The 288,358-nt window shown below is 45.1% G+C and overlaps 9 protein-coding genes, 3 long non-coding RNA genes and 2 pseudogenes across 12 annotated transcripts; 8 read left to right on the top strand and 6 right to left on the bottom strand.

Annotated features, from left to right (window-relative positions):
• Positions 1 to 43,082: 43,082 nt before the first annotated feature.
• LOC124488601 lies at positions 43,083 to 43,637 on the bottom strand. Its single transcript, XR_006958722.1, has 3 exons — positions 43,517 to 43,637; positions 43,271 to 43,364; positions 43,083 to 43,170 (listed from the first exon to the last, which is right to left on the bottom strand). It is a non-coding gene; the product is annotated as an uncharacterized LOC124488601 (long non-coding RNA).
• A 44,293-nt stretch (positions 43,638 to 87,930) lies between these two features.
• On the top strand, positions 87,931 to 96,711 carry gpr37b (G protein-coupled receptor 37b). Its single transcript, XM_047051291.1, has 3 exons — positions 87,931 to 89,815; positions 94,267 to 95,050; positions 95,401 to 96,711. Exons 1-3 carry the CDS (start codon positions 88,766 to 88,768, stop codon positions 95,538 to 95,540), a joined length of 1,974 nt encoding a protein of 657 aa, XP_046907247.1. The 5' UTR covers positions 87,931 to 88,765; the 3' UTR covers positions 95,541 to 96,711.
• Positions 96,712 to 123,374: 26,663 nt separating this feature from the next.
• LOC124488600 (transmembrane protein 229A) lies at positions 123,375 to 127,195 on the top strand. The gene has a single exon (XM_047051301.1). It carries the CDS (start codon positions 123,553 to 123,555, stop codon positions 124,612 to 124,614), a length of 1,062 nt encoding a protein of 353 aa, XP_046907257.1. The 5' UTR covers positions 123,375 to 123,552; the 3' UTR covers positions 124,615 to 127,195.
• A 1,369-nt stretch (positions 127,196 to 128,564) lies between these two features.
• LOC124488584 (hyaluronidase PH-20-like) lies at positions 128,565 to 132,451 on the bottom strand. Its single transcript, XM_047051280.1, has 8 exons — positions 132,214 to 132,451; positions 131,665 to 131,786; positions 131,221 to 131,387; positions 130,528 to 130,696; positions 130,015 to 130,233; positions 129,681 to 129,839; positions 129,400 to 129,489; positions 128,565 to 129,008 (listed from the first exon to the last, which is right to left on the bottom strand). Exons 1-8 carry the CDS (start codon positions 132,449 to 132,451, stop codon positions 128,565 to 128,567), a joined length of 1,608 nt encoding a protein of 535 aa, XP_046907236.1.
• A 5,791-nt stretch (positions 132,452 to 138,242) lies between these two features.
• Positions 138,243 to 148,367, top strand: LOC124488583 (annotated as a pseudogene).
• Positions 148,368 to 151,257: 2,890 nt separating this feature from the next.
• LOC124488582 (zinc finger protein 62 homolog) lies at positions 151,258 to 159,099 on the bottom strand (the record flags this gene model as incomplete). The annotated part of the gene is made up of 3 exons (XM_047051279.1): positions 151,258 to 151,273; positions 151,341 to 152,254; positions 158,125 to 159,099. Coding segments are annotated over 3 exons (1,905 nt in total), but the record flags the coding sequence as incomplete, so codon positions are not given.
• Positions 159,100 to 170,401: 11,302 nt separating this feature from the next.
• Positions 170,402 to 245,005, bottom strand: LOC124488581 (zinc finger protein 208-like). Its single transcript, XM_047051278.1, has 6 exons — positions 244,997 to 245,005; positions 242,117 to 243,698; positions 214,843 to 215,796; positions 203,139 to 204,082; positions 194,445 to 196,072; positions 170,402 to 171,413 (listed from the first exon to the last, which is right to left on the bottom strand). The coding sequence occupies exons 1-6, from the start codon at positions 245,003 to 245,005 to the stop codon at positions 170,402 to 170,404; spliced, it is 6,129 nt and encodes a 2,042-aa protein (XP_046907234.1).
• LOC124488605 (E3 ubiquitin-protein ligase TRIM39-like) lies at positions 176,893 to 178,518 on the top strand. The gene has a single exon (XM_047051305.1). The coding sequence runs from the start codon at positions 176,893 to 176,895 to the stop codon at positions 178,516 to 178,518; it is 1,626 nt and encodes a 541-aa protein (XP_046907261.1).
• Positions 209,861 to 210,769, top strand: LOC124488608 (annotated as a pseudogene).
• Positions 221,306 to 222,931, top strand: LOC124488607 (E3 ubiquitin-protein ligase TRIM39-like). The gene is made up of 2 exons (XM_047051309.1): positions 221,306 to 221,685; positions 221,833 to 222,931. The coding sequence occupies exons 1-2, from the start codon at positions 221,306 to 221,308 to the stop codon at positions 222,929 to 222,931; spliced, it is 1,479 nt and encodes a 492-aa protein (XP_046907265.1).
• A 5,611-nt stretch (positions 245,006 to 250,616) lies between the features above and the next one.
• LOC124488580 (zinc finger protein 658B-like) lies at positions 250,617 to 264,135 on the bottom strand. The gene is made up of 3 exons (XM_047051277.1): positions 263,722 to 264,135; positions 260,867 to 261,815; positions 250,617 to 251,716 (listed from the first exon to the last, which is right to left on the bottom strand). Exons 2-3 carry the CDS (start codon positions 261,546 to 261,548, stop codon positions 250,617 to 250,619), a joined length of 1,782 nt encoding a protein of 593 aa, XP_046907233.1. The 5' UTR covers positions 261,549 to 261,815; positions 263,722 to 264,135.
• On the top strand, positions 253,340 to 258,138 carry LOC124488610. The gene is made up of 3 exons (XR_006958724.1): positions 253,340 to 253,530; positions 257,549 to 257,714; positions 257,819 to 258,138. It is a non-coding gene; the product is annotated as an uncharacterized LOC124488610 (long non-coding RNA).
• On the top strand, positions 258,200 to 259,154 carry LOC124488609. Its single transcript, XR_006958723.1, has 3 exons — positions 258,200 to 258,470; positions 258,663 to 258,761; positions 258,890 to 259,154. It is a non-coding gene; the product is annotated as an uncharacterized LOC124488609 (long non-coding RNA).
• A 12,268-nt stretch (positions 264,136 to 276,403) lies between the features above and the next one.
• On the bottom strand, positions 276,404 to 277,656 carry LOC124488579 (zinc finger protein 271-like). The gene has a single exon (XM_047051276.1). The coding sequence runs from the start codon at positions 277,654 to 277,656 to the stop codon at positions 276,547 to 276,549; it is 1,110 nt and encodes a 369-aa protein (XP_046907232.1). The 3' UTR covers positions 276,404 to 276,546.
• Between the last annotated feature and the right edge of the window lie 10,702 nt (positions 277,657 to 288,358).

Raw genomic sequence — 288,358 nt, 5'->3', positions numbered from 1 at the left:
CAGTGTTCTACTGCACTGCTAACCTCAGATTGCAAGGGGAGGGGAGACAGGTGGACCCCCCCCCCCCTCCCCCATTGCTGCGGGAGTAGATGTCATATATTCTCCACTTTAAAAAATAACCCTCGTGCCTCCCCCCAAGTGTCGAGACGTGAGCAGCCTCCAGAATGCTGTCGCATGAACACCTAGGCTCTCCAGTCAGCCAGTTAGTTAGTCAGTCAGTCAATCACCCAGCCAGTCAGCCGGCAAGTTAGTCATCCAGCTAGTCAACCAGTCATCCAGCCAGCCAGTCAGCTAACCAGCCGGTCAGCTAGTCATCCAGCCAGTCAGCCAGCAAGCAAGGCCTCCAGAACATTTCTTTTCTCCACTGTCGATAAAATATGTATTATGGCAGACATTGATCCATGTCTTGTCCTTTTTCATGACACTGCATTCCCGCTGTGGAGACTGAGATCATAAAGCCGGTGTCTTGACGTGGTCTTGACGGTGGCACACAGACTGCAGCACAGTCCTGGCAACTTCGTTCTGAGGGTGGCTACTTGACAAGATGACACAAAGCATTCAATCTCCATGAAAATACATTCATGTAAAATACTGGTAACACACTGAAAGAAAAGCAGTTCTGCTTTTTGTATTGACTTAGTCGGTTAAGACCGATTCAGACAGGAAAGGTGGGATGATTTGATAAGGCAGGTTTGTATTCAGGTTTTTTCTATGGGTGGTAAGCAAGTTTAAATTAAAACCACGAGTTTTCTTGGACAAAGGTTGCTGTCCTCCAAAGTTTTCTTCCATCAATCACGTTCATAAGGCACGTTTAAAAACGATTGTTCAACAAAATGCTCCAAAACAAGTCTGTAATGCACAATACAAGACAAATACTAACATCTTGGAATAAATTCTAGATGAATTTTCTCATTGTCTTTGGGGCAGGATTGCTGAATCAGATAGAGCAGTAACCGTGATATGGATGCTTAAGTGTGCTAGTGTGCATGAAAAACAGATGGTTCATATTCAAAAAGGCAGATGCTATACATGTAACATTGCAGACAAAAATGTAAGCTCAAGGCCATACTCATGTTTAGAGCCTATTGCATGAGCACACAAGTTACCTTGATCTACCTTGACCTACCTTGACCAATGCACAATCCACATTGCATTCTTCTTGATATAAGATTATATTTTTATTGTATATTTCTTTCTATTTTAACTTTGTTTAGTAGTGGTTAGAATTATTCAGATGCTGTTGTACATTTTCGACATTCTGTATTTCAACATTTTATATTTAAAACGTATGTTTACCGTATGCACCTTCCTGTCCTAGTCATTTCCTTGTTTGTGCAAACTTACTTGGCGAATACAGCTGATTCTAATTATTATTCTGAAGAGTAAACTAGTTAACAAACTGTGAATTCTGTCCACTAGTGTGAAGAGAGATGGGCTCGACAGTTCCACTTTAGAGCCAGGACACAGGCCCAATCCCTCTGAAAGGTTAGCCGCATAATCCGAACACACTGCCAGAACACAGCACATGAGGTTCAGGGTTAAGGTGAACAGAACACTCATCATACAGAAATTCCCTAGCAGCTGGTTTTAAACCGAGGACACGTGGATTACAAAGCCAGCTTCGGAACATTGTCCTCCGTCATCGTTACTACTGATATGACTCCTGTTCATATTTGGTTGGCCTCTGGGTCAGTAAGAGGTTTCTCTTACAAATCTTCACGCACAAGCTCTGACACTGAAATCTCCATCTGAATGAGCAAACATTGAGATATGTGCCCTTGTCACCGGGCGAGTTCAGTTCTTGACAACTGAATCAGAAGCTGGATGTGTAAGTCTGGTAGCCAGAACTACAGCGTCATTCTGCTGCAAGTCTCTCAGGGGGGACTTCTTGAGCAAATGCTGTCACTTAGCTACAACACCGCAAAGGAAAAGTCTGAGGTTGTCACACAATTTATGTCTCTCTCTCTCTCTCTCTCTCTCTCTCTCTCTCTCTCTCTCTCTCTCTCTCTCTCTCTCTCTCTCTCTCTCTCTCTCTCTCTCTCGCTCTCTCTGTCTCTCTCTCTCTCGCTTTTTCGCTCTTTCTAGCACACAGAGTTTGCTTGGTCAAAGTTTGTCCACTATTCAAACTACGGTATGTCAAGTAACAGTCAGCCAGCTCTCGGGGAGACAATCACTAAAAGTGCAAAGTGGCATTTCAAGGTGCATGGACCCAAAGTGTTCCCGTCACAAAAATAGTTTGCTGTCTCATCTGATGTGCAACGTCATAGAGAAAAAACAGGTGCACATGGAAAACATTCTGACGCATATCATGGGTAACTTCCTTTGCTTTCTTTATCAACACTTATTTGCTGTATTTTTTATTCGAATACATTCACGGCGAAGGCATGAGGGAACGCATCAGAGCGCTAACGTGCTGCAGGAAGCAGGTGACAAGCTCCTACAGAGAAAGGAATTGCGGTTCTTCTGGATGCAGACACATGAAAGAACGGCAGAGTTTTCACTCATCATTTCGCACACACAACATCATGTCTCGGCTCTGACACCTTTTGTAGTCTCGGAGGGGGGAGACAAGGCGGTGTTGGGGGGGGGGGGGGGGGGGGGGGGGCAGATTACTGATGTCTGAGCTGGATTAAAGGCAGAGGCGTTTGAAGTACGAAGGTTCAAACCCGAGGAAAGACATCTGTTTATTTCTTGTTTTCGGAAGGGGCGGGGGGAAGGGTTACGTGTGAAAGACTCTTGGAGCCCTTCAAGCCTGCGGGGTAGTAAGGCCAAGGGCGGAAGGGGGGTAAGCAGGAGGGGGTGGCTGGGGGGCGCAGGGTGGCGAGAGATGACGGGAGGAGCTCGTGAAGTCGGGGGGAAAAAAGGAGAGAAAAAAAGACGCCGCCTCGCAGATTTCTCCCGTTCTGTTTAGGAAGGGCGCCGGAGAGGGGGGAGGGGGATGCAAGGCGCAGATAAGAGGAAGTTGATTAAACTCGGGGAGGAAGAAAAGAGGCCGTATTTAGCATGCGCGGGGCATTGTGCGGGCTTATTTTCATGCTCCAGTTTATTAAAATGAGTGTGCCAAGGGGGCCTCGGGCTGCATTAGATCCTCATTTCTTTTCGCGAGGCTGCGTCCTACGTCATATTCTCCGACTCTTCGCATTAGGGTTGTGTAGAACCTTAGCACACGACAGGGGACAGTGTACAATCTGGAGCGTTGTTCGGCATTCATGTTGACAACTTCATATCATTCAATGATAAAGCATACATATATGTGTATATATATACAGTATATACAGTAGATATATACATATTTAGCTTAAGCTTCTTTGAACTTGATTTCTCATGTCTTTGCCTCTGACACAAAGGCGAAGCTGGGTCGCTCACAGCTCGGCGTCAGATTTGGCCCCAGGACGTAAGTGGCCCTTACCCAGAATTCCATTGGAAGGTTTTTGGCGTAGGAGTGCTGGCACCTCCCGGAAGTGGCCCAGTGGCAGGGAAATGGGCGCGTGCAGTCAGGCTGATCTGATGCCCCACGTCTGCCACACTGCCTGGGTGAAAGACTCTCCCGTCACATCCTCCCCCTCCTCTTCTCCACCGCTCTTCTCTCCCGTTCGTCCGTCTCCTCTTTCCTTCTGGGTCTCTTTCTTCTTCTCTCCCGTTCGTCCGTCTCCTCTTTCCTTCTGGGTCTCTTTCTTCTTCTCTCCCGTTCGTCCGTCTCCTCTTTCCTTCTGGGTCTCTTTCTTCTTCTCTCCCGTTCGTCCGTCTCCTCTTTCCTTCTGGGTCTCTTTCTTCTTCTCTCCCGTTCGTCCGTCTCCTCTTTCCTTCTGGGTCTCTTTCTTCTTCTCTCCCGTTCGTCCGTCTCCTCTTTCCTTCTGGGTCTCTTTCTTCTTCTCTCCCGTTCGTCCGTCTCCTCTTTCCTTCTGGGTCTCTTTCTTCTTCTCTCCCGTTCGTCCGTCTCCTCTTTCCTTCTGGGTCTCTTTCTTCTTCTCTCCCGTTCGTCCGTCTCCTCTTTCCTTCTGGGTCTCTTTCTTCTTCTCTCCCGTTCGTCCGTCTCCTCTTTCCTTCTGGGTCTCTTTCTTCTTCTCTCCCGTTCGTCCGTCTCCTCTTTCCTCCTGGGTCTCTTTCTTCTTCTCTCGCCGCCGTTCCCCGCTCTCCTCTTTTCTTTCTTCTCCCCTCCCCTCCTTTCCTTTCCCTTCCTCTCTTTTCCTCTCCTTGTCCTCTTCTCTTTCCTCTCCTCTCCCCTCTTCTTCTCTCTTCTCCATGTCCCCTCCTTTCCTCCCCTCCTTTCCTCCTCCCCTTTCCTCCTCTCCTTTCCTCCTCTCCTATCCACGGGGTCCCCCTTTTCCTCTCCTCTAACTGTTCACGTGCCTCTCAGGCCACCCTGCCATTTGGACACAGGAAAAGAGGAAAAACGTGAAGAGCAGAAAGCGGGCAGAACCTCCCAGTGCATTGCGACACATCAGTAATGAAATATTCATGGGGACTGCATGGCAGGGGGCTAAATAACTTAACTCCTTGATACCTGGGAGAGGAGGCAGTGTGTGAAGTTAATGAATAAAGTGGGAGACAACGAACCGGCGGCGTTACCGCAGTCCCCCGGGCGCAGCCGGCTGAACGGGCCGCCGTTGCCATGGTAACACCGCCGAGCAACCCCACCGTTGCCCGTGTGAGGAAACCGCAACTCCTTCCTCGCTCGCTCGCTCGCACACACACACACACACACTACCAAAGAGATGGTACACACAGTGTCCTGATGCACATAATGGCACACTCACTCACGCACTCACACACACACACACACACACAGCTCTAATGATCAGCAACCTGTGTGTGTAGCAACAGGATATGTCAGCTTTATCCCCCCCTAATTCCCTCAGCTGTCGTAGACATGTTGCAGCGAGAAGGCTACTCATTATCTCTCTCTCTTTCTCCATTTCTCTCTCTCTCTTTCTCTCACACATTCACCGTGTGTATATATATTGCCATACTGCATGTATACTGTATATGTAGAACAGAACACAGGCTCAACACACACAAGCCTGTGCTGTCCCCTAACAGAATGCTACACACTCCATTCGCACAAGTGTCAAGCACCAGAACAGAGCCCATCACCAAACTCATCTTTAGACTGTCACCAGTATAGGAGGCGCTGCTAGGACGAGGAGGCAGGAGACGGGGGAGGATGTTCAATGGTCTCCCCTGGCGCCGGGCGGAAAACATGTACTTCTCTTTTTGGTTCATTATCCGTGTACTTCTCAAAGGTGAGCCGGCATGCTGGCGTTGTGTGGCTGTCAGCTCTTTATCCCAGACTTGAGGAGTTGACTCTGGAGGAAGAATGTGGGGACCATTTCTCGATTGCTTTTTTCTCTTTCGCTGTGTCTCCTTTGCAGTTGTCTCTGTGTATCTCTCTGTGTCGATCTCTCCCCCCACACACACACACACACACAGCCGAAAACACACTTTCTCTGTGGTTATCCATGTTGCCACGGTGAACCCCCCTGCCATGGTTTGAATGTGGTCAGTGTTTGTTCCGTGGCTAAATGTCATAGCCAGCCACGGACGCACACACTCTCGTCTCACTCGTTCAGAAGGGTTTTTATGACTTTTATTACTGATATTATTGTTTTTATTGATTTTATTATTTTTTATTTTTATTTAGCACCTTGAGTTGCAATTCTTGTATAAAATGTGCTATATAAATAAAGTCTTATTTTATTTTTACTTTATTTTTATTATATATTTTTTTTTTTATTATTAGGACCACAGCATAGACATACTTTGTAGATGTGCCCGCCCGAGTCTACAACCCAAAGGTGACACACTGTTTCTCTCTCTCTCTCTCTCTCTCTCTCTCTCTCTCTCAGTTTTTCCCCTCTCCTCACTCTCCTAACTGTTTTGTTCCCTCACTTCGCCGTCATTCTCTGTCGCTCTCCTTCCCCCTCTCTCTTTTCTCTCTCTTTTCTCTCTCTCTCTCTCTCTTTGTTTCTCTCTTTCCATCTGTTTCACATCAGCGCTCCTGAAAACTTTATTATTGAGTTTTTAAACACATACAATCTCAATATTAGTAACAAATGTCAGCCGGTAACACATCAATATGAGAGGGATGAAAATCAATATAAAGTACAATTTCTCAACAAAGGAATTTAATTAATAAAGAGTCATCTGCTAGTAATATATTTAATAGAGTTTAATAGAGTATTTACTTTTGAAGGTGTATCGTATGTTTAAAAAAACAAACAGCTAAAGCTCTAAGTGAAAGTCTAACTTTAACTTTTTCTCTCTCTCTCTCTCTCTCTCTCTCTCTCTCTCTCTCTCTCTCTCTCTCTCTCTCTCTCTCCTCTCTCTCTCTCTCCTCTCTCTTCCGTCTTTGAGTCCCCTGTGTTGCACAACAGTGCCTGTGGTTCTCTGTCAAGAGGGATGACATTTAATGGACCTGTCTCTCATCAGAATGTTACAAGAGCCCTCGAGCCACCCACTGCCAAGCAACGTGGGGGAGGGGTGATGGAGGGAGGAAGATGATAGGAACAGAGGGACAGGAGTGGAAGAATGGGGGGATGGGAGAGAGAGGGGAGAGAGGTAGATTTCGAAGACAAATGTTTTTTTTTTTTTTTGCATCCTCATTCAAACTTCCACAAGGAAGTTGTTGCAGTCGGAGGAGACGGATTTTTGACCGGACAAATCCCCTTGAAATGAGATTCCAAGCGTGGAAAAGCATTGTCAATGACTCCGACAATACGGTGCAGAACCGCAACAAAACACACAGTACAACCCGACACTCAATGGATGCATTCAGATACAGTTCCTTTCCTGGTTGCCCCCGGAGTCAAGGCTCTGTTTCTCCACAGCTGACTTAAATGCCACATTTTGTCTCCAGCTTATCGGGAGGACGGATAGGGTGGATGAAAGGTGCCTCGTTCACTGAAGAGTCTGCTGAGTCACCTTTCCAGCCCCACTGAGACACACAGAGAGAGACCAAGGCGGAGACATTCCTCCCTCGTTTCCCTTTTCATCTACTTCCCCTCCCCTGCTTCTTTATTGGCCCTCTCAACCTCTAATGTATTTATTTATTGGAGGATAAATCCACTCTGAAAGAGAGCTATGTGTTTTTGGCCAACCCGTATACATGCTTGGCAGGACTATTGATTGTTTGGGACCGAGCAGCGTTGGCAAGACCGACCTGAACCGACAGAACTTAGCTGAGACTGCATCAGCTCTCAGGGTCCCTTTTGCGACTCTCCAAGCCGGGGGAAAAGCAGAGTGAGGAGAAATCAGACCAAACGACCACCCCTAGGCATCGTGCAGATGTTCCTCCAGGATGGTTGGTGGGGGGCGGAGGGGACTGGGCGAGAGAGATAGAGAAAGAATCAATTACCTCCTGACCTGTGGGTTGGCTCCGTGTCAAGCAGTGCAGCAATCAGAGCGTCTGGGGACCCCCGGGGCGCTGTGTGAGGTCACCCCCGTCTATTTAACCTGCCCCTTCGCCGCTGCCGCCACCTTTTTCTCCAGAACGGATACATAAAACATGGCGCGAGTGCTCGTCACAATCTGTGGAGGGTTCCTTTGAAATCCTGGGGGGGGGCAGGGAGGGATTGGGGTGGGGGTGAGGGGGGGTGGGGGGTTGGGGGTTGAGGGCAGGCAGACACCTGTGGTGATTATCACCCGTGGTGATCACCACGGTAACAATGAGTGCATGCATCATCAGGATGGTCGTGTCCCGCGGTGCTGCAGCCAGCAAAGACCAAAGGGCGGGAGAGAGAAACTTTTACTAGATAAGGTTTACCAGCCACAAAGACCTTGGATTCAGATTAAGAATCACCTAGAATAAATACAAAAATATACCAGTAAGTCTGTACATGGGACTCAACGAAAATAAGCTCTCAACCTCTAAATGTGTTTAAATAAAAATGCTTTTCAGTTTCTTCTGTTTCGTAAATGTCTCCTGGGATCATATGTTAATATTTGATATGTTAACATTTGTTTTTCTGTCGGCATATGAATAATATAATAGGCTTGGATTGAGGATCGGCAAATTCGCACTTTCCGTTCGGTGTTCACAATTGTTCTCTAAAGACTTCAATTTTTCTCATGTCTTCTTGTTTATTCAGAGCTGAATCTGAAAGCGAAAGGCTGCTAACCCTCAACATGAGAGCTGTGGAAGCCCGTGACAGGTAACATCCTTCTGGCTTGCTTTATTCACTCAGATGGAGGAATGAAGTAGTGATGTGTCGTTCGTGAACGATTCGTTCATTTTGAACGAATCCTTATAAGGACTCGGGAGTAACGAGTCCTCTCAACGAGTGATTCGTTCATTTCCCGACTCGGTCTTTCTACGAGTCTTTGGATCATTTTTCACGTGACCTGCATAGGCTCTGTAGCTAGAGGAAACGAACGATTCGTTCCTTTCCCGACTCGGTCTTTCTACGAGTCTTTGGATCATTTTTCACGTGACCTGTATAGGCTGTAGCAAGAGGAAACGAACGATTCGTTCCTTTCCCGACTCGGTCTTTCTACGAGTCTTTGGATCATTTTTCACGTGACCTGCATAGGCTCTGTAGCTAGAGGAAACGAATGATTAGTTCCTTCCCCGACTCGGTCTTTCTACGAGTCTTTGGATCCTTTTTTCACGTGACCCGCATTGTATTTTTTAGTAGAGGAAACAGTTTCCTTATTCCCTTTTGCGTGGCCGCTGTTTTAGTAAGACGTGAATGAATGATATTCGCTCAAGTCATCATACTGACTGGTTTTGTTATTTTCACTTTACATTTACACTTACAGTTTAGTGCAGTGTAATTGTTTGACGTGATAATTAAATGCTAGTGTGATAATACATGACCAAATCATACAAACTCATGATACATTATTTTAATGCAGGAATTTATTTTGAAATAGTATTTGCTGGTGCACATGTCATGCACTAACCTACAGTGGACGTATAGGGGCTATACGTCCTTTGCAGTGGACGTATAGCCCCCTAGCCCCCCCCCCCCCCCCCCCCCCCCTGAAATGAACAAATGACTCAAAAAAAGATTTGTTCATTTTACTGAACGAGATTCAAAGAACCGAATCAGTAAAAAGAACCGAACTTCCCATCACTAGAATGAAGTGGGCAACATGCTGTGGTTGATTGTATTCCGACATCATTTACATAATCATCATAATGATACGTTAATTCCACACTTCAACCTTTACGCTGCAATTAGGGACGTGATGATAATTATCATCAAAATGGTAGAAAGGACATTTCTATAATGCTTGGCAGTGAGTTCTTTCTTGTTTGATTATTGTGGCAATAATCCCCTACCCCCGCTTTTTACCTCCACTTTAGTTAAAGCATTCTTCCATTGGTATTTACTGTAGTTTAAAATACTGTTGCATAAAATGTGTCTTAACAAAAGATTAGCATTAGCACAATGTTGAGTATAAAACACGGTAACACCCAGCTACTATTGTGCTGCAATGGGAAGGTATTATATTCCTCATTCCTAACATTATAAAACTTATTTTCAATACTTATACGTGACTGTAGACACTGCCTACACATGAAAAAAAGCTCAATTTAACATTGTGAATCAAACTGCAGAACCATAAATAACGCTTATTAGCGCACTTTTATCACTAATTAGTTGCTTCAAAACATAAATTACCATAGCGTTTTTATTTAATATGGATCTGGGCCACCAACATCACTCCTCAAGTAAATGTCATGTTGACTTGTTTTTTGTACTGCGTCTAATTGTGGCGTCCTAAATCAGGTTAAGCATGAACCAAAACACTCAGGGTGATATCTCTGCAAGATCCCTATACTATTTCTGCATGAATGAGCATCCGTTTGATATTCTCCCTCGCTGCCTTAATGTACCTTTGACTAGTCACTAACAGTTTGGTGTAATTATACTGAGCTAAATAATTCCTCTGACTGATGCTTCAAATCGATTGATGCAATTTAGGCTCACCCTAAAATGTTTTAGATGAGGCAATTACTCGAGACATTGTATCAATTCTATTCAGCAAGCTGAACAAACACTGTCATCATGGATACGTGTTTGTACATTAGTTATGATTAAATTGAGATTGACAGGCCTATTCTCTTTGGATTGGTGTGCATGTTAAACAATGTAAAACTCCTGTAAAGTTTTATCTAGGTTCTAATGTGGGTTTAGTGTTGGTGTGCAGTAGAGGTTTTGATTGGCCAAACAACCAAAACTGTGCCGCGTGATCCAATGGAAGAGGGATCTGGACAATCCATGATTAACTCAATATGCTGAATTTGCAGATATTTGACTTTATGGGTTTAGTTAGAGCAATAATGGTCAAAGTAAACTTAGAATAGAAGGTTATCTAATACAATTTCAAATGAATTACAGTAAATCCATTACAAGGCAAACGTGTTGCAAAAGGAAGGTTTTACATTTGACCTACTCTTTCATGATTACAGTAAATCGGAAAGAGAAAAAGACAAGAACGAAAAGAACTGGAGGCTGGAGGAGAAGAAAAAGTCAGAGGAGAAGAACAATCGAGAGAAGAATGGTCCACATTCCCTTTCACATCCAACTATTATCAGGAAAAACAACCCATCAGACTTCAGTGACACTAACTTGGCAACCAATTCAGCAGGAAGTCACACAATGAGGTGTGAGGTAATTTGAACAACATCTTCACCCAGCAAGTCCTCAGTACAAGCGGTGGAGGCAGGGTGTCTTCCAGATTACAATAACAATTTAGTTCCCGGGTTTCGTGCACGCACAAACTCCAGTCGATAGGTCGCTTCACTTGCTCCTTGGTAACAAGAACGTTTTCTTGATTTGAATGAAAGACAGAGGACAGCCCATGTGACGTGGCGTGAAATAATTCAAACCATATTGATTCACCTTTGTATACGGCAGAACATTTTTACTTTCTCAGACAAGGCATTTGTCAACACAAGTTTAATTTTCTGCATGCTAACTCGGACCAATCAGTCTCACTGTAATGTCATTGTGCAAGACATGTCGCATGTGTGTTCATTACTGTGACATGAAAATATGACAGTAGGTCCAAACGTTGTCGAATATTCCGTCAAAGCTCTGAGCCTTTTTTGGGTTAGAGACTCCGGCTTGTCAGTTTTGTGTGGATGTCCGTGTGTGCCTATGTGTGGGTATAACTGTATGGGTGTGCGTGTTAGTGTGTGGGTGTGCGTGTTGGTATAATGTGTATGTGGGGGGTATTAGTGTGTGTGTGTGTGGGGGGGGGGGGGGGGGGGTTGTGCACGCTGCTAGATGAACAGTAGCCTGCATGTCTGGTTCTCTGAGGCCAGCCAGGTCTCTGTGTACCTCCCACGGTTACCCATGGGAGGGGCATTGGCATGGGAGGACTGAGTGATTGACAGCTCCCGGCTAAGGTCTGGTCCAATGACGGGCTGAACCTCAAGAGGCTAGGATAACTCTGCACGTCAACACACTGAGAAGAATGTAACACTATTATCACTTTACTGACTCAACCAATTGACATTCTTGCAATAGAAGTGTTTCATATGAACACTACTCATTGTGTGTATGAAATGTGCAATGTACAGGCAGGTATTGTTTAGAAAAATGTTATGATATTGTGTAAACACTGTAAGGTCAAATGTATGCCTGTGTTTTGTGATGCTAATTGTTTCATCTACTGCATGTACCTGGAATCGAGAAACATTGTAGTTTGTTTTTCTGCCTACCTGCCCACTTTCTTTTAATTTAATAAGTCATGCATAGTGGGAGAAAATCCACACTGTGGTTAACAGTTTTTTCAGATGTGTTTTGTTTCTTGTGCCCAATTACTGCAGGAGAGGATACTTACAAAACGCAATGAAAACCTGAGTGGCTGTTGCCATGGAAATCTGATGCATACACTATGAGCTGGCTCTGAGGTTTATATTTTGTGTTGTGTGTCTGTGTGCGTTTAAGTGTAACTGGGTTTGTGTGCGTGCGTGAGAGGGTGTTTAGGCGATTGGGTGAACTGTGCGAGGTGTGTGGGTGGGTCTGGGTGTGTGTGAGTGTTCTTTCCTGAGTGTACTGTGGCCAAAGAAAGGGCTTCTCCGCAGTCAAAGAACTCGACACGGTTATCAAGGAGCAGGGACAGCCAAGCTGCTCAAATCAAATACTATACAATGGGGAACCGAATAGGACAGAAAGCTAATAACACTAGAACACAAGCGCTTCCTTTCTCGAGCCTCAGTCAGTCTTCAATGACTTATTCAGTCGGGTTGCTTATCATGAAAAAGGGGGAAAATTAATTTCGGAAGGCACAAGTGTGTGGTAATTATGCAAAAACATGGCTGCCTTATGTGACAGAAAGCATTTGCCATGAAAGGTATTTTTTGTCACTGGTTACGCCGTTGTTGTGGTGCCTGACTAGGGCTACGCTTCTGATAGCTCTTCAGTTCTGTAATTAAAATGCTATATCTGTATGGACACAAAAAGCCCAACACATTAATACATCATTTGTTTCTGGTCTTTTCACACAGAACTTCCAATTTGCATTTCCCTCCTCTTGTTCCACTGTAATCACCAGTAGCACTTATTATTTACTCATATATTGTTTATTCATACTGGACTCCTTCAATGAGTTCCCATCTCCACAGAAACCTTTGGGGTTGCATTCAGCGGTACAAAACAGCCGCTGCGCCTTTTGTGTGCGAGCCGAGAGGGCAGGCAGGCTTTGGGGGAAGCTGTGGGTGACGGGTCACCAGCCATTGTTTCTGGAACATAAAAGAAATCAATTAGAAACTTGGCAGCCAGGCTTGACAGCCCAATGCACAGTCCAGCCAACACCTAATATTAACGCTGGTGTGCTGGAGAGCTGCATGCCAACTCACTTGCTGGCACCCGGACAAGAATGGGAAAGAGAAGCCAACGTAATCGATCGGGATGTTATCGAACGTTGCCGCGGAGTGTATTGCGTGTTGCGTTGGAGCTCGGCTGGACGAGTACAAAAGTAATGTAATATTAGTGACATTTGACACCTCGTTTTCTGGTTGGAACAAAGCACTCTCCATGCTAACTGTTCCACACGTGCTAATCATTTCACATCTGTTCGTTAATAGGTGACGTTTTACTTATCACATTATCCTCTTTGGTGTTGTAAAACACAAAGCGGTACGATGGAGACACACACACAAACACGCATGCACGCACGCAAGTCACATCTCTTGGAATGAGTGGCAGATTACATTTACATTTAGTCATTTTAGCAGACGCGCTTATCCAGAGCGACTTACAGTATGTACAGGGACATTCCCCCCGAGGCAAGTAGGGTGAAGTGCCTTGCCCAAGGACACAACGTCATTTTTTGGCACGGCGGGGAATCGATCCGGCAACCTTCTGATTACTAGCCCGACTCCCTCACCGCTCAGCCATCTGACTCCTATAGATTACTCGCGACGATAAGTAGCACCGCGTTAACGGCCACCTCAGTGCTTCAGCCTGGGAACTTGGCCCGCATCCAAGCCTCTGTTGTCCCAGCCAGAAGCCCTCAGAGCCTGCTATTGGAAGGACAACGTAGATATCGCTTTCCTGATTGCTAACACCACTGCCAAGTGAGGAAGCAAGGATGGAGAGAGGGGGAGAAAGAGAGGGAGGAGAGGGAGCGAGAAAGAGCGTGAGTAAGACAGGAAGCCTGTTCAATTGTTCCTTGTTTTAACAGTTTGTTTTGGATTTACGCAAACACACACAAACACACACACACACTCATACATGTTCCTTTGCATAATTCATTGATTAATGAGATGAGTGATTTGTGAATACAGATTATTAAGTCATCTTTGTTGTCCTTTCTCTTTGGACTGCTTCGGCAACATTGTATAACCTGAGCATGCATGCCAATTAAGCATGTTTAAATGATAAGGAGACAGACAAGGCCTTGTTAGACACCTTGGTTAGCCTCCGTGTATTTTTCGACAGCATAGTCCTGTCGCGGTTGTTTTAAAACCTTGTATCACACTGAAAGTGCTCCTGAATTGAGACTAATGACTTAATCCTACTCATTTGACATGCGTACTTGTTACGACCAGAGAAAAGAAACCCATATGATTCTCACACAAATTGTGCCACACACACACACACTGTTACAGGGAGCGGCGGAACACACACACACGCCCAAGCTTCCACCAGAGAAACTCGCCAATGCATTTCCTCCATCCTGCTGTCGTTCCTCCCAGGGCGGACAGGAGCAGTGGGGCAGCCACAGCAGCAGCACCCAGGCGCCGACTAGTCCAGGCCTGGCCAGGGATAACCTGGCTCCTCAACATCATGCAGCATCATCATTCCTGCCACTGATTCCGAGCGATGGCCTCCGTGTCCGTCTTCTTGAACCCCTTCCTGTCTTCTGTTCGTTAGGCGATGGATTCTTGTGTTTTGGCCGTTGGTTCGAGGGCGCCGGTTTCTGTGTTTGTGGGGTTTGTAGTTGTCTGCTCGTCAGTGTCGTCCTCTTTTTGGAAGGGTGTTTTTCGGTTTGTGCCTACTGTGCATGGTGCTTTTTGTTTGGTTTTTGGTCCTTCACACAGGGGCAAGGGGAAAGCTGCCCATAGGCATACGGCCTATTATGTAGCTTTACTTTTCTGAAGAAAACCAGACAAGAAACGAGTGGCACCTGACAGACTTTTGTTAAAGAGGCATTATTTGGTTCGGTCGGTTTAGTTTGCCCTTTTTCTGTTTTCATTGCTTTGGCACCGTTCACGGTCCCCTTGTTCAGCTGTGGCGTATTTTTGGTCGGGATACCTTACAGTACATATTCCTTTTTGTTCTGAAAACTTTGCCTCTCTCGTTGTTGTGTTAAGACACATACACCTCCTTCACAACTGAACCCAGTGTAGGTCTTCCATTTGTTCAGCCCTTCTTCCTCCCTGGTTAGAAACTGGTTTATCTTGTTTGTGCAAGGGCCATGTCTTTACATTGTCATACTGTTTTTGTGTGTGTTTGTTTGTCTGCCACGGAAAATCTCAAATCAAATCTGAGCGGAAAAAAGAAAGATAAGAGACAAACCAAAGCGAAGGTCGTAACAATAATCATTGAGTGGCATCTGTTCGCTCCTGAAAACACGGAGATGCCAGTGTTTCTCGCATTCGTTGGCCTCGGCGCTTAGGTGCTCTTCATGTTAATTAGCACGTATCGGTTAGCATGGTCTCCCATGAAGACAAAGTGTTGTTTCTTTTACAGCAGTAAAAATGACTATTCCACATCTGACTGACAAGAGAAATGGCTGCTAGTAATTGTGCTGCAATAGTAATTACATCAACTGCAACGCTATCCCAGACACACCATCTGTTGCGATATGACTAAACGTACATGCCTACAGATTCAGTGCTGCCATGTGGCTACACTGCACTGCAAAGGAAGCCAGCACCACATGGAAAATGCACTATGGAGTTTAAGGAGTCGGAAATGACTTTAGCCCCTGGCATTGTGTATGTGGGTGCGCATGTGTGTGTGCGGCAGTTTCGACAACGTGGCTGTGAATGTGTGCATGTGTGTGTGCGCTGGGACTGTGAGGGGGTCTAATTTATGATCAGCAGGGGGGCATTAAGGAGATGATTGAACTGCAAGTCCCAGACTGTCCCACTGTGACCCTCCTCTCTGATCACCAGGCTCCATTCATCCCCAGCCCCAACCCCAGCCTCAGCCCAAGACCCAGCCCCAGTCCCAGCCTCAGCCCCCCAGAGATGGACTAATATGAACTGGGTTCAACCAGAGGAGTTTCACCATGAATTACAGCCGAGTGCAGATATTGTAAACGTGGAAATGAGAACACACACACACACACTGAGCCCCTTGCCCCCCCCCCCCCCTCTCTCTCTCTCTCTCTCTCTCTCTCTTCTAAACTCGAATGCACATACATGCTCTCGACCACACATTCGTCAGGCCCGTGCATCCAGATGCTGAACACGCAAACATGACACACACACACACTCTGTGACAGCATCTCCAGAGAGGTGAGACCGTACTGCATTGGCACCAGCCTCTGTCCTGTCACACATTCATCGCTAGCAGGTCAGTCGATAACGCTGCCAGCCAAATCAACGGGCTGAAACAGCCATGCTTTGATTTGCTTTGCTGTTTGCTGAGGCTCTACCAGTGGCGTGGCCCTGGGAAACATCTGTGGATGGTGGGAGAGAACAGATGACGAGGATCGGGAGGTTGGAGGCTGGAGAAGTGGTAACTCTGTCAGGAGGAGAGTCAACTGCACCTGGTAGAGTGTGAACGTGTTGATACATCTCTCACACTCCAAACACCATACTGTGTCGTTAAGAAATATTGGAATCCGTCTAATTTGGCATAAGTCGGTGCTTCACTACTCCCCCCTCCCCCGCACACACACACACACACACAAACACACTCCCCATCGATTGTCCAATATCCATGAATTCTACTGAAGCGTTTGATAGCCTGATTATTGTCCTCTGTGGAGATGGACAAATGTGGTGTCACTTGGGGAGACTATGTCGATGGTTCTTTTGTTGATAGTTCTTAGGGAAACCGTAACTGAAACGAGATATCTTCCCGGTGGCGTGTTATTTAACTCAGCTAAGACTTATCTTTCACTCTTTGTCTCTCTCTTTCCCCCTCGATCTCACTCGCTCATCCATCCCTTCCCACCTAATTTTCTCAGCAACCCCATCCTAACTCCTCCCTCCCCCTCCTTCACATCATTTGCATGGCTCTGTGCTTCCCACTACCAGGCCAGGGATGAATCCGTGATGACCAGGCACACAAATCTTCATCTGAAACGAAGGAATCTCTGTCTCCTCGTCAGCGGTGAGACAGACAGGAAGGCACATCCAGACCAGGATGGCGACGACGCTAACAAACCGGGTGCAATTACCGTGCTCCTTTGTGTAGCCCGTCTGCGGAAGTGTTTTCTGCCCTCTAGTGTGTTCTGCGCGGAACGTTGTGAGGCGATGGTGTTTTATCGGCTGCTAGCAGACTTGAACACATTTCCATGAGACTTTGTAATTGGGCATTAGCTCCCCCTCTGCCTTGCTTTGGCGGCTGCAACGTGGAAGTTCCACCCAGACTCCTTAAATAGGAGCGCGGGACTTTCTTGGACGTTTCCCTGCTGTCATTCAGCTGTCATTCAGTTGACGTTTTTGGTTAAGATTCTGATGTCCTTCCCTCAATTGCAGTGTCGACGTAAAAGAGGTGCAGAGTGTTGTTTGTGTGTGTGTGTACTCCTTACCAATAAACACACACACACACACAGTGAGGGGAAACACTGGTATGACATTCATACCTGGTTTTCTCTCCTCATGGAAAGACAGGTCTGCTCTCTAGCCTTTCCATGTCTCCCTCTCCCTCCCTCTCTCTCCCTCTCTCAATCTCTCTCTCTCTCTGTCTGTGTTTGTCTCTCCTTCCCTCTCTAACCCGTACCCCCCCAACTCGTCTCCTCTCACAGCTTAATGTCTCCTTCTCCGCCTCCTGACCTCCCTCTCTCTCTGCTCTCCTCCGCTCCCTCGTTCCCTCCTCTCCTTCTCCCCTCTCCTGCACACTTTGATTTCCCTTCGGAGAGCACCACACAAACAAACACGCAGGAGCACATACACCCAGTCGGATACACACACACATACACAATGTATAACAGACAGGTAAAAATAAATGTTAATACACAGCACTTGAATAACAAATAGCACAATAGTGCATGGGCCGTGCCCCTGTGTTAAAAACACCAGTGTACCAATCCTCTTTAAACAAACTCCATCTCCATTCAGCCTAATCCCTCTGGCCTTCAGTTTGTTTGAGAATCCCATCAGGAAGCGTTCAAATCAAATCCTTTGATTTTGGAGACGGTTGTTTTGGCATGTAGTTCTAACATGGCATGTCCCTGTGTGGATTGCAGAGCAAAGTTTTAACTGGGAGGTATCTCTTTCCCCCTCTCCCCTCTCCCAAATTGACATCTGTGTAATTGGCCGAACTGGCGAGCCCATGAATCTAAAATGTGTCGCTACCTCTCGCTGTCTGTTCTACTTCTAGCGAGACAGAGGCTAACCAGACTACCCAACACCGCTTTTTTGGGGCTCCGAATCAATTACGCGTGTCAGGGAGTTCAAAAGGCCTCTTGGTGAGCTGACTACCCTTGTGTGAACTCTCTGAGAGGGATCCCACCCATAAACAAACACACACGCACACTCACCAGCTCCCTCCATCTTGATGTCTATATTTCCCTGTCCACATTGCTTTCAATCTTTCTTTCCTTCATTCTTTCTCTCTCAACACACATTTGCCCCCCCCCCTTACACATGCACTCCTATCACTCCCACAACACCTCTCAGGGGAAAAAGTGTCACGCATTAGCTTGTGCCTGTCGCCCCCCCCCCCTCCCCCCCCCTTTGCGTCCCAATTAATGCAGCGCTTCAGGTGTGGAAGTGACTTCGCTGCCTGCCAACTATAGATTACCCCGGAAGCTTTGACTCCCGGTCAGACCTCATTCTGAAACAGGAGCGTGATGGGGTTGCTGTGAACTCCCACGTCTTTGGCAGCTGTAAATCTGGCAAGGGACGTGTCCCAGAGGGACCTGGTGACGGGGTGATGTGGGGTGACACCAGGTTCCAGTCGTCAGAGGTAAATGCAGGAATGCCATTTGTAAAATGATATAATATTGGAACGCTAACATAACAGTTGACTTTGCCAGGTGTGTGGGCTGTGTATTAGTATTACTGTAATAGTCTATGTTTCTCTATTTATGGAATATGAATTTGTGTAGGCCTTCAAATATTGCACTCTTTGTAAAGGCTAAGGATTAGGGTTACAGTTAGGGCTAATTCCATGGAAGTTCGGATGCAAACAGCTGCTTTGTGAAGTTCATGAAATACTGGTTAGGAATGTGCATTCACATTATAGACCCAAACTGGAAAAGTATATTGCAAATGGGCACAGTTACGTGTGTGTATTTGTGTGTGTGTGGTGAGAGAGAGTGCCTGTGTGTGTGAGAGTGTATATGTTTGTGAGATTAAGTTTGTGAGTGTATGTTTGAGTGTGTGTATGTTTGTGTGTGTGTGTGTGCCTGGTTACATTTACATGTATGCATTCAGCAGACACTTTTATCCAAAGCTAATTCCAAAAGAGAGCTTTACAAAAGTGCATAGGTCACTGATCATAACAACGAGATAGCCCCAAACATTGTGCGTATCCCAAAACGTGAAGCATACATTGTGAAAACTAAGTAAGTCCCTAAAGTAAGAACCATATGAGCATGTAGTTGAACAAGTTAGAGTTAAACAATTAAACAACATGAATCTCAACAAATGCAAGGGTGTACCTGTGGAAAAAAGCAAGCAACAAAAATATGTTATTCTGCAAGTATAAAAGTTTTAAGTCAGTTACAACTAACCAACAAGAGCCACAAGTCTCTCAATAAGAGTCATTGTGATCGTGGAGGAAACATCAGGTCCAGCCAATCATTCCTAAGTGTCGTTCTACTCCCGGAACAAGTGCGTCTTGAGCCTTTTCTTGAAGCTCGGGAGACAGTCAGTGTCTCTGATGGAGGTGGGGAGTGATTCCACCATAGGCGGGCCAGACAGGAGAAGAGCTTGGGTTGGGACCGGGCACTCTTGAGCGGTGGGACCACCAGACGGTTGTCAGAAGAAGACCCTAGGTGGCGGGTGGGGGTGTAAGGCTGGAGGAGAGACTTGATGTAGTCGGGTGTAGTCCCGTTCACCACTCGGAAGGTCATTACCAGGGTCTTGAATCTGATACAGGCCGTGATGGGAAGCCAGTGGAGGGAGATGAGGAGCGGGGTAACATGGGAGCGTCTGGGTAGATTAAAGACCAGGAGGGCCGCCGCATTCTGAATCCTCTGGAGAGGGCGGGTTGCGCATGCTGGGAGACCGGCGAGCAGCGAGTTGCAGTAGTCCAACTTGGAGGACAAGTGCTTGGACTAGCAGCTGGATGGAGTGCTCAGACAGATCTCCTGATCTTCCGGATGTTGTAGAGGGTAAATCTACACGACCGGGAGACCGCTGCAATGTGAGCTGTGAGGGAGAGCTCATCATCTATGGTCACCCCAAGGTTCCTGGCAGAAGATGAAGGGGTCACCGTCGCAGATCCCAGGCTGATTGAGAGATTGTGGGAGATGGAGGGTTTGGCCGGACTGATGAGTTCTGTTTCGGCGAGGTTCAGCTGGAAGTGGTGCTTGGTCATCTAGGCGGAGATGTCTGTGAGGCAGGCCTCGATCCTAGCTGAGATCCCCGGATCAGTCGGGGGGAACGACAGGTACATCTGCATGTCGTCAGCATAGTAGTGGTAGTAGAAGCCATGGGAGGTGATGATTGGTCCAAGCGAGGTGGTGTACAGGTAGAAGAGGAGGGGTCCAGGGACAGAGCCCTGTGGGACACCAGTGGAGAGCTGGCGGGGGCCTGACACTTTGCCTCCCCAGGAGACCTGGTAGGATCTTCCCGACAGGTGGGATGAGATCCACTGAAGTGCAGTGCCAGTGATGCCCATCTCAGAAAGTCTGGCGAGCAGGATTTGATGGTTAACTGTATCAAATGCAGCAGAAACGTCCAGCAGAATGATGACGGATGACCTTGAAGCCACTCTGGCAGACTGGAGGGCAGTGGTGACTGACAGGAGGGCGATTTCTGTGGAGTGGCCAGTCTTGAAGCCCGATTGGTTGGGGTCGAGTAGGTTGTTCTGAGAGAGAAAGTTTGACAGTTGCTTAGATACGGCGCGTTCAATCGTTTTGGAAAAGAAGGCTAGCAGTGATACTGGTCTGAAGTTCTGGAGGACGGCTGGGTTAAGGGAGGGTGGGAGGGTGGTTGATCTCATTGCTGGGGGCTGGTCTCTGCCCCAGCAGCAGTTGCAGCTCTAATTGATGCAGACAGGGGAGTGAAGAAGAACATTCTAGAGACCCTCCCTGGGACCCTCTGTTCGTCAGAGGAGAGTGCCCTCAGGCTGCTACACACACACACATTAAAGGTATACACACATGAAAGCAAAGGCACACACCCACAAACAAACACTGACTAGCACACACACACACACACGCACACACACCCACGTACTAGTAAGCTCAGAGGGATACGCTAAGATGATGTGGGCGTCAGGTTACATCTGCTTACACCATTTGGCCCCGGCACCCTCTCTCGCCTTCTCCCTCTCTATTCATCTCTACCTCACCCCCACCTCTTTTACTCCCCCCACCCTCTTTTTCTTCGCCCCTCTTTTTCTTCCCTTCTCTCCTTTTACCCTTCTCTCATTCCGTCGCTTCCCCCGCCTCCTCTTGGCCTTGCTCTGTCTCCCTCCCTACTTCTCTTTCTCTCTCAACACGACTCACTCCCCCTCCCACTCTGCCTGCCCCCTCCCTCAACCCCCTCACGACCCTCTCTTCCGCTGTCTCTCTTTGTCACTGCCTCCCCCTCTCTCTCTGTGTCTCTCTTTGTCACTGCCTCCCCCTCTCTCTCTGTGTCTCTCTTTGTCACTGCCTCCCCCTCTCTCTGTGCCCCTGTTTCTCTCGCTCTCGATCCCTCCTCTCTCTCTCTCTCTCTCTCTCTCTCTCTCTCTCTCTCTCTCTCTCTCTCTCTCTCTCTCTCTCTCTCTCTCTCTCTCTCTCTCTCTCTCTCTCTCGGTGTGTCTCTCCCCTCTCCAGCAGGCAGCTCTCTCCACACCTGGATGCTGTTTGTGCCACTGGGACTCCTCAAGCCTCGGGCTCCTCATCTTCACCCCAGCATCACACAGCTCGTTAAACGACTGTTCTGCCTCTCTGCCGCCAGCCCCTCCTCCTCCTCCTTTCACACACGCACACACTCACACACACACACACACTCGCACCCACAGTCATACGCCGCACACATATGTTTTTCCCACTCCTTGTTGATAGCCCCTGTACGCTATGCTGTCTTTAGGTGGGGGGGGGGGGTCGAGAGAGAGAGCACTTGGAATGAGGGTTTTGTAAATGACTGTGGAATTTCTTTTGACGCCAAATCAGCTCCCATTGGATCAGTGTGCGAGTGCAGGGGGGGGGGATTGATATTTTTCTTTCCTCCGTTTCCATCCCCCACAGACTGGAAAACCCCCCCAGGTAAAGTCTCAGTGTACGTGTGAGTACACGCGTGCGTCTGTGCTTGTGAATACAGCATGACTATGTCTCTTGTCAGGAGGAGTTCCTCCATGCCTCGACAAAATGGACATACCAACCCCACACTGGAGTCGACCACCCCTCGATGGGTTTTTAGCAGCCTTTCGCTTGTTAACCCACAACCCTACCTTCTTACAACAAACTTACAACAATAGAAATCCTGACCGGCCCAGAAAGCCTCCCACTCTGAGGACCCAGGGGGGGCGCAGTTAGGGCCTTGGCCGAACTCCCACTGCCTCCAATTACAGTGATGAGGCAGGGGACAAGAGCCACTGTTCTGACTGCTGGCTGAGGGCCAATCCCAAATGATAACAAGCAGTCCAGCTTTCCCGGTAACTTTCCACAATTGCAATTCGAAGAAGCCCAGGAGAACTACCCTGTCCAGAGAGACAACATCTCAGGCTTCCCATACTCCAAAGTACCCTTAAGTCTCCTTTCTAATTACATACCACAGTGTGTGTGTGTGTGTGCCACCTGTGGTTGTGTCTTCTGCGCCTCCTCTCACTTGACACCCCATCCCGTGTCGCAATCTGTGCACTTGTACCTCCTTCCCACACCTGTGAATGCCAAGTGCGTCTCTTCCGCGCGACTCCTGTCGTCAAATTCGCCGTTTCTTTGTTTCCCTCGTTTATGAGGAGCACGTGCCTGCGCGGCCTGTCTAAGTGCCTGTGATGAAATATGTGAGTGTGAAAAGAGAACATAGCTTCTGCTACCCTTCATGAATAATGGATATAAAAAATGTATAGCTTGGCCAAGCAGTTTCAAATGAGAACATCTGTCTTGAGTGCCAAATTTGTCTGTGGTGTTGTGTGTGTGTGGGTGTGTGTGTGTGAGTGCCTTGAGCGCTCTCAAACACACACACACGACGAACACGAAAGCAAGAGAGGTGAATTGCATATGCAATAACTGCTTTTAGCTTGATTTCATCGGACTAATGATACTGTGATGTGACTGAAGTCTAATTGAAGAACTCCTCTGTGACTCCAAAAGTTGCAGCTCCTCCTGCCTACTGAACAAGTGAAGAAAAGAACACATTCAGAATGACCCAAGCCATCTCAATGTCCTGAAACCACAGCCCTCTCACATCTTTCTAAATGCACAAATGTCTTTCGTCTGTCTGTACGTGTGTGTGTCTTGGGGCGGGGGTATAAAGCATCTGATTTTTTTGTTTTAAAATGAAACAGGAAAGAGACGATAGAGTTGAGATTTTACCTGGTAAAATGGTACCTAACGTGGTTCTTTTGCACTGTGCCTGTTGACATGCTGACCTTTCCTCGAGTCCCACCACCAAAACCCTGTCAGAACCACGCCCCCTGAATCCTCCATCTTCTGCTGTACGCGTACATGCACATTTTGGCGCCATTTGGATCAAAGCGTCTGTTAAATGAATACAACGGCAGCGTGGAAGACACCGGGCCCCGCAGCGCTGATCAGCGGCTGCTTTCTTCTCCCGCTCCTCCCGGCAGGTGTCCTCTGTCGCCCCGGCTGAGAGATGGGATCCTCCAGGTCGGTGTTTTCGGAGGCCGACGTCTGCCCCCTCCGGGGCGTGCTCGTTTGTAGCGCCAGACAGTGAGATCCTCAAAGGTGAGCGGCGCTGCGCTTTGATGACGGGCACCCCGAGATCGTTTCAAAGAGGTCTCCCTTCCCCTCTCTCTCTCTCTGTCTCTCTCTCTCTCCTTTATCCTCTCTCCTCTCTCTCTCTCTCTCTCTCTCCCCCCCCCGGTCTCATCCTATGCCCAGATAGGGAGGGGGGAGAGAGGGGTGGTAGGAAAGGAGGGGGGGGGACGAGTGTCAGTCCAGACAGATGGAGCGTTTGCCCTGTCGGCCTGGCACAATCTGGGATACGTACACACACCAAGTCTCTCTCTTTATCTCTCTCTCACTCTCTCTCACACACACACAAACACACACACACACACCACAACAAACTATACTTGATCGAAAAGCGATGAAGACCACCGATTTGGACTGTCTCCATGAGCAACATTATTGCATTTCTATTCAGATGAATTAAGAGCAAGGTGGGCTATGAAACCATCGTAATAATGCTCTTGATTACCACAAACCCATCATTATCCCTCTCCACAATTACCTCAACGTGCATTTAAGAAAATGATACTGAGAGATAAATCTATACACATTTTGTCCCTTGGTGTGGGGTAAAGTGATATTCCACACACACACCAATGTTCCTTGTAGTTGTGAAGATGAGAGATCTATTGTGAGCATCGCTCTTTGTTTCCAATCCAACCATGGAAAAATTCCATCGAGGCCCCACAGAGACAGGCGACGAGGGAGGGCTCATGATGTTTCCTCATTAACTGTTATCAGCGACACGGTCGGAAACAAAGCAGAGCATAGCCTGATCACGGAGAGACGCCCCGAGAGATGACACACCCATGCACACGCACACACACACACGCCCACACGCACAGTTCACAATACACAAGCTTGCATGCGTTCACGTCAATGAACAGGTTATCACACACACACGTACATGCGTATAAGCAAACACACGTGCATTACAGTAGGATACACTAATGCAGATACCCTCGCACACACACACACACACACACACACCGATACAGGCCGGCAGTGTCTTTGTGGGTGTTCTTAATGCAAGCTGTGACACAGAGATGGAACACACATTCAGAGCGCATATCCGTTTACACCAGTCTTGTCTCTGAATTCACATGTGATGAGGGGCTAGCTGGCCGGAACACTTCCTGCCTTGGCAGACTCCATTCTCTCCTGGTTCCCCTGAGCACAGACCAGAACACTGGTCGAGTCACATGACATCATGGATGAGCAGATAGACAGAAGGCAGAGCAATCTTTAACCCACCTATCGCCTGTGTGTATGTGTGTGTGTGTATGTGTGTGTGTGTGTGTGTTGGAGGATGTGCTGAGCGGGAGTCACAGGTGAATGGAGAGAGTGTGTGTGTGAGTGAGGAGGGAGTTCACGTGTGGCGGACCAGTTCCTGCCCTGTGTCTGCCAGTGTTTATTAGGCTCTCCAGTCTCCCAGTACAGCATGGGCCCACATGGATGGGACACACACACATACACACACATACACACACATACACACACACAAACACACGCACACACACACATACACACACACATACACACACACAAACACACACACACACATACGCACACACAAGAGCACTAGCACGTACGCAAACCAACGGTGATCCGAGGTGGAGCGGAGCAGCACCTTTCTCCTGCAGGCCAGTGAGAGAGTGATGAATGGACGCCGGAATGAGGGTGGACGTTCCCAATTGCTGCGGTCTGTTCCCGCCGACGCCCTTGCCAAAAAAACGACACGTCTTCATCGAGCATCGTGCTCCTAATTCAATCCTCATCGTTTCGGAACAGGTGCGTCTCATATTCTACTGCATACGCTTGGAGACTCCGGCTCCGAAAATTGATATTAATGAATGGACTTCTGTAATCAGTGTTGATGTAATTAATGCTGAAAGGGGGGGGGGGGGGGGGATATAATGGCTTTATGAAGTATTTGGCATTCTTCAAAGCTTAGTCTTCCATACAGTGTAGGTGATGCACTACATATATACATATTGTAGACAGGGCTTGTGCACTTAGCAGTGTGAAATAACTCAAAAGAATATTTGGAGCTGGGTTTTGTTTGCAATAAAACAATAGTGGATCTTTTTTCTTAAGTTTTTCTTTTCCGAAAACAATATGCACTGTACTATGATCTCACTGTATTCAAATGGCATTGATGTCTCTTATCTCACCCTGTAGTTTCATAAACGGCTGTTTCCACAGAGAATGGGAATTTAATTAAAGATGCTATCTACAACCACTCACCATTAATATCAGGGTTAATCCTTCAATGAGTCTCTTTTAAGGTGGAGGTAACCAATTAATTTTCTTTAGAAGCACCAAATCCTTGTGGTATCACTTCAATGAAATCCCCTCTAAATTAAATAAAATGTTCTCTGAGTTAATACTATATTACTATATTTGCATAACAAATCAAGTTCTCTCAATCTCTGTATCGTTTCACATGTTTTCTTCCTTGAGATTAGTTTGGTGATGAGAGGATTAAGTAAGGTCACCCTTGACAAATGGAAATGACCTGAAAGTGAAGAAGGACATTGACAGATCTGAGACAACAAGTGCCACATTAGGATTCATCACCAATGAAACCTGATAGTCATCCAAGAGGTTTTGATAGGTGAGACTACAAAAACAAACGGCTTGAGGTTAAAAACACCCCAGGATTCAACAACCCGTTTGCCCTGTGTTTTTCACCCCTAGTCCTGGGGGAACTAGAGCTTTGGCAGTTGATGAAGTGAAGCTCCTTCAACAGAACAAAGGGTTACTACATCTTGGTTCTTATCTGGATGACATGTTGTGTCCGGAGGGACTATTTACTTCCCAGTAGCTATTCATTTTCCCCAGCTCATCGCCAGCTATGCCGGACAGAGCAGTGGTGGAGAGACTGGAGGACCGAGACGGATTGCTGTATGATCAACGGAAGTGGTTTCTAAACGTGTTGAAATGTCCAGGATGGCTGTACGGTTGATTGAACCACGTAGTGTTCATCACGGTTAAACTACAGGTTTCTTTCAACTAGAACCAAAAAAACAAACAGTCAACAAGTCTAAGGGGCATTTTCACATTTTCACACGTTGAAAGAAGTGCACCTGCATCCAGACATGCAAACAAAAACATTACAACCCCCCCCCCCACACACACACACACACAGTCACTCCCTCAAGGATGCATTCCCCAGATGATACTAATCGACTCTTCAAGCTGAAGCTGCTATTCAAATGGTGTCGGAGCTTAGCAGCATTAGCTGTAATTCAGTGACAAAGAACCTGTCAAGTTAACAAATAGTGCTGGAACAGAAGTGTAATGTGCAAGGCACCTGGTGGATAACCCAGTCGCTCCCAGCTGCTGCGGAGCCCTCCCTAACGACATACTCTCAGTCCCACTCGGAACACCGAGGTTTAAAGTCCTGAGTCAAGCAAAACGAGAACTAAAGTTGAATTAGGAAAAGGGACGTTTCAGCAGGAATGTTATTTGAGCGTTTATCACACCCTGAGACGATGTAACCCCGTGTGCAAACGGTGATTAAGGAGAGGACATGAAAGCATTCATGGTTGAAGTCTACCTACTGGGATACTGGCTAGACTTTACACTTATTAAGAAGTTGAAACTTTGTGTTCGTAACGGCGAGTTCTAATCCCACATGTCACATGGGCAGGTTTATTGCACATGAGGTTGTGTTCTCTTGCGGTCGTATAATCCGTCTAGTAACTAATGACAAATGCAGTGTTTAAATTTGTGCAGTGCTTATATACCTTGTTAAATCCTTCCCATATGCAGTAGCTACTTTCTTTGTCGGACGTTAACAAACATCTGTGTAATGCCCGTGGGATGTAATGCTTGGCGGCTAGCGTTAATGCAGTGAGGGTTGGCAGCAAATACATTTATATTCAAAACTTGACGTGAAACTGCCATCCTGACAACAACAAAAAACTCCTAAACAATCAACGCAGCTCTGTCCATGGGACCTGGGCAATACACCTGGTGCATTTTAACATGGCATCGTGGCCTGTTCCCCAGATAATTGAGCCACAGACACACACTCGCACACATACAGATTCATATTATATGAGTTAGATGGCACATGCCTTGCAGCTGCTAAATGAATTTGCACTCGAATGGGATTCGTTTGCATTCGTACAATTCCCCAACCTTTTTTCTCCTTTTTTTATTCACGTCATTTTGTTTACCTGGGAACGAGCAGCATTGTGGCCAGTGTGCTTTTATCCGCCTTTGTGCATGTTGTATTGTTTGGCAATCAGAGAGCTTCTGGTTAATGATGATTGGTTTGAATAATGGATGGCGGATGGCCGCTGTCTCTCCGAGAGCGAGAGAGGCAATGTTTACTGCAAATGAGCGTGGGTGAGAGAGAAAGAGACACACGCACCCAACTCCTCATTAGCATTGAATAATGAACACAATACCAATATAGTCTCAATGTGATAATAGACTAAATAAAGGAATCCGGGGCTGCTGTCTGGAGCTATGCTAATGTAATGCATTTGAATCAAACCGACAATATTCTTGTGTGGGGACTTGCGCTGTCAACATGTATCATGCGTAACCCGTTGGTTTGTGGGTGTCATAACTTAGGGAGATAGGAATGGAGAGTCACTGGTTCCGTTTTGGTCTTTTCTGTGGAGATGCAGGCTGCAGCCAGCTGGGCGACAGTGACACGGCATCTTTATTCATGTCCACATGATCAACTCGCTTCCCAGGATGGGAGAATGACATGAAATGCTGTGAGATGTTGAAGGAGATGATGACAGGCTTATGGCCTCGGTGAAAAAGGAGAATTTATGGGGCAAGAACATACAAGATGGAGGAACACTCGCATTCTCGGTCCTTTCACTTCTGAACACACACACGCGCTCTCCTCACTTTTGTATGATCTTACACACACTCACGCACACACACAGAACGTGTTGGTTCGAGAAAATGAACAGGACCGCATTCGCTGCCACGTTGTACTGAGCTCAGAAATGGAGCGATGGATCTCGCCGCCAATAAATAATACACGGGTTTGTTGTCAACAAGCACTGCACTGGGGTTCGCCGCCAACGAGCACCCACTCCACTTGTGTGCGGTGTGCATCCTCCAGGTGCTCTGTGAACCTGACCTCCGACCCTCAGCCATGTAGACCCACCGCTCAGTTTTAGCGGGAGGAAGAACAGGAAGAACAGAAGTCTCTTTTCTTTTTAGGTTTCGCAGATAGCCACATAGTCCCGCCATCTGAGTCTAACTCCATCATCCCCCTTATGTCATTTGCTCCCCCAACACGTCCGTGGATTCCTTCACTCTCCCGCCAACACCTCACCATGATTGGTTAAGATCCCAGGATCAGTTAACCCAATTGTGAACCCCTTCACCCTCCGGAGCGCAACAAATTAAATCATCACCCAACCAAAAGGGATGGTATTTTCACCTCTAGCCGAGTAGCGGAGAGCATGAATCACATTCTAGCACCTGTAAACTAATTTCTCCACATGAACTCTCCCCGTGAGGTTCACATCAAACCACGCGTCCACGTTTGGACACGTCTGAACTGCAGTGGAGGGCCGTGCAGTAGGACAGACTACCCGTCATCCAGTCAGAGGACGGCCAGCTCCAGTCCAAACACACAGAATCTGAATTCTTTCTTATCAATCTAGCCAATATTTCCAACAGGTCCAGGAAGCCCTTTTCCCACATCTTCCACATTCTGCCCTACTGTCCATCAGAGAAGAGTGACACTACAACTCCTGAGAATGTTTCATTGATGATGACGTTGAACAGAACAGGCACATGGGGGTTTGTTCACATCCTGGGTTATTTACAAACCCATCATTCCTTTCCAAATGAGGAGTTCACTTAATGACATCGTCGGTAGAAAAGAGTCAATGACTACTCGTTGCTTCGTCTTAGTGTGAAGGTAAAAAGCAAGTACTGGGATCTAATCAATTGACACCAATTCAGAGGCAACAATTGAAATAAACGGCAGTATGTCCAACAGAGAAATACATAAGAACAGGCTTGAAGTCAACATACCCTCCCACATCGTCCACTACTAAAAGACACACACAGACACACACACACACACGCATTGTCTTCCCCTCCGACGATCACTTTCCTCCTCATAATGAAACACCTCATCTACCAGAGTAAACTTCTCTCACCATGTGTTTTCACCATCTCTCTCTTCCAGAAAAGGCAGTAACACTGGCCTTCAGAGAGACACATTACAGTAAGAAAAGGGATGGATTTGTCAGGAAGGATATTTGGCATCTGCCTCTAACAGCTCCTCCCAGTTCCCCAGTACCACTTACCGAGAGAGAGGGAGAGAGGGAGGGAGAAACAAATAACTGAGTTGCAAGCCAAAGCAAATGCTACCTCATTGTAGAAACAGTCCACATTGCGTTCGCTAAGGGACACCTTATGTCATCGAGAAACGCATGTTCCAAAAACCAAACAGGTGCCCCTTCTATTCAGGGGCTTGTTCGCTGAGACGTCGATTTGAGAAATGTCGCATCCAGCAAAGCGTGCCCGCGGTGGAGTTGAAAATGAACCCATGTCATTTGAAACACAGCGTCCTCCAGCCCTACAAAGCATTTGATGTCATAAGAGTTCCAGACCTGACAGGAGGGCAATAGGTGTAGTCCCTGTTGTGTGTGTTGGGTATTGTTTTACTACAGTGTAGCAGTGTGGCAGTCAAGTTTATTGGAGTCTGTAGAATAACAGCTTGAATTGCAGTGACAGGCCCTTGGCGTTTGGTGTTTGATTTGTCGCGTTCCATACCACTTCGGCACACGTTCCTTCTCGCGGAGTCGAGTCCTAACATCCCGGGAGAAGCGCGTCAAACTTGGTAACGGATTTAAGCCTCACCCAGAACTCCCGTGGCCTTCGGACTCAATTTCCCCGCGCGGCACGTCGACGGAAATCTGATAAGTGCCAGAAAGTGTTGAAATGTAATGCATATCAAGTGAAGAGATGCCGGGGAGTTGCTCCAGCGTTGGGGCAACAGAGGTCGATACTCACCAACACAAAGCAGGTGGGATGGGAGGGGGAGATGGGGTGGAGAGGGAGAGAAAGAACGGAGTCTGGAGCGGTGGGGATGGGTGGAGGAGGAGAGAGTCAAAGGGAGAGAGGGGTGTGGTGGAAGGAAGAGAGAGAGAAAGAGGAAATGAGAGAGAGAGAGAGAGAGAGAGAGAGAGAGAGAGAGAGAGAGAGAGAGAGAGAGAGAGAGAGAGAGGGGAATGAAGAAGAGCAAATTGGCTCTCTGTGATGAGGCCACCTATCAGTGGGTTGTAATGGGGCTCGGGTGTGTCTCCGTCCTGCACATTCGAAATAGGACAAGTTAACAGTCAGGCAAACTGTAAAACCTGTGGGCTTAAGATTGACAAAGTTGTGGACACAAATTGAGGGCATTCTGGCTGTGTCTACAATAATTTACAGCTTCTTCGTTGAGAAAAACAGCATTGGAGAAGACTGGCCAAAAGATTAACAGGAAATGTGACAAAAACACAGTATGTACATGTGTAAACGTCAATTTTCTGTATGTTTATTTCCAGGTTTTGGTCATATTCTTTTGGTTCTGTCCAGACTTGTCCTTGTCCATGACCTCCGACATTCAAACGACTTTTGGAGAGGTATTCTCCTCTAACGCGGTAGGTGGAAGACCTGTGAGCATGCATTACATTTCTTTTTCAAGAGAGAGAGAGAAAGAGAGAGAGAGAAAGAGAGGGAAGTCGAGATAGAGAGAGAAATCTCCATCATGACAGGAGAGTGAAAGTCTATGTTCGCTCTGAGTGAATTGAGCGAGAGGGATTCCGTGAGGACAAAACCCAATTACGTGTGTGTATGTGCATGAAGGAGTGTACCACAATGTGTGTGTGTTTACGCGTACGGACACGCTCTTGTGTGCGAGTTTGAGGGAGAACTGAGCCAGTATTGTTTGTGCAATCGCCTGTGAAATCCACCTGATGTGCCACATTCTCCTTCCAGTATCACCACTCTGTTAGAGCTTGGCTCTGGTTGCTGTATTTCAGCTCTGGGTTCCACTTCTGTCACGATTCCGACAAGTTTCCTCTCAGTCATAGGGGCGTCTTCCCAAAATGGATCTGAATCGGTCAGACAGGGTCGGGTGGTTGACAGGAGAGGTTGGCCCGTGGCGTTATGGTGACAGTGATGATGAGACATAGCGCTCATAAAGACTTTTACAATCCGCCCCGGCTGACAGGAACGTGGTGGGGAGGTAAACGATGGAGAGAAGGGGAAATGAGATGAAAGGCAAAAAGTAGCGAAGAAAGGAGACGAGGAAAGAGAAGATGAAAAGGGAAGGGAGCTGGAAGGGAGGGAAGCGAAGAGGGGGAGGGGTTAGTGAGCGAGGAGCCCAGCGTGTTGTGACATGGGGGTTCCAACGTCAATCTCCATTCTCCTCTCAGTCTCTTTGACTGAGGTTAACAGCATCCCAGCCCAAACACCGAAACCCATCACAAAGTCAATTATGTGGGGACTCTTCCCTATGTGGGGACAGACTAACCTATGAAGTATCACCCCTCCAATATGTTTTTACATTGATTCCATCTTGTTATTTCACTTTATTCTCTCTTAATCAATACAGGTAGGCCTGCTCGGGTGGCATTGAAAAGTAATGGAAGACTTGCTGAGTTGCAAATAATACGCTTTCTCGGGCTGCTTGCTTTGCAGTATTTCTTGCTTTAGGTGCGGTAGATATCCAAAGTAATTATAACATTCACTTTACGATTGTGATAAGAGTAAAAATGGGACTCAGACAGAAAAACGGAGTAAAATAGGATCAGATTGCGAGGCCTATCCACTCTCACAACTGTTGCCAATGTTTGAATTGCAAATGTGTTTGGAACCAACTCAAACTGAATTTAAATTGAAAGTTGAAAATTCAAAGGTGCACATTATCCAGCCTTGTGTATCGACAGACGGAAAATGAAAGGACATTTGAATACCCAAGAGAGAGAAAAGAAAATTGAAACAATGGATTAAGAATATTCTTTGTACAACATTTTATGAAGGGTATAAAAAAAAAACACTTCTCAACACGTCAGAACAGATACTATAAGATATGATGTCGGCAGCAAAGACATTATTTAGGAAATGTCTGCATAATACAGACTCCAAACAAGCTCCACGACTTCAAACAAAATGTCGCTGACATGCATTAATTCGGAAATGTCTGTTACATGATCAGTGAAGCCCAATTCAAGAGGGAGAAAGAAAGAGAGGGAAGGGATTGGATAGATGTACTGTAGTTGGGGAAGTCTAGGAGTTGACAAACAATGTTTCACTCTGTTACTGTAATCATGTTGTCTGTTCAAACGCACCACAGGGCCCTCTTAGCCAAATCACCAGCACTTACCCATTGACCTCATGTGGAGCTGAAAATCAAAGGACAATTGTTCTCCCAAAACATTAGCTTTCACATCATCATGCACATAATATGACCTTGGTCTCCGCTCATTTTATTACAATGATTGTGTTGTTTGTGTGTTTTTCTTTTTACTGGTGAACCATCATAGGGTGTTTCTATTCATTTTTTGTGTGTCTTTCATCAGTTTTTTTGTCCAACGAGCTCTCAAATTCACCTTAGCACCTGAATTAGCATGGCGGTGGACATGCGTGCGACACAGGAAGTTTGCGTAATTGCGATGGCCTAATTAGCCTCTGTTAAAGCCGTCACCGTGCATGAAGATTGGTAGATATTAAACTTTTTAGAATCTCATGATACATTATGCCAAACATATGAACAAAATGTCTAACAGCCATTTATCGATTGGTTTGAATAAAAGCAGCTGCTAAAAACTAAAATGTCAATGCAAACACTTCACATTTTACCATTGTACTGTGCATTCAATTAATAAACACAAACTATAAAGTTGAAGTTACACTGTAAATTACACTGTCAAATTTAATCGTGGGATATTTACCCCCCCAAAATCCTTTGTAATCATTTTTCAATTTCTCTCATATGCGCCCTCCCTCGTTTGCTATATCTCATCAAGGTGCAAATGAGACACTTGGTGAGATGAAAAAGTCTCTATTGACCAAACAAAATGTCTTATTTCACCGCCAGCTGGCTGATTAACGAGGTAATAGAACTGGAGATGGTTCATTGTTAGATTCATCACTGTTGAGTCAAGTAGGAGCAAGCAGGACATTCATACGCACACCTCACTTATTGTAGTTTCTCCGGGTGCTCAAATGTCTATCCACTGTTTACACAGAGGAAGATCTGGACGGGAACGATTGGATGCTGGGCTGATTGAATAAGAAGTGATCAAGTTGGGTTTGTCGAGTGGATAATATTGGAGTCAAAGTACAATCTCTGCTTCAAGGCGTTGGTCAGAACATCTGGATGTGGGTGCCGCAGGAAGCTCGGCGTTACCCGCGACCTTCACTTCCACGTCTACTGACTGGGTTAACCCTCCCGTTATCTATCTAACTATCTGGTTCACAAACACATGTGAACACCACCATAAACATACTAGGTGATCACTTTAGCAGGCTTCCTAAAAGACATCCATTTGATTGGACGGAGATGTACCCACGTGCTAGTTTAGCGCGCTTCCCAAAAGACCGCAATTTGATTGCACAGAGAAGGTGAACAGCTTTTCGACGGTCCTAACGATAGGATTAAAAGGAACACTGGCACCGGCCACATCTTGACTCCCCTCACCTTGTCTTAATATAATCGGCCACTCAATATGTCTGATAGGACATCCTGGGAGACAGTCCCGCTGTAAACCAATCAAAGGCAACACATATCAGAAGGCTGCCACTGCTAAGCTCCTGCTTCTTTCAGCCAGCTAGGGGATCCTAGATGGATACGGCTCGTCTTTATCCCGGCTTACAGGCCAGCTTTTACAACCCCACTAAGGGTGGGACGGATGTACTCGTATCGCCAGGTTAATCTGACAGTGTGTGGATCTGTCATTCCAGCCAGGGTACATTTTCATTTTCGTTTCATTTCTCTCTTAAATACGACACACATCCCCCCCCCCCCCGCCCCCCGCCCCAGCCTGCCTGGGCCCCATATAGGGGCGAGGGAGATGGAGGTTTTCTGGACCTATCATCTCACAGGCAGTCCGGTGAGAGATTTGTAGATGTGTCTGCGTGTGTGTGTTTTGTGTGTGTGTGTGTGTGTGTGCGGATGCAGTGCTATCTACTGATGTGATCAGGCGGAAATTTGTGTGCAGTCTAAAACCCAATAAGGCAGGCCTAGCATGTGGGGAGATTCACAATGACTTTTCATTTCTGTCTGACAGGTCAGAGCCTTTCCCTGCTCAAACAAAGACCTGAACACATAGACATACATACATACATACATACATACATACATACATACATACATACATACATACATACATACATACATACATACATACATACATACATACATACATACATACATGCATACATACACATACATACATACATACACATACTGTGCATACATACATACATACATACATACATACATACATACATACATACATACATACATACATTCATACACAAATGTCCATGAAGTGTGAATCCTGTACAGTATTAATAGACAACTGATACACCACTATCTCCCATGAACCCAAAACTTAGTCGTCTCGGTGAAGAGAACCAATCATCTCCCAGATATCTTGTTCTCCATCCTCTCCCAGCCTGCAGCTAGCATTGTGGGGATAATTCCTTCGTAATTGCTACCACTTATCGACACACAAAACTGATTTGTACAGGGCTACATATTTGTTATTGCCCGCTCACAAAGTCCACAGCCTCCCCAGAGAAAAATTTGATATTACCCAGCAGGCCTCCATTTAAGTTTGAAAGAGGAGCTGTTTCAGCTAGTTAGCGGTTGATTTGCAGTGGTCACTTGCCTGTGTAGGCTGGAGTGCATGGATGGAGCTGTGTCATGCTAGCATGGTACGTTGTGTCACGTTTAAAATGGCAGCCGTTCAGAACAGTCATGCAGACCCCCTCAGAGAGGGCTTGGCTGTGTTAGCCTGAGGCGAGGGTTAGCGTTTGTAGTCTGTCATGTTTGGTCCTCAGGTAATGTCTGCTGTGAAGACATCATGCAGTCCAGTGAACCACCTATGTCATGCAAATAGCCTTTAAACCTGGTAGCGTGTGTGTGTATAAATTAGTCTGTGTTGGATTTGGAGGGGCCCTATTTTAGCTAGCCCCATCGGTCTATTACACATGGAAACAGGGAACTCATTATCGACGCTGTTGACAATAGGCAACTTAAAGAAATGCGACGATAAATGACTTTGCATCTCCCCTCGCCACAAATCACCCCCAGCGTGAGTGCTAGCCCCTGCCAAATTCCTTCACCAGCATGTGTCCCCTTGGCCCGGGGCGAGGTGGTCTGTTCCCAGTTTTGGCAAGGTCTACCCTGGTCCCCCGCGCCAGCTCTGCCGAGCGTGATTGGCAGAAGGTCTGACCGGGCCGGTCCAAGTCCATGACCGCGGGGGACCGGGTCACTCGTCATGACTTTCCAAGCTCCGTCTGTACTCTCTTTAAGACTTTCCAGCGAATCTGCCAGGCTTCTGCTTTAGTTTCCCTGTTTGTGGTACAGCGACCCTAGCAACCACCCTAACTCACACCTCCCTTACCTAGCCCGTTCTCCACTCCTGCTAGCGAACAGCGCATGCCCCCTCTCCCAAGTACAGGAGCCGAGTGCAGTCGGTCTCCACAATCCACTGCCATCTGTCCAATGCACACGTTGTGTAATAGCCCTTTTGTACTCGGCTTCCTCTTAATCCCTCCCCCCCTTCTCTCCGAGTACCGGCACCCCTTGTGTTGACGAGCCGCCGGAGGTTATGTGCACCCCCCGACCCCTCCAGATTGGTACCCCTCCATGCTGATGAGGTGCGTGTAGACGGGACACACTCCACCTAGGGGTGGATTAGCCTTTCACACCCTAATCAGGCTCATTGTGCAGCTTGACAAAGCAGTGTTACTCCAAATCGGCCGCTCTTGTTGTGAGCCCCCCCCCCCCCCCCCCCCCCCCCCCCCCACTGTCAAGGATGCATCGGCGCCTATTGTATCAGCGTGTGTGAGTCACTCCGTGGGAAACAAAAAGAGAGAGACCGTGTGAGTGTGTGTGCATCGGTGTGTGTGTGTGTGGGAGTGATTGTATGTGTTTGTGAGGGACACAGTGAAAAATGGGAGGATTTCAGCAATTCCAATACAGCAGGTAGAAAAATGGCAGGCAGGCAGGCTCGGACTACATGGACAGGCAAAAGCTAAAAAAACAAAAAACGTCAGGCGAAATCCAGGTCACAAACAGGCAGCGGACTGAACAGGAATCAAACTCTATTAACTGCCGGAAAGCCACAGGAAAAAGGTTGCCACGATATGGCAAGGAACAGGGGAACAGACAGAGTATGTAGCGTCAACGGGCAGAGCTTGGGTGAAGCTTGTGACGCTAATTGTTCTCATTTGAGGGGCGTGGTCGAAGGCTGATTTCAGGCAGAGGCACTGACAGTCGTTGCATTACAGCGTGAGAATGTTGCTGTGCGCGTGTCTGTCTAGTGGGATCAGAGCAGGGCTAAGGAATGACAGGCGACTCCATGTTGTTACTTTGAAGGATGGGTCGTGAGCTGGCTCTCAGAGAGGAGGAGCACCCTAGCAGAGCCAGCCTGGGCAGGGCTGGGGTGAGCCTCTCGCCTGCGATGCTTTTCTGGCGTGTGGGACTGCAGGGGAGGCCTGGCCAACAGCAGCCCGGGCTAACAGCTGGTGCTTTGCATAAGGGAACTTGTGCTGCATGTCAATGGTTGCATTTTGAAGTTTGTATGTGTGTGCGAGGAAGATAGACAGACAAAGATAGACAGACGGAGAGAGGGACGGAGACGGAGAGCACACAATAGAGTCGTCGTTTGTGGGTGAGAGAAAAAGAGGGCGATTGTGCGAAGGTGAAGCAGGAAGGCTGTGGGCGTGTGGGCATGCCTGTGCCCTTGCTCCTGTTGTGTGTACGAGAACTCACAGTCACAATGGGTTCCACTTTGAGCCTCGTTACCATGCCAACGCTGCTCTGTGAGCCACCCTGTGTCCTCCAACACCACGCCCCCATCCTGTGATTGTCAGAACCTGTGTGTGTGTGTTCAGAAAAGCTGTCTGAAACCCGTTCATTCAAAGGTCCACTCCCCCTCTGGGAAGCTGTATGTACCTGGAACCAGCTGGGTGAGGAGGTGGGGGTAGGAAGCTGGAACCCACTGGGGCCTCGGCGTTCTTGGAAAGGTTGAGTACCATAGCAGGGCTCCGAGTGGTCCATTCACTTCACCCTGTGGGAGAGACCTTTCATCTTGTTTATTTCTTCACTCTCACTCACTGTGGCAGCTAATGACCTGTATGAATAAAAAAAGATATATCTTGGTCTGCCATGTTGCTACGTTGCCAGGGGAATGTTTAGACATGTATGACTTATGATCACTTGCAAGGTTCTCTGAGTTATTCGTAAGGTGTAGGGGAACGGGGGGACAGAAATGATCAACAGGGTCAGATGACCTTTTTTCCCAATCAATTTGTCACTACTGGATTCTCCTCATTGTGTTTCTTATCATTTCCTTTGTGCTCTCGCTCTCAAACCTCATTGCATCATGGGGGAAATTAATCAACTTAGCCATTTCTCTCTTATCCCAGCCTTCCTCCTTGCTACTCCTGGAATGTGGCTATTAAGAGATAGAGCGTCTAGGGGGGAAAAGTTGCCACTTCCTGGAACCTCGACTGTAGTTATTTATTTATTATGTATCACTCTCCATTTAAAGGTCTGTTTAATGTGCTTCTCACCAAATGGGAAATTGCTTCAGTACATCACTCTGTCTATCTTGGTGAAAGTGGTTGTCTGCATTGGTTTAGTGGGTAGACTTATCTGATGAAATTTGCAGGAACCCAAACTTGAGGGAGCAGCAAAGCATTAAAGAGGACCAGGAAGTATCCAGATCAAACAGACAGGCTAGCTATCACCTCCCATGACACACAGACAGGCTAGCTATCACCTCCCAGGTCACACAGACAGGCTAGCTATCACCTCCCAGGTCACACAGACAGGCTAGCTATCACCTCCCAGATCAAACAGACAGGCTAGCTATCACCTCCCAGGTCACACAGACAGGCTAGCTATCACCTCCCAGGTCAAACAGACAGGCTAGCTATCACCTCCCAGGTCACCCAGACGCCACTGCGTTGTGTACTGTAAATAGTACATGTCACAGAACCACCCACGCGCACCCTTAGCTACACGGGAGAGATTACGAAAGGAGGGGTAATGTTCGTGTTCTGTCGTGGTTAGCTTTGTGTACCCCCTACACAGCCAGGGTAATGCCACTTAGCTTGCTGAACAGACAGCCTTTGCTGAAAGGAATCAAAAAGCGTGTTGTTAAAACAAATGCGAAATGCAGTTATTGTGAACACGGTGTATTGTGTGTGTTTGGCCTTCAAAATGGTCCTTTTCATTGGATGTTGTTGGCGCTTGCAATGTCTGGTATGATATATTACTGACACATTGTTGCAATTACAAAACAGCTAATGCTCTTAGGTCAGTTTTGATTGCAAAAAATGTATTTATATGTGGATTCTGGTTCATGTTTAGCCCAAGTGAGTCATCACAACAATACCTCAGACAACTGTTTAGTAAAAATGCTTGTAGTATATGAGAAAAGATTTGTGGGGGAAATCAAGGATTTTGTATAATTTCTTGTGAAATCCATTCTGTTGCAGTGGGTTGTTTCTATGAGTCTTGTTGCTGTTTTCAGGGAACGCCAGTGGACTGCCTACTGAGGAATTCGCAAAATCAAATAAAAAATAAATACCAAATCAACTAACCAACATCTTATTCACCACCTGCATGACTGTCACGGGCATCACCAAGCATTGTAGTAGTACTCAGAACCACAATGGATAGTCACAATATTCCACTGGATACAGACAGAATATTCTTCCACGATAGACAGATGGATGGATAGGTTAGCGTTAGCTAGAATCCCTGAGTCGTTCGATCATCAGACACCTGTCTGAGCTGTGACTGGTTGATTGCTAGGTATGATAAAAAGAATCAGGATGAACTCTCATTTGACTGGAAGTGGATGTTTTTTTTCTTCCCCTCTCTTTCAGCTCATCTCATCATCTCATCGACAGAGATCACAGCCACGCACAGAGAGTTCGGAGGAAGAATTTTTGCGACAGAGTTCGAAAACCTCATGAGTCCCTTTGAATCCTGTCTTCAAAGGCCAGAGGGGCCACGTCTTCACCATGGCCGAGGTCCAGAGGACATGCATTGATCAAGACTAATAGGCCAATGTCTGCAGTACAAGCGCCATCCAATACACTGCTGTCTTAGTTAGGTGTGTGCCGCTTTCATGAGTTGGAAGCAATGTCCACCAACTGTCCACCTAATATGAAGTATTTCAATTTTTTCTACACAACTGTACACATTCCCGTTAAATGGTGGATCAATGCTAGCCTGGGAACCAGAATCTGCCAACTCATTTTTTATTTGCTCTGGCAAATGGGTGTGGCCACCCACCGATTCAAACATGTTTCCCCCCAACCAGATCAGAGCCAATCACAACCATTTGTCTGATGTGGGGCGGGTTTAATGTTATTAATGTACAGGAGAAAGTTGTTAAGGCCATAAACAACAAGATGTTTCCTTGCTCTGATTGGTTGAATCTTTGCAAATGCTTCCAGAGACATTTTAGTCTTCGCCCATTGACAAAGCCCCTTGGAACTTGAACATGCAGAAAAAAAGCATTTGCTAAAGAATCAGGCTAGATGCCACTACCTTCTACTTTACTTTGAATGATTTCTGTTCTCTTGTCCATTAGCCCTGATTTTTTGTGGTTTTATGAATATCTCACCAAATGTACACGATCAATGCCACCTAGAATACAGTTGTAGGATTAGGTCCTTAACGTGATTTGGTTAGCTACAGCCTAGGCGAGATGTGCAGTAAGACTGCTTCCATGAATGCATGTAAAGAGTAATCCTGTCAGTAATGTGTTTCCCAGGAACTTGGCTCATACTTCCTCACTGTGCAAGCCGAGATTCTCTTTCAAATCATCTTTGTCTGTCCGGCTTGCATTAACTCAGGAAGGTACATTCTGTCCTCTGTGTGACCTCTCATCTCTCACCCGTTAACAGTACACTCTCTCCTGGGCGGCTGTTTGTGTTGCCCGGGGAAAGAGTCTTTTCACAAACATCACCAAGAACGAGCATACTTTCTGGGTTCAAGTCCCTCAGTGTTCCTCTGAATGGGTCTGCAGTGGCTAAGTGTAGCCTGGGGGGTGCTCAGTGCAATATTTCATCTCAGAGTGAACCGGTTTCCTAGCATGCCATGCCGCTAGCCGTGGATACGCTTTGGTAATGCTGCTAGCTGTAACTAACCATTGGTTATTCTGCTAGAGTAGTAGCTTTGGTTATTATGCTAGCTGTCAAATAATTGTACCATCACATGCAATACATCACAAATGAAAAATAGCTGAATATTGTATTTGCTTGCAGGTGGCAAAATGGGAATTGACCCCTCAAGTTGAATGTATAAGTAACTATGCTAATATGTTCTCCTTTTCCTGGTTGGGTTTTCTGTTTTGATTTGACTTGGTCTACAGTATGGCCCTGCAAGAATATAAACATCTGCTAACTATTTATTGCAATTTTTGCTACATCTGTTCCAGTGTTGTGCAGGTTTAAAAGAACGCGTTCATTGAACACGTTCATTTTTATGAGAAAGATAACCTGAACGCAACAAATAATGAATTTGAACGGTGAACACGTTCATGTTATCTGAGTTATCTGTTTTCCTTCTCCTGAGGAGAGGCGCTGTCTAAATCGAATGTTTGCATCATGTCGTTGCTCAGTGCCCATGAAATTTTCTTTATGTACCCTAACCTAAACCAACTGACACGACTTTGCACTACGTTACCCATGATTCATTGCACACACATGTAGACCAAGCAACGTATTCCAAGACAATAGCTCTCGGTCTCATAAAAATGGCAAGTGAAAGCAGAGACGCAGACTCAGCTACTACATCTGATGCACCTTATTATTTTTATAAGGATTATTTGTCAGGTCTTCCTTTTAGGTATTGTAAGCAGTATTGATTTTAACGCACAATTTTGTAAGACAGTCTTTGATTGATTCCTCTTTGAACCCCACAAATGTTACTCCAGGAAATGGAGTGGATATCAATTCTATAAACTAATCTAACATTCATTCTCTGAATAATAATATAATCGTTGTTGATATATGATTTTTTTGGGAGATTCTCAGGTGAAAGGAATTAGTCAGCTGCAGAGGCGACATAAAACTCTACTGGGGCACCGGCTCCTAATTCATATCCCTTTTTTCCTTTCAAGCTTGCTGTGCACAATGCACTACTAGGAAACCCTGCTTGCTTAACCCACTATACAACAGTTCAGGGACACAGGTTTGATATCAGCTTTGGCAAGGACATCACTAGCTAATGCAAACGTGCAAATCTTTTTCACTTTCATTTTTAGCGCAAATACTGTTTTTTTGAGCTTCATGTAATATTGTTTTTATGTTTTAGTCAAAATAAGATGACGGTAGGCCTATCATTTAGAAACTATCTTTAGTTGTAATGTTTTCTTAGCCTACCTCAAATTTGACTTTTGTGCCGAGTCCGAAACCTGGGGGGTATTCCAGAAAGCAGGTTGTGCAACATAACTGGGTAAGGTAACCCACCAGCAATGTTGCTACAAAGCTGGGTGTCAGCTGGGAAGTTAACTTACCTGGTAATGTTGCATGACCTGCTTTCTGGAATACCCCCCTGGACTTTGCTTTGTCTTGGTTGTTCATCATGTATAAAAGCAGGTGCAACCAGGTCACAGTCAGACGTTTTCCTCAGTTCTCACTGGATAGCATCAACACCCCAAAGAGAAGCCATGAAGCCAGTGATCGTGCTGTTCGTTGTGCTGATGATGATTGCACAAATGATGTGCTCACGATCAGTGCATAGCTAAGTCCTTTCTCAGATATGTATTGACTGATGATGATTCATGCATAAGTTAAACCATGAATGAACGCTCATGAATGCACCCTAATTGTAAAGTATTACCAGTCCTACCACAGTTTATGTGCACTGTGAAGTAAATATATTTGTCATGAAAAGAGACATCTATTTGTTATCTTCCTTATTTTCATCTCCTATCCAAGCTATGTGCCTTTTGTAACTTGCGTTTCCTTGTATGATGTCAAGGTCCATGGACTATAGAATAAGCACATTCAAGTAATTTCTGTAAAACCCTTGTGTATTTCTAAACAAATAAATTAGTTCACAGATATCTATAGTTGTGATATTAGATTTTATTCAAACTGGCGTAAACGCAAAGCCTGATGAATCCATCACTTGTGTAAGTGTCTGACTGTTTCAACTAAACTTAAATGAAAGAAGAAAAAAAATAAATGCATGTTGCTTGATACACATCTTCCTTTACGGATGTTCTTCACCAGCCGTCAATTAACGATCCTACATCTTTTTCAACACAGCATCTGGCAAAAGAAATATCAATTCAAGCCACAAGTCACATGCCAACAGTAAAACGACCAAAAATGTCTATGGATTAAAACCAGTCTATAGATTTATACTTACATATTTCCACCCCCACAGTATGAATTGCTGTCTTTAGATTCATTACCACTACATGTCTCAGCACATCTTCCATTCTCACATGCAGCATAAACATCTGGAATGAGTGAACAGTACAGTAGCTATTCAATGGCAGTAAAAAACAGCAAACAATGTATTTATACACTACAGTTCACAGAAGCAAAGATGATTTGTCCAACAGGAAACACAGAGGTAGATAAAGTGACAGTAAAGTTAAACAGTACTTACTGCACACCAGTGCAATCATCATCAGCACAACGAACAGCACGATCACTGGCTTCATGGCTTCTCTTTGGGGTGTTGATGCTATCCAGTGAGAACTGAGGAAAACGTCTGACTGTGACCTGGTTGCACCTGCTTTTATACATGATGAACTCTGCTGCAATCACATTCAGGCTGTTGCCACACACGTTACCTCATCTTCGATTTACAGGATTTGTCAGACAACTGAGAAAAGCAAAGTCAGGGGGTTATTCCAGAAAGCAGGTCATGCAACATTACCAGGTAAGTTAACTCCCCAGCTGACACCCAGCATTGTAGCAATATTGCAGGTGGGTTAACTTACCCGGTTATGTTGCATAACCTACTTTCTGGAATACCCCCCAGGTTTCGGACTCGGCACACAAGTCAGAATTGAGGTAGGCTAAGAAAACATTACAACTACAGATAGTTTCTAAATGATAGGCCTACCGTTCATCTTATTTTGACTAAAACATAAAAATAAGGTTACATGAAGCTTAAAAAACAGTATTTGCGCTAAATTGAATGCGAAAGGATTTGCACGTTTGCATTAGCTATTGATGTCCTTCCCAAAGCTGATATCAAACTTGTGTCCCTGAACTGTTGTATAGTGGGTTAAGCAAGCAGAGTTTCTATAGCCGTGTGCATTGTGCACAGCAGCCCATATCTGACATATGTCCTGACATTTCAGTGTTATTGAATGTTTAGCCAGATAGACCGAACATAATCAGGTGATCAACTGAATAAATACATGAATCGTAAAGAAAATTAGGTAAATGAATTTGCATCTCAACATCTTTCATACTCTTTTTCCGCACATTAAAGGTTCCTGCAGCGTACACTAGTGCCCTCATCGGTAACACTTTAAAATAAGGGTGCATTTATGAGCGTTCATTAATGGTTTAACTAATGCATGAATCATCATCAGTTCATACATGACTCAGAAAGTACTTAATTATGCACGGATCATGAGCACATCATTTGTTAATAGGGAGTCATGGGTGCCGCCATTGTGGTAGTTAACACATGAATTAAGGTATTACCATTAGTTTACCCTGTTTACTCAGGGTTTTAGTTCACACAGTTAATTAACAGTATTAGTTTGCACGCTTAACTAAAGTAGATAATTCCCCTATCAGTTAATGTGTTAATATTGATGGGAATTGATACATGATTCCAGATTTAATTAATAGTCAATCTTATGTGACTCCCTATTAACAAATGATGTGTTCATGATCAGTGCATAATTAAGAACTTTCTGAGTTTTGTATGAACTGCGGATGATTCATGCATTAGTTAAAGCATTAAAGAACGCTCATTAATGCACCCTAATTGTAAAGTGTTACCAGTCCCCACTAGTGTACGCTGCTGGAATCTTTAATGTGCGGAAAAAGAGAACTAAATATGTTGTGATGTGAATTCATTTTCTTTACGCTTCGTGTATTTATTCAGTTGATCACCTGATTATGTTCGGTCTATCTGGCTAAACATTCAATAACACTGAAATGTCAGGACATATGTCAGATATGGGCTGGTTCAATTGTCACCAAGTTACTTTCCCTACCTCTTCTCTAATGCTGTTCTGCACAAGTTGGGGTGTTTTAATATGAGGGAAGGAGCCTTGGTGAGAAGCCAAAATGATCTAATTTCAAGGACGGGTTTGAGTATGTTTGTCTGCACCAACAGAACTGAGGTGTAACCCTGGCCTGGCCTTGAATTTGTCTTAGCCTTATCTCAAATTAATCTGAAATGTTTTTCAACAAGTCACCTTTAATGTCACACACAATCAACATAGAGGAACAAAGTCAATCTTTAACCAAACAGTTTGAAGGGGCCAGGGGAAAAGTGAAGAAGTACTTTTAGATTTTAAGCTTTTTTATCAACGCAGATCAAAGTGGCCTCATATCGTCAAATAATATGATCCTGATATGTTGACAGTCAACGTATAGAGGCCTAGTTTTAACACCGCAAATCCAGTGAAAGGTGTCTAAAACATTGTTCTTATTTGTGGGGAAATTCCTTCATCTTTCCAGACCCTTCTACCACATACATTTCATGCAATGAAGAAACAATAACCTTAGCAGCCAGCTCCCCCAGCTTTCGTAACCAGGTAACCTTTTCTCTCTGCTTTGCAGGTTGGTCGAAACTTTTGATGTCCCTTGTGTGTCATTTGCTCACAAATGAACAACCCAGCCTAATGGCGGGAACCATTTCGCTGGAGCTCGACAAAGCAGTTCAGTGTATCGTAGTCATTCCAGACATCACGGCTGACAACCACAAAAGGGTCATTTCTGCATTGTTAATTTGTAGCTGGTGGTACAGCTGTGACCTCGTCTTCCCTTTGGTTTTAACGGGATATTGTTGGGCCAGGGCTGTGGCAAATCCAGCCTCCTTGTGACCGCTTGTGACTGAGGACACACACTCGCAGACACACACACACACACTCGCACACAAACGCTTGACTTTAAAAGCAACGTTAGAGTGCTCTTGAGCAGGCTTATATAAGGAACTCGTAAAACACATGCCCCAGTCCAGCCTCCTTAGAATTCTCAGCTCATCCATAGGTTAAATCTTAGTTATATAAGAGGTCTCCAGGTGTGTTTCACCAGCCGAGTATTAGTTTTAGTCTGGCCCTTGTGTGTGTGTGTGTGTGTATTTGTGTGTCTTGGACCTGAATAGCCATTCTGGAGAGCAGGGGAGGAGATGGAGAAGTTAAGGTTTGGGAACGCTGGATGAGGGAAGGAAGAAAAATGAAGGAATGGAAGTATGGAATTGTGGAGCGTACACATCAAAGGATGACTCAGTTTGGCAATTTGCACTGAAGGGAGAGTGACAGAGAGAGGGGGGGGCAGGGGAAGAAAATGAGCCGGTGACTGATTGAAAAGGAGCTTTGATGACCGTATGATACACTGAGATGAGAGGCGACGATGTCTCGTCCAGAACCCCCCCCCCCCCATCTCCTCCCCTTCCTCCTCCAGGCCGTGAGCACTGTGTGTGTGGGGGGGGGGGGGGGTGTTCTGGGCGGGCTTGCTGTTGTGCTTCTTGCTCTCGTTTGTCTCGCTAAAGAGCCCGGCCGCTCGCAGGCTCGGCTCCCCTGTCTGAAAGGGAAATGAACTGGAGCTGAGGAGCATTCAGACCCACCCCCCCACCACCACACACAGGCTCACCGACAGGCCCATCCGCCTGTTCGTTTGCTGGCGGACCCCCCACCCTCACCCCTTTGCTTCTTATCTCCCGTCCAAATGAGAGCTCCTTGCTCTGGCTTTTTTAATGAACCCCTTCCTCCCTACCCCCTCTCCCTCCCCTTCCTGGCCCCAAGTCCTCCCATCCCAGCTATTTTGACCACGAGAAGGGAGAGAAGAAGAAGGACGACGAACGAAAGGGAGGGTGAGGAGACGAGAGGGCGAGCGTGAGGAGGGCTGAGGTTCGGCCGCCCCGAGTCGCACCTGGAAGACACTGTTTGTTGTTCTACGTGTGTGTGTGTGTGTGTGTGTGCGGCTGGCTCTGTGTCTTTGTTTTGTTCCGCGTGTGCCAGTGTCACGCACCCCTGGCTGCTCGTATGTCATGTGTGTGTGCAGGCCCTCCGGGGCCTTAGGGAGAGGGTCAGATGAGGACGTTCTGAGAGTCTGCCCTCCTTAATCAGCCGCAGGGGGTCCTGCAAACACTTCCACACACACAGACACACACACACGCACAGAATGTAGTATTATTGTGTTCTGTGCCATTTGAGAGCTCCATGTGCTATTAGAGTTACTGAAACGGTATGGTTGAACACGTGTGTCTGTGTCTGTGTGTGTGGATGCATTCGGTACTCGGGACTCCTGAAAGATTCAGAGGGGCCAAAGAGGACATGTGGTCTTCTTGAGCTCGTGACTGTTTGAAGGCAGCACTAACAGGACTGGTGAATTAGACATGAAGCGTCCGAGAGAGAAACAGACCACTCAATCTGCCGTTCCTTTTAAACGCTCCATTCCAGGAATATGCGAAGGCGTGCGCGCGTGTTTGGGCTGGGGGGAGGGGGATGTTGCTGGGGGGGGGGGGGCGATTTGACGCTGACCTGCCCTGACAAGGAGGCGTATTATCTGATCTGATTCAACGCCCCCTCACCACTCAGCACTACTCCATTTCGACTCTCCCTCGCAACTCACTTCCCCCCTTAACCCCCCTCCCCGCTTTAGACAAACTCCTGTCTTTTCCCCCCACTTGTCTTTCTCTTTGACTTTGGGAGAAGGTGCTTACATGGTGAGAACTTTCTTTTTAGCCAAGCAAAGAACGTGGTGAACCAAGACAACCTGTGCGTGCCGGCGTGGATGAACAGGCACCCTAACTGGTTACTGGACTCCATGGTGTGTGCCCTGTGTGAACCCTCTCCCCTTGGTTATTTCCTGTCCGGGCTGGACAGTCTGGTTCCCAACGTGCTGGAGTTGGGAGTGAATTACTTTTCAGAACTGTTTCATCAAATCCTACCTTGAAATACCGTTTATGTGTGTGTGTGTGTGTGTGTGTGTGTGTGTCGTCCTACGTGATATTGAGATGACTTGAGCAGTGCATTAAACAGGACGGTTGGCCATTCCGGTGTGACCCGAGATCAAATACAGAGGGAAAGCCATTGACTCGAATTACCTTCCCATCTTATGTATGCTCCCCCCTCTCTTTCATTCTCTTCTTACCTCGGTTACCTCTGCTACGCTCCCTCCCTCCCTTCAACCTTCCCTCCTCGCTGTCTCCGACTGCTCCTTGGCATCAGAAGTGTGATACAGACTCCTTAGATGAGGAGGAGAGGGGAAGTGAGGTCAGGTTAGGGGACACTAGTTTAGATGAGGAGGTAAGGAGACACTAGTTTAGATGAGGGGCCGAGGGGAGGGGAGGAGACACTAGTTTAGATGAGGAGATGAGGGGAGGGGAGGAGACACTAGTTTAGATGAGGAGATGAGGGGAGGGGAGGAGACACTAGTTTAGATGAGGAGATGAGGGGAGGGGAGGAGACACTAGTTTAGATGAGGAGTGAGGAGACACTAGTTTAGATGAGGAGGGGAGGGGACACTAGTTTAGATGAGGAGGGGAGGAGACACTAGTTTAGATGAGTAGGGGAGGAGACACTAGTTTAGATGAGGAGGGGAGGGAGGGAACACTAGTTTAGATGAGGAGGGGAGGAGACACTAGTTTAGATGAGGAGGGGAGGGAACACTAGTTTAGATGAGGAGGGGAGGAGACACTACTTGAGATGAGGAAGTGAGGGGAGGAGACACTACTTTAGATGAGGAGGGGAGGGGAGGAGACACTAGTTTAGATGAGGAGATGAGGGGAGGGGAGGAGACACTAGTTTAGATGAGGAGATGAGAACCAATGCGTCCTGGTCTTCTCAGTCTTCGGGCCTCGTGTCTTGCTGAAAGCCGTCTGGACACAGGCTTGAGGTGAATGCTGACATCTTGATCCCAAGCTGGCCAAGATAGCCTCGTCTCTCACAAACACACAGCAAGAACACACGAGAACACACACAGACACACACATTTTGCTTTCACCCACCAGACAAACACCACTGTGAGCTGGGATTGGTGTGTCGGAGACGCCCTCGTCCCTGTTGCTCTCAACTCAGACGGACATCTTCCGAAGAAGCGTCTGCTCTGAATAAGAACACTCACAAAGAGGGAACCGAGGTGTGTGTGTGTGTGTCACCCACGTTTGTGCCTGTCTGTGCGAGTTCTTTGTGCTTGCCGATTATGAGTCGTCGTCGAAGATGCAAATTCAGGAGATGTGCGACAGCTGAGAGTCCTTTTTTTGAATTTGCATAGAAAAATACATACACCTGGTTTGTACAAAGCATAATTACATAGGGGATACATGTCCAACACAATCGCTGTTTCAGGCAGGAGGACTTGGTCGTGGTATTTACTCGATACACTATTGCACATGATAAAATACGTGATTATAATACACGATTTGGCCTCATGTTTTTGCTTGCATCGGCGGCCTGCCACGCCCAACGGAGGCACCGTCTCGACGTCCGAGCAGAGAGCAGCGACGCATTCCCCCTATGAAAGCAAACACAGAACCAAGGGTGGCGGGGGAAACAGCAGGATGACTGACGCCTGTGTCGCACCAGCGATGCATATGCCGGGATACCCTGCTATATACCCCGTCCTATTAGGATGGTGTGCCCTGACAGCGTGAGATGACGAGTTGTTAGTGACGCGCTAGGTATCGGAGTCTCCTGCATGAACCACCTCCGCTTGATTGTGCTTGAAAAAACCCCATCCAATAGACGGACTTTGTTTACACTTGAAATGACCTCGAATACAACCAGCGAATTGGTGTGGAACAGGACTCATCGTCCACGCCGCAAAAGAATGCAACAATGAAACGAAAAAAACAAAAACGACACTTGTCTACCTGTACCTTTCTCAGGATATTCATGCTATGATCCTCAGAGCCTACTGTGTCAAGCTTCCAGTTCTGGACTCTGTCTCAATGCACCACCCACCCATCTCCTGGGTCTGGAGTCAGGGTAGGTTGACCACCCACATTCAAGCTATCTTGTCACAACACATCTGTCACCTGGGCTTGGAAAAACCACCGGAAGTGATTCCAAGGTGTATTTATGGTGATGTCAGTCGAGGTGACGACGCCTGCTTCAGTGTGGAGGGATTTCGTTGAAGCGATTGGGCCATGACTCGGCACTCTGTGTCCGAAGTTGTAGAGCTTTGTTACATCCTTCCAGCCTTCACAAGGCTTCGCTTGAGATGCAAACGATCACAATCGAAAATGGTGGTTCTGCTCTCTTCTGTCCTGTTTCGAGTGTTGACCTCGTGTTTACAACATCTGCTCGGAACTCAGGTTGGGTTGGAACACGCTGTCGTCTGTGTTGTCACTGCATGCTAATGTCTCTCTCGGGTGACTGGAGAGGGACACTGACGGCAAGGTCACCATGACTCACCCCCTCCACCACGCCACCTCAGGGAAGGGCCTCTCTCCACCTCTTTACAACCGTGGATCCCTCAATCCTCTGCTCTGAATTAAACATCTCTCTTTGATTGGAGTCAGATGCCTCGGTGGCACTAGGCTTTCCTTTCACTCCCTCCCTCCCTCCCGCTCTCTCTCTCTCTCTCTCTCTCTTTGTCTCTCTTTCTCTCTGTGTTTTTCTCCATTTCTCTCCTTCTCTTTAAGTCTCTCTCGCTCGCTCGCCCTCCCTCCCACCCTCTCTTTGTCTCTCTCTCTCTCTGTTTCTCTCTCTCTGTATTTCTCCATCTCTCTCCTTCTCTCTCTCTCTCTTTCTCTCTCTCTCTCTCTCTCTCTCTCTCTCTCCCTCTCTCTTGTCCTCTTTGTCGGGCTCCCTGTGTACACCAGGGCTGTTGTTGAGCACCAACGCTCTCCTGCTCCGACTGTGGGATTCCCAGAGCACAAGTTCAGCGCTCGCGTGTGTGTTTGTGTGCGAGCGTCAGTTTCATGTGTGCGGGGAGTGAAGGTCAGGTCTGTCTCTGTGGTTACACAGGGCTGAGGATTATGAGTCGGAATTTATTCTCCCATTCAGAGTGAACAATCAGGCCAGGGAGTCTGTGTGTGTGTGTTAATGTGTGTAGGTGTGTATGTTTGTCTTTGTGTATGTGTGTATGTGTGTATGTGTGTATGTGTGTATGTTTGTATGTTTGTCTTTGTGTATGTGTGTATGTGTGTATGTGTGTATGTGTGTATGTGTGTATGTGTGTATGTTTGTCTTTGTGTGCATGTTCTCTCCATTGGGGTGGGATTCTCCCTCAACTCAATAGATTACTACACAAACACACACACACGCACACACAAGCAGGGGCGTGTTCAAGGAGTGGCATAGGGTGGCACGGGCCACCCCTGAAATCTGATTGGCCACCCCAATGTATGATTGGCTATATGCCCAGTCAGAGGCGGGCCACCCCTGGTGCCACCCCTATCAAAAATGTCTGGACACACTGCTGCACACAAGCAAGGCAGCAGGACCATGGATAAACTGAGAATGTTACTCAAATGGTCAAATCCCCCTGCTTTCAATAAAGAGTCCAACCATCCCAACTCCAAATAACCCCAGAACTGGAATGACTTCATCAGCTGCAGAATTCCTCTTCTTTTGTTTGATTAAACAACTCTAGCATTGTTCCCGTAATTGTGTTGAAGCCCTGACTTGGAAGGCTCACCGTGCTCTGGGGAGAATCTAATGGGATATATATGGAACATGTACTGCACAGTAGCGTTGTTGTGCGTGTGTGTGCCTGCACACATTCAGTATGCACAGTCATACCTGCTGTAATGTGTCCCTAGGATTCGTTTGTTTGGTTCAGACTGTTTCTTTCACACCAGGGTCTCGGGGGAACAAACAGGGTGTGTGTGTTTAGAAGCATATGCTTGTATATGTGTGTCTGTGGGTCTGTTTTTTAAGTGTGTCTGTCTCTGTGTGTGCATCTGTGTCCTTATGCTCCCGTTTGTGTGTGTGTGTGTGCGTGGTATTTCAACTACCGAGGTCGTTAATGAGCCGATGGTAAACAGCCAAACATCAGCAAGAGTATAGAGAGATGGGCACGTTTTCTGTCAGTCACAAAGTGACTCGTGAAGTCGCGAAGTGGTGAAAAGAGAAAGAAAGAGGGAGTGAAAGAGAGAGAGGTAGAGAGAGCGCGTGGGGGGGGGGGGTGAGCGAAGAGAGAACAAGCGTCGTCAGCATGCGGGGGACGGACGCCTGGCACGCTCGGCTGTCGGAGCGACGAGTCCCAACCCAGTGGCGTGAAAACAATCTTGTCGCGTGTCGACGCGCGGCGTGTTTGCGCGTGAGCAGATGGACTGCTTGTGCCCCCTCCAGCAGTGGGGAGTGATTTTTGGAGGGAGGGAGGGAGGGAGGGAGGGAGGGAGGGAGGGAGGGAGGGAGGGAGGGAGGGAGGGAGGGAGGGAGGGAGGGAGGGAGGGAGAGAGGGAGAGGGAGAGGGAGAGGAGAGGGAGAGGGAGGGAGGGGAGGGAGAGGGAGAGGGAGAGGGAGAGGGAGAGGGAGAGGGAGAGGGAGAGGGAGAGGGAGAGGGAGAGGGAGAGGGAGAGGGAGAGGGAGAGGGAGAGGGAGAGAGAGCTGAAAGAGAGAACTGGGTGGGCTTCATTCTAAAAACCAAAACTACTCGAGCTTTTTAAAATGTCGGGATCATTGCACTGTTCCATGACCATGACCTGATTGCTCAGTGATATGATCCGGCCAAATGTACACACACACTGCCGTACACGCCCATGCAAGTACTCACACAACCTTCACACACACATTCAGCAGTTGGAGAACTTTCATCACCATTTCCACCATTACGCTGGTCTGCTACATATTGCAATTTGTTTACAGAACTTTGTATGTGTGACATTCAGCTCAAATTCAATTCCAGCTGAACCTCTCCAGATACCGCCGTCGCTCCATCTTATGTCTCCTTCTATTGTCACCTCGTTCCAGAAACTTTTAATGTTAGTCTATTACTGTCCTCCCACCCACAGCATCGCTCATTTCCTCGTTGTTTACATTCATTCAGAATGTCAGTCTCGTCATTCTTGGACGTCCGTAAAGTCAATGTGGCTTTCCGGAATGACAACAACAATACAAAAAGGAAAAAACCCTACTTAACGAAGTGAACTTTTGCACAGGACAAATCTGAGTCAGTTTGCCGAATGCAAGTAGGAAAGCAGGACGCAAATTGTAGACAACGTTGGGCTTGACATTTGATGGGAGCCATTCATCTTTCAGGTGGCTGCTGTGGCGTAATGGCTTTTGCCTTTACGCTTCGGACAATTACTCTGAGATAGTGTTCAAGAGGAAGTAGAGATGTTGGAGTTTGCTTTTTATATTTAATCTTGCCCTGGCGCATCGTTAATCACGTGGCTGGGCAGTTGGGAACGTGTGATGAGAAATAATGGTGGGGACTGTCGGGGGGGGGGGGGGGGGGGGGGGGGGTCGTGTGTGTGTTGGGGGGGGGATGTGCATCTGTGTTGGAATTGGGGAGAGTTTCTGCTGACTCATCCAGGAGTCCACCTGGGAGTTGAGGGGCTGAACTTCCTCCAGCGCACCTGTGACGAATCGGACTCCTCGGATCTGCTAGCAAACTAGTGGGATGATGAGGGCCGTAGCTGCATTTGGCTGGGGTGGGGGAGGAGGGGGACATGGCTGGCTCGGGTGGGGGAGGAGGGGGACATGGCTGGCTGGGGTGGGGGAGGAGGGGGACATGGCTGGCTGGCTGGGGTGATGGAGGAGGGGGACATGGCTGGCTGGGGTGGTGGAGGAGGGGGACATGGCTGGCTGGGGTGGTGGAGGAGAGGGACATGGCTGGCTGGGGTGGGGGAGGAGGGGGACATGGCTGGCTGGGGTGGTGGAGGAGGGGGACATGGCTGGCTGGGGTGGGGGAGGAGGGGGACATGGCTGGCTGGGGTGGGGGAGGAGGGGGACATGGCTGGCTGGGGTGGTGGAGGAGAGGGACATGGCTGGCTGGGGTGATGGAGGAGGGGGACATGGCTGGCTGGCTGGGGTGATGGAGGAGGGGGACATGGCTGGCTGGCTGGGGTGATGGAGGAGAGGGACATGGCTGGCTGGGGTGGGGGAGGAGGGGGACATGGCTGGCTGGGGTGGGGGAGGAGGGGGACATGGCTGGCTGGGGTGGTGGAGGAGGGGGACATGGCTGGCTGGGGTGGGGGAGGAGGGGGACATGGCTGGCTGGGGTGGGGGAGGAGGGGGACATGGCTGGCTGGCTGGCTGGGGTGGTGTAGGACGGGGACATGGCTGGCTGGCTGGGGTGGTGGAGGAGGGGGACATGGCTGGCTGGCTGGGGTGGTGGAGGAGGGGGACATGGCTGGCTGGCTGGATCACTTCGGGCCGAGTTCGGACAAAGAATTTGAAACAATATTTGTGTTTGGATCGGGTTTGGTCTCGTAAGCTGGACTGGCCTGATGATAAAGCTTCTTTTAAGAGAAAGTGTAGTGTAAAAATAAATTCAAATGATGGACCTTCTGTTTGTGTTTGTTAGTTTACATTAAGTGTGTGGGGTTTGGGTCCTGTTGATACTCTTGTGAACTGGGGTTGGGTCCAGACAGAAATATGCAACAATTGTTGCTATCAGAAGCAGTTCTCTGGGTCAATGTTTGACTGCGTTGTAGTACCCTGTTGTATCTGCATGTCTTGGCACTGTGGTGTTCAAAAAAGGCACAGTCTCTGGCCGGTGTGCATTACTTTTATTTAGTGTGATTCATTGTTGCTTCACATCTGTTTTAAAACTGACAATGGGCGTGAGGACGGAATGAAAAGCGTCCGACAAATCGTAATGGTTTTGTCAGTGTTCTTGTGATTTCATATGTTTGTCTTCCTCTCACTCCTTATCTCTCGCCCTGTCTCTCTCTCCTCGCAGGTGAGTCTCCCCTCTGGTGATGGCTCTGTTGGAAAACTGTCCTGTGGGAGATTCAGCCCTTCTCACTGCGACTCTGATGATGCCCAAAGGATCTGTCTCCCTCTATCTATCTCTCCCCCTCCCCCCCCCTCTGTCTCCCTCTCACTTTTTCTCTTCCTCTCTTTCCCTCCTTCCCTCCCCCCTTCCTTCCCTCCCTCCCTCCCTCCCCCTCCCTCCCTCCCTCCCTCCCTCTCTCTACCCAACCACTACGAAGCTGTTCTCATTATAACTTCTCTCAGGAATCAAAAGACTATCAGAACCCCTTGCAATACCTGTTTGAATGTGCTTGGAGTTACCGGGGAAGTGGGACTGCCTTTCTTGGAGCAGACAGTTGGTTCTAAAGGGACATAAATAATCAAGCACAGACAATCAATTGCAATGATTCCAGACGGCATATTGAGCACAGGTGTGTTCCTGGCGAAGAGTATTGCCTGGTGTTCCCCTGCCTCTCACCTTCAGAGTATTAACCAGGACAAGGCAGAGCACTGCAACTTCGAGGACCACAGAGAGCCGCAGAACCACAACAGTGTTTACACCTTACATGATGTCATTCTCTTCTTTATCTTGGGGCTAAACTTGAGCTCATGGCACTTGACTGCTGGAACACACCACACACTCACACCTGTGTTCCAGGACAGGGACTCTAACTGTAACTACGGTGGGATTTACGATGTGAATATTCCGCATCCTGTGCCCCCCCCTCCCCCCCCCCCACACACACACACACATCCTCCCCCCATCCCACCCCCAGAGTTTTGTGGTCCAGGTTTCACGACAACATAAAAATCTTTCCTGGCACCAGCGAGGTATCCGGCTGCGACGTGAGAGGACACCTTCAGGGGCTGTGTGACGACGGCGACGTGTCCACCAACTTGATATCGTTCAGGATCGTGAACGCACGGTATTTCATATGTGCTCACGAACAAGACGGGCTTTTGAAGGATTTTTGCGAGGGGTCGATATGCAAGCAGCCCCGGGTTTGATTCCGGGGGCTTATGAAGCATTGTTTGAAGCCCTGGCCATTCCGAGAAATGCCTACCGATGCATCTCTGAGAATTCTTCCTCTCTCTTTCTCTCTCTTCTTTGTGTTTGTGATCCTGACAGTCATCAGACAGTCTTTCAGGGCAGAAGTCATTTCCTGTCTGTCTGGATGTTTGTCTGCTTGCCTGACGGCTGGTCTCTCTGTCTGGCTCCTCCTAATGATCTTTCCCAAATACAGAACTAGGATTCTTAGAGTGTGCCTCCTGTCTCCTCCTGTCTCTGCTACTGTCACCTGACAGGGAGACCGGTCAACGGATTCACCTTGGACTAAATACAGAAACCCCCCCCCACACACACACACACACATACACCCACACACTAATAAGCGTAGGGGAAACACTCTGACACACACCGAGCTGGCTCAGCAGAAACAGATACAGGTCCAACTTCACATGCAAGGCAAGATTTGAACTCTTCAGGTTGGTTTGTTTCCCCCTCCTCCTCTTCCTCCTCCTCATCTTTCTCCATCTAGAGGTTGGTTCTTCTCCTCCATACAACACACAGTGCCGGCCGCAGCAGGTAACATGCATTCTACAGGGCTGCCGGGGACGCTGGGCTGCACTAGGAAGGGGAGGGAGGAAAACTCTCCAGGCCTTAACTAAACCTTGACGCGAGAAATGTGGTGAGGGGGGAGGTGTGTGCGTGCGATGCAGGTGTGAGACAATGAGAGCCCTCAGCTGACAGGTGTGTGTGAATGCGCACGTGTGTGTGTCTCTGTAAGGATGAATGTCCTTGTCAGCGGCGACGGGCGGAGGCCCGTCCAGGGCGCTCGGAGGGTGCCGGAACGTCCCCTCACCGGGCGGAGGCAAGATCGCCGTCGCGCCTCTCCGCCCGTCGCCTCAGAGGGAGCCTGCATTTGGGTCATCGGGTCGCACTTGTCCCTTTCTCTCTCTCTCTCTCTCTCTCTCTCTCTCTCTTTCTCCCACTCCCTCCACCCTTAGCCAATCTATAGTCCTCCTCCTCAATCTGCCTTTCTTTCCTTTCTATCCCCCCGATCTTTCTCTCGCTTCTCTTCGATCTGTCCCTCTGTCCCTCTCTTTTTCCATCTCTCCATTTCTCCCTTTCCCCCTCTCTCTCTCCCTTTCCCTCTCTCTCTCTCTTTGTCAGCCCTCTCAGATTGAGTACTGAGCTCAGCACCAGGGGGAGGACAGGAGAAAGGGATGGATGTCAGGGAGAGCGAGAGAGATGAGGAGAGGGGTTGTGGACAGAGAAGGGGACCTAATGAGAATAGATGGCAGGGGATGACTGACTTACCAGACCAACACACGAACACACACACAGACAACCCCCCACACTCATACACCCTCCTTTCCTCTCTGTCTCTCTCTCTCTCTCTGTCTGTCTCTCTCTCTCCTCACAAACACACATGTTCACATAACCCCCTCCCACTCACAAATACACAGTCTTAACAGCTAACAGCAAAGAATGTTCAGGAAAACCTGCAGTTCATACCACGGCCAACCCATTCACTCAACAAAACGACTCATTATTTTATTTGGAGACATGGTTGAGGAGTATTTTCGGAACACCATTTTTTTCTCTCTCTCTCTCTCGCTGTCTCTCCCTATCTCTCTTTCGAAACTCTTTGAAGAGTTAGGTGGAGGAGGGTGACATTAGGGACACGTTGTTCCTGAGAAATTGAATTTCGAAATGATTTGCTGTGGCTTCGGGGAGCAGGGCAGAGCAGGAGTCAGGGACACAGCCCTTCGTTACGCCGCTGTGTCGTGAAGGCCAGGCCGGCTCCAAACCGTTGGAACGAAAAGAGACAAAAGCTTTCCTTTTTTCACTACTCCACCTCACGGTCCTCTCTGACAACACTTGCGCTGTACATTGACGACTCCTGTTTACCGTGTTTGTATTTCCTGTCAGCTGGGAGCGGGGGGGGGGGGGGGGGGGGGGGGGGGGGGGGTTTGTGTACTGTGTGAGGGTGTGTGTGATGTAGAGAGATGGTGTGCAACCATATGGGTCTTCCATGTAGACAAGCTCACTTAGCAGCCGTACCTCAAGCCTTTTGAGGAGCTCAAATCATGTGACAGGAGGTAACGGCTGTCGGCGATGGGCAGAGTGGAAGACATCTTGGAACTGACAGTGGGAAACTGCACTACTGTACCTCATCCTCTCTCTCTCTCTCTCACCGTCCACCTCTCTTTCTCCTTTCCCTTTTTCACCCCCTCCCCCTTCCCCTTTCCCCTTTTTCGACTTCTCTCCATCTTGATCTCTCTTCCTCAATCCCTTTTTTTCCCTTTCTTGCCACCTCTCCCTCTTTGTTTTGCATATCTCCAATTACGGCCAGACGTTGTGCCCCTTCTCTCCCTCCATCTCTCCACCGTCCCCTCTCCCTCTGGCTCCCGGGGGAGTCTCTGATACCGCTGTTTAATTACGCTGTGGATTATGCACGGCATGTCTTTTTATGGTGAATTATGGAAATGTCATTACAAATATGGCTTTAATCTCTCTCTCATCTCATTTGGAATCTGAAGACCTTCCAGAGAGTTCCGGGGCCATGTGTTTTTGAGGAGGAGAAAAAAGCATCGGAAGTTCAGATGTACGCCGTCACGTGAACATCTTCTGGGAATTCACTTTTTTTTCAACATGTCAACATGGATTTTTAAGCACAGAGCCTGATAGAATTTTGACACGGCATTTGGATATCTAATATCATTAATCAGAATAGCATATGGTAAGTTGAATCAGGGGGGTAAGGAACCCATTCTCGATTTATGGAATGTCTACATTGATAAATGACTGTCAGTTAGTCCTTTCAATTGGAAGCAAAATCTCTTCTTCTTCAAAAGACTAGATTGCATGTCGTAGCAGTGGTACAAAAAGCAATGGGAGGTGATGATTGGTCCAAGCGAGGTGGTGTACAGAGAAAAGAGGAGGGATCCAAGGACGGAGCCCTGTGGGACACCAGTGGAGAGCTGGCGGGGGCCTGACACTTTGCCTCCCCAGGAGACCTGGTAAGATCTTCCCGACAGGTGGGATCAGATCCGCTGAAGTGCAGTGCCAGTGATGCCCATCTCAGAGAGTCTGGCGAGCAGGATCTGATGGTTAACCGTATCAAACGCTGCAGAAAGGTCCAGCAGAATGATGACGGATGACCTCGAAGCCGCTCTGGCAGACTGGAAGGCAGTGGTGACTGACAGGAGGGCGGTTTCTGTCGAGTGGCCAGTCTTGAAGCCCAATTGGTTGGGGTCAAGCAGGTTGTTCTGAGAGAGAAATGTGTTGTGTGTTGTGTTGTGTGTAAATGTGTTGTATTCCTTCATACAAGTGAGTGTATGTGTGTGTGTGTGTGTGTGTGTGTGTGTGTGTGTGTGTGTGTGTGTGTGTGTGTGTGTGTGTGTGTATGTATGTGTATATTTGTGCCTGTGTGTGAGTGTAATGTGTGCACGTGAGTGTGTGTTTGTGTATGCACTTGAGTGTCTGTTCTTTATGCGTAACCTTTGTGGAATCGCCCTTGGCAACATGCATAGACTCCCCAGAGCATCTCTCAGAGGCGAGATAATAAACGCATGTATCAAACTCTCTCCCTGTTCCCCAGAAAATTAGCCTATCACCATATCCCATGCACAAGGTCACGACATGCTGCAACACAGCATGCATCCCATTGGATGGGATGAGAAGCACGCCCGCATTCTGACAGGTCCATTAGCTAGCGTGATGTGTGCTAGCACATTAGCGCCCTGCGCATTATTCTTTTTGATCATTTTTTGCGTTGACATTCCTCGAACATAAGGGAACAGGCTAACATATGCGGTTGCTTCCAATAGGTACCGTTCGAGGTGGAGGCTGATGCGCCCGATAAGAAAAGGCCCTTGACCTTCTCAGTCACTCTGGGTTGAGCCGGGTCCACATTAACAGACCTGAGATCAGTCAAAACTGAGATCTTCCCCGAATCCAACCCTGTTGCCACTTGGAACAAAGACACAATCTGATCTGGAAGCAGTCTCTTAAGTGAGCCACATAGAGCTAAAAGTTTGTGACTTTATGTTTAAATCCTTTACCAAAACCAAATGGGAAGAATTTTGGAACCATTTGGTGTTAGTCTTTTACAGTGTTTTCAGAATCAGAATTAGTTTTTATTGCCATGTAAGTTTACGTAAACAAACACAGAATTTACCGTGGCAGGAAGTTGCATACAATAAACATATATGGATCTTAAGAAAAAAATAAGTAGAAAATGTTGAATCTATAAATAAGATTTTTACATTACAAGTCAATGACATTAAATTGATACGTGTGAACCAAGATAATCCGAATGTGTTTATTGAGCCTTCTAGAGAAGGGGTAGCCATAGAATCACTGTTCTCACGCACGTCAACTCAGTGCCCTTCTCACTATTCTACAATGTTACAAGCCTAAATAGCCCCATTACCTGGAATTGTGGTACTTCAGAGAATAGTCTCGTTGTTTTTTATGTGTTATATTTACTTGTGTGTGGCCATTATTTTCAGTACGAATGCACATATGAGGTTTTGACTACCTCAAGATCCCTTAGGTCTTGAATCTCCCTGTGTGGTTCCTCTTACAGTAGACAGTAATCCATGGATTTTTTTTTTTTTCTTTACTTAACTCATTCAGGGAGCGGCCCTGAAGAGATGTCTGGTCTTCGAGGTAGCCTTAATTACAGTGTTTGAGAAGAAAGGAAATGCAACATTCAACTGAACGGATCAATACAATACAGCATGTTATACCTTGATGTAATACAGTAACATGCTGCTTGTTTCTCAGCATGGCCGCTGAGGTTTAGCGTCATCACAGGGAGAAGAAGAAGACCTGTCGGTGGTGTTTTACTATGTATGACAGGACCACTCTGTATGTGTGTGTGTGTGTGTGTGTGTGGGGGGGGGGGGGTGTAGAGAGAGGAGAAGGGCAGAACTAGTCGTTGGTTGTGGAGAGTCTTAACAGAAACATGTAATAGAAAATTACTATTCTTTAAGATGTCTATGACAATCTTTGGCCTAGAACAATTATTGCTGGCGTTTTAACTTCTGTAAAGCTAGCATTACCCTAAGACAGTATTGCGACAGTTTCCGCTTGCTGACAAATGTCTAATGAATTTGACTTTAACCCTGGTTGTTTTGCCCATACTCAAGGGATTCTTCATCACAAGTTCTTCTTTCTTGTCTCAAGCCATGTTTTTAATATTGATGTATTACAACCTGTTTCCTTTTTACTTTCTTGTTTATTGCAGAGTTCCTCTTTTGATAGGCATGAAAGATTTAAAAAATATGTAACTGTCTGGAACAACTGTTTAATGGTCCCATGACATGAAAATGTCACTTTATTTATTTAACAATAATATGAGTTCCCCTAGCCTGCCTTGGGTACCACAGTGGCTAGACATTTTAATAAGTATAAACCAAGCCCTGGGTATTCTTCTCAGCCCTTGAGAAAATGAAATCTCAAACGGTCCAAATCTGAAACCTTTCCCCTTATGTCATCATCACAAGGGGAAAGGTTACCTCCCCTTTCTCTGCTTTGCCCGCCCAGAGAATTTGGCCGGCCAATGAGAAAATGATCTACAACCGTGCAAGCGCGATATTGGTTTTCAGGACGGATAGGTGCCACGCGTCCAGCCCTGAATAATGAAGAGGTTTTGGGGTCCAGGTTCTGTGAAGACACCCCTTCGTGGGTTCGTTGGACTTTATCAACTAAGGAAGGATGTGACCGGGGCTGCTGTTTGTGTCAATAAAGCATTAAATTGTTACCATGGAGCAATGACACATTGTCTTTGACAATTACAGTTTTTCACAATTATTGCAACACATTTCTTGAAACGGTCACCCATTTTTTCAAAACTTTAAACACAAAACCAAATCTTCAAGCTAAATTCCCAAAAGCTCTGACTCTTCTGGAAATATCAAACACTCGCCCCTAAACTATTTACACCATTTTAACCTATGCTCAAAATAGAAAAATGCTTTCAAATCATAAACACAGCAAATCAATATATAAACACTATGGAGCAATCACTAGACACAACACAAACAAATGGAGAACACAGCATCCAGGGCATGTAGGTATAGGTAAAGAAAAATGTGTTTCTGTATACACTGTAACTGCATTTAGCAACAAAGAAAATATGACAGTAACCATCACAGCTTAGTACTGTCAACAAAGAACAAAGAAACAATGGGGTAAAACCCCTCTGGTGTGCTGGATCCAGCCTTGAAAACACTCTACACCTATGTCACCACAGGACAATTCCATTGCCTGTAGGAGATTTACCCTGGTATGTGGGTTTCGGTCATAGAACTTCCACCGCCACGTGGAGAAAAACTCTTCAATTGGGTTGAGAAAAGGGCTGTATGGTGGAAGGCAAACATTTACAGTAAAAATTGAACAATTGAACAATTGAACGTGCTGTCTCTAACCAACTGTCTAACTTCCTTTCTCAGAACAAACTGCTCGACCCCAACCAATCGGGCTTCAAGACCGGCCACTCGACAGAGACTGCCCTCCTTTCAGTCACCACTGCCCTCCAGTCTGCCAGAGCGGCTTCCAGGTCATCCGTCATCATTCTGCTGGACCTTTCTGCGGCGTTTGATACGGTTAACCACCAGATCCTGCTCTCCAGACTTTCTGAGATGGGCATCACTGGCACTGCACTCCAGTGGATCTCATCCTACCTGTCGGGAAGATCCTACCAGGTCTCCTGGGGAGGCAAACTGTCAGGCCCACGCCAGCTCTCCACTGGTGTCCCACAGGGCTCCGTCCTTGGTCCCCTCCTCTTCTCTCTGTACACCACCTCACTTGGACCAATCATCACCTCCCATGGCTTCTCCTACCACTGCTACGCTGACGACACGCAGCTGTACCTGTCATTCCCTCCGACCGATCCGGGGATCTCAGCCAGGATTGAGGCCTGCCTCGCAGACATCTCCGCCTGGATGACTGAGCACCATCTCCAGCTGAACCTTGCCAAAACGGAACTTCTCATCATCCTTGGGGTTACCATGGATGACGAGTTCTCCCTCACGGCCCACATTGCTGCGGTCTCCCGGTCGTGTAGATTCACCCTCTACAACATCCGGAAGATCAGGAGATACCTGTCTGAGCACTCCACACAGCTGCTTGTCCAAGCACTTGTCCTCTCCAAGTTGGACTACTGCAACTCGCTGCTCGCCGGTCTCCCATCATGCGCAACCCGCCCTCTTCAGAGAATTCAGAATGCAGCGGCCCGTCTGGTCTACAATCTACCCAGACGCTCCCACGTTACCCCGCTCCTCATCTCCCTCCACTGGCTACCCATAACGGCCCGCATCAGATTCAAGACCCTGGTACTGACCTTCCGAGCAGTGAACGGGACTGCGCCCGACTACATCAAGTCTCTCCTGCAGCCTTACACCCCCACCCGCCACCTACGGTCTTCTTCAGACAACCGCCTGGTGGTCCCACCTCTCAAGACCGCCCGGTCCCAGCACAAGCTCTTCTCCTGCCTGGCACCCCAGTGGTGGAATCAACTCCCCACCTCCATCAGAGACACGGACTGTCTCTCCACCTTCAAGAGAAGGCTCAAGACGCACTTGTTCCGGGAGTACAATGGTACTTAGGAATGGTTTGCTGAATCCAACGCTAGTTCCCTCAAGGTTCACAATGACTCTTGCCTAGACTGTTGCTCTTGTTGGTTAGTGGTAGCTGATTTAAACTGTTGTATTCTTCTTTTTTAGTTAATCCTATTTTTATTGCTTTCCTACAGGTACACCTGCACTTAGAGATTAATGTTGTGTAATTTTAACTTGTTTAACTACATGCTCTTATGGTTTCTTCCCTTTAGCACTATTTTTTGGTTGTTCACAATATGTACTTCTTGTTTTTTGACTACCCGCAATGCTGTGGGGCTATCTTGTTGTTATTATCAGTGACCTATGCACTTTGTGAAGCTCTCTCTTGGAAGTCGCTTTGGATAAAAGCGTCTGCTAAATGAATAAATGTAAATGTAAATGTAAAAGTTGATTGTTGATGTTGAACCAGTCTCGTATACGGACAGCACGGTGAAAGCTGATATTGTCCCAAACCACCATTCAAACCAAGTGAGAACAATTTTGAGTCATTGTGTTTACAGTTGACAACTGGGTTGTGGTTGTGTTTACTGTTTGCCGCCTGTGTTTACCATTTTGCAGCACAAGTGCATCACAGTGCAAAATGGTTTTACTGTAGTGAATGAGAATGTGTTTAGAGTTTTGCCAAAACATAGATTTAGGCCACTGAACATTTGATTCAGAGTATGGGGTTTAGAGTTTTTGCAATTGTGAAAAACTGTGACAACAATAGGTGTCAATTACAGTGGTCCATCAAGTCATGTTTTTCTCCATATTTCCTCTTTCCGTTTGTTTCTCTTTATTTTCCTCTCCTTTCCTCGTCTCTTCTTAGATGCCCAAACACACACACCCATCTGTGACACACACACATGTACCATTTACTTCTTCCCTTATGTGTGTGTGTGCGTGAATGCAGTGTTCTCCAGGGGGAATGGATCTTGCTGCGCCATTCTGCTGAAAGACTCTCCTTTCCTCATTACGATGAAGGGGAACATTCCTCCAGTACAACGCGGGAGCCTGTGCTCAACATGCACAATCACACAAACAACTGTCTGAAGTTCCACATTCAGAGAGAGAGAGAGAGAGAGAGAGAGAGAGAGAGAGAGAGAGAGAGAGAGAGAGAGAGAGAGAGAGAGAGGGAGAGAGAGAGAGAGAGAGGGAGAGAGAGAGAGAGAGAGAGAGAGGGGAACGGTCAAGGGCAGAGGAGAGGAGAGGAAGGGAGAGGAAAGGAGGGGAGAAGAGAGGGGAGCAGGGAACAGCGGTGAAAGAAGAAGGAAAGATCCAGAAGGAATGAGGAGATGGGCGAAAGGAGTGAAGGGAGGTGGAGAAAGGAGGGGAGAGAACAAAAGAGGAGACGCTGAGGCACCACTTCTGCTCATGAAGATAATGAGCTGCTTGGGTCTGTGTGTGCGGGGGCACGGAGGAAGAACGAGAGAGACAAATAGAGGAAACGAGAGAGGAAAAGAAAGCGAGAGCAGAGTGTGTGTGTGTGTGTGTGTCCGTGTGTGTGTGTGTGTGTGGGGGGGGGGGGGGGGGGGGGTACGTATTTGTGTGGGTGGTTTCTTCAGATGTCAGTCCTTGTGTACTGAGGGCCCATTCTGATATGACCCATAACCTCAAAGTGTTACAATCACCTTTTTACCCAGTGTGTGTGTGTGTGTTTGTGTGCATGTCCAATCATCTAGGAAACAGGTTTTTCTATGCCTGTTGCATTCATACTGCTCTGGTCTTCACCCCATCTCTCAGAGACGGAGGAACAAAATAAGGTGAACTTTTAAGCACAGTGAAACAACATTCATAAGCTGACAGGCTGGTCATTTTATGCATGTTGTATTTACAGGTTTGTGTACGTGTGGTTTTTGTGTGCTTGTGTCTGTGTTTGTGTATGTGTGTATTTGTCCTACCTGCTGCCTGCCTGGCGCTTTCATTATGGAACACCTGTGACACCTGACACAAGATTAGACAGACTCTTTTCTCCTACGGGCTGACACACACACACACACACACACACACAGTACTGCAACACGAAAGTAAGTTCCCTGTGGAGATGGTGCAGTACTTGCTGCTTATCCCAGTTGCATCACACCCTACTGTATGCGGGGGACTCGGTTTTATGTCTTGTCGCTGGCAACTGTCAAAAAGGCTCCGATTCCTACCTTCCTGCTATCAACTGGTCACATACAAAAACATGAACTGAGTCACAGTGAGACAATTTGAATGGGATTATTCTAGATTATGCTTATTTTTTAGGGTTTTGTGGATACATTTTTTCCAAATAAAGGTTGCGACAACAGATGACTACAGGGATGGAAAACAGGGGTCTTGGTCCATCCGAGACTGGACACAAAAACGAAATCAATGTGTGTATCTCACTTTCAGCCAGATTCAAAGACTAGATCTTGTTTGAAAATTGAAGTGGGGTTGAGAGACTGTCTTGCAAAGGCAAAACTGGTATTCCTCTCTTTTGTCTCACTCCCACTCTGACCAAACCAAATATACACACACGTACAAAACGAAACACACACTCACAAATACGCTTTAAACCAAGCACACACAAACACACACAAAAATTAAACACACCACATGCACCAGTCAAATGCAATCTCCTCCAGGCACAGATAACAACCTAACACTTAGATACACTTGTGCACACACACACTGAACAACACAGTACACATGGCTGATTAGGTATGATAAAAAAAAGTTAGGACACAAACACATGCACACCAGCACACACACATACACAAGCAGGCACACAAAACCAAAAAAGCAGACACTCACTGTTGTGTTCACATCAACAGCTTTTTCTTCTTTATCACGTTAGAAAAAACTGAAGATCAGAAGGTAGAGTCAGATGGCCGAGCGGTGAGGGAGTCGGGCTAGTAATCAGAAGGTTGCCGGATCGATTCCCAGCCGTGCCAAATGAAGTTGTGTCCTTGGGCAAGGCACTTCACCCTACTTGCCTCGTAAGTCGCTCTGGATAAGAGCGTCTGCTAAATGACTAAATGTAAGGTAAACCTGGAAGAGAACTACAACTCCCATCTGCCATCAAGACCCCACCTGTGATGACCACTGGCTGATCACAGCATACACGCCAGTCGATCAAGTGACAAATCCAGCCATATGTTTCCTCACCTCCCCTCACCCCTTCTTCTCCTCGCCCCCCCTCACCCGCTCCACCCTCACCCCCTCCCACCCTCTTCAGTGCCTCTGCTGTCGCCCCACGAGAGGCTCAGACGAGGTCAGACGAGCCCAGCTGAGGCCCTCATTTGTTGCACTCAGTCTCCTGCCTGGATCCCTGCCAGTCATGAATCTGTCCGGTCCATCATTAGTTCCTTTATTCATTCACTAGTTTACCTATTCATGCAGCAATTCATCTGTTCATTCAGCAATTCATTCAGTCATCCAGAACTAATAGTTCAATTGTTCGTTTGTTCATTCGTTGGAAAACTTTCAGTTTCCAAGTGTGGTCTTCTACCTTGTGCAAAGTTGATTACTGTAAGTCATGTGGAACGTACAGTTGTATCTGACTTATGTGACCTGGATTTACATTTATTCATTGAGCAGACGCTTTTATCAGACTTCCAAGAGAGAGCTTTACAAAAGTGTGTAGGTTACAGATCATAACAACGAGATAGCCGGTTGCCAAAACATGAAGCATACATTTTGAAAAGCAAATAAATGCCAATGGAAAGAACCATAAGAGCATGCAGTTAAACAAGTTACTATTAAACAACACAAACCTCAAAGAGTGCAAGAGTGTACCTGTAGAAAAAGCAAGCAACAATACGTAATATAATTCACAGCGAGTACAAGAAGTTAAATCAGTTACTAACTAACCAACAAGAGCAACAAATCCCTCAATAAGAGTCATTGTGTTCCTGGAGAAAATGAACATCAGGTCCAGCAAATCATTCCTAAGTACCGTTGTACTCCCGGAACAAGTGCATCTTGAGCCTTTTCTTGAAGATGGGGAGACAGTCAGTGTCTCTGATGGAGGTGGGGAGTTGATTCCATCACTGGGGGGCCAGACAGGAGAAGAGCTTGTGTTGGGACCCGCGTGCTCTTAAGCGGTGGGACCACCAGGCGGTTGTCTGAAGAAGACCGTAGGTGGCGGGTGGGGGTGTAAGGCTGGAGGAGAGACTTGATGTAGTCGGGTGCAGTCCCGTTCACCGCTCGGAAGGTCAGTACCAGGGTCTTGAATCTGATACGGGCCGTGATGGATAGCCAGTGAAGGGAGATGAGGAGCGGGGTAACATGGGAGCATCTGGGTTGGTGAAAGACCAGGCGGGCCGCTGCGTTCGGAATCCTCTGGAGAGGGCGGGTTGCACATACTGGGAGACCGGCGAGCAGCAAGTTGCAGTAGTCCAACTTGGAGAGGACAAGTGCTTGGACTAGCAGCTGAGTGGAGTGCTCAGACAGGTATCTCCTGATCTTCCGGATGTTTTAGAGGGTGAATCTACACGACCGGGAGACTGCAGCAATGTGGGGTCAGAGATTTCCCTTTGTTCAGTCGTGAATAAATCCGCAACCAACATCCCTACTGTAGCTTCCTGTAAGCTGTAATGGTGGGTGGTGTCCTGGTTACATAAAACTGCGTTTCGGTGTGGAAGTTTTGTCTATGCTTTGAATCACTCGATGATGTGACAGAACTGTGTATTGACCCGAGGTACCACAGCACCACCTGTCGCACACACGTCGCCACTGCAGCCAGGGTGAGCAGGGTGGAGAGTTTCCCCACAGTCTCCTTCTGTCTATCTCTCATTCAAATCTACCCCTCTCTCTCCTATCACCTCCCACCCTCATCTTCATCCCCTTGTCGTTTATCTCTTCCAGCCATCTCTCCATTGCTGACAGATTGGAGGGGATGGTAGGCTCTGGCAAACATGTACATATTGATGTCCCCCCCCCCCTACAAACACAACGAACACGCACACATGAACTCCAGTAACTCTCCCACCCACACACACACACACAGGGCGTCATTTACTAACATTGCGACCGCAGCTTCATCTGCGCCTTTGCTCATCCGCAAACAGCGCACGGTGTATTTCAGCATTTTGCGTGGTATTTATCAAACCAGATCCTCGTCGGGCAAGCGGCGCCTTACTCCGCCCTTTAGTGTTAATTAGCGCGCCGTTGAAAGACGGGAGAAATCGCTATTTTACGCCTGATTTGGGCGCGATCCTGTGAGTATATGAGGCCCCACGGACTCAAATTGCAGTTGCATACTCGTGTAGGCCGTGCGTGCACACACACACCGACTTTGATGTTCTATACTACATACTACAATCAGTACACATACCATCAGTACCTCACACACACACACACCAGTTCCTCACACACACACCGATACTTTCCCTTCACTGTTCCCAACCAATGACAGCCCTACTAAAGACCTGGGAATGTATGGTAGACAAGCCCCTCCACCACACTCGCAATGATCCCCGCCTTAATATGTTGGAATCATTGATCAGTTGGGGGTCCTGTCACACAGGCAGCAGGGAAACAGGCAGAAATCAATGTTTATTCTCCCCGCTGTGCCCCCCATCCTTGTCTGACTGCCCATGATGTGTGACTCCTTCGCCTGCCTGCCTGCCTCTCCAATCCACTCTCAATCAGTCTGTGGGAGGGTAAAATGAAGGGTGTGTGAGTGTGTGTCACTGTGAGACCCCCAAGATGCCGTGTCAAAGCTGGAGAAACGATGTGCGTGTGCGTTTGTGTGCCGCGCGCAGGCGCGCGTCTCCTTGTGTGTGCGTTTGTGTGATTCGTGGTTCGTCGCCGGCCACGAGCGAGTGGAGGTGCTCAGCTCATGGATTGGCTCGTCTCGTGTCGCTCGCGTGACATACGAGAGCAGGTCGGAGAAGTTGATCGTGGCGACGAGACTGACGACGAGACCGTGATTGGTCTTTTTGGCAACGTACGACTTGTGAGCGTATGTATAGATGAACGGAGAGTGTGTCGTCATCCTTGACGCTGACACCTTGAAGCTAGGGAGTATGGTGGAGCGTGTGGAGAGTGGGGTTTTGATTTGTCGTAGGGTACCACAAGCTCTTTGATTCCTGTCAGTGAGGCCTGTGCAGTAGGCCTGCGGCACACAGGTGTGGTCATGTGCCTGGTACAGTAAGCAAGCCCAGTCCACAGAGGGAAATGGACCCACTTTGAGACGTGTGTGTGTGTGTGTGTGGGGGGGGGGGGGGGGGGGGAGGGGAGTGTGGGGGAAGTGTGGACGTGTGTACGGATGTGTGCGTGTGAGAGCGAGAAGAACGAGAGAGAGAGTAAAGGGAGAGGCGGGGGGGGGAGTGATAGATAAATGGGAGAGATAGAGAGGGATGGATGAAGGGAGATGGAGAGGCAATCTCAGCAGGCAACAGACAACTGATCTGAGACCTGTCTGCCACCTCCTGTATCAAGGAGTCCCATCACCCCTGACTGGGAAGGGCTATTAATAGGTGCCAGATGAAGAGAGGATGGGGAGGCCGGAGAAGGAGGGGAGAGAGGGGAGAAGGGGAGATGGGGGGACAGTCGGGCAGAGTTCCGGGACAAATGCAAAATGAGACATTATGTGGAGGGCAAGTTCATTCCTGAGTCACAGAAGTTTTCCCAGCGGTCTGGCTTTTCAAAAAGAGAAGACAAATGATTCTCTCTTAATGTATCTCAATGGAGATGCACTGATCTCCAACACTTTGCACATTTGAATAACAAACACGGGTACAAAGACATTCACTGAAGGTTCTTCTCAAGGTCAAGTCTACTCAATTTTCAGTCAGCAAGCCTTTCTTCCTTATCTGTCTCTTTTTTATTCCATTTTTGCTTTGCAACATTTTTTTTTTGCTGTGTACATTTCTTCCCCATTGTGTCAGAGCACAGGAAAACTGATGAGCTGAGTCCACGTGAGTCCACCGAGATCAGAAATGGTTTTGCACGGGCTGCGCGCACACACCTACAAACACACAGCATGCCCAAGCGCACGGTTAATTATGCACTGGCTTATATCTGGGGGGGGGGGGGGGCAGAATAGGCAGGTTCTGAGTTCAACGGAGACTAATTCATTTTCGTTGAGACATGAAGGGACGGATTGAATCGGAGAGTCAGACGATGGAAATGCAGTCCTAGGTGGAAAAATTGACAACAGGTTGCAAAGGAACTTGTTTTTGCTCCCCGGTATATTGAATTTCTCTCTCTCTCTCTCTCTCTCTCTCTCTCTCTCTCTTTCTCTCTCTCTCTCTCTCTCGCCTCCTTGTGAACCAGAGGTTGGACATAAACTGTCCAACGAACGCCCCTCGGTCTCTCCCTGGTCTCTCCCTGGTCTCTCCTGTCTTGCAGCTCATGATGGAGGGGCAATGGTGGGCCATACCAGCCAGGGGTTTTGTTGTCGAGCGTCCATCTCCTTTAGTACCAGGCTGCAAAGATTGTGCTATTCTGTGGGCACACACACATCACACAGACATCACACAAACATCACACAGGTGTGTGTGTGTGGGGGGGGGGTGGAGCAGAGAAGCCCTGGCAGAGAGGTGGCAAGCCAACCACCCCTCTCTCGTCTGAGGACAATTCTGAGGAAAAGAGGAGGAAGGAAGAGGGGAGGATGTGGAGAGAGGGGGAGAGGGGAAGGGGGAAGAAAAGGGAAGGGCCGGTTGGGTGTGCGTGTGGCCTGCAGACGCTACTAATCTCTTCTAGTTGCAAATGCCACACGGTCACGACACTGGACGTGATAGGGCGGTCGTCTGTCCCTGAACACAAACACTGCTGTGTCATAACTGCCCCCCCCAACGCACACGCACTCCGATGCATACACGCACACGCCAGCAATTGAATGAACACATCACCAATCACTTCTCTTCAAACAGATTACACTTTTTTCCCCTCACCGTTGTTATAAATATGAGGTGGATACAGGAAACTAATAAGGGATGTATGCGTGTACACGTGTTTGTGTCCATGTGTGTGTATTTTTCCCAGTGTAATACGGGAGTAACTCAAGAGGATCCTTCCTCTACTTAACTGACCTTCAGTGTACTACTGCCAACAACACCTGGGGCTGTTACTAACACCACACTCAAACACACACACACACACTCCACAATTCTGACCTTTCAATCTGCCGCACACCACTTTCAGCACAAGTAGTAGTGTTCCCCTCGAAACAAGCGTCTGCTCTCTCTCTCTCTTTCTTTCTTTCTTTCTTTCTATCTTTCTCTCTCTCTCTCTAACTCTCTCTCTCTGTCTCTCTCCCCTCTCTCCAGTTTCCTCCTGCGCCTGAGGCCACTGATGCAAATGCTACAATTTGCCTCGCCGACGTGTTGTTTCTGCTTGGAAGAATCGTTTGGTGAATTGCTCCTCTCTCTCCCTCTCTCCCTCCCTCTCTCTTCACCTCTTCCCCCCTCTCTTGTGCTCTCTCCCTCTCTCTCTCACTCGCTCTCCTTTCTCTTTCTGGCTTGCTCTAGTCTTTTAGACGTGTTTCTCCCGTGTTCCAACTATTGTTGCATCATGTGTCTCAGTTCGTTTCATATATTAGCTTTCTTTTTTATCTCTAAATCTTTTTCTGGGGTTGCCACGGTGGGCTCCCTCTGCCCTGCCCTGCCCTGCCCTGCCCTGCCCTGCCCTGCTCTGCCCTGCCTCCCTTTCTCCCTCCAGTATTCGTCAGACACTATCATTCTGTTCAGCTTACTTACGGAGAGAGGGATGTCTTGCTATACCATCAGCTGGGTTGACACGAGATGTCAAATGATGATGTAATGCTAATATTGTAGCATGCAACTGTGTGTGTGTGTGTGTGTGTGTGTGAGAGAGTGTGTGAGAGAGTGAGAGAGAGAGAGAGAGAGAGAGAGAGAGAGAGAGAGAGAGAGAGAGAGAGAGAGAGTGGGTGCATTCGTGTAAGTTTGAGAGTGTGTGAGAGAGAAATAGAGAAAAATGGTTTTGAGATGCTGTTGTGGACCCATTTTCCGCTATTTGTGGTATACAGTACAACTATGACTTCAACACACAAGTGTGGGAAGGACTATGTCTCTCTACATTGCTTACTCACTGTGACTTCAAGCAGCCGTTGGTCCACTACAATCCATGGATTCAAAACAATTCTCCACCACACTTTGAACAGCCTCAGGGTCAACTGGGGCCGCAGTAGAGAAAATATTTTGCCTTTCAACATTTAGAACTCTTAATTTTTAAAGTGTTTGCTTCAACCCATACAACTTAACTCAAGGTACCATTTTATTTCCTTACTTCCTTTTCCTCTCTCTCTCTCTCTCTCTCTCTCTCTCTCTCTCTCTCTCTCTCTCTCTCTCTCTCTCTCTCTCTCTCTCTCTCTCTCTCTCTCTCTGTCTCTCTCTCTCTATCACCCCTCTCCCTCTCTGTCACCCCCCCCCCCCGCCAAGTGACTTATTCCTATTTTGTCTGTCTTCTCAACAAAACCCACCTCTACACATCTCTGTTCTGTTTTCCCTCCTTCTGCTTGTCTTGGTAAATATTTGAGTAGCGTCTTCATGCTCTTAGTGCCCGTTTCAGCCACTGAGAGAGAAAGAGAGAGAAAGGGAAGGAGATAGAGAGAGGGACAGAGAGAGAGAGACAGAGAGAGAGTGAGAGAGAGAGAGAGAGAGAGAGGAGAGAGAGAGAGAGAGAGAGAGAGAGAGAGAGAGAGAGAGGTAGAGAAAGAGAGAGAGAGAGGATGGATAATTCCAGGCTCTTTCTTCCTCCTCCCTCCTCCTACCCCCTCTCGTCTCCGCTTCCTTCATCGGCATTCATGTCCGGGCTCTGTGTTCCACTCTCCGATGTTTGCCCTGAGAAAAAGCACGAAGTGTGAGTCAACAAAACGAAAGCAGTCCCGTTGTTGTCAGCGAACAAGAGTCTTCCGTCTCCCCGACTAAAATATTCAGTTGGTCTCTCTCCCTGCAAGTTTGTAAAACAATTTGGCAACCCTACCCATCCCCTGTCCTCAAATTGGATTGAATTTGTTTTCTCAATCATTTGGGATTCTGTAGTGTGTGTGTGTGTTGTCAGCAACAGACTGATAAGTCGTTCATCACTCTGTCTCTCGTCACTCTGCTCCAGTGCTTTCCCACAATCCCCTACACATAAACCATTTCTGCGATGACAGCATGTGAGATAGCCCAATACCCCAGTTCACACGAGCAAACGCACACCTTCTCAATGCGTGTGTGACACAGGCTGGGCCGTACCTGATCAACAGAACCCCAGACTTGCAGCCAGGTCACGGGTGTGACTGCGACTAGAAGAAGAATCCTTTCTTCCTCTCACAACTTGTGGTACATACATACACACAGAGGTCAGCGCATCCACCAGAGAAATTTGCGTTCTCTGCATTTTTCACCATCCCGTTACCCTTCCTCTCCGGAGCAGTGATCAGCCATATCAAGGGGCCAAGTCCAAGTGCTCACCTCATGCCTGACCAGGGGCTTGGACAGGATATAGATCTGATCATGTTTTCATATTGGGGTCCTTTTCATAGAGGAAGCCGGGGGAGAACATGCAAACCCCGCACAGAAAGGCCAGGGAGATATCCCATGAGGGATTCGAACCAAAGACCTTCCTAATGGAAAGCGGCAGTGCAAGGCAATTGTGCCACCACGCAACTGTACAGCAAAAAACGACACACATGCACACACATGCAAACTCGCTGATAATGATCAAGGAGATTTATTCAGCAACAGTGGCCGTTTCTGTGGTTGCCATTCGTCTCTGATAGAAACCCTTCAGGATCTATTTCGACGGCTCCTTACGGCAGATGTTGATGAGCTGTTAAAAGGGATGTGTGGAGTTGAATCTCTCTGGAGAAGGCTAAACTTCCTCCCTTAATGAGGCTAGCACTTGACAGAGTTACTATGAGACTGGGTCTCCGCTGAACGTAGCTGTGGAAATCGTATTGGGAGAGACAGTGGAAAAGAGAGCGAGAGAGCGCGAGAAATGCCTTTTCCGTGAGGCGTTTGTTGCCCCAAGGTTGATTTGCTTTCACGTGGCCTCTCCGTTGTCGAGTGTCCGTCGCCACATCGCCGTATGACTCCAGCCACACTTTGTCGGTGTCGGATGATAGGAAACAAGCTCCAACCCCCTCTGTTCTCTATTGTGTTTCTATTCTCGCTCTCTCTAAGACGCCTGGTACCGAGGCTGCAACACTCGTGCACTTGCACGCTTGTCAGCGCACCCCCCTCCCCATACAGACACACACACACACACAGGGATCAGTACTTGTGCTTTGGGAATATAGCACAGTGCATACAATCCAGGTGCACTGTACTGGGTCACCTAACAACAGGCTTGTGTCCAAGCCATTGAAGCCAAAACAGATGCAGCAGCAGTTTTCTGAAACATGTCTGCTTCCAAGTATGTCTATACAGGCTCTGTTAAGCATAGAAATATTTCTGAAATTGCTCTGTGCTCTTTTATTGTTATTTAATCAACAAGTGTGTGTGTGTGTAGGGGAGGGAGGGACTGCTGTGTGTGTGTGTGTGTGTGTGTGTGTGTGTGTGTGTGTGTGTGTGTGTGTGTGTGTGTGTGTGTGTGTGTGACGGGAGTCAGATGGCTGAGCGGTGAGGGAGTCGGGCTAGTAATCAGAAGGTTGCCGGATCGATTCCCCGCTGTGCCAAATGACGTTGTGTCCTTGGGCAAGGCACTTCACCCTACTTGCCTCGGGGGGAATGTCCCTGTACTTACTGTAAGTCGCTCTGGATAAGGGCATCTGTTAAATGTAAATGTATGTGTGTGTAGGGGGGAGGGGCTCCTGTGTGTGGTGGTTAGAGTTGTTTGTGTGCACACGTGTTTGTCTCTGTGTTGCTGGTGTTCATTGCGGTCCTCCAACATCCAGTCCAACTTTGCTTTTTTCTCATTTGTCAACATGTAGGGCCCCCATCTACCCCTCCCCCCATCTACCCCTCCCCCCCCAGCCCCCCCTCCCCCCCCAGTGCGTCTATTTGGAGAATCTGGTGAAGTGTGTGAAGATCTTCGTCATTTTCTCGCGTCTTCTGTCAGACAAGTTGACGAAATGCAATCTTTGACTGGCGACACCACGTCAACAACTTCCACACAGGCAAATTGCATTCTTGCATTGTCTCCCTGACGTTTCAGCTGTGATAACCGTCTGTCGAGCAAGGTCAAATAACTAAATTCTATTTCTTTTTACTTCCGATGAAGGACAAATTCTGTATATTTTTCGTGGCAAGTTTTTCCCACATTTGGTCTCTTTCAAGGACATGTCCACGTGGACGCTTATGAATATATATGGTTTCTGAGAGGAGAAGAGACAGAGAGTAGAAAGGTCAGAGTTCACATGCTCAGAGCAGAGATCCGAACGAAAGTTGAGGTCAAAGGAAAGAAAATGGAGAGGGGAGGGGAGGTGGGAGGGAGGAATGGGGGGGGGGGGGGGGGCAGAAGGCCAGACAGAGGCTGGTTTTGTCCTCAGCATCCCCCCCTCCCGAAACCCCCCACTTGCCCCACCAGCCTCCACCTCCATCTGTGGTTGTCTCCCCCTCTCCTCTTCTTCTCGTGGTTCTCTGTACAGAGGTGTGTGTGTCAGTTGTAGTGGTGGTGGGGGGGGGGCTAAGGGTGCTGGATCAAGGTGCATGGAGTCCCTCCTAAGCCATAGGGAGATAAGGATCTCACCAATCACCACTTATCACTCCCCCACTCAAGGTGCTCTCTGTGTCCATCTCCCCCCCTTCTCATCTCTTTAACCCCCCCCCCCCCTCCCTCCCTTCTCCCTCCCTCTCCTCCTTCAAGGCAAGTTGTCTGCCAGTCGATACCAGCCTGCCGTGATTTTCATTTAGTTAGGGTGTTTGTAGGCAAGGATGGAAGGTCATTCAGAGAGATAAGTGTGCACTTGAATCTGTCTTCGATCTGTTCACTTCAGATTTTGTTTTTGTTTTTTTTGTGGTACCCTCGAGTTAGATCCATTATTCATTTCCCTCACTCCCTCCTTCTTTTCTTTCTCTCTCTCTCTCTTGTCTCTCTTTCTCCCACTCCTCTCTCTCTCTTTCTCTCTCTCTTTCTCTCTTTCTATCTGCATGGTCATGTGGGGTCGATGGCTGGCTGATAAAGACTGTGGAACAGTGAACTTGTGTCTCTGCGGATCTTCATCACCTTTGGTCTTCCGGAAGGGAATCTTGCTGTGGACACCGTGGGAGGCTGAGGGGAAGAGGTGAGGCCGAGGAAGAGTGAGGTGAGGAAGAAAATAGAGAGGAAGGAAAGAGAAGTCAAAGTTGGGAAGTTGAAGAGACTGTTTGTTGGCGTAGGGAGGGTTTTGGCTGAGAGAGAGCGTGAGAGAGAGCGTGAGAGAGAGAGAGAGAGAGAGAGAGAGAGAGAGAGAGAGAGAGAGAGAGAGAGAGAGAGAGAGAGAGAGAGAGCGAGAGAGCGAGAGAGAGAGAGAGAGAGAGAGAGAGAGAGAGAGAGAGAGAGAGAGAGAGAGAGAGAGAGAGAGAGAGAGAGAGAAATAGAATGAAAGAGAAAGACAATACTATGTGGAATTGTGTGCGAGAGACAGAGAGAAAGTGAGAGGAGAAAAAAGAGAAGAAGAAAGCGACTTCATGCAAACCTTGTGCGCATCCGTGCCTCAGCGATGCATCCCATAATTTCCCCCCATAATTCTCCCACACACTTTACCCAGCCTATCAGTAAGCTATGCCTCCTCTTTATTGCCTCCTAATGTTCCGAGTAATCATAAAAAACGACGGCACAAGTTTCTACCCTCTGCTTAAGTACCCAAACCCCGCGTCAGGGGGGGTTGCACAAAGTACACAAAGCATTTGGCTTCAGGAAGACTTCTGACGAATTGCTGTAAATAAGGCTATTTAGGTGTAAGTGCTGTGTTTAATCATTCAGAGGGGCTGTACTCATATCCCTCTATTCTCCTCAACACACACACACACACTACCACAGACGAGCACCATTCAAACCAACTCAAATGTGTGCAAATGTGACGTCTCCCATAGGCCCTCAGGCTCGATTTGAGAGGCAGATGTCCTGCGTTGGCCCACTAGCTCTGGTACCGGATGGAGAGCCCGAGCTTGGGGCTATGGACACACAAAGTTGTGAAACAGACGCAAAGTTACACAGGGAAACTCGAGGAGATGGAGAACGCCACAAGCGGGCGTGAGGCCATCTGAGGGGAGACGGATGTGAGGTCATAAGGAGGACACTCTGTAGCACGGTGGAAGACACAAGACAACATATGAATACACATGTAAACGTAGGGAGACGGAGGGCGCGGCGTGCGGCTCGCGTCGCACGTTCCTGTCCGAACCTCGAAGCGAGTTTGCGAGAGGAGTAACTGAGAATCAATCAGACAGACATTGAGAGTCTGTATGACACATTGAAAGACACGAAGACACCAAAAAAGCGAATAGTTAAAAACACAATAGGCATCATGTCGGTAATGTAAAATGGGTGAACAGTTTTTTTGCTTCCCTCGGGAAGCTTATGTCAAAGTATTCATATCCCCCCCCCCTTCTTCCCTTTGTGAAGTGCATTGTGTTGCTTCCTGGTATGAAATGCGCTATATAAATAAAGTTTGATTGATTGAAGTGAATGAAGTGTTCTTCCTCGACAACGTGTAGGGACTGGCCGGCTGCCACATCAGGGTGGTGTGTGTGTCTGTGGGGACTAGCCTCATCTGTCTACCATGTCACCTTTGGACCTTTCCAGGAAGTGGCCTGTTTTCAAACTAGGTCAAAAGAGGACTCGCAATTTGTGGCGACTCCAACACCTCATCAGGCCCCAAGGACTGTGCTTCCAGCCAATCAGGTCAGGATCCCGTGGCGGAGGTGGCTGTGCTAATTGGTTGTTCGAGGTGATCAGATCAGCTGGAGGTGTCAGAGTCGTCAGGCCGGAACAGGCAAGCTGGGGCCCAGTGACACCGTGAGAGATGGCTGTTCTGGGGTCGGGGGCGGGGGGGAGGAGGGCCGAGGAACCTGGTTGGGTGGGGTGAGGGGGGTGGTGGAAGTGTGGGGGCAGTGTTGGGCTCTGTTGACGTGTGGAGTCAGCATTGTGCGTGCACACGTGTGTGCCAGCCAGCACACACACACGTACACACCAGGTCCTCAGAGGTAGGATTAATGAGGCAGCAAACAAGGCCGTGCGGTACCCCCATGCTTCTTTCATCCTTTCATCCTCTTTCCCCTCTCTCTCTCTCTCTCTCTCTCTCTCTCTCTCTCTCTCTCTCTTCCTCTCTCGCTTCCTTTCTCCGTGGATCTCTGTGTCTCTCTCTCTGCCTCCCTCTGTCTCTCTCTCTTTCTCTCTCGTTTTGTCTTTCCCTCTCTACCTCCGTCTCTCTATCTCTCTCTTTACCTCCGTCTCTCTATGTCTCTCTCTGCCTCCCTCCCTCTCTCTCTCTCTCTCTCTCTCTCTCTCTTTTTCTCTCTCTCTCCATCTTGCTGTCACCACCCCGCCTCTCCCAAACAAACAAACACAAACACACAGCAGATATGGAAAGTATATATATGGGTTCATAAGTGTGTGCATTGCAACAACAGCATTACAATTCCCCAGTGGAAATCATGCAGCTCTAAAGCATTGAAAGTGTTGTAGCACAGTGAGCAGTTTGAGCATGCAGACATCAAAATTATTGTTTAGAACAGCGACACAGAGATTGTATAATAGTACGAGCCCTTCAAAAGAACATGCACCCTCAACCACACAAACAGTATGCTGCACACACAAACATGGAATGTACTGTCCTGTGTTGATACACATACACACATACACACACGCACACACACACACCATAAGCATAGTCTATTGTACGCAGACCCACACACACACACACACACACACAGAATACCATACAAACACACACACACACACACACTGTCTCAGCATGTTTCTACTCAGTAGTGCTTCTCATTAAGGGTTATCATATGCAGACACTGGGCAGAGACAGAAGGGCAGAAAGAGTGTGCCTCTCTAGCCCAAGGCCGGTAATGACTAAACCACAGGGGTGGGATCACACACACACACACACACACACTCACACACACACACACACTCACACAGTATAGGATTTTCAGCTGGCAGGCTACAGCCCTGTCTTGGCCCATGGGAGGCCCCTGAAGTGTAACCTCCTCTCTAATTGTTTTCTTCTGCAGTTGCCGTAGTTTCCCAGTACTGCGTGAGCAGCCCTGTATCTGACACCTGGTGGTCAGTAAGGGAATTGCCGCTTAATGCGCACCGCCACACCGCAGCGTACTCAATATGAACGGTTAATACAATTATTCTTGTACAAAAGTTAAAACTATAATAAATCTTCATGCGCCCCCCACCCCCGACACACACAAACACAATAATTATATTATTGCTTTTGCGGACCAACAGAGAACCATTGCCTCGGGCGAAATTGGTTTTGGCGACTGTTTTTTTTTGTTCGGCGAGACACAAATGGTGTTCTCAGTGAATTCATAAGCAGTCAGTGAAACCCAATCCATCAGCAGTTATTGAATTGTGAGGAACACGCTTCTTCCACTTGTCTGGGTCGCCCTTGGAATGAAACAGGAAGTATAAGAAGAGAGGAGGGCCGCCCAACGTCCCCCATCTGACTCATCTGTCAGGTCAAACACTCATTAGCAAATGTTGTCAATAATTATGGTGAGCGCTTGGTTTGGGTCAACCAGCGCAGGGAAACACAGGGGCATGTGGCATCGGCCAAGCTGCCAACTGCAAGTCGATTCGAAATGTAGCCTACATTCAAATACTTTAAAGCACAGTCACTGATCGATGTTAGTGATCCGAGTTTTCCCAAATTCAAAGTAAGCTCTCAAATCGTTATGATTAAAATGGTGTAATGTCACCGCAGTTTGTATTGAACGACGAATCTAGGCCTACATTCGATTAATTGGTATTAGACTCTAATCTAACCCTCGAATAATTAGAGTATTTTCAAGGCATTGTGGAACGGCTAGCTGATGTTAAAAGTATTCCAAGATGAGAAAGAGAGTCCGTTTAGTTGAGTAGGAGTAAAAGTAATTCAAGCCTGTCCACTCTGTCCGATCTAAAAAGATGTCTGCAGACTAGTACGATTGAAATGGGTAGAACTCCTGTGTCAGAAGTATATCAATTTGGTGAACTTTTTGGATGAATCTTGCTCTTGTTTTTTGGGGGGGCACATTAATGTTTAGATGCACTCTATGTGTGGCAGGGTTCCACAATGGGTTTCAGAGTTTTGGCAAGCAGCCCTGGACCCTGAAATGAACACACTGTCAGCAGACTGGTGTGTCCTTCCACCTCTCCTTAACTAACTCTATGTGTGTGTGTGTGTGCGTGAGAGAGAGAGAGAGAGAGAGAGAGAGAGAGAGAGAGAGAGAGAGAGAGAGAGAGAGAGAGAGAGAGAGAGAGAGAGAGAGAGAGAGAGAGAGAGTGTTGAATGATCATCCCTGTCTGTGATTAAAAACAAGCTGCTGCGGAAAGGAAAGTTTGCTTCCTTGTCATCTGTCCAATGAATCTATTTTGCTCATCCAGTCTCTCTCTCTCTCTTCCTCGCTCTTTCTCTCTTTCCTTCTTTCCCTCTTTCTAGTCGATTCACTTGTTTTATTGGCACGTTAAGAAATATTGCCAATATTGCAAAGCAAACAGACGGTATACAAACAAAAACAATAACCTGTATCATCACACAATGAGTCAGAAAAACAAAAGAAAAAAACATTGTTATGCCCGTCTTCTCTCCTTTGTCGCTCTCCTATTTCTCCTTCTTACTGTTGTCTCTCTTTCACTTCTCTCTTTCTACAAACAAGGCCATACTGGAGCCCTATGCTTCTTTCATCCTTTCATCCTCTCTCTTAATCACACCTCTCTCTCCTTCTCTACCTTCCCCCCTCTCTCTCTCTCTCTCTCTCTCTCTCTTCTCTCTCTCTCTCTCTCTCTCTCTCTCTCTCTCTCTCTCTCTCTCTCTCGCTCGCTCTCTTCTCTCTTACACACACTCTCTCTTCTATCTGTGGCACAGTTCCAAGCCTGGGGTGAGTGGAGAGCACCTTCGGTCTGCTGTGTAATGGACACAATCTGGGAGTGATGGGCTTTTTATGAGGGAGTACCAGCCAGGTAACAGTGAAGAGACAGAGATATTGCTGTGCTGGAGCGATCCCAGCTGTAATTCCCCTGCCCATAACAAAGGCTACCTTTGAGTGAGCACACACACCTGCTCTCCCTCTCTCAATCTCTCTTGTGCACACACCCACACACCCACTCACACTCCCAGATTGGCTGCGGTCTCCAGGATTTTTCAAATGCAGCTCACGTGTGCCCCTCAGTGGTCAAATCGACCCGATGGCGTTGGTTTGTATCATGGATACTGATCTGAGGCCAGTTTGGGATGCTCTCTCTTCAGTGGCCATGTTCAGAATTTGGGGGGGGGGGATTCTGATCGCAAATCTGTTCTTAATATCAACATCTACACAATAGAGGCCGATGCTGCAGACTGGTTTTAGTTTTCACTATACCAGCAGTGTGTGTGTGTGTGCACGCATGTGTGTGTTATTCCAATGGCTGATTTGTGTGGACAGTAATATATGGACTTATCTCTCGGTAGTTGGGATAGATATCCCTCTCCATCACTCCACACGTCTACTCGACTCACACACACAATCTCTCCTGTTGGCTTTCCACCACTTTGCGGCTTTTGTCCTACCCACACACACAGACACACACACACACACACATACATACACTGTTGAGATGGGGCATCACCAGCAAGTATAAAGATGGTGGCAAGCAGGCGCAAAGAAAGCAATTAGACAGCGAGAGCCAAAAAAAGAAAGAGAGTGAGAGAAAGAGAGAAATGGATTTCCTGGTGGGGCAGGAAAACCACTCACAAAGGTCTCCACTCCTCTTTTCTCGTGTCGGCCTTCTTTTCATTCGACGTCAACTTTGCATAAGACTGTAGGCTTCTCGTGGTGTGTTGGTGTTGGAAAACAGTAGATTGTAAACGTCCAGTGGTGAGAATCTAAACCATCGCCATCACAGTATCATGGCCTCACCGTAAGTAGAGAGAACAAGCTGGCTGGAATCTTCTCTGCATCCTCACCAGTGGCTTGAGGACTTGTATGTTTTGAAGATTGTTGTGAAAGAAACACAATCCATGAAGGTGTTATAAGGGGCTTCATGAAGTTGTTATGAATGCTTCTGAAGATTCCCTTCTGGTAAAGGGTTTTTGGCTTGGCTTTGTTTGACGTTAAACTGTAATAAGATCGATGTGTCCCGATGTGTAGCACAGTCTTTATTTCATTGTGGATAGAGCTTTGTATTTTATTAATATTTTTCGAGTGAACTTTTTCCAAACCCTCGGTTGTAATTTAGGTTAGTGCATTGGGTTCCAGTAATGGTTCCCGTTTGTGATGTTGATGGGGCGTTCATAGGTAGGACACATCTTTTGACTTTGACTTTGAGTATATTCTGTATATGCCGTCAAGAACTGGTTTACGCTCTCTGCCTAGACCAAACCAAAAAAATGTGGTGACTATCACCCTCTATTTTAACCTTCGGGTCTGCTCTAAAGACTTATCTATTCTCTTTGGCTTTGAATGTTCCTTAGCATTGTTTACTGTTTTATCTTTGATTTCTCCACTTTCTCGATATTATTCATGCTTTATTTGTCTGCAATGATTATTTTCCCTCCTGTACAGCACTTTGGTCAAGCATGGTTGTTTTTAAACATGCTCTATAAATAAATATTGATTTGATTTATTGATTGACTGTGCAAACCCCTAAAGTATTAATATTATTATTATTATTACCATGTTAAAATTGTTGTCACTGACTGGCCCAGGTCACCCACTGCATCAATGGTGCAGGACAGCATGTTTACAATATTCTGGTAGTTGTTTGTTTTAAGGTGTGTGTTAAGGTGTTGTTTTACATAACCGACTCATATCGGTCTCAAATTGCCTGAGGATTTTTCTGGAATGATTTTCTGTGTCTAGGCGCCTCGGGGGGCCTCAGATATACAGCCATAAGTAAGCAGTTGATGATGGTGTTGATCTTATTCATATTCTAGTCAGTATTGTATGGTGTTCTGGGACTAGACTTCAGTACGTACACAGCAGAACAAGAAGAGAAGAAATTAGAGATAACTACAGATCTGTGGGTCCGTTGATTAGAGCGTAGGTGTATCTCTGTGTGTGTGTGTGTTGGAGGATAGGTGTATCTGTGTGTGTCTCCATTAGAGCATACGTGGGTTCACTATAATTTAAAGATACCACATCATTTTTATTTAGCCGGGAGCATTAGACCATATCCCAGTGCGTCTGCCATTCAAAAATGTTGGCTTTTAGCTCGGATAAATCTGTAACATTGCCAGAATAGAGAGTTTTGGTGGAGTGTGTATGTGTCTCTGTTGTTGTTAGGATAGCTTGATCCCTATTTTAATTGTTATATTTTGTAAGGTGCCAAACCCTGGAGTACGTCAGCTATTCATGTTTTTAAATTTTTACTTTTTAGTTGAGATGTTTTAGGCTGGGGTCTTGATTCTTTGTAGTCCTAGTGGACCACACCCTCTCATGAAACTGTAGTTTACAGTTTGAACACATGGTGAAGCTGTCAGAAAGGAAACTCAAAAACTCTGAAAGCTGCCCCAGAGTTTCCATACTCGTGACATCGCTTCTCCTACACATTTAATACACGTATTAGACTGTGAAGACTTGCTGTGATATATTTCAATTTTCCAGTACCAAATTATATTTCTATAGATAGTACAGACCAGGGGCGATTCTAGGATCAGACCTTTAGGGGTGATCAGCCCCCAATGAGAATGTGAAAAAATTATAACATTCTAAAGTTAAACGCATGAATCTGGTGCACTTTGAGAGCAAAATTAAGAGGCTAGATCTATGTAGAATATGTGCTCTTGTAAACAATGTAATGTTCTTTTAACCATAAAGATTTTTTGTATGGCATACATCGTAAAAAACAAACGGGATTACATGTGTTGAACTACTTTAAAAAGCAAAAGTCAAAAGCATCACTTACTAAAAGCTAACAAACATCCAATAGACATCATTTTTTATATTGTATTAAAATTGTTTCTACTGATGATTTAAGATGGGTCTGTAAACCTCTCCCCACTCTGCCTCTGATTGGCTGTGAGGTTTAGGCATTAGGAGTGACGATTGGTTTCACAGCCAGTTGTAAAGTTGGGAAGCATGGGTAAAATGCTGTGTTGGCCACGGCCACAACCCGCCACGACCCCCCCCCCCCCCCCCCCACCCCCCCCCCCCAAAAAAAATGCACGGAAATGCACGGATCACGTAAATTACCCATTTTGGTTTCAAAAAGGTGAGTTTCACCTAAAGGTGAGGACTTTGCATGCCTGTAATAAAATCCACATTTTACTGGATAACAATTAATACATGTATGTATTATTATGCAAAATATTGAATAAATGAAAAAACTAAGAATGTCCCTTTCTTTACATTACATTACATTTATGCATTTAGCAGACGCTTTTATCCAAAGCGACTTCCAAGAGAGAGCTTTACAAAAGAGCATAGGTCACTGATCATAACAACGAGGTAGTCCCAAAAATTGCAAGCAGCCAAAACATGAAGCATACATTGTGAAAGAATTAAACAAGTGCCAAAAGGGAAGACCCATAAGAGCATGCAGTTATACAAGTTACAAATTAAAACAACATGAACCACAAAAAGTGCAGGACTGTACCTGTAGAAGAACAATCAACAGTAAATAATTTCACAGCGAGTACAAGACTTAACTTTGTTATAACTAACCTACAAGAGCAACAAGTCACTCAATAAGAGTCATTGTGATCCTGGAGGAAACTAACATCAGGTCCAGCCAAGCATTCCTAAGTGCCGTTGTACTCCCGGAACAAGTGCGTCTTGAGCCTTTTCTTGAAAGTGGTCAGTGTCCCTGATGGAGGTGGGGAGCTGGTTCCACCATTGGGGGGCCAGGCAGAAGAACAGCTTGTGTTGGGACCGGGCAGTCTTGAGCGGTGGGACCACCAGGCGGTTGTCTGAAGAAGACCGTAGGTGACGGGTGGGGGTGTAAGGCTGGAGGAAAGACTTGATGTAGTCAGGTGCAGTCCCGTTCACCGCTCGGAAGGTCATTACCAGGGTCTTGAATCTGATGCGGGCCGTTATGGGTAGCCAGTGGAGAGAGATGAGGAGCGGGGTAATATGGGAGCGTCTGGGGTAGATTGTAGACCAGGCGGGCCACTGCGTTCTGAATCCTCTGAAGAGGGCGGGTTGCACATGCTGGGAGACCAGCAAGCAGCGAGTTGCAGTAGTCCAACTTGGAGAGGACCAGTGCTTGGACTAGCAGCTGGGTGGAGTGCTCAGACAGGTATCTCCTGATCTTCCGGATGTTGTAAAGGGTGAATCTACAAGACCGGGAGACTGCGGCAATGTGGGCCGTGAGGGAGAGCTCGTCATCCATGAACTTCCAGCATCAAATGATAATAAACAATAATAATTTGTATTTATTATTTTTTATTGATATTATTTTTAGGGGTGCTGAGATTACATTTAGGGGTGATTGAGCAAGTCACCACTGAAACTTCTGCACTAATAATTAATGACAGAGCCGGGGCAGTGTTATTATTAAGTTATTTTTTGTTGTTGTTGCCAATGTTCAAACAAACCCTACTCGTGCGTGTACACGGAAGTCAATCTGATGAATTGGCTCCAGTTTTCTAAATGGCCACCAGGTGGTACTGTTGTGCTAAGTATGTGTTTGGGCTTCTCCATTGTTATTGCTGGGGATGTTTAAAGAAACACAAATCTAAGACACAATCAACGGCTTTGATTCACCTATCAATCATTCCACTGTTTTTTCACTACCATTATAACAGACATGCAACTGGATAGGGTCTTTCATCACTCAAATGAAAAAATGTTGAGCTAATACTGCAAAGGGAATATGAGTGGGTAAATAATTAAGTTCAGCCAAAGTCTAAAAAAACAGAGTTTACCCAGATGAAGAAATTTAATAAATTAAATTGATGAATTTGGATGGTTGTATAATTCATTGTGACATGGTGCCAGTAGAGACACCCATGAAATCTTTATGGCCTTTCCATGTACAGTCCTCTCATGCTCCAGTAAACCCATCCTTAAGCTGCTATATGTGTGTGTGTGTGTCTGTGTGCCCAGCATTTACGTGTGTGTGACCAGCACTGATGTATGTGTATGTCATTACACCTGTGTCTATATGTGTGACCAGAATTAATGTGTATTTTTGCATGCATTGTCTTTGTGTGTGTGTGTGTGTGTGTGTGTGTGTGTGTGTATGTGTGTGTGTGTGTATGTGTGTGTGTGTATGTGTGTGTGTTTGTATGCATGTGGGTGTGCACCCACACGCATGTTTGCTTGCCTGCCTGCATTTTTGTGTACCATTCCGTGCACTCGTGTGAGATATTCTCTCTTATCTTCCAGCCCACATGCAGACGTTGCTTGGATGAACAATCCTCTGTGGACCTTACATACGATAGACATGTTAATTGGATGTAGTGTGTCTGTAATCCACCTGGCTTTCAAATCCAGACACTAAATAACTTCTCAAGGTCACAATGCAACAAAGACTTTGATGGATCTTCTCTCCGTTAGTCTTGCCTGGCTCCCCTCTCCATTAGTCTTGCCTGGCTCCCCAGTCCTCCCCTGGTAAGACTTGGCCCAAACCTCACATCTCCCTGATCTTGAAGGTTGCTGGATCGCTGTGTGCTGTCACTGCCAACTCACCCTGCTCCTCCAAATCTCAACATCTGCTTCTGGTTTCAGACACACCGGTGCCAATGCCAACTTTTATGTTTATTATGTGTTTTTGTGTTTGTGTGTTTGTGTGTGTTGGACAACCCCTATGTGTGTGGTCTATGGGCAGCCATATGATGCGTGCATTTCAGTAACCTTGATGCAGGGGCCATACTGATGTATTTACATCATCAACGGACTGCTTTGTCAGTATCCAATCATCAACCAACCGTTTTGCTTTTAACCAGAACCATAGCTAGCTGTGACAGCTTTTCACAATGTGTAATCTATAAAAAATCTCGTTTTCCTACCCTTTTTTAGGAGCTTGAAAGACAGCATGTTGTAGCTTGTCTGTCTCCTCAAAACCTTTTTTCTTTTGGGCTTCTGCACAAGCCAGTGACAACAGCGCTGTTTTGAAAATGATATTTACTAGACTGGGTCACATATCACAACAGAAAAATCAAAGAGAAGAAGAGAAAATTATTGAATAGAACAGTCCCATCTTAAATTAGACATTGTAGCACATTATTACACATGGGTAACATCATTATCCTCATGTTGCTATCTTTAGGCTATATTCTCGTTTATAGGGGATGTCACACGTGCCCCCGAGGAAATACGTCCGGTAGGCTACATGTTAAATGGTGCAATCTGTATAGCTACTGCAGTTTCACACCCTGACTCGTGTTATAGGCTACCGGGGAAACGTAATCACATTGGTTTTAACTGGATATCCTTCCGTCATCATGTCCTGTAGAGAGAAGGGGTGTCAGCCAGGTCGATTGCGATATCGCTGTGCATAATCAGCTGTGGTAATATATTTATTATCGCGTCGGGCGTGGTTGACTGCCAGCGGCGGTATAACCTAGTCTGCAGGCAGAGTCTGATAGATGAGGAGTGACAGATCAGGGTTAGCCGCCAGGGGAGTCCATTTTCCTCCCCAGTCCTTTCGAAGACGCCCAGCCCACCGCGGAGCTCCAACGGAGCAAGTGTGGAGCGATAGAGAGAGACGGTCAGAGCCGCGCCTCCTTCTCTGTTCTCTGTGCCACGGACAGCATCGCACAGCCTCCCTCCCTTCCTCCGCTCCGAAGCGACCCAGCCCACAACCCTCACTGACAGAAGAGGGGCTGCTTGGCCGCAACTCAGGTTTGCAGTGAACGGAGAGGCTATGCAACAGTATTGTAGCGGCGGTCAAATTAGTTTTCATGCGGCGTGTTAATGTTGGATACGGACTTGGATGGGCCATCCTTTTTCACAAAACACAGCATTTACTTTCGGATTGGGACCAAACCGCGGAGGTGGAGACCAACAGCTGATCTGCAGTGTGGAGCGCCTCACAACCCAAGCGCCTGCATACTGTAGCCTACATGCATTTGAATATGAGCTACAAGTTTGCAAATCAAATGCAACGTTCGGGATTGTCCTTGTTGCTGTAAGTTATCTGTTTATGCCAGAATGGGTGTAGGCTGAAAATGAGTTTTACTTAAAGCAGACTATGGCTTTCTGAGGATATATCTAGGCTATATATTGCGCCAAATAATCTGAACCATGCGGATTTTGCTGCTAAGGACGTTGTTTGTGATATTGGGGAATGTACAGGTTATATCTCTGAAAAACAATGGTGATATACGAACTAAAGACACGGCTGGGGGGTACGCCAACAATACACACAGGACCGCTCAGTCGATCATCAGAGATGGCCCCCCAAACAAAGCCCGCGAGCGCGCTCTCTCCGGGTTGGACGCCACAGGTGCGTCTTCAAGAGAGAGGTTCCAATCCTTGTTAGACAGCTTTAATTCAACTCATGGGAAAATTACACGGACATCAATGTTTGGAGCGAGACGGATGGTATACAAACATCACTCCAACTGGACAGTAACACCGGTCGATTTCGTGGAGACTCCACGCAGGGACTCCCATCACAGCAAAAGGAGAAAGTTGAATGGTGAGATTCCCGCTACTATGGGGACGCCTGGTCGATACAATGCCGCTAAGCCCCATTCAATTGGCTTGCGAGAGGAACAAAGTGAGAGCGACCGACGCAAAAGAGGCACAAAAGACGAAAAGAAAGCGCTTAAAAGGGGTAGAAAAAGATTGAACAAAAGCTCAATGGCTTTAACACAGACTCCGACAGACGCGATGGGCGCCCCTCTTTCACCATGGGAACCGTTGCCCAAGCCTGTAGCACTTACCTCAACCGATCTCCCTCTCGACTTCTTCACAAGAAGAAATGAACTTTTTACTTTTAGAGAGGAGAACCCATGGGACGCGACGCCAATGACCCCTCCTAACACCCAGGATTTTGGAAACGAAATCAAAAACCCTTTTTACCCAGTGACCAGTGAAACATATGGCGCATACGCAATCACGTGCATTTCTGCCATAATCTTTTTGGCTGGTATAGCGGGGAACATTGCTATTCTCTGTATTGTTTGTCAAAACTACTACATGAAAAGCATCTCCAACTCTCTCTTAGCTAACCTGGCCGTCTGGGATTTTGCTCTCATCTTCTTCTGCTTGCCCCTGGTGATTTTCCACGAACTGACCAAGTCTTGGCTTCTAGGAGAGTTCACCTGTAAAGTCGTCCCTTATGTTGAGGTAGCCAACAATACAATTCTCTTCTATTCTCTTCTATTATGCATTTTTCCTATTTTGAAGCACTTCTGTGTAATATTTACAAATTCGGTAGACCTATATATTTGTGGTTATAGTGTGGTCATAACACTATTTAGATTAGTTCATCATAACAGGGAGAAAGTCATTGTTCCTGTCAAGATACTGTGTCACTGTAACAACACAGCACTTTAAACTGGAAAACATCACTTTCTGGCATACAAACAAACACGCACACACCACACACACACACAGCTCATTAATTCTGATATGAGAAACAACGCCCTCAATTCTTGACTGAGCTGAAGCTTGAGTTTGATTAACTGTTGTTTCACAAAATAAGCCATGGAGGAAGGCACGCATCACCAAAGGTGATTGCCTGAACCAGGATTGCTGGAACATACCGGGTTGGTCCATAAATACATATTATACTGGCACTGAGCTCTATGTTTCTAAACAACTCTCAGAGGACATGTTAAAATCAGACAAAACCTTCTTTTTTTTTGTCCAAATCTTACCTATTGTACCTTTAATGAACACAAACATAGCACAGTGGTCAGATCTCTCTCACATAACCAAACACAGACATGCTCGCACAGGCATCCACCAGTCCTCCTGCAGGTGCTCCTCAGTATCGGGGAGTTGTGGAGTCATTGTGATGAGGCCAGTGTCAGATTCACACAGCAGCTTACTCTATTGTGCTTATGGGGTGGTAGTGAAACTGCCTCCATATTAGGTTGCCTTCAAGAGAGGTAGGACTGCTGAAGACTGCACTCGTGTTGGAAGAGAAAGGCTCTGAGGCATAGACTGTCTGGCTGCTGTGTGTGTGTGTGTGTTAGGGGGAAAGGAGGGACAAAGAGGGAGTGAGAATTTGAAAGACTGCTGACATACAGTTTGGCATCAAGGCCCTCATGTTGCGGGTCAGTCTTTTGGAGACTGGGCATCACGTGTGTGTGTGTGTTCTTAGTTGTGGGCTCAACATTGATCCACTGTGACTGAATTTGGGTTAAGTGGAGAGTGAAGTAGGACTGCGGGCGCTGTGTTTGTGCGTGCATGTGTGTGTGTGTGTGTGAGGACACTCAATGGGGAAAAGGGGCAGCCTCGGGCAGCATCACTTGCAGCCTGATCACACACACGAACACTCCCTCCCCCTACACACACACACACACAAGACACCATCAGACAGGCCCACATGCACACATCAACCAGCGTAAGCACACATGCTGTGAGCTCACTATGTCTCTATTTCATTCTCTCATACACACACGCACGCACACATTCTTCCCCCGTCCACAACCCAAGAGTAGACCCTAGCCCTACTGAAAACAAGCCATCTGACACAGAGAGGAATACAGCCTCAGGCGACTCATCTCTCCACAGCAAGAGTTGAAGACCACGTAAAAACGATATCTTCAGTGCCATATCAGATCCTTCCTTTATAGAACATTTTTGACTTCTCTGTGTTGTGGTTCTCTGAGACCGATGTTATTTGAACAGACCCCAGCCCGGTGAATATCACTTTAGGTTTGAGAGTGAACGGTGAGCGCCAGATAGACGGATGGATAGGCCCTCTCCAGACCGTTTGAGGTGGAGAGCGGGCTGAGATTGGGCTGTCTGCACACAGATAAACTCATCTTGGTCTGCTGTGGGGGAATGAGTCCTTCTATCGGGAGCCTTGGAGGTTAGAGGTGGAACACTGCATTGTGCAGAGATTGGTGGTAATAGCTCGACATACATCAGCTACACGGATACACGCACACACACCCCGAATCGCATACACGGGCTAAAGCACCATTATGCGCAGGCACGTTACTCCCGCACGTGCACACACATACTTAATTATACACACATGTCGAACAGCACCCACATGTGAGCACACTCTTGGTATCCTCACACACACACACACACACACACACTGATTCCAGATGGGTGGGATGGCCAGCCCACTACTGATCATTGCCCTCGGCCATCCAAGCTCAGTGTGATGAAACCCAATCTACAGAGAGAAGGCACACACACACACACACACACACACACACAGAGCAGATCATCTGCCCTCACTATTACTCAAGCTGTCTAATGGGCACAGACATGATAGTTAATTGGAAGATATGTAAATTATTCAGTGTATATAATTAGGCCTACTACATAATGGATGTAAGCTGATAATTATCCTATTCAGCTCTTTGTTGGAAGATGAGTGGCTGTTGTTTTGCCTGAAACCTCAAAAATGACATCACAACGCAAACATTCTGTTTCGGAAAACATTTACAAAACAAGTCTGCGCGTTCCAGAATGGTTTTGTTCTGAAATGTATGTATTTTAATTCGTTTAATAATGGCATATTAGTGTGACAGGGCCTGTGATCTAGAAAAAGACCTAATTGAATACAGTTTATCTCAGCAACACATTGAGAATGTAAGAAAACTCAGAATAGGCATAGTTTGTCGTCTATCATAGAATGGAAGGATCTTATATCTTTTCATCTCAAAAACAGTGTCATACTGCGTTGGAAAGAGCCAGCCAGGTGTTATACCAACGCGTGTAATGGCGGTCTAAACATGAATGAGGAGAGCGTGTAGGCCCTGCTTCTGTCTCTGCGATTGGCCCATCTATATGCCTGTTGTTGTGCCTGAATGATGACTCTGTGACAGCATCTCTTACCGAAGACTTATGGTCATGGCTGGAACACACACACACACACAAACATAATATAAAAATAATAGCCTCCATCTCCTCTAGCCCATTTCCCCAGTGTCTGTGTGTGTGTGTTCACACGCGTGTCTGTCGAATGCTAGGCTAGCCCCATTTGTCAACAGATAAGTGTCATTATCCTGACAGTGGCTCTGCATCCAAGATGGCTGACGTGGGCCTCGCCTGTCATCTGGTTTCCCAATTACCGACATGGGGTCTGTGCTTCACTGGCAGACAGGAAGTGAGGAGGAAATGAATGGGTCATTGGTAAAGCCAGCACCAGGGAGCACCTCTATTACCTGTAGTAAAACTGACACCAGACGCTAGCAGCTAACGTGAAATGGCTAACACGACATGGGTTGGGCTCCCACAGTCGTATGGAGATTGTTTTCCCTCGTGTGACACACACACTCACATACAGGCCGAGCTCGATTATTGTTGTACAAATCTGCACTTGTTGTGTTTCTGCTTCAACTCTGCAGTCCCCGGGAGAGGGGATCAAAGTCCGTTGCCTGTGGTGTTGAATGCCACAGCAGCCCACAATGTGTGTGTTTGTGTGTGTGTGACAGTCACTCGACTCAGCGGCATTTCAGCTCTGCGTTAGAGCTATTGAATATTCAGCATATTTGCACCTGGGTGTGCCATGGTACACGTAGATGTTTCATCCTAGATGCCAACTTACAAAAGGGCGGACTGGCAGAGGGCCAGACAAACGGGCAGGCAGACAGGCAGATAAACATGCGGGCAGATAGATAGTTGTTCGACATGTTGACAAGCCTGTAGGCCCGTCGACAGATGGACATGCTGACAGAAAGTGACATCATTTGAATTTGAATGTTCCACAACATTGTGTTCTGTCTTTGTTACGGTGAGAAAAACAAATGGAGGCAGTCACAAGATTTTGGCACATTGCCGGCGGTTCTGTTGCCATAGTAATGCACTCTTACAAAGATATACCGTAGGAAGGAAAACAGTTAAAACTGAAATTTTTTCGGAAAAGACATGAGAGATTGTGTTAAAATCAGAATGTCAGATCGGATCTGTTACAGTAAACCAGTCTATGGAAGACATGGCTTGTGTGACCTCCTGTATTCTGTCTGGCTTGCCTCCATTAGAGCAGAACAGATCAAGCAGAGATCCATGAGCCTTGTGTGGTTTCTGTCTCTCCTCTCCCTCGTTCACTCTATCTCTCTCTCCTCCTCTCTGCAGGATGTGTGTGCGCGTGTGTGGAGCACTCTAACCCAGCCCCACAGGGGCCATCTGGGAGCGAGCCTTAATTAAGTGAGGGAGGAAGAGAGGAGGGATGGAGAGGGAGAGAGACACGGATGGGTGGGAAAGGGAGGGATGCTGACAGAATAGAGAGCGAGAGAGAGAGGCAGAGAGAGGAGAGAGAGAGAGAGAGAGAGAGAGAGAGAGACATATCTGATTGAAAGAGTGAGCCAGACAGAAAGAGAGTGAGAGGCCTCACTTTACTGGTCATTGAGAAAAGTGTATACATTAATAACCCTGGACCATTCAGATGCTGTTAAGAGGCACTTTCCACCACTGTGAGCTATTTAAAATCGAACACTACAACACTGATAATAGATCCCAGTTGTAAACCCAGGCACCGAAATAACACAGATATTGGCTCTGAGTAGCAAAAGCGGTCCTGCCATTCATTTTGTGTTGCTGAACCTGCAGATATACTGTGTTAGCGTCGGCCTGTTTATCCGCTGTCTCACGTGTGTGTGTGTGTCCAGGTGGCATCTCTGGGCGTCACCACCTTCACCCTGTGCGCCCTCTGCATCGACCGCTTCCGCGCCGCCACCAACGTCCAGATGTACTACGAGATGATCGAGAACTGCACGTCCACCACCGCCAAGCTGGCCGTCATCTGGGTTGGGGCCCTTCTCCTGGCCCTCCCCGAGCTCCTGATCCGCCAGCTGGTGCTGGAGGACACGGGCGTCCCGGACGAGCCGCCGGAGGAGCGCTGCGTGGTGCGCATCTCCTCGTCGCTCCCCGACACCCTCTACGTGCTGGGCCTGACGTACGAGGGCGCCCGCCTCTGGTGGTGCTTCGGCTGCTACTTCTGCCTGCCCACGCTCTTCACCATCGGCTGCTCGCTGGTCACCGCCCGCAAGATCCGCCGGGCCGAGCAGGCGAGCGTGCGCGGCAACAAGAAGCAGATCCGCCTGGAGAGCCAGATGAACTGCACGGTGGTGGCGCTGGCAATCGTCTACGGCGCCTGCGTGGTCCCCGAGAACATCTGCAACATCGTCTCGGCCTACATGGCGGCCGGCGTGCCTGAGAGGACCATGGCTGTGCTCCACCTCCTCTCGCAGCTCCTCCTCTTCTGCCGGGCCGCCGTCACGCCCGCCCTCCTGCTCCTCCTGTGCCGGCCCCTGGGGCGAGCCTTCCTGGACTGCTGCTGCTGCTGCTGCTGCAGCCACGGCCACTCGTCGGCCACCGCCAGCGACGACAACGAACACGAGTGCACCACCGAGCTGGAGCTGTCGCCCTTCAGTACCATACGCCGAGAGCTCAGTAATTACACGCCGGCGGGCTCACACTGCTAGGGGGAATAAACGGTTTACACACACACATTGGCGGCAGAAACACACAGGACCTGTTACGATTGCATGGATGACCCCAAACAATTCAGCAGCTCCACACATAAGCTGGGTCACTTTGTAAAGACTGTACAACTGTAGTAATGTTGTACTCTACACTCACTAAAGTGTCCTACTGTGTAACAGAATCAAATAATGTTTGATCTCCCAGGTGTAGGAACACTAGTAACTTTGGCCAAACACACACTTTTACATACACAAGTATAACCTAGGCACGGATAACATAGGCCCATTGTGAACTTGAAGGTACAATGTCATCTGTAGGACTGTGCAACACAACCTCCACACCACCCCGAAGACAACCTCCACACCACCCTGAGACGCCCGCTACACCACCTCGAGACAACCTCTACACCACCCCAACACAACCTTTACACCCCGAGACAACCTCTACACCACCCTGAGACAACCACTACACCCCAAGACAACCTCTACTACATCCCAAGACAACCTCTACACCATCCCGAGACGACCTCTACACCACCCTGAGACAACCACTACACCCCAAGACAACCTCTACACCACCCTGAGACAACCACTACACCCCAAGACAACCTCTACACCATCCCGAGACAACCTCTACTACAGCCCATCCCAACCTCTACTACACCCCAACACAACCTCTACACCACCTTAACACAGCCTCTAGACCACCCCAACACAACCTCTATACCACCCGAAGACAACCTTTACATCACCCCAACACAACCTTTGCACCACTCCAACACAACCACAACATAACCACAAACGCAACCACAAATGCTTAAAGACTTTGATGATGAGACAACCACTACAGAACCAAAACAGACGCGCTACCACCACAACTACAACACAACCACAACACAATGTCTCGAAACGGTTCCCCGTCGGTTGATGAGACAGGGTTCTCACAGTGATGAACTAAACTGGGCTGGACTCAGCAAACTGGACCGGACTGGTGCTAGAATAGGATGGTTTCACTTGAGGAAAAGAGCGGACTAGCTAAATGAGTTATGAATTAGACTGGAATTTCTCTATACCTACACTCACATACTCATGCCTTACACTGGGCTGTACATACTGTATTCTACACCTTTTGGTGCTCTTGAGAAGAAGGAATATACAAACTTTACAAACGTAATGTAGTTCAACTTCCTGTGTGTGGCCATTAACAGACTGTAATTGTATTGCAATGGATTTTACATAAGAGTCTGCACTGCCAAACACCTTTCTCTCTTTCTCTGTTTCTGTTTTTCCGTCTGTTGTGTCTTCTACTATTGTCACACGGAAGGTCTCGATTTATTTATCTCTACATTGTACTGGGAGTAACTTATTATCAGTGGCTGACTGTGTGGTACTGTCATTTAAACTTGAAGTGAATCTAGTTAATCAGTAAAAAAAGAATAAAAAAATGGTTTGTAGCTCTGTAAGTATCTTCTTCACTCAGAACAAAATATGTCTGTATTTGATACCAGAAGATGTTCTAAGCAAACACAGTTGTACGTCTAGTAGCCAGTTTGTATAATAGCTTTTTATAGCGACTATTGTCCCTTTGATTATAAAAAAGAAGAACTTTATCTCAAGAACCATATATTAAATTTCTAAGTGTACAGCTGTGTCTTGTCTTTTGTGTCTATGGGAAACCATAGCAATTTTTTGACTGGATTACCATTTAAGCTAAGCTTTTGTAAACATTTGATTTAAAAACCTAACAGAGTGACACGTCAACAATAGCTCCATAGTATCTTAAGACCAGAAGCTCCCCAGCTAACATGCATCAAGTCCTTACAACTTGCATATGATGCTCTCCTCTATGATATATTCTGCAGTGTTATACAACGATGACGCAAGTCAAGGCATCTGCGGTTTGTGTGTTTGCAGTGATATGGCAAAGATGACAGTTTATCCCCATAACAGAATTAGCTGTCAGAAAGAACAGTAAGCAGATGCCAAGACACATCCGGAAAGAGAAAAAGAAAAAATCATGGAAGTCCAAGAACTCTGTTCCGCAACGTACTCCCACTACAGTGGGGAGGAGGGTTCTTGCTCCTTTATACACACTGATGTGCAGAACGAAAGAGTGAGAGAGAGAAGAGACAGAAAGAGGGAGGTATAACAGAAAGTGAGAAAGAGAGTGGGAAGTAGTGAGGAAGAGTGATAGAGAGAAGACAGAGAAGGGAAGGAAACAGAGAGAGGGAGGGGGGAGAGAGAGAGAGAGAGAGAGAGAGAGAGAGAGAGAGAGAGAGAGAGAGAGAGAGAGAGAGAGAGAGAGAGAGAGAGATGTGCTATTTCTATCTGTGCAGAGAAAAGCTCAGTAGAAGACAGGAATGGACCTGGGCCACAACCATTTCTATCACCGACAGTCAGCAGCATTTATTTTCCAGAACTGAGTTATCAGAATAAAGATAATTATTTTCTCCTCATTCACATGGCTACTGAGAAATTACCATTCTTCCGATATACAGCTCACCTCTCAACTCTAAAGAAAAAAAAAACCTCTTTGCGTGATCAAGAGACGTGATTGTTCTCTTCGAGGGGCTCTGAGAATCAGGCTTTTGTGTGAGCGCTGTTGTTCTTTTCTCTCCTTCTGAGATCAGTCTGTAATTGTGTTTGCGCCGCCTGGTTTCAGAGCCGACTCCAGGCTTTTTATCCTGCTGATTTTCCTCAAAACAGTGGGACTTTAGGCATCACCAGAGCTCAATGAAACTCAATCACCATTAGGATCCTGTCACTTCCATCTCTCTACTGAACTACAATGATTACATCAGTCAGCTTCATCCACTTCCTTTGGTAAGGATGCTTCATTCGGAAGGCTACTACAAACCCATTAAACAGCCCTTCCGAAAATCTTGGGTTTCACACTGTTAACATAGTAGGCCTATTCATGTATTTCTGGATGCGGAGGTGACTTCAGAGTAAGGTCGTTCGGGTATGATGAGCGTGGGACTGTGCCTTGTTGTCAGAGAGTCATGCAAATGTATTCACAGGCCTGTTGTTGGAGCTAAAGACAAGCTTTTGAGCCGTTTCCGCTCTACTTCCTGAACTGTTCCCCTATATGCAATCCACTTCCGTTCTGGCGGGCTATGTTTGTTTTGCTAGCTAGCTCCGTTGTGCCGACAAAGCACTGATATCGCAGTGACAAAGAGGATATCAAATTTACAACATGAAGAAAACTGGTTTGGGAACGACGTGTGCGGTAGTTGGTTGCAAACACTCGAGAAAGCACCAGAACGAGTGTGGCATCCTTTCGCCAAATAATTGGCCTACATTTTGCTGAGAGATTGAAGCGCTAGACAACAAATGTTCTAATTAATCACCAACTTAAGTCATCTTCTGACATTGCCTTTGATCAATGTTAAAAGCTCCAAATTGATGGACTGGCAAAAGCTTTATAACCATAAATTTACTCTAAAATGTACTTTAAAGTGTGGCGACAACGTTATCCACAAGTACATGCGACAACGTTGGCAACTTATCCAGTAGTAAATGTCAAACAACAAGTATGTCAAACTAGTAAAACCCTGATCCCAAGCTAGCATAGACGTTGCTGTGTTTACACAAGCAGACGCTGTGCAAACTTCTTCCGGCGGAAATGAAGTGCATGTGTGTAGAGTTATGGCGGCCCCCTGGTTTTGACGCGTAAACTTGTGTATATGCCCTGGGATGATGTGCGCAGCTGTTAGCGTAACCGACGCTAACGTTAGCCTTTTTGTTTTCATAACAGTCAGCACCTGCCTGCACTCTCTCCCATATGATGTCTGATCAAACAACTGTGACAGGTGAAAGTCTGGCATGTAGGCTACCACTTTAAGTTAAGAACTACCGCAACTCTCTTTTACTTTTGTCTCTTGGACTCTTCCTCCCTACCCTCCCCCTCTCCTCCAATTTCTCTCCCCTGCCTACTCCCTTCTTCCTGTCTCTCCCCTGTTTCTCCCGGTGTCAGCGTCTCTCAGCATGAGAATTCCCTCATCCATTTTAATGGGCCTGTTAGTGTCTGACCAATCAGAAACATTCAAATGTGTCCAGTAGTCACACACTGGGAAGGATGCCAAATTCAACCACTCCAACCCAACCCAACCGCAACAGACGGGATAAATATTTCACCTCAAAAAGAGACAGCGAGAGGGGGATGAAAAGGGTTTTAGTCAGAAGACGGGGTGCCAGCAAGTAACGGGGAAAATCACGTTAAGGCATGTTTATGTATTAGGAGCCAGCCAGAAGCCGATTCATTGGCGCGAAACTTCATTTCCAAACCATCGTAAATCCGTGAGACAATCTGTCATGTACGTTCGAGTTGATAAGGGTGAGGGAGTCAACACGCCGCGTTTCTTTCTGCATAGTCTCGCTTTCGCCTGTGCACACGTATCCAATCTAATACCGTTCTCAAACGACCCAATCTCTATTATTAAGACATTGGCATTGTGCTGGCTCACTAAAGATGTTGCAATGTCAATGAATATAAATTGCATCTAAATATGCATTTACAAAATCAGTCTGTATGCATCCAGGCTGTGAAATGTTACGAACTTATCAAGAGTTTGTAGGCTATAAGGAACACCGTTGCGTGAACATTTTTGAAAGAACGACAAAATCACAGACAGAAAGGTGATTGAAGTGGCTGAGTGGTTAGGGCATTGGGCTTTTAGTCAGAAGTTTGCTTGTTCGATTCCTGGCTGTGTCAAATGACATTGGGTCCTTGGGCCAGGCACTTGGGGACCATGTCCCTGTGCTTACTGAAAGTTGCTCTGGATAAGAGTGTCTGCTATGACTAAATGTAAAGTAAATGTATATTTTTCAAGTGAGATTCCTTCAAAGGCAAACAAAGGAACCCATATATTAGACTTGCCTAGTCTAGGCTACTCAAGCGCTGACCCAACTATCCCACCTTGGGGAATACATGTTTTTATCGTCTCTCCAGCTTTTGTTAGCCTTGTCACTCATTTCTAGGTCACTGGCAGAGTTGAATGCTTGGGTGCATTCAAGACGTGCACAGTAAAGAATCTCGGGAGAATCTGTGTGTAGCCTGTGTGCGGGTGTGTGTTGAAAAGAGGCTTCTTCTGTTGTCTCCTTATGAACCTCAAATGCCTCCAAAGGTGGTTGGACTTGATCTTCTAATTATTGTCTCTGTCTTGGCACTACTGGGGGGGTCCTGTTCATTTCAAAGGATCTTTCTGAGATGAAACATGTTCTTCTTCAGCCTGGTCTGTGATGATTCAATTTGAGTTTGGCTAGCCTCATTAGCATTGCAGCCAGCAAAAAGTTATTAAATGGTGACAGCAGCCTGTATCGCAAACGGGTGGAAGGGTGAGACGCCTACTTCATAACAAACCACACACTCAAAACACACGCACAATATGTATGTGTTTTTTTCACAAACACTCATATAATGAGACAGAATTGAATTGATTTGAATTGTCCAGGCTCTGCCCATAGTTACGTAGAACTAACTCAAGTTATATGTAACGACTGTTGGCCAGGTGTTCTATCTGTTTTTTTTAGAAGTGTTTTCTAGAACAAGTAATTTTGGACTTGGATTATTGAGCTCAAGTTGTAAAATGTTTTGCTGGCATGGCGAAACTCATCCCAAGAGCTACAATTAAGTCTAGGTAGCATAACTCATTTCCTAGCTCCAATCATCTTTTCCATTGCCCCTGCCCTTGCGAGTGGTAGGCTATATTTGGACTTCAGAGACTACTTCTTACTATGTTACACTGCCAGGAAACACGTCAGGGATGTTTTCACACTTACGCTCATTCTAATAGGGGATATTGTTTACCCTCAACCTAATGTTCTATTTTAATGTATCTCTTTACCATGTAAACATTTCGTCATGAAACATTTTTGTATGCAGAGACATTTTCTCACTCAGAAAGCCCCTCTCTCACCCACACAACCCTACATACAGACACACGCATTCGCACAAAACACTTTGTTAGCCGGCCTCCTGCTCCTGAAGTGACAGACAGCATTAGAAGGTGTGTATTGTCATCCCCGATGACACACACGTGTGCATTTCCGCACACACACACACACGCACACACTGTTACAGCCATGTATGTGTCTGTTCTTTGTGTTTGTCTTCCCTTCTGGTTTCCCCTCAAAACTCACATTCATCATTTAGGTGTCCGGCTGCTATTGGCTCAGTCATGCCGTCCTTCAAGTGCAAGGGCCAATCATAGACATGTGCGAGTCTTATGAAACCCCTCCTGTCTTCTTGTTCAAGAGTCGACCAGTTTTTTTAATAATGTGTCTTTGTAGATTTGTGCTGGTTACATTCATCAATAGTGTCATGTTTGATTGTATTGACTAGTTTGTCAGTTTATTGCCAAAAGGGTTTTGGAATAATTAAACCGCCCACGGGGCATACAATCCAACATGTAGCTAACCTATGTTATACACACCGGGTTAGGAATAGGTATAGATACAATGGGCCCCATGACTTTTACAAGGACTTTTAAACTAACAGATAATTTGGCAGCATAGGTTGATTTGTTTGGCATTGTTAATGCCAATGTGTGTGTGTGTGTGTGTGTGTGCATGTGTGTATGTATATGCAGGCCTGTGTGTGTGCGTATTTGTGTGCTGTGTGTGTGTCTAAGTGGAAGGCAGGGGAAACACCTGCTACTTGCCTCGTTAATTGAACTTCTCTAACAAGCAGAGCCCATCTCCACGGTGACCCAAGAGAGGATGGAGGAGGAAGGCGGAGGGGAGGAAGGGGGCGGGGGGGGGGGGGGGTTGGCCAATAACTCAAGATGTCCAGTCAGGACTTGCAGCTCCAAATATCTGCCTCTCACTTCTGCTCAGCAGGGGCCCCATCGAGATCCTGAAGCCTCCAGCCCTCTCCTCCCTCGAACCCTAATCACTTCTTCCGAGGTTCTGATTGCCACACTCGGATGAGAGGAGCGTCTGGTAATTTCTCGGCTAATTGAAAGCATGGCTAGTTGCTATTGGCGCGCAGGGGCCGGTTCTGCAGCTTTAGGGTACGTGATTTCATCAAGAGGTGAGTTTGCTGATCTCAAGTGAGTTTCCCTCCTCCCTTATCCCCAAATCCCCCCCCCCCCCGATCCCCTCCTGCTTCCTCAACCCCTCCCCACTCCTTTTGCCCCAAACGATCGTAATTGCATCAAGCAATCTGCCGCAATCTTCCACGGCAATTACTAACCAGAGACTGTGGCCGCTGTAAAAAAAAACAAAAAACACAGTCGCTACGGCAACTCGCCTTCTGTTGCCTTGGCGATTTCCATGGTAATAGCAAAGTCACAAAGCCCAGAGTTTTTTTTGAGGTGGCAAGAACCCCAAGCCCTCCTCTGCACTGTGAGGTGTATTATTAGCTGGCTGGCATATTGCCTGTCCACCCCCTGTTGAGTCTCTGGTGCAACCAATGACCAAACAAGCTACTGGTAACCATTGCATTCAGCTTTGGTGCGCTTTGACTAAATGGCTTCCAGATAGCTAATATTGTTTGTGTTTCTTGCATGCAGAGAAGTTAAATTCAGTCCTCCTACACCTTCCCAACAGGGATGAGTGAAGAGAGATGAAGAATAAAGAGCAAGAATAAATAATTGGGAGGGTTAAAGACAAAGAAATACAAAGCGAGGAGAGGAGGGGGGGAGAAAGTTGCAGAAACACAGATACAGAGGCAGGTATAGTCCAGAGATACCGAGAGACAGAATGGCAGGAAGATGGAAGGTAAAGAAATAGAAGGGAGTGACACAAAGAGACAGAGAGACAGGTAGATAAGCATTTAGTAAACAGACTGAGAAGGGGATGAGATGGGGAGTGACGGAAAGAAAGACAGAACAAAAGAAAGAAAGAAAGATCGACACACAGAGAGATCTCCTGTCTCTGTGTTCCGGATATTGTACTGTGATTGTTCTGTTCCACTGCGACAACGCCCCTCCTCTGTAGCTGAGAGGCAAACTGCAGTATCACACTGGCTCTGGGGTGTGTGTGTGTTTATATGTGTGTCTGGGAAAAGATGTGGTAACCCACCATTCCCCCGGACTGTGGGTCACTCACCCTGCAGAGAGAACAAACAGAACACTGTTTCACAGACTACAACAACACCAAGGGTTATCAGACATTCTGGTCTGGTTTTCTGGTATGTTGTGGTCTGGTCTGGGATGATCTGGTGTAGTCTTGTCTAATCTGGTGTAGTGCATGCTAGCATTGTCCAGCACAGCATTATACACATAATCAGTCATGGTTTGACTCTGTTGCTGGACCCAGTGGTTGAGCTCTTGAGGGAGAGACAAAGTTAGTTTATTTGTTTATCTGGTCCAAACCACTGCAGTTGTGTTTCAGCGGTCTGGTGCAGAGTGACATGGTTCTAGAAGGATCCATGGGACGCCTGCCCTGTTGTCAGAAAACTCAGCAGGCAGTCTTGGCAGCCCCTCGTCTCACGCCAATGCAGCACTTTTGGCTTTTCCCTTTCTCCCTCTTTCTTTCGTTCTCTCTCTCTCTTTTCTTCTCTTCCTCTCTCCCTCTCTCTCTTTTCACCTCTCTCTCTGTTTCTCTCTCTCTCTCCATCTCTTTCTCTCTCTTCTCTCAGTGTTGGCACAGGAACAGTGGTCGAGAGAAGCACCCCACAGATTCCATCGAAGCTACACTCTATTTCTACACACTTTTTAGACTGCACTTTACTTTACTGTACTGTACTGTACTGTACTGTACTGTACTGCACTGTACTACTGTACTGTACTGTACACTACTGTACTGTACTGTACTCTACTGTACTGCACTGTACTACTGTGTTGTGCTGCACTGTACTGTACTGTATTGTACTGTACTACTGTGTTGTGCTGTGCTTTGCTGTGCTGTGCTGCATTGCACTGTACTGTATTACTGTGTTGCACTGCACTACACTGCACTGTACTGCCCTGCCCTGCACTGTGCTGCATTGCACTGTGCAGTGCTGCACTGTGCTGTACTGTGTTGTATTTTGCTGTGCTGTACTGGACTTTACTGCACCAAACTGTACTGTACTACTGTATTTTTCGGAAATAAAGCCATGGTTTATACCCCGATTCTCCCTTTCAATAATGCTATTTAACCTGTTAAGGAGTAACGTCGTACATATGTGATGTTCGAATGTGAGTCTCACAGCATAACGTTGCATATATGCGATTTCTAACATTCCAACTGAATATTTTCAGACAGACAAAAACGATGCCACAAACGCTTTAGTATGGCTTCAAAACGTACTGAAAAGGCTAACAAGTAACACTAGGATGTGAATATACGCTTTGGGGACCATCGGATATATTTAGAACTCAAGCTTCTAAAGGTATTAGTTCATTCTCGGGCAATAGAAAACCCACATTACGCACTTACTTTCGATTTCAAAGCGCGTTAAACAACGGCATGCTGTAAGATCGCCTTTTCTGGTGCATTGCTTGGTATCACTGTTCCCGTATCAAGTGCGGCATTCAAGTGCGGTTTATACTCAGATTTACAAACACAAAGCTCCCATTCTGGTTGGGTGCGATTTATAGAAAATGCGGCTTATTTTACGAAAAATACGGTACACTGTTCTAAACTGAACCGAAATATAATGTACAATGCTGTGGTGTACATTGATGCTGTGTTATACTATACTACTGTACTTACCCCTACTGTACTATATTGTAAGGGAGACATCTGTATGTCAGAAGATGAGCCAGCATCAATAATATTGAACATTCATCTCTGTAAGTCTTCTATAATCCATTTAACACTGAGTTAGATAATAAAACCCTCTATTCTGGGTCACTTTTGATATTGCCTTGAATAGTGTATTTGACAAAGGCAAAACAAACAACCTTCCTTCCTCTCGGTGTTCCAGAGTATTCTTCCAAACACCGATAGCGCCGCTCGGAGTCAGACAGACCAAACCGAGACAGACAGAAACAGAAATGTCAGACAATATTTGCGTCATTGCTAACAAAATGTCATTGCCTCAAAGTATGGAGGCCAAGGCTGTCTCCTTGTCTGGTATTTCACACAACGGGAGTAGCGCTTCAAAAAGGTGGCGGCGAGAGGTCAGTAACTCTTTTGACTGAAGGACACATGGCTGCTGACAGAGAGAGAGGGGGGAGGGGACTGAAGAGGAAGAGAGTATGAAGTGGCAAGGAGTATGAGAGAGGGTCAGGGTAGAGGGAAAGAAATGGTGAGAGAATGGTATGGAGTGGAGCTTGAGGAAAAAAGAGAGTGAGAGAAATAATCAAGAAAGAATAAGCATCCTTCTGGTGTTCCGACTGGTTTGAAATGTGTGCATGTGTTGTGTATTGTTCAGTGGTAGAGCAATGGACTGCAGATCAAGAGATCCCTGCGATCCTCCTCTTTCTGTCACTTTGGAAAAAGGTTTTGGCCAAATGAATGAATTGTGTCATGAGAGTCAAAAACAGTCTGACATTTGATGTTTGTTTATTGTGTTTGAGACTTACATTGCAAATGACAAATTACTAATTTGCAAATGACACTGCCACTGCAACAACAGAAGGACATTTGTTTAAAAATAGAGTGGAAGAATAACACACTCTCTCTCTCTCTCTCTCTCTCTCTCTCTCTCTCTCTCTCTCTCTCTCTCTCTCTCTCTCTCTCTCTCTCTCTCTGTGTCTCTCTCTCTCTCAGAGCCTGCAGACAGAGTTGGCCTGCCTGCGAAGAATCTTTGCAGTTTGTCCTTTTATGTTCTCCTCTCTCTAAAAAGATGCTTTATGACTCACCCGACAGCTCTCCCTGTCTCTCTCACTCTGTCTCTCACTCTGTCTGTCTCTCTCTCTCTCTCTCTCACACTCTGTCTCTCTCTCCCACTATCTTCCCTATCCTCCCACCCTCCTTCCCTCTCTCTTTTCCTCTCTCTTCCTCTGGGGCTCTTTATCTAAACACAGCCACCTTCTCCTGCCTGTCTTCCTCCTCCTCCTTTGCATCCTCCCCGTCTTAGCGGGGCTTAGTCCAATCGGCAGGTATCTGTTCCTGATTTGGGGTGGTACAGGACATGGGATGACCTCACTTCCTGTGTGACTGTGTGCATGGATGGGCGCGTCCCAGCGCAAGCTGCAGCAGCAGACAGCAGACAGTGAGACGGTCATCCATTTTTAATGAGGTGTCGGTGCAGACAGCTCGACCCAGTATTCCTGGGCTTGTGTGGGTGGCCCCATTCCGGGGAGAACGAGACGAGACTCTGCAAGCCAAGCCCAGCCGCGCCCTCCCCCCACCCATCCATCGAAACAGAGTTATTTCCATGCTTGATATTGTCACACACACGCGCAGTGTCCGCACGTGCACGCTCACGTACACTCAGACAGATGCACGTGGTCTCGCACACAAACGGACACAGAAACTCACACAGACACACACACTCTGAACTCTCCATGCCTCTTCCAGAGGGCTCTGTTTGGGACTCCTCTGGGGCAGGATTGGCTAGCCTCGCCCTCACAGCAGATCCTGCTGCTCACTGGACTGTCTGGAGGTGAGCTGAGGGCAATAAAGATCAGTCTCCACACACACACACTCACTCACACACATCCCAGGTCCATGTATGGGAATACATGACACACACATACAGTATACACACACACACTACCACCCACCCCCCCCCCCCACACACACACACACTCACCCACACAACACACACTCAGGTCCATGTATGACACATCGATTAGCATGCAGGGCGGTGATGCTAGCACACAAGGTCGCGCATGTTTGCTCTGCTTCACATTCGCAAATAAGCATATTTTCTGTCTTTACCAACCCTGCCCCCCACATCTCGCCCCACGTGGCCTCCATACCCGGCTGTCAGTACTAAGGTGCATACCATGGAGGCCGCTGGCAGGGAACGTTTGGGGGAGGGGGACGGGGAGGGGTAATCTGTGGGTACATCAGTCAGTGCTGTGACAGGTTTGTTTTTTTTTGTTTTCGGGGGGGGGGGGGGGGGGGGGGGGGGGGGGGGGGGGTCTGTGAGTCACTGTTGCATCAGGCTCTGTGTCGATGAGGGTGGGGGGTATGTTAACCGTAGCGAGCAGTCCTCGTTCTCATGGCCACCGCTGTGGGCGGGCTGTGTGTCTGAAACCATGGAGACAGGCTCGGGATTGGCTCCCCTGAGAAAAGGGGGCCGGCATCGGAGACTAGACCACACGTGGCAGTAGAAGTAGCCGGATGCTAAGATGGGTTTGTCGGACAAACGCGCACACGTTCACACATTCGCCCTCAGACAATGGTTTGGATAAGCACACTTTTTGAAGCACAAGCAGTCCACGTTCATATGCATCGCACACACTCACTCGTACGAACAGACACTCAAATGTTAACATGTGCACGACAGCAAGCAACAGCTTGCACGCACATGCACCAACTCACACAGAAGCACACAGATGCACAGAATGTTCTCAGTTTATACAGAATTCATTGTTAGGAGATCCACAGATGTGAACCCTTTGAAGCAATAGGGCAAAAACAGACACACAGTGCTATTTCCTATCCAGAGAATCAATCAATCGCCAACCAGGCTCAGATCAATGAAGACAAATGGGATTCTCATGTTCGCTGAGTTGGACGCCAGTCACGTGTTGAGTTTGCCAGGCACCAGGTGTGAACCGGGGAAAAGCTGTGTGTGTGCGTATGTATGGGGGGAGGGAAGGTGTGTGTGTGTGGGGGGGATTGGTCTTGAAGAAGGGAAGAGAGGAAGAGGAAAGGAAGGAACAACTGGGATGAGAAAGCCCTAGTGCCCGACACGCCACGGGGCTCTGACAGAATGCTCTTTGTGTGCATCTGAGTGAGTGTTTGTGCTGGCGGCATGGAGAGGGGGCAAGCCCAGAGCCGGTCAGGGGTCAGAGGGGGGCGGGCTGTCTTTCTGTGTGTTTGTCTAGTGGTTGGTGGGATGTGTGTGTGTTTGTGTGGGACGTGGGTGGGTTGTGTGTGTGTGTGTGTGTTTGTCTGGGACGTGGGTGGGTTGTGTGTGTGTGTTTTGGGGTGGGTGGGTTGGTGTGTGCCTGTCTGTGACACTAATTGGGTCCAGTAAATCCAAACTTTATAGAGATAGAGGTTATGACAGGTTCATTGTCTGGAGAAAAAAACTGTAATTCGGTTCTGATAAGGAAGGAAGCAAGAGAGAGGGAGGGAGAGAAAATAGGAAAGAGTTGTCCCACCATTGGGGGTTTGGGAGTAGGGTAAGACAGAATGTGTCGACGGAAAGTCTAAAGACAATCAGCAGACCAAGTAAAACCTATCCCTCGTGACCTCATTCTGACGACCAGAACGTTTCCTTCCTGATTCCAGATTGTCTCCAAAACGACTTTCATTCACTCGGAGAGCGAACGGCGCACATGTCCTCGTTGACTATCTCGAAGAAAACGCTTGGTGACCAGTGACCGATGAGTTGGAAAGTGGCCCGGAGTTTCTCCACGTGTGCCCCCACAGTGGAGCAGCAAAGGCTCCTCGATGGCAGTCGGAGACAAAGGAGTTGATTTGCGTCATTCTCAGAGTCACATGCCAGCCCTGGAACAGTGGTCGCTGTGTGAGCATGTGTTCCCTTCGTGGGAGAAGGTCCAAACTGACCAGCGGCCGCACAGACAGGCGCACACACACACACACATGCAGTTCAAACGCTCGGTGGGCACACACAAACATGCACTTAGATACACACACACACCACACCACACAAACACACACAGGAAGGAAGGAAAGAAGGAAGGAAGGAGGAGAACTGCCAAGCTCTTTCAGAAGCAGGTCATACCTACTCTGTCACAGACTACAGCCATATTATAGCAGGAACAGGCTTTGTCCTGGTGGTTTGTGAAGGAGTGAATGGGTTGACACAGGGTTAATGTGCGTGTGTGTATGGGTGTATGTGTGTGCACAAGTGATTAAATGGAAGACACACACATACTAACCACCTTGGAATGAGAAATGACACCCTGGAAATAAGCACTTTCAACAATCTTTTCAAAATGTGATTACGGCCATGTTCCATATCCTGTAGTGCAAAATTTCTTTCCAGTTCAATTTTCTGCTCTTCGATTCAACCTGGACGAGGCCAAATACTGCTTACGCATATAAAAACAACAAGCTTCCTGTCGGTGCAAGATGTTGTCCTTCCCAAACATGTGCTGCCTGTGGCTTTCTAACGCGTCAACCTGTCTCAGAAGGACTCTTTCTGGTCCCTACTCTTGACTCTGAAGCACTCATCCCCACAGTACAGCACACACGGGGCTATTTCAGCTGGGTTACACGTCTCTCGTTAGACTACTGCCTCGGCGCGACCATATGTAGGCCCCATATGTTCAGCCTTGAAGGTGAAGGAGCTACCCAGCCGCTACGCTAGGTTTTGACACGATTTACAGTGAAAGCAATTAAAAAGGTACATCTGTGAACATAAGAATGGTTTCAGAGGACTGTGAAAAGTGAATAATTCGAACCGGGTTTTGTATAAATGGGGGACTCGCACTGTTTTGCAGCTGAGCGGCTCTTGAATGTCAGGCTTATTGCTAAAGGTCAGATTTCCATTGTATCCTTTGGGGACAGTTATTAGACTTTTCATTAAGGACATAGTATCTATGTCCACCACTTTGCAGACATGGAGCAAAGATGCTGGATGTGTGGACCTATTCTTCTAAGGTTACGGAAGTGTGTGTATGAGAGAGAGAGAGGAGAGAGAGAGAGAGAGAGAGAGAGAGAGAGAGAGAGAGGACAGAGAGAGAGAGAGAGAGAGAGAGAGAGAGAGAGAGAGGGAGAGGAGGGGAGGGGAGAGAGAGAGAAGGGAGAGAGAGAGAGAGAGAGAGAGAGAGAGAGAGAGGGAGAGAGAGAGAGAGAGAGAAGAGAGAGAGAGGAGAGAGAGAGAGTAGAGAGAGAGGGAGAGAGAGAGAGAGAGAGAGAGAGAGAGAGAGAGAGAGAGAGAGAGAGAGAGAGAGAGAGGGGAGAGAGAGAGAGAGGGAGGGGAGAGTGGGAGGGAGGGAAACAGAGGGAGAAAGGGAGAGGGAGAAAAGAATAGAGCCAGAGAGAGACACAGTCGGGAGATGGAGGAGCGAAAGAGAGAGAGACACAGGGCAAAGAGAGACGAATAGAGAGAGAGACAAAAGCTAAAAGAGTGCTGCAGTCATTGTGGTATCTCCACCTCGATAATTATATGAAAATGTCTTCAATCTCACTGCATTTATGAGGAGCCATCACATTCACATTTCTGTCATTGCCATAGTAACCAAAAGGTCTTCTATGAATATCATTCCATGGATGCTCAGAGAGAACAACTCCGGTCTTATCTCCTGTCATCTGATCTGTTTAAGACCTCTCAGTGTGTATGTGTGTGGGCCCTGTGTGTGTGTACGTGTGCGTGCGTAGCTGCACATCCGTGTGCATGAACACAGTCGTGTGTGCTGTGTATGTATGTGTATTTGTGTGTTGTCCAATGGGATTTTTTTAGTTGACAAGTTTACTTGAGGCATTGTGCTTTTCTCCTGGTGTAGATCCTGTCCATGATGTGAAGTACATTTCTGTGTACTTGCCGATCGGTATAAATTGCACCCACCCACTTTGTCCCTGATCTACTGTTTTCAATCAAAATTATTTAATTTTCAAAGCCAAAATATTGTTTTTTTTTTGTACACAAACATTGGACATCAACCGGCATCTGCAGATTTTTCAGCCTCAAACGTTGTCAGCGATGTGGAGGTTTGGTGTGTGCCTGTGTGTGTGTGTGTTTGTGTGTGTGTGTAAGTGTGTGTGTGTGCCTCCACCCTCTCCTCCTCCATCACTGGGCTGAGGTGAGACGACAAACAGCAGAGAATTCTCACTCAGGGAGCCTGCTGTTGCTGTTGCTAGGTGGAGCTGATAGACGGATCTTTTCAAGCGGAGCAGAGGTTTTTCGCCGCGCTGGAATAGCGCCTCGGCACCCCCGCCGACACGAGCGCACTGAGGCTGAGAGAGGCTGAGAGAGGATGAGAGAGGCTGAGAGAGGCTGAGAAAGGCTGAGAGAGGCTGAGAGAGGCTGAGAGAGGCTGAGAGAGGCTGAGAGAGGCTGAGAGAGGCTGACAGAGGCTGAGAGAGGCTGAGGCTGAGAGAGGCTGAGACTGAGAGAGGCTGAGGCTGAGAGAGGCTGAGAGAGGCTTACAGAGGCTGAGAGAGGCTGAGAGAGGCTGAGAGAGGCTGAGAGAGGCTGAGAGAGGAGTTGAAGAGAGCCCGTTCCACCCACACGGACTGGAGAGGTTGATAATGAAAGACGGACAAGGAAGGCCGGACAACAAAGAGACGAGTTTAAGGGGGGGGGGGGGGGGGGGGCAAGGCTGTAGCCTCCTACTGGTGTGAGTCATCACAGCACTCTGTTCTCACTCTGTGTTCCCGGGGGAGCTATACAGTGGCACACACACTGACACGCACACACAATTACACATGGACGTACACACGCGCACACGAGGCCACAGGGAGTTCACCATGGCAACGGAGAGAGGAGGGCAATGGGACGTTGTCTCAGGCTGACACAGGTGGGGAAACAGATAACACACTTGTCCCTCTCTCTCTCTCTCTCTTTCTTTCCGTCTCTCGCTTTCTCGCTCTCTCTGTCTGTCTCTCTCTATCGCTCTCTGTCTATCTCAGTCTATCTCTCTCTATCCCTCTCTTTCACTCACACAGACATACACTTAGACATCACATACACACTTACACAACAAGGACCGATGGTGCAAGATGTATCCTTACTTTTGAACTGTCCTAGAACAGGCCTCGTTTGTGAGATTGTGTGTGTGACACAGAACTTTTTTTATCTTATATAGACTCCATACCAGACCCTATACTATACCCTACACTACACCTTACAACAGTCCTTCACCAAATCCTATTCTATACCCTACACTACACCTTACACCAGTCATTCACCAAACCCTACACCAAACCCTACACCTAACCTTATTCTACACCAGTCCTACACCAGTCCTGCACCAGTCCTACACCAGTCCTACACCAGTCCTACACCAGTCCTACACCAACCCCTCCACCAAACCCTCCACCAGTCCTCCACCAAACCCTCCACCAAACCCTCCACCAGTCCTACACCAAACCCTACACCTAACCCTACACCAGACCCCATACTATCCCCCACACTACATATGTCCTGTTAGCCTTACCCTTGCCCCAATTCTACATGTTATTTCTGTCAGGGAGATTCAAGAGGGTAATAGAGTGGAGCCTACCAGAGAATGAGTCTGGAAGATGTGGGTCACTTTTTAATCAGCTGGTGTCCATGCCAACCAATGGCTGCATTACCCTGGCCAATGCCCACTCATTGGCATCGTATTAAACCAGGATTAGCATAACTGATGAGTCAGATTCCATCACCGTGGGTTAGCCCCGGTCACGGGATTTGCATATGCATGAGGTGTGAATATGGTGATTGAGCGTACGAAGGTGGATTTGAAAATGAGAGAGCAGACAATGGACAAGATTATGAATGGAAGTAGGGGAGGATTTTATCCATTCAAACATTCCTGTTGCAGGATGGAGGAAATGAGAGGAGGAGAGGATTTGGGATTTGAGGTGAGCTGACGTCAGTGTGACTGCGTGCCCTGGAGGGGCCTTTATCTAGGGATGACTGGGGATGACAGGCAACCACCGTAGCCTTCTTGATAAGGTCGACCTTCCGGCCTGCCTTTTTCAGATTGAATCTTCTCCTCAAGTCTTTCTCTTCCTTGCACTCCGTCTCATTTTTGTTTGTTTGCTTGTTCCTTCCTGCCTTCTCTCCTTACCTCCCACCTCCCTTCCTTCCGGTCAGCCCACCTTCCTACTTTCCTTCCTTCTCTCTGTCCTTCCTTCCTTCCATCCTTCCTATCTTCCACTCAGTGTGATAGACTGAGCCTGCAAAGTTTGTAAACATAATCATTGTCTCCTCTGCATCATAGAAACAATATTCACTTCAATAACCTCAAGAAAAACAAAGACCACTTGCCCAAAACAAAAATGTCCTTTCCCACTCACTGGTCCCCTCACTGGATGTTGTACTCTCATTTGAAATAGTCTGGGATTACTCAATAATACATATCTCTGAAAATGTACGAATAGAAGGCTTGCTAACCGTGACTTTTCTTCCATTCTCATTTATTAATGTCTGAGAGATAGAAAAGAGAAAGGGAGAGACTCAGGAGGAGAGAATGTTTTAATTTCCTTTTAGCTGTTGGGGACTGATACAAAGTGACAGTGGGACGGGCGCAGGGAGTGGTCACGATGTGTGCGTGTGTGTCTTTGTGTGCGTCACAGATAGGAGAGAGAGAGAGAGAGAGAGAGAGAGAGAGAGAGAGAGAGAGAGAGAGGGAGAAAGAGAGAGAGAGAGAGAGAGAGAGAGAGAGAGAGAGAGAGAGAGAGAGAGAGAGAGAGAGAGAGAGAGAGAGAGAGAGAGAGAGAGAGAGAGCGAGAGAGCTGCGAGCGACTGAATTATTCACACACCGACAAGGGCACAGTCGGTAAACACTAAGCCCAATGAGAGATGCATCCTCATGCACACACAGAAACACACACTCACTCACTCACGCTGACGCACACAAGCTCCCTGCGGAGCCACCGTAGCCACTGTTGAAGCCTCCTGTGGGTCTCAGCAGCAGATGGAAGGAGAAGTGTGTCAGTAGGTCAACCAGCGGCGGCCATCTTGAACCAGGATGACAAAGATAACAGCCAGCAATCATCTGGCAGCAGAAGGAAATGGACTGCATAATCTTTAATGGATTTTTTGTGTTCATTTTAAATTTCAGCCAATGGTTTGCAGTTTTCGTCCCGACAGGCCCAATTTTTTCAGTGATAGTTCATGGTTGTTGGTTGTGTTTTGTGTCTTCCAAAGAAAACATTTGGAGGGGAATAGTATCATGGAGTTGTTTTATTAGCCTCTGTCACCTGTAGAGATGGAATGCACCCTGTGGAAATTAAAGGTTGGATTATGCAAATCCAAATTGAACTGTGCGGAAAAACGGCTTGGCCCAGTGACCCCATCATCTCCCACAGAAGCACACGCACTCACACACTCACACACACACACTCACACACACACTAAAACATTGTAACACTGACACACACACTCCACACTATCAACAAACCCCATTTCCCCCAGCACTGTGTGTAAGTGTGTGTTGATGTGTGTGTGCATCAGTGCATCTATGTGTGTGTTTATCCCCTACCCACAGGCCCTGTGTGAGCTGCATAGCAATCCAGCCATTACAAATGTGCCCCTGATTACCATAAACTCACAGACAGCAGGCTAGTGCAGCACTCCTGCAGTTGTACAGATGGGCCACAGTTAACTCTTTTTGTTAGCAGGAACGTTGACTGAGAGACATTGTGAACGTCTCTCATCATAAGGACCTCGGGGTGACTAAATGCCCGGGGTTGGAAAAGCGGAGTCTCGGCTGCTGTGAAGATGGAGCTAAAGCCAATTTCCAGCTGTGGCCAAATGATTGAGTGGATTGTGTGGGTGTGTGGGTAGGGTTGTTGACTGTCTGTGCGTTAGGTTGGTGTTATTGTGCATGTTTTTTGTGTGTGTGTGTGTATTTGATTCTTGTGTTCGTGTGCATGTGTGTGTGTGTGTGTTCAATTATTTGGTGGGTGTGTTTGTGGGTTCATACTTAGGTGTGTGACGGTGTGCATGTGCACAATGTGTGTAATTGTATTTTGTGTGTGTGTGTGTGTGTGTGTGTGTCTGTGTATCCAATCAATGTCTATGGATAGAGAGGTAGAGAGCATGGCAGAGGCTTCAATACTGGATCATAGAGAACTCTGTGTTCAGTTTTCTTCAGTTCTCTCCTCTGTTCTCCACAGAACACAGCTGCTTCTCCGGCCTTCTCCCAGGCTTGGTTCCCCCAGGTTCTACATCTGCACTCAACTCTCTCTCTCTCTCTCTCTCTCTCTCTCTCTCTCTCTCTCTCTCTCTCTCTCTCTCTCTCTGTCGCTTTCGTTTTCTCTTTTTATGTTCTCCTCTCTCTAAAAAGATGCTTTCTGACTCATCCGACAGCTCTCTCTCCTTCTCTCTCTGTCTCTCTTTGTCTCTCTCTCTCCCTGTCTCTCTCATTATCTCTCTCTCTCTCCCTGTCTCTCTCCTTCTCTCTCTCTCTGTAACTAGGGAGATGACAGGGAGACTTGTAAAAGATGGCCGCACTACATCCTCCCTAGCACCTGTCTCCCTCAGCACGTTTTCCGCGCACTGACAGACGGAATGCCGGACAGACGTGTGACGGCCCGGCTTGATGTGAAATTGCCTCTAATGGCCTGACATTAGCCTGACGTTCCCCTGACATTTCACCGAAGAAGGCTCCGTGAGCCATGTGTGTGTGAGTGAGGCATATTTGCAAGTTTGCTGAATGCTTTGCACGTTGGCTGAATGCATATACAATTGTGTGTGTGTGTGTGAGAGTATGCGTGTGAAGTAAACACTTCAAAAGCCTGGAGCTCAGTCGGCACAAACAGACAAGCAGGACTAGGTGACGAGGACGGGGAGTCAAAAGGGGGTGTATGCGCGTTCAGTTGGTTTCTGTGTGTGTGTATTTGTGTGTGTGTCTGTGTGCACGCGTGTGAACAGCATCAGGGTCGGCAGAGGGTAACAGATGTGCTCGCACTCTTCCTGGTTCCCCTGGTTACGGCTCTCGACCTTGACCAGCAACGAGGGAAAGGACGTCCCTGCTGTCTCCCTACAGCTCATCAAACCACACACCCAGCACTGACTCCAGCACTGAGCCCCAACACTGAGCCCTACCTCTGACCCTCAACTCTGACCCCCAACTCTGACCCCAACACTGACCCCCAACACTGACCATGATCCGTCTCTTCTCCTGTTCCTGCATATTCAGACCTAGGGTCACTCTGGGTTTCCGTGTTTCTCCGAACACTGAGACACCTCGACTCAGACGCTGGGCTCGGGTTAGAGCGTCCGTGCAGGCCGTACACTTGTCTACGGTGAGGTGTAGCATGCGTTAGCCTCATGGCCAATCACGCTCCCTCGATTTCTCTTTCGAAACCCAATTTCGGTCTCGTTCGCTCACCACTCTCCCTGTTCCTCCTTCGCATCCATCCCACAGCGCGGATCGTCTGTTTATCCACAGCAAAGATCATTACCCCTCTCCCCTAGAGAACCTGGAAAGTGTAACCCGACCCCCAGTCACTGTTGTGGAGGCCCTGCGGTAGCTAACCACCCCCTGCTAGCTACTAATACTCCAGCTCCGATTTAGTAACCACTCCAACCCCCCGCCCTACAGCATATGACAGGGTCATCATGACCTAACATGCAACACGGTGGAGCGACCTTCCGGAGGATGGCTTTAGCGCTAACAGGCTACCATTAACAGACAAGGGAGGTGTGATGGTGTGGAATGAGCAAAGGTCAGGGGAGGACGAAGAAGAAGTGCACGTTATCGGACGCGCACAATCAGCCCATCTGGAAGGCTGTTCTTCACGGTTCGGCAAGGGGTGCTCCGATAGTGGGGTTTTTGGGTCTGTTTTTAAGTAAGTGTATGTGTGTCTCTGTACGTGTGCACGTGCATGTGTGTGTGTGTACATCGGTACGTGCGCGCCTGTGTCTATTTTTATGTGTGCGACTGTGTGTGTGTGTGCACAGGTGTACGTGTGTGTGTGTGTGTGTGTGCGTGGCTCAACCATAAGCTCTCATCAACCTGCCTTGTTACCTTTACAACCAACCCACTCACACACGCAGTCAAACGCACAGATGCGAAACAGTCGGCAAGCTTTTCTCAGAGTCTCACACACAATTGCCTGGGGAGCTCATTACAAGTTTGCTTTGGTTAACTTTGAGACAATTCTATTGCGAGAAGAAAGGGAATGCCTCTATTAGAGGATACGACATCTCAATCTTGTGGCTCTTGCAACATGTAAATTGCCGTGGGAACGAGAATGCACGTCACTCATACAAAGCCACGGCAGCATGTGCAGAATCTGGAAAGTTCCGTTGTATAATCTCAGAGCTATTCAAATTTGAATGGTGTAGATGAGGGATGGCTCTGACCACAGAAGTCAGGTAGTGATTTGAACCTCTGGCTGATTAGGGACTGGCTACACGCTACAAAAGCAAACACGTCACTTTTGTCAAATTTCAACAGAGTTTGGAGATACCCTCACCTGTGTGGAAGCGAATTCATGATTATGTTTCTTGCTCATCTAGCTCATCTCTTAGTGTATCACCAATGCTAGGCAGGTTGGCTCAAACTCACGACTCAAGGCAGAGTTCAAAATCAAAGGTCTTTACTTTGGTACATGGGGAGGCAGTCAAGGAAGCAAGCAAGCAATCCAACAAGGAGAAGGCAAAAAGAATAGTCCGAGAAACGATGCAGGGGTCAGTAAGCCAGAACAATAAACAGCAAGACAATGCTGGGTGGCTAGACACAAGGGTAGGAACTGGCAAAGAGAGGGCCATAAAACCAAGGGCTATATACACTGGGGCTTAATTAATGAGGCAGGTGAAATTGATCAAGGCCAGGGATGACGATCACACAGGCAGGTTGGGGGACTGAAATGAGAGGAGAGATGATTACATGAAAAGGCAACAGGAATAAGACGTGACAAAGAGAGCTGGGCAGGATGTTACACTTGGCCTATTATGTTGATGTTAGCAAGGGACAACAAGATGTTCCAAGCATTCAGAGAGTTACTGTGATAATTTGGGCTTGCAATGTGCATGGTGTCTCCAACAAAGATGTGTCTCTTCATTTCGCGGTATCCATAACGGGTCACTTCCCTTTTGTATCCTGATCCTAGAGTAGGGCACAGTGTCTGTACCAGGTGCGTTCGGTTCTCTGTGTGGGTCGAGTGAACACGCCCACTGGCGCCTGATGATGCGTTTCCTCTTCCTACCTGGAGGAAGATGGAACCTAATTCTACAGTTCTCCGGTGTGTTCTCGGGAAAGAAAGAGAAAGAGAGATAGAGAAAGAGAGAGAGAGAGTGGGAGGGAAACAGAGGGAGAAAGGGAGAGGGAGAAAAGAATAGAGAGTGAAAGAGAGAAAAAAAGAGTGAGTGAAAAAGAAAATGAGAAAGAAAGAAATTGAGAGAAGGAGAAACAAGCCCCAATGACACAGAACCGCATGACTACAAGGCTCATACACTGACCAACCCATCCATGACAGGCAGAGCCAATCAGAGCGTGACACCACGGTCGCACAGCATCATCCGTCTCCCGTAGCGACGCCGCCTTCGATCCACCTCACCTGTTAGGGGCCCGGCCCCCCAGGACGTACGCAGAATGACAAACACCAAATCCCAGGGACCGTTAAGCGTGCAGAAGCCACACCGATCCACCCTGTTTCTGTGTGTGAGCGAATGTGTGTGTGCGGGGGGGGGGGGGAGTGGGGGTGGGAGGCAACCGGTGAAAGATTCAACCCATGAACAGTGCCTTGACCTTGGGGCAGGTGATGACTCAGAGCTGGGCCCCTTGGCTGGATGTTGCTCCTCGCCTGTCAAGAGAGGGAGAGACACAGACAGGGGCCGGGGGCCAGCAAGCCGCAGGTAGACACAGGGGAGCCGCGAGAAAAAAACAGCGCTAATTGGCTGACAAGGACCTCTTATGGGTTGATTATGAATGCACGAATGGGGGGGGGGGGGGAGCGGGGGATGGGAGGGGGGGGGGGTCAGGCGGAGGAGAGAGGGGAGGATGGGGAAGGGGGGGGGGGGGGGGGGGGGCGAGGAAGGCAAAGGCCGCGTAAGCCGAGGGGTTCAAAAGAGGGCGACAAAACAGACAGGCAAGCAGATGAGGATGAGGACAAGTGTGGATGGGGTGAGGGGGAGGAGGAGGAGGGGTGGAACGGATGGAGGGATGGAGGGAGGGAGGGGTTCCCAGCATGGGGCTCTCTGAGACCGGCCCTCACACAGTGAAGGCAAACAGAATTCCCTGATTAGGAGAACAAAACTGTAAACAGTCCACACACCGAAATTCTGCACTATCCCACACACACACACACACATGCTAGCCCATCCCCACTGTGTCTAAACAGACAATGGGTGATGGTACAACCAATGGTACAACCAATAAAGCGCTCAAATGGAAGGAAATGGGCTCTAGAATTACATTCATGGGGGGGGGGGGGGGGGGGGTCGATTTATATTTATCTACAGTATTTGCCTCCATGTCCTGAGGAAGGTCAGATGCATCAGTCAAGCACCATGTTGCTCTCTATCATTAGTCAACTCCCCCAGCCTTTTATCAGGTTAGAGAGATACACTGGCTCCGGAAATATTAGCGGGAATTTGATTACAAAACCCATCATATCTTCACTGCTTTCTGTAGCCTAATGCCACTGATTAACTGGATTCAGTCTTTTGAACGGATGGTGTATGTAAGGATCAGAAACATGATTGAGTTCATCACGGTACAGACCTTATCTAGAGCAGGTATTGAATGAAAGAACCAGCCGTCTCTATGAATCACTGTGATTATGGGGAACAACAGAGTGATACAACAGGGCACTGCCCAGCCTACAAGAAATAACGCGTCATCCTGCTGCCCTCTACTGGTCAAATCAGAGATGGCTCGAACGTGCCGAGTACATTTCAATGCAATAATAAGGAATTGTGAAATGGTAGGATTAACCAACCACAGCTTTCCATGTGGCTGCCTGTCTACCTGTCTATCTCCCTGCCTGCCTGCCTGCCTGCCTGCCAGTCGCACATTCTGCTTGCCTATCAATCTGTGTGTGTGTCTGTGTCTGTTTGAAAGGGTCTGGGTCAGGGTCAGGGGTCAAGTATTAGGGGTCAAGTACGGTGGCCCTGAAGTGCAAATGACACCCCCTAATATGAGTACATCCCCCAAATGAAAACACTCCCCCCCAATACGAGTCAATTCCCCCCAAATCGGATGACTTGTTCACCTCCCCCCAATACAAAAACGCGCTCCCCCAAATGGAAAACGACATTACATTAACTCAAAAAAACATTACATTAACTCTGAACGGAAAGGGTAGGTACTACACTTTAGCGCTGATTGGATGCAGTAGGCTAACTGACAAGAAATAAGAAATTGATTGACAGAAGTACAAAATGCAATAGCCTGACAGAGTTACGTGCACCAGAACATTTATTTGGGTATCGAAGCATGTAGCATAGGCTATGTATGCAAAAGCATAAATTGCAGTGTTAAACGTAAACATCGATGGCCAAACAACTAGTCCACGTAACTCTGTCATTATCATGAAATTAATCGTTTTGATTGGAAGGAAAGAGGAAACATTAATGTTTACAATTCAGAGTCATTACACTACTCTTTATTTTAATCAGGGTCATTCCTATGAAATAATCTTAGATCTGCTGTTAACGTTTCACAATATGTAGCCTATGCGCACGCTAAAAACGCAGTTGAAGGAAGCAGGACTTTTCAGAAGAAAAAACTAATAGTCCACTACAGAAGAATGAAATGCCACAATGACAGAGTAACGTGGACCAGGATAGTTGTTTGGCTATCGATTTTTTTGCCTAAGTAGCCTACTATTTGCTACATTCTTCGATAGCCAAACAAATGTTCTGGTGCACGTAACTCTGCCAGGCTATTGCATTTTGTACTTCTGTCGATCAATTTCTTATTTCTTGTCAGTTAACCTACTGCATCCAATCAGCGCTAAAGTGTAGTACCTACCCTTTCCGTTCAGAGTTAATGTAATGTGTTTTTGAGTTAATGTAATGTCGTTTTCCATTTGGGGGAGCGCGTTTTTGTATTGGGGGGAGGTGAACAAATCATCCGATTTGGGGGGTGTTGACTCGTATTGGGGGGAAGCGCGTTTTTGTATTGGGGGGAGGTGAACAAGTCATCCGTTTTGGGGGGAGTTGACTCGTATTGGGGGGGAGTATTTTCATTTGGGGGATGTACTCATATTAGGGGGTGTGGTTTGCACTTCAGGGCCACCGTAGTCAAGGGCCAGGGCCAGGTGTCAGGTGTCTGGTGTCAGGTGTCTGGTGTCAGGTGTCTGGTGTCTGGTGTCTGGTGTCTGGTGTCTGGTGTCAGGTGTCTAGTGTCTAGTGTCTAGTGTCTAGTGTCTAGGTCTAGGTCTGCCATACTGGGTCCAGTCTTGCTGCTAACAACATCAGAAGTGTTATGTCTTGGACCCAGACTTGACAAAAGACAAACTTTCCGACACTCTCTGACACACAGATGTAATCTCATACACACACTTACCCACAAATTCCCAAACATGGATGGAAACATGGACATGGTTTCACAAACATTGGCACACACACACACACACACTGGCATAGAGGTGCGTAACACACACACACACACACACATACACACAGCTCTGCAAATCAAACAATAAAAACCTGCAGAACACAGAGTTCTCGGTCATTCCTGTCTTTAATCACACTGAGAGATACCCAGAGGGTCACACTGCCAGTCGCAGGCCTCTCCGGAAGCTTCTGTTCTAGGCAGCATGGTGACACTCACTTATCCAGAACATATCCTTATATGGAGGCAGAACAAGCCTTTTGGGAGGGCAATTAGTCAGTAATTGGCACAAATGAGCTGACCCTTGCTGTGGTCAGCTATGCAGTTCAGTGGTGGACTGCATGGCTTGGACTACAAACACTCATAAATAAATAAAAAACTATGGTTTGTACAATGCTATGTTTAGATTTCTTGTCACAGCCCAAGAGCTGCATAGTCTGCTTTATGTAACCCAGATACATCTCGAGCAGGGGCGTAGCCAGAATAATATTTTTGGGTAGACCTAGAAAAATATGGATAGGCATTTTTTTCTTATTGACTTTGCAATGTGCACCCAATGCATCATTTTTCAGAGATACTTTCGTTTTTGGGTAGGCCTTAGAACAAGGCCTACTCGTTGCTACGCCCCTGATCTCGAGTAACATCTATGTGACTTGTTTATCTGTGGACATGACTATCTGAGATGTTTTATGTTTTTTACACTAGACGGTCCCTGAGAGAGAAATTAGGTTGGCCTTGTGGCTCATATGACGTCTCAGAAACGCCTATGTGAAAGACCATGTTACCTTGGAAACAGTGAGAGCCAGAGCTTGTGCAGAGCCCTATCCAAAACACAGTAGAGACTGTCGCTGCTTTGGTATAAAGATGTATTGATCTTTCTGAAGCTGCACTTGAAGCTGCAGCCCTGACCAGCATTGCCCAGTTGTGACTTAAGGGTTATTTAGGATTCCTATATGGTGAATGTATATTCCTTCCTGCCAAAGTAAATTCCTTGTCTGTGCAAACTTTCATGGCGATTAAAACACTTGAAATGCTGCCTCGTTTATGATTTAGCTTGAGTCAGGCTACACATCACACAAACATATTCCTCCTAACGTTGGCTATCTATTATACCAAAACAAGTAGCCTTCTGGGCAAATGAGGTCTGCATATGAAATATAGGTTACTTCATAATTAAGTAAATTGTTGACGTTGCAGTTACGGACTAGCAACATCACAAAATTACGTTGCTAGGAGGTCGCCGTTACGGACTGGCAACGTCACAAAACAACGTTGCTAGGAGGTCGCGGTTACCGACTGGCAACGTCGGAAAATAATGTTGCCACGACGTCACGGTTACGGATTGGCAACGTCCCAAAACAACGTTGCTAGGAGGTTGCGGTTACCGACTGGCAACGTCGGAAAATAAAGTTGCGACGACGTCGCGGTTACGGACTGGCAACGTCAGAAAATTACGTTGCTAGGAGGTTGCGGTTACGGACTGGCAACGTCGGAAAATAACGTTGCCACGACGTTGCGGTTACGGACTGGCAACGTCGGAAAATTAACGTTGCCACGACGTCGCGGTTACGGACTGGCAACGTCACAAGATGACGTTGCGGCAACCTACTGGCGCCCCACAGATGCACGGTCCCGCAACGTCGCCAAAGACGTTGCGGCAACGTATGTTTGGTCATCGCGTGACGTTGCGACAACGTCAGGGCAACGTAAATGTGTTAGCTGGGTTGGTTGTCCCTATAAGATTGTTTGAGGACGTGGTCATCGTTTGAAGAAAGTGCCTTGGTGATTATAAAACTGTAGCCTACTCAAACTTTAAAAAACTCAGATCTACCATTATCATAAGGGTGGTGAAAAAACACGGAAGGGGTAAATATTATGGTAACCGTTATTCAATTGTTCCATTACTCACACTTTGTTAATGCTATTCTAGCACCTACTTGCATATACGAAATATTGTGAATAATTTATCGTCCAATAATAATTTAGGCAATAGGCTATAGGACCTAGCCCTTCAACATGTGCCTCATGATCGCTAATTAATAGCAGGTCATAAGACCAACCGCTGTTTATGAACGCAGTTTCCAGAAGTTGTCAACCCCTTTTGCTTTATCACGCCCCCTCGCCCTGTTTTCTGGCTTTGGATTAGTCGCTGTCAGGTGCAAAACCTTCCGATCTGCACTCAGACAGCCTGCCTTTCGGAGCGGCCGCACCGTTACTAGGCAAAAAAATGGACCAGCGAACTGATTAGTGCTATAATCACAGAAGCACTCCGGGGAGAGTGATCATGGCTAGTCGGCGAAAAGACAACCCTCGCGTCCGCACCGGAGACAGTGGCGTCGACATAAAAACATCTAGGAAGCCGCGGCAACGGGATTCACCAAGCGAGGCAGAGGACTCAACCGAATCAATGACGGATCTACCACAATGGATGCGCCTGTATTTCTATGGGATGCACGGTGTAACTCTGGACATCCTGCTGTCCTCTGTACGCGGGTTTATAGGTAACCAAGACCCGAAACTATTTGGTTTCTCATCTCCTTATCTGTGCATCATGCATTCGCTGACCTATTTTGTATTAGAGAAAGTCTACATGCAAAAGAGGTGTTTTCACGGACGACCCGCTGTTTTTCATTTAGTTTTCTACCCCTCGGTTTATATCGGGCTGCAGATTCTGATTGGGAATATAAATACTTTGACTGAGCAGGTTAGAATGGTGTCAGCGTCGCAGCTCGCAGTTCACTATATTCTAGCGCTGTACTTCACCCAAGTGTTCCACAAGGGGCTGTCGCAGCTTCAGTACGACGGCCCCAGCCAAAGCATCCAGGCTGATATCACTCAGGAGCGGCGGAGGTCGAACGGACTGCCTGGTGCTATGCGGTTCTTGTTTTTTGGAATGCACGGTTTTCTGGACGAGGTCGTGTTCACTTCAGTGTTTAACCTGGTGGAGAAATCCGACCGGACAATGAGCGGACACACGTCCCTGTGGTCATTTTTTATGTACGGGAGCTGCAGCTTCGTGGTGGAGAAGCTCTACCTATACTTGCACTTCAAACGAGGCTGGGGAACTTTGAAGAGACTCCCAATCTACATATGCTTTATCTATACTTGGGAGTTCTGCTGGGGACTGGCTCTGCGTCAGTACGACGCTTGTTCGTGGGATTACTCGCATTACCCATTCAATTTCATGGGTCTAATCACTCTACTGTACCTTCCTGGATGGGTCTGCCTTAGCCTCTATCAAGATGTCCTGTCCAACGTTTTGCTGCGAGTCAAGTGCAGCACCAAAGATGAGGAGAGGGACCCGGGCGCCGGTGTCAACGGACGCCTCCTGCTGAAAAAGAAATGAATAAACTAAATTGACAGGATTTATGAAAAATAAAATATATCAGATAACCTTATCCCATAGTCCAATTCTATATGAATTAATACCGTTATAACGATATTAATGGTTGTTCACTGATTATTTAAGGCAGGGGTTTTCAACTGGTTTTGTCCCAGGGACCACCATTCTTCCTGGAAAGTATTCTGCGGCCCACTGATGTGACTTCGCGTGAGCGCGTTTACGTGTGTGAGTGCGTGCGTGCATGTGGATCGAAGGAAGTTTTAACATTTCGTTTTCCATGTGGTTTTTATTTAAAAACCTCAAACAAATCTAGATATATCTACTTAAAAACCTCAAACAATATACATAGAATCTGAAAAATTGAAATATGTGTATGTGAGATTCTGAACAATTCTGAAAAATATGTGTAAAAAACAACAAAAACGGTTGATTTCGGTTTTTCACGACATTCAAGAGTAATCAGGAAATGTATTGAAATATCAAAGCAAATTTATTAAAATAAAAAATCAATGGTGGACTGATAAACATAGGCTCGTGTCCCAGATCCCCTGCAATGCCGCCGCAGACCACCAGAGGGCCGCGGACCCCCGGTTGAAACCCCCTGATATAAGGACAAGGTCTTTAAGACTCTGATGAGTGTAACCTACTTACACTTAAAAATGTGTATTTCCTAAACGGAAAAAATAGGTAGCTGTCAACAGCTTTAATCTGTGATACACTAAATATTGTCAGTCTGCGCACTCCAGCAAGGTGACACATTTCCTACAACAAACTGCCGTTTATAACTTGCTTGATTTGAGTGATTCATTACTGCTCTAATATTCCTAATATTTAAATTTCGCTGTTTTCTATTTTTGATGTCGGTCTATTTTGATAGCTAATATTGAGTAGCAGCCTTAGATATGCATGATGGCCTAAAACAAGAGATTGATAGCATGCTTTCAACACATTTATTGCATGATATTGCCTGATTGCTGATGTTGTTCCTTTTCGAGAAACGCACGACGAGTAGAATCCGTTTGATAGACTGTACAGTCAGTGACAGGAAAGCAACCGAGCAAATGACCGAGAGATAACTTTACTGTGAATTTTTTATGTACCAAATCTGTTTCGGAGTGCCTTTCTGAGCAACCTTGGGCAGACAGAAAACAGCACTAAACTAGTTCTAGTGCAAGGCACTATCCTCCGTATTTTAGATGTGTGAAAAGGCGTCGACATGGAGGTCAATTGGATCTCACAGAGAAGGGTGCATGGACATTGATAAAGCAGCTGTTAGCTGGTGATGGTTACCGTCTGCCTATGGTTGTGTGATTCTTGTTAGAATCCATAGAAAGTGAGAACTGACAAAGGTAAAGGGGTAATTGTAGACCATGGGACATGACAGAAATGTCTAAAGTGACCAAAGATGATGGCTGACTCATTATGTTTTACAACTTGATCATTACACGTTTATAAGCAGGATGTTATGTAGTCACTTTTAATTCATTATGACTAGGGACCTGACTTGTCCACGTTGGGTGATGCAGTCAATAAAAAAAGAAAACAGACCCCATAAATTATGGTTCTCGGAAGAGTAAAAGTTTGGAAGGTGACGAGAGACTGCTGGTGTCTGATCTGTAGGCTGGCCACCAGTCATTTAGGCTCTGCTTGAGACAATATGAGGACTGTTATTTCTCCAGTTATTCAGATGGATAATGTGTGCATTATAAATACATGCATTGTACTGTATGAAGGATGTGTGTACAGAACACTGCACATTCTTTTTGACCAGACCTTCTTCACTTTGTCACTCTACCCAGACTATTGCCTTGTGGTGCTTTTTGTACGCATTAAACATTGTATCATATTTTAGAATTTACTACCGTACAGATTGTAATACCACATTTGAGAATATAGTACAGTGGAACAATCCAGTACAGTGGACAGATCTGTGTTCTAGAGTCTTGTAAAATTGTCTTTCCTCCAGTACTTTGTCTAAAGGGGCCATACCACAGATACATGTCTGAATACCTTGCACTGTGACTTTGAAATTCAAATTGATATTCAACTGGAACTTGAAATTGTAAATGTACCTTTGTTACACTGGATTACACTGCATGTTTGAATGAAATCTGTGTCCTGGCCTTGTGTTGGGGCTACCTTTTACGCACTGGGTAACAAACCTTTTTTTCTGAAGACTCAGGTTGTTGAATCAGAGACCCAGTGTCCTAGACATGTGATGGAGACTGCATTTGTATATCTGACTGCCATTTCAAAACAAGCATTGCTATTGGTGGACTGTATGCAGAATTGGTTCAGATACCACAGAAGCACAATTTACAACATGATTGTTCTGATGAGTTTGTTTCACAATAGTTACATGGACATCTGCTAAAATGGCAGCTAACATTGCATATCTAAGTATAAAATGTATGTTTTTAAACTATTAAAAAGTGTGCTACCCAGAATGGGGGAATATTTAACATGGCAAGGTTGGCAGTGTGATATATATAATATTTGAAAAATGACACTGCAGAGATTAATTTAATGATCGAATGAGAATTGTTTGTTAAGATTTGTTATTTACTTGATTAAAAAAAATGGAATTCCACCACAAATGGTGTTCTTTGATGCTCTTATTCAATTCACATTTTTACCATAAATCTTTTCTCATTTTGAATCCTCTTGGAGAATGTGTAAAGTGTGTGTGTGTTAACCACTGTAGCTTTTGAAGCTTATCTTATTTTAACCCACTTCTCTAAATCCACACCAGACTGTCATCACAGATCATTTTCTTCTAGGTCAGAATACAGAACACTGCTGGTTCAGACGTTCACTGCTGTTGAATAAAGAAGTAGGCTACATGTTAAATCATGTGGTGCAAGAGACCACTAGAAAAAAATCAATCTAATCTCCAAACTACTAATGGCTAATTACTATTACGAAGTTGAGGAGTCATTCGTTCATCAGCAGGCAGGTAGGTAATGATTCTTTCTCTGAAAGTAATTTGTTCTCTCTGAAAAGTCATATGAATCTCTTTCAGTTCTGTAGCATCAGCTGACTGCATGTGAGGTGTAGGCCATGTTGACCAAAGGATGTGAGGAATGAGTTCCTATCACTTGGTCACCATGAAGTGTGGTCACAGAGACCATTCAAAATGTTTTTCATTAACACACACATGCACACACACGCACACATGCTCACCATTATCAGAGGGAAGTTTGATTATTGCTTTAAGGAACTCCCCTGTCACACAGTCATATCTAATGGGCTGGCATGCAATCCCTGGGTGACTACATTAATGTGCTCTGGAACACTTATAAACCCCAACACTTCCTCCATTTGGGAGCATGCATAAGAACAAACTATCATATCACTTTTAACACCACTTGTGGTGCTAACTTCTTTCGCACATCTCTCTAAAGCCGTTCCTCCAAAAATAGCATTGCAATGCCGTAAACCCGTGATTGGGGCTTAGAAACCAGAGACGGTTGACTTCCAAGGCCATTCTCTTCCCTTCAGAGCTTTGACATATCAAGGCCTTTCACAGTAATCACCTTTACTAGGGTGTCACTTCAGATTCACTCAGTCCACAACAAGGAAATCATTCGGTTTCTATTTACACACACAGTCAAATGGTACGCAAATGACTACAGGAACAATGTTGTCAGAGGTAAACATTAAATATCCCATGAACCCACATCCGTTTCTCCAATTAGCACCAAGGTTATTCTGTGGATTGATTATTTGTTCAGGTTGTATTGCTCATAGACACAGCAGGATGCACAGAGCAGATGTTACATTGTTTTAACACCATGAAAACTGTCTGTGTTCTCATTGGTGAACAGTATTTGTTTGATTGTTCGTGTGTTGAAGCATCCCTCCAACAAATGCTCTACGTTAGCACACAATCCTTCCTTTGAATCACAGGCATTCACTGTATGCCTATACTTTCTCCAGATAGCCAAGACGTGTCATCGCTTGAGTTGTTTTTTCTTGTTCACCTTATCCTTAACGCTGCTGGATTGCTCCATGTGAGAAGTCACTTTCTTCTTCACAGTTTTGGTCTTCGTGGCATGGCCCTGCTTGTGTCTGTACAGCAGGGCTTTGGGCAGGTGTTTGGGCAGCTCGGGGGAGCAGGTGAGCCCGGCGTAGCATTGGCAGGTGAACCTGCTGGTGAAGAACCTCAGATCGGCCGCAGAGGGTCGTCCCAGAGCCCTGTAGCTGCCCCGGGAACGCCGAATGCGGAAGTTTCCGGGGCGGAGGTGGAGGTAGTGGTCCGAGTTGTAGTGTCGACGCACGCAGCGGCCGTTCCCCTGGCACAGGAAGTCGCTGCAGAGCTGGGCGGCGGCCGTCACGTTGGCGATGTAGGGGTTTAGCGTGGTGGTGAGGTAAGTAGAGAGGGCCTCGCATGAGGCCTGGGGGGGGGGGGAAGAGGAAGAGAGGGAAAACAAGGAGAAGAGGTAAACGTGTGACAGACATCGGACAAGGGACAGCAAGAGAAAGGGAGAAATGGGGAGAGCAGAAAGAAGAGAGGACAGAGGAAAAGGAGGGAAGGGGGAGGGCAAGGATCGGAGGGCAAGAAGGACAGACAACCAATCAAAGACGTCGCTGAGCGGGACGAGAACAAAGACAAAAGGCTCTCATTGGTGAATCGTTTGTGAATGGTGAGGCGCAGGTAGTCAGTTACCAGAGCCTTGTCACTGTCAGTCTACAGTAGCACTACAGCTGGAGGGTATTCTCTGTCAGTGCATCTCCAGAAAGAGGGGATGGAGCGGGGGGGGGGGGTGTCTGGGGGTGTCAAATTACCTTGTCGTTGTAGTCAGCACTGGCTCCCCACATGACTGCTCCAGAAGCCCCTAGTGCTGCACTCTCCCCAATAGTGCTGACCAGATCCCTCTGGAAACACACACACAAGCACACACATACACACACACACAGCAGGGGGGCAAGGGTGAGGGGGGGAGGGATAGGATGACACAGGTCAGGTTGTTGTTACACCTTCAAAACCAAACCCCCTGGAACTCTGGAGGCGATCTTTCTGGAAGGGGTCTCCTGGCCAGCCGGACCTGAATCTCTTTGTTTCTGACCTGGCTGAGGAACCGTCGGTTCCGGTCTATAAAGACGGGCCTTGTGTAGACAAACACGGGAGCGGTGGCGTGGTGCTTGGGTAGGGCCGATACCCTCAGGGCCTCATGCACACGGTTTCTTACCAGCAAGGCGGCGCTGGGACTGTCCCCCAGAGAGGCCTGCCCCAGATACAAACAAGAAACAACAACATGACTCGATGTCGTCCGTGAGAGCGTACCAAGCCGCCAAAATACTGGATGCGTCGGATTTACTCCTAGTATTACTGTCCTAGTGACAGTAGTAAAGAGGCGGCGCCAAAACCAGCACACAGAAGCCGGATATATGCTAGTGTACCTGGAGGTACACTGAGGGGTAGAGGGCTGAGCTGGCCTCCCACAGCCAGAGCAGCTCATCGTTCTGGGCCCGGACCTCATGCGAGCAGCGTCCTGTGTAGCCTGGCTCCAGCCAGCCATAGTTGTAGCAGTTGGGGAACAGGTAGAAGCCCCACAGGTAGTTGGGCCGCAGTCTTCTGCCCAGGGACAAGGTCTCTGACATGTAGCTCCTGGCTGCTGCCTGGGAGGATGGATGGGTGGATGGGTGGATGGATGGATGGATGGGTGGGTGGATTAATAAATAGATAGATTGATAAATTAATGAATTCTATATTATTATAATAACATGTGCAAGTGTATGAACAAATGAAATAATTAATGTATAGTCAATTATGTGTGAGTATTAATTAGTGAGTGAGTGAGTGAGTGAGTGAGTGAGTGAGTGAGTGAATGAGTGGGTAAGTGGGTGGGTGAGGGAGAGAGGGAGGGAATTAGTAATGAGTGATTGAACAGGACAGTGCCGTATTCCTCTGACCTGGAATTGCTTCTTGGCCTGGATGTTTGCCTGGAGGGCTGTCAGAGAGGGTTTTTTCTGGCGAGCATGGCTCACTGACAGAGTCTTGTAGATATGCTTGGAGCCCCAGTTCCTCACCCACAGGGGGCGCCACTCCTCCCAGTCTATCACCGCCAGGCCTCGTCTGCTCCTGACAGGAAGAGAAGAAACAGGAAGCGTGGAACTCCTGGACACTGACCTCAGCTCTGCATTCTTGTACATTTTCACACCCATTTTTAAATCCTGTTTGTCATGGTATGCCATGGTATTTGGATAGGGAAAGCAGATACTTATGATTTTTAACAAGGGCATATTGTTTTGTAGAAGAAAGTTAAGCCTGTAGGCACTGCCTCTTATAACACTCTCAGTGATACCAAACTCTCTTAGTGTTATGAAAATCGTTACATGAAATGAAAAGAAGCACTGTTGTACATTCTGAAAGCTAACTGATTTTATATTATTTTCCGGGTGACTGCCATGTCCTCTAAGATCTGAGCATTGTCAACCTCTAGGCTGGGCAGTACCAGTTTAAACCAGTTACATCCAATTATCTGTACTCTAACTAGTTCACATCAGTTAATACCAATCCATCCCAGTTCGTACCAGTTTATACTTGTTTCCCAGTCAATGTATACCAGTTAATCCTCTTTTATACTAGTTTATACCAGTTTGTACCTAGAGGGTATGTAGTAGATGATGTCAGCGCGGGCCTTGGCCAAACTGGCCCTCAGGTTTCCCCTCTGAGGGATGCCGCCGTAGAGCTGGCGCTCCCCAGCCTGGTCCACGCGGGGGTAGAGACCCAGACGGTCGGTGTAGAAGAGAGACAGGAACTGGCCAGGGACCTGGAAACCAACCGACAGATATATTTTTCCGGCCACTTCTGCAGCAGTGGTAGACAAAGGTAGGTAGAACATGAAATTTCACACAGTATCTTTTTTCCTTAAATTAGAACAAGGAATGAGGAACGATAAGGAATAACAAGTGAAAAGAAGTATTGGTTCAACTGTGTGAATTTGCACATGGGTGGACGGACCGATGGATGGATAAGTTAGTTTTCTGGTTCACGTGCTTTGCTCAAGACGGCTGTAGGCTGTTCATCGATTCGTCGTTGTTGCTCACCTTGGCCGGCGTGGCCACACCTTTAAAGGGCGAGCTGTCAAGGGTGACGTTGTACCGGTTACACACCAGTTCTGGGATGTTCCAGCTCACGATGAAGGGCTGGCGCTCAAACAGGGGGGGGGCTGTGTGGGGGAGGGGTGGCCTGGGGCGACGCGCAGGTGTGGGCCGTTGTGGGGGGGTGGTTTTTGACGGAGGAGGAGGAGAGGTTTCGGGCCTGGGCGACGGTGAGTTTGAGGGAGAGGGGGACGTTTTAGGCGGGGGGCGATGAATATGGGGTTGTCAGGGCTGAGGTAAGGATTGGCGTTGGAGGATGGGTAGGGATGGTCGTTGGGAAAGAGGAGGGAGAGGTTGTGAGGAGAGAGGAGGAGAAGGTTGTAGAGGGAGAGGAGGGGGAGGTTGTGGGGGGAGAGGATGGGGAGGTTGTGGGGGGATAGGAGGGGGAGGTTGTGGGGGGAGAGGAGGGGGAAGTTGTGGGGGGAAAGGAGGGGGAGGGTGTGGGGGGAGGGGAAAGGGCTTTTTTAGGGTGGGTCGGGGTCGAAGTGTTTGAACCTGCTGGCGTGGTAGAGGCAGGGGAGCTGGGGGTGGAGGCTTCTAGAAGGGTGGGAGTGCTGGTGAACAAGGAGGTAGCAGGAGCAGTGGTGGTGTGGGAGAGGGGTGGTATGGTGTTGGTAGTGGTGGTGGAGGCGTTGAAGGGAGCGGGTGTGGGGGCACCACCCAGGAGACAGAGGGCGAAGGTGGGCAGCAACAGCAGCATACAGCTTCCGCTCTTCTGGATGAACCAATCCATCCTTTCCTCTGAGGGAAAGCAGAAAACAGCAATAAAATAGCTTGGAGCTTGCAGTACACAACTGCTCATAATTCTACCGAACGAACTGAACAGAAATCGACTCCCGTCCTGGGCTACAATTGAAAAGACGCCAAATTACAAACTACAAATGCAAATAATAGAGAAGAATCCCAGAAGAAGACCTTAGAAATCAATGCAGATTCTCCAAGGGCCTATTTCAGTTTCAAATCCATGTTTAATCTAGAACTTTAGCCAGGATCTTTAGCCAGGCCCAAGAGCCAGAGAAATCATCCACACATATCACTGAGGTGCAGCCCATATATCAAAGATCTGCAGAGACATGCTGGTCAAGCTGAGGCTTGTATCTTGGCGGAGGCAACACAGTGCCATGAATCTCTGTCTAGAATCTCTGCCACCACAATCGACCGCTACCCCACAATCCCCCCGTTTTCTCGCCCTGCCAAACCTAACCCACAGAAACGGCTGACAAATAGGGTAAATAGGATGAATAGGAAAACGCAGACACAGTACCTGGACATCCCTCCAGCGCTTCGCCACGGGTACCTTGAGTCGGGAGCCTCTGTGTTTCAGGAGAACCGCGCCAGGACCTCCAGTTTTCTCTCACTGGTGCTGAAGGAGAGTGAGAGCGCCCGGAGAAAGAAAAACAACTTTCTGGTCCGCCGCGCCGCCTGGTCAGGACAAGACAGGAGGAGAACGAGGCAGAGGGAGGAGGGTGGGGGGACGAGAGAGAAGGTGGAAGGAGAGAGGGAGAGAAAAGGGCCGTAGAGGGGAGAGGGGTCACTAGAGGGCATGGGAGAGGACTGGGCAAAGTGGAGGAAAGGGGAGATGACAGGGGGGCTGGGGAGAGCAACCACACTGGAACAGTGCACAAGGACGTGGCCCGGATCGTGTTTGCCCATGAAGAATATGTTGTTGTCTGGAGATAGTCTTGTTATGATTGCTCCGTGCCCAGTTTACCTTGGAACATGGGAGGAAGGAACACCCGGGTGTGAGGTTGTGGAGCGTGCACTGCTTTAACCTCTGCACTGAGTAGAGGCCTGGACCTTAGCCAGGGACGGAGGCTGGAACTGGGTCTAGGGAGGCTGATGGGGCTGGGATTGGGGCTGAGGGCTGGTGTTGAGGCCAGGGTTGGAGCTGACAGCTGGAGACTAGGGCTAGGATGATGGTTGATCGATTGTGCAGGGCCTGATTAGGTTTTTACAGGGATAAGAGTTTCGGCAAGAGACAAGACTAGGGTAGTGGCTTGAGAAAAGGGATAATAGGCTCGGGCCAGGACTAGTGTTAATAGCAGGGCTGGGACTAGAACTACGACTACGACTACGACTACGACTACGACTATGACTAGGGCTAGGGCTAGGGCTAGGGCTAGGGTTACTGGAACAATATTCATGAACGATTTTGTTGTTATGATTCCACAGTTGCTTTCTAACAGTGACTCAAAGCTTCTGTTGCACAGAGGTGTGACCAGTCACACTAAACAGCACCACTGTACAACAACGTCACGGTAGTTAAAACAGGGTTGATTTGTGGCCAAAACCTGTATGTATTTTGTAATGGAAATGTTGGTCATATGCATAGATGTATGTGTATGAAATCTATAATCTTCTATGTTCATTGGTAAGAGACAGGAAGGGAAGGTAATTAAGTTGAGTTCAAAGGAATGTGAGGTGCTGATGGCTCTGTGGGCAGCTTGCCCTGGGGGATGGGTGAAGCATTTTATATGGCCTTCTGTCCTCTGGTTACTGTAAGGGGTCAATGAGACAGTTGCTCTGAACTTTGGCTAGAAGGACTGTGTCCTGTTTCATTGTTTGTGTTAATTAAAAGTATTGTTTGAAGATGGTCACACAAAGGACAGTTGACCATTTGACTGGTCAACCCCTGTGGCTTTATTATCTACTGCTCTGGGGAGAGCTGTGACATCAAAGAACAGTGAAACAATCGCTAGGGAGATGTATTGTTTCAAACTGTCACCAAGTTGAGTTGGCCAATCACAGAGTTTGTTTCATTGATTGATTGACCATATAGAATGCCATTTGATCTTAAGTTTATATAAGGCAGTGCATGAGTGCTGGCTGATCATCACTCTTGCGAACGATTTGTGGCTATCACACCCTTCGCCAAGACGGATCACAAAGTACTTTGTTTAAATCATATGTAATTGTATAGTCTAATAAATTGTATTAAAACCATATCCCTTGACTATTCAGATCGACACAGTGCCACTCGAATTCTTCCTTTACAATTTGTAGCAACAAAGCTGTGTTGCTCACAGTTATCTGTTTTCAATGTTTCACTGTATAGTGTGTACATTAAAAGTCAGATATTACTCCATAACTCTAAAAGGACTGTAATATGATAAGTTACTAAATTGTTTTCTGTCTGTGTTTCGCTAGCTAGTGTCTTGTCCAGTTGTTAGACTGCCTTTCTCTTTAGACTGGACTGTCTCACACCTGAGTGACAGGATAGCAGAATTATATACTAAGAACTTAGCTGAACCTAACTCATGGCCAGACACTGTTGTCCGGTTGTGAGGGTGCGTCACACTATGCAACGATTGCAAATAAATGTTTTGGCAGGGCGAGTTATTATCGGAGTTGTGCGAGGTTGTTGGTTTTTCCCCTATAGGACACAAGAGTCTGTCTGCCTGGCTTGTTGAACATGGCTGCCGTGTGGGCTGGAGAGTCACAGACGCACAAGAAACCATAAACAATGTTCCTTCAGGTGACCTTTGACCATCCTCGTGGGTTAGGCTAGGGTTAGAGTCAAGGTTGTCTGGGGGGTTGTCTACGTGGAACCATTAATGTATGTGTGTTTGTGTGTGTGTGTGAAGGTGGTGTGGGATAGAGAAAGTAATTTAGGGGATGGAGCAGGCTATGAGAAGTAGGGAGGGTGGGGTGAAAGACCTGGCAATGGTGATGATCAGACTGATGGGGGTGGAGAAGAAGGGATTTTTTTTAGGGGGGGGGGGGGTGCAGATGGTGATGTCAGAGACACCACGTCTGTCTTCAGAACACAGGGGGGGTGAAGGTTGGGGGGGTTGTCAAAAGAAGGGGCACCTGCTGTACCTATATAGCCTGTGCAAACATGAACGGTACATGTGACTTCTCATGCTGTTCTGTCAAACACAGCCTCCTTATTCACCACCAGAGGGCAGTCTCCATAACACGTATAAGGAACAGGAAGGTACTTTTTGAATCAGAATCAGAATCGTGTTTAATGGCCAAGTAAGTGGTCACAAACAAGGAATTGACTTTGGTGGGCAGGTGCATACAATGAACATTTAAACATAGGGGCCACAACGGAAATGCTCAAAGTTCCCCCACTGACTCTCCAGTATGTGTCTTGCATTCTTTAAAATGATCTACTCTTGAGTGTAGTGGACTACTTAAGCCCTGTAACCATCTGCAATCCCCTAGGATACGTTTTGAGAGGGGAATGGGCCCTTCGTTATTCCTGGATCCTCATTACGGCTAGTTTGAAAGGCACTAGTATACACTGAATACACTGGTATAGCCTGCCACCTCTTGGCAAAAATAGACAACTGTCACATGCACATATCATGGGCCGGTTCTATGAACATGCTATGCTATGCTAAGTTTCTGCCACTCCGAGCAGCCTTTAGATGTGGATGGTACATTAGCATAACACATAAACATACCTCAGATTCCATCAAAGTATATTTTGGGAACACTTGTTGGCTCAAGTCTTAGTGGGGGGGTAGTTTGGCCTCAGTGGGGGAGTCAGAAAGAATATACTGGAAGCATTATGACCTCAGACTTCATGATATAATATACAGCAAGGCTACTTCAATCATCTGTAGTACTACTTGGCGTAATTGTTGTAGGGTTAATTGTTTGAAAGAGCTTGGGGAGTTGACTGCCACAACTCATGGTATATTTGTCATATATTGCACCCCCCTGGGTGGACTACTAAAACCGTTACATCGTAGGGATTTAAAACAAAAGTGTGTTTTACATTGGACATGTTGGGGTGTTCCATAAGACCATGAGTGTGCAGAGTGTGTACAAGCCGGAACAGGTCGACAATGATACTGTGTGATGCACAACATTTTTCCTTGAGGACAGGGCCGGATCCAGGGGGGGAGCTGGGGTGGGCTGCCCCCCCCCCCCAGTGGGCTGCCCCCCCCCCCCCCCCCCAAGCTCATTCTGACTTAAGCCCAAATAGTTACATGTTGAAGCTATGAAAAAGTCTTCTAGTGCTTTCAGTAATGTGCTTTTTTTCAATTAATCTTTTTAAAAGATTCCCCAGTGATTGTCTGGTTGATAATGGGCAACGTAGGTTAGAGCTCCGCATCCACGTTTACCGATAAAAGTGAAATCAACCTTGAATCTCTTGCCACTCACTTGGTCTCAAAGTTAATGTATATCAGTCTTCTGTGGAGGCCTTTTAACGAATAGTAAAGTGCAGCATTGGTGTTTAATGTTAGACCCTGGAATTTCATACTTCTGTTTCAGTTGTAATCTTTATTTGTATTCATAGAAGATACATGGATTAAAGACAGTCTTTTAGCTTCGTTATCCATGGATTGTTCTTTGCGTGCGTGTTTGTACCTACAAAGAAAAACCTTTTATCATGCATCGATTTCTGATCCCCAAACCATCTACTACTGCCCCTGCGACAAGGGATATTAAACTCATACTCCAGAGCAGGCAGAGCGTGCTGGTCCTATCATGGTTTTTACCAATTGGACACCGGCTGCAGTTTATTTTACATAGAGCTAAAAAATACTATTTTGCGCTCAAATGAATGGCAAAAAATTTCGCTCGCGCGCTGCGCGCGCTTGCACTGATCCTATCCAGTATCACATCAAACCCAGGATGTGTCATGGGTTTGGATTAAGCCCCGAATATGTATAACGCCAGGCTCCATGCCTGATTAACACTCGGATCGTTAAGCAGACTCAAAAATGATAACAATGGTTATACAAAAAATATTACGACCCCCTTCCATAATGATGATGCCCCCCCAGAAATGTTCACTGCTCCCCCAGTCAAAGCAGGCTGCATCCGGCCCTGCTTGAGGACATGGCTGAATGTATTGTTGTGATTGTGTGTGCATGATTCCCTTTGTGTGATCAATCTCATTTGTCTGTGTCAGCTCATTGCTGCTTGTGATACCTGCAAACTCATCCCTACTCTGCACCAGTGCTTGATGTTGCTCTTATGTCATTCTTTGTTGCACTGTACTGTAACACCACTGATGTTAAGAAACTATTGTAAGACTGTAGTTGAGGAATTAGAATTATTGCATAATTACGCTTCATTCACCAAACATTGACTAGCTACTGTAATCAAGATGTTATTGTAGCACTGTCTGTAACATTATATTTTGTTTATTGTTACTGAGATGTGGTCCAATGTGGTCAGTAAATATACGTTGTTTCTTGACTGAACACTGACACACTGGAAATGTTCCCTTCTTGATCTTCTGCTGTGCTTTGTGTAATATTTGTAAAGAGCATCAGTATCTGAAGAGACACACTACTGTTCTCCACCATTAGGTCAGATAAACATGTGGACTATTGAATACATCTGAATTTCACAGGGTTTACCCACAGTGTCACTCTCGGCTTCTGAGCCCTTAATCATTTTGCAGGATTCAATTCAAAAAGGTCGTTTGGGGGTCAGAACGTCTAATTTTCAGTAGCTTTAAGTAGTCTTTCCTGTTGACTTGCTTGAGATAATGAATTAAGGAAAGGGTTAACTTGGGAGGGGAGGAGCCTATTATCACGAGTTCGCTGAAACGAAACTGAAGATATTCTAAACTCAGGGAAACAAGTTCTACTGAGTTTAGTTTGACAGTGTTTAAGTTATTTTACACACAGAGATCGAGACAGCAATATAATTACCAACAGGTGAGAACAGAGATTCAATCTGACCTGTTCAATTGAACCTCAGTTGTATCCAATGATGATGTGGCTCGTAAATATAGAATGTTGCTTGACTGTCATTCTAAAGACTGTAGAACTATGTTCTTCTGATCCTTCATATTCTGCTGTATTTTCGATGTGATATATTTGTACCTCGCTTTGGATAAAAGCTTCTGCCAAATGAATGAAATGTTAATGTACATATTATGTATACCCTTACAAAAAATAAGTAAACCTCAAGTGTATTTTGTAAGTATACCTAGTATAAAAAGTATACTATTACCATGTTACTTAAAGTATCCTAGCAGTGTACTTATTTATATACTTTTTTTGTACCAAGTAAACTGAATTGGCCCACTTTTTAGGTCATTTAATACACTTTAAAGTACACTTATAGTGTATTTCAAGGTTTACTTTTGAATACTGCAAAGTAGCCTGTGTAGTGCACTTTCAGTTCATCAAGTATACTTCCTAAAGTACTTCAAAGTATACCTTGGAATACTCTAAAGTAACCTGTGTAGTGCACTTTCAGTTCATGAAGTATACTTCCTAAAGACCCTAAAAGTAAACTTTGCAATACTTTCAAGTGCACTTTCATTTAATGTAAGTACTTCAGGAAGTAAACTTCTAAATGTAGTTTTACTATTACTTACTGACGTATTAAAATGTTTAGGGGCCCCTCAAACGCCTCAGACCCTAAAAGTAAACTTTGCAATACTTTCAAGTGCACTTTCATTTAATGTAAGTACTTCAGGAAGTAAACTTCTAAATGTAGTTTTACTATTACTTACTGACGTATTAAAATGTTTAGGGGCCCCTCAAACGCCTCAGATCTTAAGTCACTTGGTGAGAACGGGGCCCTCGCAACATTTCACCACAGATTCTTAGCTGAATTAAGTTATTTACTGCGTAAGCTTAAACGTTCCAGCTGTTCCAAGAATCCAGCTGTTCTTATAAAATGTAACAGTCATTTAACTCATGGTTACAATGGTAAACCAGCACAACAATGACAATTACCACGCAACAAAACACTACATTCTAAGCAGACACATTTAAAAAACTAAATTCATGAAGTTACATTTGTATTTCGAACAAACGGAAAACTTATCATCAAATTTTAACTTCTTTCTTCTTTCTCAAGTGGATTTTTCGTTTTTTCCATTAATACTCCAATTGATAGTTATTAGTATAAGATTATAGGGCTTCAGAATGTTTTGGCAGTAATTAAGTTTACAGCTTCAATACCAAAAAAGATTCAATGTGCAATGCATAATAGATTTTCATAGACATTAATAATTAGAATGAGCAAAAGCAAAGCATACTTAAAAGTACATTAAAGGTGAACTATTTTCTAAGTATACTTCTTACAAAAGTGAACTATTTTCAAAGCATACTTAAAAGTATATCAAAAGTGAACTATTTTCTAAGTATACTTCTTAATAGTATATCAAAAGTGAACTATTTTCTAAGCATACTTCTTAAAAGTATATCAAGTGAACTAAAAGTGTACTATCCATATTTTAGTATACTTATAGTATACTTTAATATACTTCTTTTTTGTAAGGGTAGTAATCCATGTATAACAGGGTTTCGTGTAGTAAATCTGTATAGTACTACTTATGTAGGTATCTTTCCGTTTAACGAGAGGATCTGTAAGTCTTGCAAACCTTGCAATTTTGGCTTGAGTTCGAAAGGATTCAAACCTAAATAGCCCACCACCTCCCTTCAAAGCAGTGTTGCCAAATCATTTGCCAGGGAAGTTGCTAGAGGCAGGTCAATGATGTTGTGATGTCGTGTGTGTAGAATATACAATAACGTTACTCATCCAGCCAACTCAGCCAAAGTTACTGACTGGCCATCTCGGCAGAAAATATGATTTGCAATTTGCTGAAATCGCTGCTGGCCTATCATTTACATTGGTCTGAAAAAAATGATTGGAGTGTTTATTACAGTCTTTGGACGGCCACCGATATCATATTTCGAAAATAGTACTGTCAAACCTTGTGATTTATTGGCTGTTATCAGGATGTGAAGTTTCTTTCAGCAAATATGATGAATGCATCTTAACTACATTTTCTAACCCTGCCTGCAAGAAAGTACAATTTATACAATATACCATCCAATAAGTTAAATTGATGAGTTCATAGATTTAAAAGATTCATAATTTCACTTTGTGTCATTCTAGATATGGCTTCTGGCAGCAGTCTCCTGTCTGAAGATCAGTTCCAGTGTTCTATCTGTCTGGATGTGTTCACTGATCCTGTCACTACTTCATGTGGACACAACTTCTGCAAGGCCTGTATCACCAAGTACTGGGACAACTGTGACCTGTGTCAATGTCCCATGTGCAAGGAGAAGTTCTATAAGAGACCAGATCTTCGTGTCAACACTTTCATCTCTGAGATGGCTGCTCAGTTCAGGAAGTCAGAGCCACTGAAAGCTACCATCAGTCCAGACCTGCGTCCTACTAAACCTGAAGTGTCATGTGACATCTGTACAGGTACCAAGCTCAAGGCCCTGAAGTCCTGTCTGGTGTGTCTGGCCTCTTACTGTGAGACTCACCTGGAGCCTCATCAGAGAGTTGCAGCCTTGAAGAAACACAAGCTGATCGACCCCGTGGAGAACCTAGAGGACAGGATGTGTCAGAAGCATGAGAGACCCCTGGAGCTGTTCTGTAGGACTGACCAGATGTGTGTGTGTCGGTTCTGTACTGAGAAAGACCACGAGACCCATGACACTGTTCCTCTAGAGGAGGAGTGTGAAGATAGGAAGACTCAGATGAAGAAGACAGAGGAAGACATGCAGCAGATGATCCAGGAGAGACTGGAGAAGGTTCAGGAGATCAAACTCTCAGTAGAGACCAGCAAGAGAGATGCAAAGAGAGAGATATCAGACAGTGTTCAGGTTTTCACTGCTCTGGTGCGCTCCATTGAGAGAAGCCAGGCTGAGCTCATTGAGGTGATTGAGGAGCAGCAGAAAGCAGCAGAGAAACAGGCTGAAGGGTTGATTCAAGATCTGGAGCAGGAGATCACTGAGCTGAAGAGTAGAAGCACTGAGCTGGAGCAGCTCTCACACACTGAGGACCACCTCCACCTGCTCCAGAGCTTCCCATCCCTGAGCACCCCTCCACACACCAAGGACTGGTCTGAGATCAGTGTCCACAGTGGTCTGAGTGTGGGGGCAGTGAGGAGAGCTGTGTCTCAGCTGGAGGAGACACTCAATAAAGAGATGGAGAAGCTGCCCGAAGTCAAGCTGAAGAGGATTCAGCAGTATGCAGTGGATGTGACTCTGGACCCTGATACAGCATATCCCTATCTCATCCTGTCTGAGGATGGGAAACAAGTGCGACATGGACACATAAAGCTGGATCTCCCTGACAACCCAGAGAGGTTTGATTGTTATACCCGTGTCCTGGGAAAGCAGGGCTTCTCCTCAGGGAGGTTCTACTATGAGGTGCAGGTTGAGGGGAAGACTGAGTGGACAGTGGGGGTGGTCAGAGAGTCCATCAACAGGAAGGGGAAGATCCCAGTGAATCCTGAGAATGGATACTGGGGTCTGTGGCTGAGTAATGGAAATGATTACTGGGCTCTGACTGAACCCCGTGTTCTCCTCTCACAGAAGCCCCAGAAGGTGGGGGTGTTTGTGGACTATGAGGAGGGTTTGGTCTCCTTTTATGATGTGGAGGTCAGGTCTCATATCTACTCTTTCACTGGCTGCACCTTCACTGAGAAACTCTATCCATACATCAGTCCCTGTTTGAACGATGGAGGTAAAAACTCTGCCCCTCTGATCATCACTGCTGTCACACACACATAAATAAAAGTGTGGATTTGCTGGTGGGAAAGAGCAACTTTAGCCACCCCTTAGATCCGCCATTGGTTGCGGCTGGTCTGGTTTGTAATATGTTTTTTATTTATATTGGGAAACCACAGACTGTGGCTCGAGGTACCGCAAAGACAGTGTCTCGAGATACCGCAAAGACTGCGGCTTATGTGTTTTGGATTCACGCAAAGCCTGTGGCTTGTATTTTGTTGAGTTACATTTTATTTAAAAAAAGACAATTGTTTTTGTTTTTATTGATTTGATGTAAAATACTTTGAGCTGCAATTCCTGTATGAAATGTATATGAAATGCATATGTAGATAAAACAATTGGATGATAATTAGTCCTAGTGTTTTTTTCAGTGGTCAAAGAATAGTCACATTTTATTTACTAATATCAAGGCTGTAAAGTATTGTAGAACCTGATTGGAGGGTTAGAACCAAGGAGCCCAGGTTAATCTCTGACCTGTCTGTAAGAGAGTCCCTGGAGGAGACACAAATATTTGACCAATAGTTCATTTCTTAAACTCAGTTCATAGAATTACCGTATTTTCCGGAATATAATTCGTACTTTTTTCATTGTTCGGTTAGTCCTGCAATTTATTGTCAGGTGTGATTTATATATCAAAATATGTTTCATCTTCCTCCGGAGTTGGCGGAGTTGCTCAGAAGCGACACGGAGAATGAAGAATTCAATGGATTCAGAGATGTGGAATGAGATCAGGAGCTTGGTGAACTAGTTTACTGGTAACTTGTTTGTTATGTTAATTTAGCTTATTCAGCCGCCTTTCCAGTTTAAATGTCTGATCTTGGATTTTGTTAAATACATTTCTATATAAATGCGACATACAGTGCCCTCCAAAAGTATTGGAACAGTGAGGCGAATTCCTTTATTTTTGCTGTAGACTGAAAACATTTGGGCTTGACATCAAATAATGAACGTGAGACCAGAGATCAACGTTTCAGCTTTTATTTCCAGGTATTTACATCAGGATCTGATGCACAACTAAGAAAATATCACATTTTGTTTGAATCCACCCATTTGTCATGTGAGCAAAAGTATTGGAACAGATATACTTAAAACATATTTAAGTGAATAAGACTTAATATTTAGTTGCAAATCCTTTGCTTTCAATAACTGCAGCAAGTCTGTGACCCATTGACGTCACCAAACTTTTGCATTTTTCCTTTTTGATGCTTTCCCAGGCTTTCACTGTAGCCTCTTTCAGTTGTTGTTTGTTTTGTGGGGTTCCTCCCTTCAGTCTCCTCTTAAGCAGGTAAAATGCATGCTCTATAGGGTTTAAGTCTGGAGATTGACTTGGCCAGTCTAATACCTTCCATTTCTTGCCCCTGATGAACTCCTTTGTTGTTTTGGCAGTGTGTTTTGGGTCGTTATCTTGCTGCATGATGAAGGCTCTGCCAATCAGTTTGGTTGCATCTTTCCTTAAATTGGCAGACAAAATGTTTCTGTAGACTTCCGAGTTCATTTTGCTGCTGCCATCATGTGTTACATCCTCAATGAAGATTAATGAGCCCGTCCTAGAAGAAGCCATGCAAGCCCAAGCCATGACATTACCTCCACCGTGTTTCACAGATGAGCTTGTGTGTTTGGGATCATGAGCAGTTCCTTTCTTTCTCCAAACTTTAGCCTTTCCATCACTTTGGTAAAAGTTAATCTTTGTCTCATCAGTCCATAAAACTTTGTCCCAGAATTTTTGAGGTTCATCTCTGTACTTTTTGGCAAATTCCAGCCTGGCCTTCCTATTCTTCTTGCTAATGAGTGGTTTGCATCTTCTGGTGTAGCCCTTGTACTTTTGTTCATGAAGTCTTCTGCGAACAGTAGATAGTGATACCTTCACTCCTGCCATCTGGAGGTTGTTGCTGATCTCACTAACAGTTGTTTTAGGTTCTTTCTTTACAGCTCTCACAATGTTTCTGTCATCAACTGCTGATGTTTTCCTTGGTCTACCTGTTCGACGTCTGTTACTTAGTACACCAGTAGTTTTCTTCTTCTTCAGGACATTCCAAATGGTTGTACTGGCTATGGCCAATGTTTCTGCAATGGCTCTGATTGATTTTCCATCTTCTCTAAGACTCACAATTGCTTGTTTTTCACCCAAAGACAGCGCTCCGGTTTTCATGTTGTTTTCACCTCTGAATACAGTCTGCATAGACAAAACCTATCTTACCCAATCTGAACCTGAGTGTAGACATTCAGTGGTATTTATTGATTGAATAATGTATGTAATAGGACACACCTGGGCAACAAAACACACCTGTCAGTCATATGTTCCAATACTTTTGCTCACGTGACAAATGGGTGGGTTTGAACAAAAAGGTGATATTTTCTAATTTGTGCATCAGATCCTGATGTAAATACCTGGAAATAAAAGCTGAAACGTTGATCTCTGGTTTCACATTCATCGTTTGATGTCAAGCCCAAATGTTTTCAGTCTACAGCAAAAATAAAGGAATTCGCCTCACTGTTCCAATACTTTTGGAGGGCACTGTATGTGTTTTTTTCCTCTTCATGGCTCATTTTTTGACTAATGCGATATATAGTCTGGAAAATACAGTAGCATGTTTCCTAAAAGAGGAGAAGCACAGTGTGAGAATGCAGACAGTCTTGTTACTAGGAGATGAGTCATTTTTGGTCTAGTGGTAGATATTCCAACACGGAACGTGCTACAATAGAATACAGAAACGACAAGATGATGTCATCAAGGTGTAAAACAAGTTGATTGTGATAGACATTAGCAAATGAATCAGTATGTGCTCTGTATGGGAAAAAGATGGGAACATACAGTAAAGGGAGGAGTCCAACCAACCACAACCATCACTCAATTTGTTCAGTCTTTGATGTGCTGCTTGGAGTCAACAAATGGTCCAACACCGCGTCAGTTATCTTATTGTGGAATGTTTCATTCAAAGGCAAATATGGCTAGAGGAAGTCTCTAGTATTTGGTCGAAGAAATTGGGATTTCCTGTGTGCTTACATTATTCACTTATCAATAGACCTAGTCATTGGATACTTGTTAGTATGTTCTCATGTGAGTTTGATATTAATACGAGTAGATTCTTTCTATGTGTCAGGGTTAATAGATATTCGGGGTCAGGAGAAAGTGCTGGGTAAACGTCCTCTGTCATGACTACAAGGAGAACTCCAATGATATCTCTAGTCTGAGAGTGGTCATGGGTTGGGAGCTGTGAATCTTTTATTTTGCGACTGTTTTAACATCAATACTGCCTGACTGTCACTATCTATGTTTACATTCTTGTGCCCTATAAAAGATGGTCCTCTGGCCTTCGGAGCGGGGAGAGTCATGATTGAGATCTAAGCCTGGTGTTGTGTTGTCATTTATTGTCAGAGGTCTGGGTTTCTCTCCCAATCTGCAGATTGACAATATTCAGAACTCAACTTTACTTAGTCACTCTGTTTATAAAGAGAGTGTTCCCCAGCATGAGGTTTTACTCCTGGACAGGAATTATACACATTAGTCCTGGTCACCATGGAAAAAGGCTGCTGGGGCACGTACTGTACTGTAGCCTACTGTACTGTAGCCCACTGTACTGTACTGTAGCCTACTGTACTGTACTGTACTGTACAGAGATGATGGCAGAGTGAATGTGTCTCCAACTGGTTGGGAGTGTTATTCATATCAAATCTACAGAGAGGGGAGATGGGTGAGAAAGGTGATATGTATAATGTGTGCATGATAGAGCATTACACCATTAGGTTAGGTGAATTTGTGGAACTTTGACAATATTTAAGAATGTTCCAGGATTTCCCTATTATTCCCTATCATTACAGTATCTGATCTTTCAGCTCTTAAACATTTAGGAATATTTTTAAAAGAAAATACAGGGCATCTACGGGAATGATTTAGGCCCTATTTTCAATAGCTTTAAGTAGTAGGCTATAAAATCCGCTCCGTTTCAACGGACGTGCTGGTTGATTTTTTGTTCAAGACAGGACTGGGAGAGGAGGAGCCTATAGCCTACTTCACTGAAACGAAATTTGCGATTGAGAGATTCTCGTTTTATTTATGAAGCTGTTCAACTTAAAATAGTTTGAGAGCGTACGGATTAATTCATACACTAAGATGAAAGAAAACAGCACAACAACAAAACAACAATTGGTGAGGACAAATAATCAATTTAACCCGTTAACCTTTAGATGCGAGAGTTATAAATATTTCCGACGGTCACCACAGCGTGTTATTTTTCCGAAAATAGCTAGCTTTCGTAAGTTTCCTGGCTAAATTGCCGAGCATAACACTTGCAATCACACAAGTGTGATGTTACGCTCTGGGACCCACATTCGAACGATCAGATATTTGTGAAGCTACTCGAACAGTTGTGTAGAAAGAAGTGTGTAGTGTCGTATTTTTATACTAAACCTCTTATAAAGGCTATTATTCTGTGTGCAAAAATAAAATGTATGGGCAATGCGTTACAATTCACATACATACAGGATACAATGTTTTCTTTCGCATCGCTTTAATAACTATTTCCAGAAAGGATCTTTTGATAATTTCACGTTTGGTTTAGGTCTAGGTATGGCTTCTTGCAGCACCACCTTGTCTGAAGATCCGTTCCTGTGTTCTATCTGTCTGGATGTGTTCACTGATCCTGTCACTACTTCATGTGGACACAACTTCTGCAAGGCCTGTATCACCAAGTACTGGGACAACAGTTACCTGTGTCAATGTCCCATGTGTAAGGAGAAGTTCTATAAGAGACCAGATCTCCGTGTCAACACTTTCATCTCTGAGATGGCTGCTCAGTTCAGGAAGTCAGAGCCAATGATAGCTACCATCAGTCCAGACCTGCGTCCTACTAAACCTGAAGTGTCATGTGACTACTGTACAAGTACCAAGCTCATAGCCCTGAAGTCCTGTCTGGTGTGTCTGACCTCTTACTGTGAGACTCACCTGGAGCCTCATCAGAGAGTTGCAGCCTTGAAGAAACACAAGCTGGTCGACCCTGTGGAGAACCTTGAGGACAGGATGTGTCAGAAGCATGAGAGACCCCTGGAGCTGTTCTGTAGGACTGACCAGACGTGTGTGTGTTTCATGTGCACAAGAACCTACCACAAGACCCATAACACTGTCACTTTAGAGGACGAGTACAGACCAAAAAAGAATGATCTGGTAAGGATGATGTCTGAGATGAAGCAGATGATGGAAGAAAGATCTAGGAAGGTTCAGGAGATCAAACTCTCAGTAGAGACCACCAAGAGAGATGCAGTGAGAAATATATCAGACAGTGTTCATGCCTTCACTGCTCTGGTGCGCTCCATTGAGAGAAGCCAAGCTGAGCTTATTGAGGTGATTGAGGAGAAGCAAAAAGCAGCAGAGAAACAGGCTGAAGGGTTGATTCAAGATCTGGAGCAGGAGATCACTGAGCTGAAGAGGAGAAGCACTGAGCTGGAGCAGCTCTCACACACTGAGGACCACCTCCACCTGCTCCAGAGCTTCCCATCCCTGAGCACACCTCCACACACCAAGGACTGGTCTGAGGTCAGTGTCCACAGTGGTCTGAGTGTGGGGGCAGTGAGGAGAGCTGTGTCTCAGCTGAAGGAGACACTCAATAAAGAGATGGAGAAGCTGCCAGAAGTCTAGCTGAAGAGGATTCAGCAGTATGCAGTGGATGTGACTCTGGGCCCTGATACAGCAATTCTTTATCTCACCTTGTCTGAGGATGGGGAAACAAGTGAGTTTTGAAGCAGGATCTCCCTGACAACCCAGAGAGGTTTGATCATTGTCCCTGTGTCCTGGGAAAGCAGGGCTTCTCCTCAGGGAGGTTCTACTATGAGGTGCAGGTTGAGGGGAAGACTAAGTGGGATCTGGGAGTGGTCAGAGAGTCCATCGACAGGAAGGGGAAGATCACAGTGAGTCCTGAGGATGGATACTGGACTGTATGGCTGAGGAATGGAGCTCAGTATAAGGCTCTGGGTGGCCCTGATGTCCTCTTCTCCCTGAGCCAGAAGCCCCAGAAGGTGGGGGTGTTTGTGGACTATGAGGAGGGTCTGGTCTCCTTTTATGATGTGGAGGCCAGGTTTCATATCTACTCTTTCACTGGCTGCACCTTCACCGAAAAAATCTATCCATATTTCGGTCCGTGTTTGAACAATGGAGGTAAAAACTCTGCCCCTCTGATCATCACTCCTGTCACACACTGATAAAAAAGGATATGGATTGTGTGTAGATTTATTACATTCATTTTAGAACCACACCAGAATATTTTCTTGTAATAAATACTACTGATTGTTTAAAGAATATTGCAATTAAGAGTTTGGTGTCTCTACAGTGAATGCTATGACTAATGAACAAAGAAAAAAAAACATTTGACAATGACCAAAAATGATAATAATTGTGTATGTTATGAACGAATGACAGATTTATGAATGTGTATCCCAGATATGTTACAGTAATCAATCATTAGATCACGTTAGAGCTGCCTTTCAGCGACCATTCATCTGCTTGTATAACACACCTCTTAAACTAGGATACATGTGTGTTCCCCACGTCTGGTGTTGCCTTCACTCTAGGTTCATGATAAGATCAGGGGTCAGCAAGGTCAATCCTGGATCCAGGATGGTCCTCCTCTGCCCACCAGAGGGGACACGTGTCAGGTCTTTGTTCTCAGTACCTCCATCTGGGACGTCTCTTCCTCAGCTCTTTGCTCCTCTCTCTTTACTGTATACATGGAGCTCTCTGACCTTGAAGATCAGTGTCCACTCTCCCCGCAGACAGGAAGATGCCTTTCCTGCATCTTTAACCTGGGGTTATTGGAAGATGAGTTCGGTGTAGGTCTGTCTGACTCCTCCTGGGGCTCCTCTGACTCAGACCAGGGGGACGACGCTGCCCAGAGCAGCTCAGCTCTGCAGCCTCCTGGAGGGCTCCCGTCCTGGCCTGCAGCGGCCTCCTTCATTCAGCTTTGATTTTTTTCTCATCGTCCTTTGCAAACACCCCACCACAACCCTTTTTTACCCAAACCTCTTTTCGTTTCAATGTACAGTTATGGACTATGGAAATTACATTTTCAGGGTAAAGATGGTTTAAACGGCTGACGTATTATCGTGAACTCTTTGATTTATGAAAGCCCTACTCAGTGGAAGAAGGAATGAGTCTGTATGTACAACAATAAAAGGATAATTTAGGAACAACATTTTTGCATAAAATAAACTATAACAGACAACTTACAAGGGTTGTGTTTGTTAGATCTATGATTTGGACAAGCGTGCTTTCTTCTAAAGCTGTATTCAGTACAGACGAAAAGATTGACCGGGGGTCTCCAGTATGAGAGAGGCCATATTTGTTTTACAGCTGCATGCAGACTCTTGATTTCCAAACCTTTTAGGATCATGTTGAATTTGTCTGCACGTGTTCATGTCAGATTTTTACTCAATAAAAAAATTGAAAACACCTTGGCAGCAGTGTCACTGGGTTCGGTCTATGAAGCTGGATGAACCAAGGTAAAGTCATACCCTGCAGACGGTGGGTCGGGCTTCTCTGTGTGAACGTCAAAGCAACATGGAGAATTATGTCTTGATGCCGTGTTCTGGTACATGCCTCTGAGACCCCAAGCCCCCAACACAAGACCCCTCTTCTAGAAAATGTTAAGGTGCTGCAACGGGACGTGTATCCCTGCACTTTGTGCCAAACAGTCGGGATTTCAAAAACGATTGATTCCACTCAACTTAGTACAGTCTGGTTGCATGCATTACCATATTCTACCACTAGAAAGCAGCAGTAGCCTGTACAGATGTGCAACAGATGCTGGGGGCTACTCACTGTCAACTCATTGAGAATCTCTTCTGTGCTGTGAATAATATTCATAGACAACACTCACACACCAATTTATATTGTAAGTGTACATTTTGATCCTTGCAAGTGTGAGCCAGCCGCCAGACCGTTATGTATATCTGATTTCTGAGGTAAAGGGTAAACAACAATACAGATCCTCAAATTGTTCTGGCAGGACTACGCTGTCTCTACAGTGATTCTAACAAATACATTGCAGTCATTGAATGCATTATGTGTTAAAGCAAGGTTTGGTTTAGTCCACATACTTGTTGTGTTAAGTGTGTGCTGAGAGTTTTGTAATTTCAATACAAACAAATGTGCCACAGGTGATTTAAATTTACTTTCATTTTGACCAAAGACCACAATGTTTTATTCTCCATCATTCAATGTATTTTGCCCATACATAAATGAACCTCGCAAAGTCATTGCAGTTTAAATGTTGCTTTTATGAGGAGGTGGCAGAACCTATCTATCGCGTATTGCCTGATGTCCAGAGTCCTTGGCTCGAGCACTCACGACACCAGCATAACAGAGCTGAAGGAGTGCATTGACGCTGAACGAACTTGATGTGTATGTTTTTTGGGGGGTAAGTCTTGCGTCATAAAATCATTCACAGCTGGGACACTCAATGATTCTCTAAAAAGACAGAACTCAAAAAGAGAGAATCATTAATGAGTTGTGTATCTCAACACTTTTGCCAAACTTAACATAAAATGATATTACATTGTACAACATTGTATCCAAAGGAACTTGACTCGAAGTATGGTGTCAAAATGAAGTCCTTATTATAGAATTAGAAAACATGACCATGAAACTATAAACACTATAATAAAGTAAACAACAATAAATAAATAAGGTAAACATAGTGCCTGTCTTGCTTGTTCTGGTTCTTGATCTTCTGCCGTACATTCTATGTGCACTATCTGGTGTTCATCAGAACTACTTTTATTCTTTAAATTACAGATACAGTTTCAAGAACAAACTGCATGACCCTCAAGAGGTCTTGTAGTTAAAACAATAACAAACCAACCAATCTTACTCAACAATTGGGTCAAACTAATATTGAGCACCTTAATGGGTTTCTCATGAATTTACAAATGTGTGCTTCAAAACTGAAAGGTGTCAGCGAGTGCTTACCAAGATTCTACCCAGTCTGACTCAGCTTCACCTCCATTGTTACCGGGGTAGAGTATCTTCCCTGTGTCCTGTCATGTTGGACTGTAGATCTGGTGTTACTGCATGTGCTGTCCCAGTCGGTGCAGGTCAGTAGTTCTTCCAGCTGTGGGTCACACAGAAGTTCTCTCAGGTGGTGACTGCTGAGACAGCTTGGCCCCAGACATCACTGCTTTGGTTTTTTTTTTATGTGGACACGCAGGTGTCTCTTCAGATGACTACTTGTTTTACCTGAATAGTCACAGAGGTCACAGTAGTAGGGCTTCTCTCCAGTGTGGACTTTGCTGTGAACTGGGACATTACCAGCCTGGCGAAAGGTTTTACCACAGAGGTCACAGCTGTAGGGCTTCTCTCCAGTGTGGATCCTGCGGTGATATGTGTAACTGCTAGACTGGCGAAAGGTTTTACCACAGAAGTCACAGCTGTAGGGCTTCTCTCCAGTGTGGATCCTGCGGTGATTTGTATAACTGGGAGCATGGCTAAAGGTTTTACCACAGAGGTCACAGCTGTAGGGCTTCTCTCCAGTGTGGATTCTGCTATGATATTTGAAATGGTGAGCGTAGCGAAAGGTTTTACCACAGAGGTCACAGCTGTAAGGCTTCTCTCCAGTGTGGATCCTGCTATGAGATCTGAGATTGCCAGCACGACTAAAGGTATTACCACAGAGGTCACAGCTGTAGGGCTTCTCTCCAGTGTGGATTCTGCTATGATATTTGAAATGGTGAGCGTAGCGAAAGGTTTTACCACAGAGGTCACAGCTGTAAGGCTTCTCTCCAGTGTGGATCCTGCTATGAGATCTGAGATTGCCAGCACGACTAAAGGTATTACCACAGAGGTCACAGCTGTAGGGCTTCTCTCCAGTGTGGATTCTGCTATGATATTTGAAATGGTGAGCGTAGCGAAAGGTTTTACCACAGAGGTCACAGCTGTAAGGCTTCTCTCCAGTGTGGATCCTGCTATGAGCTCTGAAATTGCCAGCCTGGCTAAAGGTTTTACCACAGAGGTCACAGCTGTAGGGCTTCTCTCCAGTGTGGATCATCATGTGCTTCTTGAGGTTACTAGATGAGGAAAGGCTCTTCCCACATGTATCACAGTGATGTGTCTTCATATCTCAGCTCTCTCTTTGTTCTCTGTCTGGTCTCTCTGGATCCTGTCTTGTATAGTCTCTGGAAGCTTGTTTCTCTCATTAATCCTCTGTCTGGTTACTGCTGTTTCTGGTTGAGTCTCTGTATGGTTGAGTCTCTCTCTATAGTCTCTCTGGTTGAGTCTGTGTAGTTTCTCTGGAGCCTTAAGATGTCTTCTTTGTCTAGTCTCCGCCCATGATCAAGTATTATTGGCCAGTAGGGGATCTGGAAGAAACAGTTCCAAGTTAATGAGAACTCAGCTTTCCCACATGAAGGAACTCTTTTGTCTGTCATAATGTCCACTTTGCATATGTAATGTTGATAATTCGGTGAGAGGTGTATGTTTCTCTGGTTTATTTTTACTGGAGAAACACACAACACTGTGATAAAAACTTTATCTTTGGCATACAACACTATATGATTAACCTAGCCTGGCTGCCAGCTGCCCAACTTAGCCCCGCCCACAACAAAAAATTGGTCGGGAAGTCGGGTCTGGGGTAGCTGGGTTGGGGAAAAACTATGTCCGAACAGGAGCTGTTCGGACCAATCGAATTTTCAGGGCGGGCTTTATACGATGATTGACAGATGATCAACAGTAACGTAATCAACCAAGTCATCGAAGAGCGCTTGGGTTTTCAACAAACAACATATTACATTGCTCTGATTGGTTGTAGGTCTATCCAATTTAGCGAAGAGGCATTTTTTTCAGAGTTCGGTTGAAACACGCCCCATACTCAGAGCCCAACGGAGCGGTTTCAGACTCATATTCTGACTAGAATTATGAGTATGACAAAGTCAGGCTATGATTAACCTACAGAATATGCATTAAATGCTAATTAACCATAAAATGACTTTGGATTGCAAAGTTTTAAATCCAATGATAATAATATACTCTTTCTCTATTACGTGTCTCAAGTTCTATTTAGAAACAGAGAATTTGTTGAGGAAAGTAGTCTATGCTTTTATAACATTTGTTCTATGTCTCTGTTGAATGATGAATATAATCTATGCTTGTGTTGAATAAACAGACAATCAATGCTTCGGATATACAAAATGTGTAATGACCATGTTGAACATATATTCCAGATACAATCAATGCTTCAGATAAAATAAGTAATGATTACGATTATGCACCAGGACATGACAGTGTCTGAGAGAGTGAGAAGAGGTTGATTCTCGGACAATGTATCCTTTCGTGAGAAGAGGAATGCAATTAGTCAGCGTACTGGCAGGGAGGGGTGATATGATTTGCTGCAGAGAATGTGAAAGTCAAGGCCAGTGAGAGGTACCGGATAGGGGGAGGCGAGATGACCACACCATGCCCGCACATTTACATTTAGTCATTTAGCAGACGCTCTTATCCAGAGCGACTTACAGTAAGTTCAGGGACATTCCCCGAGGCAAGTAGGGTGAAGTGCCTTGCCCAAGGACACAACGTCATTTGGCATGGCCGGGAATCGATCCGGCAACCTTCTGATTAGTAGCCCGATTCCCTAACCGCTCAGCCACCTGACTCCATACCATGGCCGCACCATGACCGCACCATGACCGCACCATGACCGCACCATGACCACACCGTGGGACAAGGAGAAGGTACAATGGGCCTCACAACTCTTGAGAGTCAACACCAGGTGAGAAGAAACCAAAGGCTTTTGTGTTCTCTACTCTACGAAACGAGACTGGTAACATTGACTGGTATTGCCGATCTAGATTGAGACATGGTGTATATTCATTGTATGATTTGCATGATTTCTCATCTTATTAAACTATAAAGAACTTGGTCTGCCATTTCACCTGGTGTTCTTCTCCACCCAAATTAGAACATCAACAGATGATGACCTCCGATCTGTTTGGGTAGAGATCTGGAAGAGCAGGTCCCCGAAAAGGGAACCCAGCAGACCAGTTTGAGAGCAGGGCGGTGGTGGTTGACTGACACTCACTGGGCCCATCATAACCAGGTAGGCAGAGCCTGTTTAAACGAAGCCTGCATAGCTTAGGACCCTGTAGCTTTAGGAGTGAGTGTCTGTAAACTGCTGTTAGGCCTGTGACCAAAGGCTGCTACAACCAAAATGACATTGTAAAGAAATTTGTAGTTTAGAAAAACTTTGATGCAAACTCAAAGATAGACCATACTAGATCCCCGATGTAATTTTTATTTTAAAGAACAGCATTTTTATTTCAGAGCAGCTGTAGGAGTAACCAGACACTGTGAGTCTTGGAGCGATATAGGATGGAATACTAGCACATATGACTGGAGATACAAGCCCAAAGCAGCAGTAAAGAGGGTTAGTGGGGGTAAGAACCAGCTGGAAAGGTTTTCAGTAATCAGAGGAGGCTGTTAGAGATTGCAAACCCAAAAATGTGTAACCATTTCTATCCTTAACCACTGATTAGTTAACAATGATTAAACATAAATATTACTTTATTATTTTTATACAGTTTGAAATACTATTAATATAATAAACAATCTTTGACTTGTACCTTGCTTTATTAAGCTAATGAGATCATAACCCTTGGTGAGAAAAATATGCCTATATCTATTAATCATGTTTCTTGTATCATTGATACAATGATGTACAACGATGATTCTTGTATCAGTCTAAACTTGTGTTGTTCTGTGTACCTGACAAATAAAAGACTTGAACTTGATAAACCGTCATTTTGCTGTTTTTTATGCTTGCATGGCCTTAAGTTAGTTATTTGTCAGGTGCGACTAGGAAATGCCTGTGACCCTTGGGTAGGTGAGAGGTCATAATATTACCAAAGTGTATAATGCTATGCAACTTTTAATTGGGAAAATAGAAGGAACATCAAGGCCATTTCTAGGAGCCCTGTCTAAAGACCTAAACAAAAGCTATCTAGCATGCAGCGTCCTTTTTTCTGTGCTTGTGATGGCTATGCTAATAGTCTCATACCCTCCCATATTGTGATAATATATATTTATGTATTTAACTCCCTTGATTTCCTGTATTCATTGTCCAGCCTGCTGAGACACTCAACTTGAGTGTATCAGACACCTGCACCTTACTGGATGTAGTCCACCGTATGGTAAGATGTCTCTGTGGTACAGCCCCCCAGTCCACTGGAAGTGCTTCACATCTGTTGTGCATGGACGACCCCCACCCTACCAAGGACAAAGTTAACCTTGAGAGTCTGCATTCCTGTTTCTGTGTTATGGTTCTACTGCAGTGTTGCTCCCCTCAAGCTTGCGCTCGCCTGCCCGGCCTTGGACACAGCTGTGGCTTGCCGCAAGCTTTTCCTCCAGCAGATCTCCACCATCCCTCCCACACACCCAGCCTGAGATCCAGACTATAGGGTGGGCTTATGGGCAGGTTGGTCAAGGCCTGGGACTGTCAGAAAAGCCTGCCTCAAGCCTAGGGCTCTCCCCTTTGGTCCTGGGCGGGCTCGGCGACCACAGCTGTGGTTCAGGGCTGGGCTGTGATGTTGTGGGTGTTGGTGGACAGAGGAATGAGGGTGGGGCCGAAAGGTGCCATGTTTTCTGTATGTCTCCTGTGTGTCGTAGGAACTATATGAATGACAGCCTGAGGACCAACGTGTTTGTGAGGTTCCAAGCTGAGACCATCGCCTGTGCCTACGTCTTCCTCGCTGCCAGAGCCCTGCAGGTGGGTGGTGTAGCCCTCTCTCCTTCTCTCTTTCGCCCCACCTCTTGCCCCTTCAGCTCTCTCACTGTTTGTAGATACTAGTTAGATCTCCAGTTGTATTTAATTTTGCTATCCTTCTCTCTAGATGCCCCAGCCCTCCAGACCTCACTGGTAGATGCTGTCCGGTGCCACTGATAAGGAGATCAAGGAGATCTGCTTAACCACCTCCAAACTCTACACCAGGAAGAAGGTAACACACACACGCCTTCCTTGTTCAGTAGATTGGACTGCAGCTTGGTCCACTACCAGAGGAGGACGCGTGTGTGTGTGTTCTATGTCAACATCATAGAACCTCACTTTTTGCCGCTCAGTGGGGGTTTCATAAACAATTTATTGCACACATGACATACAACTGTCTGGTGGCATGCATGACCACATTCTACCACTAGAAAGCAGCAGTAGCCTGTAGAGATGTGCAACAGATGATCATGTACTCACTGTGTCAACTCATTGAGAATCTTTTCTGTGCTGTGAATCATATTCATAGGCAACACTCACACACCAATTGATATTGTAAGTGTACATTGTGATCCTTGCAGGTGTGCGCCAGGCGCCAGTCCGTTATGTAAATCGGACTTTTAAGGTAAAGGGTCAACTACAATATAGATCCTCAATCTTAAATTTTCCTGGCAGGACTACGCTGTCTGTACAGTGATTCTAATAAATAAATTGCAGTCATTCAATGCATTTTGTGTGAAAGCAAAGAAAACTGTATCCAAAGTTTAGTCCACAGACTTGTTGTGTTAAGTGTGTGCTAAAAGTATTGTGCTTTCAGTACGATAAAATGGGCTAAACCAATTGTAATTTTTTGTTGCCGCTTGCCACACTGTTTTGCTAATCTGTTTTCGATAGGTCACCAATTTTGGTACAACACCTGTATTGTTTGCAGTCTTGGGCAAGGGCAGAGATCGCAGAATTCAAGCGACAAACAACTGCCACAGGTGATTTAACTTCATTTTAAATTTGACCAAAGACAACAATGTTTGATTCTCCATCATTCAATCTATTTGGCCTATACGTAAATGAACCTCGCAAAGTCATCGCAGATTCAAATTAACATTCAAAATATTTCTTGCTTTCATGAGGAGGTGGCAGAACCTATCTATCGCTTATTACCTTATGTCCAGTGTCCTTGGCTCGAGCACTCACGACACCAGCATAAAAGAGCTGAAGGAGTGCATTGACGCTGAACGAATTTGGGTAGGCCTACGTTTTTGGGGGACAAGTAAAATCCTCGTAAAATCATTCACAGCTGGTACGCTCAATGATTCTCTAAAAAGAGAGAACTGAAGAAAGAATCATAAATGAGTTGTGTATCTCAACACTTTTACCAAACTTAAAATAAAATGATATTACATTGTACAACATTGTATCCATAGAGGAACTCAAAGTATGGTGTCAAAATGAAGACTTTAATTAGAGAATCAATAAAAACATGATCATGAAACTATAAACACTATAATATAGTAAACAACAATAAATAAGGTATAATTATTGCCTGTCTTGCTTGTTCTGGTTCTTGATTTTCTGTTGTACTTTCTATGTGCCCTATCTGGTGTATTTAGCGTGACGTCCAGTGAATGAAATATAATGTAATGTCCTCAGACAGGTCTTTCTAAAGCCAAGGGGTGCTAATGGAATCCTTAACAATCCTTCAGTATTGACACAATTATCGTACTTCATCAAAACTACAAATTATTGTATTCCTTAAATTACAGATACGTATTCAAAAACAACCTGCTTGACCCTCAACAGCTCTTGTAATTAAAACAATAAACAAAGAAACCAATTTTACTCAACAAATGGGTCAAACACACAGACACTGAAGGGCTGCAGAGATAAAGAGTTCAAACAGAAATTAATATTGACCACATTGATGGGTTTCTTATGAAATTACAAATGTGTGCTTCAAAACTGAAAGGTGTCAGCGAGTGTTTACCAAGATTCTACCCAGTCTGACTCAGCTTCACCTCCATTGTTACCGGGGTAGAGTATCTTCCCTGTGTCCTGTCATGTTGGACTGTAGATCTGGTGTTACTGCATGTGCTGTCCCAGTCGGTGCAGGTCAGTAGTTCTTCCAGCTGTGGGTCACACAGAAGTTCTCTCAGGTGGTGACTGCTGGGACAGCTTGGCCCTAGACATCACTGCTTTGGGGTTTTTCTATTGTGGACACGCAGGTGTCTCTTCAGCTGGCTATTTGTTTTACCTGAATAGTCACAGAGGTCACAGCTGTAGGGCTTCTCTCCAGTGTGGATCCTGCGGTGAACTGTCAGTTGCCCAGTTTGTTTAAAGGTTTTACCACAGAGGTCACGGCTGTAGGGCTTCTCTCCAGTGTGGATTCTGCTATGATATTTAAAATGGTGAGCGTAGCGAAAGGTTTTACCACAGAGGTCACAGCTGTAAGGCTTCTCTCCAGTGTGGATCCTGCGGTGAACTTTGAAACTGCTAGCATGGCTAAAGGTTTTACCACACAGCTCACAGCTGTAGGGCTTTTCTCCAGTGTGGATCCTCCGGTGATATGTGAAATTGCCAGCCTGGCTGAAGGTTTTACCACAGAGGTCACAGTTGTAAGGCTTCTCTCCAGTGTGGATCCTGCTGTGAACTGTGACTTGGCTAGCAGAGTTGAAGGTTTTATCACAGACGTCACAGCTGTAGGGCTTCTCTCCAGTGTGGATCCTGCTATGAGATCTGAGATTGCCAGCACGACTAAAGGTTTTACCACAGAGGTCACAGCTGTAGGGCTTCTCTCCAGTGTGGATTCTGCTGTGAACTGTCAATGCCCCAGTAAATTTAAAGGTTTTACCACACAGCTCACAGCTGTAGGGCTTTTCTCCAGTGTGGATCCTGCGGTGAACTGTGAAATTGCTAGCATGGCTAAAGGTTTTACCACAGAGGTCACAGCTGTAGGGTTTCTCTCCAGTGTGGATTCTGCTATGATATTTGAAATGGTGAGCGTAGCGAAAGGTTTTACCACAGAGGTCACAGCTGTAAGGCTTCTCTCCAGTGTGGATCCTGCTATGAGCTCTGAAATGGCCAGCCTGGCTAAAGGTTTTACCACAGAGGTCACAGCTGTAGGGCTTCTCTCCAGTGTGGATCATCATGTGCTTCTTGAGGTTACTAGATGAGGAAAGGCTCTTCCCACATGTATCACAGTGATGTGTCTTCATTACTCAGCTCTCTCTTTGTTCTCTGTCTGGTCTCTCTTGATCCCGTCTTGTATAGTATCTGGAAGCTTGTTTCTCTCATTAATCCTCTGTCTGGTTACTGCTGTTTCGGGTTGAGTCTCTCTATGGTTGAGTGTCTCTCTGTAGTCTCTCTGGTTGAGTCTGTGTAGTGTCTCTGGAGCCTTAAGATGTCTTCTCTATCTAGTCTCCGCCCATGACCAAGTATGATTGGCCAGTAGGGGATCTGGATGAAACAGGTCCAAGTTAGTAATGAGAACTCAGCTTTCCCATATGAAGGAACTCTTTTGTCTGTCATAATGTCCACTTTGCACATGTAATGTTGATCATTTGGTTATTTGAATTTGGTTTCCTTCAAAATTTTAGAACCTACACAATACGCATTAAATGCAAATTAACCATAACATGACTTTGGATTGGAATTGCAAAGTTTTAAATCCAATGACAATAATATATTCTGTCTCTATTGTGTTTGTCTCAAGTTCTACTTAAAAACTGAGAATCTTTTGGAGGAAAGTAATCAATGCTTCTATTTCATATGTTTTATGTCTGTTAAATGATGAATATAATCTATGCTTATGTTGAATAAAAATACAATCAATGCTTCGGATATACAAAATGTGTAATGACCATGTTGAACATATATTCCAGATACAATCAATGCTTCAGATAAAATAAGTAATGATGATGATTATGCACCAGGACATGACAGTGTCTGAGAGAGAGAGAAGAGGGTAATTCTCGGACAATGTATCCTTTCGTCAGAGGAGGAATGCAATTAGTCAGCGTACTGGCAGGGAGGGGTGCCCAGGGTGATGTGATTTGCTGCAGAGAATGTGAAAGTCTGAAGAAGAAATGGTTTCTTCCCTTTAGCACTTATTTTTGGTTGTTCACAATGTGTACTTCTGTTTTTGGCTACCTGCAATGCTTTGGGGCTATCTTGTTGTTATTATCAGTGACCTATGCACTTTGTAAAGCTCTCTCTTGGAAGTCGCTTTGGATAAAAGCGTCTGCTAAATGAATAAATGTCAAATGTAAATGTAAAGTCAAGGCCGGTGAGAGGTACCGATAGAAGGAGGCGAGATTACCACACCATGACCGCACCATGACCGCACCATGACCACACCTGCCGCACCATGACCGCACCATGACCACACCATGACCACACCATGACCACACTATGACCACACCATGACCACACTATGACCACACCATGACCACACTATGACCACACCATGACCGCACCATGACCACACTATGACCACACCATGACCACACTATGACCACACCATGACCACACTATGACCACACCATGACCACACTATGACCACACCATGACCGCACCATGACCACACTATGACCACACCATGACCACACCACCATGACTGCACCATGACCGCACCACCATGACCACACCAAGGGACAAGGAGAGGGAACAATGGGTGTCACAACTCTTGAGAGTCAACACCAGGTGATAAGAAACCAAAGGCTTTTGTCTTCTCTACTCTACGAAGCGAGACTGGTAACATTGACTGGTATCGCCGATCTAGATTGAAATACCACGGTGTATATTCATTGTTTGATTTGCATAATTTTTCATCTTATTAAACTATAAAGAACTTGGTCTACCATTTCACCTGGTGTTCTTCTCCACCCAAATTAGAACCTCAACAAATGATGACCTCCGACGTGTTTGGGGGAGAGATCTGGAAGAGTAGGTCCCCGAGAAGGGAACCCAGCAGACCAGTAAGAGAGCAGGGCGGTGGTGGTTGACTGACACTCACTGGGCCCATCATAACCAGGCAAGCAGTTAACCTGTTTAAACTAAACCTGCATAGCTTAGGACCCAGTAGCTTTAGGAGCGAGTGTCTGTAAACTCCTTTTAGGCCTGTGACCAAAGGCTGCTAGAACCAAATTGACCCTGTAAAGATATTTGGAGTTCAGATAAACATTGATGCAAACTCAAAGATCCCTGATCTATTATGATCAGGCACTGTGAGGCTTGGAGCAATATAGGATGGAATACTAGCACATGTGACTGGGATCCAAGCCCAAAGCTGCAGTAAAGAGGGTAAGAACCAGCTGGAAATGTTTTCAGTAATCAGAGAAGGCTGTTAGAGATTGCAAACCAAAAAATGTGTTACTATTGAAGAGGTCTATCATTAACCACTGATGAGTTAACAATGATTAAACATAATGATTACTTTATTACTTTTATACAGTTTGAAATACTATGAATATAATAAACAATGTTTGAACTATACCTTCTTATGTTAAGCTATTGAGAACATAACCCTTGGTGAGAGAAATATGCCTATATCTATTAATTATGTTTCTAGTATCATCGATAAACCGTCACAATGCTGTTTTCTTATGCCTGCATGGCCAGAAGTTAGTTATTTGTCAGGTGCGACTAGGAAATGCCTGTGACACTTGGGTAGGTGAGAGCTGAGAGGTCATAATATTACCAAAGTGTATAATGCCATGCAACTTTGACTGAGGAAAATAGAAGGAACGTCAAGGCCATTCCTGGGAGCCCTACCTAAACACCTAAACAAAAGCTATCTAGCATGCAGTGTCCTTCTTTCTGTGCTAATCGTTTCAAATCCTCCCATATTTTGATTCTATTTAAATCTATTTAACTCCCCTGATTTCCTGTATTCATTGTCCAGTCTTTAGTGATACTCAACTTAAGTGTACAACGTTAACCTTGAGAGTCTGTGTTCCTGTTTCTGTGTTAAGGTTCTACTGCAGTGTTGCTCCCTTCAAGCTTGCGCTCGCCTGCCTGGCCTTGGACACAGCTGTGGCTTGCCGCAAGCTTTTGCTCCAGCATATCTCCACCATCCCTCCCACACACCCAGCCTGAGAGCCAGGCTGTAGAGGGTGGGCGTAAGGGCAGGTTGGTCAAGGCCTGGGACTGTCAAAAAAGCCTGCCTCAAGCCTAGGGCTCTCCCTTTTGGTCCTGGGCAGGCTTGGCGACCACAGCTGTGGTTTGATGTTGTGGGGGTTGGTGGACAGAGGGGTGAGTGTGGGGGCGAAGGTGCCATGTTTTCTGTATGTGTCTCTGTTAGAAAAGTTAAAGATGTAACTGTTATCCTGTATAAGAATGATTCTGTGTTCAGTATTCCTTGTGTATAAAGAGAGGCCTAACCCCAAATCTGAACTCTGGGTAACACTAGGCTTACGTAAACAAGGGGATCTGGGCTTTACCGCTATCTTACTGGAGAGGCCATAAAAGAGTCAATCATATGGTCAAGCTTAGAGGGGTCAGAGAGTGCACACACGCACACACTCAAACACGCACGCACACACGCACGCCAGGTCTATGCAAGGGAGCCATTGAAGGAAGAGCCATGGGACATTTGCATGCCTTTGTTTTAACCAATGTCTTTGAAGAGCGGTTTCTGTTTAAATATGTAGCTAGCACAACATGCAAGCGGACAAACTTTGCAGCACAATGGCGTGTGATGTTTTGAAAGCAATAAAGCTTTCTTAACTTGTTCACCGACTGACTGTGCAATGCTTGATAGATTCATATTTCTGACAGTCTCCTGTGTGTCGTAGGAACTATATGTATAACTATATGAACTATATCTTTTGCAAGGAGACCTGGCCACGAATGGCAGTTGAGCGATATATGTGTATGACAGTACAAAATTAGTACGCACCTACTTCCTATTATGACCATTGCCTTCCTTGTTCAGTAGATTGGACTGCAGCTTGGTCCACTACCAGAGGATGACGCATGCATGTGTGTGTGAGTTCTCCCACGTTCTCCTAATGTTGTGAAGTCAAGAAGCAGCCTGAAAACCCTGCGCTCCAATCAGGTCAGAACGGCAAGCAGCAGACATGGAGGAAAACAAACAAAAACAAAACAAGCTAAAACCCAAACAAGAGTCAAACGCCAACAAGGTAACTGCAGCTGAACTAACTAGTGTTTACCACACTGTAAAACACTCACTATCATACAGGTCAGAAGACTGTGGTAATAAGCTAGCATCTACCATGTTTCCAGACTCTGAGATTGCAAAGAAAATGTCCTGTGGTCGTACAAAGGCAGCATCCATAGTAACAGATGTGCTTGCACCTGCCTCTGTAGAGAGTTGTTTGAGAGAATTAAAAATGCCAGTGGTTCAAGAGCTCCCAAGTGATAGAAAAGTCCACACGCCATTTTTTTCAGTGGCTTCAGATGCATCTAATCATGGCACTACAAAACTCTTCCCACTGTCGTTACGATATTGGACACCAGAGCTGGGTTTGAAAACTAAGATACTGGACTTTTATGAAGATAGCCAAGAGTCAGCTGCTGCCATACACCACCAGATAAAGAGCAAGTTAGAGGAAAATGGTCTGCAACTGGAAATGATTTCAGCTTACACTGCAGACAATGCTAGTGTGAACTATGGGAAAAACAACTCGGTTTACCAAAAGCTAAAGGCAGAAAATAGTGGCATCATCAAGGCAAACTGTATGGCCCACATAGTGCACAACTGTGCAAAGCATGCTGGAGACATGCTGAACATTGACATTGAATCTGTAGTCAACAAAATATTCAGCCACTTTTCAGTCTCAGCAAAGCGCACAGAGGAATTAAAAGCAGTGTTCGCCTTTGTGGAGGAAGACTATCATGCTGTACGGCGACATGTACCAACAAGGTGGTTAAGTCTGTGGCCTGCTGTCCAGAGGCTACATAACAGCTGGGCAGCTATCAAGAGCTACTTCTTGTCGCTGGGAGAGAGTGAGTGCCCAAAAGTACTGTGGAAGCTCTTAAAATCAGATCAGGATGGTGAGGGGCATCCCATTGAGCTGCAGGCCTACCTGGCTTTCCTCAACAACATACTCCAAGGTGTTCCATGAAGTTGTGCTGCTGTTGGAGGGACCATCTGTGAGCTCTATGACATCATGCAGACCCTCAAGACCAAGCTCAATCAGCGACAGATCGATTCCTTCTTTGGAATGGAGACCAGTGCGATTGTCCAACAGTTTCCGGACCAAAAGGCAGCATAAATCAAAGAGGATATGTCCAACTTCTACCAGACAGCACTCAACTACCTGGAAAAATGGTATGACTTCAACGACACCAACTATCAGAAGAAAGTTGCCTGCTTGTCACTGAAGAACAGCTTTACATTCACCCAGCTCAGTGATGCCGTGGAGGCCCTACATATAGGGGGGAAACTGGACATGGACGAACTCTACGAGGAGTACTGTGTGACTCTGCCACGCCAGCCGGAAATTGTGCAGAGAAGAGCTCCTGTTGTGGAGAAGTGGTCGACCTTTCTCAAAAGCACGAAGACACCAAACCTGACTGCAGTTGCCTCCTTTGTCTTCAGCATCCCAATAACCAACGCATCTGTAGAGAGAGTGTTTTCCCTGATGACTGCAGCCTGGACCGACCAGAGGAACCGTTGCTCTGTGGAGCTCATCAAGAGTGAAATTCAAGTCAAGACCAACTTTGAATACAGTTGTAAGGAATTCTACAGTTATGCACTTAAGCAGAAAGCCTTATTAGAAGCTGCAAGCTCAAGCAAGAAGTATAAAGCCAAGAAGATCATCTAAGGTAAGATAAACATTGTCTATATAAATTTAGAATATTGTGAGCACTGAGCCAGTGTGGTGCTAGATTTTAAAACAATGCTCTATTCTTGTGTTTTGCTGGCAGGTGCTTTCCGTGGTGCTGAGAGTGCATCGTCTGTGTGGGCCTGCAGTTGTTGCTGTGGTGTAGAGAACTGAAAACAAAATTCAGCCAGGTGCTCTCCTTGGTGCTGGAATAGCATTAATTGTGTATTTTTCTATGATTAACTAAACATATTTCATTAAAGTGTTTGCTCTAGTTAAATATACTCAAGCACATACAGTATTCAAGTAGAACATTTATTTTTTGTAGTTTATCTCTATGTGATTCTGAGCTGAGTGAGTTTAGTTATGTTCAGATAATCAGCCTATGTGCTCCATGTTCTACTTGAATACTGTATGTGCTTCAGTTAATTTTTTTCTAGAGCAAACACTTTATTGAAAAATGAAAACATATTATTTTATTTAAGTTTGTGTTACCTCCTGACCAGTATTGATTTGCACTTCAGGTTTTATTTATTATTTTATGTAGTGCCTATACCAATTTGTGCGTTTTTGTAGCATTACTTGGTCCAGTAACTGCAGAGCATTTTCAAATGCATTTATTTTGTGTAGTTTATCTCTATGTGATTCTGAACTGATTAAGTTTTGTTATGTTCAGATAATCAGCCTATGTGCTCCATGTATCCAGTGTATGTTCTACTTGAATGTATGTACTTCAGTTTATTGTTTCACTAGAGCAAACACTTAAATGTGGTTGTGTTGTTGTTGCTCTCTGTTGTTGGAGAAAAGGCACATTAAAGGACAATATTTGAAAGAACAATTGTAGCCTTGTCTTTCTGTTTGATTGTACACAGTCAGGAGTGTTAACTTGAGGGGCACTGTGAAACAGCATGAAAACTCCATTGGGAAAGTTGCATTTAAATACATTTGTTACTTTTTTGTTTGCAGGCTGTTATGTGCTGCTGAATCAACCAAATGGCAAATCATAGTAACGTTATAGCAAAGGGGAAGAATAGAAATGTTTATTTAAATTTAATTTTATTTTAGACTGCCTCGATGCATTGATATCTCACATTGTCCCACATTGTCCCACATTGTCCCACACAAACGTTGTCTTTGTCCCACATCTGGTGAATTGGGATCTGGTCACCCTACGTGTGAAGCTTATCTCTTCTGAGTGTAACGTCTTTTCTCTACCCCCCCGCCTTTCAGGATGAGGAAGGAGGCCAGGATTGGCAGGAACAGCAGGAGTGGGAGTGGCTCCAGGTCCAGAACACGCTCTCACTCGTTTTCCCGCTCTCCCCGCAGACAGTAAGACACCTTTCCTGCATCTTTAATCTGGGGTTATTGGGAGTTGATGTAGATGAGTTGGGTGTAGGCCTGTCTAACTCCCGCCTCTCTCCTGTCTCTCCTTCTCTCTCCCCCCTCCTCCCCCGTAGTTACAACAGCAGACGCAGTCGCCTACAGCTCCCGCTCTCGTTCCAACAGCCGCAGCCCGTGACCGCGGCGACACCCGCCCTCACCGCTGCTACCCCACCTCAAGCGGAAGCCCGGTCACCACGGCAACAGCGAGCCCAAGCCGCCGGGTCGCTGCAGCAACAGCGTTGGGGCCCTTCAAGGGAGAGTGAGAGAGGGAAAGGGAGCGCAGCTTGTCGGACCTCTCCTCTTCCAAGAAACACGAGAGGGGCGGAGGCCACCACCACTGCGGCGGGGACGAGCGGAGGGAGTGGTCCCAGTCGTACGAGCGGGAGAGAGAGAGGGAGCGTGCTCACAAGAGCAAGCATCACGGCAGCGGCGGCTACTCAGGGCACGGACGGCACCGCCGCTGAGACGGGCCGGGAGAGGCTCACGTCCTGGCCTGCAGCGGCCTCCATCATTCAGCTCTGATTTCTTTCTCTTTGTCGTCTGCAAACACCCCCCCAACCCTTTTTTAGTTTCAATGTACAGTTATGGACAATGGAAATGACATTTACAGTGTAAAGATGGTTTAAACTGCTGACGTATTGTGAACTCTTTGATTTATAAAAGCCCTACTCAGTGGAAGAAGGAATGAGTATGCATGTACAACAATAAAAGGATCATTCAGGAACTAAATTTTTGCACAAAATAGACTATAACAGACAACTTACAAGGGTTGTGTTTGTTAGATCTATGATTTGGACAAGTGTGCGTTCTTCTAAAGCCCTATTCTGTACAGATGCAAAGATTAACCGGGGGTCTCTAGAATGAGAGAAAGGGAGGCCATATTTGTTTACAGCTGTATGCACTCTTGATTTCCAAACCTTTCAGGATCATGGTGAATTTGTGCAAAATTACAATCAGTGACTATGCCAATGACCCTTATGAGGAGCCTGAAGGCGACGTACAGTGAGGTAGTGCAATGTTACTGATAGTGCAACCAGTAGCTGAAAGTGACAGGGTTTAAAGTGACTAGTGTGAAGTGAATCAAAATCAATGTCCTTTTAGAAACCTGATGGCCCTTGGGTAGAAACTGTTGTCCAGTCTGCACGTGCACGACCGGATGCTGCGGTAACGCCTGCCAGAAGGCAACTGGGGTAAAGCGACTGAAGGATGGGTGGTAACAGTCTCTAAGCATCCTGCCAGCTTTCCGGTGGCATCTTGTGTGGTAGGTGTCCTGTAGGGCTGGGAGCTTCCGGCCAATAATGAACTCAGCAGAACGGACCACACTTTGTGGGGCCCTGTCTGTGCAGCTCCCATACCACACGCTTTGACCACCTTGTCCGTGTGAACAGACCAGGTGAGGTCGTTGCTGATGTTCACCCCGAGGAACTTGAAGCAGCTGATCTCCACTTCAGATCTGTTGATGAGTAGGGGTGCATGCTCCTCCTCCTGCAGCCTCCTATAGTCCACAATCATCTCCTTGGTCTTGCTGATGTTGAGAGGTTATTGTCCTGACACCAAGAAGTCAGGGTGTCAACCTCCTCTCTGTAGGCTGACTCATCACTGTCAGAGATGAGGCCCACGATGGTTGTGTCGTCAGCAAACTTAACAAGGAGGTTGGAGCTGTCCGTTGCCGCACAGTCAGAAGTGAACAAGGAGAACAGGAGAGGGCTGAGCACACAGCCCTGGGGGGTGCCTGTGTTGGTTATCAGTACGGATGAGGTGCGGTCACCGATTCTCACCACCTGTGGCCTCCCCGTCAGGAAGTGGAAGATCCACTTGCAGAGACCCCTCTTCTAGAACATTTTAAGGTGCTGCGACGGGATGTTGTGTATCACTGCACTTCGTGCCGCTCAGTGGGGGTTTTATAAACAATTAATTTCACACATGATATAGTGCAGTACATGGTCTGGTTACGTGCATGACCACAGTCTACCACTAGACAGCAGTGGTTGCCTGTACAGATGTGCAACAGATGCTCATGTACTCACTGTGTCAACTAGTAGAGAATCTCTTCTGTGCTGTGAATTATATTAATGGGCAACACTCACACACCAATTTATATTTTAAGTCTACATTGCGATCCTTGCAGGTGTACATCTGACTTTGGAGGTAAAGGGTCAATCACATCATCACTCATTCTCGTGCATCCCAGTAATCACACTCTCGTCTTCTCAGGACCACAGGCTTGGCTCTGCTACGAGTCTCCACCAACCGCATCAGGCTCGGCTCTGCTACGAGTATCCACCAACCGCATCAGGCTCAGCTCTGCTACGAGTATCCACCAACCGCATCAGGCTCTGCTACCAGCCTCCACCAACCGCATCAGGCTCGGCTCTGCTACCAGCCTCCACCAACCGCATCAGGCTCGGCTCTGCTACCAGCCTCCTCCACTAATTCGGGCTTGAGAGAGAGAGAGAGAGAGAGAGAGAGAGAGAGAGAGAGAGAGAGAGAGAGAGAGAGAGAGAGAGAGTGGGGACAAAGTTAACCTAGAGCAGGGGTGCCCACACTTTTTTGGCTTGTGATCTACTTTTAAAATGACCAATTAAAAAGGATGACGTGTGTGTGTGTGTGTTGTCCCAGATTCTCCTAATGTTGTGAAGTGAAGAAGGAGCCGGACAAACGAGCACAGGGCTCCAAGAGCTCACACAACGAGTGAGACCCCCCCCCCCACACACACAAACATGTACCCACACACATTACACACATATACATACACTCATATACATATACACACACACACACTAATGCATAGACACGCACCACTGCACACTTACTTCATTCTCCCTCTAGGCCCAAACTTTGTTTTGTTTCAATGTAAAGTTATGGACAATGGAAATTACATTTGCAGTGTGAAGATGGTATTAAACTGCTGACGTATTGTGAACGCGTTGATTTATAAAAGCCCTACTCAGTGGAAGAAGGAATGAGTCTGTACAACAGTAAAAGGACCGTTCAGGAACCACATCACAAATGTTTGCACAAAATAGACTATAACAGACAACTTACAAGGGTTGTGTTTGTTAGATTTATGATTTGGGCCATATTTTTTTTTACTGCTGCATGCAGATGCTTGATTTCCAAACCTGATAGGATTGTGGTGAATTTGTTACACTGGTTTTTAGTCTGCACGTGTTCATGTCAGATTTTTACTCAATAAAAAAACAACACCATACATGCCTCTGAGGCCAACACAAAACCCATCTTCAATAACATTTTAAGGTGTTGTGTCGGGACGTGTATCACTGCACTTCGTGCCGATCAGTCGGGTTTTCATTAACAATGTATTCCACTGGTGACATAGGAGTCTGGTTGCGTGCATTACCACATTCTACCCCTTGATGGCAGCGGTAGCCTTTACAGATGTGCAACAGATGCTCATGTACTCACTGTCAACTCATGATCATATTTTCCGTGCTGTGAATTATATTCAAAGGTCTACAGTCACACACCAATGTATATTCATCAGTTCTAACGTGATGGGTCCGCGACTTAATGTATTATTATGCAACAGATGCTCATGTAGGCCAACTCATTGAGAATCTATTCTGTGAATTATATACATAGGCAACACTCACACACCAATTGATATTTTAAGTGTACATTGTGATCATCGTAGGTGTGCGCCAACCGCCAGACCGTTATGTAAATCTGACTTTTAAGGTAAAGGGTCAACAACAATACAGATCCTCGATAGTTAATTTTCCTGACAGGTACGCTGTCTCACAAAATGTAACCACAATGATTTTAACGAAAAAAAATGCTATCATTCAATGCATTCTGTGTGAAAGCAATGAAAATATTATCCAAAGTTTAGTCCACAGACTTGTTGTGCTAAGTGTGTGTTTTGAGTTTTGTAATGTGCCAAACCCATTGTAATTGTTGTTGTTGCTTGCCACACTTTTGCTAATCTCTCTGGGTAACCGATGTTGGTACAACACCTGTATTGTTTGCAGTCTCAGGCAAGGGCAGATATAGCAGAATTCAAGCAACAAACTACTACCAAAGGTAATATGACTTTATTTTCAATTTGACCAAAGACCACAATGTTTTATTTTCCACCATTCAATGTATTTGCCTAAATGTAAATGAACCTTGCAATGTCATCGCAGATTAAAATGTATAGTGTCCTTGGCTCGAGCACTCACAACACTAGGATAACAGGGCTGAAGGGGTGCATTGAGGCTGAACGAAATTGGGTAGGCCTACATTTTTGGGGGACAAGTCTTGCCTCATAAAATCATTGAAAGCTAACTAAAAAGTGAATCATTGAGTGTCCCATCATTGATCACTTCTCTCCAGTGTGGATCCTGCGGTGAACTGTCAAGTCCCCAGCCTGTCTAAAGGTTTTACCACAGAGGTCACAGCTGTAGGGCTTCTCTCCAGTGTGGATTCTGCTGTGATATGTGTAACTGCTAGCCTGGCTAAAGGTTTTACCACAGAGGTCACAGCTGTAAGGCTTCTCTCCAGTGTGGATCCTGCTGTGAACTGTGACATGGCTAGCAGAGTTGAAAGTTTTACCACAGAGGTCACAGCTGTAGGGCTTCTCTCCAGTGTGGATTCTGCTGTGATATGTGTAACTGCTAGCCTGGCTAAAGGTTTTACCACAGAGGTCACAGCTGTAAGGCTTCTCTCCAGTGTGGATCCTGCTGTGAACTGTGACTTGGCTAGCAGAGTTGAAGGTTTTATCACAGACGTCACAGCTGTAGGGCTTCTCTCCAGTGTGGATCTGGCGGTGATATGTGTAACTGCTAGTACAGCTAAAGGTTTTACCACAGAGGTCACAGCTGTAGGGCTTCTCTCCAGTGTGGATCCTGCAGTGAATTTTGAAACTGTTAGCATGGCTAAAGGTTTTACCACAGACGTCACAGCTGTACGGCTTCTCTCCGGTGTGGATCCTGCGGTGATCTGTGTACCTGCTAGCATGACTAAAGGTTTTACCACAGAGGTCACAGCTGAAGGGCTTCTCTCTAGTGTGGATTTTGCTGTGAACTATGACATTGCGAGCGTAGCGAAAGGTTCGACCACAAAGGTCACAGCTGTAGGGCTTCTCTCCAGTGTGGATCCTGCGGTGATCTGTGTTACTCCTGGCATGGCTAAAGGTTTTACCACAGAGGTCACAGCAGTAGGGCTTCTCTCCAGTGTGGATTCTGCGGTGAACTTTCAATTCCCCATTCTGTTTAAAGGTTTTACCACAGACGTCACAGCTGTAGGGCTTCTCTCCAGTATGGATTCTGCGGTGAACATTGAAATGGTTAGCTCTGCTAAAGGTTTTACCACAGAGGTCACAGCTGTAGGGCCTCTCTCCAGTGTGGATCATCATGTGCTTCTTGAGGTTACTAGATGAGGAAAAGCTTTTCCCACATGTATCACAGTGATCTGTCTTCATAACTCAGCTCTGTCTTTGTTCATCGTCTGGTCTTTATGGGTCCTGGATCTAGTCTCTGGAAGCTTGTTTCTCTCTGGTTGATCCTCTGTCTGGTTACTGCTGTTTCTGGTTGTGTCTCTCTATGGTTGAGTCTCTCTATGTAGTCTCTCTGGTTGGATCTCTGTAGTCTCTCTGGAGCCTTAAGGTGTCTCCTCTGTCGAGTCTCCGCCCATGATCAAGTATGATTGGCCAGTAGGATATCTGCAGCTTTCACCTATAAATGTAATCTTTTGTCTGTCATAATGGCCCACTTTGCATATGTAATGTTCATCATTTGGTGGGAGGTGTGGGTTTTGGACTGGTTTATTGTGACTGGAGAAACACAAAAGACTGTGACAAAACCGTATTTGGCCCACAACTCCTCTTTATAGTCATTTAGTTTCCTTCAAAACTATAGGCTATATGATTAGCCCACACATTACACATTTAATTCAATTTAACAATAAAATGACTTTGGATTGAAATTGCAAAGTTTTAAATCCAATGATAATAATATACACTGTCTCTATTGCGTGTCTCAAGTTACATTTCAAAACGGAGAATTACAAAATAGAAAATAAATTACGGAAGGTTTAAAGCACTCATATTACCTCCACTGAAACAATACAGCACTATTTTATGACGCCCACGAGAGCGGTAAAAGTAAAAACTTTACTAAACAGGAGTAGAGCTACATAGGTACCTTGAAAGACACGCTGTCTGGACTACCTTCTGGACATCCGACTCCGCCTTTTATCCAACCCCACCTCATTCTGCGTTCTTCTGCGGCGAAGACCCTCTTTGGGATGTTCAGAAACTACACTTGTGGGTTGTCATAAACGGCGCGGCGCCCCCCCCCCCCCTTGTTGACTACATGTAAAAACAGTCGACATTGCAATTATTGTCATGTTTAGCCAAGTCCCACATCCTACTCCTCAGAAAAAGTGCCTATGGATCTTGGTGGTGAGGTAGCTGGGCCATTGATTTTCTTTTTTGGCATTCTGCTCGTTCCTCTTTCCCAATAATATGTTTTCAATCGAACGCAGGATACATGCGACAGCCATCCTGTGAATGCACAGGCTACACGTACGCTACTTAGCAAAAGTAAGCCTTTACTCTCACTATGGACACCTTCATAAGCATTTTTCATTGTTACATTTCAAGGAAATAATGTAATCTTTAAAGAATAGAAGCCCTCTTAACTGTAGTGTTTTTTTTTTTACTGTGAACGCATTAACCCCAGACAAAACAAATATGTATTTCATTTTTACCCACATCATGGGAAGGGGCTCAACAGCGAGTTTCCCGGTCGCGTCCTACATCTATAAAGCTGAACAATGGATTTTGATGTTTCAAAACCCATTGACACTGTATGACTATGTTTAGCCTGTGTTCTGCTCCTCTCTCTCACCAACCATCTCTGGAGGAGGGGATCCCTCCCTGAATTGCTCCTCCCAAGGTTTCTTAATTTTTTTCTCCTGTTGGGAATTTTTCTGGGAGTTTTTCCTTGTCTTCCTTGAGGGTCTAGGTTGGTTAAGGGGCAGTTCTATGGGCGTATGTGAAGCCCTCTGTGACATGCTTGTGTGTAAAAAGGGCTAAACATTTGATTTGATTTATTATGGACGAGAAAAACAAACTTCTGGGACACGGACATCATGGTGGTTGGATTAGCGTATCACATTAGATTCAAATTTAGGAGTAAATCAGGACAAACACACTCACTAGACGACTGATAAACAAGTTTTGTATTATAACTGCTTGTGGATAAGATGATCTTTTCTAAACAAATTGTAATGTTCCGTCATGGCAGTAATTCTCAGAGATTTGCAAGGTTTAACAGTGGTAAAGTGGTTGAGAACAGATGTTTGCAAATCAGTGTTGGGCTGGGTGTGAACCTGCCCCCTCCTCTCATATGGTAAAATCTGGAGTTACTGGACGGAGTCTCACTTCATGGCTCTCACACTTCATTGTGTAACTTACTAGCATTGCTAGTCATATGTTGATAAGTAAGGGCCAAGAAGTGGTCTGATTGGTTGTCCTTGTGTATAAAAGGAAATGTGAAGCATTGTTCTATGGATTCTTGATCTCCTGAGACATTCTCCTCAGCTCTGGCTTTCTCCTTGTACTCATTATCATTGGTCACCTCATGCTGTCTCTCTGATTTACAATAATCATGGTAGCGTAGGTAATACTTACATTTGCATTTAGTGATTTAGCAGACACTCTTATTCAGAGCGACACAGTAAGTACAGGGACATTCCCCCGGAAGCAAGTAGGGTGAAGTGCCTTGCCCAAGGACACAACATCATTTGGCACGGCTGGGAATCGAACTGGCAACCTTCAGATTACTAGCCTGACTCCCACACCGCTCAGCCATCTAATACTTAACATTTACGCATTTAGCAGACGCTTTTATCCGAAGCGACTTCCAAAAGAGAGCTTTACAAAAGTCCATAGGTCATTGATCATAACAACGAGATAGCCCCAAACATTGCGGGTATAGCGCGCAATTACAGCTCAATTACTGTAAAAATTATGTATATACAGCGTCACTGAGGGGCCCCCAAATCAATTCTGCTTAAGACCCCATAAAGGCTTGGGCCAGCCCTGGTCAAAGCAGACTGCATCCGTGCCAGCTAACATCACAAACCTCACCAAAGAGAAGCAGTTCCAGCCATCACATTAGGGGTGAGTTAATTAAATGTTTGACCAACTATAGCAGGCACATTTTTAATCTGATAATTCTGTACGGCCCCCGAATGATTTTATAAATATCCAAATGGCCCTTGGTTCCCCACCCCTGATTTAGAGCTCACGTAACCATGGATACAAATACTCTAGATGCAGTTGCACATTTGAAACACCAGGCATCACCAGAACGGTAAAAAGGCTACAATTTTAGAATTATTTTCACCAGATCACTGTTGATACAGCTGACTATATATATATATATATTTATATATATGAATCGGTTTACATTTCATACTGGTTGAAGCTGTTTTCTTGTGGGTCAAGATGGTAGCATTGGTAATCACATTTGAGAAAAGTTGACCAAATGTGTTCCTTACTGCTTATGTAGTTGATGTGATGAATGGGCTGGTAAGAGACCAGTCTGATTCTTGGTCATTCAGTTGGTGTTTAGGAACCTATACCCTGTGCTCTGGGTTTTTGGCAGGTCTGTACTGCACAGCAGGAGAGCCAGGGGAACCAGGGCAAGATGGGGACCAAGGTCCACCAGGGGGCAGAGGGTTCCCAGGTTACAAAGGTGACTTTTTGTTATTTTGTTTGTTGATTGATTCACTGATCTTTCATGCATCTTGTTTAGTACATGTCATTGATCATATCAATATAGTACAAAGTTAGCTTTTGGCCTCCTCATCTTTCCCATCACAGCATCAGTTCCTAATAAAATTGGGAAAGATTCATTCACACTCACATCATTGCAACCAATCACATCTGTTGCAGTGTGTGGGGGCGAACACTGAGGTATGTGTGTCCTGGTGTCTGTAGGTAGTGCTGGTGCCTCCTCTATCTGGAGGGCCAGGAAAAAGCTCACACACAGGACATTGGTATGTGGCGCAGTAGTACCATGCCAGCCGCAACGACAAGTCCTACTGGCTTCCCACTACAGCAGCTGTGCCCATGATAAATGTGGCTGGCAAAGAGATTAAGGAGCACACCAGCCGCTGTGTGAAATGACCTCCCCGGCCATTGCTATACACAGTCAGGACACCAGCACGCCCCAGTGCCCCCCCAAATGGAGTCATTTTGAACACAAGTTGCACATTGTTACTTTCGAACCCATCAGTTGGGACGAAAGTAACAGGGGTGGGTCAAAAGTAACACAACGATTCAAGCTAGATTTTTTGTGTTAATCTGGTTTTTATTAAATATACCTGACTATGACCTTGTTAACATGTAACTGCAAACATATTTTGTCCATTAGTTTTGCAAAAATAAACTCTTACATTTCAGTAGCATCAAATATTTCTTATCATTTTTTCAGAATCAGACCTCTGTCTGTCTTTCTGACCCTCACTCTTGGCATATTCTGTTGATATAATATGACATAAACATGTTTAAATAAATGCTTTCTACAAACATAAAGTCACCACATACTATTGCATTAGCGGCGGGAACTCCTGACATTTAAACCAGATTTACTTTTATACTGAAAAACTCTGACAAAGCAACCTTCAGGCACTAAATAACCTGTAGATTGATCTGTGATTTGTGACACATGGAACGGGAAACACAACTTGTTATAATCAAAAAAGGACCGCCTCAGTAATTTACATTGCGCACTCGTAAAGTGCTTTCCGCACCTAACAGCGGCAAACGATGACGACATCACGTGAAATTTGGTAGTTCCATCAGTGGTTGCATGCTGAAGGTGCTGTCATAACTTTGAATGCAAATGAAGTTAGGGCTCTGAGAAAATCGCTTTGTTACTTTCGTCCCGTTCGCCCCCGCTCTCCCCCTACACAATTACAATAATCAAGAATGTTACAGGATTTCCCCATTGATAGATAATTTAGTATTTAGCTCCTAAACATTAAGGAATACTTTTTAAAGAAAGTACGGGCCACCTACGGGCATTATTTATTTTCAATAGCTAGTCTTAAATCCTCTTCGTTTCAGCGGATGTGTTAACTTTTTCAAGACGGAGAACTGGGAGAGGAGGAGCATTTTCCCGCGAAACTAAATTGGCGATTGATGGATTCTCGTTTCAGAAACTGTTCAATTTAATTTAGTTTGAGAGCGTTTAGGTTAATTCATACACTCAGATGACAGAAAACAGCAAAACATAAGAACCAACAGGTGAGAACAAAGAATAAATTATTTTTGACCTGTCCAATTGAACCCGTTAACCCTTGGATGCATAAATTCTAAATATTCCCAACGGGCATATTTCCAAAACGGCAGCTAGCTAGCTTTTGTTAGCTTCCGGGATAAATGACTTAGCATAATACTCAGAGCAATGCTACTACCATGCCAGTGTTACTTGTTAACCTTTTCATATGTACATTTTGAAGCCATAGCCTACTAAAGCGTTTGTCGCATAACTTTTGACCATCGGAAAATATTCATTTAGAATATTCGAAATCATATATTAGTGATGTTTCGCTGTTGGACCCACATTCGGACGATCAGATATTTGTGACGCTACTCTTTAAGAACAGTTGTTAAGCAGTGTGTTGTGTCGTATTTCTATTCTAGTATTTCTATTATTATGTTTGCAAAAGTACGATGTATGTGCAATGTATTACAATTTACATACATACAGTATACAATATTTTCTTTCACATTGCATTAATAACACTATTTCCAGAATAGATTTTTGATAATTTCACTTTTTTGTTTGTCTAGGTATGGCTTCTTGCAGCACCTTCTTGTCTGAAGATCAGTTCCTGTGTTCTATCTGTCTGGATGTGTTCACCTATCCTGTCACAATTTCATGTGGACAAAACTTCTGCAAAGCCTGTATCACCAAGTACTGGGACAACAGTGACCTGTGTCAATGTCCCATGTGTAAAATGACTTTTGATAAGAGACCAGATTTCTATGTCAATACTTCCATCTCTGAGATGGCTGCTCAGTTTAGGAAGTCAGAGCCACTGAAAGCTACCATCAGTCCAGACCTGCGTCCAACTAAACCTGAAGTGTCATGTGACATCTGTACAGGTACCAAGCTCAAGGCCCTGAAGTCCTGTCTGGTGTGTCTGGCCTCTTACTGTGAGACTCACCTGGAGCCTCATCAGAGAGTTGCAGCCTGGAAGAAACACAAGCTGATCGACCCTGTGGAGAATCTGGACTACAGGATCTGTCAGAAGCATGAGAGACCCCTGGAGCTGTTCTGTAGGACTGACCAGACGTGTGTGTGTTTCAGGTGCACGAGAACAGTACATAACACCCATGACACTGTCACTTTAGAGGACGAGTACAAACCAAAAAAGGATGATCTGGGGAAGTTGATGGCTGAGATGAACCAGATGATGGAAGAAAGATCTAGGAAGGTTCAGGAGATCAAACTCTCAGTAGAGACCAGCAAGAGTGATGCAGAGAAAGATATATCAGACAGTGTTCAGGTCTTCACTGCTCTAGTGCGCTCCTTTGAGAGAATCCATGCTGAGATCATTGAGGTGATGGAGGAGAAGCAGAAAGCAGCTGAGAAACAGGCTGAAAGGTTGATTAAAGATCTGGAGCAGGAGATCACTGAGCTGAAGAGGAGAAGCACTGAGCTGGAGCAGCTCTCACACACTGAGGACCACCTCCATCTGCTCCAGAGCTTCCCATCCCTGAGCACCCCTCTACACACTAAGGACTGGTCTGAGATCAGTGTCCACAGTGGTCTGATCTTGGCGGCAGTGAGGAGAGCTGTGTCTCAGCTGGAGGAGACACTCAATAAAGAGATGGAGAAGCTGTCTGACCCTGAACTGAAGAGGATTCAGCAGTATGCAGTGGATGTGACTCTGGACCCTGATACAGCACATCCCGGTCTCTTCCTGTCTAAGGATGGGAAACAAGTGAGACTTGGAGGCATAAAGCTGGTTCTCCCTGACAACCCAGAGAGGTTTGATCTTTGTAACAATGTTCTGGGAAAGCAGGGCTTCTCCTCAGGGAGGTTCTACTATGAGGTGCTCGTTGAGGGGAAGACTAACTGGGGTCTGGGAGTGGTTAGAGACTCCATCAACAGAAAGGGGAAGATCACAGCGAGTCCTAAGAATGGATATTGGATTGTAGTCCTGAAGAATGGTAACAAGTATATAGCTTCTGGCCGCTCTGTCCTCTCCCTGAGACAGAAGCCCCAGAAGGTGGGGGTGTTTGTGGACTATGAGGAGGGTCTGGTCTCCTTTTATGATGTGGAGGCCAGGTCTCATATCTACTCTTTCACTGGCTGCACCTTTACTAAGAAACTCTATCCACTCTTCAGTCCCTTTCTGAACGATGGAGGTAAAAACTCTGTCCCCCTGCTCATCACTCCTGTCACACGCTAAAAAGAAAATACATTAACCAAACACTGTATCAAATTGTTTCTAGTAAGAAATTCAATTGATTGTTTCAGTTCTGTCAGTTCTGTTTATTTGTAGTTCTGTCAAACACTGCCTCCTCTTCCACCATCTTTGTACCACGAATAAGGAGCATGAAAGTATTTTTGGGGGCCCTAGCAATCTTCTCCAGTAGGTGTCCCTCTTGAGTTATAAAAAATTCACAGATTTAGTCTAAATCATTGTGTTTGCTATCTTAACGCAATGAACACATGGAGAGTAACACAAGCTTTGGACTGCTTGTGCGATCTTATGCCAAATAGTGGGAACAATTTGCAACCGATGTTTATAGACGTGCACAGTTGATTTGACCAGTTTGGTCATCATACCAAACCCTATTACCAATATTTAAGAATGTTGCAGAATGTTCCTATTATTACAGTCTGATCATTTTAGCGCTTAAACATTTTTCAAGAAAGTAAGGGGTACTTATTGGAATGTTTTTTATTTTCAATATCTAAGTATTGAATCAAGACCTGTTCAGCTGACTTGCGAGATAGAATCCAGCCATAAAAGGCTTAACTTTGTTCAGGACAGAGAACTAGGAGGGGGGAGCCTCTTCTGTAGTTCACTGAGAAGAAACTTGTGATTGAGAGATTCTCATGTCGGAAACTTTTCTAACTAATTTTGTTTGAGAGTGTTTAGGTTCATTGAGACACTGAGATGAGAGAAAACAGCAAAACAAAAGGACCAACAGGTGAGAACAAATAATCCATCTGACCTGGTCAATTTAAACACAATTGTTTAGCAGTGGTGTGTCGTATTTCTATAGTGTACCATTTCTATGGGCTATTATTCTGTTTGTCAAAGTAAAATGTACGAGCAATGTATTACAATTTATACAGTATACAATATTTTCTCAACAAGTCCTTTTCACATCGCAAGAATAAATCCAGAAAAGGATCTTTCATAGTTTCATTTTTGGTGTATGTTTAGTTATGGCTTCCTGCTACACCTTCTTGTCAGAAGAGCAGTGACAGACTTTACACACACACTGTACCACACACACTCAGTCCTGTCTGGGGTGGAATAGTCCAGCTGTGGTCAAGGTTTTGAACGTCCTGGTCTGGTAATGTAGTGGAGCGGTCCAGTCTCTGGTAAGTCTTTCATCAGTCTGGTTCTGAAGAGGACATCCACTCTTATGGAATCAGAAGAAGTCTAGCTCAGGCTGGTCTGAAGAAGTTCTTTATACAATTCAGTATGAGGCCATACCAGTTCTGTAGCTCTATCACACCTCCAGCCATGCTCCTCGCAGCTCTGAAACACAGACACAATACAGTCTACTGTCTCCCTATTGGTCCATGGTTCATGGGCCAATCCTCAGGTCTGTGGCCCAGTGTTGTCTCTCCCCATTGGTCTTCGTTGTTCCTGTAGCTGGGACATCCTCAGGGGCGTCATTATACCCTTTTTACTGGGGCACAGGCTCAGTAAAATCTAAAGTTTGAGTTTGAACAATTTACTTTATTAAGCAGTTTAACCGAAAACAAACCAGTATTTTTGTTTACGCAGTAAACAGCTGCTCCTGCAGGCGTTTCCTCTGGTCGTCACTGAGGGGCGCTGTGAGTGACTGGTACCAGACCACATCTGTGCTCTGGACCCCTGCACACACACTGTGTGTGTGTGTGTGTGTGTGTGTGTGTGTAATATTCAAATGTCGGACTGTTGATGAATGGTCATTACCCAGCTTTCACAGAGCTTGATAACAACCCATTCATTTGAAACAAGTGTACTAGAGCAGGGAAACATCAAAAACATGCAGGACAACGGCCCTCGAGGACCGGAATTGGAGAACCCTGTCGTAGTGCAAAAGAAGAAATAACTCCAACATCTTCCCAAATCTATCAAGAAACTCAAGGCCCAGCACAGTTCAGACAGGGACAACTGTAGTAGCCAAGAATAGGACTGGTCAGGTAACTGCAACAAATCATACTGTTGAGTTGATGAGCTGATGAACCGAAGGTTTGTAGAATGAACAGGTTACATTTACATTACATCTATTTATTTAGCAGACGCTTTAATCCAAAGCAACTTACTAGAGAATGCTTTACAAAGTGCATAGGTCACTGATAATAACAACAAGATAGCCCCAAAAACATTGCGGGTAGCCAAAACATGAAGCACACATTGTGAACAACCAAAATAAGTGCCAAACGGAAGAACCATAAGAGCATGTAGTTAAACAAGTTAAAATTAAACAAACATGAATCTGTAAGTGCAAGTGTACCCGTGGAAAAGCAAGTAACAGTCAAATAAAATATTTCAAAGCAAGTACAACAATTTAATTTTAATCAGTTACCACTAACCAACAAGAGCAGCAAGTCTCTTAGCAAGAGTCATTGTGATCCTTGAGGAAACTAACATTGGGTCCGGCACATCATTTCAAGTACCGTTGTACTCCCGGAACAAGAGCGTCTTGAGCCTTTTCTTGAAGGTGGGGAGACAGTCAGTGTCTCTGACGGAGGTGGGGAGTTGATTCCACCACTGGGGGGCCAGACAGCAGAAGAGCTTATGTTGGGACAGGGCACTCTTGAGCGGTGGGACCACCAGGGGCTGGTCTGAAGAAGACCGTAGGTGGTGGGTGGGGGTGTAAGGCTGCAGGAGAGACTTGATGTAGTCGGGTGCAGTCCCGTTCACTGCTTGGAAGGTCAGTACCAGGGTCTTGAATCTAATGCGGGCCGTGACGGGTAGCCAGTGGAGGGAGATGAGGAGCGGGGTAACATGGGAGCGTCTGGGTAGATTGTAGACCAGGCGGGCCCCTGCGTTCTGAACAGGGGCGGTGCGTCCCATTGGGCAAGTCGGGCAGTTGCCCGGGGCCTCGGCCACCAGGGGCCTCGGCACATGGTATTTTTATTATTTTTATTAATTAAAATAAAACACTAGTCATTGCAAACGAATGACAATTCATATCAAGCATGAAAATGCAATTCTTTAATTCTATTCTTTATAGCTAAACTTTATCTTAAATCCTGCATGGAACATATGATTCAGGTCATGAAGTTTCTATCAGGAGAATTTGTGGTGTGGTGGAGTGTCTATGCTTATTACTTGAAAGAGGAATTATTTACTGTGTCGTCTTAGTTAAATTATCAGGGCTTGGAAATACAGTGACTTCCTAAAGTAGGCAAATGGCTAGTAGAAGATAACATTTCATAATAATTTCAGTTAATCAAACAGCTGCAAGACCCAGTGAAATGTTATAGGCTAGTTAGCAAAATAACGCTAACGTGGGAGATGGAGGGTTTGGCCGGGATGATGAGGAGTTCTGTTTAGGCTAGGTTGGATGGATAACATGGTCTTGAAGACCGTAGCCTGGAATCAAAGCCACAGACAGTGAGAGCCAGGATGATAAGACTTGAAATTATGTTAGCTGGTCATTTCTAGCCATGGCCCAAAAAACTGTGAAATTACGTTTTTTTGTGATACAAACGTGTGTGCCAATAAATATTTTATTTAAATGCATCTGATGACTCTGCCCAATAATAACAATAGTGTGAATCAACAACACAGAAACTGAAACAGCAAACTTTGCAAACACAACATATATGTCCCTGCCAATACTTTTGGCTGTGACTGTAAATATGCAGAACCTGTAGTTCTTAAACCTTTCAGACCAAGCACAACCTCATTTCAAACTAAATTGTCCAAGATTCACCTCAATATACTCTCAGAAATGCCACAGAAAATGTAACGGCCAGTGTAGCATCAATGTACTGAAGTTTAACTATTTTAAGATTGTTTATTCAAGCATTTCTTTTGAATATTTAGTTTAATGTAGAAACGTGCCTCTGTAACACATTTAGTCATTTAGCAGACGCTCTTATCCAGAGCGACTTACACCAGACTGATCACCTGCAAACAGATCCCTTCAACTGCTGAGTGATCTGAGAAGGAGAGAGAGAGCGAGAGAGGGGGAGAGAAAGGGGGGGAGGCAGAGGGAGAGGGGGGCAGAGAAAAGAGAGAGGGAGAGAGTGTGATCAACAGCCATTTACTAGTTTACTATTTGAACATATTTGAAGTAGTAAATACATTGATATTGAAACCTGAGGCAAAGGAACATTGTATCTTGCTTGACAAGAGAGAGTGAGTGAACAAGCAGCTCCAGTAGCAGGAGAGAGAGGAGGGAACTACACCTGCTGATGTGTCACCTCTTTGTGGTCCTCCATGACAGTCAGTATGGTATCAATGGTGCTGAGGATGACCAGGACCATGACAGTTGAAGAGGTCTGTCATCAACCACTGATGAAGTAACAACAGATAAAGATTACTGTATGACCTTTATATTGTATTATGTTCAGAAAATAATTAACAATGTTTGATCCATACCCTGCTATATTAGCTCATGAGACCATGACCTTTGGTCATGTCCAGGAGAGAAATGTGCCTATTTAATTATGTTACTTGTATTATTGATAAATAGAGTTAGATTAACCAAAGTTCGGGAGGTAGATAGCGCACCAAGACTCCTCCTTCACTCCAATCTACTAATACGCATCAGCCCAGTTAAAGCACGGAGGAATGCCTAAATTTTATATGTTATGTTATGCCAGGTGCTTGCGTTGTCTTGTCTTAAGTAATTTCAGAGCCCAGTCTAACCTTGTGTTGTTCCGTGTACCTGACAAATAAAAGACTTGAACTTGAATGCGACCGAACCAAACTCCCTGTTTTAAAATGTTCTGTATGAAGTGTCTTCCGTTCCTCTGGTCCTAGTGCTAGCATGTTCTTATCAATCTCCCACCCTTTCCTTTCTTCTCTGCTTCTCCCTGTCGTCTATCCAGGCTTCCCGGGCATCTGCTTGAGCTGCTGCTCAGCCGTGACCCATTGGGACTTTCCGCCACGACCAGAGTTCAACACCTGGTAATATGCATGCACCCTTCACATCATCACTCATTTTCGTGCATCCCAGTAATCACACTCTCGTCTTCTCAGGACCACATGCTTGGCTCTGCTACGAGTCTCCACCAACCGCATCAGGCTCGGCTCTGCTACGAGTATCCACCAACCGTATCAGGCTCAGCTCTGCTACGAGTATCCACCAACCGCATCAGGCTCGGCTCTGCTACCAGCCTCCACCTACCGCATCAGGCTCGGCTCTGCTACCAGCCTCCTCCACTAATTCGGGCTTGGCTCTGCTACCAGCCCTGCTTCAATAACAGCATATCATTATTCAATCGCCGGTTACTGAACTCATGAAACTGTCATTATGCTGTTTGCTAAAGCTTGCTTATGCTTATACAGCCATTAGTTCGTTTTTGTAAAATGGGTAAGATGTAAAACTAGGAAATGTCTGTGACATTGGATTGTAGATCAGAGGTCACAATATTACCAACTTTAAATGAGGAAAATAGAAGGAACGTCAAGGCCATTTCTAGGAGCTCAACAAAAGCTTCCTAGCATGCAGTGTCATTTTTTCTGTCCTTGTGATGGCTATGCTAATCATCTCATATCCTCCCATATTTTGTGATACTATTTCAATCTATTTAACTCCCTTGATATCCTGTATTCATTGTCCAGCCCTCTCAGATACTCAACTTGAGTGTATCAGACACCTGCACCTTACTGGATGTAGTCCACGGTATGGTAAGATGTCTCTGTGGTACAGCTCCCTGCCCTAACACAGGGGCCAGTCCACTAGAAGTGCTTCTCATGTGTTGTGCATGGACGACCCCCACCCTACATGGAGGCACCAGAGAGAGAGAGAGAGAGAGAGAGAGAGAGAGAGAGAGAGAGAGAGAGAGAGAGAGAGAGAGAGGGGACAAAGTTAACCTAGAGCAGGGGTGCCCACACTTTTTTGGCGTGTGATCTACCATTGTGATCTACTTTTAAAATGACCAATTAAAAAGGATGACGTGTGTGTGTGTGTGTGTTGTCCCAAGTTCTCCTAATGTTGTGAAGTGAATAAGGAGCCGGACAACCGAGCACAGGGCTCCAAGAGCTCACACAACGAGTGAGACCCCCCCCACACAAACGTATACCCACACACATTACACACACATACATACACTCATATACATATACACACACACACACACTAATGCATACACACACACTACTGCACACTTACTTCATTCTCCCTCTAGGCCCAAACTTTGTTTTGTTTCAATGTAAAGTTATGGACAATGGAAATTACATTTGCAGTGTGAAGATGGTATTAAACTGCTGACGTAATGTGAACGCTTTAATTTATAAAAGCCCTACTCAGTGGTAGAAGGAATGAGTATGTACAACAGTAAAAGGAGCGTTCAGGAATCACATCACAAATGTTTGCACAGAATAGATTATAACAGACAACTTACAAGGGTTGTGTTTGTTATATTTATGATTTGGGCCATATTTCTTTACAGCTGCATGCAGATGCTTGATTTCCAAACCTGATAGGATTGTGGTCAATTTGTTACACTGGTTTTTAGTCTGCACGTGTTCATGTCAGATTTTTACTCAATAAAAAAACAACAACATACATGCCTCTGAGGCAAAACCCTCTTCAAGAACTTTTTAAGGTGTTGTGTCGGGACGTGTATCACTGCACTTCGTGCCGATCAGTCGGGTTTTCAAAAACAATTTATTCCACTGGTGACGTAGAAGTCTGGTTGCGTGCATTACCACATTCTCCCACTTGATGGCAGCGGTGGCCTGTACAGATGTGCGACAGATGCTCATGTACTCACTGTCAACTCAATCTTTTCTCACATCTTTTCTGTGAATTATATTCATAGGCAACAGTCATACACCAATGTATAATGTCAAAGAACTTTGGGACACTTGGTATGGAGAGGTATTGTTTCAAACTGTCACTGAGTAGTGCTGGCCAATCACAGAGACCGCTATATTGATGGCTTGACCATCAGAAGAAACATTTGTTCTAAATGTGTATAAGGCAGGGTTTTAGGGTTGTTCTTCACCACTCTCTCGAACGACCTGTAGGTTACATCTGCATGTCTTTCGCTATGTAGGGCTGTTTTGGCAGCCCCTTTGTCACTGGTCACCCAGACACTCGTCTGGGACAGTCGTTGATTTACATGAATGCTAAAATGACAATCACACCTTGATGACACACCTCTGGAGAGGTGGTCTCAACAGTTGAAGAGGAAGATGGACAGAGGAAGACTCTGAAATTATCATTAAAAGTTGTGTTCTTGAAAATAAGGTTCTAAACAGCTTTTAATGTCATGTTTGATATGCTTTTGTATCTTACTTTATGTATTACATGCTTGTAATAATTTTAATACTGTAACATGTACATGGTTTACAGAGTTTGTGCCTACAGCAGACCAACATGTGTTTAACATATTCCCCTGTCTTGCAAGGGAACCACTTAGTCTACTGTAGCCTTGAATAATGATCCAATTTGAATTTGTATGCGTTTAGACTACTTCTCATTCATGTGACCGGTGTCCCCACTTTAGTCAGGTTTGGGTGTATATAGGAAGAAGTGTTACCAATCACTTCGAGTTTGGTTTACGATACAGCTCCGGTGCGTTAGGCGCCTAGTCTTCATTGTGACATACCTTTGTTAACCATTGCTCTGAAGGTATGTTTTGTATTTAATGATATTTCATTATCATTGTATTGATTATCTTGCTATTTAGATAATAAACTATTATTGTGCATTTTGACGTTACTTGTTCTCTTTGAAACGTATCTATCAGGCTACGGCGATGAAAACTTAGATCTAGTCTGGTTGATGCGGCTAACTGATTATAAACATAGACTTTTGAGTAGGTTTTAACTTAAGGCCTCTGAGTCACTTACAGTGGATCTCCACGCTCCGAAGGAATTTACCGGGGCCTCTGAGTGATCGATTACATATCCTACTAGGTCGACTATGGTTAAATCTATATTATAGTAGAGATAAACGACTGTTTAGTGAACACGCATACTTTAGGGTCGGTGCTCTGATCAAGCAGACGATTTTTACCTACGTCAGAGTTTCATGTCATTAACTGTTTAGCGCTCGAGGTTACAGGTAACGCACTTGTGCACGTGTCTTAAAATTGGAGTCAGATATTAACGAGTCAATTATCTCCCTGAGAATCTAACCTAAGGTGAATTGTGGTTCCCAAGCCAGGGACCAACACCAAGTGTCTCTGGCCTTTCGATTCACCGACTACAGCTATGACAGGTCCGGAGTAGGCTACTCTGTTCATTCTTAAGTTTGTGCAAACTAAATAAATTAAATTGAAACTGCCATCTTCTACTATTCAAATCTACACAGTCCAGCCAGAATTTTCTTTCACACTCCACTGAAACAATACAGCACTATTTTATGAGGCCCACGAGAGCGGTAAAAGTAAAAACTTTACTAAACAGGAGTAGAGCTAAATAAGTAGGCCTACCTTGAAAGACACACCCTGTCTGGTGACTGCCTTCCGGACATCCGACTCCGCCCTTTATCCAACCCCACCTCGTTCTGCGTTCTTCTGCAACGAAGACCTTCTTTGGGATGTTTAGAAAATACACCTGTGGGTTTTCATAAACGGCGCACATATTGCAATTATTGTCATGTTTAGCCAAGTCCCCCACCCCTACTCCTCAGAATAAGCCATGTTGGTTCTTGGTTGTGAGGTAGCTAGGCTAAAGAGGGTTTTCACCGACGTCACGTTCTGGGTGGTAACCCGGATACGCGGCCATAATGGAGGCACTCGGTGTAAACAACTGAACAGAGTACAACCAAAGAACGTATATTATATACTCTTTAGTACAACTGTAGCCATGTCTAAACGACCGAAATTTTCACCAAAACGCGTCCAAGATCCAAAGGCATATAGGGAAGGACTTACCACAAGAAAAGGGTCGTTATTTTGAGAAATTAGGATTTAATGGCGGTGCAGATCCCTACCAGTTAGCTCCCTCTACTTGGATCCGTGACGACCCGGTGATTCTGCCTTCAGTTGGATGTTCCGATATTGTTAATTACCTGTTTTTCTCGCCGAACCCATACACATGCAGTAGTTTGATATGAATCATATTATGTCAATGTCAGCTTTACAGTAAAATAAGCCCACAGTAAAAACAATAAAAGCAGTATGCTAATTGTTTTTACTATTTACTATTAAAAATATTATCATTACAATACAAAAATTGTTTTGAGCCGCTGAAATAAACATTTCACAATAGGCTACCTGACAAGAAATGTGCCGAAGAAATCCGTATGTTGTCCAGATTTTTCCCTCGTAGATCTTGGTTGAGCTTTGCCAACCACAAGCGCCTCCTTTCCTCTGAAAATCTCTGGCATTCCTTTCCCTGGTTTTTAATAACTTTTGGAAGTCGATAATATACCAAATATTTTTCAAGATCTGTCCTAATTGTACAACCTGAAACACGGCAATAATTCTCAATTTTCCTTGAAGACGTTCGGGATATACTTCAGTGCCAGTGCTTTGTTGTGATGCGGAGTGCCTCCAAGATGGCGACTTCTGGTCAGATGACGCGTTGGTGAAAACCCTCTATATACCAAATATTTGTTTTTAAACAATCGTGATGCGCGCGCAATGTGGCTGCAGAAAACTGGGAAAGGATACCATTTTAAATGGAAAAAGGACCACATGGATAATACAAATAGTTAGATTTAAAAAGACCAAAAGCGTCGAGGAGGACATGCCTATTGGAGAGAAAGCGATTACCCAATGATCTGTCGCATCAGAATTTTGATTTGGGTCACGAAAGTCTTGAAATTTGAGTGAGAATGTCGCCCGGTACAGACCGCATAGTCGAGCGGCAACCATGTCTTCACGTCATGTCACAAAGTTCATAATTTTACACTTTTACAGTCAATTCTACATTTAAAAAGTCGAGCAGGGCAGCTTTCAAGAGATATGGGAATTCTGCTCTTAGTCAGCTGGTCCGATTATTTTTCAGATTTGTTTAAACTGGCAATCTGAGTGAGACTACATCCCAGTTACACAGTTTTGACGTTAGCCTCAGTCAGACTCGCTCACTGGCAGTGTGCACAATGTTGTATTTCACTCCATTCTACACGAGAAACGTCAGGGAGGACTGCCTAATGTAGATACGAGTCTGGTGAAGATAGCCAGAATCTCGGATTTCTTTAACCTGTCTGTTTCATTCGTCATTTGCCTGAGAAAGCGACCTCCGTTAGCCAGGCTAGTTTTGCCCGATCACTTGGACAGGCAATTTAAGGGTATCGGGGTCAAGTGACTTTTGTGCATAGACAAGTGAACGTAAATGTATTTGTCCAAAGGCCAAGAGCCTCAAAAAGTTAATATCAAGCCCTGCAATCCAGTGGCCAGTGGAGATATATGATGACCTGAACGACACTCCAAGAGTAATAGAACGGGGAGAAGTTCGTCTTTTGCAACCCACATGCGCAGTTGAGCCTGCTTGACAGTTGTGTGACGTAGGGTGATAATTGGTCTATTGATTTTCTTTTTTGACATCTCTTTCCCAATAATATTTTTTCAATTGAACGCAGGAAACATGCGACAGCCATCCTGTGAATGCACAGGCTACACGTAGACTACTTACTGAAAGTAGGCCTTTACTCTCACTATGGACACCTTTATAAGCCTTTTTTGTTGTTATATTTGAAGGAAATTATTTTAGCTTTAAAGAATAGAAGCCTTCTTAACTGTATTTGGTTTTTTACTGTGTTGAATGCATTAACCCCAGACAAAACAAAACAATGAATTTCATTTTTACTCACATCATGGGAAGGGGCTCAGTGTTGAAACAGGAGGTGTGCTTCATTGTGCGTATTATGGACGAGAAAAACAAACTTCTGGGACACGGACATCATGGTGGTTGGATTAGCGTATCACATTAGATTCATTTTTCGGAGTGAATCAGGACAAACACACTCACTAGATGACTGATAAAAAAAGTATTCCACTGCTAGTGGATAAGATCTTTTCTGAGCAACTTGTAATGTTCCGTCATTGCAGTAATTCTCTGAGATTCTTAAAGTTTGAGTGGTTGAGAACAGATGCTTGCAAATCAGTGTTGGGCTGGGTGTCAACCTTCCCCCACCTCTCATATGGTAAAATCTGGAGTTACTGGACGGAGTCTCAACTTGATGGTTCTCACACCTCATTGTGTAATTTACTAGCATTGCTAGTCATGTTGATAAGTATAGGGCCAAGAAGTGGTCTGATTGGTTGTCCTTGTGTGAAAAGTACGGCTGGCAAAGTTAACGCGTTAACGCAATCTCACTTTAACGCGACAAAAAAAATGGGCCGTTAACGCAGATTTCCTTTTGACCCTGAAAATCACCTGTCGTGACATGACTTGGACTGCCGACGGTAGCAGAATGATGGGGGCTTTAAGATGGGAAGTTCCATTTCAAAAAGTTGCGAGAAGGTAAAAAAAGTAGCGGTTAGAACCGAAACTGTACTGTCCTGTAGCCAGTGGTATGAGCCAGTGGAGCTAGTGGTACATGCCAGTGCCTCCGCAGCGACACGTACCACTCGCTCCACTGGCAAATACCACTAGCTACAGGACAGTACAGTTTCGGTTCTAACCGCCTCTCCTGGGTTCAACAAAATAGAAACTGTATTGTTCAATATTAAGGTCAATCTGTGGTTGCTTAAGTATCTCAAGTATGTTTGAGTGAGATTTAAATATTATGGAGCAGAATATCGTAGTAGGCTATGAGACAACATGTCTTAAATGTATTTTATATTCCGGAAGTCTAGTTTTGTGGATGTTTATTATAGCTACAGCAGTATTGTTTGTGAGTGAATAAAACTCCCTCACAATTTAAGTTGTGTTCCATCTGAACTTGTTATATGGACCTTATCATCCATTTAGGCCTATTTGAAGTTTTTAAGTACACCCTTTTAATGTTTATGGTACAATTTTAACAGATTAACTAGTTTGCGATTAATCGCGATTAATCATATGAAATAATGCGATTAATTGCGATTACATATTATAATCGCTTGACAGCCCTAGTATAAAGGGAAATGTGAAGCATTGTTCTGTGGATTCTTGATCTCCTAAGACATTCTGCTCAGCTCTGGCTTTGTCCTTGTACTCTTTCTCTTTGCTCACTTCTTGCTGTCTCTCTGATTTACAATAATCATGGTAGCGTAACACTTAACCTTTATTTTGAATGTATATTTCATTTAACCTCACTTTGACTATTCTTGCTCTGAATTAACAAACGAGTTAACTAACTGTAATTCAATTGATATTAGAATTATTTGGTTCATGTTAATACACTGTTCAGTTTATCATCTTCCTTTAAACCATAGGGAAATTCGTTTTGGTTGTTTGGACAACATGTTATCCCCTACAGTTAAATATTGTTAAACGATTACTTTGGTGCAAGTAATAAAGGCCTAGACATGAATTTAAGGGGTACTCTGGACATTGTCGTTTGTTGTAAATCTCTGTATACGTCTGTTTGGTGTAAAAAGAGACACATGTTCGTTTTACAGGGCAAATAAAACCACAGAGACGTATGAGTATGTGTTTGTATTCGATTTGTTCAATTTTCTTCATTTATCATTTATCTTTTTCATTCTGCAATTATTTACTGCACTGATCCGTTGGTCTAAGATGATTCTTATGAAATGTTCCAAGAAGGTGAACATGTTTCCAGCTTTGCGAAATATATATATCGACCGTACATTTATCACCCAGTAAGAGAGGGACTGTGTATGAGGGGCCGTTTAGGAAATAATTCAGACTGTCCTTACACAAACACATATGAAACACACACACATACACGTATGAAACGTTCACACGCATTCATAATACTGAAAACTCGTATTCACATATGTGAAATGCTCGCATCGCCAGTAAGAAACGCATTCATTATTCAAATGTTAAAAGTTCCCACACGCATTCATACTACTGAAAATTCACATCCACATAGGTGAAATGCTGACATCGACCCATATGAAACGCATTCACTTTCACATGTGAAAGGTTCACGCATGCAGTCACACAAACACATATGAAACACACACACATACACGTATGAAACGTTCACACGCATTCATAATACTGAAAACTCGTATTCACATATGTGAAATGCTCGCATCGCCAGTAAGAAACGCATTCATTATTCAAATGTTAAAAGTTCCCACACGCATTCATACTACTGAAAATTCACATCCACATAGGTGAAACACATCCATATGAAACGCATTCACTTTCACATGTGAAAGGTTCACGCATGCAGTCATACTACTGAAAACTCACATCCACATATGTGAAAAGACATTCACACACTCATATATGCAACACTCCAAAGTTTTATAAGGATGAATAGGAAGCTTTGAAAATGTAAGTGTGCGAGAACATTTTCAGTATATCCGGAAGTCATTTCAGTATGTATCCTCCCTCTGCTAAATGACTTAATGTCAAGCGTACAAGTACGCTTCCCGGACTGGATGTTGGCTGGACGATTTCGTCGGCTTAAGTCGATAATCAATTACGGAGCACTCTCCTACTTTCCCCGCCCTATCACTGCTAAAGGAGGCAGATATCCCTCCCCTACGGTGGCCCTGAAGTGCAAATGACACCCCCTAATATGAGTACATCCCCCAAATGAAAATACTCCCCCCCAATACGAGTCAACTCCCCCCAAATCGGATGACTTGTTCACCTCCCCCCAAAATTAAAATACTCCCCCCCAATACGAGTCAACTCCCCCCAAATCGGATGACTTGTTCACCTCCCCCCAATACAAAAACACGCTCCCCCCCCAATACGAGTCAACTCCCCCCAAATCGGATGACTTGTTCACCTCCAGCCGATACAAAAACGCGCTCCCCCAAATGGAAAACAACATTACATTAACTCAAAAACACATTACATTAACTCTGAACGGAAAGGGTAGGTACTACACTTTAGCGCTGATTGGATGCAGTAGGCTAACTAACAAGAAATAAGAAATTGATCGACATAAGTACAAAATGCAATAGCCTGGCAGAGTTACGTGCACCAGAACATTTGTTTGGCTATCGAAGAATGTAGCAAATAGTAGGCTTCTTAGGCAAAAGTATTTCGAGTTAAATTTAAAAATCGATAGCCAAACAACTATCCTGGTCCACGTTATTCTGTCATTGTGGCATTTCATTCTTCTGTAGTGGACTATTAGTTTTTTCTTCTGAAAAGTCCTGATTCCTTCAACTGCGTTTTTAGCGTGCGCATAGGCTACTTATAGCCTATTGTGAAACGTCAACAGCAGATCTAAGATTATTTCATAGGAATGACCCTGATTAAAATAAAGAGTAGTGTAATGACTCTGAATTGTAAACATTAATGTTTCTCTTTCCTTCAAATCAAAACGATTAATTTCATGATAATGACAGAGTTACGTGGACTAGTTGTTTGGCTATCGATGTTTACGTTTAACACTGCAATTTATGCTTTTGCATACATAGCCTATGCTACATGCTTCGATACCCAAATAAATGTCCTGGTGCACGTAACTCTGTCAGGCTATTGCATTTTGTACTTCTGTCAATCAATTTCTTATTTCTTGTCAGTTAGCCTACTGCATCCAATCAGCGCTAAAGTGTAGTACCTACCCTTTCCGTTCAGAGTTAATGTAATGTGTTTTTGAGTTAATGTAATGTCGTTTTCCATTTGGGGGAGCGCGTTTTTGTATTGGGGGGAGGTGAACAAGTCATCCGATTTGGGGGGAGTTGACTCGTATTGGGGGGGAGCGCGTTTTTGTATTGGGGGAAGGTGAACAAGTCATCCGATTTGGGGGGAGTTGACTCGTATTGGGGGGGAGTATTTTCATTTTTGGGGGGAGGTGAACAAGTCATCCGATTTGGGGGGAGTTGACTCGTATTGGGGGGGAGTATTTTCATTTGGGGGATGTACTCATATTAGGGGGTGTCATTTGCACTTCAGGGCCACCGTACTCCCCTCCTGCCTACAGGAACACTAACCCCTCTCGCTCGCTGACTTCGTCGCCAGCAGTCCTTGTAACTGCGAACGCTCGCCACCCGCCTCCCAGAGTGCTCACGCTCTGACTAGTCTCCCTCTGTCTCGGCCCATATAATCAGCCACACCTATAACCACTAATTACATGAGCCCGCAGCTCATTTCCATTACAATATTACAATGTACAACATTGTATCCATAAAGGAAATTGGCAAAATGAAGACTTTAATTAGAGAATCAATAAAAACATGATCATGAAACTATAAACACTATAATAAAGTAAACAACAATAAAAAAGAGGTAAAAATAATGCCTGTCTTGCATGTTCTGGTAATTAATCTGCTGTTGTACTTTCTATGTGCACATCATGTAATGTCCTCAGACAGGTCTTTCCAAAGCCTAGGGGTGCTAATGGTGAAATCCTTAACAATCCTTGAGTATTGACACAATTATCGGAGTTCATCAAATCTACGAAGATTCTTTAAATTACAGATACAGTTTCAAGAACAACCTGTATGACCCTCAACAGCTCTTGTAATGAAAACAATAACCAAACCAACCAATCTTACTCAACAATGGGTCAAACACACAGACACTCTAAAGGGCTGAAGAGATACAGAGGTCAGCCAGAAATTAAAATTGAGCACCTTGTTGGGTTTCTTATGAAATTACAAATGTGTGCTTCAAAACTGAAAGGTGTCAGCCAGTGTTTACCAAGATTCTACCGAGTCTGACACAGCTTCCCCTCCATAGTTACAGGGGTAGAGTATCTTCCCAGTGTCCTGTCATGTTGGACTGTAGATCTGGTGTTACTGCATGTGCTGTCCCAGTAGGTGCAGAAAGGTAGTTCTTTCAGCTGTGGGTCACACAGAAGTTCTCTCAGGTGGTGACTGCTGGGACAGCTTGACCCCAGACATCACTGCTTTGGGGTTTTTCTGGTGTGGACACGCAGGTGACGCTTTAGATTACTATTTGTTTTACCTGAATAGTCACAGAGGTCACAGCTGTAGGGCTTCTCTCCAGTGTGGATCCTGCAGTGATCCGTGTAACTGCTAGCACGGCTAAAGGTTTTAACACAGAGGTCACAGCTGTAGGGCTTCTCCCCAGTGTGGATTCTGCGGTGAACTGTCAATTCCCCAGTCTGTTTGAAGGTTTTACCACAGAGGTCACAGCTGTAGGGTTTCTCTCCAGTGTGGATCCTGCAGTGAGCTCGGAAATTGCCAGCCTGGCTAAAGGTTTTACCACAGAGGTCACAGCTGTAGGGCTTCTCTCCAGTGTGGATCCTGCTGTGAACTGTGACACTGCCAGCGTGGCGAAAGGTTTTACCACAGAGGTCACAGCTGTAGGGCTTCTCTCCAGTGTGGATCCTGCAGTGATCTGTGTAACTGTTAGCACGGCTAAAAGTTTTACCACAGAGGTCACAGCTGTAGGGCTTCTCTCCTGTGTGGATTCTGCGGTGAACTATCAATTTCCCAGTCTGATTAAAGGTTTTACCACAGAGGTCACAGCTGTAGGGCTTCTCTCCTGTGTGGATTCTGCGGTGAGCTCTGCAATTGCCAGCTTGGCTAAAGGTTTTACCACAGAGGTCACAGCTGTAGGGCTTCTCTCCAGTGTGGATTCTGCTGTGAACGGTCAAATCCCCAGTCTGTTTAAAGGTTTTACCACAGAGGTCACAGCTGTAGGGCTTCTCTCCAGTGTGGATCCTGCAGTGATCTGTGTAACTGTTAGCACGGTTAAAAGTTTTACCACAGAGGTCACAGCTGTAGGGCTTCTCTCCAGTGTGGATTCTGCGGTGAACTATCAATTTCCCAGTCTGATTAAAGGTTTTACCACAGAGGTCACAGCTGTAGGGCTTCTCTCCTGTGTGGATTCTGCGGTGAGCTCTGCAATTGCCAGCTTGGCTAAAGGTTTTACCACAGAGGTCACAGCTGTAGGGCTTCTCTCCAGTGTGGATCCTGCAGTGATCTGTGTAACTGTTAGCACGGCTAAATGTTTTACCACAGAGGTCACAGCTGTAGGGCTTCTCTCCAGTGTGCATTCTGCGGTGAACTGTCAATTCCCCAGTCTGATTAAAGGTTTTACCACAAAGGTCACAGCTGTAGGGCTTCTCTCCTGTGTGGATTCTGCGGTGAGCTCTGCAATTGCCAGCTTGGCTAAAGGTTTTACCACAGAGGTCACAGCTGTAGGGCTTCTCTCCAGTGTGGATTCTGCTGTGAACGGTCAAATCCCCAGTCTGTTTAAAGGTTTTACCACAGAGGTCACAGCTGTAGGGCTTCTCTCCAGTGTGCATTCTGCGGTGAACTGTCAATTCCCCAGTCTGATTAAAGGTTTTACCACAAAGGTCACAGCTGTAGGGCTTCTCTCCAGTGTGGATCCTGCAGTGAGCTCTGCAATTGCCAGCTTGGCTAAAGGTTTTACCACAGAGGTCACAGCTGTAGGGCTTCTCTCCAGTGTGGATTCTGCTGTGAACGGTCAAATTCCCAGTCTGTTTAAAGGTTTTACCACAGAGGTGGTCACAGCTGTAGGGATTTTCTCCAGTGTGGATTCTGCGGTGAACTGTGAAACGGTTAGCCCGGCTAAAAGTTTTACCACAGAGGTCACAGCTGTAGGGCTTCTCTCCAGTGTGGATCCTCATGTGCTTCTTGAGTTTAATGAATGAAGAAAGGCTCTTCCCACATGTATCACAGTGATGCGTCTCCATAACTCAGCTCTCTCTTTGTTTTCTGTCTAGTCTCTCTATATCCTGTATCTAGTCTCTGGAAGCTTGTTTCTCTCTGATTGATCCTTTTTCCGGTTATTGCCGTTTCAGCTTGAGTCTCTGTCTGTGGTCTCTCTGGTTGAGTCTCTCTATGGTTGAGTCTCTCTCTGTTCTCTCTGGTTGATTCTCTGTCTGGTTACTGCTGTTTCTGGTTGAGTCTCTCTATGGTTGATTCTCTCTCTGTTTGTGTGTTTAGTCTCTTTGGAGCCTTAAGGAGCCTCCTCTGACTAGTCTCCGCCCATGATCAAGTATGATTGGCCAGTAGGGGATCTGGAAGAAACAGTTCCAAGTTAATGAGAACTCAGCTTTCCCATGTGAAGGAACTCTTTTGTCATAATGGGCCACTTTGCATATGTAATGTTGATCATTTGATGAGAGGTGTATGTTTCTAAGGTTTATTGATACTGGAGAAACACACAAAACTTTATTTTTGGCATACAACACTATATGATTAACTTAATCAATATGCATTACAAGCAAATTAACTATAAAATGACTTTATAATTATATTGCTAACTTTTAAATCAAAATATAATAATCTACTCTGTTTCTATTGTGTGTGTCTCAAGTTCTATTTAAAAATTGAGAATTTGTTTATAAATAATCAATGCTTCTATTTCATATGTTCTATGTCTCTGTTGAATGATCAATATAATCTATGCTTCTGTTGAATGAAAATACAATCAATGCTTAAGATATACCAAAATGTGTAATGACCATGTTGAACATATATTTCAGATGCAATCAATGCTTCAGATAAAATAAGTAATGATTATGCACCAGGACGTAAGTGTCTGAGATAGTGTGAAGATGGTCATTCTCAAGATATTGTATCCTTTCATGAGAAGAGGAATGCAATATGTCGGCGTTCTGGCAGGGAGAGGGTGCACGGGGTGATGTGATTTGCTGCAGAGAATGTGGAAGTCGGTGAGAGGTACCGGATAGGGGGAGGCAAGATTACCACACCATGACCGCATCATGACCGCACCATGACTTGTATTCATTGTTTGATTTGCATAATGTCTCATCTTAAAACTATAAAGAACTTGGTCTGCCATTTCACCTGGTGTTCCTCTCCAACCAAATTAGAACCACAACAAATGGTGACCTCTGACGTGTTTAGGGGAGAGATCTGGACGAGTAGGTCCCCAAGAAGGGAACCCAGCAGACCAGTAAGGGAGCAGGGCGGTGGTGACACTGACACTCACTGGGCCCATCATAACCAGTTAAGCAGAGCCTGTTTAAATGAAACCTGCATAGCTTAGGACCCAGTAGCTTTAGGAGTGAGTGTCTGTAAACTGCTGTTAGGCCTGTGACAAAAGGCTGCTATCATAATAGATCCCTAATGTTAAGACCAAAGCAGCAGCAAAGAGGGTTAGTTGGGGTAAGAACCAGCTGGAAATGTTTTCAGTAATCAGAGGGAAGGCTAGGGTTAGGCTGTCAGGGATTTCAAACCAAAAATTGTGTAACTTTTGAAGAGGTCTGTCCTTCAGTAACCACCGATTAGTTAACAATTATTAAATGTATTGATTACTTTATTACTTTTATATTGTTTGAAAAGTTCTGAATATAATAAACAATGTTTGATCTATACCCTGCTAAATTAAATGCAGGAGCACATAACCCTTGGTTATGTCCAGGAGAGAAATAAGCCTATCTATTAATGATGTTTCTGGTATCATTGATAAACCGTCATTATGCTGTTTTCTTATGCCTGCAAGGCCATAAGTTAGTTATTTGTCAGGTGCGACTAGGAAATGCCTGGAGTGCGCCAAGGAAGAAGGATACCTACGAGGCCTTGGCTTTTTGGATACAGCTCGCGGGGTGAATCCAATCGCAGAGAAACTGTAGGGCTGTATTTGGCAGCCCCTTTGTCACTGGTCACCCAGACAATCGTCTGGGACAGTCGTTGATTTGCATGAATGCTAAAATGACAATCACACCTGTGATTGTCACCCCTCTGGAGAGGTGATCTCAACATATGAAGAGGAAGGTGGATAGAGGAAGACTTTGAAATTATCATTAGAAGTTGTGTTCTTGTAAATATCATTCTAAACAGCTTTTAATGTCATGTTTGATATGATTTTGTTTCTTATTTTACGTATTACGTTCTAGTAATAATTTTAATGCTGTAACATGTACAGGGTTTACAGAGTTTGTGCTTGCAGCAGACCAACATGTGTTTAACATATTCCCTTGTTTTGCAAGGCACCACTTGGTCTACTGCAGCCTTGATTAATGATCCAATTTGAATTTGTATGCGTCAGACAACTTTTCTGTCATAGGCTAAGGCCGGTGTCCACATTTTAGTCAGACTTTGGTGTATATAGGGAGAAGTTTTTACCAATCACTGAGTTCTGTTTACGATACAGCTTCGATGCGTTAGGCGCCTAGTCTTCATTGTGAATACCTTTGTTAACCATTGCTCTGAAGGTATGTTTTGTATTTGATGATATTTCATTTTCATTGTATTGATTATCTTACTATTTAGATAATAAACTACTGTCCATTTTAAGTTTCTTGTTCTCCTTGAAATGTATCTATCACGCTACGGCGGTGAAAACTTATATTACAGTAGTGATAAACGACTCATTAGTGAACACGCATAATTTAGGGTCGATGCTCTTCCTGACACGCAATAACACAGAAGAAACTCAGGAGCCCCACACCTTCACGCTGCTGGAGCCCCACGCAGACGCCGAGCACCGACCTGAGGTCACCGCTCTGGCTACCAGGGCCTCGGACGCTTAGCTGGGCTCACAACGGTGGAAGCAGCGACGTGGAAGATTCTCAAGCTGGAGAAACCTCTGCAATACTACAGCCCGACTCATCCATGTCGCTGCATCTTTCAAAGGAAATCCAGTCAGCTCAAATTCTAAAGGCTGGAGCTGTTTCACAGACACACTTACCACAAAAGAGCTGTCACTGGCGAAGTGTCTGATCCTTGGCGAAGTGTCTGATCCTTCAGCACGAGGCCTTCATAGATGAACTGAAATGCTTGAAAGAGGGTAAGACACTTCCCAAACAAAGCCCATTTAAGAAGCTCATTCCAATGACCGATGAAGACGGCCTGCTGCGGGTCGGAGGTCGTATCTCATCCGCACCTGACCTGTCAGGAGAAGAGAAACACCCTCTCGTTTTCCCACGCACCCACCACATCGTCAATCTTCTGGTGAGATTCCACCACCAGCAGGTAGTGCATCAGGGGCGACACATAACAGAGGGAGCAGTCAGAGCAGCAGGCTATTGGATCATCGGTGGTAAACATCTGGTGTCGTCTGTCATCCACAGGTGTGTGACCTGCCGCAAGCTACGCGGACGGCTACAGCACTAGAAGATGGCAGTCCACCAACGTGGGCCTTGGGCCGTCATGACATGGAGAACAAGAAGAGGAAGTGCAGACAGTAAGCGCTGGGCAGTGATTTTTACCTGCATGTCAACCAGAGCTGTCCACCTCGACCTCATTGAATCTGTGACAACCGACAGCTTCATCAACGCACTCAGAAGATTTTTCGCCATCCGTGGTCCAGCCAGACTTCTCCGCTCTGACAGGGGGACTAACTTTGTTGGAGCTTGTAAAGAGCTGGACATTAACACGGAAGACGCAACCATAACTGCATACCTCCAAAGCAAAGGGTGCTCATGGGTATTCAACCCACCGCACTCATCACAAATGGGGGGTGCATGGGAGAGGCTAATCGGCGTCTCCAGGCACATCCTGGATGCCATGCTGCTTCAGACCGGACACAGCCACCTCACATGCGAGGTCCTAAGCACTCTCATGGCCGAGGTAATGGCCTTTATGAATGCCAGACCCCTGGTGCCCGTTTCTTCCGACCCCGACATGCCGACAGTCCTCACCGAGCAATGCTGCTTAATCAGAAGATGAGCACCGTCTCTGCTCCCTCCGGGAACTTCCAAATGGTGGATCTGCATAGAAACACGTCCAGTGCCTTGCAAACACCTGCCTTGCAAAAAGAGATGGAGAAGGGACTACCTGTCCACACTGCAGGGCCTCAGAAAGTGGACTGACGAAGCGGGCCAAGCAGGGACAAGAGGGTCCGCAAGGTGGAGGTCAAAATAGCAAAAGAAGGGACTGTTAAGGTGTTTTTGAGAAATATCTCAGAAATAGTCGTTCTTCTCTCTGAGTAGTAAAATAATGTATGTTGTGAGCCAACAGAACTGTATGTAATTTGTGTTGACGCATAATATTATACCAAGCGGGGAGCGTTCTGCCTTCTCTAGAAATTGCCTAAATACTGCCACCTAGTGGTCAGCGCACACTAGGGAGAGGCAGGCTGGTTTCTTTTTAGAGTGAATGTTACATGCTAGTTTTGATGTTGGCCAATTCCTCCTCGAAGAGCCTTCTTCCACGCTCGAACTTTGGAAATGATTTGTCTTTTTACAAAATGTTCAATCCTGCATAATTAATTACAAAGTTGAAAAGAGTAAAAACGCAACAAAAAGCAACACTCGTCATTCATTTTTCTGCACAAAGAAAGTGTAAGCTGGCTGTCGACTCCTGCCAAGAAGAAACGCAGGTCGAGGACAGCATACCTTTCTTAGTTTCAATGTAAAGTTATGGACTATGGAAATTACATTTACAGTGTAAAAATTGTTTAAACTGCTGACATATTGTGAACTCTTTGATTTATAAAAGCCATACTCAGTGGAAGAAGGAATGAGTACGTAGCCTAAAACAACAGAAGGATCATTCAGGAACGACATTTTTGCACAAAATAGACTATAACACACAACTTACAAGGGTTGTGTTTGCAAAGATTAACCGGTGGTTTTAAAAATGAAAGAAATGGAGACAATATTTTTTTACAGCTGTATGCACTCTTGATTTCCAAACCTTTTAGTATTGTGGTGAATTTGTTAAACTGGTTTTTAGTCTGCACGTGTGCATGTCAGATTTTACTCCTTGACAGCAGCGTCACTGGGTTCGGTCTATGAAGCTGGTGGAACGAAGGTAAAGTCATACCCTGCAGAAGGTGGGTCAGGCTTCTCTGTGTGAACGTAAAAGCAACATGAAGAATAATGTCTTGATGTTATGTTCTGGTATACATGCCTCTGAGCCCCCAAGCCCCCAACACAAGACCCCTCTTCTAGAACATTTTAAGGTGCTGCGATGGGACGTGTATCACTGCACTTCGTGCCGCTCAGTGGGGGTTTCATAAACAATTCATTTCACACATGACATAGTGCAGTACATGGTCTGGTTACGTGCGTGACCACAGTCTACCACTAGATGGCAGCAGTAGCCTGTACAGATGTGCAACAGATGCTCATGTACTCACTGTGTCAACTAATAGAGAATCTCTTCTGTGCTGTGAATTATATTAATGGGCAACACTAACACACCAATTTATATTTTAAGTCTACATTGCGATCCTTGCAGGTGTGTGCCAGCCACAAGACCGTTATGTACATCTGACTTTGGAGGTAAAGGGTCAACCACAATACAGATGCTCGATCTCTAATTTTCCTGGCAGGACTACGCTGTCTCTACAGTGATTCTAACAAACAAATGCAGTCTTTCAATTCATTATGTGTTAAAGCAAGGAAAAAAGTATCCAAAGTTATGTCAACAGACTTGTTGTGTTAAGTGTGTCCTAAGAGTTTTTTAATTTCAGTACGAACAAATCAGTGTAAATTGTTCTTGCTGCTTGCCACACTGTTTTGCTAATCTGTTTTCAATGGGTCACCGATTTCGGTACAACACCTGTATTGATTGCAGTCTCAGGCAAGAGCAGAGATACTAGAATTCAAGTGACAAACAACTGCCACAGGTAATATAACTTTATTTTCAATTTGACCAAAGACCACAATGTTATATTCTCCATCAATCAATGTATTTTGCCTATACATAAAGTAACCTTGCAATGTCATTTACAGATTAAAATACCATTCAAAATATTCATTCTTTTTATGATGATGGCGGCAGAACCACCAAGGCTCTACCGCTTATAACCCGATGTCCAGTTTCCTTGGCTCGAGCTCTCACGACACCAGCATAACAGAGCTGAAGGGGTGTATTGACGCTGAGTAAATTTGATGGGTAAAGTTTTGGGGGGTAAATCTTGACTTACATCATTCACAGCTGGGACACTCAATGGTTCTCTAAAAATAGAGAACTCTAAAAGAATCATTAATGATTTGTGTATCTCAACAGTTCAGTTGCCAAACTTAACATAAAATTATATAACATTGTACAACATTGTATCCATACAGGAACTTGACTCGAAGTATGGTGTCAAAATGAAGTTCTTAATTAGAGAATTAAAAAACATGACCATAAAACTATAAACACTATAATAAAGTAAACAACAATTAAACAATAAGGTAAACATAGTGCCTGTCTTGCTTGTTCTGGTTTTTGATTTTCTGCTGTACTTTCTATGTGCACAATCTGGTGTTCATCAGAACTACTTTTATTCTTTAAATTACTGATACCGTTTTAAGAACAAAGTGCATGACCCTCAAGAGGTCTTGTAGTTAAAACAATAACAAACCAACCAATCTTACTCAACAATTGGGTCAAAACTAATATTGAGCACCTTAATGGGTTTCTTATGAATTTACAAATGTGTGTTTCAAAACTGAAAGGTGTCAGCTGTTTACCAAGATTCTACCCAGTCTGACACAGCTTCACCTCCATTTTTACAGGGTATCTTCCCTGTGTCCTGTCATGTTGGACTGTAGATCTGGTGTTACTGCATGTGCTGTCCCAGTAGGTGCAGGCCAGTAGTTCTTCCAGCTGTGGGTCACACAGAAGTTCTCTTAGGTGGTGACTGCTGGGACAGCTTGTTCCCAGACATCACTGCTTTGGGGTTTTTCTATTGTGGACATGCAGGTGACTCTTCAGATGGGTACTTGCTTTACCTGAATAGTCACAGAGGTCACAGCTGTAGGGCTTCTCTCCAGTGTGGATTCTGCAGTGAACTTTGAAACTGCTACCACTGCTTAAGGTTTTACCACAGAGGTCACAGCTGTAAGTCTTCTCTCCAGTGTGGATCCTGCGGTGATCTGTGTAACTGCTAGCATGGCTAAAGGTTTTACCACAGCGGTCACAGCTGTAAGGCTTCTCTCCAGTGTGGATCCTGCGGTGAATTTTGAAACTGTTAGCATAGCTAAAGGTTTTGTCACAGAGGTCACAGCTGTAGGGCTTCTCTCCAGTGTGGATCCTGCGGTGAATTCTGAAAGTGGTAGCATGGCTAAAGGTTTTATCACAGAGGTCACAGCTGTAGGGCTTCTCTCCAGTGTGGGTCCTGCGGTGCTGTCTGAGATTGCCAGCCTGGCTAAAGGTTTTACCACAGAGGTCACAGCTGTAGGGCTTCTCTCCAGTGTGGATCCTGCGGTGAATTCTGAAAGTGGCAGCATGGCTAAAGGTTTTATCACAGAGGTCACAGCTGTAGGGCTTCTCTCCAGTGTGGGTCCTGCGGTGATGTCTGAGATTGCCAGCCTGGCTAAAGGTTTTACCACAGAGGTCACAGCTGTAGGGATTCTCTCCAGTGTGGATCCTGCGGTGATATGTGTAACTGCTAGCATGGCTAAAGGTTTTACCACAAAGGTCACAGCTGTAGGGCTTCTCTCCAGTGTGGATCCGGCTATGATCTTTGAAATGGTTAGCTCTGCTAAAGGTTTTACCACAAAGGTCACAGCTGTAGGGCTTCTCTCCAGTGTGGATCCTGCGGTGATATGTGTAACTGCTAGCATGGCTAAAGGTTTTACCACAAAGGTCACAGCTGTAGGGCTTCTCTCCAGTGTGGATCCTGCGATGATATGTGTAACTGCTAGCATGGCTAAAGGTTTTACCACAAAGGTCACAGCTGTAGGGCTTCTCTCCAGTGTGGATCATCATGTGCCTCTTGAGGTTACTAGATGAGGAAAGGCTCTTCCCACATGTATCACAGTGATGTGTCTCCATAACTCAGCCCTCTGTTTGTTCTCTGTCTGGTCTCTCTGGATCACGTCTTGTATAGTCTCTGGAAGCTTGTTTCTCTCATTAATCCTCTGTCTGGTTACTGCTGTTTCTGGTTGAGTCTCTCTATGGTTGAGTCTCTCTCTGTAGTCTCTCTGGTTGAGTCTGTGTAGTTTCTCTGGAGCCTTAAGATGTCTTCTCTGACTAGTCTCCGCCCATGACCAAGTATTATTGGCCAGTACGGGATCTGGATGAAACAGTTCCAAGTTAGTAATGAGAACTCAGCTTTCCCATATGAAGGAACTCTTTTGTCTGACATAATGTCCACTTTGCACATGTAATGTTGATCATGTGGTTATTTTAATTTGGTTTCATTCAAAATTATAGGCTATATGATTAACCTGCACAATACACATTAAATGCAAATTAACCATAAAATGACTTTGGATTGGAATTGCAAAAATTGTAATCCTATGAAAATAATATATTCTGTCTCTATTGTGTTTGTCTCAAGTTCTACTTAAAAACTTGAGATTTTATTTTGAGGAAAGTAATCGATGCTTCTATTTCATATGTTCTATGTCTGTTGAATTATGTATATAATCTATGCCTTTGTTGAATAAAAATACAATCAATGCTTCGGATATACAAAATGTCTAATGACCATGTTGAACATATATTCCAGATACAATCAATGCTTCAGATGTATCTTTTTCGTGAGAAGAGGAATGCATTTAGTCAGCGTACTGGCAGGGAGGGGTGCACAGGGTGATGTGATTTGCTGCAGAGAATGTGGAAGTCAAGGCCGGTGAGAGGTACCGGATAGGGGGAGGCGAGAAGACCACACTATGACCGCATCATGACCGCACCATGACTGCACCATGACCACACCATGACCACACCATGACCGCACCATGACCACACCATGACCACACCATGACTACCTCTGCCGCACCATGAGCGCACCACTATAACCACACCATGACCGCACCATGACCGCACTATGACCACACCATGACCACACCTGCCGCACCATTTGTTTGTTTTGTTTGTTTGTTTGTTTGTTTATTTGCACAAAATATTATATAAAAACATAATACAAAATCAATGGATAAAACAGGTGCAAGAGGAGGGAAGAAGCGTAAACGCTTGTACGAGGCACTCCTCCTCTAAACTAAACAAAATGTATAATAATAATCAGGTGCTAAAGCAAACTAATACATAGAAAATGAATGAATACAATGAGGATAATCACGTAATTAAGTAAATCGAATGGCTTGGATTACCAATAACAAAAAAGTAAAGTATTACATAGAAATAAACATGCAATACGGATACACAGACAACTAAAACTTTAAGTCCACAATAAATAATAAAGTCATACATAGTAAATGAAAACGATGTGGAAAGGGTAATCGATAATGGTATGGTATATAAATGATTGAGTGACAACTACAACGGGGTTGGATTTTTTAACAGGTGTGTTTTAAGATCATATTTGAAGGTCAGAAAAGAGGAAGTAAAATTCTTGAGGCAGGGGGAAGATAGTTCCATACTGTGAAACACTTGAATTTGACAGACATTTGGGCCAAAGAGGTTCTGAAAAGGGGGATATGTAAATTGCCGCATTGGCAAATTTGATAATTGTGAATCTGAGAACGAAAATTCAGGAAACCGTCAAAGGTAACAGGAAGATTATGGTTTATATATTGGGCTGTAAAAAAAGCAAGTTGAAATCTGTTAATGTCATAAATGTTTAAAATTCCAAGTTTCTCAAATAATGGTGTAGAATGGGTGTATAAACTGGAACTAGTGGCAATGCGTAGACATTTTTTCTGTAGAATTAATAGAGGGTGTAGAGAAGTCTTGTAGGCATTTCCCCAAACGATATTACAATATGTAAGGTAGGGGTAGATTAAACTGTTGTATATAGTTGTAAAGGATTCCTTGGATAAAAGATGTTTAATTTTCCCTATAATCCCAATAGTTTTCGAACATTTATTTACTGTCATAGCAATGTGAGACTTCCATGTTAATCGATCGTCGTCATACCATGACCGCACCACCATGACCGCACCATGACCACACCATGACCACACCATGACCATACCATGACCGCACCATAGGACAAGGAGAGGGTACAATGGGCGTCACAACTCTTTAGAGTCAACACCAGGTGATGAGAAACCAAAGGCTTTTGTCTTCTACGAAACGAGACTGGTAACATTGACGGGTATCGCCGATCTAGATTGAGACACCATGGTGTACATTCATTGTTTGATTTGCATAATCTTTCATCTTATTAAACTATAAAGTTTAGCTTAGTAAACTTGGTCTACCATTTCACCTGGTGTTCTTCTCCACCCAAATTAGAACCTCAACAAATTATGACCTCCGACGTGTTTGGGGGAGAGATCTGGAAGAGTAGGTCCGCAAGAAGGCGACTCAGCAGACCAGTAAGTGAGCAGGGCGGCGGTGGTTGACTGACACTCACTGGGCCCATCATAAGCAGGCAAGCAGTTAACCTGTTTAAACTAAACCTGCATAGCTTAGGACCCAGTAGCTTTAGGAGCGAGTGTCTGTAAACTGCTGTTAGGCCTGTGACCAAAGGCTGCTAGAACCAAATTGACCCTGTAAAGATATTTTGAGTTCAGATAAACATTGATGCAAACTCAAAGATCCCTGATCTATTATGATCAGACACTGTGAGGCTTGGAGCAATATAGGATGGAATACTAGCATATATGACTGGGATACAAGCCCAAAGCTGCAGTAAAGAGGGTAAGAACCTGCTGGAATGTTTTCAGTAATCAGAGGAGGCTGTTAGAGATTGCAAACCAAAACATTTAACTATTGAAGAGGTCTATCCTTAACCACTGATGAGTTAACAATGATTAAACATAATGATTACTTTATTACTTTTATACTGTTTGAAATACTATGAATATAATAACAATGTTTGAACTATACCTTCTTATATTAAGCTAATGAGAACCCTTGGTGAGAGAAATATGTATCTATTAATTATGTTTCTAGTATCATTGATAAACCGTCATTATGCTGTTTTCTTATGCCTGCATGGCCATAAGTTAGTTATTTGTCAGGTGCGACTAGGAAATGCCTGTGACACTTGGGTAGTTGAGAGGTCATAATATTAGCTAAGTGTATAATAGCATGCAACTTTGACTGGGAAAAAAGAAGGAACGTCAAGGCCATTCCCAGGAGCCCTATCTAAAGACCTAAACAAAAGCTATCTAGCATGCAGTGTCCTTCTTTCTGTGCTAATCGTTTCAGATCCTCCCATATTTTGATTCTATTTAAATCTATTTCACTCCCCTGATTTCCTGTATTCATTGTCCAGTCTTTAGTGATACTCAACTTGAGTGTACAAAGTTAACCTAGAGAGTCTCTGTTTCAGTGTAATGGTTCTACTGCAGTGTTGCTCCCCTCCAGCTTGCGCTCGCCTGCCTGGCCTTGGACACAGCTGTGGCTTGCCGCAAGCTTTTGCTCCAGCCTATCTCCACCATCCCTCCCACACACCCAGCCTGAGAGCCAGACTGTAGAGGGTGGGCGTAAGGCAGGTTGGTCAAGGCCTGGGACAGTCAAAAAAGCCTGCCGAAAGCCTAGGGCTCTCCCTTTTGGTCCTGGGCGGGCTCGGCGACCACAGCTGTGGTTCAGGGCTGGGCTGTGATGTTGTGGGTGTTGGTGGACAGAGGGGTGAGTGTGGGGGCGAAGGTGCCATGTTTTCTGTATGTGTCTCTGTTAGAAAAGTTAAAGATGTAACTGTTATCCTGTATAAGAATGATTCTGTGTTCAGTATTCCTTGTGTTTAAAGAGAGGCCTAACCCCAAATCTGAACTCTGGGTAACACTAGGCTTACGTAAACAAGGGGATCTGGGCTTTACCGCTATCTTACTGGAGAGGCCATAAAAGAGTCAATCATATGGTCAAGCTTAGAGGGGTCAGAGAGTGCACACACGCACACAGTCAAACACGCACGCACGCACACACGCACGCCAGGTCTATGCAAGGGAGCCATTGAAGGAAGAGCCATGGGACATTTGCATGCCTTTGTTTTAGCCAATGTCTTTGAAGAGCGGTTTCTGTTTAAATAGGTAGCTAGCACAACATGCTAGCGGACAAACTTTGTAGCACAATGGCGTGTGATGTTTTGAAAGCAATAAAGCTTTCTTAACTTGTTCACCAACTGACTGTGCAATGCTTGATAGATTCATATTTCTGACAGTCTCCTGTGTGTCGTAGGAACTATATGAAGGACAGCCTGAGGACCAACGTGTTTGTGAGGTTCCAAGCTGAGCCCATCGCCCCAGCCCTCCAGACCTCACTGGTAGCTGCTGTTCGGAGTCACTGACGGAAGGAAATCAAGGAGATCTGTCTAACCACCCTCAAACTCTACACCAGGAAGAAAGTAACACACATACTGTCCGCACTAAGCCACATGCATGTTCTACAACATTGTTTCCTACCTTTTTGGGGCCCATGATTGCAAGGGCATCTGTCACGGGGACCATATTCAGTACCGTATTAAACCAACTAGCTGCAGGTGTGCAGCAGGGAAGCACCCAGCTGGTCGCAATTAACCGGGGGATTGGGAGGGTTTTTAAACTCAGATCACCGTCAATCAAGGAGCGTTGGGGACTGGAAGGAGAACTGAAACTGGAAGCGGAGAGAAGGACTGGAAGCGGAGAGAAGGACTGGAAGCAGAGAGAGAGGACTGGAAGCAGAGAGAGAGGACTGGAAGCAGAGAGAGAGGACTGGAAGCAGAGAGAGAGGACTGGGGGAGCAAGGGACTGCAACACAGCGCGCACAGAGACGGACTTTCGCCGAAGCTGAGTACCGTGAATTCTACACAGTCAAGCTTGTGGAACGTGCTGCCCGGACTGCTCGGCCTATTGATACACCTGAGTTTGAGGTTTTATCCACAGTTGTGTTACGCTTGCACACGTGAGTTTGATGTGTGGTGTGCCCATGTTCCACGGTTTTACAGATTTTGCCGTTCATGCACTAGTTGGAGCACCCTGCAGTCCCGGGTGGGCGATAGGATTACGTCCAGTGTGCGCAGAATAATCAATCGGACTATTCCAGCAGTCTCCGGATAACCCCCTTCCCCCTGCTGGAGGAGGCCAGTATCAGTGGCCACCAGAGGAACCAGGCTACCTTATCTCCTGCCAGAGCCTCTTGAGGCGATCAACAACAAGGACTTCCTTTTCTTTTTGTTTTTTACCAATAAACCTATTACATTTTATACCTCGATTCTACGAGTTTTGGCGTCTTTTGAGTGGGAGATACGTTTTGCTCCTCAGAGTAAGAGTAGACTAAGTGGAGGCACCAGCGCCCCCACCTGTGACACATCTTCACTGTCTCCTCATCCTAACTACAATCATCTGGAGAAGGAGGTGGAGAGGAGGTAGACGTTCCTGCAGGAGGCCAAGCTGAAGGCCAAAGGGCTGAATCCTGATGGGACCCCCGCACTGTCTGCCCTGGGGGTTTCTCCCCTGGCTCCAAACTTGTGAAGGGAACCTTTAATTTTTCATTCAGCCTTTATTTAACAAGGAAAACCTGTTGAGACATTCTCTTTTGCAAGGAGACCTGGCCACGAATGGCAGTTGAGCGATATATGTGTAGGACAGTACAAAATAAGTACGCACCTACTTCCTATTATAACCATTGCCTTCCTTGTTCAGTAGATTGGACTGCAGCTTGGTCCACTACCAGAGGATGACGCATGTGTGTGTTTGAGTTCTCCCAGGTTCTCCTAATGTTGTGAAGTCAAGAAGCAGCCTGAAAACCCTGCGCTCCAAGAGCCCACACAAAGGGTGAGACCCCTACAGACAAACATATACCCACACTACTACACACACATATATACATATACTACTGCACAAACACACACCACTGCACAATCACGCACCACTGCACACTTACTTCATACTCCCTCTAGGCCCAGAGCCGTGTGAAGCTTATCTCTTCTGAGTGTAACGTCTTTTCTCTACCCCCCCACCTTTCAGGATGAGGAAGGAGGCCAGGATTGGCAGGAACAGCAGGAGTGGGAGTGGCTCCAGGTCCAGAACACGCTCTCACTCGTTTTCCCGCTCTCCCCGCAGACAGTAAGACACCTTTCCTGCATCTTTAATCTGGGGTTATTGGGAGTTGATGTAGATGAGTTGGGTGTAGGCCTGTCTAACTCCCGCCTCTCTCCTGTCTCTCCTTCTCTCTCCCCCCTCCTCCCCCGTAGTTACAACAGCAGACGCAGTCGCCTACAGCTCTCGTTCCAACAGCCGCAGCCCGTCACCGCGGCGACACCCGCCCTCACCGCTGCTACCCCACCTCAAGCGGAAGCCCAGTCACCACGGCAACAGCGAGCCCAAGCCGCCGGGTCGCTGCAGCAACAGCGTTGGGGCCCTTCAAGGGAGAGCGAGAGGGAAAGGGAGCGCAGCTTGTTGGACCTCTCCTCTTCCAAGAAACACGAAAGGGGCGGAGGCCACCACCACCGCGGCTGGAGCGAGCGGAGGGAGAGGTCCCAGTCGTACGAGCAGGAGAGAGAGAGGGAGCGCGCTCACAAGAGCAAGCACCACGGCAGCAGCGGCCACTCAGGGCACGGACGGCACCGCCGCTAAGACGGGCTGGGAGAGGAGGCCGGACCCTGACGATGACTCCTCCTGGGGCTCTTCTGACTCAGACCAGGGGGACGACGCGGCCCAGGGGAGCTCAGCTCTGCAGCCTCTTGGAGGGCTCCCGTTCTGGCCTGCAGCGGCCTCCTTCATTCAGCTCTGATTTCTTTCTCTTTGTCGTCTGCAAAGACCCCCCCAACCCTTTTTTAGTTTCAATGTACAGTTATGGACTATGGAAATGACATTTACAGTGTAAAGATGGTTTAAACTGCTGACGTATTGTGAACTCTTTGATTTATAAAAGCCCTACTCAGTGGAAGAAGGAATGAGTATGCATGTACAACAATAAAAGGATCATTCAGGAACTAAATTTTTGCACAAAATAGACTATAACAGACAACTTACAAGGGTTGTGTTTGTTAGATCTATGATTTGGACAAGTGTGCGTTCTTCTAAAGCCCTATTCTGTACAGATGCAAAGATTAACCGGGGGTCTCTAGAATGAGAGAAAGGGAGGCCATATTTGTTTACAGCTGTATGCACTCTTGATTTCCAAACCTTTCAGGATCATGGTGAATTTGTGCAAAATTACAATCAGTGACTATGCCAATGACCCTTATGAGGAGCCTGAAGGCGACGTACAGTGAGGTAGTGCAATGTTACTGATAGTGCAACCAGTAGCTGAAAGTGACAGGGTTTAAAGTGACTAGTGTGAAGTGAATCAAAATCAATGTCCTTTTAGAAACCTGATGGCCCTTGGGTAGAAACTGTTGTCCAGTCTGCACGTGCACGACCGGATGCTGCGGTAACGCCTGCCAGAAGGCAACTGGGGTAAAGCGACTGAAGGATGGGTGGTAACAGTCTCTAAGCATCCTGCCAGCTTTCCGGTGGCATCTTGTGTGGTAGGTGTCCTGTAGGGCTGGGAGCTTCCGGCCAATAATGAACTCAGCAGAACGGACCACACTTTGTGGGGCCCTGTCTGTGCAGCTCCCATACCACACGCTTTGACCACCTTGTCCGTGTGAACAGACCAGGTGAGGTCGTTGCTGATGTTCACCCCGAGGAACTTGAAGCAGCTGATCTCCACTTCAGATCTGTTGATGAGTAGGGGTGCATGCTCCTCCTCCTGCAGCCTCCTATAGTCCACAATCATCTCCTTGGTCTTGCTGATGTTGAGAGGTTATTGTCCTGACACCAAGAAGTCAGGGTGTCAACCTCCTCTCTGTAGGCTGACTCATCACTGTCAGAGATGAGGCCCACGATGGTTGTGTCGTCAGCAAACTTAACAAGGAGGTTGGAGCTGTCCGTTGCCGCACAGTCAGAAGTGAACAAGGAGAACAGGAGAGGGCTGAGCACACAGCCCTGGGGGGTGCCTGTGTTGGTTATCAGTACGGATGAGGTGCGGTCACCGATTCTCACCACCTGTGGCCTCCCCGTCAGGAAGTGGAAGATCCACTTGCAGAGACCCCTCTTCTAGAACATTTTAAGGTGCTGCGACGGGATGTTGTGTATCACTGCACTTCGTGCCGCTCAGTGGGGGTTTTATAAACAATTAATTTCACACATGATATAGTGCAGTACATGGTCTGGTTACGTGCATGACCACAGTCTACCACTAGACAGCAGTGGTTGCCTGTACAGATGTGCAACAGATGCTCATGTACTCACTGTGTCAACTAGTAGAGAATCTCTTCTGTGCTGTGAATTATATTAATGGGCAACACTCACACACCAATTTATATTTTAAGTCTACATTGCGATCCTTGCAGGTGTACATCTGACTTTGGAGGTAAAGGGTCAATCACATCATCACTCATTCTCGTGCATCCCAGTAATCACACTCTCGTCTTCTCAGGACCACAGGCTTGGCTCTGCTACGAGTCTCCACCAACCGCATCAGGCTCGGCTCTGCTACGAGTATCCACCAACCGCATCAGGCTCAGCTCTGCTACGAGTATCCACCAACCGCATCAGGCTCTGCTACCAGCCTCCACCAACCGCATCAGGCTCGGCTCTGCTACCAGCCTCCACCAACCGCATCAGGCTCGGCTCTGCTACCAGCCTCCTCCACTAATTCGGGCTTGAGAGAGAGAGAGAGAGAGAGAGAGAGAGAGAGAGAGAGAGAGAGAGAGAGAGAGAGAGAGAGAGAGAGAGAGAGAGAGAGAGAGAGAGAGAGAGAGAGAGAGAGAGAGAAAGAGAGAGAGAGAGAAAGAGAGAGAGGGGACAAAGTTAACCTAGAGCAGGGGTGCCCACACTTTTTTGGCTTGTAATCTTCTTTTAAAATGACCAATTAAAAAGGATGACGTGTGTGTGTGTGTGTTGTCCCAGATTCTCCTAATGTTGTGATGTGAAGAAGGAGCCGGACAACCGAGCACAGGGCTCCAAGAGCTCACACAACGAGTGAGACCCCCCCCACACAAACATATACCAACACACATTACACACATATACTTACACTCATATACATATACACACACACACACTAATGCATAGACACGCACCACTGCACACTTACTTCATTCTCCCTCTAGGCTCAAACTTTGTTTTGTTTCAATGTAAAGTTATGGACAATGGAAATTACATTTGCAGTGTGAAGATGGTATTAAACTGCTGACGTATTGTGAACGCGTTGATTTATAAAAGCCCTACTCAGTGGAAGAAGGAATGAGTCTGTACAACAGTAAAAGGACCGTTCAGGAACCACATCACAAATGTTTGCACAAAATAGACTATAACAGACAACTTACAAGGGTTGTGTTTGTTAGATTTATGATTTGGGACATATTTTTTTTACAGCTGCATGTAGATGCTTGATTTCCAAACCTGATAGGATTGTGGTGAATTTGTTACACTGGTTTTTAGTCTGCACGTGTTCATGTCACATTTTTACTCAATAAAAAAACAACAACATACATGCGTCTGAGGCCAACACACAACCCCTCTTCAAGAACATTTTAAGGTGTTGTGTCGGGACGTGTATCACTGCACTTCGTGCCGATCAGTCGGGTTTTCATAAACTATGTATTCCACTGGTGACATAGGAGTCTGGTTGTGTGCATTACCACATTCTACCCCTTGATGGCAGCAGTAGCCTGTACAGATGTGCAACAGATGCTCATGTACTCACTGTCAACTCATGATCATATTTTCCGTGCTGTGAATTATATTCAAAGGTCTACAGTCACACACCAATGTATATTCATCAGTTCTAACGTGATGGGTCCGCGACTTAATGTATTATTATGCAACAGATGCTCATGTAGGCCAACTCATTGAGAATCTATTCTGTGAATTATATACATAGGCAACACTCACACACCAATTGATATTTTAAGTGTAAATTGTGATCCTCGCAGGTGTGCGCCAACCGCCAGACCGTTATGTAAATCTGACTTTTAAGGTAAAGGGTCAACAACAATACAGATCCTCGATAGTTAATTTTCCTGGCAGGTACGCTGTCTCACAAAATGTAACCACAATGATTTTAACGGGAAAAAATGCTATCATTCAATGCATTCTGTGTGAAAGCAATGAAAATATTATCCAAAGTTTAGTCCACCGACTTGTTGTGCTAAGTGTGTGTTTTGAGTTTTGTAATGTGCCAAACCCATTGTAATTGTTGTTGTTGCTTGCCACACTTTTGCTAATCTCTCTGGGTAACCGATGTTGGTACAACACCTGTATTGTTTGCCGTCTTAGGCAAGGGCAGATATAGCAGAATTCAAGCGACAAACTACTACCAAAGGTAATATGACTTTATTTTCAATTTGACCAAAGACCACAATGTTTTATTTTCCACCATTCAATGTATTTGCCTAAATGTAAATGAACCTTGCAATGTCATCGCAGATTAAAATGTATAGTGTCCTTGGCTCGAGCACTCACAACACTAGGATAACAGGGCTGAAGGGGTGCATTGAGGCTGAACGAACTTAGGTAGGCCTACATTTTTGGGGGACAAGTCTTGCCTCATAAAATCATTGAAAGCTTGGACACTCAATGATTCACTAAAAAGTGAATCATTGAGTGTCCCATCATTGATCACTTCTCTCCAGTGTGGATCCTGCGGTGAACTGTCAAGTCCCCAGCCTGTCTAAAGGTTTTACCACAGAGGTCACAGCTGTAGGGCTTCTCTCCAGTGTGGATTCTGCTGTGATATGTGTAACTGCTAGCCTGGCTAAAGGTTTTACCACAGAGGTCACAGCTGTAAGGCTTCTCTCCAGTGTGGATCCTGCTGTGAACTGTGACATGGCTAGCAGAGTTGAAGGTTTTACCACAGAGGTCACAGCTGTAGGGCTTCTCTCCAGTGTGGATCCTGCGGTGAACTGTCAAGTCCCCAGCATGTCTAAAGGTTTTATCACAGACGTCACAGCTGTAGGGCTTCTCTCCAGTGTGGATCTGGCGGTGATATGTGTAACTGCTAGTACAGCTAAAGGTTTTACCACAGAGGTCACAGCTGTAGGGCTTCTCTCCAGTGTGGATCCTGCAGTGAATTTTGAAACTGTTAGCATGGCTAAAGGTTTTACCACAGACGTCACAGCTGTACGGCTTCTCTCCGGTGTGGATCCTGCGGTGATCTGTGTACCTGCTAGCATGACTAAAGGTTTTACCACAGAGGTCACAGCTGAAGGGCTTCTCTCTAGTGTGGATTTTGCTGTGAACTATGACATTGCGAGCGTAGCGAAAGGTTCGACCACAAAGGTCACAGCTGTAGGGCTTCTCTCCAGTGTGGATCCTGCGGTGATCTGTGTTACTCCTGGCATGGCTAAAGGTTTTACCACAGAGGTCACAGCTGTAGGGCTTCTCTCCAGTGTGGATTCTGCGGTGAACTTTCAATTCCCCATTCTGTTTAAAGGTTTTACCACAGACGTCACAGCTGTAGGGCTTCTCTCCAGTATGGATTCTGCGGTGAACATTGAAATGGTTAGCTCTGCTAAAGGTTTTACCACAGAGGTCACAGCTGTAGGGCCTCTCTCCAGTGTGGATCATCATGTGCTTCTTGAGGTTACTAGATGAGGAAAAGCTTTTCCCACATGTATCACAGTGATCTGTCTTCATAACTCAGCTCTGTCTTTGTTCTTCGTCTGGTCTTTATGGATCCTGGATCTAGTCTCTGGAAGCTTGTTTCTCTCTGGTTGATCCTCTGTCTGGTTACTGCTGTTTCTGGTTGTGTCTCTCTATGGTTGAGTCTCTCTCTGTAGTCTCTCTGGTTGGATCTCTGTAGTCTCTCTGGAGCCTTAAGGTGTCTCCTCTGTCGAGTCTCCGCCCATGATCAAGTATGATTGGCCAGTAGGATATCTGCAGCTTTCACCTATAAATGTAATCTTTTGTCTGTCATAATGGCCCACTTTGCATATGTAATGTTCATCATTTGGTGGGAGGTGTGGGTTTTGGACTGGTTTATTGTGACTGGAGAAACACAAAAGACTGTGACAAAACCGTATTTGGCCCACAACTCCTCTTTATAGTCATTTAGTTTTCTTCAAAACTATAGGCTATATGATTAGCCCACACATTACACATTTAATTCAAATTAACAATAAAATGACTTTGGATTGAAATTGCAAAGTTTTAAATCCAATGATAATAATATACACTGTCTCTATTGCGTGTCTCAAGTTACATTTCAAAACGGAGAATTACAAAATAGAAAATAAATTACGGAAGGTTTAAAGCACTCATATTAGCTCCACTGAAACAATACAGCACTATTTTATGACGCCCACGAGAGCGGTAAAAGTAAAAACTTTACTAAACAGGAGTAGAGCTACATAGGTACCTTGAAAGACACGCTGTCTGGACTACCTTCTGGACATCCGACTCCGCCTTTTATCCAACCCCACCTCATTCTGCGTTCTTCTGCGGCAAAGACCCTCTTTGGGATGTTCAGAAACTACACTTGTGGGTTGTCATAAACGGCGCGGCGCCCCCCCCCCCCTTGTTGACTACATGTAAAAACAGTCGACATATTGCAATTATTGTCATGTTTAGCCAAGTCCCACATCCTACTCCTCAGAAAAACACAGGATACATGCGACAGCCATCCTGTGAATGCACAGGCTACACGTACGCTACTTAGCAAAAGTAAGCCTTTACTCTCACTATGGACACCTTCATAAGCATTTTTCATTGTTACATTTCAAGGAAATAATGTAATCTTTAAAGAATAGAAGCCCTCTTAACTGTAGTGTTTTTTTTTTTACTGTGAACGCATTAACCCCAGACAAAACAAATATGTATTTCATTTTTACCCACATCATGGGAAGGGGCTCAACAGCGAGTTTCCCGGTCGCGTCCTACATCTATAAAGCTGAACAATGGATTTTGATGTTTCAAAACCCATTGACACTGTATGACTATGTTTAGCCTGTGTTCTGCTCCTCTCTCTCACCAACCATCTCTGGAGGAGGGGATCCCTCCCTGAATTGCTCCTCCCAAGGTTTCTTAATTTTTTTCTCCTGTTGGGAATTTTTCTGGGAGTTTTTCCTTGTCTTCCTTACATTTACATTTACATTTAGTCATTTAGCAGACGCTCTTATCCAGAGCGACTTACAGTAAGTACAGGGGTACATTCTCCCCGAGGCAAGTAGGGTGAAGTGCCTTGCCCAAGGACACAACGTCATGTGCACCGACCGGGAATCGAACTGGCAACCTTCAGATTACTAGCCCAACTCCCTCACCGCTCAGCCACCTGACTCCCTGCTTCCTTGAGGGTCTAGGTTGGTTAAGGGGCAGTTCTATGGGCGTATGTGAAGCCCTCTGTGACATGCTTGTGTGTAAAAAGGGCTAAACATTTGATTTGATTTATTATGGACGAGAAAAACAAACTTCTGGGACACGGACATCATGGTGGTTGGATTAGCGTATCACATTAGATTCAAATTTAGGAGTGAATCAGGACAAACACACTCACTAGACGACTGATAAACAAGTTTTGTATTATAACTGCTTGTGGATAAGATGATCTTTTCTAAACAAATTGTAATGTTCCGTCATGGCAGTAATTCTCAGAGATTTGCAAGGTTTAACAGTGGTAAAGTGGTTGAGAACAGATGTTTGCAAATCAGTGTTGGGCTGGGTGTGAACCTGCCCCCTCCTCTCATATGGTAAAATCTGGAGTTACTGGACGGAGTCTCACTTCATGGCTCTCACACTTCATTGTGTAACTTACTAGCATTGCTAGTCATATGTTGATAAGTAAGGGCCAAGAAGTGGTCTGATTGGTTGTCCTTGTGTATAAAAGGAAATGTGAAGCATTGTTCTATGGATTCTTGATCTCCTGAGACATTCTCCTCAGCTCTGGCTTTCTCCTTGTACTCATTATCATTGGTCACCTCATGCTGTCTCTCTGATTTACAATAATCATGGTAGCGTAGGTAATACTTACATTTGCATTTAGTGATTTAGCAGACACTCTTATTCAGAGCGACACAGTAAGTACAGGGACATTCCCCCGGAAGCAAGTAGGGTGAAGTGCCTTGCCCAAGGACACAACATCATTTGGCACGGCTGGGAATCGAACTGGCAACCTTCAGATTACTAGCCTGACTCCCACACCGCTCAGCCATCTAATACTTAACATTTACGCATTTAGCAGACGCTTTTATCCGAAGCGACTTCCAAAAGAGAGCTTTACAAAAGTCCATAGGTCATTGATCATAACAACGAGATAGCCCCAAACATTGCGGGTATAGCGCGCAATTACAGCTCAATTACTGTAAAAATTATGTATATACAGCGTCACTGAGGGGCCCCCAAATCAATTCTGCTTAAGACCCCATAAAGGCTTGGGCCAGCCCTGGTCAAAGCAGACTGCATCCGTGCCAGCTAACATCACAAACCTCACCAAAGAGAAGCAGTTCCAGCCATCACATTAGGGGTGAGTTAATTAAATGTTTGACCAACTATAGCAGGCACATTTTTAAGCTGATAATTCTGTACGGCCCCCGAATGATTTTATAAATATCCAAATGGCCCTTGGTTCCCCACCCCTGATTTAGAGCTCACGTAACCATGGATACAAATACTCTAGATGCAGTTGCACATTTGAAACACCAGGTATCACCAGAACGGTAAAAAGGCTACAATTTTAGAATTATTTTCACCAGATCACTGTTGATACAGCTGACTATATATATATATTTATATATATGAATCGGTTTACATTTCATACTGGTTGAAGCTGTTTTCTTGTGGGTCAAGATGGTAGCATTGGTAATCACATTTGAGAAAAGTTGACCAAATGTGTTCCTTACTGCTTATGTAGTTGATGTGATGAATGGGCTGGTAAGAGACCAGTCTGATTCTTGGTCATTCAGTTGGTGTTTAGGAACCTATACCCTGTGCTCTGGGTTTTTGGCAGGTCTGTACTGCACAGCAGGAGAGCCAGGGGAACCAGGGCAAGATGGGGACCAAGGTCCACCAGGGGGCAGAGGGTTCCCAGGTTACAAAGGTGACTTTTTGTTATTTTGTTTGTTGATTGATTCACTGATCTTTCATGCATCTTGTTTAGTACATGTCATTGATCATATCAATATAGTACAAAGTTAGCTTTTGGCCTCCTCATCTTTCCCATCACAGCATCAGTTCCTAATAAAATTGGGAAAGATTCATTCACACTCACATCATTGCAACCAATCACATCTGTTGCAGTGTGTGGGGGCGAACACTGAGGTATGTGTGTCCTGGTGTCTGTAGGTAGTGCTGGTGCCTCCTCTATCTGGAGGGCCAGGAAAAAGCTCACACACAGGACATTGGTATGTGGCGCAGTAGTACCATGCCAGCCGCAACGACAAGTCCTACTGGCTTCCCACTACAGCAGCTGTGCCCATGATAAATGTGGCTGGCAAAGAGATTAAGGAGCACACCAGCCGCTGTGTGAAATGACCTCCCCGGCCATTGCTATACACAGTCAGGACACCAGCACGCCCCAGTGCCCCCCCAAATGGAGTCATTTTGAACACAAGTTGCACATTGTTACTTTCGAACCCATCAGTTGGGACGAAAGTAACAGGGGTGGGTCAAAAGTAACACAACGATTCAAGCTAGATTTTTTGTGTTAATCTGGTTTTTATTAAATATACCTGACTATGACCTTGTTAACATGTAACTGCAAACATATTTTGTCCATTAGTTTTGCAAAAATAAACTCTTACATTTCAGTAGCATCAAATATTTCTTATCATTTTTTCAGAATCAGACCTCTGTCTGTCTTTCTGACCCTCACTCTTGGCATATTCTGTTGATATAATATGACATAAACATGTTTAAATAAATGCTTTCTACAAACATAAAGTCACCACATACTATTGCATTAGCGGCGGGAACTCCTGACATTTAAACCAGATTTACTTTTATACTGAAAAACTCTGACAAAGCAACCTTCAGGCACTAAATAACCTGTAGATTGATCTGTGATTTGTGACACATGGAACGGGAAACACAACTTGTTATAATCAAAAAAGGACCGCCTCAGTAATTTACATTGCGCACTCGTAAAGTGCTTTCCGCACCTAACAGCGGCAAACGATGACGACATCACGTGAAATTTGGTAGTTCCATCAGTGGTTGCATGCTGAAGGTGCTGTCATAACTTTGAATGCAAATGAAGTTAGGGCTCTGAGAAAATCGCTTTGTTACTTTCGTCCCGTTCGCCCCCGCTCTCCCCCTACACAATTACAATAATCAAGAATGTTACAGGATTTCCCCATTGATAGATAATTTAGTATTTAGCTCCTAAACATTAAGGAATACTTTTTAAAGAAAGTACGGGCCACCTACGGGCATTATTTATTTTCAATAGCTAGTCTTAAATCCTCTTCGTTTCAGCGGATGTGTTAACTTTTTCAAGACGGAGAACTGGGAGAGGAGGAGCCTTTTCCCGCGAAACTAAATTGGCGATTGATGGATTCTCGTTTCAGAAACTGTTCAATTTAATTTAGTTTGAGAGCGTTTAGGTTAATTCATACACTCAGATGACAGAAAACAGCAAAACATAAGAACCAACAGGTGAGAACAAAGAATAAATTATTTTTGACCTGTCCAATTGAACCCGTTAACCCTTAGATGCATAAATTCTAAATATTCCCAACGGGCATATTTCCAAAACGGCAGCTAGCTAGCTTTTGTTAGCTTCCGGGATAAATGACTTAGCATAATACTCAGAGCAATGCTACTACCATGCCAGTGTTACTTGTTAACCTTTTCATATGTACATTTTGAAGCCATAGCCTACTAAAGCGTTTGTCGCATAACTTTTGACCATCGGAAAATATTCATTTAGAATATTCGAAATCATATATTTGTGATGTTTCGCTGTTGGACCCACATTCGGACGATCAGATATTTGTGACGCTACTCTTTAAGAACAGTTGTTAAGCAGTGTGTTGTGTCGTATTTCTATTCTAGTATTTCTATTATTATGTTTGCAAAAGTATGATGTATGTGCAATGTATTACAATTTACATACATACAGTATACAATATTTTCTTTCACATTGCATTAATAACACTTTCCAGAATAGATTTTTGATAATTTCACTTTTTTGTTTGTCTAGGTATGGCTTCTTGCAGCACCTTCTTGTCTGAAGATCAGTTCCTGTGTTCTATCTGTCTGGATGTGTTCACCTATCCTGTCACAATTTCATGTGGACAAAACTTCTGCAAAGCCTGTATCACCAAGTACTGGGACAACAGTGACCTGTGTCAATGTCCCATGTGTAAAATGACTTTTGATAAGAGACCAGATTTCTATGTCAATACTTCCATCTCTGAGATGGCTGCTCAGTTTAGGAAGTCAGAGCCACTGAAAGCTACCATCAGTCCAGACCTGCGTCCTACTAAACCTGAAGTGTCATGTGACATCTGTACAGGTACCAAGCTCAAGGCCCTGAAGTCCTGTCTGGGGTGTCTGGCCTCATACTGTGAGACTCACCTGGAGCCTCATCAGAGAGTCGCAGCCTTGAAGAAACACCAGCTGATCGACCCTGTGGAGAATCTGGACTACAGGATCTGTCAGAAGCATGAGAGACCCCTGGAGCTGTTCTGTAGGACTGACCAGACGTGTGTGTGTTTCAGGTGCACGAGAACAGTACATAACACCCATGACACTGTCACTTTAGAGGACGAGTACAAACCAAAAAAGGATGATCTGGGGAAGTTGATGGCTGAGATGAACCAGATGATGGAAGAAAGATCTAGGAAGGTTCAGGAGATCAAACTCTCAGTAGAGACCAGCAAGAGTGATGCAGAGAAAGATATATCAGACAGTGTTCAGGTCTTCACTGCTCTAGTGCGCTCCTTTGAGAGAATCCATGCTGAGATCATTGAGGTGATGGAGGAGAAGCAGAAAGCAGCTGAGAAACAGGCTGAAAGGTTGATTAAAGATCTGGAGCAGGAGATCACTGAGCTGAAGAGGAGAAGCACTGAGCTGGAGCAGCTCTCACACACTGAGGACCACCTCCATCTGCTCCAGAGCTTCCCATCCCTGAGCACCCCTCTACACACTAAGGACTGGTCTGAGATCAGTGTCCACAGTGGTCTGATCTTGGCGGCAGTGAGGAGAGCTGTGTCTCAGCTGGAGGAGACACTCAATAAAGAGATGGAGAAGCTGCCTGAAGTCAAGCTGAAGAGGATTCAGCAGTATGCAGTGGATGTGACTCTGGACCCTGATACAGCACATCCCTATCTCATCCTGTCTGAGGATGGGAAACAAGTGAGACTTGGAGGCATAAAGCTGGTTCTCCCTGACAACCCAGAGAGGTTTGATCTTTGTAACAATGTTCTGGGAAAGCAGGGCTTCTCCTCAGGGAGGTTCTACTATGAGGTGCTCGTTGAGGGGAAGACTAACTGGGGTCTGGGAGTGGTTAGAGACTCCATCAACAGAAAGGGGAAGATCACAGCGAGTCCTAAGAATGGATATTGGATTGTAGTCCTGAAGAATGGTAACAAGTATATAGCTTCTGGCCGCTCTGTCCTCTCCCTGAGACAGAAGCCCCAGAAGGTGGGGGTGTTTGTGGACTATGAGGAGGGTCTGGTCTCCTTTTATGATGTGGAGGCCAGGTCTCATATCTACTCTTTCACTGGCTGCACCTTTACTAAGAAACTCTATCCACTCTTCAGTCCCTTTCTGAACGATGGAGGTAAAAACTCTGTCCCCCTGCTCATCACTCCTGTCACACGCTAAAAAGAAAATACATTAACCAAACACTGTATCAAATTGTTTCTAGTAAGAAATTCAATTGATTGTTTCAGTTCTGTCAGTTCTGTTTATTTGTAGTTCTGTCAAACACTGCCTCCTCTTCCACCATCTTTGTACCACGAATAAGGAGCATGAAAGTATTTTTGGGGGCCCTAGCAATCTTCTCCAGTAGGTGTCCCTCTTGAGTTATAAAAAATTCACAGATTTAGTCTAAATCATTGTGTTTGCTATCTTAACGCAATGAACACATGGAGAGTAACACAAGCTTTGGACTGCTTGTGCGATCTTATGCCAAATAGTGGGAACAATTTGCAACCAATGTTTATAGACGTGCACAGTTGATTTGACCAGTTTGGTCATCATACCAAACCCTATTACCAATATTTAAGAATGTTGCAGAATGTTCCTATTATTACAGTCTGATCATTTAGCGCTTAAACATTTTTCAAGAAAGTAAGGGGTACTTATTGGAATGTTTTTTATTTTCAATATCTAAGTATTGAATCAAGACCTGTTCAGCTGACTTGCGAGATAGAATCCAGCCATAAAAGGCTTAACTTTGTTCAGGACAGAAAACTAGGAGGGGGGAGCCTCTTCTGTAGTTCACTGAGAAGAAACTTGTGATTGAGAGATTCTCATGTCGGAAACTTTTCTAACTAATTTTGTTTGAGAGTGTTTAGGTTCATTGAGACACTGAGATGAGAGAAAACAGCAAAACAAAAGGACCAACAGGTGAGAACAAATAATCCATCTGACCTGGTCAATTTAAACACAATTGTTTAGCAGTGGTGTGTCGTATTTCTATAGTGTACCATTTCTATGGGCTATTATTCTGTTTGTCAAAGTAAAATGTACGAGCAATGTATTACAATTTATACAGTATACAATATTTTCTCAACAAGTCCTTTTCACATCGCAAGAATAAATCCAGAAAAGGATCTTTCATAGTTTCATTTTTGGTGTATGTTTAGTTATGGCTTCCTGCTACACCTTCTTGTCAGAAGAGCAGTGACAGACTTTACACACACACTGTACCACACACACTCAGTCCTGTCTGGGGTGGAATAGTCCAGCTGTGGTCAAGGTTTTGAACGTCCTGGTCTGGTAATGTAGTGGAGCGGTCCAGTCTCTGGTAAGTCTTTCATCAGTCTGGTTCTGAAGAGGACATCCACTCTTATGGAATCAGAAGAAGTCTAGCTCAGGCTGGTCTGAAGAAGTTCTTTATACAATTCAGTATGAGGCCATACCAGTTCTGTAGCTCTATCACACCTCCAGCCATGCTCCTCGCAGCTCTGAAACACAGACACAATACAGTCTACTGTCTCCCTATTGGTCCATGGTTCATGGGCCAATCCTCAGGTCTGTGGCCCAGTGTTGTCTCTCCCCATTGGTCTTCGTTGTTCCTGTAGCTGGGACATCCTCAGGGGCGTCATTATACCCTTTTTACTGGGGCACAGGCTCAGTAAAATCTAAAGTTTGAGTTTGAACAATTTACTTTATTAAGCAGTTTAACCGAAAACAAACCAGTATTTTTGTTTACGCAGTAAACAGCTGCTCCTGCAGGCGTTTCCTCTGGTCGTCACTGAGGGGCGCTGTGAGTGACTGGTACCAGACCACATCTGTGCTCTGGACCCCTGCACACACACTGTGTGTGTGTGTGTGTGTGTGTGTAATATTCAAATGTCGGACTGTTGATGAATGGTCATTACCCAGCTTTCACAGAGCTTGATAACAACCCATTCATTTGAAACAAGTGTACTAGAGCAGGGAAACATCAAAAACATGCAGGACAACGGCCCTCGAGGACCGGAATTGGAGAACCCTGTCGTAGTGCAAAAGAAGAAATAACTCCAACATCTTCCCAAATCTATCAAGAAACTCAAGGCCCAGCACAGTTCAGACAGGGACAACTGTAGTAGCCAAGAATAGGACTGGTCAGGTAACTGCAACAAATCATACTGTTGAGTTGATGAGCTGATGAACCGAAGGTTTGTAGAATGAACAGGTTACATTTACATTACATCTATTTATTTAGCAGACGCTTTAATCCAAAGCAACTTACTAGAGAATGCTTTACAAAGTGCATAGGTCACTGATAATGACAACAAGATAGCCCCAAAAACATTGCGGGTAGCCAAAACATGAAGCACACATTGTGAACAACCAAAATAAGTGCCAAACGGAAGAACCATAAGAGCATGTAGTTAAACAAGTTACAATTAAACAAACATGAATCTGTAAGTGCAAGTGTACCCGTGGAAAAGCAAGTAACAGTCAAATAAAATATTTCAAAGCAAGTACAACAATTTAATTTTAATCAGTTACCACTAACCAACAAGAGCAGCAAGTCTCTTAGCAAGAGTCATTGTGATCCTTGAGGAAACTAACATTGGGTCCGGCACACCATTTCAAGTACCGTTGTACTCCCGGAACAAGAGCGTCTTGAGCCTTTTCTTGAAGGTGGGGAGACAGTCAGTGTCTCTGACGGAGGTGGGGAGTTGATTCCACCACTGGGGGGCCAGACAGCAGAAGAGCTTATGTTGGGACAGGGCACTCTTGAGCGGTGGGACCACCAGGGGCTGGTCTGAAGAAGACCGTAGGTGGTGGGTGGGGGTGTAAGGCTGCAGGAGAGACTTGATGTAGTCGGGTGCAGTCCCGTTCACTGCTTGGAAGGTCAGTACCAGGGTCTTGAATCTGATGCGGGCCGTGACGGGTAGCCAGTGGAGGGAGATGAGGAGCGGGGTAACATGGGAGCGTCTGGGTAGATTGTAGACCAGGCGGGCCCCTGCGTTCTGAACAGGGGCGGTGCGTCCCATTGGGCAAGTCGGGCAGTTGCCCGGGGCCTCGGCCACCAGGGGCCTCGGCACATGGTATTTTTATTATTTTTATTAATTAAAATAAAACACTAGTCATTGCAAACGAATGACAATTCATATCAAGCATGAAAATGCAATTCTTTAATTCTATTCTTTATAGCTAAACTTTATCTTAAATCCTGCATGGAACATATGATTCAGGTCATGAAGTTTCTATCAGGAGAATTTGTGGTGTGGTGGAGTGTCTATGCTTATTACTTGAAAGAGGAATTATTTACTGTGTCGTCTTAGTTAAATTATCAGGGCTTGGAAATACAGTGACTTCCTAAAGTAGGCAAATGGCTAGTAGAAGATAACATTTCATAATAATTTCAGTTAATCAAACAGCTGCAAGACCCAGTGAAATGTTATAGGCTAGTTAGCAAAATAACGCTAACGTGGGAGATGGAGGGTTTGGCCGGGATGATGAGGAGTTCTGTTTAGGCTAGGTTGGATGGATAACATGGTCTTGAAGACCGTAGCCTGGAATCAAAGCCACAGACAGTGAGAGCCAGGATGATAAGACTTGAAATTATGTTAGCTGGTCATTTCTAGCCATGGCCCAAAAAACTGTGAAATTACGTTTTTTTGTGATACAAACGTGTGTGCCAATAAATATTTTATTTAAATGCATCTGATGACTCTGCCCAATAATAACAATAGTGTGAATCAACAACACAGAAACTGAAACAGCAAACTTTGCAAACACAACATATATGTCCCTGCCAATACTTTTGGCTGTGACTGTAAATATGCAGAACCTGTAGTTCTTAAACCTTTCAGACCAAGCACAACCTCATTTCAAACTAAATTGTCCAAGATTCACCTCAATATACTCTCAGAAATGCCACAGAAAATGTAACGGCCAGTGTAGCATCAATGTACTGAAGTTTAACTATTTTAAGATTGTTTATTCAAGCATTTCTTTTGAATATTTAGTTTAATGTAGAAACGTGCCTCTGTAACACATTTAGTCATTTAGCAGACGCTCTTATCCAGAGCGACTTACACCAGACTGATCACCTGCAAACAGATCCCTTCAACTGCTGAGTGATCTGAGAAGGAGAGAGAGAGCGAGAGAGGGGGAGAGAAAGGGGGGGAGGCAGAGGGAGAGGGGGGCAGAGAAAAGAGAGAGGGAGAGAGTGTGATCAACAGCCATTTACTAGTTTACTATTTGAACATATTTGAAGTAGTAAATACATTGATATTGAAACCTGAGGCAAAGGAACATTGTATCTTGCTTGACAAGAGAGAGTGAGTGAACAAGCAGCTCCAGTAGCAGGAGAGAGAGGAGGGAACTACACCTGCTGATGTGTCACCTCTTTGTGGTCCTCCATGACAGTCAGTATGGTATCAATGGTGCTGAGGATGACCAGGACCATGACAGTTGAAGAGGTCTGTCATCAACCACTGATGAAGTAACAACAGATAAAGATTACTGTATGACCTTTATATTGTATTATGTTCAGAAAATAATTAACAATGTTTGATCCATACCCTGCTATATTAGCTCATGAGACCATGACCTTTGGTCATGTCCAGGAGAGAAATGTGCCTATTTAATTATGTTACTTGTATTATTGATAAATAGAGTTAGATTAACCAAAGTTCGGGAGGTAGATAGCGCACCAAGACTCCTCCTTCACTCCAATCTACTAATACGCATCAGCCCAGTTAAAGCACGGAGGAATGCCTAAATTTTATATGTTATGTTATGCCAGGTGCTTGCGTTGTCTTGTCTTAAGTAATTTCAGAGCCCAGTCTAACCTTGTGTTGTTCCGTGTACCTGACAAATAAAAGACTTGAACTTGAATGCAACCGAACCAAACTCCCTGTTTTAAAATGTTCTGTATGAAGTGTCTTCCGTTCCTCTGGTCCTAGTGCTAGCATGTTCTTATCAATCTCCCACCCTTTCCTTTCTTCTCTGCTTCTCCCTGTCGTCTATCCAGGCTTCCCGGGCATCTGCTTGAGCTGCTGCTCAGCCGTGACCCATTGGGACTTTCCGCCACGACCAGAGTTCAACACCTGGTAATATGCATGCACCCTTCACATCATCACTCATTTTCGTGCATCCCAGTAATCACACTCTCGTCTTCTCAGGACCACATGCTTGGCTCTGCTACGAGTCTCCACCAACCGCATCAGGCTCAGCTCTGCTACGAGTATCCACCAACCGTATCAGGCTCAGCTCTGCTACGAGTATCCACCAACCGCATCAGGCTCGGCTCTGCTACCAGCCTCCACCAACCGCATCAGGCTAGGCTCTGCTACCAGCCTCCTCCACTAATTCGGGCTTGGCTCTGCTACCAGCCCTGCTTCAATAACAGCATATCATTATTCAATCGCCGGTTACTGAACTCATGAAACTGTCATTATGCTGTTTGCTAAAGCTTGCTTATGCTTATACAGCCATTAGTTCGTTTTTGTAAAATGGGTAAGATGTAAAACTAGGAAATGTCTGTGACATTGGATTGTAGATCAGAGGTCACAATATTACCAACTTTAAATGAGGAAAATAGAAGGAACGTCAAGGCCATTTCTAGGAGCTCAACAAAAGCTTCCTAGCATGCAGTGTCATTTTTTCTGTCCTTGTGATGGCTATGCTAATCATCTCATATCCTCCCATATTTTGTGATACTATTTCAATCTATTTAACTCCCTTGATATCCTGTATTCATTGTCCAGCCCTCTCAGATACTCAACTTGAGTGTATCAGACACCTGCACCTTACTGGATGTAGTCCACGGTATGGTAAGATGTCTCTGTGGTACAGCTCCCTGCCCTAACACAGGGGCCAGTCCACTAGAAGTGCTTCTCATGTGTTGTGCATGGACGACCCCCACCCTACATGGAGGCACCAGAGAGAGAGAGAGAGAGAGAGAGAGAGAGAGAGAGAGAGAGAGAGAGAGAGAGAGAGAGAGAGAGAGAGAGGGGACAAAGTTAACCTAGAGCAGGGGTGCCCACACTTTTTTGGCTTGTGATCTACTTTTAAAATGACCAATTAAAAAGGATGACGTGTGTGTGTGTGTGTGTTGTCCCAAGTTCTCCTAATGTTGTGAAGTGAATAAGGAGCCGGACAACCGAGCACAGGGCTCCAAGAGCTCACACAACGAGTGAGACCCCCCCCACACAAACGTATACCCACACACATTACACACACATACATACACTCATATACATATACACACACACACACACTAATGCATACACACACACTACTGCACACTTACTTCATTCTCCCTCTAGGCCCAAACTTTGTTTTGTTTCAATGTAAAGTTATGGACAATGGAAATTACATTTGCAGTGTGAAGATGGTATTAAACTGCTGACGTAATGTGAACGCTTTAATTTATAAAAGCCCTACTCAGTGGTAGAAGGAATGAGTATGTACAACAGTAAAAGGAGCGTTCAGGAATCACATCACAAATGTTTGCACAGAATAGATTATAACAGACAACTTACAAGGGTTGTGTTTGTTATATTTATGATTTGGGCCATATTTCTTTACAGCTGCATGCAGATGCTTGATTTCCAAACCTGATAGGATTGTGGTCAATTTGTTACACTGGTTTTTAGTCTGCACGTGTTCATGTCAGATTTTTACTCAATAAAAATAAATAAATAAAAAACAACAACATACATGCCTCTGAGGCAAAACCCTCTTCAAGAACTTTTTAAGGTGTTGTGTCGGGACGTGTATCACTGCACTTCGTGCCGATCAGTCGGGTTTTCAAAAACAATTTATTCCACTGGTGACGTAGAAGTCTGGTTGCGTGCATTACCACATTCTCCCACTTGATGGCAGCGGTGGCCTGTACAGATGTGCGACAGATGCTCATGTACTCACTGTCAACTCAATCTTTTCTCACATCTTTTCTGTGAATTATATTCATAGGCAACAGTCATACACCAATGTATATTGTCAAAGAACTTTGGGACACTTGGTATGGAGAGGTATTGTTTCAAACTGTCACTGAGTAGTGCTGGCCAATCACAGAGACCGCTATATTGATGGCTTGACCATCAGAAGAAACATTTGTTCTAAATGTGTATAAGGCAGGGTTTTAGGGTTGTTCTTCACCACTCTCTCGAACGACCTGTAGGTTACATCTGCATGTCTTTCGCTATGTAGGGCTGTTTTGGCAGCCCCTTTGTCACTGGTCACCCAGACACTCGTCTGGGACAGTCGTTGATTTACATGAATGCTAAAATGACAATCACACCTTGATGACACACCTCTGGAGAGGTGGTCTCAACAGTTGAAGAGGAAGATGGACAGAGGAAGACTCTGAAATTATCATTAAAAGTTGTGTTCTTGAAAATAAGGTTCTAAACAGCTTTTAATGTCATGTTTGATATGCTTTTGTATCTTACTTTATGTATTACATGCTTGTAATAATTTTAATACTGTAACATGTACATGGTTTACAGAGTTTGTGCCTACAGCAGACCAACATGTGTTTAACATATTCCCCTGTCTTGCAAGGGAACCACTTAGTCTACTGTAGCCTTGATTAATGATCCAATTTGAATTTGTATGCGTTTAGACTACTTTTCATTCATGTGACCGGTGTCCCCACTTTAGTCAGGTTTGGGTGTATATAGGAAGAAGTGTTACCAATCACTTCGAGTTTGGTTTACGATACAGCTCCGGTGCGTTAGGCGCCTAGTCTTCATTGTGACATACCTTTGTTAACCATTGCTCTGAAGGTATGTTTTGTATTTAATGATATTTCATTATCATTGTATTGATTATCTTGCTATTTAGATAATAAACTATTATTGTGCATTTTGACGTTACTTGTTCTCTTTGAAACGTATCTATCAGGCTACGGCGATGAAAACTTAGATCGAGTCTGGTTGATGCGGCTAACTGATTATAAACATAGACTTTTGAGTAGGTTTTAACTTAAGGCCTCTGAGTCACTTACAGTGGATCTCCACGCTCCGAAGGAATTTACCGGGGCCTCTGAGTGATCGATTACATATCCTACTAGGTCGACTATGGTTAAATCTATATTATAGTAGAGATAAACGACTGTTTAGTGAACACGCATACTTTAGGGTCGGTGCTCTGATCAAGCAGACGATTTTTACCTACGTCAGAGTTTCATGTCATTAACTGTTTAGCGCTCGAGGTTACAGGTAACGCACTTGTGCACGTGTCTTAAAATTGGAGTCAGATATTAACGAGTCAATTATCTCCCTGAGAATCTAACCTAAGGTGAATTGTGGTTCCCAAGCCAGGGACCAACACCAAGTGTCTCTGGCCTTTCGATTCACCGACTACAGCTATGACAGGTCCGGAGTAGGCTACTCTGTTCATTCTTAAGTTTGTGCAAACTAAATAAATTAAATTGAAACTGCCATCTTCTACTATTCAAATCTACACAGTCCAGCCAGAATTTTCTTTCACGTCGTCGTCGTCACGTCATCTGCCGCTTGTCCGGGGATCGGGTCGCGGGGGCAGCGACCTAAGCAGGGAGGCCCAGACTTCCCTCCCCCCGGCCACTTCCGCCAGCTCTTCCTGGGGGACCCCAAGGCGTTCCCAGGCCAGCTGAGAGACATAGTCCCTCCAGCGTGTCCTGGGTCTTCCCCGGGGCCTCTTCCCAGTGGGACGTGCCCGGAACACCTCACCAGGGAGGCGTCCAGGAGGCATCCTAATCAGATGCCCGAGCCACCTCAGCTGGCTCCTCTCGACGCGGAGGAGCAGCGGTTCTACTCTGAGCCCCTCCCGGATGACCGAGCTTCTCACCCTATCTCTAAGGGAGAGCCCGGACACCCTACGGAGAAAGCTCATTTCGGCCGCTTGTATTCGCGATCTCGTTCTTTCGGTCACTACCCATAGTTCGTGACCATAGGTGAGGGTAGGAACGTAGATCGACTGGTAAATAGAGAGCTTCGCCTTTCGACTCAGCTCCTTCTTCACCACGACGGACCGATGCAGAGCCCGCATCACTGCGGACGCCGCACCGATCCGCCTGTCGACCTCGCGCTCCATTCTTCCCTCACTCGTGAACAAGACCCCGAGATACTTGAACTCCTCCGCTTGGTTCAGGATCTCCTCCCCGACCCGGAGATGGCACTCCACCCTTTTCCGGTCGATTACCATGGCCTCAGATTTGGAGGTGCTGATTCGCATCCCAGCCGCTTCACATTCGGTTGCGAACCGCTCCAGTGAGAGCTGAAGGTCACGGCCCGATGAAGCCAACAGGACCACATCATCCGCAAAAAGCAGCGACCCGATCCTGAGGTCACCAAACCGGACCCCCTCAACACCCTGGCTGCGCCTAGAAATTCTGTCCATATAGGTAATGAACAGAATCGGTGACATAGGGCAGCCCTGGCGGAGTCCAACCCTCACCGGAAACAAGTTCGACTTACTACCGGCAATGCGGACCAAACTCTGGCACCGGTCGTACAGGGACCGGACAGCCCCGATCAGGAAATCCGGTACCCCGTACTCTCGGAGCACCCCCCACATGAGCCCCCGAGGGACACGGTCGAACGCCTTTTCCAAATCCACAAAACATGTGTAGACTGGTTGGGCGAACTCCCATGTACCCTCCAGGACTCCGCGGAGGGTATAAAGCTGGTCCACTGTTCCACGGCCAGGACGAAAACCACATTGCTCCTCCTGAATCCGAGGTTCGACAATCCGACGGACCCTCCTCTCCAGGACCCCTGAATAGACTTTCCCAGGGAGGCTGAGGAGTGTGATCCCCCTAAAGTTGGAGCACACCCTCCGGTCCCCCTTTTTAAAGAGGGGAACCACCACCCCGGTCTGCCAGTCCAGAGGCACTGTCCCCGATGTCCACGCGATGTTGCAGAGTCGTGTCAACCAAGACAGCCCTACAACATCCAGAGCCTTAAGGAACTCCGGGCGGACCTCATCCACCCCAGGGGCCCTGCCACCGCGGAGCTTTTCAACCACCTCGGCGACCTCAGCCCCAGAGATAGAAGGGCCCCCCCCGATGTCCCCAGACTCTGCCTCCACGTCGGAAAGCGTGTTGGTGGAATTAAGGAGGTCTTCGAAGTATTCCTTCCACCGATCCAGGACGTCCCCCGTCGAGGTCAGCAGCGCACCATCCCCACCGTATACAGTGTTGACAGAGCACTGCTTCCCCCTCCCGAGCCGCCGGATGGTGGTCCAGAACCTTTTTGAAGCCGTTCGGAAGTCATTCTCCATGGCCTCGCCGAACTCCTCCCATGCCCGGGTTTTTGCCTCCGCGACCGCCAAAGCCGCGTTCCGCCTGGCCTGCCGGTACACATCAGCTGCCTCTGGAGTCCTACCAGCCAATAAAGTCCGATAGGCCTCCTTCTTCAGCTTGACGGCATCCCTCACCTCCGGAGTCCACCACCGGGTCCGAGGGTTACCGCCGCGACATGCACCGACCGCCCTGCGGCCGCAGCTCCGGTCAGCCGCTTCAACAATGGAGGCCCGGAACATGGCCCATTCGGACTCAATGTCCCCGGCCCCCCCCGAGACATGATCGAAGCTCTCCCGGAGGTGGGAGTTGAAGCTCCTTCTGACAGAGGGTTCCGCCAGACGTTCCCAGCAGACCCTCACATTACGTTTGGGCCTGCCAGGCCTGACCGGCGTCCTCCCCACCATCGAAGCCAACTCACCACCAGGTGGTGATCAGTTGACAGCTCCGCCCCTCTCCTCACCCGAGTGTCCAAGACATGCGGCCCCAAGTCCGATGACACGACTACAAAGTCGATCATCGAACTGAGACCTCGGGCGTCCTGGTGCCAGGTGCACATATGGACACCCTTATGCTTGAACATGGTGTTCGTTATGGACAAACCGTGTCTAGCACAGAAGTCCAACAACAAAACACCACTCGGGTTCAGATCGGGGGGGCCGTTCCTCCCAATCACGCCCCTCCAGGTCTCACTGTCATTGCCCACATGAGCATTGAAGTCCCCCAGGAGGACGAGGGAATCCCCAGGAGGAGCGCTTTCCAGCACCCCCCCCAGAGACTCCAAAAAGGGTGGGTACTCTGAGCTGCCGTTTGGTGCATAAGCACAAACGACAGTGAGGACCCGTCCCCCCACCCGAAGGCGGAGGGAGGCTACCCTCTCGTCCACCGGGGTGAACCCCAATGTACAGGCGCCGAACCGAGGGGAAACCAGTATTCCCACCCCAGCTCGACGCCTCTCACCAAGGGCAACTCCAGAGTGGAAGAGAGTCCAGCCCCTCTCAAGGAGACTGGTTCCGGAGCCCACGCTGTGCGTCGAGGCGAGGCCGACTATATCTAGCCGGAAACTCTCTACCTCGCGCACCAGCTCAGGCTCCTTTCCCGCCAGCGAGGTGACGTTCCACGTCCCTAAAGCTAACTTTTGCAGCCGAGGATCGGACCGCCAAGGCCCCCGCCTTCGGCCGCCGCCCGTGTGATTTTCTTTCACACTCCACTGAAACAATACAGCACTATTTTATGAGGCCCACGAGAGCGGTAAAAGTAAAAACTTTACTAAACAGGAGTAGAGCTAAATAAGTAGGCCTACCTTGAAAGACACACCCTGTCTGGTGACTGCCTTCCGGACATCCGACTCCGCCCTTTATCCAACCCCACCTCATTCTGCGTTCTTCTGCATCGAAGACCTTCTTTGGGATGTTTAGAAAATACACCTGTGGGTTTTCATAAACGGCGCACATATTGCAATTATTGTCATGTTTAGCCAAGTCCCCCACCCCTACTCCTCAGAATAAGCCATGTTGGTTCTTGGTTGTGAGGTAGCTAGGCTAAAGAGGGTTTTCACCGACGTCACGTTCTGGGTGGTAACCCGGATACGCGGCCATAATGGAGGCACTCGGTGTAAACAACTGAACAGAGTACAACCAAAGAACGTATATTATATACTCTTTAGTACAACTGTAGCCATGTCTAAACGACCGAAATTTTCACCAAAACGCGTCCAAGATCCAAAGGCATATAGGGAAGGACTTACCACAAGAAAAGGGTCGTTATTTTGAGAAATTAGGATTTAATGGCGGTGCAGATCCCTACCAGTTAGCTCCCTCTACTTGGATCCGTGACGACCCGGTGATTCTGCCTTCAGTTGGATGTTCCGATATTGTTAATTACCTGTTTTTCTCGCCGAACCCATACACATGCAGTAGTTTGATATGAATTATATTATGTCAATGTCAGCTTTACAGTAAAATAAGCCCACAGTAAAAACAATAACAGCAGTATGCTAATTGTTTTTACTATTTACTATTAAAAATATTATCATTACAATACAAAAATTGTTTTGAGCCGCTGAAATAAACATTTCACAATACCTGACAAGAAATGTGCCGAAGAAATCCGTATGTTGTCCAGATTTTTCCCTCGTAGATCTTGGTTGAGCTTTGCCCAGTAGGAGCTAAATCTTTTTTTGCGTTTTGGACGTCCATATGGACGTCCATAGACTGACGGCGATGGCTGCTGATCTTTGAATGGATGGACGGACGGCGATGCTGTTCAGAGTGCCGTCCATAGAGGGAGCATATATTTTGGACGGCGTCATAGCCGTCCATATGGACGGCGATGCTGTTCAGAGTGCCGTCCATAGAGGGAGCAGATATTTTGGACGGCGATGGATTGAATGTTTAGCAGGCTGTTGAGCTAACAGAACTGCCGAAGGCTACCATAGCATGTAGCTAGCTACATTAACTTTGGATGACTCAATCTTTTGTCAAGTTAATTTGTATGAATTGCATGTTAGTGCAATATTTACGCCTTTATTCTGTTTTTTTTTACATAATCAGCAGTATGATCTCATGACAATATAGACTTGAAAAACAATATGTTATGGTTTGGGTTTGCCTATAGGCTACATTTATTTTAATTATTTCGAGAATTGTTAATAAAGACTCATTTAAAATGTTAACATTGTGTTATGACCCTATGAAATACATTGCCATTTAGGTCTTTTAAACCGTCAGTTTAAAGTGTTTTATGGGTGGATTTGAAGCCACCAGTCAGTAGCTCCAATCTTGCGCACGAACTTTGCGCACGGAGACAAACGCAAAACAACAAACACTCGCTTGGAGCGGAGACCAATGCAAAACACAATACGATGTGTTGAGCCAAACCAAAGCCGTCAAAGGCTACCATGAATGTAGCTACAGCAACCGTGGATGACTCAATAAGTTTTGTCACGTTATTTTGTATTAATTGCATTTAAGTGAAGGCTATATATTTACGCCTTTATTTTATTTTTAACATACAAAAGTAGGCCAATCAACAATATAATCTCATGACAATACAGACTTGAAAAACAATATGTTATAGGGTTTGCCTAGATATAGGCTACATATATTTTAAATATTTCGAGAATTGTTAATAAAGACTCAATTAAGATTTTAACATTGTGTTATGACCCTATGAAATACATTGCCCTTTAGGTCTTTGAAGCCGTCAGTTTAAAGTGTTTTATGGGTGGATTTGGAGCCACCAGTCAGTAGCTCCAATGTTGCGCACGAACCACTTTGAGCGGAGACAAATGCAAAACGTAATAGCCTATGGGCCTAACACTCCAAATTTTAAAATTTTAAATGAGTCTTTATTAACAATTCTCGAAATAATTAAAATATATGTAGCCTATAGGCAAACCCAAACCATAACATATTGTTTTTCAAGTCTATATTGTCATGAGATCATACTGCTGATTATGTAAAAAAAACAGAATAAAGGCGTAAATATTGCACTAACATGCAATTCATACAAATTAACTTGACAAAAGATTGAGTCATCCAAAGTTAATGTAGCTAGCTACATGCTATGGTAGCCTTCGGCAGTTCTGTTAGCTCAACAGCCTGCTAAACATTCAATCCATCGCCGTCCAAAATATATGCTCCCTCTATGGACGGCACTCTGAACAGCATCGCCGTCCATATGGACGGCTATGATGCCGTCCAAAATATCTGCTCCCTCTATGGACGGCACGAGGGACGTCCCTGCTAATCCATCGCCGTCCAAAATATCTGCTTCCTCTATGGACGGCACTATGAACAGCATCGCCGTCCATATGGACGGCTATGACGCCGTCCAAAATATATGCTCCCTCTATGGACGGCACTCTGAACAGCATCGCCGTCCGTCCATCCATGCAAAGATCAGCAGCCATCGCCGTCAGTCTATGGACGTCCATATGGACGTCCAAAACGCAAAAAAAGATTTAGCTGCCTCTCGCTTTGCCAACCACAAGCGCCTCCTTTCCTCTGAAAATCTCTGGCATTCCTTTCCCTGGTTTTTAATAACTTTTGGAAGTCGATAATATACCAAATATTTTTCAAGATCTGTCCTAATTGTACAACCTGAAACACGGCAATAATTCTCAATTTTCCTTGAAGACGTTCGGGATATACTTCAGTGCCAGTGCTTTGTTGTGATGCGGAGTGCCTCCAAGATGGCGACTTCTGGTCAGATGACGCGTTGGTGAAAACCCTCTATGTACCAAATATTTGTTTTTAAACAATCGTGATGCGCGCGCAATGTGGCTGCAGAAAACTGGGAAAGGATACCATTTTAAATGGAAAAAGGACCACATGGATAATACAAATAGTTAGATTTAAAAAGACCAAAAGCGTCGAGGAGGACATGCCTATTGGAGAGAAAGCGATTACCCAATGATCTGTCGCATCAGAATTTTGATTTGGGTCACGAAAGTCTTGAAATTTGAGTGAGAATGTCGCCCGGTACAGACCGCATAGTCGAGCGGCAACCATGTCTTCACGTCATGTCACAAAGTTCATAATTTTACACTTTTACAGTCAATTCTACATTTAAAAAGTCGAGCAGGGCAGCTTTCAAGAGATATGGGAATTCTGCTCTTAGTCAGCTGGTCCGATTATTTTTCAGATTTGTTTAAACTGGCAATCTGAGTGAGACTACATCCCAGTTACACAGTTTTGACGTTAGCCTCAGTCAGACTCGCTCACTGGCAGTGTGCACAATGTTGTATTTCACTCCATTCTACACGAGAAACGTCAGGGAGGACTGCCTAATGTAGATACGAGTCTGGTGAAGATAGCCAGAATCTCGGATTTCTTTAACCTGTCTGTTTCATTCGTCATTTGCCTGAGAAAGCGACCTCCGTTAGCCAGGCTAGTTTTGCCCGATCACTTGGACAGGCTATTTAAGGGTATCGGGGTCAAGTGACTTTTGTGCATAGACAAGTGAACGTAAATGTATTTGTCCAAAGGCCAAGAGCCTCAAAAAGTTAATATCAAGCCCTGCAATCCAGTGGCCAGTGGAGATATATGATGACCTGAACGACACTCCAAGAGTAATAGAACGGGGAGAAGTTCGTCTTTTGCAACCCACATGCGCAGTTGAGCCTGCTTGACAGTTGTGTGACGTAGGGTGATAATTGGTCTATTGATTTTCTTTTTTGACATCTCTTTCCCAATAATATTTTTTCAATTGAACGCAGGAAACATGCGACAGCCATCCTGTGAATGCACAGGCTACACGTAGACTACTTACTGAAAGTAGGCCTTTACTCTCACTATGGACACCTTTATAAGCCTTTTTTGTTGTTATATTTGAAGGAAATTATTTTAGCTTTAAAGAATAGAAGCCTTCTTAACTGTATTTGTTTTTTTACTGTGTTGAATGCATTAACCCCAGACAAAACAAAACAATGAATTTCATTTTTACTCACATCATGGGAAGGGGCTCAGTGTTGAAACAGGAGGTGTGCTTCATTGTGCGTATTATGGACGAGAAAAACAAACTTCTGGGACACGGACATCATGGTGGTTGGATTAGCGTATCACATTAGATTCATTTTTCGGAGTGAATCAGGACAAACACACTCACTAGATGACTGATAAAAAAAGTATTCCACTGCTAGTGGATAAGATCTTTTCTGAGCAACTTGTAATGTTCCGTCATTGCAGTAATTCTCTGAGATTCTTAAAGTTTGAGTGGTTGAGAACAGATGCTTGCAAATCAGTGTTGGGCTGGGTGTCAACCTTCCCCCACCTCTCATATGGTAAAATCTGGAGTTACTGGACGGAGTCTCAACTTGATGGTTCTCACACCTCATTGTGTAATTTACTAGCATTGCTAGTCATGTTGATAAGTATAGGGCCAAGAAGTGGTCTGATTGGTTGTCCTTGTGTGAAAAGTACGGCTGGCAAAGTTAACGCGTTAACGCAATCTCACTTTAACGCGACAAAAAAAATGGGCCGTTAACGCAGATTTCCTTTTGACCCTGAAAATCACCTGTCGTGACATGACTTGGACTGCCGACGGTAGCAGAATGATGGGGGCTTTTAGATGGGAAGTTCCATTTCAAAAAGTTGCGAGAAGGTAAAAAAAGTAGCGGTTAGAACCGAAACTGTACTGTCCTGTAGCCAGTGGTATGAGCCAGTGGAGCTAGTGGTACATGCCAGTGCCTCCGCAGCGACACGTACCACTCGCTCCACTGGCAAATACCACTAGCTACAGGACAGTACAGTTTCGGTTCTAACCGCCTCTCCTGGGTTCAACAAAATAGAAACTGTATTGTTCAATATTAAGGTCAATCTGTGGTTGCTTAAGTATCTCAAGTATGTTTGAGTGAGATTTAAATATTATGGAGCAGAATATCGTAGTAGGCTATGAGACAACATGTCTTAAATGTATTTTATATTCCGGAAGTCTAGTTTTGTGGATGTTTATTATAGCTACAGCAGTATTGTTTGTGAGTGAATAAAACTCCCTCACAATTTAAGTTGTGTTCCATCTGAACTTGTTATATGGACCTTATCATCCATTTAGGCATATTTGAAGTTTTTAAGTACACCCTTTTAATGTTTATGGTACAATTTTAACAGATTAACTAGTTTGCGATTAATCGCGATTAATCATATGAAATAATGCGATTAATTGCGATTACATATTATAATCGCTTGACAGCCCTAGTATAAAGGGAAATGTGAAGCATTGTTCTGTGGATTCTTGATCTCCTAAGACATTCTGCTCAGCTCTGGCTTTGTCCTTGTACTCTTTCTCTTTGCTCACTTCTTGCTGTCTCTCTGATTTACAATAATCATGGTAGCGTAACACTTAACCTTTATTTTGAATGTATATTTCATTTAACCTCACTTTGACTATTCTTGCTCTGAATTAACAAACGAGTTAACTAACTGTAATTCAATTGATATTAGAATTATTTGGTTCATGTTAATACACTGTTCAGTTTATCATCTTCCTTTAAACCATAGGGAAATTCGTTTTGGTTGTTTGGACAACATGTTATCCCCTACAGTTAAATATTGTTAAACGATTACTTTGGTGCAAGTAATAAAGGCCTAGACATGAATTTAAGGGGTACTCTGGACATTGTCGTTTGTTGTAAATCTCTGTATACGTCTGTTTGGTGTAAAAAGAGACACATGTTCGTTTTACAGGGCAAATAAAACCACAGAGACGTATGAGTATGTGTTTGTATTCGATTTGTTCAATTTTCTTCATTTATCATTTATCTTTTTCATTCTGCAATTATTTACTGCACTGATCCGTTGGTCTAAGATGATTCTTATGAAATGTTCCAAGAAGGTGAACATGTTTCCAGCTTTGCGAAATATATATATCGACCGTACATTTATCACCCAGTAAGAGAGGGACTGTGTATGAGGGGCCGTTTAGGAAATAATTCAGACTGTCCTTACACAAACACATATGAAACACACACACATACACGTATGAAACGTTCACACGCATTCATAATACTGAAAACTCGTATTCACATATGTGAAATGCTCGCATCGCCAGTAAGAAACGCATTCATTATTCAAATGTTAAAAGTTCCCACACGCATTCATACTACTGAAAATTCACATCCACATAGGTGAAATGCTGACATCGACCCATATGAAACGCATTCACTTTCACATGTGAAAGGTTCACGCATGCAGTCATACTACTGAAAACTCACATCCACATATGTGAAAAGACATTCACACACTCATATATGCAACACTCCAAAGTTTTATAAGGATGAATAGGAAGCTTTGAAAATGTAAGTGTGCGAGAACATTTTCAGTATATCCGGAAGTCATTTCAGTATGTATCCTCCCTCTGCTAAATGACTTAATGTCAAGCGTACAAGTACGCTTCCCGGACTGGATGTTGGCTGGACGATTTCGTCGGCTTAAGTCGATAATCAATTACGGAGCACTCTCCTACTTTCCCCGCCCTATCACTGCTAAAGGAGGCAGATATCCCTCCCCTCCTGCCTACAGGAACACTAACCCCTCTCGCTCGCTGACTTCGTCGCCGGCAGTCCTTGTAACTGCGAACGCTCGCCACCCGCCTCCCAGAGTGCTCACGCTCTGACTAGTCTCCCTCTGTCTCGGCCCATATAATCAGCCACACCTATAACCACTAATTACATGAGCCCGCAGCTCATTTCCATTACAATATTACAATGTACAACATTGTATCCATAAAGGAAATTGGCAAAATGAAGACTTTAATTAGAGAATCAATAAAAACATGATCATGAAACTATAAACACTATAATAAAGTAAACAACAATAAAAAAGAGGTAAAAATAATGCCTGTCTTGCATGTTCTGGTAATTAATCTGCTGTTGTACTTTCTATGTGCACATCATGTAATGTCCTCAGACAGGTCTTTCCAAAGCCTAGGGGTGCTAATGGTGAAATCCTTAACAATCCTTGAGTATTGACACAATTATCGGAGTTCATCAAAACTACGAAGATTCTTTAAATTACAGATACAGTTTCAAGAACAACCTGTATGACCCTCAACAGCTCTTGTAATGAAAACAACAACCAAACCAACCAATCTTACTCAACAATGGGTCAAACACACAGACACTCTAAAGGGCTGAAGAGATACAGAGGTCAAAATTAAAATTGAGCACCTTGTTGGGTTTCTTATGAAATTACAAATGTGTGCTTCAAAACTGAAAGGTGTCAGCCAGTGTTTACCAAGATTCTACAGAGTCTGACACAGCTTCCCCTCCATAGTTACAGGGGTAGAGTATCTTCCCAGTGTCCTGTCATGTTGGACTGTAGATCTGGTGTTACTGCATGTGCTGTCCCAGTAGGTGCAGAAAGGTAGTTCTTTCAGCTGTGGGTCACACAGAAGTTCTCTCAGGTGGTGACTGCTGGGACAGCTTGACCCCAGACATCACTGCTTTGGGGTTTTTCTGGTGTGGACACGCAGGTGACGCTTTAGATTACTATTTGTTTTACCTGAATAGTCACAGAGGTCACAGCTGTAGGGCTTCTCTCCAGTGTGGATCCTGCAGTGATCCGTGTAACTGCTAGCACGGCTAAAGGTTTTAACACAGAGGTCACAGCTGTAGGGCTTCTCCCCAGTGTGGATTCTGCGGTGAACTGTCAATTCCCCAGTCTGTTTGAAGGTTTTACCACAGAGGTCACAGCTGTAGGGTTTCTCTCCAGTGTGGATCCTGCAGTGAGCTCGGAAATTGCCAGCCTGGCTAAAGGTTTTACCACAGAGGTCACAGCTGTAGGGCTTCTCTCCAGTGTGGATCCTGCTGTGAACTGTGACACTGCCAGCGTGGCGAAAGGTTTTACCACAGAGGTCACAGCTGTAGGGCTTCTCTCCAGTGTGGATCCTGCAGTGATTTGTGTAACTGTTAGCACGGCTAAAAGTTTTACCACAGAGGTCACAGCTGTAGGGCTTCTCTCCTGTGTGGATTCTGCGGTGAACTATCAATTTCCCAGTCTGATTAAAGGTTTTACCACAGAGGTCACAGCTGTAGGGCTTCTCTCCTGTGTGGATTCTGCGGTGAGCTCTGCAATTGCCAGCTTGGCTAAAGGTTTTACCACAGAGGTCACAGCTGTAGGGCTTCTCTCCAGTGTGGATTCTGCTGTGAACGGTCAAATCCCCAGTCTGTTTAAAGGTTTTACCACAGAGGTCACAGCTGTAGGGCTTCTCTCCAGTGTGGATCCTGCAGTGATCTGTGTAACTGTTAGCACGGCTAAAAGTTTTACCACAGAGGTCACAGCTGTAGGGCTTCTCTCCAGTGTGGATTCTGCGGTGAACTATCAATTTCCCAGTCTGATTAAAGGTTTTACCACAGAGGTCACAGCTGTAGGGCTTCTCTCCTGTGTGGATTCTGCGGTGAGCTCTGCAATTGCCAGCTTGGCTAAAGGTTTTACCACAGAGGTCACAGCTGTAGGGCTTCTCTCCAGTGTGGATCCTGCAGTGATCTGTGTAACTGTTAGCACGGCTAAATGTTTTACCACAGAGGTCACAGCTGTAGGGCTTCTCTCCAGTGTGCATTCTGCGGTGAACTGTCAATTCCCCAGTCTGATTAAAGGTTTTACCACAAAGGGCACAGCTGTAGGGCTTCTCTCCTGTGTGGATTCTGCGGTGAGCTCTGCAATTGCCAGCTTGGCTAAAGGTTTTACCACAGAGGTCACAGCTGTAGGGCTTCTCTCCAGTGTGGATTCTGCTGTGAACGGTCAAATCCCCAGTCTGTTTAAAGGTTTTACCACAGAGGTCACAGCTGTAGGGCTTCTCTCCAGTGTGCATTCTGCGGTGAACTGTCAATTCCCCAGTCTGATTAAAGGTTTTACCACAAAGGTCACAGCTGTAGGGCTTCTCTCCAGTGTGGATCCTGCAGTGAGCTCTGCAATTGCCAGCTTGGCTAAAGGTTTTACCACAGAGGTCACAGCTGTAGGGCTTCTCTCCAGTGTGGATTCTGCTGTGAACGGTCAAATTCCCAGTCTGTTTAAAGGTTTTACCACAGAGGTGGTCACAGCTGTAGGGATTTTCTCCAGTGTGGATTCTGCGGTGAACTGTGAAACGGTTAGCCCGGCTAAAAGTTTTACCACAGAGGTCACAGCTGTAGGGCTTCTCTCCAGTGTGGATCCTCATGTGCTTCTTGAGTTTAATGAATGAAGAAAGGCTCTTCCCACATGTATCACAGTGATGCGTCTCCATAACTCAGCTCTCTCTTTGTTTTCTGTCTAGTCTCTCTATATCCTGTATCTAGTCTCTGGAAGCTTGTTTCTCTCTGATTGATCCTTTTTCCGGTTATTGCCGTTTCAGCTTGAGTCTCTGTCTGTGGTCTCTCTGGTTGAGTCTCTCTATGGTTGAGTCTCTCTCTGTTCTCTCTGGTTGATTCTCTGTCTGGTTACTGCTGTTTCTGGTTGAGTCTCTCTATGGTTGATTCTCTCTCTGTTTGTGTGTTTAGTCTCTTTGGAGCCTTAAGGAGCCTCCTCTGACTAGTCTCCGCCCATGATCAAGTATGATTGGCCAGTAGGGGATCTGGAAGAAACAGTTCCAAGTTAATGAGAACTCAGCTTTCCCATGTGAAGGAACTCTTTTGTCATAATGGGCCACTTTGCATATGTAATGTTGATCATTTGATGAGAGGTGTATGTTTCTAAGGTTTATTGATACTGGAGAAACACACAAAACTTTATTTTTGGCATACAACGCTATATGATTAACTTAATCAATATGCATTACAAGCAAATTAACTATAAAATGACTTTGTAATTATATTGCTAACTTTTAAATCAAAATATAATAATCTACTCTGTTTCTATTGTGTGTGTCTCAAGTTCTATTTAAAAATTGAGAATTTGTTTATAAATAATCAATGCTTCTATTTCATATGTTCTATGTCTCTGTTGAATGATCAATATAATCTATGCTTCTGTTGAATGAAAATACAATCAATGCTTAAGATATACCAAAATGTGTAATGACCATGTTGAACATATATTTCAGATGCAATCAATGCTTCAGATAAAATAAGTAATGATTATGCACCAGGACGTAAGTGTCTGAGATAGTGTGAAGATGGTCATTCTCAAGATAATGTATCCTTTCATGAGAAGAGGAATGCAATATGTCGGCGTTCTGGCAGGGAGAGGGTGCACGGGGTGATGTGATTTGCTGCAGAGAATGTGGAAGTCGGTGAGAGGTACCGGATAGGGGGAGGCAAGATTACCACACCATGACCGCATCATGACCGCACCATGACTTGTATTCATTGTTTGATTTGCATAATGTCTCATCTTAAAACTATAAAGAACTTGGTCTGCCATTTCACCTGGTGTTCCTCTCCAACCAAATTAGAACCACAACAAATGGTGACCTCTGACGTGTTTAGGGGAGAGATCTGGACGAGTAGGTCCCCAAGAAGGGAACCCAGCAGACCAGTAAGGGAGCAGGGCGGTGGTGACACTGACACTCACTGGGCCCATCATAACCAGTTAAGCAGAGCCTGTTTAAATGAAACCTGCATAGCTTAGGACCCAGTAGCTTTAGGAGTGAGTGTCTGTAAACTGCTGTTAGGCCTGTGACAAAAGGCTGCTATCATAATAGATCCCTAATGTTAAGACCAAAGCAGCAGCAAAGAGGGTTAGTTGGGGTAAGAACCAGCTGGAAATGTTTTCAGTAATCAGAGGGAAGGCTAGGGTTAGGCTGTCAGGGATTTCAAACCAAAAATTGTGTAACTTTTGAAGAGGTCTGTCCTTCAGTAACCACCGATTAGTTAACAATTATTAAATGTATTGATTACTTTATTACTTTTATATTGTTTGAAAAGTTCTGAATATAATAAACAATGTTTGATCTATACCCTGCTAAATTAAATGCAGGAGCACATAACCCTTGGTTATGTCCAGGAGAGAAATAAGCCTATCTATTAATGATGTTTCTTGTATCATTGATAAACCGTCATTATGCTGTTTTCTTATGCCTGCAAGGCCATAAGTTAGTTATTTGTCAGGTGCGACTAGGAAATGCCTGGAGTGCGCCAAGGAAGAAGGATACCTACGAGGCCTTGGCTTTTTGGATACAGCTCGCGGGGTGAATCCAATCGCAGAGAAACTGTAGGGCTGTATTTGGCAGCCCCTTTGTCACTGGTCACCCAGACAATCGTCTGGGACAGTCGTTGATTTGCATGAATGCTAAAATGACAATCACACCTGTGATTGTCACCCCTCTGGAGAGGTGATCTCAACATATGAAGAGGAAGGTGGATAGAGGAAGACTTTGAAATTATCATTAGAAGTTGTGTTCTTGTAAATATCATTCTAAACAGCTTTTAATGTCATGTTTGATATGATTTTGTTTTTTATTTTACGTATTACGTTCTAGTAATAATTTTAATGCTGTAACATGTACAGGGTTTACAGAGTTTGTGCTTGCAGCAGACCAACATGTGTTTAACATATTCCCTTGTTTTGCAAGGCACCACTTGGTCTACTGCAGCCTTGATTAATGATCCAATTTGAATTTGTATGCGTCAGACAACTTTTCTGTCATAGGCTAAGGCCGGTGTCCACATTTTAGTCAGACTTTGGTGTATATAGGGAGAAGTTTTTACCAATCACTGAGTTCTGTTTACGATACAGCTTCGATGCGTTAGGCGCCTAGTCTTCATTGTGAATACCTTTGTTAACCATTGCTCTGAAGGTATGTTTTGTATTTGATGATATTTCATTTTCATTGTATTGATTATCTTACTATTTAGATAATAAACTACTGTCCATTTTAAGTTTCTTGTTCTCCTTGAAATGTATCTATCACGCTACGGCGGTGAAAACTTATATTACAGTAGTGATAAACGACTCATTAGTGAACACGCATAATTTAGGGTCGATGCTCTTCCTGACACGCAATAACACAGAAGAAAGTCAGGAGCCCCACACCTTCACGCTGCTGGAGCCCCACGCAGACGCCGAGCACCGACCTGAGGTCACCGCTCTGGCTACCAGGGCCTCGGACGCTTAGCTGGGCTCACAACGGTGGAAGCAGCGACGTGGAAGATTCTCAAGCTGGAGAAACCTCTGCAATACTACAGCCCGACTCATCCATGTCGCTGCATCTTTCAAAGGAAATCCAGTCAGCTCAAATTCTAAAGGCTGGAGCTGTTTCACAGACACACTTACCACAAAAGAGCTGTCACTGGCGAAGTGTCTGATCCTTGGCGAAGTGTCTGATCCTTCAGCACGAGGCCTTCATAGATGAACTGAAATGCTTGAAAGAGGGTAAGACACTTCCCAAACAAAGCCCATTTAAGAAGCTCATTCCAATGACCGATGAAGACGGCCTGCTGCGGGTCGGAGGTCGTATCTCATCCGCACCTGACCTGTCAGGAGAAGAGAAACACCCTCTCGTTATCCCACGCACCCACCACATCGTCAATCTTCTGGTGAGATTCCACCACCAGCAGGTAGTGCAACAGGGGCGACACATAACAGAGGGAGCAGTCAGAGCAGCAGGCTATTGGATCATCGGTGGTAAACATCTGGTGTCGTCTGTCATCCACAGGTGTGTGACCTGCCGCAAGCTACGCGGACGGCTACAGCACTAGAAGATGGCAGTCCACCAACGTGGGCCTTGGGCCGTCATGACATGGAGAACAAGAAGAGGAAGTGCAGACAGTAAGTGCTGGGCAGTGATTTTTACCTGCATGTCAACCAGAGCTGTCCACCTCGACCTCATTGAATCTGTGACAACCGACAGCTTCATCAACGCACTCAGAAGATTTTTCGCCATCCGTGGTCCAGCCAGACTTCTCCGCTCTGACAGGGGGACTAACTTTGTTGGAGCTTGTAAAGAGCTGGACATTAACACGGAAGACGCAACCATAACTGCATACCTCCAAAGCAAAGGGTGCTCATGGGTATTCAACCCACCGCACTCATCACATATGGGGGGTGCATGGGAGAGGCTAATCGGCGTCTCCAGGCACATCCTGGATGCCATGCTGCTTCAGACCGGACACAGCCACCTCACATGCGAGGTCCTAAGCACTCTCATGGCCGAGGTAATGGCCTTTATGAATGCCAGACCCCTGGTGCCCGTTTCTTCCGACCCCGACATGCCGACAGTCCTCACCGAGCAATGCTGCTTAATCAGAAGATGAGCACCGTCTCTGCTCCCTCCGGGAACTTCCAAATGGTGGATCTGCATAGAAACACGTCCAGTGCCTTGCAAACACCTGCCTTGCAAAAAGAGATGGAGAAGGGACTACCTGTCCACACTGCAGGGCCTCAGAAAGTGGACTGACGAAGCGGGCCAAGCAGGGACAAGAGGGTCCGCAAGGTGGAGGTCAAAATAGCAAAAGAAGGGACTGTTAAGGTGTTTTTGAGACATATCTCAGAAATAGTCGTTCTTCTCTCTGAGTAGTAAAATAATGTATGTTGTGAGCCAACAGAACTGTATGTAATTTGTGTTGACGCATAATATTATACCAAGCGGGGAGCGTTCTGCCTTCTCTAGAAATTGCCTAAATACTGCCACCTAGTGGTCAGCGCACACTAGGGAGAGGCAGGCTGGTTTCTTTTTATAGTGAATGTTACATGCTAGTTTTGATGTTGGCCAATTCCTCCTCGAAGAGCCTTCTTCCACGCTCGAACTTTGGAAATGATTTGTCTTTTTACAAAATGTTCAATCCTGCATAATTAATTACAAAGTTGAAAAGAGTAAAAACGCAACAAAAAGCAACACTCGTCATTCATTTTTCTGCACAAAGAAAGTGTAAGCTGGCTGTCGACTCCTGCCAAGAAGAAACGCAGGTCGAGGACAGCATACCTTTCTTAGTTTCAATGTAAAGTTATGGACTATGGAAATTACATTTACAGTGTAAAAATTGTTTAAACTGCTGACATATTGTGAACTCTTTGATTTATAAAAGCCATACTCAGTGGAAGAAGGAATGAGTATGTAGCCTAAAACAACAGAAGGATCATTCAGGAACGACATTTTTGCACAAAATAGACTATAACACACAACTTACAAGGGTTGTGTTTGCAAAGATTAACCGGTGGTTTTCAAAATGAAAGAAATGGAGACAATATTTTTTTACAGCTGTATGCACTCTTGATTTCCAAACCTTTTAGTATTGTGGTGAATTTGTTAAACTGGTTTTTAGTCTGCACGTGTGCATGTCAGATTTTACTCCTTGACAGCAGCGTCACTGGGTTCGGTCTATGAAGCTGGTGGAACGAAGGTAAAGTCATACCCTGCAGAAGGTGGGTCAGGCTTCTCTGTGTGAACGTAAAAGCAACATGAAGAATAATGTCTTGATGTTATGTTCTGGTATACATGCCTCTGAGCCCCCAAGCCCCCAACACAAGACCCCTCTTCTAGAACATTTTAAGGTGCTGCGATGGGACGTGTATCACTGCACTTCGTGCCGCTCAGTGGGGGTTTCATAAACAATTCATTTCACACATGACATAGTGCAGTACATGGTCTGGTTACGTGCGTGACCACAGTCTACCACTAGATGGCAGCAGTAGCCTGTACAGATGTGCAACAGATGCTCATGTACTCACTGTGTCAACTAATAGAGAATCTCTTCTGTGCTGTGAATTATATTAATGGGCAACACTAACACACCAATTTATATTTTAAGTCTACATTGCGATCCTTGCAGGTGTGTGCCAGCCACAAGACCGTTATGTACATCTGACTTTGGAGGTAAAGGGTCAACCACAATACAGATGCTCGATCTCTAATTTTCCTGGCAGGACTACGCTGTCTCTACAGTGATTCTAACAAACAAATGCAGTCTTTCAATTCATTATGTGTTAAAGCAAGGAAAAAAGTATCCAAAGTTATGTCAACAGACTTGTTGTGTTAAGTGTGTCCTAAGAGTTTTTTAATTTCAGTACGAACAAATCAGTGTAAATTGTTCTTGCTGCTTGCCACACTGTTTTGCAAATCTGTTTTCAATGGGTCACCGATTTCGGTACAACACCTGTATTGATTGCAGTCTCAGGCAAGAGCAGAGATACTAGAATTCAAGTGACAAACAACTGCCACAGGTAATATAACTTTATTTTCAATTTGACCAAAGACCACAATGTTATATTCTCCATCAATCAATGTATTTTGCCTATACATAAAGTAACCTTGCAATGTCATTTACAGATTAAAATACCATTCAAAATATTCATTCTTTTTATGAGGATGGCGGCAGAACCACCAAGGCTCTACCGCTTATAACCCGATGTCCAGTTTCCTTGGCTCGAGCTCTCACGACACCAGCATAACAGAGCTGAAGGGGTGTATTGACGCTGAGTAAATTTGATGGGTAAGTTTTTGGGGGGTAAATCTTGACTTACATCATTCACAGCTGGGACACTCAATGGTTCTCTAAAAATAGAATCAAAGAAAATAAAAGAATCATTAATGATTTGTGTATCTCAACAGTTCAGTTGCCAAACTTAACATACAATTATATAACATTGTACAACATTGTATCCATACAGGAACTTGACTCGAAGTATGGTGTCAAAATGAAGTTCTTAATTAGAGAATTAAAAAACATGACCATAAAACTATAAACACTATAATAAAGTAAACAACAATTAAACAATAAGGTAAACATAGTGCCTGTCTTGCTTGTTCTGGTTTTTGATTTTCTGCTGTACTTTCTATGTGCACAATCTGGTGTTCATCAGAACTACTTTTATTCTTTAAATTACTGATACCGTTTTAAGAACAAAGTGCATGACCCTCAAGAGGTCTTGTAGTTAAAACAATAACAAACCAACCAATCTTACTCAACAATTGGGTCAAAACTAATATTGAGCACCTTAATGGGTTTCTTATGAATTTACAAATGTGTGTTTCAAAACTGAAAGGTGTCAGCTGTTTACCAAGATTCTACCCAGTCTGACACAGCTTCACCTCCATTGTTACAGGGTATCTTCCCTGTGTCCTGTCATGTTGGACTGTAGATCTGGTGTTACTGCATGTGCTGTCCCAGTAGGTGCAGGCCAGTAGTTCTTCCAGCTGTGGGTCACACAGAAGTTCTCTTAGGTGGTGACTGCTGGGACAGCTTGTTCCCAGACATCACTGCTTTGGGGTTTTTCTATTGTGGACATGCAGGTGACTCTTCAGATGGGTACTTGTTTTACCTGAATAGTCACAGAGGTCACAGCTGTAGGGCTTCTCTCCAGTGTGGATTCTGCAGTGAACTTTGAAACTGCTACCACTGCTTAAGGTTTTACCACAGAGGTCACAGCTGTAAGTCTTCTCTCCAGTGTGGATCCTGCGGTGATCTGTGTAACTGCTAGCATGGCTAAAGGTTTTACCACAGCGGTCACAGCTGTAAGGCTTCTCTCCAGTGTGGATCCTGCGGTGAATTTTGAAACTGTTAGCATAGCTAAAGGTTTTATCACAGAGGTCACAGCTGTAGGGCTTCTCTCCAGTGTGGATCCTGCGGTGAATTCTGAAAGTGGTAGCATGGCTAAAGGTTTTATCACAGAGGTCACAGCTGTAGGGCTTCTCTCCAGTGTGGGTCCTGCGGTGCTGTCTGAGATTGCCAGCCTGGCTAAAGGTTTTACCACAGAGGTCACAGCTGTAGGGCTTCTCTCCAGTGTGGATCCTGCGGTGAATTCTGAAAGTGGCAGCATGGCTAAAGGTTTTATCACAGAGGTCACAGCTGTAGGGCTTCTCTCCAGTGTGGGTCCTGCGGTGATGTCTGAGATTGCCAGCCTGACTAAAGGTTTTACCACAGAGGTCACAGCTGTAGGGATTCTCTCCAGTGTGGATCCTGCGGTGATATGTGTAACTGCTAGCATGGCTAAAGGTTTTACCACAAAGGTCACAGCTGTAGGGCTTCTCTCCAGTGTGGATCCGGCTATGATCTTTGAAATGGTTAGCTCTGCTAAAGGTTTTACCACAAAGGTCACAGCTGTAGGGCTTCTCTCCAGTGTGGATCCTGCGGTGATATGTGTAACTGCTAGCATGGCTAAAGGTTTTACCACAAAGGTCACAGCTGTAGGGCTTCTCTCCAGTGTGGATCCTGCGATGATATGTGTAACTGCTAGCATGGCTAAAGGTTTTACCACAAAGGTCACAGCTGTAGGGCTTCTCTCCAGTGTGGATCATCATGTGCCTCTTGAGGTTACTAGATGAGGAAAGGCTCTTCCCACATGTATCACAGTGATGTGTCTCCATAACTCAGCCCTCTGTTTGTTCTCTGTCTGGTCTCTCTGGATCACGTCTTGTATAGTCTCTGGAAGCTTGTTTCTCTCATTAATCCTCTGTCTGGTTACTGCTGTTTCTGGTTGAGTCTCTCTATGGTTGAGTCTCTCTCTGTAGTCTCTCTGGTTGAGTCTGTGTAGTTTCTCTGGAGCCTTAAGATGTCTTCTCTGACTAGTCTCCGCCCATGACCAAGTATGATTGGCCAGTACGGGATCTGGATGAAACAGTTCCAAGTTAGTAATGAGAACTCAGCTTTCCCATATGAAGGAACTCTTTTGTCTGACATAATGTCCACTTTGCACATGTAATGTTGATCATGTGGTTATTTTAATTTGGTTTCATTCAAAATTATAGGCTATATGATTAACCTACACAATACACATTAAATGCAAATTAACCATAAAATGACTTTGGATTGGAATTGCAAAAATTTTAATCCTATGAAAATAATATATTCTGTCTCTATTGTGTTTGTCTCAAGTTCTACTTAAAAACTTGAGATTTTATTTTGAGGAAAGTAATCGATGCTTCTATTTCATATGTTCTATGTCTGTTGAATTATGTATATAATCTATGCCTTTGTTGAATAAAAATACAATCAATGCTTCGGATATACAAAATGTCTAATGACCATGTTGAACATATATTCCAGATACAATCAATGCTTCAGATGTATCTTTTTCGTGAGAAGAGGAATGCATTTAGTCAGCGTACTGGCAGGGAGGGGTGCACAGGGTGATATGATTTGCTGTAGAGAATGTGGAAGTCAAGGCCGGTGAGAGGTACCGGATAGGGGGAGGCGAGATTACCACACTATGACCGCATCATGACCGCACCATGAATGCACCATGACCGCACCATGACCACACCATGACCGCACCATGACCACACCATGACCGCACCATGACCACACCATGACCACACCATGACCACACCATGACCACACCACCATGACCACACCATGACCACACCATGACCGCACCATGACCACACCATGACCACACCATGACCACACCATGACCACACCATGACCACACCATGACTACCTCTGCCGCACCATGAGCGCACCAACATGACCGCACCATGACCGCACCATGACCACATTATGACCACACCATGACCACACCTGCCGCACCATTTGTTTGTTTTGTTTGTTTGTTTATTTGCACAAAATATTATATAAAAACATAATACAAAATCAATGGATAAAACAGGTGCACGAGGAGGGAAGAAGCGTAAACGCTTATACGAGGCCCTCCTCCTCTAAACTAAACAAAATGTATAATAATAATCAGGTGCTAAAGCAAATTAATACATAGAAAATGAATGAATACAATGAGGATAATCACGTAATTAAGTAAATCGAATGGCTTGGATTACCAATAACAAAAAAGTAAAGTATTACATAGAAATAAACATGCAATACGGATACACAGACAACTAAAACTTTAAGTCCACAATAAATAATAAAGTCATACATAGTAAATGAAAACGATGTGGAAAGGGTAATCGATAATGGTATGGTATATAAATGATTGAGTGACAACTACAACGGGGTTGGATTTTTTAACAGGTGTGTTTTAAGATCATATTTGAAGGTCAGAAAAGAGGAAGTAAAATTCTTGAGGCAGGGGGAAGATAGTTCCATACTGTGAAACACTTGAATTTGACAGACATTTGGGCCAAAGAGGTTCTGAAAAGGGGGATATGTAAATTGCCGCATTGGCGAGTTTGATAATTGTGAATCTGAGAACGAAAATTCAGGAAACCGTCAAAGGTAAAAGGAAGATTATGGTTTATATATTGGGCTGTAAAAAAAGCAAGTTAAAATCTGTTAATGTCATAAATGTTTAAAATTCCAAGTTTCTCAAATAATGGTGTAGAATGGGTGTATAAACTGGAACTAGTGGCAATGCGTAGACATTTTTTCTGTAGAATTAATAGAGGGTGTAGAGAAGTTTTGTAGGCATTTCCCCAAACGATATTACAATATGTAAGGTAGGGGTAGATTCAACTGTTGTATATAGTTGTAAAGGATTCCTTAGATAAAAGATGTTTAATTTTCCCTATAATCCCAATAGTTTTCGAACATTTATTTACTGTCATAGCAATGTGAGACTTCCATGTTAATCGATCGTCGTCATACCATGACCGCACCACCATGACCGCACCATGACCGCACCATAAGACAAGGAAAGGGTACAATGGGCGTCACAACTCTTTAGAGTCAACACCAGGTGATAAAAAACCAAAGGCTTTTGTCTTCTACGAAACGAGACTGGTAACATTGACGGGTATCGCCGATCTAGATTGAGACACCATGGTGTACATTCATTGTTTGATTTGCATAATCTTTCATCTTATTAAACTATAAAGTTTAGCTTAGTAAACTTGGTCTACCATTCCACCTGGTGTTCTTCTCCACCCAGATTAGAACCTCAACAAATTATGACCTCCGACGTGTTTGGGGGAGAGATCTGGAACAGTAGGTCCGCAAGAAGGCGACTCAGTAGACCAGTAAGTGAGCAGGGCGGCGGTGGTTGACTGACACTCACTGGTACGGTGTTCATTTTAGGACATCCTCAGACTCAAACGAAAAGGCGTCAAGTCTTAGACCAAACGGCTTTAGTCTCAGAAAAACCTCTGTCATTCTTAGACAAAACGTCCTCAAACTAAACGCCGTCAGAAAAACATATTTCATTCTCAGACCAAACGCTCTCAAGCCAAACGCCATCGTTCTCAGACAAAACGCTCTCAAACCAAACGCCATCGTTCTCAGACCAAACGCTCTCAAATTAAACGCCATCGTTCTCAGACAAAACGCTCTCAAACCAAACGCCATCGTTCTCAGACCAAACGCTCTCAAACCAAACGCCATCGTTCTCAGACAAAACGCTCTCAAACCAAACGCCATCGTTCTCAGACAAAACGGTCTCAAACCAAACGCCATCGTTCTCAGACCAAACGCTCTCAAACCAAACGCCATCGTTCTCAGACCAAACGCTCTCAAACCAAACGCCATCGTTCTCAGACAAAACGCTCTCAAACCAAACGCCATCGTTCTCAGACAAAACGCTCTCAAACCAAACGCTATAGTTCTCAGACAAAACGCTCTCAAACCAAACGCCATCGTTCTCAGACAAAACGCCCTCATACTAAACTTTGTCAGATTTTTTGTTATCAAAGTTAGCTAGATCATGGGGGAGCTGCTGACTAGCTTTCTGAATTAGCTAAAGTAGCAGCTTTTAAAGTGAATACCATTGTGTTGTTTCTCTTAACTGGTACAGCAAGAATAGCTATATGGTACAGCAAGATATAGCTAATAAAAAATAGTTGTTTTCTGCAAGCTAGTTCACTCGTGTAACGTAAACCTATGTGTAGTCCTCCGGTTGTCATGGATACTACAAACAAACTTTGCTAAAGAATCATAAACGTCATCAACATGCGGCGCGTCGATCTGAACAACTGTTCCGCCAGTAAAGTTACGTATTTTGTATTAGCTATATCAAATGTAAGTTTTCTTGCTGTACCAGTTAACAGAAATAACACCATGGTATTCATTTTAAAAGCTGCTACTTTAGCTAATTCAGAAAGCTAGTCAGCAGCTCCCCCATCTAGCTAGCTAACTTTGACAAAAAAAATGCTGACAAAGTTTAGTTTGAGGGTGTTTTGTCTGAGAACGATGGCGTTTGGTTTGAGAGCGTTTTGTCTGAGAACGATGGCGTTTGGTTTGAGAGCGTTTTGTCTGAGAACGATGGCGTTTGGTTTGAGAGCGTTTTGTTTGAGAACGATGGCGTTTGGTTTGAGAGCGTTTTGTTTGAGAACAATGTCGTTTGGTTTGAGAGCGTTTTGTCTGAGAACGATGGCGTTTGGTTTGAGAGCGTTTGGTCTGAGAATGACAGACGTTTTTCTGACGGCGTTTAGTTTGAGGACGTTTTTCTGAAAATGACAGAGGTTTTTCTGAGACTGAAGCCGTTTGGTCTGAGACTTGACGCCTTTTCGTTTGAGTCTGAGGATGTCCTAAAATGAACACCGTACACTGGGCCCATCATAAGCAGGCAAGCAGTTAACCTGTTTAAACTAAACCTGCATAGCTTAGGACCCAGTAGCTTTAGGAGCGAGTGTATGTAAACTGCTGTTAGGCCTGTGACCAAAGGCTGCCAGAACCAAATTGACCCTGTAAAGATATTTTGAGTTCAGATAAACAATGATGCAAACTCAAAGATCCCTGATCTATTATGATCAGACACTGTGAGGCTTGGAGCAATATAGGATGGAATACTAGCATATATGACTAGGATACAAGGCCAAAGCTGCAGTGAAGAGGGTAAGAACCAGCTGGAATGTTTTCAGTAATCAGAGGAGGCTGTTACAGATTGCAAACCAAAACATTTGTAACTATTGAAGAGGTCTATCCTTAACCACTGATGAGTTAACAATGATTAAACATAATGATTACTTTATTACTTTTATACAGTTTGAAATACTATGAATATAATAACAATGTTTGAACTATACCTTCTTATATTAAGCTAATGAGAACCCTTGGTGAGAGAAATATGTATCTATTAATTATGTTTCTAGTATCATTGATAAACCGTCATTATGCTGTTTTCTTATGCTTGCATGGCCATAAGTTAGTTATTTGTCAGGTGCGACTAGGAAATGCCTGTGACACTTGGGTAGTTGAGAGGTCATAATATTAGCTAAGTGTATAATGCCATGCAACTTTGACTGGGAAAATAGAAGGAACATCAAGGCCATTCCCAGGAGCCCTATCTAAAGACCTAAACAAAAGCTATCTAGCATGCAGTGTCCTTCTTTCTGTGCTAATCATTTCATATCCTCCCATATTTTGATTCTATTTAAATCTATTTAACTCCCCTGATTTCCTGTATGCATTGTCCAGTCTTTAGTGATACTCAACTTGAGTGTACAAAGTTAACCTAGAGAGTCTCTGTTTCTGTGTAATGGTTCTACTGCAGTGTTGCTCCCCTCCAGCTTGCGCTCGCCTGCCTGGCCTTGGACACAGCTGTGGCTTGCCGCAAGCTTTTGCTCCAGCATATCTCCACCATCCCTCCCACACACCCAGCCTGAGAGCCAGACTGTAGAGGGTGGGCGTAAGGCAGGTTGGTCAAGGCCTGGGACTGTCAAAAAAGCCTGCCTCAAGCCTAGGGCTCTCCCTTTTGGTCCTGGGCGGGCTTGGCGACCACAGCTGTGGTTCAGGGCTGGGCTGTGATGTTGTGGGGGTTGGTGGACAGAGGGGTGAGTGTGGGGGCGAAGGTGCCATGTTTTCTGTATGTGTCTCTGTTAGAAAAGTTAAAGATGTAACTGTTATCCTGTATAAGAATGATTCTGTGTTCAGTATTCCTTGTGTTTAAAGAGAGGCCTAACCCCAAATCTGAACTCTGGGTAACACTAGGCTTACGTAAACAAGGGGATCTGGGCTTTACCGCTATCTTACTGGAGAGGCCATAAAAGAGTCAATCATATGGTCAAGCTTAGAAGGGTCAGAGAGTGCACACACGCACGCACGCACACACGCACGCCAGGTCTATGCAAGGGAGCCATTGAAGGAAGAGCCATGGGACATTTGCATGCCTTTGTTTTAACCAATGTCTTTGAAGAGCGGTTTCTGTTTAAATAGGTAGCTAGCACAACATGCAAGCGGACAAACTTTGCAGCACAATGGCGTGTGATGTTTTGAAAGCAATAAAGCTTTCTTAACTTGTTCACCGACTGACTGTGCAATGCTTGATAGATTCATATTTCTGACAGTCTCCTGTGTGTCGTAGGAACTATATGAATGACAGCCTGAGGACCAACGTGTTTGTGAGGTTCCAAGCTGAGCCCATCGCCCCAGCCCTCCAGACCTCACTGGTAGCTGCTGTTCAGAGTCACTGACGGAAGGAAATCAAGGAGATCTATCTAACCACCCTCAAACTCTACACCAGGAAGAAAGTAACACACATACTGTCCGCACTAAGCCACATGCATGTTCTACCACATTGTTTTCTACCTTTTTGGGGTCCATGATTGCAAGGGCATCTTGTCTGTCTCCTCAGCCTAACTACAATCATCTGGAGAAGGAGGTGGAGAGGAGGTAGATGTTCCTGCAGGAGGCCAAGCTGAAGGCCAAAGGGCTGAATCCTGATGGGACCCCCGCACTGTCTGCCCTGGGGGGCTTCTCCCCCGGCTCCAAACTTGTGAAGGGAACCTTTTGTTTTTCATTCAGCCTTTATTTAACAAGGAAAACCTGTTGAGACATTCTCTTTTGCAAGGAGACCTGGCCACGAATGGCAGTTGAGCGATATATATGGGAGTCAGATGGCTGAGCGATGAGGGAGTCGGGCTAGTAATCAGAAGGTTGCCAGAACGATTCCCCGCCGTGCCACATGATGTTGTGTCCTTGGGCAAGGCACTTCACCCTACTTGCCTCGGGGGGAATGTCCCTGTGCTTACTGTAAGTCGCTCTGGATAAGAGCGTCTGCTAAATGACTAAATGTAAATGTAAATATGTGTATGACAGTACAAAATTAGTACGCACCTACTTCCTATTATAACCATTGCCTTCCTTGTTCAGTAGATTGGACTGCAGCTTGGTCCACTACCAGAGGATGACGCATGCATGTGTGTGTGAGTTCTCCCAGGTTCTCCTAATGTTGTGAAGTCAAGAAGGAGCCTGACAACCCTGCGCTCCAAGAGCCCACACAAAGGGTGAGACTCCTACACACAAACATATACCCACACTACTACACACACACACACATACACATACACACACTACTGCACAAACACACACCACTGCACACTTACTTCATACTCCCTCTAGGCCCAGAGCTGTGTGAAGCTCATCTCCTCTGAGTGTAACGTCTCTTTTCTGCCCCCCCCCTCCCCTGTCTCTCTCAGGATGAGGAAGGAGGCCACGATTGGCAGGAACAGCAGGAGTGGGAGTGGCTCCAGGTCCAGAACACGCTCTCACTCGTTTTCCCGCTCTCCCCGCAGACAGTAAGACACCTTTCCTGCATCTTTAACCTGGGGTTATTGGGAGTTGATGTAGATGAGTTGGGTGTAGGCCTGTCTGACTCCCGCCTCTCTCCTGTCTCCCCTTCTATCTCCCCCCTCCTCTCCCGTAGTTACAACAGCAGACGCAGTCGCCCACAGCTCCCGCTCTCGTTCCAACAGCCGCAGACCGTGACCGCGGCAACACCCCCCCAACCCTTTTTTAGTTTCAATGTACAGTTATGGACTATGGAAATGACATTTACAGTGTAAAGATGGTTTAAACTGCTGACGTATTGTGAACTCTTTGATTTATAAAAGCCCTACTCAGTGGAAGAAGGAATGAGTATGTATGTACAACAATAAAAGGATCATTCAGGAACTACATTTGTGCACAAAATAAACTATAACACACAATAACACACGACAACTTACAAGGGTTGTGTTTGTTAGATCTATGATTTGGACAAGTGTGCGTTCTTCTAAAGCCCTATTCTGTACAGACGTAAAGATTAACCGGTGGTCTCCAGAATGAGAGAAAGGGAGGCCATATTTTTTTACAGCTGTATGCACTCTTGATTTCCAGACCTTTTAGTATTGTGGTGAATTTGTTAAACTGGTTTTTAGTCTGCACGTGTGCATGTCAGATTTTACTCATTGATAGCAGCTTAACTGGGTTCGGTCTATGAAGCTGGTTGAACGAAGGTAAAGTCATACCCTGCAGTAAGTGGGTCAGGCTTCTCTGTGTGAACGTAAAAGCAACATGAAGAATAATGTCTTGATGTTATGTTCTGGTATACATGCCTCTGAGCCCCCAAGCCCCCAACACAAGACCCCTCTTCTAGAACATTTTAAGGTGCTGCAACGGGACGTGTATCACTGCACTTCGTGCCGCTCAGTGGGGGTTTCATAAACAATTAATTTCACACATGACATGGTGCAGTACATGGTCTGGTTACGTGCGTGACCACAGTCTACCACTAGACAGCAGCGGTAGCCTGTACAGATGTGCAACATATGCTCATGTACTCACTGTGTCAACTAATAGAGAATCTCTTCTGTGCTGTGAATTATATTAATGGGCAACACTCACACACCAATTTATATTGTAAGTCTACATTGCAGTCCTTGCAGGTGTGTGCCAGCCACCAGACCGTTATGTACATCTGACTTTGGAGGTAAAGGGTCAATCACAATACAGATGCTCGATCTCTAATTTTCCTGGCAGGACTACGCTGTCTCTACAGTGATTCTAACAAACAAATGCAGTCTTTCAATGCATTATGTGTGAAAGCAAGGAAAAAAGTATCCAAAATTATGTCAACAGAATTGTTGTGTTAAGTGTGTCCTAAGAGTTTTTTAACTTCAGTACGAACACATGTTCTAAACCAAGTGTAAATCATTTTTGCTGCTTACCACACTGTTTTGCTAATCTGTTTTCGATGGGTCACCGGTTTCGGTGCAACTCCTGTATTGATTGCAGTCTCAGGCAAGAGCAGAGATACTAGAATTTAAGTCACAAACAACTGCCACAAGTAATATAACTTTATTTTCGATTTGACCACAATGTTATATTCTTCATCATTCAATGTATTTTGCCTATACATAAATTAAACTTGCAATGTCATTTGCAGATTAAAATACCAGCTGGGACACTCAATGGTTTTCTAAAAATAGAGAACTCTAAAAGAATCATTCATTAGTTGTGTATCTCAACACTTCAGTTGCCAAACTTAACATAAAATGATATAAAATTTCTATGAGCACAATCTGGTGTTCATCAGAACTACTTACATTCTTTAAATTACTGATACAGTTTCAAGAACAAACTGCATGACCCTCAAGAGGTCTTGTAGTTAAAACAATAACAAACCAACCAATCTTACTCAACAATTGGGTCAAATTAATATTGAGCACCTTAATGGGCCCCAGACATCACTACTTTGGGGTTTTTCTATTGTGAACACGCAGGTGACTCTTCAGTTGGCTGTTTGTTTTACCTGAATAGTCACAGAGGTCACAGCTGTAGGGCTTCTCTCCAGTGTGGATTCTGCGGTGAGCTGTTAAATCCCCATTCTGTTTAAAGGTTTTACCACAGAGGTCACAACTATAGGGCTTCTCCCCAGTGTGGATCCGGCTATGATCTTTTAAATGGCCAGTCTGGCTAAAGGTTTTATCGCAGAGGTCACAGCTGAAGGGTTTCTCTCCAGTGTGGATCCTGCGGTGAACTGTGTAACTGCTAGCATGGCTAAAGGTTTTACCACAGAGGTCACAACTGTAGGGCTTCTCTCCAGTGTGGATCCTGCGGTGATGTGTGTAACTGCTAGCACTGCCAAAGGTTTTACCACAGAGGTCACAGCTGTAGGGCTTCTCTCCAGTGTGGATCCTGCGGTGATGTGTGTAACTGCTAGCACTGCCAAAGGTTTTACCACAGAGGTCACAGCTGTAGGGCTTCTCTCCAGTGTGGATCCTGCGGTGAACTGTGTAACTGCTAGCACGGCTAAAGGTTTTACCACAGAGGTCACAACTGTAGGGTTTCTCTCCAGTGTGGATCCTGCAGTGATATGTGTAATTGCTACTATGGCTAAAGGTTTTACCACAGAGGTCACAGCTGTAGGGCTTCTCTCCAGTATGGATTCTGCTATGAGCTCTGAAATTGCCAGCCTGGTTAAAGGTTTTACCACATAGGTCACAGCAGTAGGGTTTCTCTCCAGTGTGGATCATTGTGTGCTTCTTGAGGTTAATGGATGAGGAAAGGCTCTTCCCACATGTATCACAGTGATGTGTCTTCATAACTCAGCTCTCTCTTTGTTCTTTGTTTGGTCTTTATGGATCCTGGATCTAGTCTCTGGAAGCGTGTTTCTCTCTGGTTGATCCTCTGTCCGGTTACTGCTGTTTCAGCATTAGTCTCTGTCTGTAGTCTCTCTGGTTGAGTGTCTCTACGGTTGAGTCTCTCTATGGTTGATTATCTCTCTGTTTGATTGTCTGTAGTCTCTCTGGAGCCTTAAGGAGCCTCCCTTGTCTCCGCCCATGACCAAGTATGATTGTTCAGTAGGGAATCTGAAAGAAACAGTTCCAAGTTGATGAGAACTCAGCTTTCTCATATTAAGAAACTCTTTTGTCTGTCATAATGGGCCACTTTGCATATGTAATGTTGATCATTTGGTGAGAGGTGACAAAAACTATCTCTGGCATACAAGTCCTTTTTATTTTAATTTGTTTTTCTTTACAGTTATAGGCTGGATGATTTACCTAAACAATATGCATTACATGCAAATGAACCATAAAATGAATTTGGATTGGAATTGAAAGGTTTTAAATTCAATGATAATATACTCTGTCTCTATTGTGTGTGTCTTCAGTTCTATTTAAAAACATAAAATGTGTTGAGGAAATGCTTCTATTTGATGTTCTATGTCCCTGTTGAATGATGAATATAAGCTATGCTTCTATTGAATACAAAAACAATCAATGACTCAGATATTCAAAATGTGTAATAACCATGTTGAACATATATGTAATGATTATGATTATGCACCAGGACATGACAGTGTCTGAGAGAGTGAGAAGAGGGACATTCTTGTACAATGTATCCTTTCGTGAGAAGAGGAATGCAATAAGTCAGCGTACTGGCAGGGAGGGGTGCCCAGGGTTATATGAATTGCTGCAGAGAATGTGAAAGTTAAGGCCGGTGAGAGGTACTGGATAGGGGGAGGCGAGATGACCACACCATAACCGCACCACCATGACCACACCACCATGACCACACCATGACCATGACCACACCACCATGACCGCACCATGACCGCACCACCGTGACTGCACCATGGGACAAGGAGAGGGTACAATGTGCATCACAACTCTTGAGAGTCAACACCAGGTGATAAAAAAACAAAAGCTTTTGTCTTCTCTACTCTATGAAGCGAGACTGCTAACATTGACTGGTATAGACCAATTATCACCCTACGTCACACAACTGTCAAGCAGGCTCAACTGCGTATGTGGGTTGCAAAAGACGAACTTCTCCCCGTTCTATTACTCTTGGAGTGTCGTTCAGGTCATCATATATCTCTGGCCACTGGATTGCAGGGCTTGATATTAACTTTTTGAGGCTCTTGGCCTTTGGACAAATACATTTACGTTCACTTGTCTATGCTCAAAAGTCACTTGACCCCGATAGCCTGTCCAAGTGATCGGGCAAAACTAGCCTGGCTAACGGAGGTCGCTTTCTCAGGCAAATGACGAATGAAACAGACAGGTTAAAGAAATCCAAGATTCTGGCTATCTTCACCAGACTCGTATCTACATTAGGCAGTCCTCCCTGACGTTTCTGGTGTAGAATGGAGTGAAATACAACATTGTGCACACTGCCAGTGAGCTAATCTGACTGAGGCTAACGTCAAAACAGTGTAACTGGGATGTAGTCTCACTCAGATTGCCAGTTTAAACAAATCAGAAAAATAATCGGACCAGCTGACTAAAAGCAGGATTCCCATATCTCTTGAAAGCTGCCCTGCTCGACTTTATAATGTAGAATTGACTGTAAAATTCAAAACTTGTAAAATTACAAATTCAAAACTTCTGTAAAATTATGAACTTTGTGACATGACGTGAAGACATGGTTGCCGCTCGACTATGCGGTCTGTACCGGGCGACATTCTCACTCAAATTTCAAGACTTTCGTGACCCAAATCAAAATTCTGATGCGACAGATCATTGGGTGATCGCTTTCTCTCCTCTAGGCATGTCCTCCTGGACGCTTTTGCTCTTTTTAAATCGAACTATTTGTATTATCCGTGTGGTCCTTTTTCCATTTAAAATGCTATCCTTTCCCAGTTTTCTGCAGCCACAGTGCGCGCGCATCCCGATTGTTTACAAACTAATAATTGGTCTATTGCCAATCTAGATTGAGACACCATTGTTAGCAACCCCTTGGTGGAAGTACGAGGAGGCAGAGAGTTCTCACTGATGTCTTTATTAGCTATCGCCGTTCGACGTTGATTTCCTTGAAGTACCATGCATCAACATACATAGTACACGTAGACTTCTAGACACCGTAAAACTACACAAAGAATACACAAATGCAACAATGTAAATACACACATAGCACAAAGGAAATCATGTCTTGAACATGTGCTACTATTACGAACATGTGATCATGTCTCGAACATGTGCTACAATTACATTCAATTATACGTGCGGAGGTAAAATATTACAAGAAATAAGAGAAGTTTGACACAGATACAAATTACCTCGCTCCGCTTTCCAAAAGGAAACCAAACAAATATAGACTTATGTTCACCAAACATGACCATCCATAAACGAAATGCTGCTCCTTATAACAACGTCTGCATTAAACTTCCTTGAGGTAATTTAGCGCTTCACAGCTGCACGCACCTTACGTGATGACGTAAGACAGCCCACAAACATCAAGACAAAAAGCCGGTCATTACAACCATGGTGCAATCCTGTGTAAGAATGATTCTGTGTTCAATATTCCTTGTGTTTAAAGAGAGGCCTAACCCCAAATATGAACTCTGGGTAACACTAGGCTTAAGTAAACAAGGGGATGGGCTTTACCTCTATCTTACTGGAGAGGCCACAAAAGTGAATCATATGGTCAAGCTTAGCCCTCCAAAACCCCCTGTTTTTTTGAAAAATCCCATTTTCATAGACATCGGGTCCTGCCCTGCAATGCCATTGGATACTAAATGTGTATATGGATCTTTAGATTTTTTATTTTTTTATTTGCCGTGTTTCCACCAGTTTTCTTGACCATTTTCTCCCTTTCATTCCAACGGCTGTCTCCCTTCTCTAGACAACTTTGTTTTTGGAGGTGAACTTCGTCAGCAAATCTCACCCTACCACCTTGACTAACACATTTTCTGCAGGAAACCCTGAAGTTATCGTGGAATTCATGCATCCCATTTTATTTTCAGCTTGTTTTGTCTTTGTTGTAATTTTACAACGTTGGGTCAAAATGGGAGCTAAAATAGCAATAGCACCTTGTACTCTACATGGAGACATTACACTTCTCGAATGTTCAGATACAGGATAAATGCTTACAGAAATATAATGTATTTGATGATTCTTACTTTACAAATGGGTTATTTGTTATAATTGTCAGTTTAGACCAGATTTGAAGATTTCTACATCAATTTTATTTCTATGTTAGCAGTGAAACACAGTCAACTGTTTTTTTAAATCTAGACTTTGCTTGTTGCACCAAGCAGATACTGTTTGTGGAATGCTTTGGAGGATGGTTGTTCAGGGACGACAAGTGTAAATGTTTTGGAATGTGGGGGTTGCATGTATGGTGCATTGTTCAGGGACAGGTGTGAATGTTGTGCAATGTCGGGGGGTAAGAAGTCTGGGGGGTTGTGTTTTCCTTTTAGACTGTTAAGTAGAAAGCACATTACATTTACATTTACATTTTGTCATTTAGCAGACACTCTTATCCAGAGCGATATTAGGCTAGCCTACATTAGGCTAGCCCCACAGTATTGTGTGCCTTCAGTGGAATGTACTGCATTAATTAGATTATTTTGCATTGGAATTAGGTGTACTTGAACATACTCTAACTATTGTTTCCATTTTAATAATGACACCAGCAAGGAGAGTTTACTTCAGGATGCATGATGTCATGGATGCTATCCAAATTGGAGAAAGTGATGTTGACATGGAATCAGACACCAGTGATTCGAGTGATGAGGAAGTGGTTGAAAATCTTGAGGAAGTGGATAAAGAGAATCAGAGACCCACTGATTGTCTAACTGATGATGATGATGGTAAGGACATTGAGCAAACCAACACAAGCCAACCAAATCCCAACATATGCGCTGTCAAGTGGTATGACAACAGGGCAGTCACACTTGTGTCATCCTTTGCTGGTATTGATCCTGTGCAAAAGATTCAACGTTGGAACAAATCCACCAAATCCTACATTGAAGTTGAGAGACCTCATATTGTGGGAGCATACAACAAATACATGGGCGGTGTGGATTTGTTGGACTCATTTGGAGCCAAATACAAGTTGCTCATGAAATTGCGCCGCTGATACAGTTACATCTTCTGGCACACTATTATCATTGCTGTGATCAACGCTTGTCTCCTTTACAAACGGGACTGCAAGGCTCTCAATATTCCCAAGAAAAAGATGTTGAACAGGAGACTGTCTCAGGCGCAACAAGCTTCCTCTCCCATCCTGACAAACACAGCTGTCAACACACCAAGGAGAGGGCGGCCATCTTCAGCCAGTGGGAGCCCTGTGACATCGATAACTGTGACACCTCAGAGACCTGTGACTGCTCAGAAGAGACCATCCTCAAGTAATGAGGGTCCACCAAATGGGGTCCCAGCCAAGAGGGCATGTTAAACCACCAACGGATGTGCACAGGGACATGGTCGCACATTTCCGGTGAAGACAACGAGAGAACATTGCAGACATTTTATATTTTATTTTTATTGTATTCCACTTAGTATCGCTAGTTTATGTATCCTATGTATAGTTAGACCAGATATGTAAGTTTAATATTCCTATGTTTATTGTATGCATCTTCCTGCCAAAGCAAATTCTGTGCAAGCTTTCATGGCGAATAAATACCTTTCTGATTCTGATAATATTTATCCAGTTATTTTTTTAAATACATTTAGATTAATCAAAATATGACTGTTGGGTGATTATTATTACTGTACTGTTATAGTGCTATGTAAGCAATCCATACTCAAAATTTACATTTAGTTATTTAGCAGACACTCTTATCCAGAGCGACTTACAGTAAGTACAGGGACATTCCACCGAGGCAAGTAGGGTGAGGTGCCTTGCCCAAGGACACAACGTAATTTGGCTCAGCCGGGAATCAAACTGGCGACCTTCAGATTACTAGCCCGATTCCCTAACCGCTCAGCCAGAGCAAATGCTGAAATTCTACCACCAACTAGGCCCAACGTTGCATTATTACAACGTTTCCCTAAAAACTTACAAAAACATTTTTTTAATAAATCCTTCATTATCTTCATCAGAAGACTCTTACAACATCATCTGACTTTCTCACCCCTTCACCTCTCTCCCCTTCTCTCTTTCACCCCACCTCTTGCCCCTTCAGCTCTCTCACTGTTTGTAGATACTAGTTAGATCTCCAGTTGTATTTAATTTTGCTATCCTTCTCTCTAGATGCCCCAGCCCTCCAGACCTCACTGGTATCTGCTGTTCGGAGCCACTGACAAGTAGATCAAGGAGATCTGTCGAACCACCCTCAAACTCTACACCAGGAAGAAGGTACCACACACACAAAAACACTAAGCCACATACATGTTCCACCACACTGTTTCCTACCTTTTTGGGGTCCATGATTGCAAGGGCATCTTCTCTGTCTCCTCTATGATTTGGACAAGTGTGCGTTCTTCTGTACAGACGTAAAGATTAACCGGTGGTCTCCAGAAGGATAGAAAGGGAGGCTATTTTTTTTTTACAGCTGTATGCAACTCTTGATTTCCAAACCTTTTAGTATTGTGGTGAATTTGTTACACTGGTTTTTAGTCTGCACGTGTCCATGTCAGATTCGTACTCATTGATAGCAGCTTAACTGGGTTCGGTCTCTGAAGCTGGTTGAACGAAGGTAAATACCCTGCAGAAGGTGGGTCAGGCTTCTCTGTGTGAACGTAAAAGCAACATGAAGAATGATGTCTTGATGTCATGTTCTGGTATACATGCCTCTGAGCCCCCAAGCCCCCAACACAAGACCCCTCTTCTAGAACATTTTAAGGTGCTGCAACGGGACGTGTATCACTGCACTTCGTGCCGCTCAGTGGGGGTTTCATAAACAATTCATTTCACACATGACATGGTGCAGTACATGTTCTGGTTACGTGCATGACCACAGTCTACCACTAGATGGCAGCAGTAGCCTGTACAGATGTGCAACATATGCTCATGTACTCACTGTGTCAACTACAGTAATAGAGAATCTCTTCTGTGCTGTGAATTATATTCATGGGCAACACTCACACACCAATTTATATTGTAAGTCTACATTGCAGTCCTTGCAGGTGTGTGCCAGCCACCAGAGGGAGGTAAAGGGTCAACAACAATACAGATGCTCGATCTCTAATTTTCCTGGCAGGACTACGCTGTCTCTACAGTGATTCTAACAAACAAATGCAGTCTTTCAATGCATTATGTGTGAAAGCAAGGAAAAAAGTATCCAAAGTTATGTCAACAGAATTGTTGTGTTAAGTGTGTCCTAAGAGTTTTTTAACTTCAGTACGAACACATGTTCTAAACCAAGTGTAAATCGTTTTTGCTGCTTACTACACTGTTTTGCTAATCTGTTTTCAATGGGTCACCGATTTTGGTACAACACCTGTATTGATTGCAGTCTCAGGCAAGAGCAGAGATACTAGAATTCAAGTGACAAACAACTGCCACAGGTAATATAACTTTATTTGACCAAAGACCACAATGTTATATTCTTCATCATTCAATGTATTCTGCCTATACATAAATTAACCTTGCAATGTCATTTGCAGATTAAAATACCAGCTGGGACACTCAATGGTTTTCTAAAAATAGAGAACTCTAAAAGAATCATTCGTTAGTTGAGTATCTCAACACTTCAGTTGCCAAACTTAACATAAAATGATATAAAATTTCTGTGTGCACAATCTGGTGTTCATCAGCACTACTTACATTCTTTAAATAACTGATACAGTTTCAAGAACAAACTGCATGACCCTTAAGAGGTCTAGTAGTTAAAACAAAAACAAACCAACCAATCTTACTCAACAATTGGGTCAAATTAATATTGAGCACCTTAATGGGTTTCTCATGAAATTGCAAATGTGTGCTTCAAAACTGAAAGGTGTCAGCTGTTTACCAAGATTTTACCCAGTCTGACACAGCTTCTCCTCCATTGTTACAGCGGTAGAGTATCTTCCCTGTGTCCTGTCATGTTGGACTGTAAATCTGGTGTTACTGCATGTACTGTCCCAGTAGGTGCAGGCCAGTAGTTCTTCCAGCTGTGGGTCACACAGAAGTTCTCTCAGGTGGTGACTGCTGGGATAGCTTGGCCCCAGACATCACTACTTTGGGGTTTTTCTATTGTGGACACGCAGGTGACTCTTCAGATGGCTATTTGTTTTACCTGAATAGTCACAAAGGTCACAGCTGTAGGGCTTTTCTCCAGTGTGGATTCGGCTATGATCCTTTAAATGGCCAGTCTGGCTAAAGGTTTTATCACAGAGGTCACAGCTGAAGGGTTTCTCTCCAGTGTGGATCCTGCGGTGAACTGTGTAACTGCTAGCATGGCTAAAGGTTTTACCACAGAGGTCACAGCTGTAGGGCTTCTCTCCAGTGTGGATTCTGCGGTGATATGTGCTACTGCTAGCGCGGCTAAAGGTTTTACCACAGAGGTCACATCTGTAGGGCTTCTCTCCAGTGTGGATCCTGCAGTGAATTTTGAAACTGCTAGCATGGCTAAAGGTTTTACCACAGAGGTCACAGCTGTAGGGCTTCTCTCCAGTGTGGATCCTGCGGTGATCTGTGTAACTCCTAGCACGGCTAAAGGTTTTACCACAGAGGTCACAGCTGTGTGGCTTCTCTCCAGTGTGGATCCTGCGGTGAACTGTGTAACTGCTAGCATGGCTAAAGGTTTTACCACAGAGGTCACAGCTGTAGGGCTTCTCTCCAGTGTGGATTCTGCGGTGATTTGTGCTACTCTTAGCGTGGCTAAAGGTTTTACCACAGAGGTCACAGCTGTAGGGCTTCTCTCCAGTGTGGATCCTGCGGTGATCTGTGTAACTCCTAGCACGGCTAAAGGTTTTACCACAGAGGTCACAGCTGTGTGGCTTCTCTCCAGTGTGGATCCTGCGGTGATATGTGTAACTGCTAGCACGGCTAAAGGTTTTACCACAGACGTCACAGCTGTAGGGCTTCTCTCCAGTGTGGATCCTGCAGTGAATTTTGAAACTGCTAGCATGGCTAAAGGTTTTACCACAGAGGTCACAGCTGTGGGGCTTCTCTCCTGTGTGGATTCTGCGGTGAGCTCTGCAATTGCCAGCTTGGCTAAAGGTTTTACCACAGAGGTCACAGCTGTAGGGCTTCTCTCCAGTGTGGATTCTGCTGTGAACGGTCAAATCCCAGTGTTTCCCACACATAGACTAATTTGTGGCGGTGCGCCACAGAATCAACACCGGCCGCCACACATTGCGTTTCGTAAACATTTTTTTTTATCGCTATTTAGGTAAAAACACGCAGCGTATTCGTTCAGCTGCATTTCCTTTCCCTGCTCTCCCTCCGTCTCTTTCACGCACGCGTCTTTCTCACATACACACACAGTCACTACGTCAGCACACGTTAGCAACGATGCATACGCCGTTCTAGTGAGACCGACAGCTACATCAGCGAGCCTTCAGCATTAGTGCCGTAGCTAAAGGTCTAGGAAAGTTGAGGCTACTTTTCGCTAGGTACCGACGGACATGTCTTAATCGAAGGTTCCCCTTCGTTGTTTTGGTGAGAAGTTTCAAGAGCTAGCTACTTACCCGGCGTCATGGAGCCGACCAGTTAAATAGTTATTTAGCACCCTGTATGCAGCGTCGCTACCTGCATATGCAGAAATTATTTGTTTGTTGTTGTTGATTGATTTTGTGAATTATTTCGACCCCCCCCCCCCGGTCTGACATGAAACAACACCCCCCCCCCCCCCCCCCCCCCCCCCCCCCCCCCGCCACATATAGCTTTCTAATCTGTGGGAAACACTGAAATCCCCAGTCTGTTTAAAGGTTTTACCACAGAGGTCACAGCTGTAGGGCTTCTCTCCAGTGTGGATCCTGCAGTGATCTGTGTAACTGTTAGCACGGCTAAAAGTTTTACCACAGAGGTCACAGCTGTAGGGCTTCTCTCCAGTGTGCATTCTGCGGTGAACTGTCAATTCCCCAGTCTGATTAAAGGTTTTACCACAAAGGTCACAGCTGTAGGGCTTCTCTCCTGTGTGGATTCTGCGGTAAGCTTTGCAATTGCCAGCTTGGCTAAAGGTTTTACCACAGAGGTCACAGCTGTAGGGCTTCTCTCCAGTGTGGATCCTCATGTGCTTCTTAAGGTTACTGGATGAGGAAAGGCTCTTCCCACATGTATCACAGTGATGTGTCTCCATAACTCAGCTCTCTCTCTCTTTTAGAGTCTCTGGAAGCTTGTTTCTCTCGTTGATCCTCTGTTTGGTTACTGCTATTTCTAGTTGAGTCTTTCCATGGTTGAGTTTCTCTCTCTTTCTTAAGATGTCTTCTCTGTCTAGTCTCCGCCCATGATCAAGTATCATTGGCCAGTAGGGGATCTGAAAGAAACATTTCCAAGTTCATGAGAACTCAGCTTCCCCATTTAAAGGAATCATTTTGTCTGTCATAATGTCCACTTTGCATATGTAATCTTGATCATTTGGTGAGAGGTGTATGTTTCTCTGGTTTATTTTTACTGGAGAAACACACAACACTGTGACAAAAACTTCATCTCTGGCATACAACTCCTCTTTATTTTTATTTGTTTTTTCTTCCAAATGATAGGCTATATGAATAACCTACATAATACACATTAAATGCAAATCAACCATAAAATGACTTTGGATTGGAATTGCAAAGTTTTAAATCCAATGATAATAATATACTCCTTCTCTATTACGTGTCTCAAGTTCTATTTAAAAACTGAGAATTTGTTGAGAAAACTAGTCTATGCTTCTATTCCATATGTTCAATGTCTCTGTTGAATGATGATTATAATCTATGCTTCTGTTGAATAAAATACAATCAATGCTTCGGATATACAAAATGTGTAATGACCATGTTGAACATATATTCCAGATACAATCAATGCTTCATATAAAATAAGTAATGATTATGATTATGCACCAGGACATGACAGTGTCTGAGAGAGTGGTAAGAGGGTCATTCTTGTACAATGTATCCTTTCGTGAGAAGAGGAATGCAATTAGTCAGCGTACTGGTAGGGAGGGGTGCACGGGGTGATTTGCTGCAGAGAATGTGAAAGTCAAGGCCGGTGAGAGGTACCAGATAGGGGGAGCCGAGATGACCGCACCATGACCACACCACCATGACCACACCACTATGACCACACCATGACCATGACCACACCTGCCGTGACAAGGACAGGGTACAATGGGCCTCACAACTCTTGAGAGTCAACACCAGGTGAGAAGAAACCAAAGGCTTTTGTCTTCTCTACTCTACGATGCTAGACTGGTAACTTTGACTGATATCGCCAATATACACTGAGACATTTTTGTGTATTGTTTTATTGTTTGATTTACATAATTGTCCATCTTATTAAACTATTAAGAACTTGGTCTGCTATTTCACCTGGTGTTTTTCTCCACCCAAATTTCAACAAATGATGACCTCCGACGTGTTTGGGGGAGAGATCTGGAAGAGTAGGTCCCCGAAAAGGGAACCCAGCAGACCAGTAAGGGAGCAGGACGGTGGTGGTTGACTGACACTCACTGGGTCCATCATAGCCAGGTAAGCAGAGCCTGTTTAAACGAAACCTGCATAGCTTAGGACCCAGTAGCTTTAGAAGTGAGTGTCTGTAAACTGCTGTTAGGCCTGTGACCAAAGGCTGCTACAACCAAAATGATTGAGAGTTCAGATAGTTCTGAACTCTCAGATAGTTCAGATAAATGTTGATGTAAACTCAAAGATAGATCATAATAGATCCCTGATGTAATTTTTTATTTAAAGGAAAGGTGGGGGTAAGAACCAGCTGGAAAGGTTTTCAGTAATCAGGGAGAAGGCTAGAGTTAGGCTGTTAGGGATTGCAAACCCAAAAATGTGTAACCGTGTAACCCTTAAAGAGGTCTGTCTTTCAGTAACCACTGATTAGTTAACAATAATTAAATATGATGATTACTTTATTTCTTTTAAACTGTTTAAAATGCTCTGAATATAATAAACAATGTTTAATCTTTACCTTGCTAAATTAAGCTCAGGAGCACATAACGTACATATGTCCAGGAGAGAAATATGCCTATCTATTAATTATGTTTCTAGTATCATTGATAAACCGTCATTGTGCTGTTTTCTTATGCCTGCATGGCCATAAATTAGTTATTTGTCAGGTGAGACTAGAAAATGCCTGTGACCCTTGGGTAGGTGAGAGGTCATAATATTACCAAAGTGTATAATGCTATGCAACTTTTAATTAGGAAAATAGAAGGAACATCAAGGCCATTTCAAGGAGCCCTATCCAAAGACCTAAACAAAAGCTATCTAGCGTTTAGTGTTCTTTTTTCTGTAATTGTGATGGCTATGCTAATTGTCTTACATCCTCCCATATTGTGATACTATTTAAATCTATTTAACTCCCTTGACACCTGTACCTTACTGGATGTAATCCACGGTTTGGTAAGATGTCTCTGTGGTACAGCCCCCTGCCCCCACACAGAACCCAGTACACTGGAAGTGCTTTGTCATCTGTTGGGCATGGACGACCCCCACCCTATATGGAGGGCGCCGAAAATGGCTGCCTGGGTAGGCTCTCCTGCCAAAGTAAATTCCTTGTCTGTGCAAGCTTTCATGGCGAATAAACACCAATTGTGATTCTGATTTTGAGAAAGAGGGAGAGAGAGGACAAAGTTAACCTTGAGCGTCTCCGTTCCTGTTTCTGTGTTATGGTTCTACTGCAGTGTTGCTCCCCTCAAGCTTGCGCTTGCCAGCCCGGCCTTGGACACAGCTGCGGCTTGCCGCAAACTTTTGCTCCAGCTTATCTCCACCATCCCTCCCACACTCCCAGCCTGAGAGCCAGACTATAGGTTGGGCTTAAGGGCAGGTTGGTCAAGGCATGGGACTGTCAGAAAATCCTGCCTCAAGCCAAGGGCTCTCCCTTTTGGTCCAGGGCAGGCTTGGCGACCACAGCTGTGGATCAGGGCTGTGCTGTGATGTTGTGGGGGTTGGTGGACAGAGGGATGAGTGTGGGGGCAAAGGTGCCATGTTTTCTGTATGTCTCCTGTGTGTTGTAGGAACTATATGAACTACAGCCTGAGTACCAACGTGTTTGTGACATTCCAAGCTTAGACCATTGCCTGTGCCTGTATCGTCCTCACTGCCAGAGCCCTGCAGGTGGGTGGTGAAGCTCTCTCCTCTTCTCTCTTCCACCCTACCTCTCGCCACTTCACCTCTCTCCCCTTATCTCTTCCACCCCACCTCTTGCCCTTTCACCTCTCTCACGGTTTGTAGATACTAGGTTGATCTCCAGTTGTATTTAGTCTTGCTATTCTTCTCTCTAGATGCCCCTGCCCTCCAGACCTCACTGGAGGATTGTAGTGAATTTCTTACACTGGTTTTTAGTCTGCATTTAGTGTTCATGTCAGATTAAAAAACTAAATAAAAACTAAATAAAACTAACTCAATAAAATAACTTAAACCATGACAGCAGTGCCACTGGGTTCTGTCTATGAAGCTGGATGAACGATGGTTCCTTTCAAGTCATACCTTGCAGAATGTGAATCAGGTTTCTCTCTGTGTGACCGTGAATGCAACATGAAGAATGATGCCTTGATTTCATGTTCTGGTATACATACCCCTGAGGCCAATGCAAGACCCCTCTTCTAGAACATTTTAAGGTGTTGCGATGGGACGTGTATCACTGCACTTCGTGCCGATCAGTCGGGTTTTCATAAACGATTATTCCACTCGTGACATAGAACTGTTTGGTTGCATGCATTACCAAATTCTACCACTACATGGCAGCGGTAGCTTGTACAGATGTGCAACAAATGCTCATGTACTCTCTGTCAACTCCTTGAGAATCTCTTCTGTGCTGTGAAATATATTGATAGGCGACACTCGCACACCAATTTATATTGTAAGTCTACTTTGTAATCCTTGCAGGTCTCGCACAATGTAACTAATGATTTTAACTAAAACAATCGCAGTCATTCAATGCAATTCTGTGTGAAAGCAATGAAAAAAGTATCCAAAGTTTAGTCCACAGACTTACATTACATTAACATTTAGTCATTTAGCAGACGCTCTTACCCAGTGCGACTTGCAGTAAGTACAGGGACATTCCCCCCGAGGCAAGTAGGGTGACGTGCCTTGCCCAAGGACACAACGTAATTTGGCACAGCCGGGAATCACACTGGCAACCTTCTGATTACTAGCCCGATTCCCTCACCGCTCAGCCACCTGACTCCCCTGACACCTGACTTGTTGTGTTAAGTGTGTACTTAGAGTTTTGTAATTTCTGGACTAACAACAAATGTGCTAAACCCATTGTAATTTTTGTTGTTGCTTGCCACACCGTTTTGCTAATCTGTTTTCGATGGGTCACCAATGTTGGTACAACACCTGTATTTGCAGTCTCAGGCAAGAGCAGAGATTGCAGAATTCAAGCGACAAACAACTGCCACAGGTGATTGAACTTTATTTTAAAGTTGACCAAAGACCGCAATGTTTTATTTTCTATCATTCAATGTATTTTGCCAATACATAAATAAACCACACAATGTCATCGCATTAAAATTACCATTCGAAATATGAGGAGGCAGCGGCACTGATATCCAGTGTCCTTGGCTCGAGCACTAACGACACCAGCATAACGGGGCTGCAGGGGTGCACTGACGCTGAACGAACTTGATTGGGTATGTTTTGCCCCATAAAATCATTCACAGCTGGGAAACTAAATGATTCTCTAAAAAATAATCTATAAAAGAATCATTAATGAGTTGTGGATCTCAACACTTCAGTTGCCAAACTAAACATAAAATAATTTTACACTGTACAACATTGTATCCATATAGGAACTTGACTCAAAGTATGGTGTCAAAATGAAGACTTTAATTAGAGAATCAATAAAAACATGATCATGAACCTATTAACACTATAATAAAGTAAACAACGATAAAAAAGACGTACAGTGAATTAAATATAATGTCATGTCCTCAGACAGGTCTTTCCAAAGACTAGGGGTGCTAATGGTAAAATCCTTAACAATCCTTCAGTATTGCCACAACTATCTGTGTTCATCATAACTACCAAAGCACAACTAACAAACCAACCAATTTTACTCAACAAATGGGTCAAACACACAGACACTTTAAAGGGCTGCAGAGATCAACCAGAAATTAATTGAGCACCTTGATGGGTTTCTTTAGCCTGACGTTGTCATACTCATAATTCTAGTCAGAATATGAGTCTGAAAACTCTCCGTTGGGCTGTGACTACGGGCCGTGTTTCAACCGAACTCGTAAAACAAATGCCTCTTCGCTCAATTGGATTGACCTACAACCAATCAGAGCAACGTAATATGTTGTTTGTTGAAAACGAATTCAACCCAAGCGCTCTTTTGTGACGTTGTTGATTACGTTACTGTTGATCATCTGTCCATCATCGTATAAAGCCCGCCCTGGCAATTTCATTGGTCCGTCCCGATTCTGGTTTTCTGTAGTTGTCCCCAATACGAGACCCTCCAGACCCAACTTCCCGAACACATTTTTTTGTGGGCGGGGAGAAGTTGGGCTGGCAGCCAGGCTAGGGTTTCTTATGAAATTATAAATGTGTGTTTCAAAACTGAAAGGTGTCAGTGTTTACCAAGATTATATCCAGTCTGACACAGCTTGCCCTCCATTATTACAGGGGTAGAGTATCTTCCCTGTGTCCTGTCATGTTGGACTGTAGATCTGGTGTTACTGCATGTGCTGTCCCAGTAGGTACAGGCCAGAAGTTCTTCAAGCTGTGGGTCACACAGAAGTTCTCTCAGGTGGTAACTGCTGAGACAGCTTGGCCCCAGACATCACTGCTTTGGGGTTTTTCTATTGTGGACACGCAGGTGACTCTTCAGCTGGCTATTTGTTTTACCTGAATAGTCACAGACGTCACAGCTGTAGGGTTTCTCTCCAGTGTGGATTCTGCAGTGAACTTTGAAACTGCTACCACTGCTTAAGGTTTTACCACAGAGGTCACAGCTGTAAGTCTTCTCTCCAGTGTGGATCCTGCGGTGAATTGTGTAACTGCTAGCACGGCTAAAGGTTTTACCACAGAGGTCACAGCTGTAGGGCTTCTCTCCAGTGTGGATCCGGCTATGATCTTTGAAATGGCCGGCCTGGCTAAAGGTTTTACCACAGAGGTAACAGCTGTACGGCTTCTCTCCAGTATGGATTCTGCGGTGATATGTGTAGCTGCTAGCACGGCTAAAGGTTTTACCACAGAGGTCACAGCTGTAGGGCTTCTCTCCAGTATGGATTCTGCGGTGATATGTGTAACTGCTAGCACGGCTAAAGGTTTTACCACAGACGTCACAGCTGTAGGGCTTCTCTCCAGTGTGGATCCGGCTATGATCTTTGAAATGGCCAGCCTGGCTAAAGGTTTTACCACAGAGGTCACAGCTGTATGGCTTTACTCCAGTATGGATTCTGTGGTGAGCTGTTAAATCCCCTTTCTGTCTAAAGGTTTTACCACAGAGGTCACAGCTGTGGGGCTTTTCTCCAGTGTGGATCCTGCGGTGATATGTGTAACTGCTAGCACGGCTAAAGGTTTTACCACAGAGGTCACAGATGTAGGGCTTCTCTCCAGTGTGGATCCGGCTATGATCTTTGAAATGGCCAGCCTGGGTAAAGGTTTTACCACAGAGGTCACAGCTGTACGGCTTCTCTCCAGTATGTATTCTGCGGTGAGCTGTTAAGTCCCCTTTCTGTCTAAAGGTTTTACCACAGAGGTCACAGCTATAGGGCTTCTCTCCAGTGTGGATCCTGCGGTGATTTATGTACATGCTAGCATGGCTAAAGGTTTTACCACAGAGGTCACAGCTGTAGGGCTTCTCTCCAGTGTGGATCCTTATGTGCTTCTTGAGGTTAATGGATGAGGAAAGGGTCCTCCCACATGTATCACAGTGATGTGTCTTCATAACTCAGCTCTCTCTTTGTTCTTTGTCTGGTATCTAGTCTCTGGTTGATACTGTCTGGTTACTGCTGTTTCTGGTTGAGTCTCTCTATGGTTGAGTCTTTGTAATCTCTCTGGTTGAGTCTCTGTAGTCTCTCTGGAGCCTTAAGGTGTCTCTTCTGTCAAGTCTCCGCCCATGATCAAGTATGATTGGCCAGTAGGGGATCTGGAAGAAACAGTTACACGTTAAAGGCAGTGTAGGCAGGTTGCGCAAAGCTAGCTATTTTAGCTTCTTTTTGACACGATTCTAACCAAAACATCCCACCTCTTCCCTTCAAAGCAACTACCACATAACTACAGTAACGAGCATTGAGTGGAGAGGCAGAGTGTGCGCTGGTAGGAAGTTAGACAGACAGGCAGTCCATCCAATCACTAGGTTCCTGCACGTTTTAGATGTTTCCCTGCTCCAACACACCTGATTCAAATGAATGGGTAGTTATCTAGTTAGGCAGAAGCCTGTTAACGACCATTAATTTGAATTTATCAAATATTTTAACAAATCTCTGCTAGCAAAGGTGTTTGTAGATCTGTCGAAAAGTCCATATTAGTTTTTTTATATAACACAACAAAAGGTAAGAAAATCCTAAATCAAACACGACGAATCTGGAGCAGACGCCATGTTGTCAACCTCTCCAAGGCAACCGCTTGCTAGGTCCGTAAATTGTTTGCGGACTTCTTAGAACGTCTCTGGACCAATAAGAACAGCGTATTGGTCCAATTATAATACTAGTATATAAGAAACCTTTTTACCACATGAAGCAAAATCACTCGTTGGAACATGCAGAAAGTGTGAGTTTGTGCCAAGGTATTGATAAAAAGCTAGTTTTTAAAAGCTTGAGTTACTTGACCCCAGGTACGTGCTCCCTAGAGCCGCAAACATTTCTCTCACACCGCTCTGCCTAAACTTTATGCCGAGTGTAGGGAAAACGTTGAGGAAGAAACTTATTTTGCTACTACTACGGATCTGTGGTCTATCGTCTTAATTATCATTATCGAATGTAAATATAAATATCTAAATAGATAATTTTTTACCCATATCGCCCAGTCCTAGATGAACGTAAGGTCGGAACGCACCTCTTTTCAGCAACAGCCTCATAGCAAATCTTGCTTTACATTGTCCCAGGTTTTCAAAACCTTCCTTGGTGAAATGGTTTGCGCAAATGTGTCAAGGGTCAAACTGCACAGGGATTTCCTACGCTATGGTATAGACAAACATCAGCCATGCGCGTCTAGTCAATGTTAGCTAGACTCTAGCTCATCTACTTTTTATTAACGCTGATTTGCAAGGAATGCAAGAACAGCTAGATAGCAAAAACACCTAGACTGTAGGCATGTAAACTAGCTTAGCCTGCTAACTCAAGAGCATAGGTAGAATGTGTGATGATTTAGCCTAGTTTATTGGCAATAGGGCTAACTTTATTTCATGTTCCTGACTGTGTTTCATTCAAATAAATAACCTGTGTTGTTAAGTAAATCTACAATTCTAGATGCATGTTTGTCCAGATCTATTTTTCAGCAAGATAGCTAGAGCTAACTGAAGCTGAGTTGAATCACGATAGTTTGTTTGCCAAGCTGTAGTGCTAACGTTACCCACCTAAGGCGATCCTGCTTGCTTCGACAACAGAAGTGGAAACAACTAACGTAATAATTTCAAATTAAATCTGGTCAATCTGTTGAAAACAGTGTTGTGTAGACACAATAGATTTATTTGGACGTTCTTATTTCAAATCTCCACCTTTGTTGTTTCAGTGAGTGCTGTGGCCATGTTCCGCCTTTGCTTCGCAGCTTCACTCGTTGTAAACCAACCGATCAGCGTGCAGCTGATCTATATATTCATGAGCATACCGTAAAAAGGAGAAAACCTTGCGTTTTTTCCCGGGAAAATTTCACTGGATGAATCAGGGGGCATAGAATAGGGCTGCAGCAACTACGTCACTCAATAAGTCGCAGAGATGTTTGAAGATTTAAAAAAAAGTTTAGTTGAGCGCGGAGCGGAGCAAAGGTAGAGGAGAGGCCATCGGAGAGACGTTGTTGAGTAACGTTGTTCTAAAACACATAGTGGACGCAGAGAAATCAGTAGCTACGACCTAAGCCATCCAAGGTGTGGGAGCATTTCACACTCAATACATCAAAAAAGTGTGTTAATTGACCGAGGTGAAGTTAGTTTCATATTCGACTTTGCAGCATTGCGTTAGGGACCGGTTGAAAACTACCCATACAATTTTGAAAATGTTTGACTTTTATAATATTTTTTGAAATATAAAACCTCAAACACACACCAGAGTATCTTAACAATGTCTGGTATACTTCCACAGCCTTTACTTTTTCAATTAAGTTTAAATTTTTTTTATAGAAAATCACTTATCTTTGAAAATAGCTTCCTCGCAAATCTTACCTTTTTCAAAATTGTGTCCAAAGATCTTAAATATACACCAGATTATTCTAATAAACTCAGGCCTACTTCCACAACCTTTCAATTTTCAATTAAGTTTTAAACAAAACTCAAATAAATTGCTCATCTTGGAAAATAGCATTTAATCCACGCTAATAGGGATGGGCATTCAACTAAATTATCTTAATCGATCGTTGGGAGAATTAACGATCGATTTTCGATTAATCATTAACATTTTTATATTAAAATTCACTATTTATAGGCTATATTAAAATGCAGTGAACATAGAAAAAACTGCGTGTTTCCGCATTGAGATCTGTGGCTATTACAAGAAAAACAACTATTTCTGTAACTCCTAGAGGCAGCTAGAGGCCTGTGCTCAAACACAATTGACCCTCGTTTTTTTCCCGGCTAATTAACAAAGCTTCATAAAAACCTTTGCCCTCAACAATACTTAAGGGTAGCATATCCATCTCGATGGACTGGCAGATCCGTTGGGTAATTTTCTCTGCTCGTTGTGCATCGTAGCTCCTCCGTGCTAGCACCGAGAGCAGGATGCACCGCCACTAACCAGGGTCGGATTTACGTTCTTCAAGTACATCATTTGAGTCGTGGAGGAGTTGTATTTATACTCAGCTTTGCAGTGTTTGCAGTGAACAAAGTAATTTTTTTGTCAATATGGTCTCACGCTACACTTCGCCGTGAACTCTTCATGTTTACTTTTGAAATACATGGAAACTCGCCGGTAACTGAGTAGGCTTATGTGGCATTTTGGTAAAATGTTTACTTGCTGCCACATAGCGAAATCCATTGCATTCTTTCAAGACTCACACTATGCAACAGAACACGCATTAGTTTTATCGATGAACAAATAATGTCATCGACTAAATTCTTAATGATCGATAATCGATCGTCGATTAATTATGCCCATCCCTACACGCTAACATATTACATTTGGTCATTTAGCAAACACGCTTATCCAGAGCAACTTACAGAAGGTACAGGGACATTCTCCCCGACGCAAGTAGGGTGAAGTGCCTTTGCCAAGGACACAACATCATTTGGCATGGGAATATTAATAACTTTTTCAAAATTGTGTGCCTATTTGTGCACATTCTGGAGATTTTTTACAGTGTGAATTTGCATCGTCAGTTCTGTTTTTGAATAAAGGGTTGGAAATTTATGCTTTTTTGTTTTTTTATCCAATTCATTGATTAATCGAAAAAAGAATCGACAGATCAATCAATTATTATTAAAATAATTGATCGTTGCAGCCCTAGCATAGAATATCACCCGGGCCATTTTCAGCCCAACCAATGTTACATACCCTATTCGGAGACCTTAAAGAACCGTGTGAAATACCCCCAAAAAACAGTCAATGACCACTCTAATGATCGTTCGTGCTTATTACAGTATTGCGACGCCCACAGATGTTGGAATGATATATATATATCCGTCAAACCTTTAAATATATTAGTTGCTATAAAGACTTGAAGTTACTTTCGGCAAATATGACAACAATTGCTTCTCAACAACATGGCCTACCCTGCCTTTAATTACTACACTATAAGCATTTCATGTAAAATTAACAATAAAAGGACTTTGGATTGGAAGTTTGGAATCCAATAATAATAATGTACTCCATTGCATCTGTCACATTTTCTATTTAAAAACGGATAGTTGCAACATAGAAAAGAATCACGGAATGTATATGAGCACTCAACTTATATTGGCTCCACTGCAGAAATACAGAACACAGCACTGCCCACGAGGGCGGTCAAATGAAAGTTTACAAAACTGGAGTATACCTTGACACTCTCAACACTGTTTGCATCTAAATAGCATAACATAATATTACTTACACTTTTCACAACGTATTAACCTCCACAACCGAGACATTTAAGTTTCGTCTTATAACATATTTTTAATATATGTCTTTCAAGTCAGTTTACTGGTGCTTACTGTAATTGTGATGTTTATCTGTTGTTCTTATTTATTGTTGTTTTGCCCTATTTGATGATTTTGTACAGCACTTTGGTCGGCATTGGCTGTTTTCAAATGTGCTTTATAAATAAAAATGACTTGCCTTGACATATCCCCATTAATGAAGATAAACACTGAAGCTAACAACAATCGAAGTAAAGCTAGCTAGGTAGAGCTAGCACCAAAATGAGTTTAAAAACAAGCAAAAAGCAAATCCTGGATACAACATCAAAAGCAACGCAGAAAATGTTAACGATAGCACTTACCTTTAGAACTGAACAGAGCTTTTGATTAACTAGGCTACATTAGGTCTCAAAATAAACGTTCAAACGGGACACTTCACTTTACGTATCTCCATGGTAAACTGAGCTCTAATCGATTTAGAGCAGGGGTGGGGAACGTGGGGTCAAAAAAACATTTGGTCCGGCCCGCTATGGCACTGCAGGAACCATATTAGTAGGTGCATTATTCGTTGACAGCAGCACTATTTGAAAAATGTGGACATTGGAGGCGCGCAGCGTTGCCTACCGACGTACCAAAACATTTCGCTCGCGCGCTCTGCCCGCTTAGCCTGGCTCTGCCCTCCTATGTACTTCCGCTGAATTTGGATTTTGCTTCTGTACTAGGTCTGGGAACTCGGCTCTGAAGTCGGTTTCCAGAAGAAAAAAAAATGTGTAGGTCCAATCAGCGAACAAAGTGAGTGGCTGAGAACGATGACGTTAATGTCGTGCACTAGTTTGAGTAGTTCAGTAATGGCGGCGGAGAAAGATTCGAGCGAAACTATTCTGCAGTTGTGGCAACGCTGCAGAATATCCATAGGTTAAAGCCGGAGCAAGAACATTCCTTGCTGAGTTTTGTTGGTAAAATGATGTTGTGGCCCTCCTCCCCACGGGGCTCGGGAAAAGTTTGATTTTCCAGCTATGGCAGCTAGCTCCGTTACAGTAGTGGTGAAGGAGTTGGCTAAGGCGAACGCTTGCGATTGGTTATGGCAAATCAGAGTGGCTCTGGGCGGATCCAATAGTTTTAAACTTCAACAGAGGACCCACCTTCAAGGAAGTTAACGTTTGTCAATGGAGAGATCCCAGACCCTCTGTACAAATGAAATGTACAAGGGTCTGGTTAGGACCAGGCCACTGCCCGCTTGCATTAAGTGTCGAATTCCTTTCTAGCAAATCAAACCCAGAAGACGTTGTTGGTTTGGGCCCCGAACGTTTACAACGTATGGCTCGCGCCTGATTAAAGGGGCGATTGATTGCAAAACCGATTTTACCTTTTCATAGTTGAATAACGACAGTTCGGTGGGTAAAATGAACATACAGTGAATATCAAAGTCCATTGACACCTCTTTCCTATACAAATCTCAAAAAGAAAAAGATGTGGCTGTAAAACGCTAGCTTTTCAACAAAGCCACCGTGACGTAGGACGGGGGACCGCCCTTTTTGGCTCTGGTCTGTATCTTTGTCACGCCCCAAAATTTACATCCAGACCAGCACGAGGTAGCGTCTATCTCCGATACTAGTTTAGCTGTGCGCTGCTCTATGTAGGCTACTTATAGGAATTACAAAGAAGAACGTTTTGAATTATAACAAGGATAATGAAAATGGACCACGGTCGTAAATGCTGTGTTCCAGGCTGTACAGGGAAGGCTAACACTCAGTCTTCCCAAGGAGCCAAACATTCGACAGGCATGGTTGATGTTGTCTATGAGAAGATCCCGGCAAAGTTTGACACTCAATCATTCATTTGCTATGAACATTTTTCCAAGACAGTTTTGACAACCTTGAACAATTTCAATCCGGATTGGCTAGGAAGCTGAACCTGGAAAGAGGTGCTGTTCTGACCGTATGCTCATTGCAACCGCAAGCTGTAAGGACAGTATGATGTTGTGCTAACAGTTGTTAGCAATGCTAACGTGTCCTGTATATAGCATACCAGGTAGAATGCTAAATACGTTTCTACACACATCAAATGACTCTAGCTAGACTAGCTGTAGTCGGCATTAGAAGGAAAGCTTCCGAAAAGATAGCCTGAAAATGAACTGCAGTCTGGCTTATTGCTAACGCCTGTCTAGATAATCTATTTGAAAGAACTGGAGAAAGGCAAGTGCTAGATACAGGATACGTTAGCATTGCTAGTAACTGTTACTAGTAACACCTAGACTGTAGGCATGTAGACTAAACTAGTTTAGCTTGCTAACGCAAGAGCATAGGTATAATGTGTGATAATTTAGCCTAGTTTATTGGCAATGGGGTTAACGTTGTTTCATGTTCCTGACTGTGTTTCATTCAAATAAATAACCTGTGTTATGTAAATCTACAATTCACGATGCATGTTTGTCCGGATCTTTGTCAGGTTATTTTTCAGCAAGATATCTAGAGCTAGCTAACTGAAGCCGAGTTGAATCACGATATGGTTTGGTTGCTAAACTGTAGCCTAACGTTCTACCCACCTAAGTCAATCCAGTTTGCTTCAACAACAGAAGTGGAAACAAATAATGTTATCATTTCAAATGATATGTAGTCAATCTGTTGAAAACAGTGTTGTGTAGACACAAAAGATTTATTTGCGCGTTTTTATTTCAAGTCTCCAACTTCGGTGTTTCAGTGAGTGCTGCTGTTGGCCGTGTTGCGTTTTTTGCTCCCCAGCTTCACTCGTTGAAAACCAACCAATCAGCGCACAGCTTATCTAAATATTAATGAGCATACCATAAAACGAGAAAAGCTAGTGTTTTGTCCCGGGAACATTTCAGAGGATCTATCAGGGGGCATAGAACAGCATCCGGGCCATTTTCAACCCAACCAATGTTACATAGTACATACCCTATTCGGAGACCTTAAGGAACAGTGTGAAATACCCCAAAAACCCAGTCAATCGCCCTTCTAACACTCGGATCGTTAAGCAGACTCAAAAATGATAACATAATGGTTATATAAAAATTATATGACCCCCTTCCGTAATCATGATGCCCCCCCAGAAATGTTCACTGCCTGTCAAAGAGTTCCCCATCCACAAAGGAGTTTGTGGATGGGGAACTCTTTAATTATGGTAAGAATAACTATGTATTTTACATTTATATTCATGCATTTAGCAGACGCTTTTATCCAAAGCGACTTCCAAGAGAAAGTTTCACAAAAGTGCATAGGTCACGGATCATAACAACGAGATAGCCCCAAACATTGCGGTTAGCCAAACATGAAGCATACATTGTGAAACCAAATAAGTTCCAAAGGAATGAACAATAAGAGCTTGTAGTTAGACAAGTTACAATTAAACAGCAACAACCTCAAAAGTGCAAGAGTGTACCTGTGGAAAAAGCAAGCAACAATAATATATTTCACAGCAAGTACAATAATTTAAGACAGTTACAACAAACCAACAAGGGCCGGGTTTCCCAGATTCGTTAAGAAGCTCTTAAAGCTAAGAGCGTCTTAAGAACGTTATAAGGGCACTCTCGAACGCTCTTAGAACGTTCTTAAGAAGATCTTTGCTTTAAGAGCTTCTTAACAAATCTGGGAAACCCGGCCATGAGCAGCAAGTCTCTCAATAAGAGTCATTGTGATCCTGGGGGAAACTAACATCAGGTCCAACCAATCATTCCTAAGTGCCGTTGTACTCCCGGAAAAAAGTGCGTCTTGAGCCTTTTCTTGAAGGTGGGGAGACAGTCAGTGACTGATGGAGGTGGGGAGATGATTCCACCATTGGGGGGCCAGACAGGAGAAGAGCTTGTGTTGGGACCGGGCACTCTTGAGCGGTGGGACCACCAGACGGTTGTCAGAAGAGGACCATAGGTGGCGGGTGGGGGTGTAAGGCTGGAGCATAGACCTGATGTAGTGGGGTGCAGTCCCGTTCACCGCTCGGAAGATCAGTACCAGAGTCTTGAATCTGATACGGGCCGTGATGGGAAGCCAGTGGAGGGAGATGAGGGGCGGGGTAACATGGGAGCGTCTTGGTAGATTGAAGACCAGACGGGCTGCCGCATTCTGAATCCTCTGGAGACAGTCCTGGTCACCATGGATAAGTGCTGCTGGAACACATACTGTACTCTACAGAGGGAATAGCAGTCAGGAATGTGTCTCTAGTTGGGAATGTTATTGATATCAATAATAATAATAATACATTTGATTTAAATAGCACTTTTCAAAGTTCTCAAAGTCGCTGTACATGGTTAAAATAAACATAAAACAAGGACATCATATAAAATCACAGCATGACTTACACATTAAAAGCAGATCTAAAAAGGTGCGTGTAGACCAATGATTTAAAAGTTGACAGGTTGGTGCAGTCTCTGATGGGTTTGGGGAGTGAGTTTCTGAGGAAGGGAGTGGCGATGGAGAAAGCTCTGTCACCCCAGGTTCGGTGGGTGGACAGGAGGTTGGCATCAGAGGAACGGAAGGAGCGGGAGGGAGTGTGGTGGTGGAGCAGGTTGGTGAGGTAGCGGGGGGCCTGGTTGTGAAGGGCTTTCTGAGTGAGAAGAAGGATTTTAAAGTGAATGCGTTGTGGGACGGGGAGCCAGTGGAGGTTCTGGAGGACGGGGGTGATGTGGTCACGGGAGCGGGTGTGAATGAGCAGACATGCAGCGGAGTTCTGGATGTACTGGAGTTTATTGAGGATTTTGGATGGTGAGCCGTAAAAGATGCTATTGCAGTAATCGAGTCTGGAAGGGATGAACGAGTGGATCAGAATCTCGGCAGTGGAGGAGGAGAGTGATGGACGGAGGCGTGCAATGTTTTTGAGATGGAAGAATTCATGATGATGCCAATGATGCCAAGGTTACGGATGTGAGGGGAGGGGGACAGAGTGGAGTTGTCAATGTTGATCGTGAGGTTGTGGATGGTTTTGGTAAGGGATTTCGGACCGACAATGATGAAGTCTGTTTTGTCACAGTTTATACATTTATTTGAGAACGTTTATTTCTCAAATAAACGCAAATAAACAAACGCAACTAAACAAGAACGTTTATTTGCATCCAGGATTTAATTTCACTGAGACAGTTGGTGAAGGTGGAGATTGTAGCAGGGTTGACGGAGGTAGTGGAAAGAGTCCATGACGGTGTATGATGTTGAAAAGGGGAAGCAGGTAAAGGATTAATAGGAGGGGACCAAGCACCAAACCCTGGGGGACGCCTTGGGACAAAGGGGCAGGAGGTGCAGTTGTTGATGTGGATGAACTGTTGTCGGTCAGTGAGGTACGATCTGAGCCGGGAAAGGGGAGTGCCAGTGACATTAAAGGGGCGATTGACTGGGTTTTTGGGGTATTTCACACTGTTCCTTAAGGTCTCCGAATAGGGTATGTAACATTGGTTGGGTTGAAAATGGCCTGGGTGCTGTTCTATGTCCCCTGATAGATCCTCTGAAACGTTCCGGGGAAAAAAAACACTAGCTTTTCTCCTTTTATGGTATGCTCATTAATATTTAAATAAGCTGCGCGCTGATTGGTCGGTTTTCAACGAGTGAAGCTGGGGAGCAAAAACGAAACACGGCCAACAGCAGCACTTACTGAAACACCGAAGGTGGAGACTTGAAAAAAAACGCGCAAATAAATCTATTGTGTCAACACAACACTGTTTTCAACAGATTAAATACATATCATTTGAAATGATAACATTACTTGTTTCCACTTCTGTTGTTGAAGCAAACTGGATTGACTTAGGTGGGTAGAACGTTAGGCTACAGCTTAGCAACCAAACCATATCGTGATTCCACTCGGCTTCAGTTAGCTAGCTCTAGATATCTTGCTGTAAAATAACATGACAAAGATCTGGACAAACATGCATCGTGAATTGTAAAACACAGGTTATTTATTTGAATGAAACACAGTCAAAAAAAAACTGTCCCCCTCCCTGGTGAGCTCTTCCAGGATGGGAGAAGCTAACTGTGGCATTGTGACGGCGGACGAGTGTCTCTTTGATGAACGAGATGTCTCTGGAAAGTTTTCCCCCGTCTCTCATCAGGCTTCTGTTGATCCGGTCTGTAGACACGGTGACAACAGCCTGCAGAGCCATAAGTAGTGAGTTCTGCTATGGGGAGAGCACCAAGAACGAAGGCTTGACCAAACTTCAGCAGCTGGCTAACGAACAGATATAGGCCTGTATAAACAGAGGTGTCAAAAGTATTCACATTCATTACTCAAGTAGAAGTATAGATACTAAGGTTTAAAAATACTTCTGTAGAAGTTGAAGTATCAATTCAAGCTTTTTACTCAAGTAAAAGTATAAAAGTACTGGTGATCCTGTAGATTTGGCTAGTTTTCTACTTTGACAAAGCCTAACTTCAAATTCACCAATCTAAAATGT

This window comes from Hypomesus transpacificus, unplaced genomic scaffold (genome assembly GCF_021917145.1).
Source record: "Hypomesus transpacificus isolate Combined female unplaced genomic scaffold, fHypTra1 scaffold_146, whole genome shotgun sequence".
Lineage (NCBI taxonomy): Eukaryota > Metazoa > Chordata > Actinopteri > Osmeriformes > Osmeridae > Hypomesus > Hypomesus transpacificus.
Note: the sequence above shows the minus strand (reverse complement) of the source record. Positions and strands in the feature narration are given on the sequence as shown.

What these genes read in the sequence shown, in the direction of transcription:
- gpr37b (XM_047051291.1), top strand. Translation starts at nt 88,766, where the DNA reads ATGCGGATTTTGCTGCTAAGGACGTTGTTTGTGATATTGGGGAATGTA. An exon ending in AAGTCGTCCCTTATGTTGAG is followed by an intron (nt 89,816 to 94,266) that starts GTAGCCAACAAT and finishes GTGTGTGTCCAG; the next exon opens with GTGGCATCTCTGGGCGTCAC. An exon ending in TACCATACGCCGAGAGCTCA is followed by an intron (nt 95,051 to 95,400) that starts GTAATTACACGC and finishes TGTCATCTGTAG; the next exon opens with GACTGTGCAACACAACCTCC.
- LOC124488600 (XM_047051301.1), top strand. Translation starts at nt 123,553, where the DNA reads ATGGCTAGTCGGCGAAAAGACAACCCTCGCGTCCGCACCGGAGACAGT.
- LOC124488584 (XM_047051280.1), bottom strand. Translation starts at nt 132,451, where the DNA reads ATGGATTGGTTCATCCAGAAGAGCGGAAGCTGTATGCTGCTGTTGCTG. An exon ending in ATCTACTACATACCCTCTAG is followed by an intron (nt 130,697 to 131,220) that starts GTACAAACTGGT and finishes TCTTCCTGTCAG; the next exon opens with GAGCAGACGAGGCCTGGCGG. An exon ending in ACCCCTCAGTGTACCTCCAG is followed by an intron (nt 129,840 to 130,014) that starts GTACACTAGCAT and finishes TATCTGGGGCAG; the next exon opens with GCCTCTCTGGGGGACAGTCC.
- LOC124488605 (XM_047051305.1), top strand. Translation starts at nt 176,893, where the DNA reads ATGGCTTCTTGCAGCACCTTCTTGTCTGAAGATCAGTTCCTGTGTTCT.
- LOC124488607 (XM_047051309.1), top strand. Translation starts at nt 221,306, where the DNA reads ATGGCTTCTTGCAGCACCTTCTTGTCTGAAGATCAGTTCCTGTGTTCT. An exon ending in TACTGTGAGACTCACCTGGA is followed by an intron (nt 221,686 to 221,832) that starts GCCTCATCAGAG and finishes CAGGTGCACGAG; the next exon opens with AACAGTACATAACACCCATG.
- LOC124488581 (XM_047051278.1), bottom strand. An exon ending in GCAGTGGTAGCAGTTTCAAA is followed by an intron (nt 196,073 to 203,138) that starts GTTCACTGCAGA and finishes ATTAAACTCAAG; the next exon opens with AAGCACATGAGGATCCACAC. An exon ending in AGGATCCACACTGGAGAGAA is followed by an intron (nt 171,414 to 194,444) that starts GCCCTACAGCTG and finishes CACTGGAGAGAG; the next exon opens with GCCCTACAGCTGTGACCTCT.
- LOC124488580 (XM_047051277.1), bottom strand. Translation starts at nt 261,548, where the DNA reads ATGAAGACACATCACTGTGATACATGTGGGAAGAGCCTTTCCTCATCC. An exon ending in CCACACTGGGGAGAAGCCCT is followed by an intron (nt 251,717 to 260,866) that starts ATAGTTGTGACC and finishes TTATGGAGACAC; the next exon opens with ATCACTGTGATACATGTGGG.
- LOC124488579 (XM_047051276.1), bottom strand. Translation starts at nt 277,656, where the DNA reads ATGAAGACACATCACTGTGATACATGTGGGAGGACCCTTTCCTCATCC.